The sequence below is a fragment of the Rhinopithecus roxellana genome, chromosome 8, assembly GCF_007565055.1.
Source record: "Rhinopithecus roxellana isolate Shanxi Qingling chromosome 8, ASM756505v1, whole genome shotgun sequence".
NCBI lineage: Eukaryota > Metazoa > Chordata > Mammalia > Primates > Cercopithecidae > Rhinopithecus > Rhinopithecus roxellana.
Window position 1 is genome coordinate 77,650,410 of NC_044556.1, and position 212,108 is coordinate 77,862,517.

Sequence of the window (212,108 nt, forward strand, 5' to 3'; positions counted from 1 at the left end):
GGCTCAAGACTCATCTTACAGGTTATCTGAGATCTGCCTTACCTGCTCCCAACCCTCACCTGACCCCCATAGCATGGCCTTGGTGCCTCTCACCTGTGTTCCTGCCTGCACCCTGCTCCCACCAGGACACATCATAGCAGTCCACACTCTGAGCTGCTTTCAAATCCCCTTTTACCAGTCTGGACCCACCCTTACTCCCCTACAGACACACACACAGATTGTGAAGTGTTTAAGGACAAGGACAGACATTTGTTCCCACTTGTTTCCCCAGCACAGCACATAGTAGATCCAATAAACAGCTTTCTCCCATGACCCCCTCACACATGGATCAGCCATGGGACTTGGGGTTGGGGGGTAGGCATTTCCCTTCCAGGAGTCAACAGTGGGGCAGGCAGGATTGAGAGTAGCTTAGCTCAGCCCAGATATCTCAGCACATCCACACATCCGACCACATGACCCAGGAATTCCCCAAGACTGCTGGTGGCAGAGTCCCTGACCAACACGGATTCCCTGTCAGGCACTCTCGCTCTCCCACCAACCAGACCTCCTTTAAGGAATTTGAGATCTGAGTTTTAGCAGCTTAGATCATTTCCGAGTCACATGCTGTTCTGGCTGTGTCTTCCTTGCCTGCCTGCTGTGATCTTTGGTCACCCATGGTTCCTCACCTAGATGGGAATTCAGATTGTAGTCAAAGGAAGCTGGAGCAGGGGTGAGAAAGTCCAAGAAGAGGTTGCAGATGACTCCCCTCCGACCATGGCCAGATAGCTGGTAATGGAGTGGGCCCAATCACATGTAGGTGTTTTTAGTTTCATCTTTGGATTCCATCGCACATCCATTCCTTCAGTTCATAAGCATCTATGGAGCACCTTTTGGGTGACTCACAGCACACTGGGTGTTGTGTGCTGGAAAAAATTACAGGAGTATAGCTAGATTTAGCCTTAAAATAAGTATTAGGCTCATCTGTGTAATTCTTTCATCTTATGAAGAAATGTTGATTCAGCTGGCCAATTGCCCCTTGTCCTTCAGGTCTCAACTTAAAAAGCCCTGGCTTTAGGAACCTACCCCTGACCAGCCTCCTCCCACCTGGGATATATATCTTAAAGGTAATCTGAGCTGGGTGCAGTGGCTCATGCCTGTAATCCCAACACTTTGGGAGGCCAAGGCGGGCAGATCACTTGAGGTCAGGAGTTTGAGACCAGCCTGACCAACGTGGAGAAACTCCGTCTCTACTAAAATTACAAAATTAGCCAGGCATGGTGGCACATGCCTGTAATCCCAGCTACTCAGGAGGCTGAGGCAGAAGAATCACTTTAACCCAGGAGGCGGAGGTTGCGGCAAACTGAGATCATATCATAGCACTCCAGCCTGGGCAACAAAAGCAAAACTCCATCTCAAAAAAAAAAAAAAAAAAAAAAGGCAATCTGTTCTTCATCCATCATAGACCCTTCTCCCTCTGTACAGGATTTACTTGTTTATTTCTCACTAGAGTCAGAACACTCCAAAGCCAGGGATCTTGTCACCACTGTATCCTCAGGCTCAGCACCTAGTGGGCACCAGTATTTGTAGAATGAAGTAATCAGTAGAAGGCCACAGAACTGGTTAGTGTCAGAGTCAGGACTCAAACTCAGGTCCCCCAACCCTAGGCCCTGTGCTTGCTCTTATGTTACCCATGCTTCCTTTACAGAATCGTAATCGTCTGGATGAGCCCCCAGGAATAGAAGCAGATTTCAGAGGGGAAAGGAAATAGCAAATCAGGGCAACTATCTCTGGGCCTCATCCTATTTGCACAGATAACCCACAGCAAAAGGGGAGGCTGGTGGAGGGAGGAATGCCAAACCGGCCACCATCTCCTGTGGCCCTCCAAATTTGGGACAGATACATTGGTTTCCTGTGTAAGATGGATCCTCTCCAGTCACAAAGGAGATAAAGAGCTCCATGGAGGGATGGAGACATCCGTAACTCACACTAGAAAAAAAATCAAAGGATCAGTGGAAGTAGAAAAGTGGGCAGCCACTGGGGGTAAGTCCTTCTCCATCCTCAGCATGCCCTGGATACACAGGGGAGGCACTATCCTCCTGAAGGCCTGAGGGGAAGGCTGGCTCCCCAGCATAGCTGGAATCCATCCAGGGCCCTAAACTGGCTGGCAGAAGGGGTTTCCCTCAGGGAAGGGGATCCAGGTCTATTGTCCTTCATTCTCTTCCTTGAGGACCAGGGTCTAAATCCTGCCACGTTTGTTACCAGTTGTGTGGCCTTGGGCAGAATAATACTCATTTCACGGGATTAGGTTATCAAGATGGCCAAAGGGGAAATGTTCCCTCTCCCCCATTTAAAGCAAGAAGGAAAACCTATGGCCATTCTCATTTCACTCTAAATGAGCACTCAGAGCGGAGATTCTGGACCTAGCAACTCCAGGCCTCAAAAACCAAGTCAAACCTCATAACCTACCACCAATGCTCCTGGCACCAAAATCACAAGAAAACCTTGGGTGGAGCAACTATTTTCAGATTTAGGGACGCAGGTTAGATAGCTGGCATATAAAAATTTTAAATAAATACATGTCCCTTTGGGTTCTCTCCACCTCCGGCCAACACATCACAAATAAATTCCACCAGGTGGTTGAGGGAATCTACTCAACCTTAGAAGCCCTCCTTTTTTTTTTTTTTTTTTTTGAGACAGAGCCTCACTTTGTTGCCCAGGCTGGAGTGCAGTGGCACCATCTCAGCTCACTGCAACCTCTGCCTCCTGGGTTCAAGCGATTCTTCTGCCTCAGCCTCCCGAGTAGCTGGGATTACAGGCGCTCACCACCATGCCCGGCTTTTTGTATCTTTAGTGGAGATGGAATTTTGTCATGTTAGCCAGGCTGGTCTTGAACTCCTGGACCTCAGGTGATTTGCCTAAGAAGCCCTCTTTGAGGAAGAAGAAAGAAGTTTCCAGGCCATTGGATTCCAATATCCAAGTAAGGTTAATCTAACTGAAGACAAGTGAACTCGAACCATAGAACACCTTCGCACTAACCCTCCCACTAGGCTGGATTCTGCCTTCGTCCTATCCCAGCTCCCTTTCTCCTTTATGGACTTAATGAAGTGGTCAAGCAATTATAGATTTTTGGCTTGGGACAAGCAAATTACTCAGGATGAAGAAATACTTTGGTGACCTCTGAGCCAACTGAGAACACAGTACAATAAAACAACAGGGCATTAACCAGGACCAAGCGCCACTCAGAGGCAAGTGCAGCTCCAAGGGCCCTCAGAGTAAGGTTCTGGGCCTCAGGCAGCCTCTGCTAGAATCCCCTAGTCCCCATTCCTGGTGGGCGGGGCTCCATTGACACCTTTCCCGGCCACGCCTAGGGGAGGAGGCGGGGCCTGGGACTCCGGAGAGCCAATGTGGACGGCCGTGGTCACGCGCTGCCGTCGAGCAGGCCAATGGGCGCCGGGGGGCGTGTCCAGGGCCTCGGACTCAGGGCGTTTATAACTACTTGGAATGCTGCGCTTTACTACGCGCTCTGGTACTGCTGTGGCTCCCCGTCCGGCTGCGGGACCTGTGCCCCGCGCTTCAGCCCTCCCCGCACAGCCTATTGATTCCCCTACCGCCCTCGCTCACCTCCTGCTCGCCATGGAGTCGCTGGTTTTCGCGCGGCGCTCCGGCCCCACTCCCTCGGCCGCAGAGCTCACCCGGCCGCTGGCGGAAGGGCTGATCAAGTCGCCCAAGCCCCTGATGAAGAAGCAGGCGGTGAAGCGGCACCACCACAAGCACAACCTGCGGCACCGCTACGAGTTCCTGGAGACCCTGGGCAAAGGCACCTACGGGAAGGTGAAGAAGGCGCGGGAGAGCTCGGGGCGCCTGGTGAGTGCGGCTCCCTCTCGCGGCGCGGGGCGGGCTCGGGCTTGGCCGCCGGCGGGGAGCGGAGGAGGGCGGGCGGGGGCTCGCTCGTTGCTCGGCGGAGAGGCCAACGTGATCTTTACCGCGCTGAGCTTGCGTGGCTACCGCGTGGTGTCCCTGGCAAATGTGTCGGTCCGTGATTGCAGGGACAGTGGTCGCAAACTTGCGAACCCCAGCCAGCAACACCACACTGCTGTGATGATTGTCAAATAAAAGGGAGGCTATGGATAGTTGGCGTGGAAAGACGAATCGTGTCGTGTCCTGGGATAAGATTAGTTGAATTTTGCTGGGAACAGACTGTTCAATAGAGTACAATGGGAAGAGGAAGTAGAAGGCACCCCATCTTAATAGGTATTTGGTAAATATGTATGTGGTTGAATGAATGGATGAGGTGTGGAGTTCCCCAACTCCAAGAATCTGGCAGCCCAGCGCACTGGAGCTCTGGCACAGCGGGTAGGTTTTGACATTTAGGTCCTTTCCAGCTCTAAAATTTAGTTGAAGTTTCATTATGATGAGTTTTTGATTTTGGAAAATGTGAAACCACGTCCACTGTACCAGAGACACCTTTCGGTTTGGGGGCCTTTTCAAGAACATGCCCTGTTACTTTGGTGGGAGTGTAGTAGTTTAGCAATCTGTGTGACCCTGGGCAATTTCCTTCATCTCTGTACTTTGTTTCCCCTTTTGCAGAACTGTAGAAAACACAGCCTGTCTCACAAGCTGCTGTGAGGATTGAATAAGATCGAAATGTGAATTTATATTGCTCCTGACACATAGAACTTGCAGTGAGAACTTCTGGAAGGCCAGCCCAGAAAGGATGGCAAATTTGTCAAAAGTTAGTTAGCAGTGGTTAACTGGTTCTCAAACTTGAGTTTAAAGTACATAAGAATCACCTGGGATGTTTGTTTAAAATACTTACATTCTCTGGTTCCACACCCGGAGTAGTTTATTCTGAAGGGCTAGGATAGGGCCATATAATGTATATTTTAACCAGCCTTTTAGAGCAGGTGGTTTAGGCATTATTATGTTTTGCCAAATCCAGTTGGGTGCTGGTTGTGAGGGTGTGTGTGTGTGTGTGTGTGTGTGTGTGTATGGTTTGCCCTGTTGGCTACATCAGCAGTTACTTCCCCAGATTGTGTTTGCTTTTGCAGCCAGTAGCTGGTTTGAAATTCAAGAAGTCATTTCATTGGTGAAGGAGAGTGGATGTTGGAGAAAGGGATAGATTATGGCCCCATCAATAGCACCGAGTATGTTTTTCCTGCTATCGCCTGGCACAGTCCCCAGTTGCCTGCTGCCAGGTTACAGCTATTGGGCAATCATGTACTTCCTGGCTTGCCTTTTCTTTCTCTTTCTACAAAGTTTGAAGGCCTGGTGAAGCTCCAGGCTTGAAGCCGTTGGACCCAGGCTTTGTCAGGGGCTTAGCTGGAAAATAACTGCTGGTGGCTTGTGCTTCATGCCTCTTGTGGGTGGGGAGACTGGGTCGTGGGGACTGGAGTGGCTCAGAAACTGAGAAACTGAGATTGAAGTTCAGAGATCCCATCAGGCTCTTGACCCAGGTCACTGTGGGGTGTGTGTGTGGGTGTGTGTGGACATGCGTGAGAGCGAGTAAGAGAGAGATCTCATTTGATTCCAGAATGAGATAAACTAGCTTTCAGTTTTCAAACCTCAGTGGATTTAGACAGGGATTCCAGCTCTTATTACATCAGGAGATACTCCCTGGCCTCATGCCTCTTGCTCTATGTAGGAAGCCAAGATCAGTAGGCATGGGACCTGCTGTGAACCTCCCTGATCCATAGACCACCCAGTTCTGCAGCTGGGAGCTTGCTCAGGGTCTCCTTCCTTCTTGGAGAGCGGCTGCCTGCTGTGCTAATGGTTTCTCAGTTCTGGAGCATTGCCTCTTCCCCACCCCACCCCACCCCTGCCTCTTGACTGTCCTCTGTGAATCGAGAGAGCCCTAGTACCTCAGGATACCTCAGTGGGGGAGAGGGGTGTGGGAGCTTGCCCAAGACCTCCCCCAGAATGAATTGAGATTGTTGGTGGGAGCTAGATTCAGAGGAAAGCCTGCTGGGTGACTTCCATCCCAATTTTCTCTCCACCTTTCTAGCATGCTTCCCGCTCCCAACCTGCCTAGATGGGATTTTCGGGGCCAGATGGGATTGGCAGAGGGGAAGGGCAGGTGGGCGGAACTAATGGAACTAACTAGGAGGGCATCAAAGGAAAAACAAATATTTGCTCTGGCTCTTCAGTACATTCCTGGTATCCAAATGACATTTCCTCCTGGGACTCTCCCAGCTCCCCCAGCCACCCCTCCCCCTAAAGAGAAAAACACGTGCTGGGGTCTCTGAAATGGAGTCCACCAAAGCCTTTGGATGATCTGCATGGAAGTCTTACCTTCAGGGGGCACCATGAGGGGCATGAGTCCAAGTGGATGGTGCTCTGGAGCGAGAGTGCTTCTGTCTTTTTCATGTACTGGAGTGCAGTGCAGGATTTCAAGATGCTTGAAAATGACTGAGTTGGTCTGATTCCTTCACTGACAGATGGAGTAGCTGAGGCCCGCAGAGGGGAAGTGACTTATCCTATAGCTGGTGAGTGGCATGCCTACAACATGGTCTCCTGGATGACCAAGTACTGAGTCCTAGACTGGGAGTTGGCCTTGAGATGAGCCTGGGCTTGCCTCAGTGTGCTTTGTTATTCCAAAAGTTAGCTCCCGCTGCCTTTCCCAGCGCTCCAGGCTGTGCTTCAGGTGGGAAGAGTCACTGGGAACCAACCCCCACCCTCACATATAATGACTGTGTTGAAGGATTGGGGTGGGTGAACTACACTGTATTCCTGGGTTTCAGCTGAGAGTCAAGGCTATGACCATCCAAATCATGGCTCCATTGCTTACCAGCTGTGCAACCTCTCTGTACCTCAGTTTCCTTATCTGTAAAGTGGGGGTGATAATCATTCCTACCTAGTAGGATTCTCTTAGGATTAAGTAAGACAGCATATGTAAAGTGCATAGCACAGTATCTGACACACACAGTGTTGTTATCCCAGCAAAGCTGGCTTTGATGAAGTCCTGCCCTTCCCTTTCCTGGGAAATCCCTGTGTCCTGGAGGTCTGTCCTACCCTAAGAAAGAGTAAGGATTGTGCTGGGCTTCCCTAGGCCAAACCACTTTGCTGCTTTGTTCAAAGTCCTCGTTTCTCTTTCGGCCCCAGCTCCAGAGAAGGACTCCTGCCTGGCTGGCTGCCAAGGGCTTGCTTGGCGGGACACTGCCCTCCCTGCTCCCTCTGCACCTGCCCACTCAGTGGCAGGGAGGGAGGCTGCAGGCCACTCTTGTCCTTGAGCCCCAGCCAAACCACACAAGAAGACTGGGCAGGGAAGCTCTTTGCCCAGCAACCCGGTAGAGGGGGCTGGAGGATGGCAAGGAGGGGGCAGCACAGTATGGGGAGGTGGCTCAGGCTCCCTTTGGAGCCTATTCCTGATCCCTGCCTAGCTCTCTGGCTGGTGTGGTGGGATGGTGAGCCACCCCTTGGCCCATCCCCACTCTGCCCAGTCTGGGCCAGCCCAGCCCAACCTCTCCTCCGTTATCTAAATGGGTCATCCTCCAGCTCCTTGCCCTGCCACCCAGACAGCAGCTGCTCCACTAAAGACCAGAGAGGAATCAGGGATCTTGGCTCCGGCTCCAGGTGATAACTATGACCAGAGATGCCCAGCTTGCACCTTCTCTCCCTCCACCTGGAACCAGCATCTCTGGACCTTCTTTTTCTAAGACCTTTCTACCATCCTCTCCTGAATCCAGATCATTCCTGATCTGAGGAAGGCAGTGTTTACCAATTGAGCCACAGCACCTACCTCACCAGGGTGTTGGTAAAGGAGTGGGCATATTTGTATGTCTGTAAGTGGGATGGGGTGGCTGGGTGATACTGCACAGCCTGGCCTAGGGCAAGATATGGGGCATTCCCTTCTCCAGGGATGGGAGGCAGGCAGGTAATCTCCATGGCTGAGATGGAAGCTTCTTCAGGCACCATCCTTCCATCTTCAATCCTGATTGTGTCTTGATGGGTTGTGGAACCTTGAAAAATTCAGTGCGCCTTTCTGGACTTCAGTGTGTGCTGTTTGCAAACTAGGATGAGGAATTAACCCTGCTGCCTTTTCCAATGTTCAGGACCGCAGGGCAAGAAAACCACTGGGGCAGAATCAATTACGCTCAAGCAGGCTACTGTGGCCATAGTATGGGGCTCCTTACAATAATCCTTGGCTAGCACCTTCCTGGCGTAGTAGCAGGTGGCCCATTTCTGAAGAAGTTCAGCAGAGAATTCTAGAGTTTGGAAGGGTGCGTAGAGATCCTGATGTGCAAATTCGTGAATGTCTCTTTCTGGCCTTTGCTCAAACCTTTCTTTCTGCCTGGAATGCCCTTGTTGCCCCTCCGTAGCCCGCCTCCCTTGGCTTGGCAAACCTCACTCATCCTTCAAAATCTAAAGCAGTTTTCTCCCAGAGGTGGTTTTCCCTGCTCCTCCTATAGGCAAAGGAAGTTCTTTCCAGTGCTCTTGGAGCCTCTCTGCGGGCAGGGACATCAACTGCCACATTCATCACAATAGAATGGAGTTTATTTAATTGTTAGTCCTCCCACTGGACTGTGGGGCTGTCCAATTTTTATCTGAATCCCTAACACCTATCACAGTGCCAGCCAGGCACATAGTAGGCACTCAGCAAATGATTGAAGAATAAATATCCTTTCATTTTTCAGATGAAGACATGTAAACCAGCCAGATAAGTTATTGTCTGGTCAGACTTATTGTCTGGTCAATTGACTTATCTTGAGTTGCATAGCTCGATAGGGACAAATAAGGATTAGATACCTGGGCTCTTGATGCCCTCTCCACTAACCAGATATTCAAGTTTACGTTATTATCATTGAATCTGGTTTTCCTTCCCCTTCTGAGTAGGGTGGCCATATAATGTACTGTCTAAACTTGGATACTTTGGAGAGTAAAAGGGGCAGTATTAGTAATTAGACCAGGACTATCTCAGGCATGTGGCCTTCCTGCCTCTGGGTGATTGGTTCAGCAATTGTTACCCTCTTCCTTGGTTTTAGTCATCTTATTTTTATTTTTATTTTAAGACAGAGTCTCACTCTGTCACCCAGGCTGGAGTGCAGTGGTGCAATCTCAGCTCACTGCAACTTCCGCCCCCCGGGTTCAAGCAATTCTCGTGCCTCAGCCACCGAGTAGTTGAGATTACAGCAATGCATCACCAGGCCCAGCTAATTTTTGTATTTTTAGTAGAGATGGGATTTCACCATATTGGCTAGGCTGGTCTCGAACTTCTGGCCTCAAGTGATTTGCCCGCCTCAGTCTCCCAAAGTGCTGAGATTATAGGCATGAGCCACTGCGCCCAGCCTAATCAACGTATTTTTATTCTAGAGAATATTGCCTGGCTATCTTGCAGATGAGAACAAAGGTCCCAAAAAATTAGTCCTTATAACCAAGTGAACTCTACCCGTGACTAGGAAGAAGGGGAGAAAATCTTATCTGAGCACTGCTCCCATCAGTCAAAGATCATCAGCCCAGTGACTTAACTAGTAAATATTTGTGATTTATGTTCACCAGTAACAACTGTTGGACGCTTTCTGTATGCTGAGCTCTGTCCAGGCCTGAGCGGTTGCTCTACTTTACTTTGACAGGCCAGCCAACAGATAGCTAGAGCCCTCTCCTGTGGGGCCAGGATAGGCTGGAGAGTAGTGGCCCAACCACACCAGGGCAGTGATGCATGGCTCTTCTTGTCTGCCACCTGCTTGGGGACTGATGGAGGCCTGATGACATAACTTGTTTGCTTCCTGAAAAGTGCCAGCCATACTGTGATCTGCTGGGACCTAATATGGATACGTGGTGGGTCCCTAAGCTACCCCCTGATACCAGAGCACAAACTTGCAGGAGGCTGGAACTGTTCAATGAGGATTAACAATTCTGATGTAGAATCATGGGCTTCTGGAGTTGAAAGAGATGGATCTTGGGGTTCAACTTGTGCACCCTCCCCCATGCAGAGACTCCTCTCAGCCCCTCTAAGATGCCTTTCTCCCTTTTTTGGAACCTCATTTATTTTAGGCCTTGTCATCTTTAGAGTTCTGCCCCCAAGCCTGTGATGATTTAGTTCACTATTGTATCTGCGAGTACACAACTGAACATCCAAGATGTGCTTATGTGTACATCTTAAGTTCTGAAATAGTTTTGATTATCTAGATATGGGATTTGTGTTTATATATGATTGATCGTTTTCTCTTTATGGACCTTTATCTCTGAAGAGCTCAAAGAACTTTATCCATTGTTTTATTTTAAACAAAGAATTTTAGTGAGAAAATAACTTGTCCATAAAATCTCCCCTTCAGGGAGAGGAATAAGGGTATGAGGCGAGAGGTGTGTGGGAATTATCCAAGTTGAATCCAGGAAAGAGAGGTGCCTCCTAGTTGAAGGAGGATTCAAGCCCTCTCTACGCCTGCCCCTGGCCCCCTGCCCAATTCCAAGCCCAGGTTTTTGTTTTTGTTTTTGTTTTTTGCTTAGCTCACTAGGGAGAGATGTATGGTTTGGAGCAGAAGGGGGATAGCCCCATCGCATCCCCTGCAGCTGCAGCATGGGCCTCTCCAGCATCTTGGGGAGGAGGCTCCATGGTGACCATCCCTCCCACCTGCCATTGTCCTCCCTGCCTTGCTCAGGGAGGGCCTGAGAGCAGGGCCTCCTCTCTTTCAAAGATGAAGCTAGGGGGGAGGAGCAGGGCGGAGGGCACGCCATCCCTGGCCCGTTGCCGGGGTGACCGAGCCAGGGCATTGTGAGCAGCTTCTCTTACGGGATTAGGGCTGTTCCGCATTCTTGTCCGATGGAGAACACAGGCCGGCAGGGCCTGCTGCCCCTGCAAGCCAGAAGCCATTGTCTGCCTCCAGAGCCCTGTGAAAGGGTGGATTAGAGGCTCCTCCCATCGAGCAGGGGTTTTCTTTTTTCTGTCTCCCTTTGAATCTTGAGGGGAGGCAAACCCTCCTGGGAAATTGAACGAGGAGCTGTTTACCACAGTCTAGGTCTTCAGATTTCTCACAACTTGGCTATCTCCCATAAGAGGAAGACTCGTATTTACCATTTGCGTCGTTGGGCAGCACTTGCCAGGAACTGGCCGGCCCTATGACACCCCACCCCCACCCTGCTCCCGGCCAGCCCCGCAGCCTCTGAGGGCCCCGTGGCATCTCTACAGCTCATTTCATAGACTCAGAGCAGGAAAGCCCCTCAGATCTCTTAGTTCAACCTGTTAGTTTCACAGAAAAAAAAAAAAAAAAACCGAGGCTCTTGAGAAGGGGTGGGACTCGCGCAGGGGGACAGTGACAGACTCCCCAGGCAGCATCTCTCCCCAACTCTGCACCTCAGGCCCTGCTCCCTGGTGTTTTCTGGGGTTTTGTCCAGGAGCTGCTGCTGAGGAGGGTGGGAGCAGAGAGGGACGTAGACCCTGTAGACCCTCGTTGGCTCAGAGCTTTGCTAGCTGCACCTCAGTAGCCCTCTTTCCATTTCCTCCTGCCTCACTCCACCCTTCCGGAGCCCACCACACATACTGCCCAGAAGGCTTAGTCCTCCTGTGGTGTTTTTCTCTTGCTGGACTAGGGTAGCAAGCCCTGAGATAACAAGCAACTGTTGTTTGTTTGTTGTCAGGGGAGGAACATGTCTTGTCTGAACTGAATAGACTGGTGTTTGGGGGCTTTTTTTTTTCTCATAATTTTGGGATCAATTTTTAAAAACGTGGTAAAACATACATAATATAAAAGTTACCATTTTAAGTGTACTGGTAGTGTTAAATTTAACGTTGTTGTAAACCAATCTCCAGAATTCTTTTCATCTTACAAAACCGAACCTATACACATTAAACAACACCTCCCCATTTCCCCTCCCCCAGTTCCTGGTAACCACCGTTCTATTAATACTTTCTATCCCTATGAATTTGCCTATTCCCGGGACCTCATTTAAGTGGGATCATACAATATTGATCCTTTGGTGACTGGCTTATTTCACTTAGCATAATATTTTCAAGGATCATCCATGTTATAGCATGTGTCAGAATTTCATTCCTTTTTGTGGTTGAATAATATTCTATTCCATCCTATGGACATACCACATGTAGTTTATGCCTACATTTCTTTTTTTATTTTTATTTTTTTTTGAGACAGGGTCTCACTCTGTTGCCCAGGCTGGAGTCCAGTGGTGCATTCATGGCTCACTGCAACCTCTGCCTCCTGGGCTCAAGCAATTCTTCTACCTCAGCACGTGCCTATAGCTGGGACTACAGGCGTGTGCCACCATACCTGGCTAGATTTTGTATTTTTTGTACAGACAGGGTTTCACCATGTCGCCCAGGCTGGTTGTGAACTCCTGGCCTTGGCTTCCTAAAGTGCTTGGATTACAGGCTTGAGCTACTGCACCCAGACCTAGCCCTACTTTTCTTGATGGACATTTGGGTTGTTTCCACTTTGTGGCTAGGGACTGATTGCTTATAGCAAGTTACAGTACTGGGGCAGAAAAAGCACCAAACTGAGAATCAGATGGCCAGTAGTGTAATCCAGTTGCGCCAGTTAGTGACCGTATGACTGAGCACATCATCTAGCCTCTCTGGGTCCCAGTTTCTTCGCCTGTAGAGGGTATTGATGATGCTTTTTGTGCCCACCTCCCAAGGTTGTCGTGAGGGCCAATTCATTTACTAATGCACCAAGGAGTTGTTCTGTGCCTACTGTGCATCAGGCAGTGTGCTCAGTGTCAATAATTCAGTGGTGAGCAAAACTGGCTGGTCCTTGCGCATGGTGCAGATTGGCACATTTGCTTTATAATTCATAAAGCATCAGCCTTGCAAATGCAGGTTTTTACCTTCCTTGTCTATCTGTAGACTATGAATAAGGAGGTGACTGGTCCATATTCCTTCCTGCTGCATGGACCATGTACACTCAGCTCAGGTGAGATCTTTTTCTAGAGAAAGTGCTCTCCAGCCTCTCTGCCACCTACCCTGGTGAAGGATGGAGTGGCTTCTCTGGGTGTACTCTGTGGCCTTTATGGCAGCTACAGGCAAACCACCAGGACCAGGGCCCCCAGAGTGTCCTCTGCCAAACCTTTTCCTGCCAAACCTTTCTCCTCATTCTCCTGCCTTCTATTCCCAGGTGGCCATCAAGTCAATCCGGAAGGATAAAATCAAAGATGAGCAAGATCTGATGCACATACGTAGGGAGATTGAGATCATGTCATCACTCAACCACCCTCACATCATTGCCATCCATGAAGGTACAGTAGGCACTTAAAGCTGGAAGTTGGGGGTCTTTGTGTGTGCATGTGTGTGTTCACCTGCGTGTGTACATGTGTCAGAAAAAACAACATAAAGAAGTAAAAAAGATACAGACTCTAGAGGTGGGCAGCAGCTGGATTTGAAACACAGCTGTATGACTTTGCACAGCTCATTGAATTTAGTCTCTGGGCCTCAGTTCCTCATTTATAAAATGGGGTAATCCCATCTACATCACAGTGTGGTTGCAAAGATCAAATTGTTTATGTCATTGAATGCTCCACTCATGGGAAGTACTCAAGGAATTGCAGGGTTTTTTGTTGTTATTATTCGGTTTTCCCTACTTGAACACTACCTTCCCAACCCAATGAGCTCCTTAGCAATCTGGGGGAGGCTGAAAGATACCTAGACCTACACCTGTCCCAGATGTGTGGGTGCTATTCTTCATGCGTCCCAAGAGCCAGACCTCCTAGAGTCTGACCTGGGCTCTGAATCATTCCTGCCACAGGGCTGGCTCCTACCGCTACTTGTCTTTCTTGGCCTCCTCTTCTCTGACATCAGTGCTGATTTCACCTCTCCAGCTGCCCTCCTCCCCGTGACCCAGACAACAAAGTGAGCAAGAGAGGGTGACGAAGGAAAGATGGGGAGCCCTCTCCTACACATACCTGTCTGCGTTGAGCCTTTACATAATATCAGTTAGATGGGAAGCGAGGGATAGCAACAGGAGGGAAGAAAGGGAGCCTGTAGCTCTGCCCTTTGTCTGTCTATTCCTGGTGGGGGAAAAATAGAGCAGTGTCTGCTCTTGGGTCATGGTCATAGAAAGATTAAGGGTAGAGCCACTAACATGGCCCTGTGGCTTGAGCCTGTTCCATGTAGAGCCAGGCAAGTGGCTGAGAAGGTTAATTGTATCTCTGTGTGCTTCCCTCAGGGAAGAGTGGGGAGATGACAAAGTATTGGTTAAGCCAGGCTGAGTGTGGTGATTGGGGTGTGTGTGTGTGTGTGTGTGTGTGTGTGTGTGTGTGTGTAATCTGCCTTACACCCATATCTCCAGGTAGGCTGAGTGTGGTGATTGGTGTGTATGCATGTGCGTGTGTGTGCGTGTGTGTGTGAATTCTGCCTTATATCTCCAGCTGGATCTGGGAACTGAGCGCTGCAGCTCAGGATATGACTTCTCTGGCACCTTCAGATTCAACAGACATAAGAACATCATAGTTACTGTGTGACTGGAGGGGGTCCCCCAAATTCATCCCCTTCCTGCTATAGGCTTCAAGGGATGTGAGGTAGTGGGTGTGCCTCAGTCCTGGGAACTGACCTCTAACCTAGCTGTTCTCCAAAATGTGCCCTGGCTGGCTTTTGACTCCCAATTTTATGGCACAAAGGTTGCATGCATCCTTGCAGAGATGATGAGAGCCTTAGGGGTAGAGTCTCAGCCAGGCATCCCCAGGAGGCTGGGCCTCCACAGATAAGGGCCATTTACTCCTGTCCCCCTGGAAAAAAGGACAGTCCTCCTGGCCATGTATCCAATTCCCTGGAAGCTGGGACTCCTCTAGGGAGACGCCTCTTCACTTCACTCCTTCTCAGAGCCTAGACAACATTAGCTCTGGCACAGACCAAGCAAGCCAAACTCATAGGACCCGTTTGACACAAAGATGCAGTGTCATGGACATACATGTTCTAACACACACCAGGCAGAAGGGCCAGTTTGGTGAACCAGCCACTCCCTACCTAGTCTTCAAGTGGCAAGAGGGCCACTCCTACCCAGAGAGATGAGCCAGCTGGGTTGGGGTGGCTGCCAGGAACCCAGCCAGTCAATTAATTACCAAATATGTATTGATTGCTTCTGTGTAGAAGGCCTTATGCATGAGGCCCTGCCCTGGATCCTCTGGATGGAAGTCAGAGATGGTGATGAATATCTCAGCTCTCCGTGGTGCTTTATAGTTCATGATCCACTTTAATATACTTGTATTCCCTCTTCTGATCCTCAAGACAGACATTATTATTGGCCTTATTTTTCGAATGTATGCATGAGGACATTGATTATAAATATAACTGTGGCCGGGTGCGGTGGCTCACGCCTGTAATCCCAGCACTTTGGGAGGCCAAGGTGAGCAGATCATGCAGTCTGGGGTTCAAGACCAGCCTGGCCAACATGGAAAAACCCTGTCTCTACTAAAAGTACAAAAATTAGCCGGGCATGGTGGCAGACACCTTTAATCCCCACTACTCGAGAGGCTGAGGCAGGAGAATCGCTTGAACCTGGGAGGTGGAGGTTGCAGTGAGCTGAGACCACGCCACTGCACTCCAGCCTAGATGACAGAGCGAGACTCCGTCTCAATAAATAAATAAATAAATAAATAACCAACCGTAGGTACCATTTATTGAGTGCTTGTTTATGTGTCAGACCTATACCAGCTTGCTCAGCCAGCCCTGGAACTGCTGCTGACTTTTTGTGTTTCTCACCCCAGCCCTGTGAGGTTGCCTTATTATCCTGCTTTTCAAATGAGGAAACTGAGGCACAGTGGTTTAATGACTTGTCCAAGATCACCCAGCAGACCTGCATTCTTACTCATGTATCTAGAAGAGATTTGCCCAAGGCCACAAGGTGAAAAAGTACCAGGTTCTTGAACCAAGGAGCCCGGCTTTTCATTCCCATCTAGTGACGTCTCTGCCTTCCTGAAAGGGCCGGGTAATTTTTCAGAATTCCCAAAAGCCTGAACTTCCAAGGAGGCAGAGGGTGAGCCAGTGTCTTTGGCCTTAACTCATGGCTCCTGGAAGATGCTGAGAACTTCCAAGGCCCTTCTTCTGCCCTTATTTGCCACCGTATAGCCCCAATAGCAGATATCCCTGGAGTGGGTCCTGTCTGGTTTGGGGCCCGGGGTGGGGGAGGAGTGAGTCACCCCCAGTGGAGAGCAGTGCACTCTGGGAGGGCCTGACTTTCCTTTCTTTACTCTGCCCAGTGTTTGAGAACAGCAGCAAGATTGTGATCGTCATGGAGTATGCCAGCCGGGGCGACCTTTATGACTACATCAGTGAGCGGCAGCAGCTCAGTGAGCGCGAGGCTAGGCATTTCTTCAGGCAGATCGTCTCTGCCGTGCACTATTGCCATCAGGTGAGCACCTACCTGCTCCAGCCGTGTTCTCAGGGGCTGGTCGCTGGGGCTCTGGGGCTGTTTTGGACCAGAGAGGTTCCATGACTTATCCAGGATCACACAGGGAGACAGAAACAGAGGCAAAACTAGATTCTGGACTCTCAGAGAAATGTTGGTGTCTCTAACTTTGAGTCCCTTACCCGGGGATAAAAGGGCCTGTGATTTCTTGCGGCCCACACCAATAAAGATGGGCATTCCCAGCCTACCTGTGCTCAAACCCACTTGGCTCCCTTTGTGTTTACCTCAGTCTCCAGACTAGGCCCCTCATCACCTTCCCTTCCCTGGTGACCTTCCCCTGACTGCCCCCTGCTTCTTTCAGAACAGAGTTGTCCACCGAGATCTCAAGCTGGAGAATATCCTCTTGGATGCCAATGGGAATATCAAGGTGAGTCCCACTTCTTATTTCTGGAAGCCTCCCTGCCCACCCCAGCTTTTCTGCACTGTCCCTAGCCAAGTAGCTCTAAGCTCTTGGTGGATTCCTGAAGGAGCTGAGCAAGGCTGACCTTCATTGGTACTGGTAGGGACCTCAGCCGTCATCCATTCCAACACCTCATTGTGTGGATGGAGAGCTGGGGCCTCAGCTGAGAGGTGCTTTGCACAAGATCACACAACTAGTGTGTGGCTGAACCTGGACTAGAACCAAGATCTTCTGACTCCCAGATCAGTGCTCCTTTGATGTCATAAGGGTGACAGGAGTCTAGATCTAAGGTCAGGTTTTTTTTTTTTTTTTTTTTTTGAGACGGAGTCTCACTCTGTCGCCCGGGCTGGAGTATAGTGGCCGGATCTCAGCTTACTGCAAGCTCCGCCTCCTGGGTTTACGCCAGTTCTCCTGCCTCAGCCTCCCGAGTAGCTGGGACTACAGGCGCCCACCACTTCGCCCGGCTAGTTTTTTGTATTTTTTAGTAGAGACGGGGTTTCACCGTGTTAGCCAGGATGGTCTCGATCTCCTGACCTCGTGATCCGCCCGTCTCGGCCTCCCAAAGTGCTGGGATTACAGGCTTGAGCCACTGCGCCCGGCCTCCTTAAGGTCAGGTTTAATACAACCTTGGGATGGGCCCGGCCTGAGTTCTTCTCCCTGCCCATGTGTGTACACACTTGCATACACACACACATGCACGCTTTCATCTGCTACAATTAGCCAGGTGCAGTGGCTCACGCCTGTAATCCCAGCACTTTGGGAGGCCGAGGTGGGTGGATCACGAGGTCAGGAGATCGAGACCATCCTGGCTAACACGATGAAACTCCGTCTCTAGTAAAAATACAAAAAATTAGCCAGGTGTGGTGTCGGGCACCTGTAGTCCCAGCTACTCGGGAGGCTGAGAGGCAGCAGAATGGCGTGAACCTGGGAAGTGGAGCTTGCAATGAGCCGAGATCGCGCCACTGCACTCCAGCCTGGACGACAAAGCGAGACTCCATCTCAAAAAAAAAAAAAAAAAAAAATGCTACAATTAGGTAGCCCTTTGGAAACTTCCCACAGATGAAGGACTCCAGCTCCAGCTTCCTGCTTTCTGCAGCTGCTGGATTTCCATGCTTAAGTAGTTAAATTCAGGCATGGAAAAGTTCATGTTGATGGGATAAACTGAGATCTCAGGGCTGGAGGAAGGACATGGCACTGGGGAGGTTGGCCCCTGCAGGCACCTGGGAAGGTGACGCTGCACTCTGACCCTCTTCAGAATCTTCCTGAACCCAGGCCATAGTCTCTTCCAGTGGCTCCTGACCTGTACCATAAGGTGCCCTGGTACTGAGTTCATTCCCTCTTACCAGTCAATTCCCGGAGCAGGTGGGGCAGTCTTTGATGCTGATCAGAAGGGAGGGAAGCCACAGCCAGTAAACCCACATAATCAGTCACAAACATGGACAGGCATGAACTTTTCTATCTCTACCAATCATGTGCTTCATTATGGGCTTCAACTGGCAACTGCTTGATAAGAGGCCAATAAAACCATAAACAAAGGAGCCAGGGTTTCATAAACAGCCCCTCCCCACCCTGAACACACATAACCCTCTGATGGGGTGAAGAGGTGGGGAGCACGAGGGCATGGCCTCAGCCTCTTACTGAGGATAGGTGAGAAAAGGTGTCTCTGGGGAACGAGACGATGGGGTCGGGTTCTCAAGCCCTCAATATCAGATGGTTCAGGGAATCCTGGGCTGTAACCACAGCCCTGACGTTTGTTCTGCCCTCATTATTGCTTCTGAGCTATATTGGGCTGACCCCAGGTTTCTGCCACCAAGTTCTTGCCCAGGTGTGCACACAAGAATAAGCCCTTTGCTAGGAAGGGCAGCTCAAGTCTTATGTGGTTCACTGGTTATAGGACTTGCTTGTTCCTGAGGGCCATGACATTATCACAAGATGCTGGCTTTCCCCTTCCATCTGGCTGACCCTCCTTTCCATCACTAAACATCCTTAGAACCTCATGCAGGCTCTCAGCTGGGCTAGCAGCTGCAGGAGAGGTGGGGGCAGGGAGGTCAGCATGGGAGTATACAGTCTGTCTGGAAGGCAGATCTAATGAGCAGGGCTGCTCCAGGGAGGCACTGGAAACTCTAGGCTTCTAGAAGAAGGAAATGGAAGACTTTCCAAGGGATATGGGCATGAGAGAGCATCTCTGTAGTGGAATGCCACGTGAGCAAAGCGGTCTGGGGAGCAGTGAGGATCCTGAAGCCCCCACATACCTCTGCCTAGATGCTCCTTATTGACATAGCTCCTCAGGGTTCGTTTTTCCAGGGCCTGAGCTATGCTGACAGTGCTCAGTGTGGGGTAGGGATCATGGGGACCCTTTCCTTCTGCTGGAGCCTGGGTTTCCCCAGGGTCTGAAGAGGGATAGGCCAAGAGCTACAGAAAAACCCAGGCCTTGACATGACCTGTGCCTGTGTTTGATTCAATCCTGCAGATTGCTGACTTCGGCCTCTCCAACCTCTACCATCAAGGCAAGTTCCTGCAGACATTCTGTGGGAGCCCCCTCTATGCCTCGCCGGAGATTGTCAATGGGAAGCCCTACACAGGCCCAGAGGTAAGTGACCACCCTCCCCTGCCAGCCTGCCTCGGGTGTTTACTATGACTTTAGATCCTGGGAGATTGATGGGCTAGTTTTCTCGTTATTCACCTTTTCAGAGCACAAAACTCAAGCCTCCCAAAAAGTAGTAACTTGCCAGGTGTCTAGCCACGAGTGGCAAAACTAGAACTAGGCCGGGCGCAGTGGCTCACACCTGTAATCCCAGCACTTTGGGAGGTCCACAAGTGGACCATTTGAGGTTGGGAGTTCAAGACTAGCCTGGCCAATGTGGTGAAACCCCGTCTTTACTAAAAAAAATACAAAAGTAATGGGGCTTTATGGCATACACCTGTAATCCCAGTTACTTGGGAGGCTGAGGCAGGAGAATCACTTGAACCTGGGAGGCAGAGTTTGCAGTGAGCCGAGATCATGCCACTGCACTCCAATCTGGGCAACAGAGCAAGACTCCATCTCAAAAAAAATGAAAAAGAAAACAAAACAAAAAAACCCTAGAACTAGAACTTAGGTCTCCTGACTCCTAGGTTAGTTCTTTGCCTCGCTCATCTTCCTCGTTCCTGTTACCTTTCCCGGCACCCGGTCCAGCCTCCCAAGAGTGACGTAGAGATGATATCTGTCACAACCACCCCTTCCCCAGCCCAGAAGAGATGACCTGGCTATAGCTCTTGTGCTTGTGGCTGTCCCTCCCAGGGAAAGCGATTGACAACATCTCAGCCCCCTTCTGCAGCATCCCCCTCTTGGCCCCTACGTAGGAGAGGTGGGTCGTCCTCAGGTGTGCTGGCCTCTGAGTTCTCCAGCATGTACCATTTTCTCATCTGGTATGGACATCCCTGCTGACCTCCCCTGTCTCTCTCAGGTGGACAGCTGGTCCCTGGGTGTTCTCCTCTACATCCTGGTGCATGGCACCATGCCCTTTGACGGGCATGACCATAAGATGCTGGTGAAACAGATCAGCAACGGGGCCTACCGGGAGCCACCTAAACCCTCTGGTGAGTGAGAGGGGTGGGTGTTCTTATCCAGGCCTGGGGTGTCCTTCACTCATTCCTAAGGCAAGAACTACACAGTGGCACTAAAGTCAAAAGGGCAACAGTCCATCATGGCCCATGGTAGGTTAGGGGACCGTCCACCATATGTCCAATGTCGAGACCTCTGGGGAAGGAGGGGATCGCTCTTTCTTCTCATAGGGGCATGCTTGATTATATTTGGGAAGTGGTTCCTAAGCTCTCACTTAGATCTCCTTTGCTACAGTTGTCTCATTTCCTATTGCTTTTGTTCTCGTCCTCAGAAACCTTTTTGTCCTTGACTATGACTTAGAAGGCAGGAAGAAGGGTTTGAGAGCCCCAGTTTACCCTGAACACAGTCTCTACCCTCAGAGGGTTGAATTTCAATGGAGAGAGAGGGGATAGACACCAACATACACACAAGGGCTCATGAAGGGGTCACAGTCCTGAGGGGTCAGAGGACAGAGAAGCAGCTGGAAGAGTCAGTCCAGGAACTGTGGACTGGGGAGCTGTCCTGGGCCAAGGCATGTACAAAGCCATAGGCTGGAAGGGACGCATCCAACCCAGGAGTAAGCAGTGTCTTAGCTCAAAAGGGGATGAGCTGGGGACAGGAAGTGCCTATTCTGGGAGCTGCCAAACTGAAGCACCTGCCTTTTGTCTTCCAGATGCCTGTGGCCTGATCCGGTGGCTGTTGATGGTGAACCCCACCCGCCGGGCCACCCTGGAGGATGTGGCCAGTCACTGGTGGGTCAACTGGGGCTACGCCTCCCGTGTGGGAGAGCAGGAGGCTCTGCACGAGGGTGGGCACCCTGGCAGTGACTGTGCCCGGGCCTCCATGGCTGACTGGCTCCGGCGTTCCTCCCGCCCCCTCCTGGAGAATGGGGCCAAGGTGTGCAGCTTCTTCAAGCAGCATGCGCCTGGTGGGGGAAGCACCACCTCTGGCCTGGAGCGCCAGCATTCACTCAAGAAGTCCCGCAAGGAGAATGACATGGCCCAGTCTCTCCACGGTGACCCGGCTGATGACACTGCCCCTCGCCCTGGCAAGAGCAACCTCAAGCTGCCAAAGGGCATTCTCAAGAAGAAGGTGTCAGCCTCTGCAGAGGGGGCACAGGGGGACCTTCAGGAGCTCAGCCCAATCCCTGCGAGCCCAGGGCAGGCTGCCCCCCTGCTCCCCAAGAAGGGCATCCTCAAGAAGCCCCGACAGCGCGAGTCTGGCTACTACTCCTCTCCCGAGCCCAGTGAATCTGGGGAGCTCTTGGACGCAGGCGACGTGTTTGTGAGTGGGGATGCCAAGGAGCAGAAGCCCCCGCAAGCCTCAGGGCTGCTCCTCCATCGCAAAGGTATCCTCAAACTCAACGGCAAGTTCTCCCGGGCAGCCTTGGAGCTCGCAACCCCCACCACCTTCGGCTCCTTGGATGAACTCGCCCCACCTCACCCCCTGGCCCGGGCCAGCCGACCCTCAGGGGCTGTGAGCGAGGACAGCATCCTGTCCTCTGAGTCCTTTGAACAGCTGGACTTGCCTGAACGGCTCCCAGAGCCCCCACTGCGGGGCTGTGTGTCTGTGGACAACCTCATGGGGCTTGAGGAGCCCCCCTCTGAGGGCCCTGGAAGCTGCCTGAGGCGCTGGCGGCAGGATCCTTTGGGGGACAGCTGCTTTTCCCTGACGGACTGCCAGGAGGTGACAGCGACCTACCGACAGGCACTGAGGGTCTGCTCAAAACTCACCTGAGTGGGGTAGGCATTGCCCCAGCCTGGGCAGGCTGTCAGATGCAGCTGGCTGCACCCCAAGGGGAGATGCCTTCTACCCCACCTCCCAGGACCTGCATCCCCACTCAGAAGGCTGAGACAGTTTGCAGTGGAGCCCTGGGCAGGGCTGGATGTGAGAAGCAGGCAAATGAAGTGCGTCAAGGGTTCAGTGTCTGTCTTCAGCCCTGCTGAACCAAGAGGATAATAGAGAAAGAGAGGGGAACGGGAAGGCCCGCAACAGAGTCCACATTGCCCGTTTCTTGTGCATGACAGAGTCCAGGTTGCCTGTTTCTTGTGCACGTGGTGGGGCTGCAGAGACCTGGAAAGTGAACTCTCCCAGGGCCCATCTCCTGCATCCCATGAATACTCTGTACACATGGTGCCTTCTAAGGACAGCTCCTTCCCTACTCATTCCCTGCCAAGTGGGGTCAGACCTCTTTACACACACTTTCCTGTTCCTACCAACCACCAGAACTGGATGGTGGCATCCCTAATGTGCCTGAGGCATCCTGGGAATGGTCTGAAGTAACCTTCCTTATTTTTATATTTATTTATTTATTTTTTTTTTTGAGACAGAGTTTCACTCTTGTTGCCCAGGTTGGAGTGCGATGGCGTGATCTTAGCTCACCTCAACCTCCGCCTCCCGGGTTCAAGCGATTCTCCTGCCTCAGCCTCCCTAGTAGCTGGGATTACAGGCACCCGCCACCACGCCTGGCTAATTTTCTATTTTTAGTAGAGATGGGGTTTCTCCATGTTGGTCAGGCTGGTCTCAAACTCCCGACCTCAGGTGATTCACCCGCCTCGGCCTCCCAAAGTGCTGGGATTACAGGTGTGATCCACCATGCCCGACCTAACCCTTCTTATTTAGCCTAGGAGTAAGAGAACACAATCTCTGTTTCTTCAGTGGTTCTCTTCCCTTTTTCATCCTCCAAACCTGGCCTGAGCCTCCTGTAGTTGCTGCTGTGAATCTGAAAGACTTGAAAAGCCTCCGCCTGCTGTGTGAACTTCATCTCAAGGGGTCCAGGCTCCTCTGGACTCCACCTTGGACCTCAGAGACTCAGAACTTCTGCCTCTAAGCTGCTCTAAAGTCCAGACTATGGATGTGTTCTCTGGGCCTTCAGGACTCTAGAATGTCCGTATTTATTTTTTATGTTCTCAGCTTTGTGTTTTAGGAAAAGTGAATCTTGCTGTTTTCAATAATGTGAATTCTATGTTCTGGGAAAATCCACTATGACATCTAAGTTTTGTGTACAGAGAGATATTTTTGCAATGATTTCCACCTCCTCCCATGCCCCCTCCACACCCCACTCCACACTCTTGAGTCTCTCTACCTAATGGTCTCTACCTAATGGACCTTGTGGCCAAAAAGTACCATTAAAACCAGAAAGGTGATTGGAAGCAGGCCCTGCTGTTCTCTTTGGTGATTGAGGTGGGGAGGGATGGTGCTGAGCAGGTTTTTAAGCCTTCTCCTAATACTTGTTCCCCTAGGCTGCCAGGGATGGGAAATAGAAAAACTGCCGAATCAAAACAAACGTGAGCTCAGTAGCTCTACCCTGACCCTAAGCACACAGGTGGGAAGGCCCTGGGCCCAGGGTCCCAGTTGTTCTTCCTGGCCTTTGGCACTAAAGTAGAAGTGGATTTGGCAGATTATCCCACCCTGCCCTCACCACCTGCCTCCTCCCACCCCCGCTCCTGTCTGCTAGAGCTCTGCTCCTGCTGGGTAAAGACACCCCCACTGCCTTTATTCTCTCCCTCCTAAGAAATCCCCTTTACTCTGGTGCTGGGCAGCTTCTCCCCGCTCCGTCCTCACTGCCTGACTCCTAGAGAAAGCAAAGAATGCCTGGAATGTCCACCCCCACCATATGCCAACTCCCTCAGCCCCCTGCAGAGCATTCCCCACACGCCTGCTCCATTGAGAAACTCCCAGGCTCCGAGGGCTGGGGATGAAAGGGAGGATGAGGAAAAAGTGCCGGCCAGCAGCCGGCTGGCTCTGGCTTCAGGCAGCCTCCCTCCCCTACCCGCGACCCACTCTGGTAGTCACAGGAGGCCTCCAAACATCCCCAGCTCTGGCTCCGGCCCCACAACACACCTGTCCTGCCAGCTGTCGGTGCCTGCCCAGTGGAGCGTTGGACCTCCCCTCCCACACCTGGAGAGCTGAGCTGGCAAAGTCACGAGTCTGAAAAGGAGATGGGGAGGGCAAGGCAACTATGGGGTCAAGGTGGGAGAGCAAACAAGACATTGCTTAGGCGACACTGGAGTACTTAAGTCTTAAGTCTCTGAGGTCCTACTCAGTGCTGAAACTCTGGGCTAGACTCTGGGTAAACATGGAAAAAATCCAGGGGGCGGGTTTATCTCCAGAAGCTTAGAGTTCAGCTATGGGGTTAGCAGTGCTCCTTTATTCATTCCTCTCATGAATCAAGCCTTTTTGTGTGCTAAGCTTAGTAGAAGACAGAAGTAATTGCTGTATCCCTGGTGCAAAAAACAAAAAAACAAAAACAAAAAGAGATCTTAGCCTCAAGGAGGTTACAGACTAGGGGTAAGGTAGCATGCAATAAATTCAATGAGAAATTGTTACTGGTTCAGATCCTGTTGAAAGGAGTTTGGATGATGGAAAGAATTGCATCTTGGGAGATAATAATAGGGGCTACCATTCACGAAGTGCTATGGGTCAAGCCCCTTAGGTGTCTTACCTCACGTAATGCTCACGGTAGCCTTGTTAGGTCAGTACTATTTTTATCATTCTCATTTTATAAAAGAAATGAAGACTCAAAATCACCAAGTAAGCCAGGCGCAGTGGCTCACATCTGTAATCCCAGCACTTTGGGAGGCCGAGACAGAAGCATCGCTTGTCAGGAGCTCGAGACCAGCCTGGCCAACACAGTGAAATCCTGACTTTACTAAAAATATAAAAAATTAGCCACACATGGTGGCTCACACCTCTAGGCCCAGCTACTTGGGAGGCTGTGGCAGGAAAAAACCTTGAACCTGGGAGGCGGAAGTTGCAGTGAGCCAAGATTGTGCCACTGCACTCCAGCCTGGGCGACAGAACAAGATTCTGTCTCAAAAAAAAGAACTTGATAGCAAATGGGGAAATCAGACCTCAGACCCAGGTTTGACATCCCACAGACTCACGTGAACTGCATGGGGTTTAGAGAATTGAATAAAAGAATGTAAGTGTAGGAACTATAAATTTATATGCCAGGTTTATTTATAAATATTTATTCTCTGCCATATTTATTATATGAGCATCCATTATATGCCAGGTTCTTTTGCAGGCACAAGGAATATGCCAATTTCTGAAGTGCCCTTTCCTAGTCTCCACAAGCCCTGAGAGAAAGCTAAGAAAGAAGAGAGTGAGGCCGGGCATGGTGGCTCATGCCTGTAATCCCAGCACTTTGGGAGACAGAAGCAGGCAGGATCACCTGAGGTCAGGAGTTCGAGATCAGCCTGGCCAACATGGTGAAACCCCCGTCTCTACTAAAAATACAAAAAAAAAAAAAAAAATTAATGCCCAGCTAATTTTTGTATTTTTAGCAGAGACAGGGTTTCACCATGTTGGCCAGGCTGGTCTCGAACTCCTGACCTCAGGTGATCCTGCCTGCTTCTGTCTCCCAAAGTGCTGGGATTACAGGCATGAGCCACCATGCCAGGTCTATTTATTTATTTGCTTATGAGAGAGCATCTCACTCTGTTGCCCAGACTGGAATACAGTGGTGCAATCTCTGCTCACTGCAACCTCTGCCTCCCAGGCCCAAGCAATCCTCCCACCTCAGCCTCCCAAGTAGCTGGTACTACAGGTGTGTGCTACCATTCCTGACTAATTTTTATTCTTTCTTTTTTGAGACAGGTTCTCACTCTGTTGCCCAGGCTAGAGTACAATGGTATAATCTTGGTTTATTGCAGCCTTGACCTCCCAGGCTCAAGCAATCCTCCCACCTCAGCCTCCCGAGTAGCTGAGACTACAGATGTGAACCACCACACCAGTCTAACTTTTGCATTTTTTTGTAGATACAGGGTTTCGACATGTTGCCCAGGCTGGTCTGGAACCCCTGGACTCGAGTGACCTGCCCGCCTTGACCTCCCAGAGTGCTGAGACTACAGGCTTGAGCCACTGTGCCTGGCCATGGCCTTTTAATATACTATATCATTTACTTATTTACTATACTTGTCTGTCTTTCTCCACTAGAATGGATGCCCCATAAGACAAAAATCTCAGTTTTGTTCACAGATGTATCTCCAGAGCCTGGAGCAATATACATTGTTGGCTCTCAGTCAATACTGAATGAATGACTGAATGACTGAATGAACATCATACTTTTTTTTCTTTTGAAACAGAGTCTTGCTCTGTCCCCCAGGCTGGAGTGCAGTGGCTTGATCTCGGCTCACTGCAATCTCCACATCTCTCTTGCCTCAGCCTCCTGCATGGCTGGGATTACAGGCACACACCACCACACCCGGCCAATTTTTGTAATTTTAGTAGAGACTGGGTTTCATCATGTTGGCCAGGCTGGTCTCGAACTCCTGACCTCAAGTGACCCGCCGGCCTCAGCCTCCCAAAGTGCTGGGATTACAGGCGTGAGCCACCACGCCCGGCCTGAATGAACGTCCTATGTAGGTGGTTGCCTCATCAAGCTGAATCTAGTGTCTCAGTAGCCCCCACTCAATGGTCCTGGTCCTGCTCTCTGAGCCATGTCCTGTACATCTATTCGCTTTTCCAAAAAATCAACCCTGTTGTCTATTATGTGATTCCCACCCACTCCCCTTCCCCTACTTTAGAAGTGCCCAGGCTCTTCAGCTGAGACTCAGGACTCTTCCTTTGTCCTAGGTCCATCCTTGTCCTCAAGACATGTGTGGGCTATCAGTCAGCAGGCTTCAGATTCTGACTCGAAGAGCTGAAGTCCGCCTCTAGAAGCTCTACTGGAGTGTGGGCATTGTGCTTTGCAGGGGACTGTTGCTTCCCGACAGTGCTCTGGGTCACTGTCTCCCCTCTCACTTTATCTGCCCAAGGAGGGTCCAAGGCAGCTGATGGGATGGGGCAGGGGGAGAGGTGAAGGGGTCATCTTGATGGTGGGAACTAACATGCCGCTGCAGTTTCCCTCCCTCCACACAGAGGACTGCCTGGACTTGCCCCGGGAAAGGGCTGAGGACAGGGAAAGGATTCCTACCAGGATTTCATGGTCCTGGTTGCAGAAGGCCCTTTCCTGTGTCTTAAAACTGCTTCCCCACCTCCCCCACCCCTCGCCATCGTCTGGGTTCTTCACATTCCCGAAGCACTGATGTGGCACTAAATATTCCTGCAGGTCCAGCCTTCTCCCTTGGGGGCCCACATCATCGCTGTGAGCCTGGTTTCTGGAATGTTTTTGGTATGAAGCGTCCAGGCAGGTGAGGGGAAGGGCTGTGCAGGGTGGGATCCACAGCCCCTCACCTAGGTCTCTTTGGAACCAATAAAATGGATACTCTCTTGCAGCTCAGATTTTCTTTCCCCAGAAGGCTTCCCCCACATCCACCCCCTCACCTTGCCCACCCTTTCCTCCACCTGGCTTAGAAGAGGTTACATAAGCAGATGCAGGCGGACACAGATGTCAGGACTCTCCTTTCCTGAAAGTCCACATCCCCCAGTCTCTGCTGAGACAGCACTGGCGGAAAGGGCTGTGTCCTCTCCCTCCCTCCCCATTCCACACCCTGTGCTTCCCTTAGGTACAGGCTGTCCCTCCACTGTGTCCTCCTCTCCTCCATCCCCTCCCATTCGAGTCCTGTCCCTCACCCTTCGGCTTCTCCCACTCACGCTCTCTCTCTTTTTTTTTTTGAGATTGAGTCTCGCTCTGTCACCCAGGCTGGAGTGCAGTGGCGCAATCTAGGCTCACTGCAACCTCCACCTCCTGGGTTCAAGTGATTCTCCTGCCTCAGGCTCCCAAGTAGCTGGGACTACAAACATGCTCCACCATGCCTGGCATGGTGGCAGATGCCCATAATCCCAGCTACTCAGGAGGCCAAGGCAGGAGAATAGCTTGAACCCAGGAGGCGGAGGTTGCAGTGAGCCAAGATAGTGCCACTGCACTCCAGCCTGGGTGATAGAGCAAGACTCCATCTCAAAAAATAAATAAACAAATACATAGTCATGATGAGAATTTGGAAAATACTAATAATTAGGATGGGGTACGGGGATGGAGAGGAGACAGAAATGAAATTTTAAATAAGGGTGATCAGAGAAGGCCTTCCTGAGAAGGTGGCATTTGAACAAAGACCTGGTGGCAGGGGATGCAGGTGGAACTAGCTATGTGGCTATCTGGGTGAACAGTGTTCAGAGTGTAAGGAACAACCAATGCAAAGACCTTAAAGCAATAGCAGGTTACAAGTTCTAGAATAGCCAGTGAGGCTGGAGCAGAGTGAATGAGACAGCAGCAGAAGACGTGTCAGGAGAGGTAAGAAGGGTGGGGAAGGTAGATTACACAGGGCCTTGTGAACCATTATATGGGCTGTGGCTTTTATTCAGAATGAAATTGCAAACCACCAAGAAATTCTGAGCAAAGGAATGACATTTTTTTTTAGATAGAATTAAAAAAAAATTCTTCTGCTTGTTGAGAGTAGCCATGGGAGGGTCAATGTCGTCCAATTCTGGAAAGAGGTTGTCCAATTCTGGAGAGGGGCTTGGACTGGAGTCTGTAGCAAAGAAATGACAAGCTGTCAGATTTCTGACATATTCTGTAGCTAGAGCCAACAGGCTTTCCTGATAGATTAGATGTAGGGTATAAAAGAAAGAGGGAAACCAAAAATCACTCCACGGCCTTTGGCGTGAGAAACTTGGAGGGTGGAGTGTCCATTAGCTGGGTTGGGGAAGGCCTGCAGATGGAGGAGGTGTGAGGTGAAGTCAGAGGCTCTTAGGCCTCCAGGTAAAGATAAGTGGTATGAGGAGCCTGGAGTTTGAGAGATTTGGGTTGGAGATAGAGATGTGGGGGCTGTTGCTAGAAGGAATTTCTGCTTCAGGTGGAAAATCCAGCCAGATGACACCTGAAGAAGTCCCTTCCATCTGTAAAGATTCTAGGATTGTATTGACTGGGAAAGCAGAGAGCAGTTCTTTCCAAAGCTTGTCTGATATGATTATGTGAGGAGGTGGGCAGTGCGGCCATGAGGACGCATGTTTTGCCTGGTGGGGACTGGCTTTCTCCACCCAATAAAGTCTTTTTTTTTTTTTTTTTTTTTTTTTTTTTTTGACACAGGGTCTCACTCTGTGGCCCAGGCTGGAGTGCAGTGGTGCAATCTCAGCTCACGGCAGCCTCCACCTCCTGAGGGCAAGCGATCCTCCCACCTCAGCACACCCTGCTCCTCCAGTAGCTGGGACTACAGGTGCACACCACCATGCCCAGCTAATTTTTTTGTATTTTTAGTAGAGAGAGGGTTTTGCCATGTTGGCCAGGTTGGTCTCGAACTCCTCACCTCAAGGATCCACCTGCCTCGGCCTCCCAAAGTGCTGGGATCACAGGCTTGAGCCACTGGGCCTGGCCAAAGCCTTTCACAGATTTTTATAAGAAGGTTAGAGAAGTCGCCCTTAGACCAGGGCTCTGCCTCTGACATTGGCCCCTACAGAGGGGTTGTGAGTCGCTTTATACAGCAGAGGCCCCAGGCTGGGAGAAGGATTCCCACTCAATATTCTTTCTGTGTTTCAGAACTTTCTACTTCAGATCCCTGAAGGAGCCTGGAATCGGAGCGCAGCCCAGTGAGGGCACAGCAATCTCTGCATTTTCACAAGCACGGCAAGTGACTCTGATCACACTAAAGTTCCAGAATTTACTCAAGGTGAGGGCCTGAACCTACCTTAACCTGGAATAGTTTTACTCTGCCAGGCATGCAGCTTCCCTCTGGGATGAAATCTTTGTCACTTTCTCATTCTGCCTCTTTTTGGCTCTGAAATCCTCTCCTCACCATCTCTTTGCAAAGGAATTCCCCATCCTTTTCAGTTGTCTTTTCCTTTCTCTCTCCAGCCTCCAACCCCCTCCCTGAGCTAATCCCACCGTCTCAGTTTCACCCTTTCCCCTCTCTAGGGGCCGTTGGGTCAAGCTGGGGGATGAGTCATCCTAGGTGGGGGAGGGGATTTCAGGTCCATAAATGGGCAAAAACTCAGAGTTCAGGTTTCTGTGTCTAGGAAAAGGCCAGTCTGTCCCCTCTATCTCTCCACCCCCAAAGGAATTCCCCAGGGAAGAGGAAAGAGTCTGGGGCTGGCTTTGACCGGATGGAATCCTAGAAATAGCAGAGCTTTTTAAGAGATAGGTTTCAGTGTGACTCAGCTTCCCTGATAAACAGACACTGCCGGCCAGGATTTTCCCAGCCCAAGAGGCCAAAACCCCCACTTCCCAGTGGAAGTGTTCAGCTCTGCCTTTGGAGTTCTGGGCCCAGCCAGCACCACTGCCTCCATCCTCCTCACCATTCTCTTTCTGTGATCAGAATTCGAGCTCCGAGCTGCATTAACCTGAGCTCTGGCCTGTGAGGGCACCCAGCTCTTGCAGCAGAACTCACCACATGTCCCTCCTGGAAGTTAGGGTCAAGGTGCAATGACCCTTCAAAGTTCTTCCAGCTAGATTCCGAATCACCTCTTTATGACCCCTGGCAGCAATCACCCATCACCTTTGTTGTGTCTATCCGGAGGGTCCTTGGTAAGTGACAACTTCATACTCACAGCAGGCTAGCTACTGGCAGGGATGCCTCCTCTGGTAAGGGACCCCTGGCTTGCCCTGTCTCCCAGTCCAATGTGCAGTCCTCTGTGAATCCAAGAGCCATTGGTGAGGCTGAGTGGGGCCTGGGGAGAGCCTGGCCTGCCAACAGGGCCTCACATGGTGGCCAGGCTCACCTGAAGACCTGTTTGCCATTCAGAGTCTCACTTTGCTGCTCAGAAACCTTGCTTATCAACAGGCTAGGAGGCTCAGGAGCAGACTCACTGAGCTCTAGGAGAGGAATGGATTCAGCCAACATGCCAATTCATTCATTTCTAATGAATAACAAAACCCCTGTCAAACCAACCAGATACTTGGGTTTGCTGATGAGCACATTCACTGCCTGTGGCAATTTCACCCAAGGGTATTCTGAAGTTCAGTGGGAGGTTTCCTTGAAGAGCATGGAAGCTGGGCTAGGAGAGCTGGCTGAATTGGTCTTCATGGTGGTGCCAACCTCTTTGTCAAGATACATCTGGTAACCCCGTTCAGGACACCCCGCCCCAGCGCAGCTCTGGGGAGTGCCTCCCCACACACGCACACATTGGACATCCCAAAGACAGCCTTGCTGGGCTAGCACATTCTTCCCACAGAGTGCGTTGCAATGACTTAGAGAGTCACTTTCACAGTCAGCTCACACCCATCACATTACTGCAAGGATTGAATGAGACAACACATGAACATGCTTTGTAAGCAATACATCACCGGAGAAAACCTAAGGAGTGAGAACAGGTACTCAATAAATGTTTAATAAAGGGCCTCCACCCGCTTTCCTGGCCCCAGCCCCTTATGAAGGGGAATCTGATAGTTAAATCAAGTGAAAACCCATTCCCTAATAAACACACCAACATTTATTAAGACCTTACTATTGTTCTAGGTGCCATGTAAAATACAGAACAGAAGCAATTGAGGCACGTCCCCTCCTTCAAGGAATTTACATATAATAAACTTGGGGCCATAAACTAACAGCTACAGGATGGTCATTAACAGCACAGAGGTGGCAGGCTGGTGGCTCAGGCCTGTAATCCTAGCACTTTGGGAGGCTGAGGTGGGTGGATCACCTGAGGTCGAGAGTTCAAGACCAGCCTGACCAACATGGAGAAACCCCATCTCTACTAAAAATACAAAATTAGCCGGGCGCATGCCTGTAATCCCAGCTACTCGGGAGGCTGAGGCAGGAGAATCACTTGAACCCGGGAGGCGGAGGTTGTGGTGAGCAGAGATTGTGCCATTGCACACACCAGCCTGGCCAACAAGAGCAAAAACTCCGTCTCAAAAAAAAAAAAAAAAAACCAAAACAGCACAGAGGTGAGTGTGCTAAGGGTGTGTGTAGTAAGACGCCCCAGTTCCATTGGAGCTGGTTGTCATGGGACTGCTTGTGTTGACGTGGCTAGACTGAAAACGGCCAGTTTTCAGTCCCCACTCTTGCGTCACTGGATTGGTCAGTCAAGGAATAAGCCCTCCAGCTGTGGGGCTCTGCATGCCTGGGCCCAGGGGCAGAGTTACTGGAGCGGAGATTTGAGAGCCCAAGTCGTTCCTCATAAGCAATGTTAGCCTTGCTGTCCCAGCCCTTGCTGCAGATGCCCACCAGGGTCAGAATGGGCAGACAGGCTGGGCGTAGTGGTTCACATCTGTAATCCCAGCACTTAGGGAGCCGGAGGCGGAAGGATAGTTTGAGCCCAGGAATTCAAAACCTGCCTGGTCAATATCGCAAGACCCCATTCTCCACAAAAAGGGGGAAAAAAAAAAAGAACAGGCAGACAGATGCCAGGTAGGGGTGAGGGGTGGAGTTGGTCAACTCCCTCCCTCACCAGTCATGGTTGGGGGTGGGGTGAGCAGCACACAGCTGGCTCCTTGACCCTGGCCTCCCACCAGGCTCACCCATTCTGTCTCCCTGCCTAGCAGGGTTGACTTTCTTTAGATGCCTCTTAAAGGCTCCGGGAACACAGAACTGCAGTTCTCTCTTTCACAGCTAAGTGAGCTTGGTCCACCTCACAACTGAGTCCCATACCCAGGCCTTTTGGGACAGTCTATCTGGATCCACGTTTCCCCACATCTGCACCACTCATCTCAGAAAAAAGAACCAGCCTGGAATTGCATTAAATTATGTGCATGGTGTCACACCATCCCCATCCCAAATTAACTTGCAGGGCAAAGGAGTAGATACCAATCACCACTGAAGTCTCTAGCATTGTGCTAGAGCACTGGTTCTCCAAGTGTGGTCCAGGAACCCCTGGGGGCTCCCCAAATCTTTTCAGAAGGTACACACAGTCAGAAGTGGGGTCTGTTGTTGTTGTTGGTAGTGGTGGTGTTTTGAGGCAGGGTCTCCCTCTGTCACCCAGGCTGGAGAGCCGCAGTGTGATCGTGGCTCACTGCAGCCATGATCAAGCAATTCTCTTGCCTCAGCCTCCCAAGAAGCTGGGATTAGAGGCATCTGCCACCACACCCAGCTAATTTTTGTATGTTTAGTAGAGAAGGGGGTTTCTCCATGTTGGTCATGCTGGTCTTGAACTCCCGACCTCAGGTGATCCCCTGTCTCGGCCTCCCAAAGTGCTAAGATTACATGTGTGAGCCACCGTGCCTGGCCTTAATTTACTACTTTTAAAATGTCTGTTTTCATTTCTAATATAGTACATATCAGTAGCTATCATTCATCCACATTAACAAAAGTTCTTTGGGTGTCCTCAATAATTTCTAAGAGTGTAAAGAGATCCTGAGATCAAAATGGTTGAGAACCGCTGCTTTCGTGCGAAGGAATACAAGGTTGGGCGGGGCGACTCACGCCTGTAATCCCAGGACTTTGGGAGGCTGAGGTGAGTGGATCACTTGAGGCCAGGGGTTCAAGACCACCCTGGGCTACATGGCAAAACCCCATCTCTACTAAAAATGCAAAAATTAGCTGGGCACGGTGGTATGTGCCTATAATTCCAGCTATCTGGGAGGCTGAGGTGGAAGGATCCCTTGAACCTAGGAGATTGAGGCTGTAGTGAGTTGAGATCGCACCACTGCGCTCTAGCCTGGGTGACAGAGTAAGACTGTCTCCAAACAAAAAGAGAAGGAATACAGCAGGTAGGGAGTTGCCAGATAAAATAAAGGATGTCCAGTTACATTTGAATTTCTGATAAACAATGAGTAATTTTTTTAGTATAATATTACATAGGACATGCTTAAGTAAAAAGTTATTCATTGTATGTCTGAAATTCAAATTTAAATGGGTTTTCTGTGTTCTGTATTTTTACTTGCAAAATATGGCAACCCTAACAGCAGGAGAGATTTGGGTTAGACAACAGGATGAACTTGAATCAGATATTGGGATTCTGACCCAGGGAAGGATGGAGAATCCCCTATTCTGGACAGCTTTAAGAAAGGAGAATGTGGGTCAGGTATGGTGGCTCACGCCTGTAATCCCAGCACTTTGGGAGGCCAAAGCAGGAGGATCACCTGAGGTCAGCAGTTCAAGACCAGCCTGACCAACATGGAGAAACCCCATCTCTACTAAAAATACAAAATTAGGCAGGCGTGGTGGCGCATGCCTGTAATCCCAGTTACTTGGGAGGCTGAGGCAGGAGAATCGCTTGAACCCAGGGGGTAGAGGTTGCGGTGAGCCGAGATCGCACCATTATACTCCAGCCTGGGCAACAAGAGCAAAACTCCATCAAAAAAAAAAAAAAAAGAGGAGAATGTGGTCAGGTGTGGTGGCTCATGCCTGTAATCCCAGCACTTTGGGAGGCCGAGGCAGGCAGGTCATCTGAGGTCAGGAGTTCAAGACCAGCCTGGCCAACGTGAAGAAACCCCGCCTCTATTAAAAATACAAAAATTAGCCAGGTATGGTGGCACACACCTGTAATCCCAGCTACTCAGGAGGCTGAGACAGGAGAATCGCTTGAACCTGGGAGGTGGAGGTTGCAGTGAGCCGAGATTGTGCCACTGCACTCCAGCCTGGGTGACAGAGTGAGACTCCATCTCAAAAACAAACAAACAAACAAACAAACAAAAAAGAAAGGTGAGTGTGTCCGAGGACCTGAAGGGCAAGCCTCTAAATGCTTAGGGGTAGAGTTTATAGTCAGAGGGACCTTCCCGCAGCTGCGCCAGAGACTCCCCCACCCTCAAGAAACCTCAGCCGCTGAGGATGAACAAAACCCACAGGAAGTGGTGGAAGTGAAACTTGGTGTCAGTGTTGTTGTTATTAAAAGGGGGAAGTGCCGCCGGGTGAGTGAAGGGTGGGTGGAGGCAGGAGATCGAATTTTCTAGAGGTAATGAGGTCATTCAGCAGCCCCTCCCTCCTGCTCTGCTAAAAATAGTTATGGTTGTGATGGGGTGCGGGTTGTCTGAGGCTGGGGGAATGACTCTTGCTTGAGGTCTAGATGGAGCAGAGCAGAGGTAGTGCTGGGGTGGTCGGAGCTTCAAACCAGGTAGCAGGAAAACCTAAGAAGCTTTTTTGGGTTTGGAAATAAACAAATAAGTAGCTTCAGAAGCAGCTCAGAGGAGAAGGGCCCTGCCCTCCAGCTAAGAGAACTAACTGTAAGAGGGAAGAGGGACCCGTGACCATGGCAGTCCCTCCTTTGGTCAGCATGGGAAGCTCTAAGAAGCTCTTTCCATTAAGAGAGACAGGGGTGCTCCAGAAATCAGGATGGCAGGGAGGTTGCAGTGTGTTTTTGTCTTTAGCATTTATTGAGCACTTACTGTGTGCTTGGCATTGTGCCAGGCCCTGAGGCTCCTGAATTAAATACAATGTGGTTCCTGTGCTCCAGAGCTTAGAAGTCCAGTGGAAGAGATACGCATAAAACTAATATAAATTCATGAACTCATTGTGATCAGAGGTAATAGTTGAAAGCCCAAGCAGCAGCCGACCTACTGTGAGCCTGAGCCCGCCCCTCAGCAACTCTCCCCAGCCCTGGCCCAGGCTACAGACCAACAGAGGCCGGAGTCACCCAGCTGCCTGCAGAGCAGTGCATCAAGTCAGGACCCTTTCTCTGCCCAGACGTCTTTGCCAACTGTTTGGAGCAAAGGGAAATAATCTGGTTTGGGGAAAGACATAAGAATGACAGTTTTCTTTCCTAAACCTTCACCCTCTCCCATGTCAGCCTGAGAAAAGCTGTTAGATGCTTCTTCAGAGGGTTTCTAAGGGCCACAATTGCCTTCCACCTAAGAGGGAACAGGGTGGGGAGGGGTGGCAATGGCCTTCTTTGACCACAGAGGTTTTGGATTTAGCCTGAAGACACAGAACAAGTGAAGCTGAAAGACAGTTCACCCTTTCTGGTATCTAGAGCTTATTGAACAAATGTCCATTGACCCCCTATTGCCAGGGGCAGGGGTGAAATATTGAGTTGAGTCCAGGGCTCCAGCCTACTAAAGGCACAGTCTTTAGAGGAGTCAGATAATGACCAGGCAGTGCCTAAGCAGGATCTGAATCCAGGGCCGTGAGGAGGGAGCAGGCCCCTTAGTCATCAGATGCTTCATGGAGGGAGCTGGGTCTTGCAGGCTGAATAATTTTCTGGGTCAAGTATGTGTTTAGGGAGCAAGAATTCCTTGGAAACTTAAAAACTGGTCTCCCATGGACAAGTCTGGTGCCTGTATGTGAACATTATACACATGGAACATGGCTCTGTGTCCTGACTCCTATGCCCCGCTGCCACTTGTTATGCTCCTGGGTGTGTGCTCCTGGCCAGTGAGGTGTCTGCACTCTTGGGACAAGTAGTGGTCAGGGAGTCTTTGTCCCCCGGGTTCCTGGAGTTCAGGCTACAGGTCTGGTTTCTGCCGTTGCCCCTCCTCTGGTTCCCTCCTTCTCACAAGCCACAGCCTGGCAACCTGGCCCTCTCTCTGCCTTTCTGCTCAAACCACAGCTCACCATAGAGGCCAAGCTGGGTGTGCCTCTGTGGAGCAGCGGCAGGAGCCGGCTGAACACAGCCAGGACCAGTTTCCCCAGGGGCCAAATGCAACCTGTTCTCCACTGCATCTTCCCCACTGGTAGGCAAACTGGGTTGGGCTTCTGTGAGGCCCCATAAAGGTAAGAGAGTCTCGAGTGACTTTGCCCAGATTGACTGTGTGACCTTGAGCAAGTCACTGGACCTCTCTGGGCCTTGACCTCCTTTATTCAATTATAATCCAGACCCTAGGGTCTATCCCAGCAATGTATATGAATTGTGACACAACGTGCATTGTGAGTTGTCGAGCACAGCACTCATGTGAGAGGTTATTACTTTATTACTTTGAATTTGCCCTGAGCCCCACAGTTTGGGTAGGGAGGTTGCCTCAGAATTTATTTTTGGGTATCAGCTTCCAGATGGAGATTCCTAACCTGGGGTCTGAGGATGGTCTGCAGGGAGTCCTGGTGTCATATACAGAATTTTTGAGTAGATGCATTTTTCTTGGAAGAGGATGCAGAGTTTTCATCAGATTCTACCCTCAAGAGTCTGATGAAAACCTGGTAAGAGCCACCATCTGAGCCCTGGGGCTCCCTCCATGGGGGGCAGGCAGAGGGGCCTCAAATCCTTGGTGGCAGTATTCATGAACCAATGTGACCCGCTCAACAAAGACATGCCTATGTGGGTCTGAAAATACCAAGTGCAGGCCAGCAAGCTAACAGAGCTCATGAGAACCACAGTGCCAGAGCCTGCGAGGTGAATTTCATTACCACCCTCTGTGCTGGCCTGACCTTAGCTGGAGCATTGTGCTCTGTTCAAAACAACATGCTTTTTGCGGGTTTTTTTTTTTTTTTTGGTTGGTTTCTTTTTTTTTTTTTTTTTTTTTTGAGACGGAGTCTCGCTCTGTCGCCCAGGCTGGAGTGCAGTGGCCAGATCTCAGCTCACTGCAAGCTCCGTCTCCTGGGTTTACGCCATTCTCCTGCCTCAGTCTCCCGAGTAGCTGGGACTACAGGCGCCCGCCACCTCACCCGGCTAGTTTTTTGTATTTTTTAATAGAGACGGGGTTTCACTATGTTAGCCAGGATGGTCTCAATCTCCTGACCTCGTGATCCACCCGTCTCGGCCTCCCAAAGTGCTGGGATTACAGGCTTGAGCCACGGCGCCCGGCCTGGTTGGTTAGTTTCGGTTTTTTTTGAGATGGGGTCTCACTCTGTCGCGTAGGCTAGAGTACGGTGGCGTGATCATAGCTCACTGCAGCCTTGATCTCCCAGGTTCAAGTGATCTTCCTACCTCAGCCTCCCAAGTAGGTGGCCCATGTCTTCATGCCTGGCTAATTTTTTTTTCTTTTTTCTTTTTCTTTTCTTTTTTTTTTTTTTTTTTGAGGCAGAGTCTCACTCTGTCGCCGGGGCTGGAGTGCAGTGGCCGGATCTCAGCTCACTGCAAGCTCCGCCTCCCGGGTTTACGCCATTCTCCTGCTTCAGCCTCCTGAGTAGCTGGGACTACAGGCGCCCGCCACTTCGCCCGGCTAGTTTTTGTATTTTTAGTAGAGACGGGGTTTCACCGTGTTAGCCAGGATGGTCTCGATCTCCTGACCTCGTGATCCGCCCGTCTCGGCCTCCCAAAGTGCTGGGATTACAGGCTTGAGCCACCGCGCTCGGCCTCTTTTTTTTTTTTTTAAGTAGAGATGAGGTCTTGTCTTCTTGCCCAGGCTGTTCTCAAACTCCTGGACCCAAGTGTTGCTCCTCCTTCAGCCTCCACTTTGAGATGACAGGCGTGAGCCACTGCACCTGGACAAAGATATCATGTTTTAAGAAGAACTTGGGTAAATGGAAATGTTTCCAGAGGAAAAAGGGCAAGCTGTCAAAAGGTCTTAAGCCCATGTCTTAGGAGAAATGACTGAAAGAACTAAGGGTATTTGGCTTGCAGCAAAGAATATAGGTTAGATGGGGATTGCAAGTGGACAGTAACTTCTTGAAATGCTGCCTAGTGAATTCTACCGGGAGGCAGACAGAAACTTAGCAAAAGGAAATACTTTCCAGCCCGGAGCCCTGTCCCTCCTGGAGTGGAATAGGACTTCCCTCTGCCTCACATACTTGGTTTTGCAGGATGGAATACATTGCAGACAGGGTCCAAGCTCTATCTAAGAAGGTAACAAATAGATGACAATGATCACTTCCCTAGGGTTTGGGAGACTGAGTGATGCCTTGTGGGTCAGGCAGGGGAGTACAGGCTGGACTTGGGCCCTTGCAGCCTCTGTCTCCGTCACAAAGGAGTCTGCTCTGTCTGCTTGGGTCTGCGGTGGTCAAACTCTTCCCTCTCCGCTTCACAACCCTCTGACGTGGTGTTGCACAAGCAGCGGGGGGAGCCAGGTTGGGTGAAGAGAGAGGAAGCTGGCGGCCCTGGGAGGCTGGCTGCAGCTCCCTTGGAGGACAAGCTAGGCTGTCATGGGCCAGGCTGGAGGGGTGGGGAGGGGAAGATGGCTCACTGGTGAGTCATGGTGGCCATTGTCTGCTCCTGCTCCCTCTGGGGGAGGGTGACTGAAAGAGACAAGCCCTCTGGCCAGCTGGGCCTGTGAGGGCAGGCTTTCCACCCTTGTCCTCACAGCTCTGAAAGCAACTGGGGTTTGGCTCCCTTACCCTGATTGCCCATCATGCAACAAGGCAGGGCTGGTGGCTGGCCTTGGATGGATGCTGAGGGGAGGGTGTCCAACCCCGCTCACACCTTGCTAAGAGGCTCAGGATGGTCAGTGGATCCTAAAAGCCCAGGCTTGGGGAGAAGCTGTCCTGCCCTGTCTGGCATGGCAGAGGAAGCAGGCAGGCGTGCCCCTCTCTAGTGATCACACTGAACCTGAGCGGCACACCCTCCCCACCGCACCCTTCCTAAGCCTCCTTCCAAACCTGCTCCCATCTAGCAGGCCTGTCCAGCACCCCACCCTCCCTCAGGGCCCCAGGGGGAGCCTGCAGAGAGCGAGGTCACTCTGGGTCGGTGCCTGGAGGCACCACCCTTGCCCCTCACCACAACCTGGTCTGGTCCGAGTGTCAGGGCCCCCATCCTGCCCCCTGTCAAGCCCAAGTTTGGGTCCCTGATAACTCCTAAGGCTGACGTCACAGAAGCACAGAATGACAGACTGTCAGGGTTAATGTATGTTTGGGGAAACTGAGGTTCACAGAGGTCAGACACATGCAGCAGGGGTGCCCAGTCTGCAGTGGGCAGGTGGGGGAGGGAAGACTCCCTAGTGGGGGACAGCTGTGCTTCCAGGCCCTGGCAGGCCTCCGAGTTGGGGGCAGTCTGAGGTTTAGGGCCACCTTACAGTTCCCCTGCCGCTGCCTCCTTTGCTGCTTCATTCGCATTTGGGTGGAACAAAGGTGTTTCAGAGCTCAGGGGGTGAGGTGAAGTAAGGAGCTGCCTTGTGGGGGCGGCCATGTGGCTTTGGAGTCGACAGACGTAGGTTAGAGCCCGCATTCCTCAACCTTATGCCGGCGGGACCCTGAGAGGTGCCTAGATCTCATTTCCCATCTGTGAAATGACAGTAATAAGCATCTCACAATGCAAAATGCTTTGCATATATTGTCTCTTGTATCTTTGAAGAGGAACAGAATATGCCACACCAAAATATGCCACTTCCGCATAAGGGTTACTCTCATTTGAAAAATGGCTGATGCAAAAGGCACACTCTGACCTCTTCCCTTTTCTCCTTGTCCCCAGGGGAAAGAAACGTTTTTGTCACCAGAGATGAGGAGTTGAGGCTGAGGCAAATGTGCACAAAAGGATAAAATACCTCTTACCTTCCTTAGCTTCCCTAATCATCCTTTTCCACAGTCGCCACTCTTTCTTTTTTTTTTTTTTTTTTGAGACAGAGTCCCGCTTTGTCGCCCAAGTTGGAGTGCAATGGCGTGATCTCAGCTCACTGCAACTTCCACCTCCCAGGTTCAAGCGATTCTCCTGCCTCAGCCTCTTGAGTTGCTGGGATTACAGGTGCCCGCCACCACGCCTGGCTAATTTTTGTGTTTTTAGTAGAGACGGGGTTTCACTATGTTGGCCAGGATGGTGTAGATCTCCTGACCTCATGATCCACCCACCTTGGCCTCCCGAAGTGCTGGGATTACAGGCATGAGCCACTGCGCCAGGCCCACAGTTGCCACTCTTTCTGTGATCATCTTGATTTTGCAACTTCTTTAGATCCCCTTCATGTTTGGGGGAACCTCTGTGTACAGGTGAAATAAAATCTGAATGTGTTTCTCCTGAAAATCTGTCTTATGTCAACTTAATTCTGAGGCCCCGCTGAAGACCCTTAGAGGATGGAGGTGAAGTTTTGCCTCCCCTGGAACTCTCACAACAACACTGAGGTCAATATTATCCCCGTTCTTCAGAAGAGAAAACTGAAACTTGGAGAGGTTAAACACGTGTGCTGGATCCCATGAGGAGAAAGCTGTGGAGCTGGGTTGTGACTGGGACTGTGATTTGAGGGCCTTCTCTTTTTTTTTTTTTTTTTTTTTTTTTTTTGAGACAGGGTTTTTCTCTGTTGCCCGGGCTGGAGTGCAGTAGCATGATCATGGCTCACTATAGCCTTGACCTCCTGGGGCTCAAGTGATTCTCCCACCTCAGCCTCCTGAATAACTGGAACTACAGGTATGCACCATCATACCTGGCTAATTTTTATATGTTTTGTAGAGGTGAGATTTCACCATGTTGCCCAGGCTGATCTCAAACTCCTGGGCTTGAGCAATCTTCTGGCCTTGGCCTCCCAAAGTGCTGGAATTACAGGTGTGAGCCACTGCGCTCAGCCGAAGACCTACTGTTTTTTTGAAACTCAGTCTCACTCTGTCGCTCAGGCTGGAGTGCAGTGGCATGGCAACCTCTGCTTCCCAGGTTCAAGTGATTCTTTTGCCTCAGCCTCCCAAGTAGGTGGGATTACAGGTGCATGCCACCGTACCTGGCTAATTTTGTATTTTTAGTAGAGACGGGGTTGCCCAGGCTGGTCTCAAACTCCTGACCTCAGGTGATCCACCCGCCTTGGCCTCCCAAACTGCTGGGATTACAGGCATGAGCCTGGCCTCTCGAGGCCCTACTCTTGACTGCTGCTGGCTCAGGATGGATCTGAGACATGGAAGAGGTGAGTGAGATAAAAGGTCACAGTGCTCTTCCCAGAGCAGGGCAGTGGAGAGAGGGGCTTCTCAGGCAGAGGATGCTACTGATGTCCAAAGGAGAGGAGGCCAAGAGGGTTGCCCTGAGTCCAGGGACACAGTCCAGGGCTTTCAACTGTGCCTGGGGGAGCTTTGGGCTAGCGGTAGAGGAGGGACTGGAAGTCTTGAACAGCAGGTGGCCAAGAGTTCATATCATGGAGGTTCTGTGGTTAAAGGGGCTCCTCAGTGCCCATGGGATGAGGGCTGAGGGCTCGGACTCAGGATGAGTACGTGCCAAGCTGCTGACCGTGCTTTCCTCTGGGGAGAGGGGCTGAGGGACATTGTTACTCTCTATGCCTTCACAGTGTTTGCTTTTTTTTTTTTTGAGACCAGGCCTTGCTCTGTCACCCAGGCTGGAGAGCAGTGGCACGATCACGGCTCACTGCACCCTCAACCTTCTGGGAGCAAGTAATCCTCTGCCTCAGTCTCCCAAGTAGCTGGGACTGCAGCCAAGAGTCACCACCCTTGGCTAATTTTTTTTTTAACTTTTCTTTTGTAGAGACAAGGACTTGCTATGTTAGCCAGGCTGGTTTCGAACTCCTGGCCTCAAACAATCCTGCTGCTTCTGCTTCCCAAAGTGCTGAAATTATAGGCATGAGCCATGTTTGCATTTTTTTGTTTGTTTCTTTTTTGTTTTTTGCCTGTTTGTTTTTACAATGATTGTGCCATATTTGAATTTTCTTTCTTTTCTTTTCTTTTTTTTTTTTTTGAGACGGAGTCTCCCTCTGTCACCTGAACTGGAGTGCAATGGCGTGATCTTGGCTCACTGCAACCTCTACCTCCTGGGTTCAAGCAATTCTCCTGCCTCAGCCTCCTGAGTAGCTGGGATTACAGGCATGCGCCACCACGCCTGGCTAATTTTTGTATTTTTAGGAGAGACAGGGTTTCACCATGTTGGTCAGGCTGGTCTCAAACTCCTGACCTTGTAATCTGCCCACCTCGGCCTCCCAAAGTGCTGGGATTACAGGCATGAGCCACCGCGCCCAGCCTTTTTTTTTTTTTTTTTTTTGTTTTGTTTTGTTTTGAGACAGAGTTTTGCTTTTCTTGCCCAGGTTGGAGTATAATGGCACGATCTTGGCTCGCTGCAACCTCTGCCTCCCGGATTCAAGCGATTCTCCTGTCTCATCCTCCCAAGGGACTGAGATTACAGGCATGCGCCACCATGCCTGGCTAATTATGTATTTTTAGTAGAGATGGGGTTTCTCTGTGTTGGTCAGGCTGGTCTTGAACTCCTGACCTCAGGTGATCTGCCCTCCTCGGTCTCCGAATTTCTTGTAAAGGAAGAATAAAGACCAGAAGGGCCTATGTCATGCTAATAGTGGGTGAGGGGGAACAACTTGGGGTTTGAGTTTCCCAGTTGAATTTTCTTTTTTTTTTTTTTTTTTTTTGAGACGGAGTCTCGCTCTGTCGCCCAGGCTGGAGTGCAGTGGCCGGATCTCAGGTCACTGCAAGCCCCACCTCCCGGGTTTACGCCATTCTCCTGCCTCAGCCTCCGGAGTAGCTGGGACTACAGGTGCCCGCCACCTCGCCTGGCTCGTTTTTTTGTATTTTTTAGTAGAGACGGGGTTTCACTGTGTTAGCCAGGATGGTCTCGATCTCCTGACCTCGTGATCGCCCGTCTCAGCCTCCCAAAGTGCTGGGATTACAGGCTTGAGCCACCGCGCCCAGCCTCCCAGTTGAATTTTCTGCAACAAATATGTATCAGTGAAACTAGAAAAGTATTTTAAAATGAGACTACATATGTAAATTGTTCAGAGTAGCAGTGCTGTTGGAACAGAACACCTGCCATACTGGGAAGTTTTCTATCTGCACTGTCCGAGACTGGAGTCACTGAAGCCACTATGGCTGTGGGCTCTTGACATATGGCTAGTGCAGCTCAGGAACTGGATTTTTAATTTATTTAATTTTGACGGTGTTAAATTTAGGCCAGGTGCAGTGGCTCACGCATATAATCCTAGTGCTTTGGGTGGCTGAGGCAGGAGGATCACCTGAGTTCAGGAGTTCAAGACCAGCCTAGCCAACATGGTGAAACCCTGTTTCTACCAAAAAAAACAAAAACAAAAATTAGCCGGGCATGGTGATGGGCACCTGTAGTCCCAGCTATTCAGGAGGGTGAGGCACAAGAACTGCTTGAACCTGGGAGGTGGAGACTGCAGTGAGCCGAGATTGTACCACTGCACTGTAGCCTGGGTGACAGAGTGAGATCCTGTCTCAAAAAAACAAAACAAAACAAAAAAATTAAATAACTCTGTCTTGAGAGCATCGAATAGGACAGACTGTGAGGGTGACAGGGTGATGCTGGGTCTTAGGAGTGAGTTTCCTGCCTTATCACCATCTGAGCCCCTCCTGATGGGTGCTTTCTCCCTTATCCTTTCTCTCCTCCCAGGCTTCAGAGCATCCTCTGTTCAGGGTCCCTCCTGCCTCAGGTTCCTTCTCCAACATGCACAGAGGACAGGGGTTCCTCGGTCAAACCCCTGCAGGTGTGTGTGTGTCATGGTGGGGGTATCTCCTGCAGGTGAGAGCCCAGGCCCAGCACCACCTTGCTGTGGGGATCTTGGGCAAGTCACCTCCCCTTTCTGGGCCTCAGTTTCTTCATCTGTATAATGAGGGTATTGGCCAGAGATTCCATAAAGGCCCATGGCCCTTTGTCTTCTTCTTCTTTTTTTTTGAGACGGAGTCTCTCTCTGTCGTCCAGGCTGGAGTGCAGTGGCACAATCTCAGCTCACTGCAAGCTCTGCCTCCCGGGTTCACACCATTCTCTTGCCTCAGCCTCCCAAGTAGCTGGGACTACAGGCACCCCCCACCATGCCTAGTGAATTTTTTGTATTTTTAGTAGAGATGGGGTTTCACCGTGTTAGCCAGGATGGTCTTGATCTCCTGACCTCGTGATCCGCCCACCTAGGCCTCCCACAGTGCTGGGATTCCAGGCTGAGCCACCGTGCCCGGCCTCATGGCCCTTTGTCTTCTAATTGCTGAGATCACCGGTTGAGGTCCTTGGCCATGGTCAGGTGTGCTGGGCACTGCTGGGCAAGGGACACTTAAATGAGGTAACAGAAAGGACTTTCTGCTTTGGGAGGCCGAGGTGGGAAGATTGCTTGAGCCCAGGAGTTCAAGACCAGCCTGGGCAATATAGTGAGACTTCATCTGTACAACATAGTGAGACTTCATCTCTGCAATAAAAAAAACAATTAGCGGGATGCAGTGGTGGGTGTGGTCCCACCAGCTACTCAGGAGGCTGAGGTGGGAGGATCGCTGGAGCCCAGGAGCTCAAGCTCGCAGTTAGCTGGGATCTTTCCATTGCACTGCAGTGAGACCTTATCTCAAAAAAAGAACCCAAAAAACAAAAAAGGCCGGGGGCGGTGGCTCACGCCTGTAATCCCAGCACTTTGGGAGGCCGAGGCGGGCGGATCACAAGGTCAGGAGATCGAGACCATCCTGGCTAACACGGTGAAACCCCGTCTCTACTGAAAACACAAAAAATTAGCCGGGTGTTGTGGCGGGCGCCTGTAGTCCCCGCTACTCTGGAGGCTGAGCCAGGAGAATGGCGTGAATCCGGGAGGCGGAGCTTGCAGTGAGCCGAGATCGTGCCACTGCACTTTAGCCTGGGCGACAAAGTGAGACTCTGCCTCCAAAAAAAAAGAAAAAAAGGACTTTCTGGCTGGAAGACTAACAAGGCGCTGGGATGGGTGAAGTGCGTGATGATGGGTGTGTCACGGGGCCCAGAGAGCTCTCTGCCTGTTGATCCAGCTTGCTTCTGGCAGTTCGTTGCTCTGTACTCTTCCTCAGATCCTGACTTTATTTTGGCACTTAACAATCTCTGTTGTCACTGATCTATTTTTATCTCTGTCTTTCCCGATAGATTTCAAGATGTTCACAGAGAAAGAGTCTGCCGAGCTCACCTCTGGATACCCCAGCTCCTACATGAAGCAAATGTTTCTTTTTTCATTTTTTGAGACAGTCTCGCTGTGTCGCCCAGGCTAGAGTGCAGTGTCCCATTCTTGGCTCACTGCAGCCTCCGCCTCCCAGGTTCAAGTGATTCTCCTATCTCAGCCTTCTGAGTAGCTGAGACTTCAGGTGTGTGCCACCGCACCCAGTTCAATTTTGGTTTCACCATGTTGGCCAGGCTGGTCTGGAACTCCTGACCTCAGGTGACCCACCCGCCTTGGCCTCCCAACACGCTGGGATTACAGGTGTGAGCCATTACGCCTGGCCCAGATGTTTCTTTTTCTTTCTTTTTTTTGAGATGGAGTCTCACTCTGTCGCCCAGGCTGGAGTGCAGTGGTACGACCTCGGCTCACTGTAACCTCAGCCTCCGGATTCAAGTGATTCTCCTGCCTCAGTCCCCCATGTAACTGGGATTACAGGCCAGCGCTGCCACGCCTGGCTAATTTTTGTATTTTTAGTAGAGATGGGGTTTCACCAGTTGGCCAGGCAGGTCTTGAACTCCTGACCTAGAGTGATCCAGCCACCTCAGCCTCTTAAAGTGCTGGGATTACAGGTGTGAGCCACCATGCCCGGCCCCAGACAATGTTTCCACAGGTTTGAAGAACAGAAGCATGAACAGTTCCTTTGCAACCTCTCCCTGGCTTTTCCTCTTTGGGGTTAGAGTTAAGCTCCATGGCTAAAGGACCCAGACTTGAGAAAAAATACAAAGTCAACAGAATTTGGAGACATTTTGTCTTGCTTTCTGCCTCTTTGAAAGTGACTTTTTCCCTCAACTTCTCAAACTCCAACCTTCCCTTTCTCCTGAAAAGCAGGAGAGTGTTCAGTGGGTTGTCCCCCACACCGGGGGCACTTACCTTTTTGTTGTTGTTTGTTTGTTTGTTTTGAGACAGAACCTCCCCTGTTGCCCAGGCTGGAGTGCAGTGGCACGATCTCGGCTCACTGCAACCTCTGCCTCCCGCGCTCTAGTGATCCACCACCTCTGCCTCCCAAGTACCTGGGACTACAATCACGCACCACCCTGCTCTGCTAATCTTTTGTATTTTTTGTAGAGACAGGGTTTCACCATGTTGCCCAGGCTGGTCTCAAACTCCTGGGCTGAAGCAATCCACTCACCTTGGCCTCCCAAGGTGCTGGGATTACAGGCGTGAGCCACCGCGCCCAGCCCATTTCTTTGGTTTTCTTTTCTTTTCTTTTCTTTTCTTTTCTTTTTTTTTTTGAGACATGGTCTTGCTCTGTCACCCAGGTTGGAGTGTGGTGTGGTGGCGCACAATCACAGCTCACTGCAGCCTCAACTTCCACCTCCCACCTCAAGCAAGCCTCCCACCTCAGACTCCTGAGTAGCTGGGACTACAGGTGTGAGCCACCATGCTCAGCTAACTTTTTCATTTTTTTGTAGAAACAGGTTCTCACTATGTAGCCCAGGCTGGTCTCAAACTCCTGACCTCAAGTGATCTTCTTGCCTCGGCCTCCTGTGGTGGAACTACAGGCATGAGCCACTGCACCCAGCCACACCTGCATGTTACATGAAGAAGTAATGCCTAACCTGAATGTGGCTTGTCACACTTCAGTTACAGGCAGGAGCATTGTCGTCCGACCTGGGTTCATCCTGGGTCTGCTGTTCACTAGCTGTGTGTCCATGAGTGAGTTCCCTTTATCCTTCTGAGCCTCAGCTTGCTCATCTGTAAAATGGAGTCCAGTGACACCTCCCTGGCCATTCTCCAGGTTGCTGTGAGGATACAATGATTCAGTCCAGCACACAAGAAGCATCTGTGAGCTGTAAGGGCCTGAACAGAAAAAGGGTTCATATTGCCATGACTTTGGGCTAGGGTGGGGCCTTCCCACACCCTCGAATCATACCAGAGCCGATGACAGTGGCTGTGCGTGGAAGCCACCTCCTTTTTAATCTTACAGCTGACAAGTAGAGAGGGTAGCCCTGGTATTGCTTTCATCTTTAGCCTCGCCCCTGGGGGAGGGTGACAGAGAGGCCAGGGAAGCCCAGTGGAGCCCAAATCTTGCTCCTCTCCTAACCTGGAGCTTCTCACTGGCCTGACCATCCAGTACTGAGGACCCCTCCGGTGGTCAGAACACAGGTCCCAGATCTGTCTTTCCTTTCTTTCCTTCTTTTTTTTTTTTTTTTGAGACAGTCTTGCTCTGTCGCCAGGCTGGAGTGCAGTGGTGCAATCTCAACTCACTGCAACCTGCACCTCCCAGGTTCAAGTGATTCTCCTGCCTCAGTCTCCACAGTAGCTGAGACTAAAAGCACGCACCACCACGCCTAGCTAATTTTTGTATTTTTAGTAGAGACGGAGTTTCACCATGTTGGCCAGGCTGGTCTTGAACTCCTGACCTCAGGTGATCCGCCCTCCTCAGTCTTCCAACGTGCTGGGATTACAGGCGTGAGCCACTGCGCCCAGCCCCAGACCTGTCTTTACTCCCCACCACCCTGACTCCATAAGCCTCCCCTCTACCAAGCTGGGAGCCTGCCCTTGAGTTGGCTTTGCACACAGACACCATCTTAGGTATTCCCACAGCCCCAGGGCCTGGTCACTCATTAGCCATGTCAGTCTCTCCATCCTAAGTTCTTTATTTGTGTAGATATGGGGACACCAGGACCAGAGAGCTGATGTTACCAGCTCAGTGTCACACAGCACATCTGAGCATCAGTCCCCAAATCCCCAGAATGCTAGATGGCTCCAGCTCTTCCTCACGGGAATGCTTTTTCTTTCCCTTCTTTCTCAAAGCTTCCCTCTGGCTTCCCTTTTGATTTCAGTGGGTTGTTCCCACCCCAGGGGCACCTGCATTTTATTGTTTTGTTGTTGTTGTGTGTTTCTCTTCCCTTTGGCTTCCCCTGCCTGCTTTTTTTCTTTTTTAAGACAAAGTATTACTCTGTCGCCCAGGCTGGAGTACAGTGGTGCAATCTTGGCTCACTGCAACCTCTGCCTCCCGGGTTCAAGCAATTCTCCTGCCACAGCGTCCCGAGTAGCTGGGACTACAGGCATGCGCCACCATGCCCCACTAATTTTTGTATTTTTAGTAGAGACAGGGTTTCACTGTATTGGCCAGGCTGGTCTTGAACTCCTGACGTCGTGATCCACCTGCCTCGACCTTCCAAAGTGCTGGGATTACAGGCACGAGCCACTGCACCCAGCCGCCTTTGGCTTTCAAGCATGGACAACCCCTTTGAAGCCCCCAAGCCCCAGAGTGCTGGGCTGGAGTCTCCTTCCCGCTCTGAAAGCCATCCTCATTCTTCTCACTGCCACAGACTGAGAAGCCCCTTCCTCAGGTATCTTGCCCTCTGGGTTGTGGGCCAGGCAGTGCTGATGCCTGAAATAACTGCATAGCTACTCACACCATGGATACCCTCTCTCCCACTGCAACCCCAGGACATGACCAAAGCCATCCTGCTATAGAACACGGTCCCTTTTTGCCTCTTATGCTTCCTCCAATGCTTGGAGAAACCTCCCCTAACCCCCATCAGAAGGAAGCTCTACATCTTGAAACCTCCCCGCCCCCCGCAGGCCCTATGGCAGCATTGATCTCTGCCTGCCTCTGTACTAACGGGGTGTGTGTGCGTGTGTGTGTGTCTGTCTGTCTGTCTGTCCCCACTAGCTTGTGAGCTCCATGACAGCAGAAACCACGTCTTGCTCCTCTGTGTCTCCACTGCCTGTCACAGAGCCCGAGCTCAAAACCAAGTTTCTTGAATTTAATTGAACCTAAAGCTGGGTGGTTTGGGGGTCACAAACCTGGACTCCATGGCTACCAAACCATGATAAGAGCTTCAAGACCAACAGAGGAGAAAATGAAGAAGGAAGGGAACCCCTCCTTGGCCCCTTCTTCCTCAGCAGCTGGATTCCCATCTCTCAGGTCTTCCCACCCTTGGCCTGGCTGGGCCACACTTGGCTGAGAAGCTAAAGTGGAGGAGGCCGGTCAGAGAGACATCAGGTCTGTGTTGGTGACTTGTCTCTTGCATGAGTTCACTTAATGACCAATTTCATGGGAAATCCTCTCTTCTCCATCTCCACCCTCAGTATGGGTGACTGGGGCTGACCCAAACTAGAAAAAGGACAGAGGGACCCCAATTAAGTAATGGCTGGAAACAGCGCCAGGTAGGAGTGGATGGTCTCTTACCTAGGGTGGTATGGAGAGGACTCAGTCTTCCTACAGGAGAGCAAGGAACAGAACTCCAGAACAGCCAGAGAGACACTCAGATCTTTCTAAAGTGTTTACTTGAGACTTATCTTCAGGGAGGCTCATGCCTGTAATCCCAGCACTTTGGGAGGCTGAGGCAGGTGGATCACCTGAGGTCAGGAGTTCGAGACCAGCCTGGACAACATGGTAAAATCCAGTCTCTACTAAAAATACAAAAATTAGGCTGGGCACAGTGGCTCAAGCCTGTAATCCCAGCACTTTGGGAGGCTGAGGCAGTCAGATCACCTGAGGTTGGGAGTTCGAGACCAACCTAACCAACATGGAGAAACCTCATGGAGAAACTCTACTAAAAATACCAAATTAGCCGGGTGTGGTGGCTCATGCCTGTAATCCCAGCTACTTGGGAGGCTGAGGCAGGAGAATCACTTGAACCTGGGAGGTGGAGGTTGCGGTGAGCCGAGATTATGCCATCTCACTCCAGCCTGGGCAACAAGAGCAGAACTCTGTCTCAAAAAACAAAACAAACAAACAAAAACCAAATTAGCTGGGTATGGTGGCATACACTTGTAGTCCCAGCTGCCCAGGAGGCTGAGGTAGAAGAGTCGCTTGAACCCCGGAGGTGGAGGTTGCAGTGAGACGAGATCGCGCCATTGCCCTCCAGCCTGGGTGACAGAGCAAGACTTTGTCTCAAAAAAAAAAAAAAAAAAAAAAAAAAAAAAAAAAAAAAAAGAATAATCAAAGTAAGGCAACAAGAGAGGGATAAAAGACTACAAATAGCTCAAGCCTGTAATCCCAGCACTTTGGGAGGCCGAGACGGGCGGATCATGAGGTCAGGAGATCGAGACCATCCTGGCTAATACGGTGAAACCCCGTCTCTACTAAAAAATACAAAAAAACTAGCCGGGCGACGAGGCGGGCGCCTGTAGTCCCAGCTACTCGGGAGGCTGAGACAGGAGAATGGCGTGAACCCGGGAGGCGGAGCTTGCAGTGAGCTGAGAGCCGGCCACTGCACTCCAGCCTGGGCGGCAGAGCAAGACTCCGTCTCAAAAAAAAAAAAAAAAAAAAAAAAAAAAAAAGACTACAAATAGTGTACACTGCTTGGGTGATGGGTGCACCAAAATCTCACAAATCACCGCTAGAGAACTTACTCATGTAACCAAACACCACCTGTTCCCCAATAACCTATGGGAATAAAAATTATAAAAACTACTTAATGCCAGATACATGCTGAGAAATTAAACTGAAATAATTTGTTTCACTTAAAAATAAAACAAAACAAAAAAACAAAGTAACCTCAGGCTGAGGCTGGCAGGGCGCAGAGACTGGGAACCCAGACCTCTCAGAATCACCTCTGGTGCTTTTGTAATCAGAGCCAGCTTTGTGGATGGTTGCCTGGAGGCAGGCGCATGGCTGAGGTGACACCACTGGGCCTGGGATATCATCTGGACAGTCGGCCTTGGGGTATGGGGGGACCAAGGCGGGAGTACTCTCCTGGGAGGCCCTGAGTCTGGGAGGCAGCACTGCTGTCACCACCCCGACTGCTCTTCTGGCTGCCTGGGTGACTCAGGACCTGCCAGCAGGCCCGAATGTGCTGGGACAAGTCTCAGCCTCCCCTCCTTCCCCACACGCCTCCTCGCAGCCTAGCGGGGACCAGGCTTCCCCCTTCCATCCGCATCTGGAGGTTGGCTGCAAGCTGTCAGGCCCGTGGGCCACTGCTGGCTGCTTCCCCAAGCCCTGCCCAGCCCTGTTCCTGGGCAGATCAGAGCCCTCCCTGGGGCCCCAGATGGCTGGCAGCATTCTAACAGGTCATTCCCCTAGGGTGAGATCCTGGGGTGCCGTGGGGCAGGCACTCATACCTGACACCCACGAGCCTCACTGGTGTCCTAACAGTTGGGCAGCACGGATACGATTATCCCCATGTTTCAGTTGGAGAAACTGAGACCCACAACCTCCACAGTCTCGACTCAAAAGCAGGCCTCTTGATTCCTGCTCTCCTTCCTAGACCCCACACCCAGGACCACGGGCTGGAGGCGGGAGGGAACCACAGACTAATACACTTGTGGAGTTGGGGTGGAGGCAGCCATCTTGGGTCAAATAGGCCGAATCCAGTCCTCTCTCAAGCTGGGGCTTGGCCTCTTGGGACTGGACCAGCTTTGTCTACCAGACCGAGGGAGGGGAGAGGCTGCTGGGAATAAGCAGGTTCTGGGTTCCCAGGGAAGAGGAACCCTGAGGACCTCTATTAGGCCTTTCAGTGTCAGAGGCTGAGGCTCACTTAGCCACCCTTGGTCTTGTATGTTCCTGTGGGGTCGGCTTTAGACTTCTCTGAACAGTTCTTCTGCACCTTAACATCTCACAGGGTCAGGAATGAGGAGCAGTAATAAATCTCGGGTTAATCCATTATGTTCTAGGCCTTGTGCTTAAGTCTTGATCTGCAGAATGTCAAGTCTCCTGCACTCAAGCCTGTGAGCCAGTTTCATGTCACCTCCTTTCCTCCTGGAAGATGAGGATATTGGGCTGAGAGCAGCTAGAACCCCGTCCAAGGTGAGTAGCAGCACTAGGGTTTGAGCCTAGGTCTGCTGGCTCCTTAATATTGGGATCCAGACTTGACTTAAGGGCCCTGGCTTTGAAGGGGAAATTGAGCCTGCCACGAAGATCCCTCCAGGTGCCCTGGCTACAGCTCCCCTGCTCTCCCACCCTGTGGCCCCAAGTCTTTCTTCCTCCCTTCCCTCCCTCCATAGCTCAGAACCACTCCAGAGTAACCTGGGCTGGCAAGGGTTAAGTCACCTCCTGCTGGCCTGTGTTGTCTGCCTGCTTTGCTGTTTGCCAGGGCTGCACCTGTTGTAGCCCTATAGTTTTGATGAGGTTGGCAGGGAGTGCCAGCTCGTACGGGCATGGTAAACATGCCACCTGCCTGCTCAGTGCTGCCAGAGCAGTAATGTGCCAATTCCAGCACGAATTCTTAGCTACTCCCTCCCTAGTGGACCCAGGCTGAGGGGGGCATACCAGCCTGGCTGAGACCTCCAGAACCTCAGGTAAGGGACTGGGACCTGCATGACAGATGCTCTGGAAAGGACCTGCCTTTGGCCCTGCATTCTGAAGGAGAATGGTCCCCAGCAGAGGAGGCAACCCCAGTGAAGGAGGCCAGGTTGAAGTGGGGACAATGCACTCCCTTTTTCTTTCTTTTTTTTTTTTAAATTTGAGACGGAGTTTCACTCTTGTTGCCCAGGCTGGAGTGCAATGGCACAATCTTGGCTCACTGCAACCTCTGCCTCCCAGGTTCAAATGATTCTCCTGCCTCAGCCTCCCCAAGTAGCTGGGATTATAGGCATGTGCCACCACGCCCGGCTAATTTTGTATTTTTAGTAGAGATGGGGTTTCACCATGTTGGTCAGGCTAAGCTCAAATTCCTGACCTCAGGTGATCCACCCACCTCGGCCTCCCAAAGTGCTGGGATGACAGGGGTAACCCACCATGCCGGGCTGCACTCCCTTTTTTCCAAAGGGCGAGAAGGCCCAAACACAAACAAGGAAGCATCAGTGAGCATCAGCGTTCCGGATGGGCAGGGCTTTATTAGACACGTTGTCATGACAAGGCAAACACAGGCTGGTGTTCTGTCCTTTTTGCAGATGACCCTGCGTAGCTGGGGCTGGTCTTCCCCCACCTCCTCTGTTCGCTGTCAGTCTCAGGATCAGCTGAGCATGCCCGCCACCCTCCCTCCCTTTTTCCTCCTCCCTTTCAGTGTGGGCTGTGGTTGGCAGTGACATTTAATTCAGGGAAGGCACCTGACCTTGGGGAGGAATGTGGGAAATGTCTGCAGACTGGGGCAGTCACCCCCCACCTGGAGCCCAGGAATGTGGGCTCTAGGCCACCTGCGGCCCCCAAGGGAGGTGAGTGCAGGGTCCAGGAATGACACTGTTGGAAGACCCTGGCAAGGTCACCTAGTGAAACTCCTACATTGTACAGAGGGTGAGGATGAGCCACCAATGCCCAGCCACGTGGCACCAGCACAGCCTTCTCTCCAATCTGGTGATGGCATTGTCCCTGACTCTTGGTGTCTCCTCAAGCCTGAGGCCACAAGTACAGCGGCAACTTTTGATTTGTCAGACCCACAGAACTGAAGAAAGTCCAAGCCCTTCGGAGTGAGCTGCTGCACATCCTCTATCACTGATGTGGCGACTGAGGTGCAGACAGATGTGAGTTGGCTGCCATCTACTCACTGTGGGCCAGGACCCAGGTCTCTGGGGTGGGTGCATTTCCCACCATCCCTCCTGTTCCCGATGCTGGAAGTCAGCATCTCCTCTTCATCCCAGCAGGGAGATTCAGGTGGCCTCTCCGAAACTCCCACAGGATTACTGCTGGGAGTGCAGTGCCTTCTGGGGTGCCCATCTGTGTGAACTGCTGGGAGTGGGCTCTGCAGCCACAGAGGGCCTGGTCACTACACTGAAGCCCACGCTCCAGCACCTGGAGAGCAGGTGCTCTGTGCTCTGGCTGACCGCTGAGAAAACCAAGCTAACTCCAGCAGCTGCCTTCTTTGGGGCTGCAATGGGAGAAAAGGTTAGAGTAAGGACTCTGCTGCCCTCTTGTGGCCCCACTTGGGCATTGCTGCTGTCATTCAGGCTGCTGGCAGCTCAACTGCTCTGAGCTATGGAAATCTCTCTCCTAATTGCCCTCCCATGGACTCCAAGAGTCCTGGATGGGGTATATATCATTCCTCCTATCACACCACTTAGGCCATGCCTTGTTCCTTGTCAGATCCTGGAGGAAGAGGGCCTCAGGTCAACAGATGACGCCCGGCCTATGTTACCCAGAATGCTTGGGTGTGGGGAGACACCTGGTGGTTCCCACAGACACAACCTAATCAACCAACACCAGACAGGATGGTTTGAAAATTTAGAGGATATTTATTTCTCAGGAAGGTGCACAACAGCTGGCAGGCACTGCTTTCCCTGCTCTAGGGGATTCCTCTCTCCTTTTCCAAGAAATCCCCTCTCTTCTTGGAAGTGCCCATGGGAGGCTGGGATGTGAAAAACCATACACAACACTCCAGAGCCTTAAAAAAATAAAACAACCTCCTCCACATGAATACACACTTACAAAATAAATAGACAGATAAAAGAGGCCACACGCCTCCCATCCCGGCTGTAGGGCTGCTTGGGGAGAGAAGGGCTGGGTGGCTTGGTCCCACTTCTCCCAGCCAGGATGATCCAGAGGCTAAATGGAATGGAACGGCCCTGGCTTCAGAGAGGACAGGGCAGGACCTCTCCCGGTGCTCAGCAGGGAAGACGCTAGGAGCATGGGTAGGGAACAAAAGAACAAATAAATAAATAAATAGAACCCAACAGCACTCTCAGAGGCCTAAGGGCTTAGGGTGAGGCTCAGGGGGGCCCTGGGGCCTATTTCCCTGAAAATAGCAGATCCAGTACAGGCAGAAAGAACAACAGGGAAAACACAAGCCACACCCACCTGGCCTGCAGAGCCCAGCCCCAGAAGGAGGCCACAAGTCAGCTCTACAGGGAGGAGGGGTGGGGTTGGGGGTGCTGAGCTCCACACTAGCTGCTCTGAGCCTGCTTTCTGGCTCTAGAGGTGCCTGAAGGCTAGGGACCCTCCCATCCCTGTGTTCTCTGAGGCCAGCAGATCCTCCTCCCTCACTCTCCAGCCTTCATCCTCACCATCTCCACCAGAGGAAACCGTAGCTATCTCTGAGGTGGGCTCTTTCCTAGGAAAGTTGAGGCAGAGCCCTCTCCTCTTATTCTTAATGGCCTTCCTGACCCGGGGCATCCTGAGGGTCAGCTGGGAGAAGTCCTTGTGTAACTATAAATAATCAAAACAATCCAATCCCGTGTCCACCTCTGCTCCACTTGGCCACAGGTGCCCCCACTATATCCAGCCAGGGCTGCATTCTAAGCTCCTTTCAGGCCAACAGGGAGAAGGTGTCAGACAGAAGCAAGTACAGAGAAGGGGGCAGGAGCTGCTGGAATGGACAGTTTGGGCAGGAGGCCAAACTGGACACACGAAGAAGTCCAAGGGTCCCTCCTGGAGCAGTGTGGCCAGCTGGGGGCCGGAGAGCACAGGGTCGGCATGGCTGGCCACTCAGCTGGGCAGCAACACGTGCTCCAGGAGGTAGGTGAGGGAGTCCCAGTGCTTCCAGAGGAGGAACAGGACGAGGACCAGGAGGGCGGTGCTGGTGATGCGCAGGCGTGTCTTCATGAGGGGTGTGATGAAGTTGGCGACGGTGGACACGAACACCAGCAGCACGGCCATGAGCGCCAGGATCACGTTGATGAACTTGCCCAGCAGCGCCCGCGCGTTGGCGTTCTCCACGCCCTCCAGCTGCACCACCTGCTGCTGTTGCTGCTGCAGCTCCAGCTTGGTGACCCGGGTCAGGCAGGACTCCACGGCCTCCTGCGGGGGCAGAGGGGCTGGCATGTGGGTGCTCAGGATGGGCAGGACCCCTAGCCTGAAAATCTACCTACCCCACTGGGAAGGTGCCTGTAACGAAGCCTCCTCTCCAAAGGCCAGGAGGAGTGGAGGTTGACTAGCTGTAACTTGGGTCAGAGCCCTTTAAGGATGACTCTCTGGGGAGGATGCTAGGAAATGAGAGTCTTGATTACTAGGGATGGAGAGGAGCTGGCCCGATCCCAGCTAGCTCCCTCTTGAGGCAGGCTGGAGCCTGGGAACTCCAATTACTCATTTGCAAGGCTGCCATCAAAGAGGTAGGGGGCATGGTGGCCCTTGCCCTGTGGACTTGCCTCTGCACAGTGCATGCTCTCAGCTTCAGGCCTGTCTTGCTCATCTACACTCGGCCCCGCTATGGTGCCCTCTTCGTCCACGTGCCTATCTGCCCAGGCCAACAGGCCAGCCTGTGTCTATTGTGCCCCACCAGACAAGAATCCTAACCCTCTGGCTGCTGCCAGCTCTACCAGCACATCTGGGGGCCTCCCACGGTTGCCCTGGCCATACCTGGATGTCCCGCGCCCTCTCATAGGACTGGTAGGCCACCTTCTCCTCCATGCTGGCCAGCTCCTGCTTCAGGTTCGTCATCTCGTTCTGGTGAAGCTCAGTCAGGTCGTTGAGCTGCTCCTCCAGCCGCTCATACCTGGCGGAGGGAGAGACTGACACCAGTCCTGGCTCCCAGAGCCTCCCTTCTCTCCCATGGTTGATTCATTCATTCTCTCAATAAACAATGACTCAGCCCACCCCACGTGTCCAGCTCTGCTCTGTTCTAATTTTAACAGCAACAACAATGAAGCTACTCTTTACACAGCACTTAGGTGCAGGCATTGTGCTAAGCGTCTTGCCTACATGACCTCATAGGATCCTCCCTGCAATCCCGTGAGATAGGTGCCAGTGTCATCTCCATTTTACAGCGGAGAAGACTGAGGCGTGGAGTCTGAGGAGCTGCCTAGGATCACACAGCTCAAGAAGGGAGGAGTTAAGGATTGGCCGACTTCAACCTGGGCTCTTAAGCCTTGGGCTCAGATGCTTTCTGGGTACCAGGGATACATGGGTGTGGAGGACACAATCCCCGCTCTGAAGGCACAAAATAGTGTAAGATGACTATTATGTGAGGAGTGGATAATTTTTAGGTGGGGCTCCCCTTCAATCTTCCAAACCTTCTTCGTATATATGGAGAAGAAAAAGAGAAAGTGCTAGCTAAGGAGAAGATCCCCCCGCGAGCCCAGGGAGCAAGCGGCAAGTACTGCAGAGGCACACAGCAAAGGGCAGCACAGGGCCGAAGGGAGACACAGAAGGAGAGGCCGAGAGACGCCAGCTCCGTTGCAGGCTGGCCCCAGGAGCTCCGACTAGAGGTTCAAGTTTCCCAAGTTACACAGTCACATGCTTCAGCTTTACAGGTCTGGACTCATTATATCTTTACGACCCTATGAAGAAGGGATTAATGTCGTCCCTGACTTGAGGTCAGGAGATCGAGACCAGCCTGACCAACATGGGGAAACCCTGTTTCTACTAAAAATACAAAAAAATTAGCTGCGTGTGGTGGTGCAGGCCTATAATCCCAGCTACTCAGGAGGCTGAGGCAGGAGAATCGCTTCAACCCAGGAGGCGGAGGTTACAGTGAGCTGAGATCGTGCCACTGCACTCCAGCTTGGGCAACAGAAAGACTCTGTCTCCAAAAAAAAAAAAGAAGAAAAAAAAGGCTCCTTAGGGCCTCATGCTGGCCCCTTCCAGCCGCCAGGATGCTGCAGATGCTCCTCTGACTGCCTCCACACCCTGGGTCTGAAACCCAGTGCTCCTTGCCTCATCCCAGGTCCGGCTGGACTGCAGGAGGGGCTGGCTGGGCAGGCACCTACCTGTAGCGCTCCTCCTGCAGGCACTGGGTCATGTAGGTGTAGTCCCTCTGCAGCTGAGTCTTCAGGTCTTCCATGGAGTCCTCCAGGTGAGACTGTCCCTCCTTGATCTCCCGTAGCTCTTCCAGCAGAGCATCCAGGTTTCCAGGAGCACCATACAGTGCACTGGACTTAGGGCTCCCCAGTGCTCCGCTGGGCCCAGCCCCCGAGTTGCTGCCGGCCCCGGCTGAGCTGGCGCTGGCACTGGAGCACTCGTCATCGCTGCCATATTTGGGGCTGGAGACGAGTGTGGCACTGCCGCTCAGTGCCCGGGCTGCCTCCTCGGAAGGCCCATCTTCCAGGGGGTCCTTCAGGTGAGCGATGTTGTCAGCACTGCCAAACTTGTTGCGGATGAGGCTGGCAAACTCCCGGGGCTTGGACACCACGGCGGTGTGGGTAGCCTGCGAGAGACCGGAGAGGCTGCCCTTGACGCCCTCCACCACGCCGCCCCCAAAGCCACTGATGCCTGCGCGCACGTTGGCGCCTACGTCCTTCAGCCCCTGCTGCATGTCCCGCAGCACGTCCTTGGGCTGCCGCGAGGGCCCGTTCTGCTCAATCTCCTTCAGGCGCCGGCGGTAGTGCTCCAGCTTCTTGTGCAGCTGGGCGATGGTCTGGGCTGACTTCTGGTTCTTCTTCTCGAACACCTGCTTGATGCGCGACACCTGCTGCTTGTCTGCGTTGTTGGCCAGTTTCAGGTACTCTGCCACGTTGTCATCGCGAGCCTCCTGCTCGATCTTGATCTGCTCGGTGATCTTCAGGATCTTCTGGTGCAGGTGGTCAATGGCGGCCTTGGTCCGCTGGGGGTCCGGTGCCCCGTCGGGCACATCCAGGCTGATGGGGCCGTCAGTGTCACCATGGCCGGCGGGGAGGCTCAGGGCCACCAGGTCTCCCTTGTCGACCTGCGGAAAGAGGCAGGCAGAGGAAGCATGGGTAAACCCTGAGACCACAGGAGTGCCCCTGGATGCCTCTGGACTTGGTTTTTCTACCTGGAAAATGGATGCAGGAGTCCAAAAGAAGACAACCACCACAAGAACTGTATTCCCTGACAGCCACTTACACAGGGCTCTCACATCTGTGCTCTACCAGTCCCCACAGCATCCCTAAAATGCAGTCTAGGCAGAGCTGCTCCTCTTTTGGTCCAGAAAGGTCAAGCAAGTTGTTCAGGGACACACGGCCAGGAAAGGACAGAACTTCCAGCCCAGAACTCTTTTATTTATTTGTTTGTTCATCTATTTATTTGAGACAGAGTCTCGCTCTGTTGCCCCAGCTGGATTGCAATAGCGTGATCTCAGCTCACTGCACCCTCCACCTCCCTGGTTCAAGGGATTCTCCTGCCTCAGCCTCCTGAGAAGCTGGTATTACAGGCGCCCACCACCATGCCTGGCTAATTTTTGTATTTTTAGTAGAGATGGGGTTTCACCGTGTTGGCTAGGCTGGTCTCGAACTCCTGACCTCAAGTGATCTGCCTGCCTTGGCCTCCCAAAGTGCTGGGATTATAGGTGTGAACTACTGCGCCTGGCCCCAGCCCAGAACTCTTAAAGCTCCAGCGCATGGACCGGGCAGGTCTGAGGCCTCATTGGAGTCATGGGGTTGGATTTCTGAGGAATGAGACAAATTTTCTCTCTGGACTCAACCGCCTCATAAGGCCTCTCCCAGACCTCTCCCTCAGGGCTGACCAAAGCCTACACTTGGTGTCCTGCCTGCCTGCCCTCACCACCCCATCTTCACTAACGCAGCTCGGTGGGCCACCCTGCCTCTGCTGACACCTCTCCCGGGCCCTCCATTACCTTACAGCTCTCCAGAGTCATTGGTAACCTTTTCCGCTTCATAATGGTAGGAGCCCCCAGTCCTTCCTAGTCTCCCAGAATTGGGAGAGGAGCATGCCCCACCCCCACCCTGCTGGCCGGGTCCCCGAGGACTAAAGCCCCAGAAGGAACTCACAGGCCAAGGGAAGCGGGGACCAGTTTGGGGGCCTGAGGCTACCAGCCGCCCAGCTTTGCAGAGGGTGAATGCGTAGGAAGGAAATGACAGCCCCCTTTACTCCCCACCAGGCGGGCAGGCTTCCTGAGTGCATCAGGGTGGCACCAAAGTTGGAGAGACAAGGAAAGGAGAAGAGAGACTAAGAAAGGATGAGGGGGAGGGAGAAAAAGGAAGGAAAAGGTCGCAGGAGATAGGAAAGATGAGAAATGTAAGGTGGGCTGAAAGCAGGGAGGCCTGAGCCCCGCTCCCCTGGCGCCTGGTTCCCCTCAGCCTGTTGGAGGATCTTTCTGTCCACAGCTGAGTCCCCAGTGTCTTATCGCCATGCAACAACGGAAGCAGCAGGAAATGGCTCAACCCCATGTATTTTTACACACAGCACACCCCAAGCAAGGCTGGGTCAGATCATTCGCCCTTAGTATGTACGGGAGGGGGCAGGGGTGTGGGCAGATATATGTGAGGGAAGGGGTTAAACACAAAGAAAGTGGCCCAGTCTAACATGCACCGGAAATGGAAACAGTCCCCGCCAACAACAGGCATAAGTCACTTGGCTTGATTCTGCCAAGGTGCAAAGTTATTGGGAAACATGATTGAAAACAATAGCCCTGCCAAACTCAGGAGCCGGGGGAGGGCAGCTCCTCTGTGGGCTTCCCCTGGGGATGCTGGGGACAACCACAACCCCGTCCCTAATCTCTCCTGAAGTCAGGACTTCCCTCTTATGTTTGCTTTGGGTCTCCCCTCATCCCCTTCTTGCCCTCCCAGCAGGTGCTCATACCTTCAGGACTCTACTTCTCAGAATTTCTCACCTTTCATACCCACAGTCTCCCTTAAGTGATCTGCTCCAAGGTCAAACTGTCACCGTAGCCTGACTTAAAACCCTACCCTGCAATTAGGCTGCTTCCTCCTGCCTTGTTCCCTGTAGTGACAGCAAAAAGCCCATCTCTCCATTTTCCTGACCTTCAGTGTCCGTGCTGACAAAATGGGGGTAATCGTAGCTACTCTCAGGCCTGTTGTGAGGGCTATACAAGATGATGTCTGGCAAGCACTTGGCATAATGTGAGCATACAGAAGGTGCTCATTAAATGCTGAGTCTGATTCTGGGCAGCGTAATCCCTTTTTTCCCCTGGGAGGAAAAATGCCTGCAATCAAGTTGGCCTAAATTTATTTCAGAGATTATGCCAACAAATTTACTCCGTATTGCTAGAACTACATAAAATTAAGGGTTTTTTTTTGTTTTTTGTCTTTTTTTTTGGAGACAGGGTCTCACTCTGTTGCCCAGGCTAGAATGCAGTGGCACCATCTCAGCTCACTGCAACCTCGGCCTCCTGGGTTCAAGTGATTCTCCTGCCTCAGCCTCCCGAATAGCTGGGATTACAAGCATGAACCACCACGCCCAGCTATTTTTTGTGTATTTTTAATAGAAATGGGGTTTCGCCATGTTGGCCAGGCTGCTCTTGAACTCCTTATCTCAGGGGATCCGCCCACCTCAGCCTCCCAAAGTGCTGGGATCACAGGCCTGAGTCACCGCGCCCGGCCCCAAATTAAGTTTTATAGGCAACACACGGCCTTTGATGTTACAGAATCTGGCTCTCTTATAAAGCTGCTGCCCTTTCCACAGATGCCCAGCTCTCTATCACTCTCCTCCTGGGAGAAAGAATATCTAGAAAACGGGTTCTGAGTCTGGCTGCATCACTGCCATTTGCTCATCTTTGTAACAGGGAGAGAGTCTGTCCCACCTACTTAGGGGGAGAGTGGGAGGAGCTAATAAGCAACGGATGTGAAATGCTGTGAAAAGCAAAAGTGCTTTAGGACTATATGGGAGTGTAAAATAGCAAAGTCTCCACCTGCCGTGGCTCCTTCCTGGCAGCTTGGCCCTCTCGTCCCTTGAACTGGCATCTTTCTGGCTGGCATCTTTCTGGCTTACAAATGGAAAAGCAGAGTTCAAGCTGGCTGTGAAATCCCCATTAATGAGAGGAGAAGAGACACTCCTGGGAAAAACAGCTGGGGCCTGATGGTGGGTGCAGAGGCCTGGGCTGAAGCCCTGGCTCCCTCCCCCACCCCTCTTCTCTACCCTAGGACCCAGACTTGAGTCTAACAGTCCTGCAGCAGGACACCAGCTCCTTCCGTCCCTCCATGGAGGCCTGGACACCTCCTTGGTGACATGAAGGTCTGCAATGCCTGGATTGAGCGCGTCAGTCTCCAGTCACAGAACATATCCCCATTTTATTCTCTTCCCTGTGGAGGACTCAGCTCCACTGGCTTCCAGAAAGGTGGCATATTTTCCCTATGGCCTCTGGGCTCTTCTCTTTTTCTCAAATTCTAAATGTTTTGGAAAAGGATAAGGATAACAATTATAGTTGGCCTTCTGTATCTGAGAATTTCACATCCATGGATTCAACCAACCATGGATTAAAATAATAACAATAATACAAATTTTAAAATACAGGGGCCAGGTGCAGTGGCTCACACCTGCCAGCACTTTGGAAGGCCAAGGCGGGCAGATCACCTGAGGTTAGGAGTTTGAGACCAGCCTGGCCAACATGATAAAACCCTGTCTCTACTAACAATACAAAAATTAGCTGGGTGTGGGATGTGGTGGCGGGCGCCTGTAGTCCCAGCTACTCGGGAGGCTGAGGCGGGAGAATGGCGTGAACCCAGGAGGCGCAGCTTGCAGTGAACCAAGATTGTGCCACTGCACTCCATCCTGGGCGACAGAGTAAGACTCCATCTCAAAGAAAAAACAAAATTAGCTGGGTGTGGTGTGTGTTCTGGTTGTTCCAGCTACTCGGGAGGCTGAGGCAGAAGAATCACTTGAACCTGGGAGGCGGAAGTTGCAGTGAGCCAAGACTGCACCACTGCACTCCAGCCTGGGTGACAGAGACTCTGTCTCAAAAACGAAAAAACAAAAAACAAAAAAACAGTGTAACAACTATTTTCTATTTTCCTAGTATTTACATTGTACTAGGTATTGTAAGTAATCTAGAGATGACTTAAAGGAAGGATGAGTGTAGGTTCTATGCAAATACTACACCATTTACTGTATGAGACTTAAGCAATCTGGAGTTTCGGTATCTGCAGGGGGTCTTGGAACCAATCTCCTTCAGACACTAACATTTCTTGACATACGTCAGACTTGTCTCTAAGTGTTTACACCTATTAATTCATTTAATCCCAGTATTAACCTCACAAGATGGGTAGCACTATTATTTCCATTTTACAGGAGAGAAAACCAAGGCCTACAGATATAACTTGCCCAGGACTACACAACTAGTAAGTAAAGAACCTACAATATAAATCCTGTCTGGCTCCAAAACTCAGGGCCTAACCTCACCTTGGAGGGCTGGGTAGCTCTGACAGATCCACAGCTTAAGATACCTTTGGCTAGGAGAGCTGGCCCTCTGCCACCTTTTCAGGAAGCAAGAGAGTCTAATCAGTGGTTGTCAACCACAGCCCAGCCTCACTCCACAACAATGAAATTGGAATTTCATACAGCTAAGACTGCAGGCTTTTTGTTTTTTGTTGAGACAGAATCACTCTGTTGTCCAGGCTGGAGTGCAGTAAGGCAATCACAGTTCGCTGCAGCCTTGACCTCCCCAGGCTCAAGTGCTCCTCCCACCTCAGCCTCCCCAGCAGCAAGGACTACAGGTACATGCCACCACACCTGGCTAATTTGTGTTATTTTTTTGTAGAGACAGGGTTTTGCCATGTTGTCCAGGCTGGTCTCAAACTTCTGCGCTTAAGCGATCCTCTTGCCTTGGCCTCCTAAATTGCTGGGATTACAGGCCTGAGCCATGCTGCACTTGGCCAGACTGTAGGCTTTTACACCCCGAGAGAGCAACGAAAAAGAAAGGAGTTCTCCCCAGCCCCATCCTGCCTTCTCCACATCTGAGGGCGTGCAAATCCTTAGAAATGTCCACATATTGGCCACAGCATTTAAAATCACCTCTGAAGACTTATCACGGTGACATCTCCAGCCTTCCTCACTGGAGGTAACCCTTAATCTTACTGGTCTCCATGCAGACTTCCCTTGCCCACCCAGCCCCTTCTCGTACTTAGGGGTGTGTGCGTGTATCTGCATGCGTGTGTGCAAACCTGAGAACAAGAGAGAGAAGAGGTTTGTGTGTGTTGTGGGAGGTGGTGGGAGGTGCTTGAGGGAACACTCTGTGGGAGATACCAAGATCCTGTTTGTGGTTTTGGCTTTTAAGGCTGGAACACCTCGGCAACCACTTCCATCTGAATTAACTCCCTTCTATAACTCCCCCTGCCAACTGGAGACTTTTACTATGGACTCACCACGAGATCCTAATTGAGACTCAGCTTATCCCTGCTTGTAGCCTGGAGCCCAACCTCAGGAAAGCATCTAAGAGCTTCTCCCCAACACCAGCCTCCTCCTTAGATCCCGCAGTCCCCACCCCAGCCATCAGGGATGCAAAGAAGGACACAGGGATGTAGGCAGTTTGCCTGGAGCCCCAGACTGCACTGAGACACTCCTCAAATCAAGGATGGGGTAGCCTCCCTCTGGGGCAAACCTCACATTTATCTCACTCGGATCTGCCCTCTTCACACACAGGCTGACCAAACCCAGGAAAGGTTATTTCAGTTTGGAGAACAAGGGAAACATCCTGCATGCTAACAGGAAATAGCAGACATCCCCCCATCCTTCCCCTCCAGGATCTTTAGTCCCTACCCCTACCCCTGGAGGGAACCCAAGACCTCCAGATCCCTGAGAGGCTGTGCTGTCTAGTTACAACTCTGAGAAGGAGAGTTGGAGCTGGCTGGGAAATCCCCACGAATGAGAGAAGAGACATTCCTGGGCCTGGTGTGTGGAGTGGCCTTGAACTGGGATCCTGGTCCTCTTGCCAGCCCCTCTTCTCTACCCCTGGCTCAAGATTCCAGCCTGGGAGCCCTGCAGCAGGACACCAGCTTTTTCCTACCCTTCACAGAGGTTTACAATGCGTGGGATCTGCTGTTCAGTCTCCAATCACAAAACATCACTTTGCTCTCCTTCCCCGTGGAGGGAGCTGGCGTGTCTGAGGAAGGTGGGGAGCTCTCCATGCCCTGCCTTCCGCGGCACACGTACCCAGGGTGACAGCTCCCTTTCAGGACTTGATGGAGAGAGGGCAACCAAGGTAAACAGAGCCAAGAAACTGGCAGACAGGGAGAGGTACAAAGAGGGATTATGCTTTAACAAAGGAAAGAAAATTAGTGAACAAGAAAAAGATGAGAAAGCTGTTCAGAGTGCTAGAACAGGTCAGAGGGTGAGAAAAGGAAAAAGATTTGCCAAAAAGACCAGCGATGAGACAGGATACAGGGCCTGCAGAATGTAAAGGAAAGGGCTTTAAAGTTGGAGTTGGGCACTGATTTAGATCCTGGCTCTGTCACTTACCAGCTGAGAGCTATCACGATGAGGCGATGAAACACTGAGTAAAGGGCATAAAGCAGGTGCTTAGCAACAAATACGAACAAATTAAGAGACACTTCACACCCTTAGAATGACTATAATTTTTTTTTTTTTTTTTTTTTTTTTTTTGAGACAGGTTCTCACTGTGGCCTGGGCTGGAGTGCAATGGCATGATCATGGCTCATTGTAGCCTGGACGTCTCAGGCTTAAGCAATCCTCCCACCTCAGCCTCCTAAGTACCTGGGACCACAGGCATGAGTCACCGAGCCCAGACCCTAGTAATTTTTTATTTTTTTTTTTGAGACGGAGTCTGGCTCTGTCGCCCAGGCTGGAGTGCGGTGGCCGGATCTCAGCTCACTGCAAGCTCCGCCTCCCAGGTTTACTCCATTCTCCTGCCTCCGCCTCCCAAGTAGCTGGGACTACAGGCGCCCGCCTCGTCGCCCGGCTAGTTTTTTGTATTCTTTAGTAGAGACGGGGTTTCACCGTATTAGCCAGGGTGGTCTCGATCTCCTGACCTTGTGATCCGCCCGTCTCGGCCTCCCAAAGTGCTGGGATTACAGGCTTGAGCCACCGCGCCCGGCCGACCCTAGTAATTTTTAAAAAGGAAGTAAGTGGGCTGCACACAGCTGCTCACACCTGTGGTCCCAGCACTTTTGGAGGCCAAAATGGGAAAATTGCTTGAGCCCAGGAGTTTAAGACTAGCCTGGGCAACACAGCCAGACCTGTCTACAAAAAATAAAAAGACAGCCAGGTGTGGTGCTGTGTGCCTATAGTCCCAGCTACTCAGGAAGCTGAGGCAGGAGGATGGCTTGAGTCCAGGAGTTCGAGGCTGCAGTGGGTTATGAACATACACACCAACGCACTCCAGCCTGGGCAACAGAGTGAGACCCTGCTTCAAAAAAAAAAAAAAAAAAAAAGGAATAAGTGTTGGTGAACATGTGCAGAAATTGGAAGCTTTGTGCAATGTACCTAAAATGGCACAGCTGATGTGGAAAATAGTTTGGGAGTTCCTCAAAAAAATTAACATAGAATTACTTTATGACCCAGCAATTCCACTCCTAGATATTTTCAATTCCCGAAAGAATTGAAAATGAGTATTCAACACTGATTTGTACACAAATGCTCACAGCAGCAATATTCACAATAGCCAAAAGGAGGACATAACTCAGATGTCCATTAACTGATGAATGGGTCAACAAAATGTGGTATGTTTTGTAACGAAATACTATTCGGCCATAAAAGAAACAAAGTGCTGGGGCTGGGCGTAGTGGTTCACTCCTGTAATCCCAGCACTTTGGGAGGCTGAGGCGGGCAGATCACCTGAGGTCGGGAGTTCAAGACCAGCCTGACCAACATGGAGAAACCCCATCTCCACTAAAAACACACAAAAAATTAGCCAGGCATGGTGGTGCATGCCTGTAATCTCAGCTACTCAGGAGGCTGAGGCAGGAGAATTGCTTGAACCTGGGAGGCGGAGGTTGTGGTGAGCCGAGATCGTGCCATTGTACTCCAGCCTGGGCAAGAAGAGCAAAACTCAATCTCAAAAAAAAAAAAAAAAGAAACAAAGTGCTGATAATGCTCCAACATGGGTGAACCTCAAAAACATTAGGCTAAGTGAAAGAAACCAGACAAGAAAGGCCATATAATGAATGATTCCATTATATGAAATATCCGGAATAGTTAAATCCACAGAGACAGAAAGCTGATTAGTGTTGCCAGGGGGCTCGGGTGAGCGTGGGGGAAGGAATGGGGAGTGACAGCTTCATGGGTACAGGGTTTCCTTGGGTTTGCTGAAAATGTTTAGGAACTAGATGGAAGTGATGTTTCAACAACTGGGTGTAGATGGCCAGGGTCTTCCACTGGCCTGGGCCGCAGCTGCCACCGTTGTCCCATTACAGAGTGGGTCTGCAGGAGGATCTCTGGGTCCTTCAGCTCACCATGTCAGGTTTAGTAGAGCAGCAGCTCTTCCTGACACATTCCTAATCCCCCTGTCGTGCAGCTGGTTGACTAAAAAGAAGACCAGGACAGATTACTCAACCCCCAGTCACCAGCAGGCAGAAATGCCCAAGGTTCCCCAGCCCAAAGCAGGGCACAGGTGGGCTACACAGGCACCACTGCGCCTCTCTCCAAGCCATCAGAGTCCTGTTTGGTCCATGCCACCCAGCTCTCTATCCATGCCCAGCCACCAGCACCACACCTGGAGTTGTGGCCCCCACGCCATGACCTCCTCACCCGACCCCCTCCTGCCTGAGACAGGCTGGCCACTCCACAGGCACCTGACTCCAGATTAATCCCTGTGAATGGGCTGGGCAAGCTCTAAGAGGAGAACTGTGGAGGGAGAGTCATGCTTCTTCCATGATCCAACCACACCAGAATGCCCTGTGCTCAGGGACCCTACCAGTCAGGGCCATATATCTTGCTCTACACAAAGGCTGGGGGCTAAGAAGTGCTGATGAATGTCTGGATGAGCCACAGCTGGGATGTTCTCTCAAGTGTCCAAGACCCAACTTTCCCTATTCCTCTTCCTGCTCCAGTGAGACCTACCCTCAGCCCATGCACACCTGGGGGCTCCCCTCCACATGGCGTTGGTGGCACTCTGGACTCACCTCCCTGGCCCCTTTCACAACACTAAATTAAGCTGGATTAGGCTCTCTGCCAGATTATAAGGAGCTGCCGGATCACGGCTTCCCAGCCCTGGCTCCCATGGCCTTCCTGGGGCTCCCACCTCCTCCCAGGGCCTGAACTCAGTGTCCTCGTGTCAACCCAGCCCTGGACACGGGACACCGGTGCTTCCTCTCACACACTAGCCCAGCAGCCTGGATCCCTGAGATCCGGGAGGCACACAGTAGACACTGTTGGGACAGAAAGTATCCAGGCTTAAGTGAAACTCTGTGGAGGGAGGGGAAGGGCACTAGCTATGTAAATTGGGAAATGTGAATCATGGTTCTCTTTCTTCATAATGTAAATGCATTAAGCAGTTTTCAAGATGGACCACAGAAACAGCTGCCACTTGCAAGGAACATGTGCTCCATACCTGTGCTCCCAGTTGCACAAGAGATCTGTACCTCTGACCCTCCTCCTTCTGAGGCAGGCAGCCCCTTCCCAGACTCACAAAGAACCCCTATTAGGGTCCCCACAGCAGGCTGACAGGGAGGAAGGAGCCTTCTCGTGTTACCATCTGCTCAGGAGTTGGAAAGACAATATAAGGTCACTCTTAGACGGAAAAAAAAAAACACAAAGAAAAAGCTTTGAGGGTTCCTATGCTTCCCTTTAGGAAAGCAGGACAGCCCAGTCATCCTGACAACGGAATCAGGTGTCAACCTTGGCTGGTCTATGCGTCTAGACAAGCAGGCCGAGGCCCATGCAGAACACCGTTCCTGGGAGCAAGGCCTGGGCTTCCAGTGGGTCAGAGCCCAGCAGGCGAGTGTGGCCCCAGGGCTGGCAGGCCTGGGTGACTCAGCAGAGATGCTTCAATCTGCTGACTGCTGCCCCGTGACTCTGATTTCAGTGGCCCTCTCAGGATAAAGAACGCTCAGATTCCCTTTTTCTCCTCATTCCCAGATGGAAGGGGAGGTCAACCGGACTAGGATGGAGAGGAAAGCCTATGGCCAGCTAAAATCCTTCAACCCGAAGAGGTCATGTGACCTTATAGTAAAGCTGGGAGAGAAGGAACCTGTCATTTCCTGTACCAACCCAACATTCCAGCAAGAGCAGGCTGGAAAAATTATTCCAACCCTTGGTCCTGAAGTCGGAGGCTTCCCCCATTCCATTTTCTCAACTCAGCAGGAATAGCCCCGTGGGGCTGGTGGCTCTCTGCCTTCCTGGTGAGGATATGTGGGCACAGGAAGCTGCTCACTCCAGCTCTGATGTGTCCTCACAGCTGACCCGGGTGCTCCCAGGTGGGCGAAGGGGTGGGGGTGGAGAAAGAGCCTACCTATCGGTTTAATTGGTGCCTGGAAGCCTAAGTGGCTTTTCTCAAGCGGGCAGGCACCACGTGCTTAGATACTGAATGGGGCACATGTAGGGCAGTATGGACCTGAGTCACTTTGCCAGGGGCACAGCGGGGTGACAAAACCCCCGTAGCAAGGCCCCAGCTGCCACATGGGGGATTCGAGGGGCAGAGCATGCCCTCAGTAGCTTTAAAAGGCATCTCACTCTACTACAAGGGGATTTCAGGTGCAAACTACCGAGAGACAGGAAAGTCACTCACTCATCCTTTCAGGCAGCACCTGCTCATCTCCAGGCCACGCAGAGCCAGCTGCCTATTACCAGCTGGCACCAGGCAGAGGCTTCCACCTGCCACCTCCTGTAGCCAGCCAGTTCTTCCTTCTGCCCTGACCCTAAGGGCTACTCTCTTGTCCTGGTGGAGACACCCCTTCTCTTCTAACCCTTGGCTTCTAGCCCCTTCCATTAGGGTCACCCCTCAGTTCTGATGAAAACTACATCCTCCACTCAGCGTCTGCCCTGTGGAGAACAAAGCACTTTTGTCCAGTAAATGTCCTGCACCCTCCTCGTCTCCTCACACCCACAGATCCCAGTTGGGGCCCTGAGCTGCCCTCTCATATTCAAGTCTTCTCCATTCTCCATCCTTTGAATTCCCTAAAAACTCTCAGTCCCCAAACATTTTACTCCTTATGGCCTCCCCCACTGTCTCCCTGGGGTCAGCATTCACTGGACCTTCACAATCCCCATCCCTGTCACTGTTTCTCGATAGACAGAAGTGACCACAACCAGGAACACCCTTCCACTTAATAAGGTGCCTGGGCCCCAGAAGTGCCACATAGCCACAGCTTCTAGAGGCATCTCTGCCAGAGTTCACCTGCCCTCCTGCACAGGGCACCCACACCCAGCCCCAGGGGCTCTCCCAGCATTTGGCAGCCTAAGGCTCTTCCCTTCTCCTACCCACAAACAGTTCTCTATACCTGGAGAGCTCCCTGAGAGACTGGAGTATAAGCAGAGCCCACCTGACTAACTGCAGAACAGGCCTTTCTCCATCCCCCAATTCCACCCCACCCAGTGAAATTCTCTCCTTCCACCCACCAGGGGCCTCACCTGTGTGGGCACTGTTTCCCGAAGCCGTGCTGGCGACGAGGTGCCCGGAGCTCTGAGGCCCCAGCTGTCTGTGGAGTGCGTCAGGCCCCCCGGGTCACAGACCCTGGGCAGCACTGGGCTTGCTCCAGGAAGCCGGGGCCTGCGAGCAGGTGTGCCTGAGCTCCCAGGCTCTGCAGCCGCCATCTCCAGACTGAGGCACAGCCTGGGGATTAGGGGCGGATTGCTCTGGGAGATTTCCCCCTCCCCTGGGGCTCACGGGCTGCTCCTTCCCATCTGGCAGGATCAATGAGCACGGGAGGACCAAGCTCTGATGAGATGCCCCTCCCCAAGTCCAGCTGTTCCACTGTGAGTTATGTGCATAAGGATGCCCAGGTATGACAGACACCAATGCGGAGGGGTGGCGGGGGGGCAAGGGAAGTTGAAAGGGATGTGCACAAGGACACATGACAGGATGCACTTGCATCCTTCAACCACCCAGAAGACAAGCACTCCACCTTGCCCCTCCCATCTCACAGAAATGCCTCCCATGATCAGAAGCTCCTCTCACAAACAGAGCAGTCTCATGGATTTGGAATGGAAGTGAGCCTCCCAGCCAGCCTTCCAGGACAGGGAAGAGCTCTCCAAAGCCAAAAAGACTGGAGCCTGGAGGGGGGCTCCCCAGCAGATCCGAACACAGCCAGCCCCAGCCAGAGTCCTCTCCTCCTCTTCCTGCTGCCCTGGCCGTTGGCTTAATGCACCATCACTTCCAAGGCAGTTTCTCTACTCCAATAACCACCTGGAGGAAGCTGACAGCAGCCAGCCTCACCAGGGAAATTCTTCTGCCCTGAGATCCTGTCCCAGAAATCCAGTCTCTGCCCTGGACACCAATGGCCACTTCTGCACTAGCTTCTGCTTCCCAGTCTCCACCAGCATTGCCCTGGCAAAAACACCCAAGATAAAACACAGATGGCAAACTCACAGCAGTTTCTTCCTCCTTGGACTTCATCTCGACAGTCCCAGCAGGAAATTCTGTGAGTGGCCAGCAGAGGGGGACAGAGGTCCACAGTTGAGGACAATGAGCAGTGAGCTGGGTAAGTGACTGGCCCGCTGAGTCCTGGGGCCTTCTGGATCTCTCTAATGGCAGCTTCCCACAGCAGAACTTTTCAGAAAGACGTGGATTCTGCACCCACTTGAGCCTGGTGAGGGACTCTGGGCTTAAATAATGATGGTCAACACGCGTCACGTTGATTGGGTAGTCCCAAATTCAAGAAGGTGTAAAGAGATAAGGGCCCAGTGCTATCTCTGGGAGCCAGTGCCAGGGCTTGCAGCCAAAATCACCAAGATCAGGAGTCCTCATACCCTGGGCGCATGGAAACTATACAAATATTTGTGGTTGGCTGATGACTTGGGGTTTGTGAGCACAGAAGCCTGGCAAAGCATATTACATAGGTCCCAATTTCTGGGGCCAGCTCTGACCTGTAGGGCCAGGGAACACTTCTGGCAGTTCCCCTACTTCTGTAAACGATCCCCTTCCTATGGTACTGGATCTTGACTTTATAAGTTGGCACCAAGCACTGTTCTTGCATAAGGGTTATTTGTAAATAGGTCTTATGCCCCTATTAAATGATAAGGCAGGGATCAGATCTTATGTTCATCTGGACCCTTCGCTGTGCCTAGCATAAGACTGATCCTCCCTCAACACTGACATGGTAGAATGATGAAATGATCTATCTCATTTAGCTGCAATGAAAGGCAGTCTGGCCACTGCAGTTCTGTCTCAGGTAGCAACAAAGACAGCTTGGTCTTCTCATACTCAAGATACCCCTTCTTTTTTTTTTTTTTTTTTTTTTTTTTTACTTTTTGAGACGGAGTTTTGCTCTGTCACCAGGCTGCAGTGCATTGATGCAATCATGGCTCACTGCAACCTCCACCTCCTGGGTTCAACCGATTCTCCTGCCTCAGTCTCCCAAGTAGCTGGGACCACAGGCGCGCGCCACCACGCCCAGCTAATCTTTGTATTTTTAGTAGAGAGACGGCGTTTCACCATGTTGGCCAGGATGGTATCGATCTCTTGACCCCGTGATCCGCCTGCCTTGGCCTCCCAAAGTGCTGGGATTACAGGTGTGAGCCCTGTAAGCCCATGCCCAGCCCAAGCTAAGATTTTTAACTTCTTCTTATTAAGCAGAGGAAAAGGAAGAGAAGGCAGTGGCAGCAGGAGACAGGTGGGGAGGGGCCGAGTGAGCTGAGAGCCCTGGGGTTCACTCTGCATGGTAGGTCTCTCTGTGCTTCCTGGGATCAGGAGGGCTCAGAAGCAACAGAAAGAGTTTCCTGCAAGGCCACGTTGCACCACCAAAATAAACTGGGGATAGCTGCCCCCAACACAGGCACCTCGTAGTTCCCTAATGGGAGGTTTTAGCTCCAATCCAAGAGCGGCTTACCCATCAGCACAATAACTGAACAGCAGGAAAACAGGGGGTCAGGAGGGAACCAATAGTCTGCTAGGAGAAAAGTAGCAAACAGGAACCAGGGGGATGCCTGCCAGGCAATTTAGCAGGAGAGCAATGCTTTTCTGAGCCTGCTCTTGTCTTTATACATGAGATGTGTTCCCAAATCTGCCAAGGACGCAGAGCTTCCTGTGGTGGGGGTGGGGAAAGCCCAAAGCATGGTGGCATGGTGGGAAATGCCCTGTAGAGCCCTGGGTGCGAGACTCACTTCCATGCTTTCTGAGTGACCTTGGTTAAGTCACTATAGGCGCTGAGACTGTTTCCACAAATGTGATGGCAGGATGGTGTAAAGAGAGGGGATTAAGGTGAATGTGTCTGGCAGGAAGATGTGCTGGGCTCGCTGGGCACTGGATGAGCCTTTCAGTGGCCCACAGAGTGCTTGGGAGTCAGAAGACCTGGTCTAAATCCTCACCTGCCACTTGCTAGCTATGCAGCGTCCACGTTCTGTCCATGCCACTTCACAACTGCAAGGAGGCAGGAGCAACTACAAAGCAGCAGCCTGGGTGAGGCGGCCTTACGGAGTGAGACCAGTGGCATCAGGAGATGGAGGAGAGGGTGAATAAGCCAAGCCTTGGAGACTCTGTGCAACTGAGTCTCACTTCTCCTAGCTGCAAATGGTACACAGACCATTATCTCCCAGGACCCTCGTGCAAACGCATGACACTTTCTAAGTTCTATTGAAATCGGTGACTGGTCCTGAAGCTCCCTCACCATGGGTATATGTGCACATGCATACACAAACCACAGTATTCCAGATAGTACCTGGAAGACTTGGTCTGAAACAGAAAAAGTCAAAGAAGCAGCTGCCATCGGGAGCAAAGTTAAGAGAGTGGCAGGCACACCTGGGAACAGCTGCCAAGGGCACTAAAGCAGCGGGCTCTGAAAGGACACCAGTCGCAAAGCAGCTCTTCTTTCGCAAAGAAAAGGAGCTGTGGAGTAAGCCGCATCCCCTGCACTTCCTGATCAGTCTTGGACACCCCTGGGCTGCCTCCTCTCTGGCCTGGCAGAGGTGGAGGCCACATCTCAGTGACAGAGAGTGGTCACTATCAATTCACAGGATGGGCAGCTGAGCTGTGGTAGGGGGTCTCTGGCTTCAGTTTTTCCACCCATCCAAGTTAAGCCTGAGGCGGGGGTGACAGATGGGCTCTTGACATCTTAGAAGGGTGGACTGGAAGGAAGCCCAGGTCCTGGGCACAGGCTCTTCTCTCTGCACGTCTGGAAGGTCTCAGCCCTTTTACTGGGTTCCCCTTAGTTTAGTTTTTTCTTCTATATCCTTCCTCCTCTTCCCTTAATTTTTTTTTTTTTTTTTTTTTTTTGAGGCAGAGTCTCACTCTGTCGCCGGGGCTGGAGTGCAGTGGCCGGATCTCAGCTCACTGCAAGCTCCGCCTCCCGGGTTTACGCCATTCTCCTGCCTCAGCCTCCCGAGTAGCTGGGACTACAGGCGCCCGCCACTTCGCCCGGCTAGTTTTTTTGTATTTTTAGTAGAGACGGGGTTTCACCGTGTTAGCCAGGATGGTCTCGATCTCCTGACCTCGTGATCCGCCCGTCTCGGCCTCCCAAAGTGCTGGGATTACAGGCTTGAGCCACCGCGCCCGGCCCTCTTCCCTTAATTTTTACGCCATGCCTCTTCTTTCTTTAGTACTCTTTAAATCTTTAAATCTTAGATTTTTTATTTTCTCTTCCTTTGCCTTGTTGTTATTCTCTCCCTGCTGCCCTTTTAAAATCATCTTATTTTTCTTGCTTTTTCTTTTAGAGACAGGGTCTCATTCTTTCCCCTAAGCTGGAGTGTAGTGGTGTGATCACGGTTCACTGCAGCCTCAAACTCTGGGGGCTCAAGCGATCCTCTGCCTCAGCTTCCCAAGTAGCTGGGACTACATGTGCATGTCACCACACTCAGCTAGTTATTTTTTTTTTATTATTATTTTTTAAGAGAGACAAAGTCTCACTATGTTGCCCAGGCTGGCCTTGAACTTCTGTCCTCAAGTGATCCTCCTGCCTCGGCCTCCCAAATCACTGGGATTACAGGCATGAGCCACTGCACCTAGCCTACTTTTCTTTCTCTTAAAAAAAAAACACAGGCCGGGCGTGGTGGCTCAAGCCTGTAATCCCAGCACTTTGGGAGGCCGAGACGGGCGGATCACAAGGTCAGGAGATCGAGACCATCCTGGCGAACACAGTGAAACCCCGTCTCTACTAAAAATACAAAAAACTAGCCGGGCGAGTGGCGGGCGCCTGTAGTCCCAGTTACTTGGGAGGCTGAGGCAGGAGAATGGCGGGAACCCGGGAGGCGGAGCTTGCAGTGAGCTGAGATCCGGCCACTGCACTCCAGCCTGGGCGACAGAGCAAGACAGACTCCGCCTCAAAAAAAAAAAAAAAAAAAAAAAAAACACAAACCACACATTTTGAAGGGTGGGAAACTGGAGAAGTCATAGGCTTTAGGAGCAAAGAACCACGCTGAAAAGCAGCTACATTTAGTAGCTTAGAATACAAGGTGAGGCCTTAAAAAAATCCCAGGCCCTAAATGTGCGGTGAAAATCTCCCAGTGAGGATTCTTCTTTGAAAGGCTGGCAGCTTCTTTTATGCTCACCAAGACTGCTTGGAAATGGAGGTTTGCAAAGTGGTCATTATTCAGAGGTTCTCTCCCCAAGTATTCACTTTCAGCCCAGCCAGAAGGTGCATCTTCTTAGAAACACACATGACCAAAGAGCTCTGCTAACCCCCAGGGAAATGCGAGAGGAAGGATAATATTCTTCAGCATGAACGGCAGCAACCAAGGTGGGCAGGCTTCCTAGGAGTACATGGATAGGCACAGCTGTGTGAGCTGGGAAAGCAGACAGATTAGGTCAGAGTGGAGGAAGATGCAGGGCAGCACCCACATGCACACACCAGGGCACCTTTCAGCTGCTTCCAGGGAGGGAGCATGCCATCTCTCCCGATGGTCCTCTGCCCGTCTAATGCCACACACACTCCTGTTTAGGTAGTCCTTCTTGGGCACAGACATGAGCCCAGATGTTGGGCAGTGAACAGAACCACTTACCTAAGTCACTTTTAGGCAAATCAAAATCCGTACCAGGCAGGCAGGAAAGATGGATGATTTCATGCTTTTACAGTCACTTGCCCTGGAGGAGGCTTTACTGGGAACAGGCCTGAGAGAAAGTGACCCGGAGAAGAAGCCACATTTCCTTTTTGAGCAACTTTTAGGGAGTAGAGCACCCTCTACCCCATCCTGCTTGCCAGGAATAATTTGGAATCATTCCTTTCTAAAAGCAGAGGATTGAAACATTGAATTCTAGTGTGCTCCTGCTGACTCAAGGGCTCAGAGCATACCATGAGCTGATGTGACTAAACGAGAAATGTGTGTGAATGCATTCTCCAAACTGTAGCTTGCTGTTCAGCTGACTGTTGATGCCAGGAAGGCTTTCAAAAGGACAGGAGTGGCACCTCTTGGGGGGCATGCCCATAAGCCATTGAGCCCCTGAGGAGTCAGTAGACAGGCATGGGGCCCAGATTATATTTGGATCTGAAGCTACCTTCTCAGGCAATGAAGAAACCTTATATAATGAAGTTAATGTTACAGAGCACTTGTCTTTCCAGGGCAGGATTCGCCTTTCCAGCTGCCCAGAGGAGGCCTCCTGGTCACAGTATCACCTTGGGTCTGATTCAGCTCCTGCTGAGCCTGCTAAATTATTCACTAGCTATGGACACTAGCCCAGTTCTAGGGTCCCAGTGGTGGGGTATCTGGAGAACTGTAAGGAAGAGGAAAGGAAAAGGAAAAATGAGAACTCCCAGAATCTGATCTGGAGGGGGATCAAAAAGGACAAGAGCAGCAGGAGGCAGGAGGCCTCTAGGTTGGCCTCTGAAAGATTTGGGAAATGGGCTAGGGGTCCAAGAGCCTGTCCCCGGACAGAGAAGAGAGGTAGGAAAAGGCTACTGTCCCCAGAAACGACACTCACTTCCCCCAACTCCCTACTGTAGCTCAGGGGAGCTTCTGATTCCCTAGGAGCCTAGAAGGAATGCAATGGGGTGTGTACATTCATTTTTGCTTCTATTTCAGAGCCCTCTGCTCTGTGGGGTATAAAGAGAAAGCCCAAAATGTGCCTATGAAAAGGACAGGCAGAAGCAGGGATCAGGTTAATGATACTGTATTTCCATTGCCTCATCTGGCACCAGAGGGGACTGGGGTCACGTTTCTCATCTCAGGGATGTGGCAGATCCAGGGAAGAATGTGCTGGGTAGCCGGGGAGACCTGAGCCAACTCCCATGACCCAGCCCACATCATAAGCGCCAGCTCCTCACCGTCTGGAACTCGATGACAGCTACTCTTGCTGACTGCTACCAGCTCTGGCATCGGGGTCTGACACCTGAACCGTGAGCACACCTTCCCCTTGGGCAGCCTTGGAGAGCCCAGGCAGATATCTGGCTGGCCTCTCCCACCTGTGTCTGCAGACAGACAGCTTATTTCTCACCAAGTTTTCACCTGAGCTTGGGGACAAAGGCATCAACAAGGCATGACCTCACATCTTGGCTAGGTAACTTGGAAGTTATCTAATTTTGCCCCCTGTATCCTGGTAATTTCTGTACTTCCAGATGCCAGAGCTAATCTGGAGAATACTGGATATTTTCTTTTTTTTCTTTTCTTTTTCTGAGACTGAGTTTTGCTCTTGTTGCCCAATCTGGAGTGTAATGGTGCGATCTGGGCTCACTGCAATCTCTACCTTCCGGGTTCAAGCAATCCTCCTGCCTCAGCCTCCTGAGTAGCTTGGATTACAGATGCCCACCACCATACCCGGCTAATTTTTGTATTTTTAGTAGAGACAGGGTTTCCACATGTTGGCCAGGGTGGTCTCGAATGCCTGACCTCAGGTGATATGCCCGCCTTGGCCTCCCAAAGTACTGGGATTATAGGCATGAGCCACTGCGCCCGGCCGATACTTTCAATCTAGAAAGAAAGTCAGTGGGTGTTAGTGGGGAAAAGATGCATAAAGGCTAATTCTGGAGGCCAGTTACTTGCTGTCTGATTCTGTCTGAAAAGTCAAGAGAATGCTGCAGCTTATGATGTCTGGTGTCAGAGCTTTAGGTCAGACACAGAGTCCTCACTTTGGGCCCCTCTCCTAATTGGACAGGACCCCTACAAGGCAAGGGGCTTCAACTGAACATGAGGAATTCAAATCAGACTAAAGGAAGAAACTTCTCAGATCTCCAGGCACAAGAGGATATACAGCTGTGCTGGGACCCCAAAGCCTCTGGGGAATAGGGGCTTTGAGTCACTGAGACAGGGAGCAGCAATTCATGGCAAATCACACAGCTGCCCTGCCTTGGCCTGGCAAGCCACTGGCAGCACAGGCACGGCCTTGAAAGGCTCCTCTGAGACTGCTGGCCTGGCTGCCTCTGGCTCTCCCTCTGCCCAAAGGACCTTTCCATGCAGAGAGGAAGAAAGAAGGGCAGAAGAGATGAGATGGGATGGGCGAGGGGAACAGAGGAGGCAGTTGCCCTCCACCACTCCTGGGTGTGAGGGAGGGCAGGCCAGCAGAGGCTGGCGCATGTACCTGCATGGTGGTGTGACTCAGAAGGTGGATGCATTCGTGTGAACATGCAGAGTGTGGCCCGTCTGGGCCCCTTCAGCCTCCCATGCAACCTGGCCTACAAGTTCAGATACATCGGGCGCCCGCATGGCCAGCTGGCTGAGTGGTCATGTTTGGAAACCTCTCTCAGCAGAGCCCGCCCCACCCACCTCTGAACCAGCAGACTCCCAGACATAAACAAACCAGGGCCCCTGGACAGCTGCCAAGATCTGTCTTCTTGGCAAGAGCCAGGGGTTGGGGGGGCCCCTCACTCACCATCCTTCAGAGTAAACAGGGGTGCTTATTTATGCTGGGGCAGAGAAGAAATCTTGTTGGATAAATCCGGTGTGGGAGTGGACGGAGAGCACAGGGCATTCAGAGTCTGCTCTGGCTTAGGTGATGTGCTGAACTCCACTGGTTTCCCTGTCTGGAGCCTGGAGATAACACCTCCATGAGGCCACAGGGAAGCATCCAGTCAGGACATTGTCATCTCTCCACCCTCCTCACTTTACCTGCAGCATGAGTGGGGAGATCTTGGCCCTCTCTTCCTTCCTGCCTGCTCTCAAAGCAGGGCCTGTCATAAAGTCCTGTCCCCAGCACCTCCACAGTCTCCCGAAGCTGTCCAGAAGCCCTCCCAGCTCTGCCCCATGCTGCTTCTCAGCCACACTGCAGGAGGGGAAGGGGTGAGCAGGACACAGTCAGGAGCTGGCTGGCTGTAAACCCAGCACTCCTGCGCTGCATCCCCTTCCTGACACTCCATGCACAAGCCCAGGGGTCAGCTGGGGAGAGGTTCTGAACAAGGCGAGAGGGGACTGATGCCTAACCAGGCCTGGGAGAGATGACAGAAGGGGAATACAACCCTCTGACACTACATTTTCCAGGAACTGCTGTTAAAGAAAAAAAGAAAAAAAAAAAAAGAAGAGGGAGAAGAGGGTGGGGACCTCATCTGTTTTCTGAGGAGCCAGATGGCTCAACTCCATCTCCACTGGATGTATAACCAGTGGTTCCCTCTCTAGTCTCCAGGGCATGTGCCTCCCAGAGGTTAAGGCAACACACAGATGGAAAACCTGCACTCTCTAATCACCTGCCAATGCCCAAGTGCACCCACAATTGATGACAATTTTTTCCCCACTTTACAAATCTAAGACAGAGACAGCAGTTACTTTTCTGTGTCACATACATACTAGAAAGCAGAATGGCGAGGCTGAGATGATGATTTTTTAAAATGGAGATAGGGTCTCAATCTGTCACCCAGGCTGGAGTGCAGTGGTACAGTCGTGCCTGACTGCAGCTTCAACCTCGCGGGCTCAAGTGATCCTTCCACCTCAGCCTCCCAAGCAGCTGGGACTACAGGTGCATGCTACCACACCCGGCTCATTTTTTAATTCTTTTTGTAGAGATGGGGTCTGACTATGTTGCCCAGGCTGGTCTCAAATTCCTGGGCTCAAGTGATCCACCCATCTCGGCCTCCCAAAGTGCTAGGATTACAGGCAGGAGCCACGCACCCAGCCAACAATGTTTTGTTTTTGTTTTTAAAACAGGAAAGTAATTGAAGGCACAACCTCAAAGACAATTAAGTGGATCTAGCAGGAACAACCAACAGCCAAATTACCATCACCAAGGCTGAGCTGCTTCCCTGGACCGTGAGCCCCTATCTGTCCCCCATCACACCCTGCTCCCCTTGGGGCTTGAGGTCCCCTACTTTCTTGGGATGGGGCTAGGGTGAGCCTCTCCAGGACAGCTGAGGAACTTTAGCTGCCTCTAGGGTGTTGTGGTAACTCAACCCCAACAGGGCTGCCCTGGTCCGAAAGCCAGCTGGTGAGTTCTAAACAATGGCAGGGGGTGTGTGGAGTGGGGGAGGCTTATGAATTAAAAATAGACGCTAGTAACCCCCAGGGATCTTGCAGTGAGCATGTGGGGCTGTGTTTACTAGGGAGAGAAGAATACCTCCTATTCATGCCCAGAGATCAGGGCAAAACCACTACTGCTTCTCACACCAGCCCAGGGCCTCTGGGTGTGGGGGAGTCAGCTGACAGAGCAGGGTTTACTGATGGCTGGAAGACCCTTTTCCTCTGTGACAGGGAAGCACCTTTCTCTCCTCACGATCCCCAGGGCCACGCCCATTCCTGGAAGGATAGCTCCAGGTCAGGAAATCTAGGTTCCTCAAGGGGAAACAGCAACTAAGAGATAAAATCATCCCCCTCGGGCTGAGGCAAACCTGCTCTCCATAGACTTTGCATAAAATGGTCCCCAGCTGGGTTCAGTGATGTCACCTCTCAGATGAGTCTTGGGTACAGACTAGGATCCCTTGTCTCCCTGCCAAGACCTAGCTGGGTGCCATAGACAAGCAGTCTCTTGATTCTCCTAGGCCTTAGTCTATTCATCTGTAAAATGGAGATAACACCTGCTCTGCCAACTTCACAGGTATGTTATAAAGATCAACCAGGTCATACACCTAACAAAGCTGAGGGTTCTAAAGAAGGATATGAAATAGTCACAAGAACAACCATTTCCCCCATTATCACCCTGAACCCAGAGAACTGTCCCCTCATCAGGTCACCCAAAGTCTCTGGGTCTCGTCTTCCATAAGCAGCAAAAAAAGAGTTCCCCCCTCCCATCTGGATATCTCAGGCATGGTGAGCCACATGGCAGAGCCCCACAGAGAAGCTTCCCAGCTAATGCTTCCCCCAGGTCCCGCTTCCCCCAGGCCCCTGCAAACATCCAGTCTTTCACCAGCTTCTGTCAGTGCCCACTGCCCACCCCAACATCTTCCCCCTGCTCAGGAGGTCTTCATGGGAGCCCTAGAGAACCAAAGACAGCAAGGTGCACGGTTTCCCTCCTCATAAAATAGCTGCATACCGGAGACTCCTGCTTGACAGGATTTTTCTAATTTGATTTTTAAAATGTATTCATTGACTCACCCATGAGAGGTGGGCCTGGCTGCCTCTACACGCAGAGTGTCTGCTCATTAAGGGCTGAACAACCTGGTTCATTCTGCTGGGCTCCTCCAGCTCTCAATTTCACAAAGCCACGCCACCCTTTTAGCCAACGCGTGCAGAGCTCCTCACTCTGAGAACAGACTTCTCCCCACTGGAGGCTAGGCTTGCAAATGGTTCAGTCCCATCATTTTAAATACTATCTATATGCTGACAACTCCCAAATTTATGCCTCTAGCTTGGATCTCTCCCCAGAACTCCAGACTCGTACAGCTGACTGCTTATTTGGCATTTCCACGTGGACGTTTAATAGCCACTTCAAACTGAAGGTACCCCAAACGTAGCTCTGATTTCTGCCTCCCCACCTCACACCCCTTGCCAGGTACTCATTCCATTTGCCATCTTCCTTGACTCAGTTATTGGCCATTTCTTCTTTCTGGCTGCCAGGCCGCAAATCTGTGAACCACATTTGACTTCTCTCTTTCTGTCACACCACACAGAATCATCAGAAACCTTTGTGGCTTGATCTTTGAAACCAATCCAGAATCCAGCTACTCTGCCCCAACCCCAGAGTAGTTGGACAGCTTCTGAACCAGATGCCCTGCTCACACCCAGTTTACAGCACTTTGGGAGGCTGAGGAAAGCCAGATCACCTGAGGTCAGGAGTTTGAGACCAGCCTGGCCAACATAGTGAAACCCCATCTCTACTAAAAATACAAAAATTAGGCAGGCGAGGTGGTGGGCATCTATAATCCCAGCTATTCAGGAGGCTGAGGCAGGAGAATCACTTGAACCCAGGAGGTGGAGGTTGCAGTGAGCAGAGATGGGTGACAAAGCAAGACTCTGTCTCAAAAAAAAAAAAAAAAAAAAATTGGGATATCTTCACCTGGCTTAGCTGTCTCACAGGATTGCTTTAAGGAATTCATAAAACAATGTCTACAAAAGCACTTTCTACGTCGGAAAAGTACAAAACCAAACCCGAGCTGCTATACAGTGCCAGGCACACGGCATATACACAAATGCTTGTTGAATGAATGAACATCCAAACATTTTCAAATGTCAGCATGCACAAGAACTTGAGAAACAGTCTGTGTTGATGAGAGGACAATTTAAAACTATATGTGGAGATGGATCAGCTCTGGTGATCATCTAAGGTAAAAACAACTTTATATCAGAGTTTCCCTTGGGACTTTGATGCTGGAAAACCCACGGGGCCTCACACGCCCCAAATGTAGAATTGTTTGGTCTTCCATCATGTCTCCTTCTCCCACTTCCACTTGAGCTGTCTTCTCTTTCATCTGCCCTCCCACTGGACCTTCCAGACTCCTCCTTCCACAACAAACAAGCTGCCTCCTGCCCATAGTCAGGCACTTGGGCCCCTGCAGGCTCTTACTGCAGCTCCACTTGCCCTGGAGCCTGCATTAATCGCAGTGATTTTTTTCTTCCTCTTCCTCCCTCATTTTGTGTCCTCTGGAGATGGGACCAGCATTCTGCTGTACTCAGTGTTGCTTCAGCACGGCCTCCTTTGAGGTCCCTGCCATTGCACTCTTCTCCCCCACCCTCCAGTCATCAAAGCTACCTGCTGCCCTCCTGTCGGACCACTGTCCTAGGGGGCATCTCCATGTCATGTGGACAGCCCATCCCACAATCTAGCCTCTCAGCTCTTGCCACTGCAAATTATCTTTCCATTCATTCCTTGTTTGTCATGCTCTATGAGTATACTCGGACCTTTGTCTTCCCTACCATCCCCCAAATCGTAAACTCCAATGCCCTCTCCTATCTCTCACTCCTCTTTATTCTTAACATACCTGCTCCCTCACTCCCTCAGTACCCCCATCTCCTTTTCTCCACATTCATCAGCCTTCTCCTATCCCCACCTCCTTCTCTGCTAGCCAAGGTTTCAAGGTCCAACCCTTTGAGCATTCTCTGACCCAAACCCCCAACTCCTTTGTCACCCTTACATGCCATTCCAGCAACCCCCAACCCTGGATTAGCCAGATAATCGTTCAGCTCTGTTCCTACCCTCTGGCTAGGACCACTACAGAGGAAACAATTTGCAACCACTAGGGTGCTGCCAGCACAAATTAGGAGCCTCTACAACACCAGACAGGTCACCCGTGAGTTCCTGCTCAGAGCCTTGCTCTGCCCCAAGCCAAAACTTTACTGCCCTTCTCAAGCCAGCCCTTCCCACCACCCCTACTATTCGCAATAAACAGTTGCACCTTTGGTTTCTTCCCCCATAGAAAATAAAAACAAAGTAAGAATTCATTTCTGCCTCCCAGAAGTGACTCTTTGTGACCAAGGACCATGCTGACATCTGGATCTCACACCCTTTCACCTACTCACTGACCTCACCCCAGTGAGAATTCCCCTTCCTCACTGCTATCTTCAGTCTCTCCCTAATAGGTCCCTCTCCAGTCAACATAGAGGTGGGCTCAGGTGCTTCCCGATTCAAAAAAACCAACAAAACCAGACTGCCTCCACCTGATGCCCTCCTTCTTCCCAGCCAAGCTACACACCTGCCTCCACTTCCACCCTCTCCTTAATCCACAGAAGCTGGCTTTAGGTCATGGTTCCCAATGACAGCCACTGCTGGCTACTGCCTGTGCACATTTCCAAACCCAGATGTGACCTGCCCCTTCTATGCATTTCACTCTGATTACTTCCTCCTCCTTCAAGCTCATTTTTCTTTTGTTTTGCTGCAAGTTTACTTCTATCCATCTGACTGCTCTCTCACAGGCTCCTGGTGCTTGGCCTGCCACTTATATGTCAGTTGGATCTGTCCACGGCCTCCTTCTCATTCGACACATCCTCCTTTGAAGACCTCACCCATACCCATGATTTCAACCTCAGTGCCAGCTCCCAGAGCACTGGCCCCGGCCCAGGACCCTACCCCACAGACCCAATTACTAGCTGGTCCTCCCTAGCTAGACAGCTCCCAAAGGCACTTGCAACTCAGCAGGTCCAAAACTGAACTCATCACCTTCCCCTCAAAACACGCTCCTTCTCCTGTGATTCCTCAACTACAGAATTCCCTCATTTCTTTTATTTCTCTTTATTTGTTTATTTTTTTGAGACTGAGTCTTGCTCTGTCGCCCAGGCTGGAGTGCAGTGGCTTGATCTTGGCTCACTGCAACCTCCGCCTCCCAGGTCCAAGCAATTCTCCTGCCTCAGCCTCCCGAGTAGCTGGGATTACAGTCGCCCACCACCATGCCTGGTTAATTTTTGTAGTTTTAGTAGAGACGGGGTTTCACCATGTTGGCCATAGTGATCTTGAACTCCTGACCTCAAGTGATCCGCCCACCTCGGCCTCCCAAAGTTCTGGGATTACAGGTGTGAGTCACGTACCTGCCCGAATCTACTCTTTATATTGAGACCTAGAGGGACCTTGTCCTGCCAGTTTCCTGCCTAGCACCCCTTGATAGCTTCACACTATTCCCAGACTCAACATGGCAAGGCCTTTTGTGATGTGGCCTCTGCCTACCTGTCAATCCCCAAAAGTGTTAGATGCTCTGGCCATAATGAACCCCCAGTAGCCCCAAGCACCAGCTTGTGTGCTTTTGTACATCCTACGCCCTTCCTTCCCCCTTCCCCTCTCCCAGTTCTTGCCTGGCTAAATTATTTAAGATTCAGCTCAATGGTTTCCTCAAACAGGTCTTTGCCAGCTCCTCGCTCTCCCCTCAAGTCCCCTCTCCCTTGAAGCTCCCACAGCAGCTCCCATCTCTCTGTTCATTCACCCACTCATGCCCCCTCTAGAGTGAGCTCCACAAGGACAGCAACACTGGCTTGTTCATTCTTGTAGCACAAAATAATAATTCAATAGATACTTGTTACATGAATAAAAGAACGAATATATAAATTCATGAAGTGCCAAACTAGCTTTTCTCCTTCCCAAATCACCCTTCATGGATTCCCTATCTTCTTTGGTTGGTGCCAAAAGTAAAGATGATACTACTCCAGGCTCTATTCCAAGTATGTTATATATATTAACTCATTTAGTCCTACAACTGTACTATTATTATCCTCATTTTCAACTGGTGACACAAGCATAAAGAGGTTAACTGAGTAAGTGGCAGAACCAGGGTTGCTTCCAGTCTATGCTTTAAACTACTATACATATTGCTTCTTGATAGCCCATTTAAGGAAAACAAGTCAACATTAATACCAGTATGAACAAAACACAATTTTGAAAAACAAAACCCTGAGGAAACAAAAATTAGCCATCCTGGGAATCATCTCTTGTTTTTGGCCTAGTCATATCTGACTCCTTTAACCAAGGCAGATAACTCTGCAGGCGGCAGGGTGTCAGGATCTGCCAGGCAGGGCCCCCGGTTCAGCTCCCCAGATCTCAAGGCCCCTCAGCAGATGGCCCTTGCCTTTGAGTCTCCCCCTGCCCCAGAAGGCCCACCTCACCTTGTCCCCGATGCCTTCGGCCTCCTCAGCCAGGAGGTACACATTGCTGCCATCGGCCAGCAGCAGAGCAGTGTCAGTGGTGGAGGAAGAGCGGGGACGGCACTGGTGCTGGTGCAGGATGGCGGCCAGGCTGCTGTCCTGGGGGGCCTTCCGCAGCAGGTGAGGGCTGCCACGCTGGGGCTCCAGGGAGCTACTCTTGGTGCGCCGGCTGCTGCTCCCGCTGCTGCCACCCCCACTGCTGCTGTGCAGGCTGGCGCCCCGCTTGATGGAGGGCCGGGACCGGATCTGCTGCAGCACACGGTTGAAGGCAGTGGGCCGGGCAGGCAGATCGTGCAGGGACATAGCGTAGGAGACGCGGTGCATCTCCGGAGAGCGCTCCTTCTCATCTGGGGAGTCATGGTCGGACATACCCTGCTGCTGCTGCTGCTGCTGCTGCTGGGAATCCTGAGACGTCTGGTGCTCCCTTTCCCGAGACCGACGGCGGCTGTGGAACAGGTGCTTCAGACCGTGGCCAAACATGGAGCCCTCTGACAGCTGCTGGATTTTCTGAAGGGGGAGAGATGAAGAACCCTGGTGAGTGGAAAGCTCTTGATTGCCTAGTCAGTGTGGGGGTGAAGGTGAAGGGTCTGTCCTTGGTGGACTGGCATAGCTAATGCAGCCATCTGAACCTGGAAGATCTCTATAGATGGCATGTCATGCATCAAAGGTCACTTTGCGAAAAGGTGGCAACCCAGACCCATCCTTTCATTCCCAAAGAGATGTGCCCCCACGGTTTTCCACAGGACATTCCCAATCAAAATGTAGATTCAGAGTTTCTAGGAATAATGCTCTCAGGGCTTCAGTCTGAGGCTTAATGGCATACATAGGTAGCACTTGGCTCATGGGGTTGTATCCCTCTAGATTGATACCCCCACCCCCAGTCCTTCCCTCCTTCCAAGTTAGACATCCCTTCAAGCTGTACCAGCTCTTTCAGGCCACCAAGCATTGATTTCCAAAGATGCCCAATTCCAACATTCCCCCAGGAAAATCAGGGTCATACAATCAGGTTATACTGTTGTAGCAGACACTGCTAACTGCCTACCCAATATCTATTTCTCTTTCTTTCTTACCAACCAAACTGCAAGGACTTAACTCACCTTGCTAAAAATTCCTGCCTCATCAGACTCCCTTGCAGCTAGGAGTAGCCACATGACAGTTTGGGCCAACAAAAAGCAAGGTGAGTTTCTGGGAACACTTTTGCTTTCCTGATAAAGGCACTGGTCCTTTCCACATCTTCCCATCTGGAATGGGAATGTAGTGCCTGGAGATGCAGTGGCCATTCTGCAACCACAAGGTGACATGGTTGATGATGAGGGCCTGCACACAGACGGGGGAGCCCAAGGGACAGTCCTGGGAACTTGAAAGTCTATGGAGCCACCAAACCAGCTGTGAACATCTATCCTGGGATTCTTGTGGCATGAAATAAACCCATCTTTGTCTACACAACTCTAGTATGATTTTCTGTTATTTGCAGCCAATCTCATTCCTGATATGGTTGGCAATGAAATAAACTTTACTTCTATGAGCAAACCTCGTGACATAGTCAGTAACGTGACCAATTCCTTTTTTTTTTTTTTTTTTTTTTTTTTTTTTTTTTTTTTTGAGAAGGAGTCTCACTCTGTCACCCAGGCTGGAGTGCAGTGGCCAGATCTCAGCTCACTGCAAACTCCGCCTCCCGGGTTTACGCCATTCTCCTGCCTCAGCCTCCCGAGTAGCTGGGACTACAGGCGCCCGCCACCTCGCCCGGCTAGTTTTTTGTATTTTTTTAGTAGAGACGGGGTTTCACCGTGTTAGCCAGGATAGTCTCGATCTCCTGACCTCGTGATCCGCCCGCCTCGGCCTCCCAAAGTGCTGGGATTACAGGCTTGAGCCACCGCGCCCGGCCGTGACCAATTCTTTAGCATACACATCGGAACAAGCTATCCAAGTGAGTGTCTTTCCCCTTAGACCCACAGAGGCCCTGCAACCCGGTGCTGCCCTGGCCACAGCCTTTCCTCTCAGCCCTGTCGCTGAGATTCTCCAGCTGCTCCTCCGGCAAGACTGCTCCCAGAGGGGCAGCTGGATGGCCTGCCAGGGCGAGCAACTGTGGGATAATTCCAGACAGCTGCTTCTGTCAGGGGACGGCTTATCTGGCCAGGCTGAGCCCTCTATGAGAGCTTTGGAGCCGTTGGGAGGAGGGGTGAGACTTGGAGGACCAGGAGACACCTCACATTCTGCAGCTCCTTAGAGGAAAACTCAGGACCCAGCCATGTGGGACTCAATGAGCCATAGCAGGATTTCCTGTGATGAACAACCTACAATCTTACCAGGCAGCCTCAATCTTTTAAAAAATGTTCCAAAAAATGACACAGACTGGATTTTCTTTTTTTTTTTTCCCTAGAAACAACCTTACAGAGCAGAAAATCTAGACCATATAGAAACCAAGAAAAAGCAACCTGAATCCTCTGAATGAGCTGACCCCACTCTTAGGTTACTTTACAACTCAGCCTTGAGTTTGTGCAGATGGCTGCACTTACAGCTGGATACAAACAACTACACTATTACGTATTTGTGTAAAATTTTAGGATTTTCATTTTTCACCTCATTTGAGCACCCCCAGAATCTTCAAAGTAGGTGAGGCCCTTACATCACCCATTTTACAGACCAGATAAATTACATCATCACAACTCATCACGAACTAACGGTTTTTCATTTTAAAGAAGCTTTGTATCCTGCATTATCCCATCTGGTTTTCCTAAATAGTAACAAAACCAACAACTGGAACATCTCCTTTTAGAGATGAGGAAATTAAGGCTACCACGATTCCCTCTCAAGAACTGAGTTCTGGGGCGGCCCTCGAGATGCTAAGTTACACAATGCCAGGTTTTCCCACAGGAGTTACCATCCCCTGGGGGCCAGCTTGAGGCAGGATCACAAGGCTCACCTGAGTCTGTGCTGGGAAGAACCAAGATGTCAACTCTGCCATGGACTTGGAACGGACCAGATCCTGCAGTCTCCAGAACAGGGACACGCCAGGACACCTCCCTCTTCCCCAGGCCCAAGCTGATGTGAGACCTCCCTCCAGGTACTGTGATGGGGCCAGCTGCCTCTGCCAAATCGTCACATTCCATAATACAGATTGTCTTTCTAGCATTCTATTCCAGGTCCCTTCCTCTTCTCCCCCCATTCCGAAACTGGCTTCTCCAACACTGAGGATCCACTCAGGCAGAAAGAGTTTCCCTTCTAAAGACTTCAGCAGAGGTCCTAGAGTTCTGAGGCATTTCCTTTCCCCTATCCCTGGGAGGCCGGTGGAGGTGCCAGGGAGAGCTATGGCAGCCACCAATGTCTGCTATATTGCCTTGGAGCCTAAAATCTTTGGTCAATTTGCTTTTAAAATTTATACAACAGCATTTTGCAAAGTGCATTCCGATTTATACTGTCATTATAATCTGACACTAGCCTAATCTCAGGAGCTAGAAATGTGAGACATCACAGCATCAGTCTATTTTGCAGATGAAGAAGCGGAAGCACAGCATAGCTAAGTGGCTCATCCAAGCCACACAGAGAAACCAACTTCTAATTGAATTTACCTTCATGGGCCCATACACCGATTTCTTTTTTTTTTTTTTTGAGACAGAATCTCGCTCTGTTGCCCAGGCTGGAGTGCAATGGTGTGAGCTTGGCTCACTGCAACCTCCACCTCCCAGGTTCAAGCACTTCTCCTGCCTCAGCCTCCCGAGGAGCTGGGACTACAGGCGTGTACCACCACACCTGGCTAATTTTTGTGTTTTTAGTAGAGATGCGGTTTCACCATGTTAGCCAGGCTGGTCTTGAACTCCTGACCTCAGGTGATCCGCCCACCTCGGCCTCCCAAAGTGCTGAGATAACAGGCATGAGCCACCACGCCCGGCCCCATACACTGATTTCAAGACTAAAGTAGATAGGGTATTTGCATGCGTCCCAGAACAGTATCAAAGGCAGGAGCAAAACAAAAATGCCTGGGTCAAGGGTTGTTAGGTCCCCTGAACTGCAGTTGTGATCTGCCCATCCCATGTTATAGGACAAGACCCTCAACTATAAAGTCTTTACTTTCCACCTCCCTGAGCTGTCCTGTAGGTGAAGGAAACCTAAGGAAAGTGACCAGGAGACCCCAGGACCTTTGCCCCAGCAGACCAAGGAATCTATCAAAGTCTGTGGCAGGCAGGAGGGAAAGAACAAAAAAGAAGTCAAAGAACAATGTGCGGAGAGAGGAGATTGCTCCAAATGAAGGGGTTTTTCCTTACTGATAAGGTGCGAGGCGGGAACAGCAAAGTGACGCATGGGCTGGGCTGCTTCTGTATGTGGGTGTCAGGGAGGAGATGGTTAAGGAGTTTTGACATAACACAGTAAGTGTTAAAAAAAAAAAAAAAAAAAAAAAAAAAAAAAAAAAACTCAGCACATACACATAACCAGCTACAAGTTTCAGAAGTGAGGAAAACCATGGTGACTAGCTTAAGGGAACTTAGCCGCCAACGCAACAGAAAGCACCACCTGCTCTGACTAACAGGTTCCAGCTCCTAAAATGTCACTTGCTTTTCCACATTGACTTTTGCTTTTCCCTGGCTGCCAGAAACCATTCTGGTGGCCAAATGAAGCCATGTAGTAGAGAGCCGAGAGGTGGGACACAAACAGGGCTTTCATGATCCATAAGACCAAAGCAAGAAGTGCCGTCCCCAGAATTGGCCAGAAGGTAGTCAGAAAGGAGAGCCTCCCAGGGTGAGTTGCCCTGGGGAAGGAAGTGAGGGGAGTTGGCTGTCCCTCTCCTGGAACTATCTGAAAGGGCAGGAAGGACCCCATCTCCTTGGGTGACATTGTCCTTTCAGGAAGAAAGGGAGGACTAGATGGCTTCTGAAAGATCCTTCCTGAGAAGGCTGTGGTTTCTGAACAGTTGGGCTTCATCCGTCTTTCTCCCTGGGTGTGGGTCTCCCAAAGGGGAAGTTTGCTCCAAAATCTGCAAACACAGCTGCATAAATCCAAAACTAAAATGCCTCGGGGTACAGTGTCACTGGCACCATCTGGCTAAAAATGACCAAAAGTGGTTTCTAATTTTTACAGGTCCCTGTGTTCTCCACAAATCCCAGGAAAGCTTAAAGTCACACTAATCTATAGCTAATTATCCCACCTGGCAGCTGACTGCATAGCCCTTCCTCCTACCTGGGTTTGAAACTCCTTCTGCCCTACCAACAGTTTGGCTGTGAGGGTTCAGTGGGGTGACTGGGTCACCCTGAGCCTTTGCCAGCCTAGGTCGCCAACGTTCCTCTATTTATAGGGTCTCTATGGAAACAGGGCCAGCATTAGAGAACTAATCACTGTAAAAACCCACAGAGTTCTACTCTCAGGATCCGAAGTGGATTGAAGAAGTCTCCAATTGCCCTTAAGAAGTTCTGGGTGGGGAGCCTGGGTGGGAGCAGGAGAGGAACGATTACCCCAGGTTTGGCGCTGATGACCACAGTGGTGTACAGTAGGCAGCTGCAACTGCTCAGGCCCACTTGGAGTTTCTATTGGAAACCCAGTGATGAAAGCTTTTTGGAATCATTTATTTCTTTCTCAGCCTCACAGCTGACATTAAAAAAAAAAAAAAAAAAAAAAAAAAAAAAAAAAACTCAACTCATGGGCACACAGGCAAATAATTCCCCCATTCTCAATTTTATTTTGATTCCTTTCTCCTTCATTGCTTAGAGAATTCTGCCTGGAGCCAAAGCAAGTGGGAAAAGGTCACCTCATCCACCATGTCTTTAGGCAGAACTGATTCAGCACACACCAACATAGAAGACTTTTATTAAAGTTCCCAGCATAGTGTGCCCTCTCTGCCTCTTTGCATCCTACCCATCCTTCACCACCTCGCCACTCCATAAAGCCCTCTCTGATCACACCAGTCTGCAGCGATTTCACCCTGCTCTGAACACATAAGCGCTCATTATCTGCACCACTCATTTTGCAATTAATCGTGTACTGCCTTGTGACATCGCTTCCAGTGCTCTCTCCAACTGTTATCCAACTTCTCACCTGCTGATGGACGGAACCTTTGAGGGCAATGAGTGACTGGACAGCAGGAGCTACAGCACCTACATCTGTGTCCCTAACATTACCTGGCAGAGGCCTCAACACAAACATGGAAGACTGCTATGTAAATTATTTGTTCATTTATTTTCTGAGCAGCCACTATCCAAGTCTATACAAATCCATCTTACAAAGGTGATTTTAATCCTTAGATGGCTATCTTTTCCAAAGACATAACCTTTCACAAATATTTCAAATGCTCCAACAGCCTTTTCTTGTGTCTAACTCAGATTTCTCCTGCTGCAGTTTAACCCTCTTCTCACTCTATTATCTTAGTAACCGCCAAGACTGAGTTGGCTTGGGAGGAGATGAACACAGGCCAAGGAGCCAGAATGTGTGTGATGTCTTCAAGAATGGCTTAGGGAGGGCTCGGGTGGGGGGGCTCATGTCCTTATAGCCAGCTTTGTTTTCCCTGGTGGACATCACTCAGTTAACCTGGCTGGAATAAGGAAGCCTTTAGTCATTTGGTTTGAAAATAATTGTTCTTTTTTTTTTTTTTTTTTTTTTTTTTGAGACAGAGTCTTGCTTTGTCACCTAGGCTGGAGTGCAATGGCGTGATCTCGATTCACTGCAACCTCTGCCTGCTGGGTTCAAGCAAATCTCCTGCCTTAGCCTCCCAAGCAGCTGGGACTATAGGGACACACCATCATGCCTGGCTAATTTTTTGTATTTTTAGTAGAGACGGGTTTTCACCATGCTGGCCAGGCTGGTCTCGAACTGCTGACCTTGTGATCTCCCTGCCTCAGCCTCCCAAAGTGCTGGGATTACAGGTGTGAGCCATTGCACCCAGCCAAATAACTGTTTTTCTAGCATAGTCACAAAACATACCTGTTATCCCCAACAGCTTTGTTCTAACTTCTTACATGAAGACAGACTTAAGTGTTTGGCTGACAAAGGTGGACCCTGTCCAGTTATGGCCTCATTCCAAAAATGTACCATGCTAGTAGTCTACGGGGATTTCAGAGGCAGATGCCATTTCTTAAGGGAGAGATGGAAACAGAAATGAGTTTTGAGTTGGCCTTTAAGACCACCACTGAGAAGCTGCCTGAGCCCTTTTCCCCAGCTCCTGATAACCCCATACTCTTTTAAAACTTCAACCCAAAATTTAGGTCCTATCAGACGTTTCAACTCCTTGTTGAAGGAAATTCTTTTTTTTTTTTTTTTTGAGACAGAGTCTTGCTCTGTCACCCAGGCTGGAGTGCAGTGGCCGGATCTCAGCTCACTGCAGGCTCTGTCTTCCGGGTTTATGCCATTCTCCTGCCTCAGCCTCCCGAGTAGCTGGGACTACAGGCGCCCGCCACCTTGCCCAGCTAGTTTTTTGTATTTTTTAGTAGAGATGGGGTTTCACCGGGTTAGCCAGGATGGTCTCAATCTCCTGACCTCGTGATCCACCCGTCTCGGCCTCCCAAAGTGCTGGGATTACAGGCTTGAGCCACCGCGCCCGGCCTGAAGGAAATTCTTAATGGGATTGGCAGTGAAGACACAATTAGATACACAAAAAGAAGCACATTCTGTAAATACTGAGCCTGCCAGACAGTTCCCACTAGAACAACTAGGGCAGCTGGGAATTAATCTAGAACTCAATATGTGGCAGGAGAACAGGGAGCTTCGTTTGCCACATGCTTTCCCATCGGTCACCAGTTCCCCCAGAGCCCACATACAGGGCTGCTCTGAATATTACTGAAGGTTGGAGGGGGTGGGGATGGGGCAATCCTGGGCCTTCCAACCCTCTGCCTGCCTCATATAAGGTGCAAGCGGGACAAAACAGATAACTTCAGCATTTGCACTACCCTCCATTGTTCCTGACCATTCTAGTCAAACAGGGCAAAGACTCTACAAAAGCACTTGCTACCTCACTCCCCCCATTTGGAAAGCCCCTCTTCTCTTGTTTGGTAATAAACGTTCCACCCCTTCTTTAAAATCCTGCTCTAGGCTGTGCGCAGTGGCTCACGCTTATAATCCCAGCACTTTGGGAGGCCAAAGAGAGTGGATCACCTGAGGTCAGGAGTTTCAGACCAGCCTGGCAAACATGATGAAACCCCATCTCTACTCAAAATACAAATTAGCTGGGTATGGTGGTGCATGCCTGTAGTCCCAGCTACTCGGGAGGCTGAGACAGGAGAATCGCTTGAACCTGGGAGGCAGAGGCTGCAGTGAGCTGAGATTGTGCCACTGCACTCCAGCCTGAGCGAGACAGAATGAGACTCCATCTCAAACAAACAAAAAAAAAATCTTGCTCTAAACCCACCTCTTGCAGTACAACTTTCCTGATAAATCCCCATAAGTTTCTGATTGCACTGCATGATGCATTAAGCACCCTTAAACTTATGTGTATTTCCACTATGGTTTTCTTGCAAGTATTTCATCCTATTTGACCTAGAAGCTCACCTGGAGGTGAGGCCAAATAACCAATTTCCCAATTCTTTGTTTTTAGGCATACCTCAATTCTACCTCCTCTGATGAAACTTACCCCAGGCGTCTGGCTCCCACCTGAGATTGCAGGAATCTTCAAGCCTTAACATATCTACTGGGGCCTCAAGATGCAGCAGGCCCTCAGAGAGCCATCCCAACCATAAGCTCCTGGAGAGCCCCAGGAAATGCACACATCTTCATCCCACCCACGTTCTTATGAAGTAGTTTGTCTTCTCCTTCATTTAAAAAATGAAGAAACTCTCCACTCCCACTGCTTCGCTTGACTAACCTTTAAAAAAAAAAAAAAAGGAGGCCGGGCGCGGTGGCTCAAGCCTGTAATCCCAGCACTTTGGGAGGCCGAGACGGGCGGATCACGAGGTCAGGAGATCAAGACCATCCTGGCTAACATGGTGAAACCCCGTCTCTACTAAAAATACAAAAAGCTAGCCGGGCGACCTGGCGGGCGCCTGTAGTCCCAGCTACTCGGGAGGCTGAGGCAGGAGAATGGCGTGAACCCAGGAGGCGGAGCTTGCAGTGAGCTGAGATCCGGCCACTGCACTGCAGCCTGGGCGACAGAGCGAGACTCCGTCTCAAAAAAAAAAAAAAAAAAAAAAAAAAAAAAAAAAAAAAAAAAAAGGAGAAACTGAGACCTATAAATTTTATCAAAACCCTGAGCCTTGAAAAAATATATATGTAAGAAATAAACAAATAGAAAACAAGCACGGGCTTCTCGGGAATGTCAATTTTTTTTTTTTTCTTGACTTAGGTAGACGAGGTGTCTGTTTTGCTTCTGTTATTTAAATTGCACACGTTTTCAGGCACTTTTATAAGCATATTTCATAATTTAATTCAGCAGCACCTTTCCTGCTGAAGGTGGTCAGTATCTGCTGACTGCATGAACCCTTCTCTAGTGGGCTCTCCGCAGGAGCGCTGAAGGAACACAGGCCACTCACAGTGGGAGGAAGCTGCCTGGGACCACCAGGAAAGGCGGAGAGCCAGCAGGGAGAACCACACAGGACTCAGCTGTGACTTTCTCTCAGATATCTGGCTTCAAATTATTTTTCCTGCTCTTCACTAAGTAGGCAGGAAGACCAGTGCATGGTGTGACTAAAACATGAGCTGAAACCCAAATGAGTCTTGAGTCAAAAGTGCTTCAAACCAGGAGGGGAATGATGGAATTTGGAGCTCCCCCTTTTTCTTCAGGGAAAGATATTAATACTGCTCAGAAATCTCCGGGGAAATTACTTAAAGGGGCTTTTGTGAGAGGAAAGAGAACCTTAGGGGAAATCCAGGGGGAAAGCCCGGGTCAGCATCCCCAGACACCTCCTTTCAGGAAAGGGTCAATTCTTCCCACTGCACAAGGGGTGAGAGAGGTAGGGAGGTCGGTAATTTCCTCCCATGCCTTCAGGCTTCCATCACGTATCAGGATAGAACCAGCACACCCTTAAGCTTGGCCACTCATCCTGGGCCTCAGAAGTATCTACCACACATTCACACTTTTTTTGTTTTTGTTTTTGTTTTGAGATAGGGTCTTGCTCTGTAGCCTAGGCTGGAGCACAGTGGCATGATCATGGCTCACTGCAGCCTCAGCCTCAACCTCCTGGGCTTAGGCGATCCTCCCACCTCAGCCTCCCAAGAAGCTGGGACTACAGGTGTGTGCCACTGCACTTGGCTAATTTTTGTATTTTTAGTAGAGACAGGATTTTACCATGTTGGCCAGGATGGTCTCAAACTCCTGGCCTCAAGTGATCCACCAACCTTGGCCTACCCAAGTGCTGGGATTACTGGCATGAGCCACCCACCGCTCCTGGCCCGTATGCTGTATTTTTAACAGGAATGTGTGTTCCCTGTCTGCAGTATTTCCCTAAGCTTCCCATCTCCTCCCATATGCAATGGAACTGGGTTTTCTTGCTGTAGAATTCTGGTGTACTTTTGGTCAGCCAGCACTCTCTGTGGCTTAGCAACCCCAGTATCTCCTCCCAACAAGCAGGGAATCTGTTAGCGGCAAAAGACTGGACGATAAGGACAAATGAATCGAAACAGGAACTCGAGTGGTTCAACAGGAATTCAAGCTCCAAGTGGCTGAAGAATGGGACTGAACTGTTGTGTTCCTGTTGTGGGAGTGTCTACTGAGATTTTCCCCGAAGGTCCCAAAGGTGTGTAGAACAGTTGAGAAGGCCCTCAATGTATCTGCATGAGCCTCCTGTGAGGCAATGTCCATTTTTAGGTTATTTTTCAATTACAGTTTTAAAATTGCTGCTTAACTACTACTTTTCACTGGCCCTTCCCACCCTATAATCACAGATCCCAGGGCACTGTAGCAGAAATTCACAGTGCACAGTAAGATGGTCCACAGTGCTAAAGGACCAGAGGGAGACCACAGGAGCCCCTGAAACCACGGACTGTCACTAAACACCATTCAGATCTCTTTGGCAAAGATAAAAATTCTCTCCTCTTCCCCTACCTCCCCAACCTCTATGGAGGTGCTTTATACAGAGTCTCTTATTTTTTTGTTTGCCCCTTTCCCAAGATGATTTCTTCCAATGCACTTAATTCATCACAGTGCCTGGAGCTGTCATGACAAAATAGAAGTGGGACTAAGGTACCAAAAGTTATCATCTCCAAAGTTTAAAATGAAAACAAAAGGAAACCAGACTGCTTATCTGCCTCGACCGAACACAGGTATGAGGTAGGGAGCATTAAAAATTAAACACCCTTCTGTGGTACCACCAACAAATCTAAAACCAGTCAACTTCTACCCAGTTCCAGAGCCAATAATGGAATTTTTCTATCATTGGAAAACTGTAACAGTATTGGAAAACAACTTTTCCAGAAAGTTTGGAGGGGCTGGGCAGGGTGGGCTCACACCTGTAATCCCAGCTTTTTGGGAGGCTGAGGCGGGAGGATTGCTTGAGCCCAGGAGTTCGAGACCAGCCTAGGCAATATAGCAAGACCATGTCTCTATAAAAAATTTAAAATTAACCAGGCATGGTGGCATGCGCCTGTAGTCTCAGCTACTTGGGAGGCTGAGGTTGGGGAATCACTTGAGCCCGGGAGTTTGAGACTGCAGTGAGTCGTGGTCATGCCACTGCACTCTAGCCTGAGTGACAGAGCAAGATCCTGTCTCTAAATAAATAAATAAATAAGTTTGGACACACTCCGATATTCTTAGTCCCTTTCCCCAGAAAAAGGCTTAGAAAAGGGTGATTTGCCTGAGACCACACAGCAAATCAAACTGTGAAAGTCCCCAAGTCACATCTGGTTGGAAGTCCCTTGCACACGGTAGTAAACATGTTGTGATGAAGCAGACAGAGATAAACAGGAAAAGCCCTGCTGTTTCCCTGAGCTCCCACAAGCAGGCTGCCGCTGGATTTTCTGCTCCTTACTGGGTCCACATTGCTGGGTTCAGTGGTATGTTTTATCGTGGGCGGGGGCGGGGGGAGGGGGAACCTCCTTTTCTTGCACCTGATTCCAATTCTGGTTGAGGGCAGTTCGGCAGTTAATACCAAATGTAAAGTTGTTACTACATCTGCCCCTGACCAGAATGAAGGCATTGCCAAAAAAAAAAAAAAAAAAGAAAGAAAGATGATATAGGAGAGTGGAAATGAACAAGCTTAAGGCATCCCTTAAGGCGTCCCTCTACAGAGACACTGCAGCCCCCATGCCATGACCAACCCATCTTCCTCACGAAGGCAAGTGGGGGAATAAATGGCGAAAGCAGTTTCCACTGCTGTCCTGAGTTGGAGAGTGGGGAATTTCCAAGGCTGCCTCTCACAGACTCAGCTGAGGGTCTCATCTGGTCAAAGAATCAGGGTTTGCTGGATCGGTTCAGAATGAGGCTGAAGTCAGCAGCAGAAGGCTAGCCTCCTCCCCATAACAGCGTTCAAGGGACCCCTTACCCCTCACCATCTCACTTAAAACAGGAACTACACCTCCTGACCACATGGGATGGACTCGGGGGTGACAGCAGAGATAAACACCAAGGACTCCCTGGGTCTGGCAAAAGCTCAAGCTTCCTGTGCAGAGAGAGCCTATCCCACAGAGATCCTCTAGACATAAGGCTAGCCACGAAGCTCTGAAAAGGACAGCGGCAGAACCAGAGGTCAGATTTGAATAATTACTGCAAAATTTAAAAAATACACATAACAATAATCTAGTCGTCCCCCTTTTCACTCCTCCCCAAGGCACACAGACAGGTAACATACACAGGTAAGAGCACACACACTCACCTGCGCTCTGACTTCCTGACTCTGAGCCGCTCAGGCCAAATGAGGAATGTCATTGGCTTATTCTGGTGAGCTCCTTAGTGGCTGCTGCCATAGGATACAGGCTTTATTAAATGCAACGGAGTCCTTTCCGTTCCCCTAGCCCAGACACCGCACCTTCTCTGGAGAAAATAACTGAGGCATCAATCTCCAAGGCATCTAAGTTCCTTCCTTGGGCTGACATCTCGCTCAGCCGGGCGGTGAGCTGGCTTGAGAAGCCTGAGCCTGCAGTCCCTGTGGCAGTTCCGGCAAAGGTGCATTATTTATCTCAGCTGCTGTTTTAATTGATAGAGATATATTCAAGACAGCTCGCCAATTGTCTCGGCAACCTCAGGCCAGAAAATAAACAGCTCCACGTGAACAGTGCTTTCGGCTTCTGGTTCTAGCTGCCGTCTCAGCATGTAAGCAACTTGAACTGAGGCCCCAAACCAGCCCAAGCTCTGCTCCACCACCTGTCAGTTCTCCACCCTGGGGGTTGGTTCAGCAGCAGGCAGAGATCTCCAAGCACTATCTTAACCTCTGGCTCCACCTAACGGCAGGAAATCCACACCCCCTGTTCACAGACCGGCAAACTGAGCTTCATCCTGGAAGGCGCTCAAAGATCCCGACGGGGCGGGCTCACGCCTGTAATCCCAGCACTTTGGGAGACCAAGGCGGGTGGATCACCCGAGGTCAGTTCAAGACCAGCCTGGCCAACATGGTGAAACCCCGTCTCTACTAAAAATACAAAAATTGGCCGGGCGTGGTGGCGCGTGCCTGTAATCCCAGCTACTCGGGAGGCTGAGACAGGAGAATCCTTGAACTCAGGTGGCAGAGGTTGCAGTAAGCCGAGATCGCGCCACTGTACTCCAGCCTGGGCGACAGAACAAGACTCCGTCTCACGAGAAACAAACAAACAAAAAAGATCCCAATGGGTAGAGACTTACTCAGCAACGAAAACTAATGGTCAGCTGCTGTCCACTTTTTGGTTAGCATCTTGGATTTCTCCAGCCCTTTGTCTGCGAATAGCACTTCACACATTATTCAAACAATCTCGGATGGGTGAGTCACTAAAACGTTTGCTGAATAATGGGGAACAAACACAGAGGCCTGAAATGGAGCTGAAAGACAGAGGCACAAACGGTACCTGACGTCCCCCCTGGGGTGCCAGTCAAGCATCCGCTCATCCTCTCTGACCTTTGCCTGACTTCCCCCCTCACTTGTATCCTGTTAAAGCACTTCTGCGTGGAGTGGCGAGAGCTAAGTCGCGGGTTGGGCTTGCCGGGGGATGGTCTGCTCACCTTTAAATCAGGAGGCTTGCTTCGGGGACCTGGGTTGGGCGCCGCGGCAGCGCCAGCGTCTGAAGTTGGCCCGCCAGCAGAGTTAGCACCCGTGGTCTCCCCAGGCCGGGGGTCCGCGCCCGGCAGGTGGGAAGCGGCATCTTCCAGCCCAGCTCCATCCTCCTCGCCCTGTTGTTGCTGCAGCTCGTCCGATCTGCACCTCTTCATGTTGTATGTGGGTCGGCAAGGGGAATCTGTCCTTCCAGCGCGCCGTCTTGGGGAAGACCGCACCTGCTCTTATACTCAGAAATGAGGCCTGGGGTCTAAATTATTAACAAGGAGGGGAGATGGCAGACCACAATTTCTCGAATTAAAAAAAAAAAAATTATTAAAGGCGGGTGAGGGAGGGGCGAGAAGGGGGAGCCTTGGTTATAGCTTGGAATAGTTCATTTCGACCTGGGGAGCGAAGACAGGTCACAGTCGAGGCTGGGCAGCAAGAGTCCTCGGGCAGTCATTGCAGGAGGGAGAAGAGAGACAACCCCCGGCCCCCAAACTTTCTGCTTCAGGGCACTGGGAGGACGGAGAGGAGCTGGGCGGCACAGCTCATCCCTCTCGGCCGGCCGGGCTGCGGGGCAAGGCGGGGCGCGGGGCAGCCGGCCGGGCAGGTCCTAGTCGGCCGCCCTCGGCGCCGGCTGCTGCTCCCGGCCCTGCAACCGGCCCCTGCCCCGCATGGGCCGGCCGCGGAGGCCGCGGCGCGCCCGGCCCCCTCCCCGGCCCGGGCGCCCCACTCCCCGCCCGACGCGCTGCCTGCTGCAAAGCCGCGGCCGCGGCCCGAGCCCGCGGCGAGCGCGCAACCTACCCCGCCCGGCTGCCTCCGCCCGGGAGCGGGAAGGCGAGGCTAGGAGGGAGTGACAGCGGCAACCGGCCAATGGGAAGCCCGCGGGGCTGAGGGGGCGTCGCGCGGCCACGTTTTTAGGGTTGGTTGCACCGTGCGATCCCCCAGGAGAGGGCTGCAGGGCGATGCTGCTGCGTTTTTGCATTGCAGAGAGCGGGCTGTCGCGCAGGGGCCAGGGCAGCGAGCGTGGGAGTCGCAGTTTCGGCGCCAGCTTGAGAGACCCTGCCGAGGAGGGCTCGCCCGGGATTTCCGCTACCCATTCGCTTTACTTGGCGAGAAGGGGCACAAGAGGGATGTTTATTATCAGTGCTTTTTGGGGCTCTAACTTTGCACCTTCTATCCATAAGGGAGACAGACACCTATCCCCTCTAGGATATTTGGTCTGAGTTAAACCTATGCCTACATTCAGAGCTGCAAATGCTAAGGGGAGGGAGTGTTCTCTGCACATCGCCCCGTCCCCCGCTTTAAGTGCATATTTCTTAATGAGACGTTACTTGGCATAATATATGCTCAGAAATTGGGAAGAATTTCATATAAAAACACAATAACGTCTGTGAGAGTTCTATACAAACTGCGAAGCAGCTTTTAAATAAGAAAGGGTATTAATGGCAGGAGGTTGCTACATATAGAAGTGTAGAAAAGGAATGCTGTCTCTCTTTGCATAAATCTCAGCCAAACTGCTGAGTAATCTGGAAGCAGAAGAGAGCAAACGTTGGGGTTACCAAGATATGGAGAGTAGTAATAATAACAACCCCATCTGAGTGTCTATTGTATGCCTCCTGTGGACACAATGGATTTTACTCATCCAGCAACTAGTGGTTCTCAAATTGTGGTCCTTGGACTAGCAGCTTCAGCATCACCGGGGAACTTGATAGAAATGCAAATTCTTGGCCACCAGCCAGACCTACAGAATCAGAAGTAGTGAGCCAAGAAATCTGTGTTTTGACAAGCCCTCCAGGTAATTCTGACACACGCTACCCTTTGAGAACCACTGGCCTAGACAGTGAAGGGACCACATGGTCTCTAAAGGATTTTACAGTTGCCAATCTCTTTCACACCCATCATGACATTGTAGCCTCACTTCAGTCTCACTAGTCGGAGTTTCTTGACTCTGCTCTGTCTTCTTCCCATTCCAACCACTCATTTTAATGTGTATCCTAGAAGAGACTAATTTGTTAAGAATTTACTTCAGCCAAGCAGCTACTTTCTAAACTAGGCAGCTCCACTTATAGAAGATAGGAATTTAGGATGGGCTGGGAATGTAGAACCACCCCCCACATCTACCACCAAGAATCAAGCACAATGTGGAAACACAAAGCTATAAGCCTTTATTTAGCATTTTCAATGGTGAGGGGATGGCAGGATGCCAGTGTAGACCGTGGGCAGGACTAGACAGAACCGGAGGGGGCAGGTTCCCATGGTGCAAGGTTTCAAGCAGAGGAATATACTGCTCTCTGCCTGACTTGGCCCAGGTAAGTGCAGAGGCCCCAAAGACCCTGAGCAAGTCTTGAGGGGTACGTGGTGGCCAGCAAATGGTGAGCATGCACTGACACATGTTCATGACCTAACTTGAAGCCAAAGGAAAGTGAAGGGATTTGGTTTAAGGAAGGGATTTGGTTTCGTTTAAGGAAGCAGAGAGCATTATAATTTTGAATTATGCCTTGTTTCTATACCAAATAAAAGTTGGTCTTAAGTTTGATTTTTATATTATCATATACATACAGTATGACAGCTACATTTTCTACTTGCGGTCATATTTGCAAGGTATGATTCAGGTCAGCAAAAAAGTCTGTGGTGTGTTTCATAAAATCAGCTAATACTTTACATTCCATTTTGGAGAGGCAGCATAGCATAATGGTTAAGAGCTCAGGCTCTGTGGCCAGACTGGGGACAAATCCTAGCTCTGCTCTTCACTGACCATGTGAGTGGGAACAGGTTATCTAACCTCTTCATGTTCCAGTTTCCGGGTTCTTTGGAAGTAGGGATAATGACAGTACCTACCATACAGGATGTTGGGTAATATATGTAAAGCACTTGGACATTGCCTAGCAAAGAGTGAAGGGCCATAGTTTGACCACACATGTCATCCAGTTTCAAAAGCATTGCACATTTCACTCCAATGCTTCTATCTTCGGGAGTTCAAATGTGTCCCACTGATTTCTGAGTTTCACTGAGTGTCATATTATGGAATAAATACGCTACTGCCAAAGAAGTTTGGATGAGAAGTCTGTGTAGAGACCTGAGTGACCTATAACCACCAATTTGAAGCCAATGGCAAATTTTCATTAGCCTCCGTAAATTCTTTTTTTTTTTTTTTTTTTGAGACAGAGTCTTGCTCTGTCGCCCAGGCTGGAGTGCAGTGGCCGGATCTCAGCTCACTGCAAGCTCCGCTTCCCGGGTTTATGCCATTCTCCTGCCTCAGCCTCCCGAGTAGCTGGGACTACAGGCGCCCGCCATCTTGCCCGGCTAGTTTTTTTTGTATTTTTTAGTAGAGAGGGGGTTTCACCATGTTAGCCGGGATGGTCTCGATCTCCTGACCTCGTGATCCGCCCGTCTCGGCCTCCCAAAGTGCTGGGATTACAGGCTTGAGCCACCGCGCCCGGCCGCCTCCGTAAATTCTTGAGCACCTAAGAAAATCAGAACTTGAAAGCACTTTGGTTGGTTGAAATTTTGTTTATAGCATTGGATTATTCTATCGTTCTATGTTTCTTTGGGAAAATATAGGCACAAATTATGTTTTGATATTAAGATAAGACAAAAGTTTGCAGATACACAATGCGAGTGATTACATTTTCTATGTAGGAGTAGCGTTTCCATTCTGTTTTGGCACACTTAGTTAATTATAAGGAAATAACATGATTTAGTGGGAAGAATATTGGTCTTGGTGTCAGAAAATTCATGTAAGCATTCTAGTTCGGTTACTTCTTGTGAGCTTAACCTCTTTCACCCTTGGTTTTCTCATCTATAAACTGGGGCTAATACTATCTATCTTCACTGGTTATTGTGAGGATTAAGGTAGATAATGCATGTGAAAATGCTTGACACATGGCATATGTGCAGTAAACCTAAGTGAAACAAAAATAATTAACTTGGTCAAGCCCCCCCCCCGTATGCCATATGAGAAAGAATTATCTCACTAAGCTGAATGCTTTTTGTGAACAGAAATCCCAGTTAAACTAATGAAAGGGAGCACTCTGGTAGTATCAAATTTGCTAAACCAATAAGTATATAAACAAGAAGTATAAAGGGCAGAATTATGGAATCCTGCTCTCTTGTCAACACCCAGTTCATTTAGTTTGATAAATGGTTGAAGCTTTCATTATAGAGGATAAGGTGCCAAGATCAACAAAGTGTAGAGTAGGGTTTTGTTTTGTTTTCTTTCTTTTTGTAAAAGCAGTTAGGTCTGAAAAATAAAAGGCTTCTCTTTTTGCCAATAGTAAGAAGCTTGCAGATTATCCAAGGCAATTCTATGTCCTATTCCATAGCAATACTTAAAAAAACATTTAAACATCAAATGGATAAGTGGTTGTCAGTGTGCTATTTTAAGGTTTAACATACTGAGTAGAGTGATTCAAAGGTAAAAGTACTTTCTAGAGGGACTAGATATAACAATTTTGGTCACTGAATTTTTTTTTTTTTTTTTTTTTTTTTTTTTGAGAAGGAGTCTCGCTCTGTCACCCAGGCTGGAGTGCAGTGGCCAGATCTCAGCTCACTGCAAACTCCGCCTCCCGGGTTTACGCCATTCTCCTGCCTCAGCCTCCCGAGTAGCTGGGACTACAGGCGCCCGCCACCTCGCCCGGCTAGTTTCTGAATTTTGATACCAATATCATTGCACATACTCTTTTGTTAATGTAATTCTCTTCCCTTTTTGTTGGAGATGACCACTTCCACTCAATGCACTCCTTAAAAGAAATTGAGTTCTGTTGGGTTAGGAGTAGTAAACTATGCAAATAATCCTTAGGAAGATTGTCTGGATTGTTGATGTTGTCACAATCCCACCACCTAAGGATAGGCTTTTTATTGGCTATTGTAAAAGGAAGGGAGGACCAGGAAGGCTCTGTATCACTTCTGATTAGAGAAAGCTCTTAGCCTAAACCAAATTTTGTCCTATTTTTTTTACTTGAAATGTACTCAGCAGCATTTCCCACATTATTACCTTTTCCCATATTATTCCATATATTATTGGCTATATTCCATATGTTTAAGTAAACTTTTTTTTTGTTTCAAGTTTTAATCAAAGCTTTTACATAAGATTACTTTATTCCTGCATCTTCTCAATTGTTTCTTCCTTGTATTTGTCCTTTTCCTTTCCTACTTGGCGAGATTTGGCTTTCTGTTCAAGGATCTTTTTGCGGTCTTTGTCCAGTTTTAGCCTAGTGATAACCGCCTTGCTGGGGTGAATGCCTACGTGGACAGTTGTGCCATTAGCCTTTTCCCGCTGCACCCGTTCAATGTAGATAACATATTTCTTCCTGTAAACCTGCACTACTTTGCCAATTTGCTGACCTTTATAGTGTCCTCGTACAACCTGAACATCATCCTTTTGGATGGGCATGGATCACACATTGTACTTGTCTCAGCTGTTTGGAAAGAGGGTAAGACATAATCTTCCTGCGAATGTGGGAAGGTGCATTGAAATGCCTTTTGCGATTCTTGCTTTGGTCAGAAGTCACAAAGGGATTAAACTTCATTTTGGCCTCTGCTGCTTCGGTGATGGCCACAAAAGGCTTAAATAAACATTTTAAATGACTGCTTAATGTTCTGTCAACTGAAGATATCATGGTTTAACATAGTATCCACCTTTTTCTTTGATGTAATGTTTTGCCTTTAGAAATAAAGCTGCCGGCCGGGCGCGGTGGCTCAAGCCTGTAATCCCAGCACTTTGGGAGGCTGAGACGGGCGGATCACGAGGTCAGGAGATCGAGACCATCCTGGCTAATATGGTGAAACCCTGTCTCTACTTAAAAATACAAAAAAAAACTAGCCAGGCGACGAGGCGGGTGCCTGTAGTCCCAGCTACTCGGGAGGCTGAGGCAGGAGAATGGCGTAAAAAACCCGGGAGGCGGAGCTTGCAGTGAGCTGAGATCCGGCCACTGCACTCCAGCCTGGGTGGCAGAGCAAGACTCCGTCTCAAAAAAAAAAAAAAGAAATAAAGCTGCCATTACTATATTTATGCAGAAATTGTATACATTATTTCATTCAAAACACAGAATCTCTGATACCAAACTGGCAACTTTTTTTTTTTTTTTGAGATGGAGTCTCGCTCTGTTGCCCAGGCTGGAGAGCAGTGACGTGATCTTGACTCATTGCAACCTCTGCCTCCCAGGTTCAAGCGATTCTCCTGCTTCAGCCTCCCAAGTAGCTGGGATTACAGGCATCTGCCACCACGCCTGACTAATTTTTTGCATTGTTAGTAGAGACAGGGTTTCTCCATGTTGGCCAGGCTGGTCTTGAACACCTGACCTCAGGTGATCTGCCCGCCTCGGCCTCCCAAAGTGCTGGGATTACAGGCGTAAGCCACCATGCCTGGCCCAAACTGGCAATGTTTTAAAGGAGTACGCAAACCCAAATTACTAACCTTGTGATCATTTCTCTCACAGCATCCCTAAGACTTACACAGGAAATTCCAATGTCTGTTTCATTCCTGGGGTGGGTGAATCTCCCATCTGTAATATGAAACAGCAGGAAGTTCCTGCTTCTTATTTCAGGTAGGATGCATATTCTTTATTCTGGTTGCTTTGCTGTAATGGGAGAAAAAATGATAATCATGGCAATGAACAGAGGAGGACTGTGAAGCGTAAACTTAAACCCTGATTGTACTACTATGTGTGAAAGCCTGGGACTGGTAAAATGGCTGCTTTGTGCCCTTTCCCATCTCTATAGGGAATCCATACAAACCTCTGGACAATCTGTTACTTAAAGCTGAAAATTCTAGACCTTAAAAAGATAGAGAAAATATCAGCTTTGCTCAGAGAGAATCGATTGTTTACTATTTTACATCTGAAAATAAATATCTATGGGCAGTTCTATCTATAATCCTATGTGGTACTTTTAGATATAATAGTAAGAGCAAGTCTCCACCATTTAAAGAGAACCGCAGGTGTTTGACATTTTGCTAGGAACCTTGTGAACACTGTCCTGAAACAACCCTACAAGGTAAGTGTTATTCCTACTCTACAAATGAGAAATAGGCTTAGAGAAGTTACAGCACTTACAAATAGGTCCAAGATCTGTGCTGAGCTCCGTCTGACTCTAAAGCAAGCGTGTTCAAACCCCAGCCCACGGACTGCATGCAGCCTAGTATGGCTTTGAATGAGGCCCAACATAAATTTGTAAACTTTCTTTTTTTTTTTTTTGAGACAGAGTTTTGCTCTTGTTGCCTAGGCTGGAGTGCAGTGGCGCAATCTTGGCTCACTGCAACCTCCGCCTCCCGGGTTCAAACGATTCTCCTACCTCAGCCTCCCAGGTAGCTGGGATTACAGGACACGCCACCACGCCCGGCTAATTTCATATTTTTAGTAGAGATGGGTTTCTCCATGTTGGTCAGGCTGGTCTCGAACTCCCGACCTCAGGTGATCTGCCTGCCTTGGCCTCCCAAAGTGCTGGGATTACAGGCGTGGGCCACCGCGCCGGGCCTGTAAACTTTCTTAAAACATCATGTGGCCTGGCTTCATGTTTCTTAAAACATCATGTGGCCTGGCTCCAGCCTGGGCAACAAGAGCAAAACTCTGTCTCAAAACAAAAAACAAAACAAAAAAAACCCGTCACGTACTCAGAAGCATTTTCAACATTATTACATGTTTCTCTATTACATTTTTCCTTTTTTTTAAGCTTATCAGCTATCGTTAGTGTATTTTATGTGTGGCCCAAGATAATTCTTCTTCTTCCAGTGTAGCCTAGGGAAGCCAAAAGATTGGACACCCCAACTCTAAGCCTAAAAGCCTAATAGCTCACCTTTTCACAACTATAATTTTGAGTCACTTTATGGTAAGTAATACTCTAATTGATATTAGTCTGCAATTCAATAGCTCTACATTCATTCACATATATTTATGAAACACATATCGTGTACAAAGGATTTATAATATGCTTGTGGGGGATATAGAATAATAGACATTGGTCCTGCCTTAAAGTCCAGTTGGGGAGATGAGATACAGATGAAATGTCAATTAACAACACAAGATTGAAATGGTAATGCCTGCCAACACTCCAAGGGGAGCTAATTAAGTACCAAGGTCTGGAGGAGAGATAGATCTCTGTGAGGGATCAAGATGACTCCCCGAAAGAGGTATTTTCACACATTCATCCACATCATGAATGTTAAAAGGATAAAATATTCTTTAGGATGATTCTCATTCTTTTAAGTAAGGAAGAACTAAATATCATCTTGAAAATAGAACATTCAACATTTGGATCTCTTTAATTATATATCTGCATGCTCTAGAGTTGTACGGCATATTAAAATGGAATTATTTTTCTTCTCTTTATTCTCTGAGACTGTAGGGTAGTCTTTCTAAAAGTATGGTTCATGGACTACCAGCAACATAATCACCTTGAAATTTAGTTATATATGCAGCTTCCCAGGCCCCATTCCAACCTGATAGAAACCGAATTTCTGGGGGTGGAGCCTGAAACTCTGCTTTTTAGACATGTTTCCTAAGTGATATATATACATTGAAGTTTGAGAACCACTGATGTAGGGGAAGACTTGGTTGATTACATTTGTTGATTTATTAATTAGTTGAGCACTTACTATATGCATAACACACCTTCCCATTTAGTCCATAAAACAAACTTTGTGGCCAGGCGCAGTGGCTCACACCTGTAATCCCAGCACTTTGGGAGGCCGAGGCAGGTGGATCACGAGGTCAGGATATCGAGACCATCCTGGCCAACATGGTGAAACCCCATCTCTACTAAAAATACAAAATTAGTCAGGCATGATGGTATGTACCTGTAATCCCAGCTACTCAGGAGGCTGAGGCAAGAGAATCACTTGAGCCCGGGAGGCAGAGGTTGCAGTGAGCCAAGATCGTGCCACTGCACTCCAGCCTGGCGACAGAGCGAGACTCCGTCTCAAAAACAAAACAAAACAAAAAACTTTGTAGGTTAAGTATCATTTTACAGTAACGAAACTGAGGCTCAAAGAAGATATAAAACTTGCCTTAGGTAACCTGGCTAAAAAGAGATGGCCAGACCACTTCTGCTTCCTTTCAATGTCCATACTTTTTCTGTAATACCTACTGTACTGTTAGCCTAGACTATGTATAGTCTAATTATAGACTAATAATAACAACTATCATTTGAGTTCCTAATAATATGCCATCTAATTTAGATCTAAACCTTTCAATAGCCTCAAATGGTATTCTTGCCATGTAAGATAACTAAGATAGAGACATATTAATATATAATCTCAATATCACCTTCCACCAGTTGGAATAGAGCTTTCTTATTTTAGTGTGACTTTTCCTTACTTTCACTTCTTCCTGACAGTCCCTGAAACCTTTTCAGCTCTTTCAGGACTTCCTTTTGTTGGTGTCCTGGAAGGACCCACTGAGGCGGGAGAATTACCTGAACCCAGGAGGTGGAGGTTGCAGTGAGCCGAGATCATGCTATTTGTACTCCAGCCTGGGCAACAGAGTGAAACTCCATCTCAGTAATAATAATAATAATAATAATTAATAAACCTGAAACTACCTAAATGTCCCAACCCTTTCGCACTGAGATTGGAATGGTAAACCATGAGCCATTCTAACTGAAGTCTAGGCTTCAGTTCTAACAGGCACCACACTTTTTTCCAACATGGGAATGGTGAGTTGCTCTGAATTAAGAGGAAAATGTCAGTTGTTTGGAAAGCCTTCTGCTGATCTTGTGACTTCAATAAGAAAAAGACAACTTAATCAGTGAAGTCTCTCGTGAGAAGGGGAATCACACCATCCATGTGAGATATTATTCTGGACTATGCATCCTTATGTCATTTTCAGGCAGCCTCATATTGCTCTGGGGGCATACCCAAGCAGACATAGGGACAAAGGGCTGTTTTCATTAATGAGACCACCAGGCTTGTCTTATATCTGTCACAGGGTGCTGGCGAAAGAAGACAGTACTCTCACGCCAGGCTAGAGTGCGGTGGCGTGATCTCGGCTCACTGCAACCTCCAACTCCCTGGTTCAAAGGATTCTCCTGCTTCCGCCTCCTGAGGAGCTGGGATTATAGGCATGCACCACCAAGCCCGGCTAATTTTTGTATTTTTAGTAGAGATGGGGTTTCACTATGTTGTCCAGGATAGTCTTGATCTCCTGACCTCGTGATCTGCCCACCTCGGCCTCCCAAAGTGTTGGGATTACAGGCGTGAGCCACCGCACCCAGCCGATAGTACACTTTTTCAACAGGCAATGACACAGTGCAGTTCTATCAGAGGGCAGTTTAGTATCATAGAGCTACAACCATGTAGATGTTTATACTCTTTCACTCAGTGATACCCTCCTGGGAATTTATCTCCAGGAAATAATTCAAAAGAAGAAAACAAGCTACATGAACAACAACAAAAATGTTTATTGCAGCATTGTTTATAATAATGAAAAACCTGGCCGAGTGCGGTGGCTCACACCTGTAATCCTAACACTTTGGAAGGCCGGGGCAGGCAGATCACCTGAGGTCAGGAATTCAAGACCAGCCTGGCCAACATGGTGAAACCCCGTCTCTATAAAAATACAAAAATTAGCCAGGCATGGTGGTGGGCACCTGTAGTGCCAGCTATTCAGGAGGGTGAGGCACAAGAACTGCTGGAACCCAGGAGGTGGAGGTTGCAGTGAGCTGAGACCTCACCATTTGCACTCCAGCCTGGGTGACATAGTGAGACTCCATCTTAAAAAAAATAATAATGAAAAACCTGAAACTACCTAAGTGTCCCAAGAATAGGGAATGGATGAGGAACAAGACACAACAATATAATGGAATGGAACATTGTGCTGCTATTAAAAGGGATAGAAACATTAAAAACCTTCTTTAAGTAATATAAAATGAAAGCATTAGAATGCAAAATTGTGTAGAGCTAGAAGAATTAGGGCTTTGGAGTCCAACAAATCTGTATTATTAGCTATACGGACTTAGAAAAATCACTTAGCCTTAGTCTGAGTTTCCTCATCTGTAAAATAAGGATAAAACTATGCGGGGTTGTTGTAAGAATTAAATACGATATGAACTGTATTGATAAATTTTGGGTAAGTTATGGATAAATATGGGAGGGAGTGCTCAGAAATAATCCTAAATTTTATGCTAGAATGTGAGACTGTTAAAATCTTATGTAAAATGGATTTATTTTTATGATGTTTTAAATACTATTTTTTACTCTTTATTCCTGCACATCCTTAAAATTTGTCATATTCCCTCTGCAAGAAATGTGTATATGTAAACTGGAAACTTGCCTAAATGGATCCCTAAGCCCTATTTTGAGAAAGTGCCTAGACTGGTGCTTCTGAAATCAGCTCTAGGAAAAACGGTAGGACCCTGTCAACACAGAGATATGTGATGGTGGCTCAACCAGGTGCCAGGAACTTTCTTCCAAGCACTTGGAGGCTCACATGAAGCTCGATAGGTGGAGGTCCCGCTTTCCTCTGAAATTTGGGAATAGAGAATGTTCTCTTGACCAGAATGCCTTCCACCTTTGCTTCAAATCCTAACCCTCACTTCCATCAAACCACCTCCCTGGAGAGGTGGCTGGATTTATGAGAAAGGGGGCAGGCAGGGGAATGAAAGGAAATATTTTCTTTCAGATAATATTGATTGAGGGCCGGGCGCGGTGGCTCACGCCTGTAATCCCAGCACTTTGGGAGGCTGAGGCAGGCGGATCATGAGGTCAGGAGTTCGAGACCAGTCTGGCCAACATAGTGAAACCCTGTCTCTACTAAAAATACACAAAAAATTAGCCGGGTGTGGTGGTGTGCGCCTGTAATCCTAGCTACTCAGGAGGCTGAGGCAGGAGAATTGCATGAACCTGGGAGGCGGAGGTTGCAGTGAGCCAAGATCGTGCCACTGCACTCCAGCCTGGGTGACAGAATGAGACTCCGTGTCTCTCTCTCTCTCTCTCTCTATATATATATATGTAGATATATATATAGAGAGAGTATACTCTGTTTCAGGCATTGGGCTTGGCATATGTGGATAGATACAGACTAAGCTGGATGGAATGTTTCAGAAATTGGGCTTCAGAATCTTCTAGAAAACCTCTATCAAGATAATGTTGAGAAGCCTGGGCTGCATAGTGAGACTCTACAAAAAAAAAAAAAAAAAACTAGCCGGACATGGTGGTCCCAGCTACTCAGGAGGCTTAGGTGGGAGGACCACTTGACCCCCTGTAGTTGAGGCTGCAGTGAGCTGAGATTGTGCCACTTCATCCCCAGCCTGGGCGACAGAGAGAGAGACCCCCATCTCAAAATAATAATAATAAATAAATAAATAAATAACATTGACATAGAAAAGAGTACTGGTAGCTGTTAATCTATCCATCTTTATCCACCTAGGATCAGCCCAGAGATAAGAATATAACCAATTATAAGGTGTTATTCCAGGTAGGTAGGGAAAAAAACCAAATATGGGTTCCACTGAACTGTCAGATAATAACGGAGAAAGGATCACAGCCATTTAGACTTAGAAAAGCAATAATGAGGACAGGCGCGGTGGCTCACGCCTGTAATCCCAGCACTTTGGGAGGCGGAGGCAGGTGGATCACTTGAAGTCAGGAGTTCGAGACCAGCCTGACCAACATGAAGAAACCCCGTCTCCACTAAAAATACAAAATTACCTGGGCATGGTGGCGCATGCCTGTAATCCCAGCTACTCAGGAGGCTGAGGCAGGAGAATCACTTGAACCTGGGCGGAGGTTGCAGTGAGTCGAGATTGCACCATTGCACTCCAGCCTGGGTAACAAGAGTGAAACTCCATCTCCAAATAATAATAATAGTAATAATTAGCCGGGCGTGGTGGTGGGCTCTTGTAATCCCAGCTACTTGGGAGGCTAAAGCAGGAGAATCCCTTCAACTCAGGAAGCGGAGATTGCAGTAAGCTGAGATTACGCCATTGCACTCCAACCTGGGTGACAAGAGGGAAATTCCATCTCAAAAAAGAAAAGGAAAAGAAAAGCAATGCCGATCTACTATCTTACTGATGAAAAATGAATTGTGGAAAAACTAGATTCAGGGCTTCTGGAAAACTTTGGATCGGTTACTCTAAAACATTTCTGGAAAACCTTGTTCTTCTACTTGGCAGTAAAACAAAGATGATCTCTGCTTAGAGTTCTACCAAATTCCCTTTGATTGTTTCCCTCCAATGCTCTACATCCTGACAGCCAGGCATGGCACTGATGAAATATTCAGCATTGTAATGATATTTGATGTATAATTAAATAGCATTTAGCAGTTCAATTTTATAGACTTTGAATCTTCAAGTTAATAAACCTTCATGTAGAGAATCTCATAAACAAAATATTCTTGGAAATGCTATCCTCCTTGTAAAAATACATAATCCTGAATGTGAGTAGTTACTACAGACAGAAAACATTTCCTAAGCATGTCTGTGTGCCAGGTAAGGTGCTAACGGCTTTACACATTATGTCATTTAATCTTCATAACCCTGTGAGGTGGGTATTAGTTCTTCTCTACAGATGAAGTGAATGAGGCTCTAAGTAATTTGCTTACGATCATGAAATAAGTAAGCAGCACTGCCAGGGCTGGAAACTCGGGTTAGATTCTCTCTATTCCCTTGCTTTTCCCTAAATTTTTACAGTATTTCTTTTCTTTTCTTTTTTCTTTTTCTTTTCTTTTTTTTTTTTTTTTTTTTTTTTTGAGACATGGTCTCACTCTCTTGCCCAGGTTGCAGTGCAGTGGCATGATCATGGCTCACTGCAGCCTCAACTTCCCCAGGCTCAGGTGATCCTCCCACCTCAGCCTCCCAAGTAGCTGGGACTACAGGCCTGTGCCACCACACCTGGCTAATTTTTAAATTTTTTGTAGAGATGGAGTTTCACCATGGTCTTGCCCAGGCTGGTCTCCAACTCCTAGGGTCAAGCAATCCACCTGTCTCAGGCTCCCAAAGTGCTGGGATTTACAGGCATGAGCCACCACACCTGGCTTATTTCCATTTCAAAGCACTTTCACTTACCTCCAACCTGGGAGGTGGAGGTTGCAGCCATTGCACTCCAGCCTGGGAGACAGAGGGCAAGACCCTGTCTCAAAAATAAATAGATACATAAAATTAAAAAAAAAATAAGATAGGTCAGGCGTGGTGGCTCACGCCTGTAATCTCTACACTTTGGGAGGCCAAGGCAGGTGGATCACCTGAGGTCAGGAGTTTGAGACCGGCCTGGCCAACATGATGAAACTCCGTCTCTACTAAAAATACAAAAAATGAGCTGGGCGTGGTGGTGCATGCCTGTAATCCCAGCAACTCAGGAGGTTGAGGCAGGAGAACTGCTTGAACTCAGGAGGCAGAGGTTGCAGTGAGCCGAGATCGTGCCACTGCACTCCAGCCTGGGCAACAAGAGCAAAACTCCATCTGAAATAAAATAAAATAAAATAAAATAAAATAAAATAAAATAAAATAAAATAAAATAAAACAAAACAAAACAAATGCAGAATCCCAAGCACCACCCTAGATTTACTGAATCAGAAGTGCATTTTAACAAGATCTCCACATGATTCGTGTGCACACTGAAGTTTGAGAAGCACTGTTCTGCAACACCACCAGCAATATACACTATAGGCAGAGAAGAGGGCAAGACTGTCTAGAACCAGGGATTTTCAAACATGTTCCCTTGGGAATCAGTATTGAGCTACAAGAAAGTATGTTTGGTTGTTAAATTTGATAATGGTGACTTTTCCCAATTCATAGAAAAAAAATTAGGTTAATGGGTTGTATTTTTCATCTTTTCTTCCATAATTTTTCCTCTCTTTTTTTGGAGCGAAATATTACCCACCTGCTGGTAACTTTAGAAGATGATAGTGATCGAACAAGTAGTAAAGAAATACTTATATTATATAATTTCTCAATATAATAAAACTCAATAATATATAATTCTTTATTTTTTCCTTCAATTTGTAGATCTTTTGAATTCTTGGATTTGTGATTCTGATTTTATGTTGCATAATAGAAAATAGCCACACTTTTTCTTAGTAAACTGTTCTTTTTTTTTTTTTTTTTTTTTTTTTTGAGACGGAGTCTTGCTCTGTCGCCCGGGCTGGAGTGCAGTGGCCGGATCTCAGCTCACTGCAAGCTCTGCCTCCCGGGTTTACGCCATTCTCCTGCCTCAGCCTCCGGAGTAGCTGGGACTACAGGCGCCCGCCACCTCGCCCGGCTAGTTTTTTGCATTTAGTAGAGACGGGGTTTCACCGTGTTAGCCAGGATGGTCTCGATCTCCTGACCTCGTGATCCGCCCGTCTCGGCCTCCCAAAGTGCTGGGATTACAGGCTTGAGCCACCGCGCCCGGCCAGTAAACTGTTCTTAAAGCATATGGAAGAATTAAGTGTTAATGTTTTATGGTGTTCTAAAAAAAGTTCTTGATTTCCACCTACATGAACAGGAAGATCAAGGCTTCAGAATCTCTCTAGAAATCATCAAACCAAGAGGAACTTGTAATAGAAAAGTAAAGTTAAAAAGAATATTTCTCACCTATCCCGTTTCCTCCAATGACAACATTAATGGATACCAATATAACCTACTGTTTTTTTCTGGATAGTGAAAGTTTGAGTAATTTTACTTTCTCTTTTGTGATTTCCTGAATGTTGAAAAATGTCGGCTGGGTGTGGTGGCTCACACCTGTAATCCCAGTACTTTAGGAAGCCAAGGCAGGTGTGTATCACTTGAGTCCAGGAGTTTGAGATCAGTCTGGACAATATGGCAAACCCCAAAACCCTGTCTCAACTTAATCAATCCATCAATCTACAGCGAACACTCATTCACTCGACAAATATCTAACGGGTACCTACTAAGTGACAGGCACTGTTCTAGGTCCTGGAGATACAGCAGTGAAACAAAACAGGCAGACAAAAATCTTGGTTCTGATGTCAGTATCTTTGGGTCTCTTTCCTCTTGGGCTGCTCATATTCCTTCATAAAGACACTTTTAGTTTTCTCTTTGTAGGGTAAGCAGCTGGTAACCAAAGATCCAGGAACTGAATGAAGAGGGCATCCAATATCTATACATTCACTTATGTCCCTGTTTATACAGACAGCTATTCAACCCTCTCTGGAGAATAAATACTTCAGTCTTGTTTTTCGGAGGGTAGGGTGGAAGTTGAAGATGAGGAAGTGACCTCAGAATTTACCTGCTCTTACACAACTCTACTTCCGCGGTAGGCAGTAGGGGGAACTGTTGCCACCAGTTTCTAAGACTTAGGGATCCTTCAATAGATATCAGGTGGGATCTCAACTTTACTACTTTGGGTTTAGGATTCAGGTTTCTTAGTTAAAACTTGCCCATTTGCTTTCCATCTTCCACTTTCTTTTTTGCTGCCGACTCCTCTCATTATTCTGGCTTTGTGCCTGAAAAAAATCCCATTACTGTCATTTTAATGGTGTCATAGAAGAGAACAAAAGTAGATCTGTGTGTTCATCTTCATTAATTGTTTAACTCTCAACACTTTCAGGAAATACTTTTCTTTCTGAGACAAGAGTCTGACTCTGTTGCCCAGGCTGGAGTGCAGTGTCCTGATCTCGGCTCACTGCAACCTCCGCCTCCCGGGTTCAAGCGATTGTCCTGCCTCAGCTTCCCGAGTAGCTGGGATTACAGGTGTCTGCCACCACGCCTGGCTAATTTTTGTATTTTTAGTAGAGATGGGGTTTCACCATGCTGGCCAGGCTGGTCTCGAACTCCCAATCTCAGGCAATCTGCCTGCCTCAGCCTCCCAAAGTGCTGGGATTACAGCGTGGCTAGGAAATATTTTTCTTTTGTTTGTTTTTTTGTTTTTTTTGAGACAGAGTCTCGCTCTGTCACCAGGCTGGAATACAATGGCGTGATCTCAGCTCACTGCAACCTCCACCTCCCAGGTCCAAGCAATTCTCCTGCCTCAGCCTCCCAAGTAGCTGGGACAACAGGCATGTGCCATCACATCCAGCTAATTTTTGTATTTTTAGTAGAGACAGAGTTTCACCATGTTGGCCAGGATGGTCTCAAACTCTTGATCTCATGATCCGCCTGCCTTGGCCTCCCAAAGTGCTGGGTTTACAGGTGTGAGCCACTGTGCCTGGCCAGGAAATACTTTTCTATACCAACTTAAACCCTCTCTTCTTACCATTCAAAACTTTATTTTCTCCGTTTGTCCTTTGAATTAGATATTTGAAGAAAATATGTATTTTAATTGGTAAGTTATGATTTATGAAGAGCTCACTGTCACTTGCATCCTTTAAGATTTTAAATAGCAAAAAATTATTGCTTTTCTCAACAGATCAAAAATGGGGATGAGATATACTTACACATATTCAAAATGATGTACATAGAAGATTAGTTATTGCAGTATTGTTTGTAATACCAAAAGATTGCAAAAAACCTAAAGGTCTGCCAATAGAGGACTTGTTAAATAAAACATGCCAATCCATGTGGTAGTATGTTACACAGTTAAAAAGAATGAAACAAACCTTTATGTTTTGGTGCAGAGGTCTGCAAGGCCATAATCAAGTATGTATTACATATGCTATCATTTGTATTTAAAATACATACACATACATATATATAGGATCTATCTATATATGATTTATATCTACAACAGTGGTTGCCTCCTGGTAGGGGAACTAGGTGACTGGGAAATGAACAGAAAAACTAAGGAAGATTTAGTTTTTCCTTGTATATCCTTTGCACCATTTGAAGTTTATACTACATTCTTGTATTACTTATTTTGAAAATAAATGTAAGGTACTAAGGAATAGTTTTTAAAAGGGTGGGCTTTGTGATATTTACCTGAAATAATACCCTCTCTGATTACTTCCACCTATCCAAATTTTGCTTCTTCTTCAAGACAGATTCCTTTTCTGGATAACTCCAGCTCGAGTGCTCTTATCTGACCTCCTGTGCTAGAAATTACTGTGTGTGGCAAATCATTACACATTGCTTTCTTACAGCTCTTCTATTTTAAAAAATAGTATCTATTTTGTATTAAAATTCCCATTTTAAATTTTCATTTCTATTTTACTGAACCTTTTGGAGATTGCATGAGGAATACAATCTTGCAAAAGAAGAATGGCTGATGGAGAATGTGACCAAGTAAAAGGCAGAAGGGGGAGTGGGTAAATGGGAAGGAGCATGAGGCTCCCTCCTTGCAGTCAGCCCTCACAGATATTTATCAAATACAGATTCACTGAATTAGTGATCCCTTTTTACAAAATGCTAGTGCCCCTGGAAAGGTAAGGCCTTCACATTTTACAACAATTAATCCAAATATCATGACATCATTTGGCCAAGAATACCTGTGTGTTCTGAGATGAGAGGTTAGGAGAAGTAAAATTTCTGAAGCAGGACTCACAAAATTTTAAAGCCAAAAGGGCTTAAAGATCTGCCATTCTAAACCCTTACTTTATAGAAGATGAAACAGGGTGCTGCCCGAGATCACAAGGCAAAGTATAGGGAGAGCCCAGACCCAAACTCAAATCTCCTCTTAATTTCAGTCAAGAAACTACATCATTCCAGCCTATCAGAGAAGAGGTCTGGCCTGGGTAAAAGATGGTGTCTTTCTACAGCAAGAAAGATATAGATGGGTTCTGTGCCTGGTGAAGAGGGGAGAGATAACTCAGGAAACAGAAAAGAGGTGACGTCAAGTTTTGCCCCCTTTGTAATTGTGTCCAGGAGTCCGTGACTGTGTGAGTCAATGGAAGTCCTCCATATTAGCAGAAGCCAAGTTAAGATAATCAGAAATAGTTTGGAAGGCCACAAACCTCAACTTCCCCTTACCCAGCCCAGTCTCCTTACTTGAGGAACCAACTGAAGTTCAGCTTACAGCTCTTGTTGATCCTTTCACACCCTTCCTTTCTAAGTCTGGAGAAGGAAAGTTGGAAAAGGGGAACGCAATACAAACATGAGAGATTTCCCTATTTCCAGGGTACTTTCAGCCGATTCCCCAGTATCAACTGTATTCGAAGCACGAGAGAGCCACTTAGGGTAGCCATGGAGATGTGACTGTCCTCGGTCTTGTTTCCTTCCTTTTCTCTGCTAATAACATCTTTCGCTACGATTTCGGTAAGGCACCCCACTTCTGCTGGCGCTCAGGTTCTGCAGCTCCTCTCTCCCCTCAGGGACGCTGAGTGGGGATTGGGAACACTTTTTAAAATGAGGAGAGCGCGAAAACATAAGAACGAGTGAGGATTTTCTCCAGAAGGGATCAGTACCATCCACAGCCTCCCCTTCTCCAGCCTTGAGGTTTTGGCGTTTGGTCCCAGCCCGGACTACAAGTCCCAAGAGACCTCGCGGCGAGGGTGTCCTCCAGCGATCCTTCCCTCACGCTTCTGGGTAGTGGAGAGAAAGGTTCCGACAGCGGCGCACTGCGGCTTGGTTTGTTTGCAACAGCAGCGACGGAGGTTGGGAGCCTGGCTCACTGCAAGCGGGGGTGTCAAGAGGCGGATTCCTCCTCCCTTCGGCACTTGGGGGGCGGGGAGGAGGGAGGCCGGGCCAGCGGCCGGGGACCGAGCCGCAAAGACAGAGCGGGCAGAGGCGATGGAGGGCAACGAGGTGCCATGGGGTAGCGAGCCCGTTTCGGGTCCCGGCTCCGGCCCCTGCGGCGGCGGAATGATCCGCGAGCTGTGCCGGGGCTTCGGCCGCTACCGCCGCTACCTGGGACGGCTGCGACAGAACCTGCGCGAGACCCAGAAGTTCTTCCGCGACATTAAGTGCTCCCACAACCACACTTGTCCCTCCTCCCCCACGGGCGGCGGCGGGGCCGAGCGCGGCCCTGCAGGCGATGTCGCCGAAACCGGGCTGCAGGCGGGTAAGGAGGGCAGCCCGGAGGGAGAGAGGGCAGTAGAGGCAAATCGGAGGGTGGACCGCACCCCTGCCCTGCAAAACAAGCCCGAGAAGAGGCAGGCGGAAAGGGGCAGTCGTGCAGTGTGGCCGGGTCCCCGGGCCTGAGCCGGCCGGATCCGGGATGCCTTGGGAGGGCATCCCTCTGAGGAGGGGAGGAGGGGGCCCGCTGAGGGCCCGGCTGGGGGACCGGGAGCCAGGGGCAACCGAGGGCCGGAGTTCCCGGAGCAGGACCCCGGGGACTAGGGTGTGCGCTGACGGGACTGGGCTGGGCCGGCGTTCGGAAAGGGTACCAGTTAATCCGAGGAGTGGGGAAAGTTGCTCTGAGTTGGAGGCGGGCGGGTGCGCAGTTGTGGGTCAGAGCCCCAGTTTAGGGATGGAGCAGAGGCGGCAGGGTGTCCCGGGAGTCCGAGGAGGCCATGGGACTGTAGTCGGGTGTGTGGGTTTGATGATGTATGTGAAATGTGTTCACACCAATCATGCGGCAGCTCTGTGAAGAGGGGACATTCTCTAAATAGGGTTGGGGGTGGAAATCATATCTGATGGGTGCCAGGGAATTGCCAGAGATGTTGCTCCAGCTTATGGTGAAGAAGAGAGGGGAGGGATCATTTTGGTCCTGAGCCAATGGAGAACTAGCTACTCTTGTTCTTGCATGATTCTTTCTAGGATGTGCCAAAGGCCCCCAAACACTTAAAATCGTGCATGGTCTTTAATCTTTCCTAACGTCTTGCTTCCTTTTAAACTGCTGTTGGTGGGGAACTGGAGGATTTGTTAACTACTGCGTCTAATTAGGAAATAACTTTAGATCGGAAGGGAGAAGGGACTGGCATTCCATGTAGATAGATCTCTTGGGGACAAAACAGGAAAGAAGTCTGTGGGTTTAATTTAGTGATTCTCAAACGAAAGTGTGCATTAAACTCACCCCAGGGGCGTATTAAGAATGCCATGTCTCATGCTCTAGCTCATTAATTCCGATTGAATAGGTGTGGAAAGTGGGTCCTAAAAATCTAATTTAACATGAAAAGAACCTGGAGAGGACGGGCGCGGTGGCTTACTTCTGTAATCCCAGCACTTTGGGAGGTAGAGGCGAGCGGATCACTTGATGTCAGAAATTCGAGACCAGCCTGGCCAACATGGTGAAACCCTGTCTCTACCAAAAACAAACAAACAAACAAACAAACAAACAAACAAACAAACAAACAAAAACTAGCCAGGTGTGGTGGGTGGCGCCTGTAATCTCAGCCACTGGGGAGGCTGAGGCAGGAGAATCGCTTGAAACCAGGAGACGGAGGTTGCAGTGAGCCGAGATTGTGCCACTGCACTCCACCCTGTACGACAGAGTGAGATTCCGTCTCAAAAAATAAAATAATAATAGTAATTATAAAAGACACTGGGGAATGTGAGGCAGGTGGTCTGTTAAAATACCTTCAGAACCATGAATTTAGATACAGCAGATTTGAACACGAGGCTCAGAACTGGATGAATTGTTCTGACTTTGGGTGTTAGCTCTTATATTCCCAAAGTTTTGCACTTAATGTCCTACATCGGACTGGGAATCCACAAATGGTGATAAAAATAAGATACTAAGATTATGACAGGGCCCTAAATGATACTATTCCATTTAGTTGGTTTGGATCGGAATTTAAAAAGCCTTATTTTATCTTGTAGCATAAAAGGAGGGGGATTACTAGTTTTTCTGAAGTTGTTTTGACATCTTATGTCCGGAAATACACTGTCCTAGAGAGAACTGGTATCTGTGAGGCTACCAGAAACAGCTGATAAGAAGGGCTAATGTTTTCTGAGACGATCCCCAGAATGTGTACTTTCACCCGCACCCGTAACAGTGCTTTCCAGAGGTGTCCCCTGCTGGAAAGTTTCTCTCACAGCTTATCTTAAAAAGCCCTTTATTGCTGTTTTTATTTTAAAACAACTATTTATTTTAGACTTGGCTTCTAAAACAAAGAGAATCGATTAACCTCAGAGAGATGGAGGTTTTCAAGGCACTTTGGTTGGCTCTTGTTTTTATTCTTTAAAAAACAACTTAAGACATACAAATATAACTTTGCATTTTGCCTCATTAGCTTTTCCAGTTGACTGCATCATGAACTAATCTTTGCGTATTTAACTCTTCACTGTGTGGAGTCTGTCCATCCCAAATAAAAACCTGGAAGTGTGCAGATGGCAGGACTGGGAGCAATTCGGTTTTGTTCCATAAAATGCTTCTCTTCCTTTCAGCATGGAGTGTTTGGGGGTAAAAATGCACCAAGGAAAGTTAGTGAGGGGACACTTACTGTGTATATTTTAGGGATGCATTTTCCTAGCTATTTAGGTGGTCATGTCAGAAAGTAGAAACCACTCCTAAAAAGACAACTAGTTGTTGTTCTGTCATTTACAGGCCATCTTTGTAAGGTCAAGTTCATTCAGAGACTGTCTCAACTTTCTTTTTTAAATTTTTTTGTAAAGATGGGGTCTCGCTTTGTTGCCCAGGCTGTTCTGAAACTCATGGCCTCAAACCATCCTTCCACCTCAACCTCCCAAGGTGCTGGAATTACGTAATCAGCCACCACACCCAGTCCTCAGCTTTCTTTTATGAATGTTAGTCTCTGATTAATAGGAACTTGGATGTTGAAGGAACACTCAATTCTGTTATTTATTTATTTTTTATTATACTTTAAGTTCTAGGGTACATGTGCATAACGTGCAGTTTGTTACGTATGTATACATGTGCCATGTTGGTGTGCTGCACCCATCAACTCGTCATTTACATTAGGTATATCTCCTAATGCTATCCCTCCCCGCTCCCCCCACCCCACAACAGGTCCCGTTGTGTGATGTTCCCCTTCCTGTGTGCAAGAGGAACACTCAATTCTTACCCAAACAAACCTGCAGGTGTTAAACATTATTTCAGAATGGAAGTGTGCCTCTAGGTTGATGTAGTATGGCATTTGAGCAACTGAAAGAATATCAAGGATTAACTCTCAATTTGAAATTATTGGACTAAAAGGCTGGTAACAATAGTAAAACAATTTTCATGTCTATTTATATATCATTTGTAATGCCATATGATACTAAACATTTTTATCGTCTCACTTTCACCCACAAAAGAGAGTAAAGGACCCAAAATAATATTTTCCTCTAAAATTTTATAGTTCTGAAATCACTGGGGTCAGTGTAGAGGACATGTAATGTACATGGTATTTTAGAAGTTAAAAAGTAAGGCCGGTTGTGGTGGCTCACACCTGTAATCCCAGCACTTTGGGAGGCCAAGGTGGGTAGATCACCTGAGGTCAGGAGTTCAAGACCAGCCCGGCCAACATGGCGAAACCCCATGTCTACTAAAAATACAAAAATTAGCCGGGCATGGTGGCGCACGCCTATAATCCCAGCTACTTGGGAGGCTGAAGCAGGAGAATTGCTTAAGCCCAGGAGGCGGAGGTACAGTGAGCTGAGATTGCGCCACTGCACACCAGCCTGGGCGACAGAGTGAGACTCCATCTCAGGAAGAAGAAAAAGAAAAAAAAAAAAGTAAGTAGAATGGAACTCCAAAATGGTCTTCTGTTTTTAGAGTAGCTTGACCTATACAGAGAAAACTGAATTATAAGTAAAGTTTCCTTGATTCATTTGTTCCCCTGCTGCCCAAATCACTGGCCTTTTCACTTAGCTATAGGGCGTGAGAGCCCTTTTATCTGTTGATTTTCTTATGTCAGAGGGATCAGAAGTAATGAGATAAAGGGTTTGGGCTGGGTGTGGTGGCTCACAACTGTAATCCCAGCACTTTGGGATGCTGAGGCAGGCGGATCACCTGAGGTTGGGAGTTAGAGACCAGCCTGACCAACATGGAGAAACCTGTCTCTACTAAAAATCCAAAAAAATTAGCCGGGCATGGTGACACATGCCTGTAATCCCAGCTGCTGGGGAAGGCTGAGGCAGGAGAATCACTTGAATCTGGGAGGTGGAGGTTGTGGTGAGCCGAGATCACACCATTGCACTCCAGCCTGGGCAACAAGAGTGAAACTCTTATCTCAAAATAAATAAATAAATAAATAAATAAATAAATAAATAAATAAAGGCTTTGAGCACTTCTGAGGGAAAGGCAGGGTGGAGTATTAAAAGTAGCAGAGGGAAAAGTATTTTTCTTTTTTTTTTTTTTTTTTTGAGACAGAGTCTCTCTGTTCCCCAGGCTGGAGTGCAGTGGCATGATCTTGGCTCACTGCAACCTTCGCTTCCCCTGTTCACGTGATTCTCCTGCTTCAGCCTCCTGAGTAGCTGGGACTACAGGCGCCTGCCACCAGGCCCAGCTAATTTTTTTTTCTTTCTATTTTTAGTAGAGGCAGGGTTTTACCATGTTGGCCAGGCTGGTCTCAAACTCCTGACCTTAAGTGATCTGCCTGCCTTGGCCCCCCACAGTGCTGTGATTACAGGCGTGAGCCACTGTGCCCCGCATGGAAAAGTATTTTTCTTGTTTTATGATCCAGTAAAGTTGCTAGCTGTTGCAATTTGTCATAAGCCTCTCAATTTTAAGAAATTGGAGTGGGCCAGGCGCGGTGGCTCACGCCTTTAATTCCAGCACTTTGGGAGGCCGAGGCGGGCGGATCACCCGAGGTCGGCGGATCACCCAAGGTCAGGAGTTCGAACCAGCCTGGCCAATGTGGTGAAACCCCATCTCTACTAAAAGTACAAACATTAGCCAGGCATGATGGCACGTGCCTGTAACCCCAGCTACTCGGGAGGCTGAGGCAGGAGAATTGCTTGAACCCAGGAGGCGGAGGTTGCAGTGAGTCGAGTTCGAGCCATTGCACTCCAGCCAGGGCATTGCAGTGAGACTGTGTCTCAAAAAAAAAAAAAAGATATTAGAGTGACTTAAATATGTCTTGTTGAAATTCTGTGGTCTGTGCTGCCTTCTTTGAATCCTGGTTTCACCTCTTCCTAACCAAATGATCTTGGGCAAATCACAACTGTGCTGTGCCTTCATTTCCTCATCTGGAAATAGGGATTATAACGGTACTGATCTCTCGGGTTCTTGGGAGTAAATCTATGTGCATGTTTAGAACAGGACCTGGGCTGGACGCGGTGGTGGCTCACGCCTGTAATCCCAGCACTTTGGGAGGCCAAGGAGGGTGGATCACTTGAGGTCAGGAGTTCGAGACCAGCCTGACTGACATGGTAAAACCCCATCTCTACTGAAAATACAAAAATTAGCCGGGCAGGGTGGCGGGTGCCTCTTTCCCAGCTACTCAGGAGGCTGAGGCAGGAGAATCGCTTGAACCTGGGAGGCGGAGGTTGCAGTGAGTCTAGATCACCCGCTGTGCTCCAGCCTGGGCGACAGATTGAGACTCTGTCTTAAAACAACAAAAAACAAAAAACAGGCCAGGTGTGGTGGCTCACGCCTGTAATCTCAACTCTTTGGGAGGCCAAGGCGGGTGGATCACCTGTGGTCAGGAGTTTGAGACCAGCCTGACCAACAAGGAGAAACCCCTTGTCTATTAAAAATATAAAACTAGAGGCCGGGCGCGGTGGCTCAAGCCTGTAATCCCAGCACTTTGGGAGGCCGAGACGGGCGGATCACGAGGTCAAGAGATTGAGACCATCCTGGCTAACATGGTGAAACCCCGTCTCTACTAAAAAATACAAAAATCTCGCCGGGCGAGGTGGCGGGCGCCTGTAGTCCCAGCTACTCGGGAGGCCGAGGCAGGAGAATAGTGTAAACCGGGGAGGCAGAGCTTGCAGTGAGCTGAGATCCGGCCACTGCACTCCAGCCCGGGGGACAGAGCGTGACTCCGTCTCAAAAAAAAAAAAAAAAAATATATATATATATATATATATATATATAAAACTAGCTGGGCATGGTGGCACATGCCTGTAAAATCCCAGCTACTCGGGAGGCTGAGGCAGGAGAATCGCTTGAACCCGGGAGGCAGAGGTTTCGGTGAGCCAAGGTTGTGCCACTGCACTCCAGCCTGGGAGGCACAGCGAGACTCTGTCTCAAAAAAAAAAGAGAAAAGAACAGTGCCTGGTAAGGTGCTATGTAAGTATTAGCTATTATTCAATAAATATCTGAGTACCTGGTATGTACTGGGCAATGTGCTACTTATGGGGGATAAAGAGTCAAATAAAAAGGCACCGGGCGCTGTGGCTCACGCTTGTAATCCCAGCACTTTGGGAGGCCGAGGTGGGCGGATCACACGGTCAGGAGGTCGAGACCATCCTGGCTAACACGGTGAAACCCCGTCTCTACTAAAAATACAAAAACCTAGCCGGGCTTGGTGGCGGGCGCCTGTAGTCCCAGCTACTCAGCTACTTGGGAGGCTGAGGCAGGAGAATGGCGTGAACCTGGGAGGCGGAGCTTGCAGTGAGCCGAGACCGCGCCACTGCAATCCGGCCTGGGCGGAAGAGCGAGACTCTGTCTCAAAAAAAAAAAAAAAAAAAAGAGTCAAATAAAGATACTGGTCTTGGCCTTAGGCTAGTGAAGATCAGTCTTTCCCTTCTATACTTTTAAGAAAGAAAAAATAATTATAATTATCATCAATAATCGTTTATGTTGGATGATGGATTAAAAAGGTCTAAGAAGACCTGAACTTGGTCCTCTAGAAAAGTATAATCTAAACCATATATGTGTGCAACACATAAAACACATACATAAAAAAGCAGAATGCTAAGGTAGGTTATAAGCCTTTTATATGAGTTATAATTCTCAGGTTTTTTATAGCTCCTTGCCTTTGGTGAGCTCACAGCTGTGTTTCTCCAACATTCTTCACCTTTTTGTCACACCTTTTAAATGTGCCAGCATTTAAAAGAAGGGGAAAAGCACTAGTGTACTTATTTAAAATAGGCATTTTTGGCTGGGCACGGTGGCTCACTCCTGTAATTCCAGCACTTTGGGAGGCTGAGGCGAGTGGATCACCTGAGGTCAGGAGCTCGAGACTAGCCTAGCCAGCATGGTGAAACATCGTCTCTACTAAAATACAAAAAGTTAGCTGGGCATGGTGGTGCGGGCCTGTAATCCCAGCTCCTCAGGAGGCTGAGGCAGGAGAATCGCTTGAACCCAGGAGGCGGAGGTTGCGGTGAGCTGAGATCATGCCAGTGCACTACAACTTGGGTGACAGAGTGAGACTGTGTCTCAAAATAAATAAATAAATACATAAAATAGGCATTTTCCTTGGTCGTCTTAGACCTTTGTATGATGAGAAAGTTTAAGGGGCAGAGTGACATTTGGGGAAGGGATGAAAAGTTGGGAAAGAGGAGATTCTTTAGAGCTTCATTTTATAGAGCTGTCATCTCTATGGGGCAGAGGGGTGGGGAGAAGCTGGGATTGTAGGGTGGAGCACAGTGACAGCAGTGCTGAGGCTGGGATGGGTGTGCTCTGTGGTCATTTGCCATCATCTGTTTAAAAGAGTTGCCAGTGCATTTCAACATCTTATGCTGAGCATAAGCTCAGCAAAGATAGTGCTATAGTGTTGGTTCTTACTACTTTTAATAAAAGGTTATCTAATCTAATCATTTTTAAAAAGATTAACAAAATCCCATTTTTCCAAGGATATCCAAAACTTGGTCTTTCTTTCTTAATTTTCTTCCTGCATGGAGGCAGCATACAGTGGCCAAAAGCAAGCATAGCATTTGAATGAAACCTGGGTTCCTATTCAAGTGCATTCTCTTTTTAACTGTGTGACTTGGGGCAAGTTACTTAACCTATTTGAATCTTGGGTTCTTCATATATAAAATGGGAGTAATACATAATGCCACATATTATATGATTCCATTGATATGAAATATCCAAAATAGGCAAATTTATAGAGATAGAAAATAGATTAGTGGTTGCCAGGAGATGTGGGGAGAAGAAAATGAGCAAATAAGGGGTGACTGCTAATGGGTATGGGATTTTTCTGGGGGGAGATGAGAAAGCTCTGGAATTAAATAGTGGTGATATTGTACAACTTTGTGAACATACTAAAAGCCACTGAATTGTACACTTAAAAAGGGTGAATTATATCTCAATAAATAAATAAAATGGGAGTGATAACACCTGCCTTACAAAGTTTTTGTGACATTTGAAGATAATATACCTTAAAGCACAGGCATATAATTAGTGCTAAATATATGTGGCTGGCTGTTTGAGTGGCGTGTGTGTGTGTGTGTGTGTGTGTGTGTATGGTGAGCATTGATTTAGAAAGTTAGAACATGGGGTTGGCAGAAGAGTGAGAGGAACAGAAAGATGGAATGTGGGACAGAACAATTTTGAGCTAGAGGCAGATTTAGGCCCGAGTGTCTAGGCTGCCAGTCCAATTCTGCTTCTGCGGCTCTTCCTTTGTTCTTTTCTGATCTGACTATGGGAATACAAAATGCACCCTGGCAGTAGAGAGACTCTGTTACAAATGAGTCATCACCCAGGCTCCACAGCTTGTACGGAACCGTCATTTACTTAGTGGGAGAATATCTGATTGAATAAGTATAATGTGGCACTACCTACTCAGGCTCTTATTCTAGTTTCCACTCCCTGACATTTAGGGCATCAGACCCCTTGTTGCTGATCTTGCTATCTCCTGCTCCCTGGGAGGAAATGGCCTCCCCAACCACAGTGGCTGTTTGCACCCTTTCCCTTTTTAGCCTTTCTCCTTCCGAATCTTCCTTTCCTGGGGTAATCTGTTTCCCATGGTACAGGTCTGCCTGCTGTGTTGTTGTTGTTGTTATTGTCGTTTTTGAGACAGAGTCTCGCTCTGTTGCCCAGGCTGGAATGCAGTGGCACAATCTCAACTCACTGCAACCTCTGCCTCCTGGGTTCAAGCGGTTCTCCTGTCTCAGCCTCCCAAGTAGCTGGGACTACAGGTGCACACCACCATGCCCGGATAATTTTTGTATTTTTAGTAGAGACAGGGTTTCATCATATTAGTCAGGCTGCTGGAACTCCTGACCTCAGGTGATCCGCCCACCTCAGCCTGCCAAAGCACTGGGATTACACTCGTGAGCCACCTTGCCCAGCTGGTCAGCCCGCTATTAAAAAGGGTTGGGAAATTCTGTCCCCTCCCCCTCCCCTTCCCTCCCCTTCCCTCCCCTCCCCCTCCCCTTCCCTCCCCTCCCCCTCCCCTTCCCTCCCCTCCCCTTCCCCTCCCCTTCCCCTCCCTTTCCCTCCCCTTCCCCTCCCCTCCCCTCCCCTTCCCCTCCCCTCCCCTCCCTCCCCTTCCCCTCCCCTCCCCTCCCCTCCCCTCCCCTCTCCCCTCCCCCTTCCCCTCCTGTCCCCTCCCCTCCCCTCCCCTTTTCTTATTTTATTTTTTGAGACAGTCTCACTCTTGTTGCCCAGGCTGGATCTTGGCTAACTGCAACCTCTGCCTCCTGGATAAAAGTGATTCTCCTGCCTCAGCCTCTCAAGTAGCTGGGACTGCAGGCATGCACCAACCACACCTGGCTAATTTTTTTTTTTTTTTTTTTTTGGTAGAGACAGGGTTTCACTGTTTTGACCAGGCTGATCTTGAACTTCTGGCCTCAAGTGATCTGGCCACCTTGGCCTCCCAGAGTGCTGGGATTACAGGCATGAGCTTCCATTCCCAGCCTGCCTGCTTTTAAAAGATAAAATATTGCCTTTAAGCTTATTATAATTTGCAATATGTTTAGTCTTAAAAGTCATTACTGATTTCAGTATAGTTAGTTCTTCAGCCTTGCAAGTAGTTTTTAAAGAAGGCGTGGATTTAAATAAAAATCCAATCTGGGTTTTACATTTTGTTTTGCTCTGTCTACTTTCTCCTTTTCTTTCTCCATGCTTCTGTTCTCTGTTTTACTAGGTTAAGAGAACAGGGAATCTTTCTCCAATAAATGCACTTCTCAAAAACAATCTTTCAGAATAAAACCTAAAAAAAAGTTACGGAAATAAAGGGGAATATGAATTTTACCTTATACCTGTTAGTCAGTTAATATAGGCTCTGCTCATACAGATCATGCTTTTATTTACTTTCTTTTCTTTCCTTTTTAAAAGAAAAAAAAATATTTAATTGCATTTACTTTAATGCTGAATTTACTCCTGTGTCATAAGTTTTTGTTTCTTCAGTTTCTTCTGGGATAACTTTTTCTTCTGGGCAACCTCCTTTTCTGGTTTAGGAACAACCTATTCCTTTTCTATAAGGATCATCTCAATGTGGCAGAGAGAGCACATGTATGGGTTAATCCGACCATGAGCTCTATAGGTCCAGCGGCACATCTTAGGTGCTTTGTTCACTTGGATATGCTCAATGACCAGAGAATCTACATCTAAACCCTTCAGTTCAGCGTTACTCTCTGCATTTTTAAGCATGTGCAGCAAAAATTCAGCAAGCTTTTTGGGCCACTGACCTTTTGTCCAGCCCCACCGCCTGGCCTGGGCAAACCAGCCAGCTCCACCATTGTAATGTTGGAACGGTACACGCTGTTTCTGTAAAGTGATGTCTTTCAGATACTTCGTGGCTTTTCATATACTCATACCCTTGATGGCCTAAGAAGTGTCACGAGTATTCTTCTTTTTTTTTTTTTTGAGACAGAGTCTCGCTTAGTTGCCCAGGCTGGAGTGCAGTGGCGCAATCTCGGCTCATTGCAAGTTCCGCCTTCCCGGTTCATGCCATTCTCCTGCAGCCTCCGAGTAGCTGGGACTACAGGCACCGGCCACTACGCCCGGCAAATTTTTTTGTATTTTTAGTAGAGACAGGGTTTCACCGTGTTAGCCAGGATGGTCTCGATCTCCTGACCTTGTGATCCGCCCGTCTTGTGATCCGGCCTCCCAAAGTGCTGGGATTACAGGCGTGAGTCACCGTGCCCAGCCTAAGTGTCACTAGTATTCTTGAAGTGAACACGAAGATTTGAACCTCTTGATTTGCATGATTTTGTGGGGTTCTCTGGGTCAAGTGAATAGTGAACCATTTTCACAGATTACCTCAGGCCACATAGGGGAAGAGGCCCCTTCCCTTCCCCCCTTCCCTCTCCCTTCTCCCCTTCCGTTCTCCCCTTCCCCTCTCCCTTTCCCCCCATCCCCTCTCCCCTCCCCTTCCCGAGTTTCCCAAGTTTCCTTTCCTGAGTTTCCTTCTTGTTGCCCAGGCTGGAGTGCAATGGTGCAATCTTGGCTCACTGCAACCTCTGCTTCCCGGGTTCAAGCGATTCTCCTGCTTCAGCCTCCTGAGTAGCTGGGATTGTAGGCATGCGCCTCCACGCCCAGCTAATTTTGTATTTTTAGTAAAGACAGGGTTTCACCATGTTGGTCAGGCTGGTCTCGAATTCCTGATCTTGGGTGATCCTCCCGTCTTGGCCTCCCAAAGTGCTGGCATTACAGGTGTGAGCCACCGCCCCCGGACTTTTCTTTTATATGATTAGCTGTGGATATGTTTGTATTAGTCTGCTGACAAGATTGTGTACCCCTAAGGATAAAGAGTATGTTTTACTCATTTTGTACCCCCCGTAGTGCCTACCATAGTGCTTTGTACATAATGGGCAAATAAATATCTGTTAAATTATTTCCACAGCTGGTGGATATTGGAATGATGTTTTGAAATTAAATGCAATTTAATTCCTTCTTCGGAAGGGCATTTTTTGGCCCCATAGAACATAAGAATTTTTGTAAATTCATACACATTTTACCCTCTGGGCCCCTAAAAAAGAACAATGATAGGTGACTAAGCATTTGATAGGTGACTAGTTAGGCTGCAGTTGCATTTTTTTTTTTATTAAAAAATTTTGTTTTTAATTTTGTGAGTACATAGTAGGTTTCTATATTTATGGGACACCTGAGATGTTTTGATACAAGCATGCAATGTGGAATAAACACATCATGGAGAATGGGGTACCCATCCCCTTAAGCACTTATCCTTTGAGTTACAAACAGTCTAATTACTTTCTTTAAGTTATTTAAAAATAGACAATTGGGCTGGCATGGTGGCTTATGCCTATAATCCCAGCACTTTGGGAGGCCGAGGCAGGTGAATAACATGAGGTCAGGTGTTCGAGACCAGCCTAACCAACATGGTGAAACCCCGTCTCTACTAAAAATACAAAACTAGCCGGGTGTGGTGGCACGCACCTGTAATACTAGCTACTCAGGAGGCTGAGGCTGGAAAATCACTTGAACCTGGGAGGTGGAGGTCGCAGTGAGCCGAGATCACACCATTGCACTCCAGCCTGGGCAACAAGAGTGAAACTGTCTCAAAAAAAAAAAAAACAATTGACTTATTACTTATTATTGACTATAGTCACCCTGTTGTGCTATCAAATAGTAGGTGCAGTTGCATTCTATGCCAGTATCCCAAAGAATTATTTTCATGTTCCAAAGAATGACTTGCATGCAATGCCAGTAGATCTGAGCTTCACCATGATATGGCAAGTAAATTGTTAATATTCATTCACTCAGCAAATCTTTATTTAATGCCTGACTCTGTACTAGGCACAGGTCACACATTGGTGAACCACTCTATCCGACTAACTGAGATTATTAATTCCAATTGATGTTATGAAGGAAAGAAGGATTAGTGTTTCATCATGTCCCTCCCAGAGGATTTTCTACAAATTTGTTATCTACTTAACCATTAGTTGTCTTTGAGTGGATAGAAGTGTAGAGCATATGGAAAGTTGTAAGATTAAATGGCATTGATAAGAATAGGAGTTGAGGCTGGACGCAGTGGCTTACATCTGTAATCCCAGCACTTCGGGAGGCCGAGGTAGGCGGATCACCTGAGGTCAGGAGTTCAAGACCAGTCTGGCCATGGCGAAACCCCATCTCTACTAAAAATACAAAAAAATTGGCTGGGTGCGGTAGCTCATGCCTATAATCCCAGCACTTTGGGGGGCCAAGGTGGGTGGATCACCTGAGGTCAGGAGTTCAAAACCACCCTGGCTAACATGATGAAACCCTGTCTCTACTAAAAATATAAAAAATTATCCAGGCATGGTAGCGGGTGCCTGTAATCCCAGCTACTTGGGAGGCTGAGGCAGGAGGATCTCTTGAACCCAGGAGGTGAAGGTTGCAATGAGCTGAGATCAGGCCACCGCACTCCAGCCTGGGTGACATAGTGAGACTCTTGTCTTGTTAAAAAAAAGAATAAGAGTTGAAATGTTCTGCCCACTTTCTGACAGTAGAGGAAAATCAGCCTATTTTCTCTTTGATGGAAAGATTATATCATCTTGTTTATATGGTTCAAATGCAGAATGCATTTATGAAGATTACTGTTAGAGCTTCTTTCATTTCTGTCTTTCTTAGAAGTTACAGACAAGCCAGTAGGAAAAGTACGAGGTGTGGGTGGATGTGGTTTTTTTGGTTATGATTGTAAGACCTAAGGTTACTTTGCTCCTTCTTACAGGAAGATAGCCTCTAGGGATGATGGGGTTTGCTTCCTACATGGTGCAGGGAATCTGAGTAGTGTCATTCATAACAAGACTACAGAGGGTGAGTTCATGTGGGGGTGCAACTTTTCTATTTTACCTCTCAGAGCTCTGACTGGAGTACCCTGGGAGGATGTCCAGTCTCAGTATAGGCCATTCCCAGGTTTGAAGGTTGATTCAGTTCTTTGCCAACCTATGGAACCTGGAACTTGACACTTACGTGACCAGAGGAGAACAGATGTAGAAATGCTTAAGATATGTGTCTCCTTGCTTTGAGCTATAAATGAGACTCTCTGAGAAAATTCCCTTATGCGTAATGTTCCTCCAAAGTCCAAACAAAAACTCTTGAAGGGCAAGTTGGTCAGAGCATGGAGACTCATCAGTATCCCCTGCGGATTCTGGTTGAAGCGCCTGTCATAGGCAGTGCGTTTTTCTGTTTTCTTCTCTAGGCAATGTGAACAGTTTGGATGTATTCCCCAGCTGTGTGCCACGTGGCTGTGGGAACCTTTTGACCACCACTTTCTTTTGAGTTGGGCTTTATTATAACATGCTTCCGTTCCCTGGGGTGGTGTGCTCTGGGCTCAGGATGATGGGAGTAGGACTTGAGGATTGTTTTGCTTTTCACTTGTCAATTGTCCCAAAGAATTATGTCTAGGTTATATATTTATAAAAGCCTTTGATTGTTTTTAATTCCACTTCTTTTAAAAAATTACTTTCATCCCCAAAGTGTCTAACTTTAGTTTCATCAGATTAAGAGCTTTAGTGCCCGGGAGACTGAGGCAGAAGAATCGCTTGAACCCGGGAGGCAGAGATTGCGGTGAGCCGAGATCACCCCACTGCACTCCAATCTGGCGACAGAGCAAGACTCTATCTCAAAAAAAAAAAAAAAAAGCAAAAAAAAAGCTTTAGTGCCTTATTTATGCCTGACAAATTTCAGTTTAGATCTTTTTTTTTTTTTTTTGAGATGGAGTCTTGCTGTGTCGCCCAGGCTGGAGTGCAGTGGCGCGATCTCGGCTCACTGCAACCTCTGTCTCCTGGGTTCACGCCATTCTCCTGCCTCAGCCTCCCAAGTAGCTGGGACTACAGGAACCCGCCACCACGCCCAGCTAATTTTAAAAATATTTTTAGTAGAGACGGGGTTTCATCATGTTAGCCAGGATGGTTTCGATCTCCTGACCTCTGACCTCGTGATCCGCCCCCCTCAGCCTCCCAAAGTGCTGGGATTACAGGCTTGAGCCACCGCGCCCGGCCAGTTTAGATCTTTTTTTTAAATCTTTTCTAGTCTATTTAATGGGGAGACAATTTCCCAGGCTTTTTTTTTTTTTTTTTTTTTTTTAATCAAATCAAACTTGCCAGAGCAAAGACTAAGGCCCTATCACAAATGCAGCTAGGTTATAAGACTAGTTTAAATAAAAGCTCTTTCTATTCAATTGAGAGGGACAGTAAGTGAACCAGTATGGAGTTTACGTTTTAGGAATATTCCATATGATATACTCTAGCCTCAGCGTTTAAGATTATGGCAATATCGAGGTGCAAGGAGGAATGTGGGGAAATATAGCTAGTAGAAGAAAAGTCATTCTTAAGTTTTAGTATATAAGAACCCCAATGAGGAAACCTCTTTCACTTTCTCCTGATTGAACAACTGACATGCTCTTCTGGTTCTGTCCCATGGAGATAATTGGAAAAGTTTTGCTGCTTCAACTTGGAAAAGTGGTTTGTTGGTATAGGATAAAAGTAGTTAGTGTATAATGGCGATATAGGCTCTACCACTAAGTAAACATAAGGGGTCACTACAGGCAGTGCAAAGTCAAAGTCAAGCTTCCCCTGGTGGTTTCTTTTCTTTTTTTTTGAGACGGAGTTTTGCTCTTGTTGCCCAGGCTGGAGTGCAACAGCGTGATCTTGGCTCACCGCAGCCTCCACTTCCCGGGTTCAAGCGATTCTCCTGCCTCAGCCTACCAAGTAGCTGGGATTACAGGCATGTGCCACCAAGCCCAGCTAATTTTGTATTTTTAATAGAGACGAGGTTTCTCCATGATGGTCAGGCTGGTCTCAAACTCCCAACCTCAGGTGATCCGCCCTCCTCGGCCTCCCAAAGTGCTGGGATTACAGGCATGAGCCATCACGCCTGGCCTTGGTGGTTTCTTATTTAATGAACCTGATGGTTACAGGTAACTTTTATCAGAGTGTCCTATACTGGAACATCATGTTGGTCTATACTGCTTAGACTTGTGGATTTGGATTCTAAGTCTGATCCTAAACTACTTACTTAGATCAGTGCCTTGAACTCCCCAGACTCTGAGCAAGCAATAGTAAACATCACAGGAAGATTGATGAGATGGAAGGTAATGTGCAGGGCAAAAGTGGAGACAGTGAAGAAACTGTTATTGTTCAAATCCGATTATTGCTGTATTTGATGTATTTTTTTTTTTTTTTCCTGCTGGCTTTTCTTCTCAAGTAAAATCCTATCTCTTGATCTCTTTCCTCTGAGATCAAGAGCTGGATACGCTTTACTAGATATACCTTTGGATCCTAAAAAAATTATTTTGAAATAATTGTAAACATACGTAAGTGTTGCAAGAACAATAAAAGAGTTCTAATACCTGCTTCATGCAAATTTTCTAGTTGTTAACATTTTCATGGATTTGTTCCATCACCCAGTCTCTCTCCTTCCTGATATATATTAGATGTAGTCTTTTAATGAACCTTTTGAGAGCTGAATGCAGATAGTTTTTCTCATCTCCTCTAAACACTTCAGTGTACATTCCTCCCAAACAAGGATATGCTTTTATGATCATCATACGGCTCACCAAATCAAGAAATTAACCTGGGTTCAGTACTACCATCCAGTCCACAGACCCTGTTCAGGTTTTGCCAACTGTCCCAACAATGTCTCCTTTTTTTTTTTCTTTCATCACAGGGTATATGATGTCAACCCATCCCTGGAGATGTTTTCTCCACCTTAAATTCACCATTTTTAGGGCCAGGCGTGGTGGCTCATGCCTGTAATCCCAGCACTTTGGGAGACCAAGGTGGGTGGATCACCTGAAGTCAGGAATTCAATACCAGCCTGGCCACTGTGGCAAAACCCCATCTCTACTAAAAATACAAAAAAAATTAACCAGGCATGGTGGTGCATGCTTGTAATCCCTGCTACTTGAGAGGCTGAGGCAGGAGAATTGTTTGAACCCGGGAGGTGGAGGCTGCAGTGAGCTGGGATCATGCCATTGCACTCCAGCTTGGGCAACAAGAACAAAACTCTGTCTCAAAAAAAAAAAAAATAAATAAAAATAAATAAATTCACCATTTTTTCCTTTGCAATTGATTAGTTTGTGAATTACCATTTTTTCCTTTGCAGTTGATTAGTTTGTGGAGAGGTGTTCTTATATTTCACTGATACCCTGTTTCTCAAAAAACCTCCTTCCAGTAGACCTGGCATTCACTGATAACTCCCACCTGTCTCGGTGATGGGGTTTTTTTTTTGGTTTTGTTTTGTTTTGTTTTTACAGGCAAGGTCTTGCTTGGTTACCCAGGCTGGATGGAGTGCAGTGGTATGATCATAGCTCACTGCAGCCTTAATTTCCTGGGCTCAGGCAATCCTCCTGCCTCAGCCTCCCTAGTGTCTGGGACTACAGACACATGTCACCGTGCCTAGCTAATTTTAAAATTTTTTGTAGAGATGGAGTCTTACTATGTTGCCCAGGTTGGTCTTGAACTCCTAGGCTCAAGCGATCCTCCTGCCTCAGCCTCCTGAAGTGCTGGGATTACAGGCGTGAGCGACCATGTCCAGCCCAATGGTGGTGTTTATATCCATAATTGCTTGTATATGTATTAGTTGTAGTCTACTGTAAAGAAGAGCTTTCCTTTTCTCTTGTTTATTTAATCATTGTAGACTTGTGAATTTTTTCAATGGATTGTAATATCTTCCTATCACTTTTTATTTTTATGCATAAATTGTCCCCACTTTGGTGAGTGAGTTTCCCTTCAAGCTCGTTCCTGTGTCCTTTTGACATATTCCCACCTTTGGATCATTGTTAATGCTTATAAACTGTTATACACTGCCTTCCAAATGCCAGAAACTAAGCCCTCTGTGAACCATGGGGTTGACTTCCTTCAAGGAACTACTTCCATCTCTGTGTCCCATACATTAAAGCCTCAACTGCCAGCTGCGATTCTGTTCCCTCTGTAGTGTGACCAGTCTCAGGAGCAGTTTCACCCAGAAAGGAGCTTCTTCAGCATGCTGCTGAGTATGTTCCCATTTTACATGGCTCCTAGGGAGTATCAGCCTCTAGGGAGGCGGTCTCCTCTCCCCAGGTGCCAATACTATGTGCTTCTTAAAAGCTGTGAGAGATCTTAACATGACCCTGACATAGAATAACTTTAGAGAGACTTCTGCCAACTTGACATTTCCGATTCCAGCAAGAGCTTTGGCTACTGGAGTGCATTTCAGTCTCTAATCTTCAATAACCATCCCCTTCAAATGAAATAGCGTGTACTACTTGGTCCTGAAGGTTCTGAAAGCCAGACTACCTAAGCATCTGTTTTCCTTAAATGAGAGTACCTCCTATGTCAATCTTTCAAATTTAGCTGAAGGTCAGAGAGCTTGTTTGGGAAGGATAAATAAATATTTCTGGACTAAATTTTTCTCTCTCAGCCCCTGGAATTTTGTAGTTCAGTACTTCGAAGCTTGTGGTAGAATTGACTGTAGTAGAAAGACTATATAAGATTACTTTCTCAATTTAGGATTTGTTCTTTTCTCTACTTTTGGTACAGATAGTAAAAAATAAAACATCACTACCTATTTGTGGAAATGCATATTTGTGTCACTGGTTGGCTCAGTTAACTATAAAATCCTTTGTCTTTCTTTCTTCCTTTCTTTCTTTCTTTTTTTCTTTCTTTTGGTGGAGTCTCACTCTGTCGCCCAGGCTGGAGTGCAGTGGTGCGATCTCGGCTCACTCCTTGCTCCGCCTCCTGGGTTCAGCCATTCTCCTGCCTCAGCCTCCCGAGTAGCTGGGACTACAGGCGCCCACCACAGCACCTGGCTAATTTTTTGTATTTTTAGTGGATACGGGTTTCACCGTGTTAGCCAGGATGCTCTCGATCTCCTGATCTCGTGATCCGCCCACCTGGGCCTCCCAAAGTGCAGAGATTACAGGTGTGAGCCACCGCGCTTGGGGCAATCCTTTGTTTTTCATTCACTTTCAGAGGGGACTTAAGTTGACTTCCCATAAAAGCATGGCAAGTTCAATGTTAGAAGTGATATTTTTGGCCAGGCATGGTGGCTCACACCTGTAATCTCAGCACTTTGGGAGGCTGAGGTGGGCAGATCACCTGAGGTCAGGAGTTTGAGACCAGCTTGGCCAACATGGTGAAACCCTGTCTCTACCAAAAAAAAAAAAAAATTAGTGGCACTTGCCTGTAGTCCTAGCTACTTGGGAGGCTGAGGCATGAGAATCGCTTGAACCCGAGAGGTAGAGGTTGCCCTGACCCGAGATCATGCCACTACACTCCATCATGGACGACAGAGCTGGGGTTTTGGCACACGCCTGTAGTCCCAGCTATTTGGGAGACTGAGGCACAAGAATCTCTTGAACCAGGGAGGTGGAGGTTGCTATGACCCGAGATCATGCCACTGCACTCCAGCCTGGGTGACAGAGCTGGAGTTTTCTTTTTTTGAGCTCTGTCTCTGTCTTTTTTTTAGGCCAGGCATGGTGGCTCACGCCTGTAATCCTAGCACTTTGGGAAGGTGAGGTGGGAGGGTCACTTGAACCCAGGAGTTTGAGACCAGCCTGGGCAACATACTGAGACACCGTCTCTATTAAAAAAAAAAAAAAAAAAAAAAGTGAGATTTTTAAAACTACTGAAAGAGGGAGATCCTTGGGTACCAGGAACAAGTATTGCAGTAATAACTCTGTCAAGACCTGAATTAACTCTGCAGTCCATGTTAACTTTATGAACTGCAGTAGTATAATAAAGCAAAAGTATTTTCTATTTCACCGACTCTTATAGTGCCTTCGCTACGTTGGACATGGACTGTACCTTAAGAGCCTTTAGTTACCTTTCACGAGTGTGTATTACTGATTGGTAGTGGCTGAAAGGTGTGATAGATTTCCTCACTCATCTTAAGGGTCATAGTCAACACTTCTCTAAAAAAGACAGGTTAACAAGAGAAAAGCATAACAAATTTATGTAACACAGGAGGCTTTAGAAATGAAGTCTCAAGGACCCAGGGAAAACTGTCTGTTTTTATGCTTAGGTTTGATGAAGAATTCACTGCCGTGTAGAAAGTGATTGGACAGTAAGACATGATCTAATGGTAATAGACTGAGAAACCCACCAAGACTGGTGTGCTCAGGTCATTCTTGGGCTCTCTGTGTAGCATTCCTTCCCCCAGAGTATGGGATGGGGCAGGACCTCTCTAGAATGCGAGTCTTCAGAGGACAAGAGAGTGACCTTTCTAGTTTTATGGCTTGCTTCAGAGAAGAAGGTTTCTAGTCAGTTCCTTTTTTTTTTTTGAGATGAAGTCTCATTCTGTTGTCCAGGCTGGAGTGCAGTGGCATGATCTCGGCTCACTGCAGCCTCCACCTCCCAGGTTCAAGCGATTGTCCTGCCTCAGCCTCCCAACTAGTTGGGACTATAGGCACATGCCGCCACGCCTAGCTAATTTTTGTATTTTTAGTAGAGGTGGGGTTTTACCGTGTTGACCAGACTGGTCTTGTAGTGATCCACCCACCTGGGCCTTCCAAAGTGCTGTGATTACAGGCGTGAGCCACTGTGCCTGGCCAGGGTTTCTAGTTTCTATGGTCTTGAGGAAGAGGAATTCTGGTTTCTATGAGTAGCTTAGGGGGAGAAAAAGGGGAGGCAGACAGGAGGCCCGGAGAAGGTCAGAGAGCAACCTTGCTTCTAAGGCCTTCCAATCTCCTTTAGTTCAAAGTGCTTAGCATGCCAAAGCACCATACTTTAGGGTATTGTTTTCTGAGCCTGATGGGATGGAAATAGGCAAGAAGGAGAGTGTATTGCTACAAATTGATTGCCATTACCCCAGAAACAATTTAAATAAAATATCTATCCTAAAGAGTCACTAGCAACAGAAACAGGTCATGAGTATTTCCTCCTTCCTGTCGTCTCTTTTCAGAGTAGTCACCCAAACAGTAATACACACTGACTGTTGAGTGGAGCATTAAGAATTTCTCTGAAAAGAGTGTACTGTTGCTGTTAGCAAAGAAACTTTAGAGATCTCAGGTAGAATAACGTTTTTTGAAAGTGTGAACCAGCCAGTGGTAATACTGTGGTTTTCTCCATATGCTTTATTCCTCATGGTTTGGGACAACTTTCATAGGGATTATATCAGTCTGCTTTACATTGAGGTCCTACAGTTACTAAATTGCATTTGACCCCAGATTGGAAAACAATGTGGCGTAGGGGTCATTGTCTACTGGCCCCCAGAGATCTAGGTACAGTTCCTGCTTATCTCTGCAGTTCGCTGCTCAGAGAAATGGGGAAACCTTAGCTGTTTTTTGTTTTTTGTTTTTGAGACGGGGTTTCGCTCTTGTCACTCAGACTGGAGTGCAATGGCGCTATCTCGGCTCACTACAACCTCTGCCTCCAGGGTTCAAGCAATTCTCCTGCCTCAGCCTCCTGAATAGCTGGGATTACAGGCATCAGCCACCATGCTTGGCTAGTTTTTGTATTTTTAGTAGAGATGGGGTTTCACCGTGTTGGCCAGGTTGGTCTCGAACTCCTGACCTCAGGTGATCCACCCGCCTTAGCCTCCCAAAGTCCTGGGATTACAGGCTTGAGCCACCGCGCCCAGCCTGGTTTGGTTTTTTGAGCATCCATTTCCTCATCTTTATTATTATTACTTTTTGAGGCAGGTGACTCACCCAGGAGAGTCACACAGTAGCGTGATCACGGGTCACTGCAGCCTCAGTCTCCCTTGGGTCAAGCAGTCTTCACACCTCAGCCTCCTGAGTAGCACACCATCATGCCTGGCTGATTTTTAAAAATTTTTTAGTAGAAACAAAGGCGCGGCGGGGGTTGCTCCCTTTGTTGTCCAGGCTGGTCTCTCACTTCTGAGCTCAAGCCATCCATCCATGTTGGCCTCCCGAAGTGCTGGGATTAGAGGCATGAGCCACCACTCCTGGCCCATTTCTTCATTTTTAAATAGAGTTAATAATAGTTCTTGTCTGGTAGAATTATGAGCTTTAAATGAGATGAAGCAAATAAAGTGATCAATAGATATAAAGGGCTCAATAAATGTTATCTAAAACGAAAACCAAAATGGGTTGCTGCTTTATTTGTTCTTCTCCTCCATCTAGCTTGAAACTTTTGTTTAGAAGTAAACAAAAATCAAAATCTGTGTTTAAGAACAACCACCAAGAACAACAACAACAACAAAAGCCTTGGTTTGCACTTAAGACGATTTGGTATGAATTTTCCCCCAGCCAGAGTTGGCAGGGTTAATGTGCGCCAGCTGAGAAGCCATGCTGTTACCTTCTGGCAGCCCATATGCAGATGCTGTTGTATTAATTACAAAAGAAAACTCGATTAACTTGGAAGTCCTTTAACTGTCAGTGAGGCAGCTGCTCCAGCTCTGAAACAGGTTTTCTTCTTCCCTTCTACTGTCAGTCTACAGCTTTTAATCTCTTCTTTAGAGAACTAAGACTGCACTGTAGGTCCTCAGAGCCCCTGGCTAGTTCAGTCTACTTTTTGATCTGCAGTTATAGTGGTCCAAGGGGCGCCTGCATAGATTCACATATAATTTAAAATAAAATAAAAACAACCAGACCAACCACCCATCCCCCTCACATCCTTGTTCTTTCAGCAGTTAAAACCTGGCATTTTAGAACTGGAAAGCATGTTAAAGATGACCTAATCCAACTCCACCCGCCTCCATTTACCGATGAGCATTTCAAGGCTCAGAAAGATCGAGTGGATTGCCAAGGTCACAGAGCTAGTCAGAGTGGCAAAGCATGCCTTCATTCTCGTGCTGTTCCCGCTTCCATATTGCACTCCACATCACTGAGCAGTGTGCTCAGAATCCAGGAGTAAAACCATCTGCTTGCAACTTCATTTCTCTCCAAGCCCTTGTTCAAATCTGGTGGAGATGTCAGATAGATGAAAAAGCTAAATATTTAGTGGGAGAAGCAGAGGGCTTGGATAGTGACGTGTTGGAAAACAGAGAGAGTGATGTTTGCCATAGACTTCTAACAGTGTACTGGGCTCAACTTCAGCACCCTTTCCTATTGCACTGGTCTTTGGTTGGTTTGACAGTAGCAAGTTTATTTGTGGTGACTTTTTGTAGGAAAGATGGAGGTGGGGAGTGTTCATTGGGGTCAGATGAATAATGGGGTGTGTCTGCTGTGGTTTTGGCTGATGCAGCCTGTTTCATTGGCTGTCCGGTAGTTGACACTTTGTCTCAGAGGTGCAGAGGCTTTCTCCCTCTGGTCCTGAAAAGTGATTTAGTTGGTTTTCTTCTCTATTATCCACTCTCCTGGTAGTAGCAGTAACAAAGGTTAGTTAGGTTTGTTGGTCTTTTTGTGATGAAACCATTTTTATTGTAAGAATTTAAAGGTTGTCAGTATGCATTCACATGTAGACACTTAAGTGAAAATCTGGGGAGGACTGGCAACAGAAGAAAACTAGGAAATGTAGATGAGGGTAAAGACACTCTAGCTCGACTTCTCACTGCTCGAGCTAAGACTATGGTAGTTAAATTCCACAAGATGAATGGAAGGGTCCTGTTCTTGTTTTTTTTTTTTTTTTTTTTTTTGAGATGGAATCTTGCTCTGTTGCCCAGGCTGGAGTGCAATGGCACGATCTTGGCTCACTGCAACCTCCGCTTCCTGACTTCAAGCGATTCTCCTGCCTCAGCCTCCCGAGTACCTGGGATTACCACCATGCCCAGCTAATTTTTTGTATTTTTAGTAGAGACAGAGTTTCGCCATGTTGGCCAGGCTGGTTTCGAACTCCTGACCTCAGGTGATCCGCCCGCCTCCGCCTCTCAAACTGCTGGGATTACAGGCATGAGCCACTGCACCTGGCCGAAGGGTCCTATTCTTTATCCGCATGAAGAAGGTTTTTAGGAGTGATGGTTGCTCTTAAACTATTCATCATGATACTGGACTTTTCAAAGTACTCAGTGGGTTTGCTTACAGCTTTCTATAGGTAGCTCTCCCCGCTAAATGGATTCTCAGACAAAACAAACAGATCTGTAACATTAAGCCCTTGGTATGTGTCAGGCATTGTGTTGGGTGTTGAGGATGAAATAGGATGGTTCTTCCTGCTTTTGATGATTATAAACAGATCATTATAATAAAGCATGGTAAGTGTTCTGCAGTTGTGAATAAAGTATGAAGGGACTCAGGACTGACCTGCTGCTACTTGTTAAGTGACCACACAAGCAATTGGCTGTGTCCTCTTGCTTTTAGGTTGTAGATCAAAAGAGTAGACTAGTTGTCTGCTGTTACACTCTTGTATTTAGTAAATACCCTTGCACAGAATTATATACTTAGTTAACTCTGGTTTTTGAAAGGAACTCCTCTCTTTCCCAGGAGAGTAGATTGGCTTGTTTCAGTGTCTGGTGTTGCTGATGTATATATGCAGGCCAGGGTGATATCCTTATAGACAGAGAGATATGAAAAGAAGGGCCCTAATGAAATGCATAGAGGGATTTGCGTGAACACAGACCTCTTTAACCCTTTTGGTGTTACTGTTTGTGGAAGAGAAGGATGCTTAGGGATTTGAAATTGTAGCTGGGTAGGTTCACTCTGAAGTAGAACCACCTCTTAATTGACTCAGGCCTCTCTTGCTTCAGTTCCAGCAACAAACAAAATAAATGGCCTACAAATAATTTAATGCAGCTTATGGTTAAGTGACTAAAACAAATACTGTTTCAGTTAGTGCCACCCAAAATTTCAATTATGATGGATGTCTTTGGCTCAAGGATTGGCCTTTTTGTAGCCTAAGAACTGTGTGTCTGTGCTTTTCTGAACAAATGCGGGAATTGCCTGAATCTTAGAGGTAGGCAGACACTGATACTGAGGGAATAAGGAAGTGATATAGTTCAGACTGAGAATTTCAGTGAACTAATTTCGGGTTATTTTTCCCGGACAGAGATTCTCATTCTTTAGGAAGCTTGTTCTGTCTTGAACCTTATTTGAATGTGTTTGGGGAAGTTATCCATTTAGATTAGTAGTAGTTGCCTTGAAAGGAGTTTTTTTGTTTTTGCTTTTGTTTTAGATTTTTATTTTTTATTATTTTTTGTACAAAACATCAGGTTGGTGAAAAACAGATTTTTTAATTGACACATAGTAATTGTACATATTTATAGGATACATGTGGTATTTATAGGATACATGTGGTATTTCGATATGTGGATAACAATATGGTAATGGTCAAATCAGGGTAATTGGGATGTCCATCAAGGAGAATGTTTTTGAGATAAATCACATCTCTTTCTAGATTTGCCTGGATTTTATCCTAATAGGCAATTATTTCCCTTTGTCCTATTTAGGGTCTTGTCTCCCATAAACAGAAGGAATGTGATTTGATTAGGAGGTATTGATGTTAATTGAGCACCCCAGTGTTTTAAGGAAACAGATGACTTGGCAGCTGGGATGTTGTCACCAGCTATCAGAGCGATGAACTGGAAAAGATTCTAGAGCTTATGCAAACCTGAATAGCATTTCATTTTATACATTTATACATTTTATATATTTATAGCTCATACATTTAGTAGTAAAATATGTCACAGTGAAGAACATAAGCTAAAACCACATATGGTAGATAATTTAAAAGGACCCTATAGTGCTGTATTATGTGCTACATGATGGCATCTTGGTCAACAAAGGTACAGTATTTTTAGCACACCTTTTCTATGTTTAGATATGTTTAGATACACAAATACTTAAGATTGTGTTACAGCTATCTATAGTATTCAGTACAGTAACATGCTGTACATGTTTGTAGCCTAAGAGCAATAGGCTACACCCTCTAGCTTAGGTGTGTAGTAGGCTGTACCCATACCACCTAGGTTTGTGTAAGTATGCTCTGATGTTCACACAGTGACAGAATCGCCTGATGATGCATTTCTCAGAATGTATGCCTGTTGTTAAGCAACACATGACTGTAATCTGTGTTCAAGTATTACGTCTTCTGTCAGAAGGAAGGGTTTAATTTTGACACATTCAGGTATGTTTCTCCTTGGGCTCGCATCCCAACCAGTATGGTTTTTCTGGCTTTGTTATTTTAATAATCTTGGTGTTTGTGATGGAGTCTTGTAAACTCCTTAGGCTGTCCCTCTACTGAATGAAAAAGGAGGGGGGCGGGAAGATCAGGTCACTCCCACGTTTCTGAGTAGAAATAACAACTTGTTCCTAGGGGATGAGCTAGGGAAGGGAATTCTGTTTGGTATGTGGAGACTTTTCTCACTGGGGTTTTTCCCCTGATATGTCCTTCAACCAAGGTTCCTAGCTAGAAATTTCTCCTCAAGGACCCTGTCATCCTCGTGGGATTTCTGTGTGAGTCTCTCTCTCTCCCCTTCCTCACTCCTCTCTCTCTACTTCTTTCTCTTCCTCCACTCTCCCCTTCCCCAACCAGGCCAACTGAGCTGCATTTCCTTCCCGCCTAAGGAAGAGAAGTACCTCCAGCAGATTGTGGACTGCCTCCCTTGCATACTGATCCTCGGCCAGGATTGTAATGTCAAGTGCCAGCTGTTGAACCTGCTGTTGGGGGTGCAGGTGCTTCCCACCACCAAGGCTGGGCAGTGAGGAGAGCTGTAAGCTTCGGCGCCTCCGCTTCACCTATGGAACTCAGACTCGGGTGAGCCTGGCGCTCCCTGGACAGTATGAACTCGTGCACACGCTGGTTGCTCACCAGGGCAACTGGGAGACCATCCCTGAGGAGGATCTGGAGGTCCAAGAGAACAATGAGGATGCTGCTCATGTTTTAGCGGAACTGGAGGTAACGATGCACCATGCTCTCTTACAGGTACCAATCTCATACTTCTCTACCAATTGTATACATATATACCAGCTTTCCTTTTATTTTGACTTTCTAGAAAAGTAATTCGATGATACATAGTCTGAACTCTGAGCAGCAGTGGCTAGTGGAGTCAGAGGAACATAATCTGGGAAGTTGAAAAACAAACAAGACTGTAGCAATACCCATTCCTGCCTCTTCTTACCATGCTGCAAGGCCCTGAGTAGTTTGCTTGTCACCTCACTTTCTTATCTCCGTTTCTAAAATGAAAGGAATATGTGATTCTTGTATCTCAGCATGCTTTTACAGAATAATTGTAATCAAAGTTAGAAATCCTTTCTCATTTCTTAACCAGAAGATATGGCTGGAATTGTCTCTAGTTACCTCTTTCTAAAAGGAATGATAAGATGATGGATGAGTATTGTTCTTATTAGAATTGAGACCAAGTGAAGAATTTTGTGGGTTCTTCCTTAGACCTAACCGTTAATTTACTAAGTAGTACAGAGGACAGATCATTTCTCCTACTTTATAAGGAACATGGGAATGTGAGGACAGGTCTGGCTCAATGTAAGGAGACATGGAGATCTTGTTATTTGAAGAGTATCTTAGTTTCTCTCATAAACTCCCAAAGAGAGCACAGATCCTGTGCCATCTCGTAAGATATCATATTGTCTAAGAGTTTATATATTATCACTTAGGAAATACTTCTCTCTTGGTCTGTGTTTCCTTTCCTATTGGATAGTTAGGACTGGGCTATTTAATTAGACCAAATGGGCATGTGACTATGGCAGGGTCAGGAGTGGATAGGGATAAAATAATTCAGCCATACTCAGAGTTTGACCCTTGGTTAACTGTGCCAGGAAAGATGGGCTAGTTTGGCAGGACCTGAAAGAGTGGTTTTTTCTTTCCTTATTTCTTATAACCACTTCAACTACCCCACTTCTAAGAAGCTTAGTTTCTCAGTCAATGAATGAGTCCTTTGGTTGTGGCCGTGGCCTGTGACACTGTAGAAGTAAAAACTGTCGTCTCATTTCCTTCCACAGTCCATATATCTTTCATCTTGATAAATGCCACAGGGGGCTATGTAACAAGCCCCCATTCTCTCTCAGCTCAGTTTCAGTGGTGGTTTCCTGTGTTTTCAAACTGAGAGTTCACATTTCCTAGCTCCAGGATAATGTGAGGGTTTTTGAATAGCTCTGATAGTAACTCTGGCAGTAATCTTTGTATATTAACTGTGGCATGTTCAGTTGACCCATGAACTTCTTCACAATTCGTAAGTATTTGATCGATCCATACACAGTCTCTCTGCAGTATACAGTCTTGGTCTAGTTCCTTCAAGCTTCCAATAGCTCAGTGGTTTTCAAACTTGTATATATATATTTTTGTTGTTGTTGTTGTTGTTTCTTCTTCTTCTTTTTTCTTTTCTTTTTTCTTCTTTTTTATTTTTTTTGAGATGGAGTCTCTCTCTGTTGCCCAGGCAGGAGTGCAGTGGTGTGATCTCAGTTCACTGCAACCTCCGCCTCCTGGGTTCAAGTGGTTCTCCTGCCTGAGCCTATAGAGTAGCTGGGACTATAGGCGCCCGCCACCACACCTGGCTAATTTTTGTAATTTTAGTAGAGGCAGGGTTTCACCATGTTTGTCAGGGGTTTGTCAGGGTGGCCTTGAACTCCTTACCTCAGTGATCCACCCACCTCGGCCTCCCAAAGAACTGGAATTACAGGCATGAGCCACCACGCCTGGCTACTTTTTTATATTTTAATTCAGTGTAAGACAAACATTTTCTTTCAGGACCCAGTACATGTATACACTTATACATTTGAAATACAAGTTTCATGAAACATTACTTTTGCTTTCTGCAATACATACTGATAATTTCCTCTATTTTTGACTTCATTTTTTGAAAATGTGAGTAGCAACCCACTAAGTTGATGCTATGACCTGGTAGATTATAAACCTGTAGCTTAAAAAGCACTGTTGGGCTCAGTGGCACACACTTGTAGTCCCAGCTACTGGGAAGACTGAGGCATGAGGATTGCTTGAACCTCAGAAGTTGTATCCAGCCTGGGCAACATAGTGAGACCTGTCTCTAAAAAAAGATAATAATAATACTGTTAAATAGCAGAAATGACTGCTGTAAGTCAGGTGGTGATTTTCACCATTCTTGCCCTTAATAACAATCCTGGAATGCGACAAAGCCATCCGCAGGAGAGGCAAATCATTTGACTTTTTTCTCTTAGTCCCTTCATTTTTTAAAATTACTATTATTTTTTTTATTTTTTTAATTTGTGAGACAGAGTCTTGCTCTGTGGCCCAGGCTGGAGTACAGTAGCATAGTCTTGGCTCACTGCAACCTCCACCTTCCAGATTCAAGCACTTCTACTGCCTCAGCCTCCCGAGTAGCTGGAATTACAGGTGTGTGCCACCACACCCGGCTAATTTTTATATTTTTAGTAGAGATGGGGTTTCGCCATGTTAGCCAGGCTGGTCTTAAACTCCTGACCACAAGTGATCCTCCCGCCTCAACCTTGCAAAGTGCTGGGATTACAGGCATGAGCTACCATACCCATCCCCTTCATTTTATTGGTTTAAATTTCTAATGCTTGTCTGAGCACAGTGACTTATGCCTGTAATCCCAACACTTTGGGAGACTGAGGGAGGAGGATTGCTTGAGCAGGTCCAAGCGATTCTCGTTCCTTAGTCTCCCAAGTAGCTGGGATTATAGGTGCCTGCCACCACACTCAACTGATTTTTATATTTTTAGTAGAGATGGAGTTTCACCATGTTGGCCAGGCTGGTTTCGAACTCCTGACCTCAAGTTATCCGCCCCCCTCATCCTCCCAAAGTGCTGGAATTACAGTCGTGAGCCACCGTGCCTGGCCCTAATTTTTTTTTTAATTTCTAATGCTCGTTTACTTTTATTCCATAAATTGAGGTGATATAAGAAAGTCACAGAAAGGGAAGTACGAGCCATTCCCCAAGTGCGTATCTGAGCATGTATCTTTCCATTGAGAGCTCCCAGGGCCTACTCCTGATGTGTGCTAAGCAAGCAGACAGAGGCAACAATTGAGGCTACTTGGATGGGATGTTGAGATATCAAATCAGCTTTCTCTCAGCATAGTTAAAAAATATATTCTCTCTTCTCTTTTCTTGAGGAATTATTTAGCCTCTCATGTTGTTTCGTGTGGTTTGTGAGACTTCCTTGGCCAGTGTTTCTCTAGATCTGCTTTATTCTCCAGTGGTTTTGGTGTAGGCCTCGTACCAGATCCCTGTAGTTCTAAGTTTAGAATCCCTTGTTGTTGAGTCTCAGAGGGCCTTGCAACCTTTGTGGAATCCAAGCACTGCCCTCTCACTGCAGCCCGACTCCTGTCTCTGTTACATACATCAGCAATACTCAGCTTACTGCTGGGGGCATCGCACAGCAGCTACCTGGAAGATCGTTCATGCCAGCGAGAATGAGCTTTTTGTTTAGCTCCAGTTATTTTTAGGACCAGTGAGTTAGCTCTAAATAGCCCTTCCATCTGATTTGTGAAGAGGGTAGTAAAGAAAGGAAACATTTAGCTAAAGGAAATCAAGATTGAATTAGGGGAAATGCAGTGTTCATTTTGAACTGTCAAATTATCAAAGCAGAATTTCCCCTGCCCTCTTATACAATGGTCATTCTTCTAATATGTTATTTTAAAGTCCTCATAAATTAGCCATTTTCAGTTTGTTCCAGAATAGGCCGACTCACATGGACCCACACTGCTTGGTATTCCCACCTTTTTAGTTCTGGATCCCCTGAGATTCTCAGTTCAAAATTCAACAATAGAGGAACACTGTCAAGCCGTTCGTATCTGAAACCTCAGTTGGTGTTCAAACATAGTCACTTTGCAATTGGCAGCGCAGTTCACCATTCGCCATATTCACTAGTTGTGTCTTTATATACAAAAGTACTCCCCCTTCCCCACCCTCATGCCTTCCTTCAAGCATATATATCTGATACCTCCTTTTCCATTTCTTTCTTCTTACAAATCTGATGGAACAGTTGTCTACCTTAGAGTTGCTCAATCTGATATATCTGTGTGTGTGTTTATTTTTGTTTTTTTCTCCCGTGAACACCTGTAAGAAAAGGAAGAAGCAGCAGCAGAAGCAATTAAACTTGCTCAGCCTGAGATGGGATTCCTGCAGCCTGGAGGTGGCGTTTTGTTTACTGTGGCAGTTACATAGCTTCAGTTGATCTGCTCTGATCAGTAGCCCACCAGGTGCTTTTGGCCTTTTGGGCTGCCACATACTGACCTGGTTATTGGCTCATGGTGTTATCTGTTAGGGTTTACTTCAGGGAACTGAGGTAGACTAATATTTCCAGGCAAGGTCAGTGACTTGCAAATAACCTTTTTTTTTTTTTGTGACGGGGTCTTACTCTTGTCACCCAGGCTGGAGTGCAATGGCGCAGTCTTGGCTCACTGCAACCTCTGCCTCCTGAGTAGCTGGGATCACAGGTGCCTGCCACCATGCCTGGCTAATTTTTGTACTTTTAGTAGAGACGGGGTTTCACCGTGTTGACCAGGCTGGTCTCGAACTCCTAACCTCAGGTGATCTGCCCACCTCGGTCTCCCAAAGTGCTGGGATTACAGGTGTGCACCACCATGCCTGGCTAATTTTTGTACTTTTAGTAGAGACGGGGTTTCACCGTGTTGACCAGGCTGGTCTTGAACTCCTGACCTCAGGTGATCTGCCTACCTCGGTCTCCCAAAGTGCTGGGATTACAGGTGTGCACCACCATGCCTGGCTAATTTTTGTATTTTTTGTAGAGATGGGGTTTCATCACGTTGGCCAGGCTGGTCCCAAACACTTGAACTCAAGCAATCTGCCTGCCTTGGCCTCCCAAAGTGCTGGGATTACAGGGATGAGCCACCATGCCTGGCCAGTAATTGTTTTTGTTTGTCTGTTTTGCTATCCTGTTTTTAACGAACAGATATCGGTATTTTAAAATTTTCAGTAATTAATGCTTTTACAACTCATAAGCATTATAAAAGATCTTAAAATGACAAGTTTACATAAAATTTTAACCCCCAAATTTACTAAACACTATTTGTTGCTAGAAAACTAGCTTCTCTCATTTTTTGTCTAGTTATTGGCATTTCAAGACCAGACTGGGCTACAAAGTGAGACCTCATCTCTACGAAAAATTAGCCAGGTGTGGTGGCGTACACCTGTGGTCCCAGGAGGATCAGTTGAGCCCAGGAGGTCGAGGCTGCGTTGCATCTTGGGTTATGGAGTGAGACCCTATCTCAAAAAAAAAAAAAAAAAAAAAAACCACACACACACACAAACCCCAACATTGGTGGCTCACACCTGTGGTTCCAGCACTTTGGGAGGCTGAGGTGGGCGGATCGCCTGAGGTCAGAAGTTTGAGACCAGCCTGGCCAACATGGTAAAACCCTGTTACTATTAAAAATACAAAACTTAGCTGGACATGGTGGCAGGTGCCTGTAATCCCAGCTACTCGGGAGGGTGAGGCAGGAGAATCACTTGACCCAGGGAGGTGGAGGTTGTAGTGAGCCGAGATCACGCCACTGCACTCCAGCCTGGGCGACAAGAGTGAAACTCTGTCTCAAAAAAAACCCCAACATTTGTTATACATTACTTACCTTTAGTTAGATACCATATTGTCTCTTGAGTATATCTAGGTTAAAAGATAAAAATTGATAGGTAAAAGGTAAGAAAGAATGCTGAGTGAGGCCCTCAGGGCAAGAAGATACTGTTGGTGGAGGGAGTCTATGGAATTGGGCCAAAAAATGGTCAACTCCAAGGGAAAAGAAACAAGGATCATATTTATATGTACAGGACGGAGAAATAAAAAATGATATTCTAGAAGTATAATTAAAAATTTAAAAACTCTTATTTTATGTGGCAAAAAAGGGAAACTGAAGTGATATATTTAAAAAGGATGTGGAAAGTTCAGGCGAATGCTAAATTATAAATTCTTTATGGCAGTAATCCTATTTTGTTTTTAATATCTCTCTCACCTTTACCCTCGCATGCACTAACATACATAGTAAAATGTAACCATCCTGCATACATTGCTCTTTGCTAAAAAACCTGGGTATTCCTGTTATAGGCTAATATACCTATGAAGGATATGTGTGATTCAGAGGCAATTTTTTTTTTAATCCCTATGCTCACTGTAATAACCTTGATATATCTCTTAAAAGAACAGCCTGGCTGGGCGCAGTGGCTCATGCCTGTAATGCCAGCACTTTGGGAGGCCAAGGCAGGCAGATTGCTTGAGTTCAGGAGTTTGAGACCAGCCTGGGCAACAAGGCAAAACCCTTTCTCTACAAAAAATACAAAAATTAGCTGGGTGTGGTAGCACATGCCTGTAGTCCTAGCTACTCGGGAGGCTGAGGTGGGAGGACTACTTGAGCCTGGGAAGTGGAGGTTGCAGTAAGCTGAGACCACGCCATTGCACTCCAGCCTGGGTTTCTGTCTCAAAAATAAATAAATAAATAAGTAACAACATCCTGTGTAGCCATAAAAAAGAATGAGTTCGTGTCCTTTGCAGGGACATGGATGATGCTGGAAGCCATCATTCTGAGCAAACAGGAACAGAAAACCAAACACTGCATATTCTTATTCATAAGTGGGAGTTGAACAAGGAGAACACATGGACCCAAGGAGGGGAGCATCAGACACGGGGGCCTGTTGAGGGGGTTGGAGGAAGGGGAGGGAGAGTATTAGGACAAATACCTAATGCATGTGGGGCTTAAAACCTAGATGATGGGTTGATAGGTGCAACAAACCATACCTATGTAACAAACCTGCACGTTCTACACATGTATCCCAGAACTTAAAGTAAAAAAAACAAAACAAAATAACATCCTGAAGCTGAGGCTGTATTTCCTCAGTTCACTGTCAGTGATTCATCTCTGGCCTTCCAGGGTTGGCTCTTTTTTTTTTTTTTGAGACAGAGTCTTGCTCTGTCGCCCAGGCTGGAGTGCAGTGCAGTGGCCGGATCTCAGCTCACTGCAAGCTCCGCCTCCCGGGTTTACACCATTCTCCTGCCTCAGCCTCCCGAGTAGCTGGGACTACAGACGTCCGCCACCTCACCCGGCTAGTTTTTTGTATTTTTTAGTGGAGATGGGATTTCACCGTGATAGCCAGGATGGCCTCGATCTCCTGACCTCGTGATCCGCCGGTCTCAGCCTCCCAAAATGCTGGGATTACAGGCTTGAGCCACCGCGCCCGGCCCAGGGTTAGCTCTTGAGGCGAAAATCTGACAGCAGTCACAGTCTTCATCTTTTGTCTTCTTCCTTTGCTAGGATTCTGTCTACCTCTTTCCTGCACCAAATAGCTTCCTTTCTGTTTTTACTATCTCACATATTTGTTTGTTTCCTTCTGAGTAGAGGATGGATGGGGTAGGGAATCTTCCCTAATTCAGAGACTTAGAGATTGAAAAGTATTGTCAACAGGCAGAAACTGTTGTTAGGACTATTAACAATATTTTCTTTTTGACTGCTATTGTGATGTCTCAACCAATCCATAGAGGATATTATCTTGTTTGATAACGGAGCCTTTACTTTGTAACCAGCCAGCATATACTTCTTAATACAGAACCCTAGCTAGAATTGTTAGGACCCCTGAAAGCATCTAGTCTATCTTTTATTCTACTTTCGTAACTCCCCAAACACCAAATCAGATAGTGCTTGACACAGAGTGGGTCTTCCATGACTGTTTAAACATTGTCTTTGTAGCTATAGGGGACCTGGATTTATATCCTGGTTTTGTCACTTAGCTGTGTCACTTTGTTCCCTCATTTGTAAGATGGGGCTATAATTCCTATCTTTTTTTTTTTTTTTCTGAGACAGTGTCTCACTCTGTCGCCCGGGCTGAAGTGCAGTGGCAGGATCTTGGCTCACTGCAGCCTCAACCTCCTAGGCTCAAGTGATCCTCTCATCTCAGCCCCTGAGTACCTGGGACTACAGGCACATGCTACTATGCCTGGCTAATTTTTGTATTTTTTTGTAGAAATGAGGTTTTGCCATGTTGCCCAGGCTGGTCTCGAACTTCTGGGCTGAAGCATTCTGCCTGCCTAAGCCTCCCAGGGTGCTGGGATTACAAACATGAGTCACTGTGCCCGGCCTATAATTCCTATCTTTTAGAATTGGTATGAGGCTAACGTGCGAGAATGTGTTGAAAGCACCTACCACAGTGTCTGGCACATAGTAAGCCCATTTCCTCCTCCCTTTGAATAAATCAGTGTCCTTGAGAAGACTTCCTGCTCTCTCAGTCACCCATCCCTTCCCTGAATCATCCACATTGGAACTCCTCCCAAAACTTAAGACTTCTTCTTCCAACTTACTTATAGTTATTCTTCTACTCTTATTAGAGAGAACATTCTTCGTAATTCATTGTGGCTTATTTTTGTAATAAAATGAAAGCAGAAAGCTGTTATAAAAGGTTAATAATACAGAAGTATATAAAAGTTGAAAGGTAAAGTTTTTCCTCCTTTCTCTTTCCCGCTTCTCTATTCTAGACAAAATATTTTGTCTCTCCCAATCTAGTAAGTGGCAAGAGAATAAAATTCAGATTTCTACTTTTATGTGCATCAGTAGATACCTAGGTGTTTGACTATCCATTAGGTAGAATGCATAGAGACCATTCAATATATTCTTTTTTTTTTTTTTTTTTTTTTGAGACGGAGTCTCGCTCTGTCGCCCAGGCTGGAATGCAATGGCTGGATCTCAGCTCACTGCAAGCTCCGCCTCCCGGGTTTACGCCATTCTCCCGCCTCAGCCTCCCGAGTAGCTGGGACTACAGGCACCCGCCACCTCGCCCGGCTAGTTTTTTGTATTTTTTTTAGTAGAGACGGGGTTTCACTGTATTAGCCAGGATGGTCTCGATCTCCTGACCTCGTGATCCGCCCATCTCGGCCTCCCAAAGTGCTAGGATTACAGGCTTGAGCCACCACGCCCGGCCCATTCAATATATTCTTATCAACTTGTCGATTACCTAATCCGTTGTCATTTGAGATAGAGAGAAGAGAGTTCAGATCCTTAAAGTCTTCATGCTTATGAGTTGAGAATCAGAGCTAAAATCTTTGCTTTTGGGTGTTTGGGATTATAAATATTCTTCTACTTTTAACATGATGGTCTCATGCTTTCTGTGGCTTCTGAGGTCTATGATTGTGATTGTGTTTTTTCTAAGTCTTATATCTGGCCTGAGTTACACACTGATGCTTTTACTAGGTAGGGAGATGAGCTTGTATCCATTCAATGTTGACTACTGGGATAAAACTCTGGCTTGCCTTCACATTGATCCCAGTTTCTTTGAGGCATGTTGTAACCTAGAAACATGTTATAGCTGTTTGGTTGCAGCTCCCCCTTGGAAGGTATATGTACCAACAAGAGTCAAGGTATTTTAATTTCTTTTTTTTTTTGATATGGTGTCTCGCTCTGTCGCCCAGGCTGGAGTGCAGTGGCAGGATCTCGGCTCACTGCAACCTCTGCCTCCTAGGTTCAAGCGATTCGCCTGCCTCAGCCTCCTGAGTAAGTGGGATTACAGGTGCCTGCCACCATGCCTGGTTAATTTTTGTATTTTTAGTGAAGATAAGGTTTCAGTATGTTGGCCAGGCTGGTCTCAAACTCCTGACCTTAAGTGATTCACCTGCCTTAGCCTCCCAAAGTGCTGGGATTACAGGCTTAAGAGTGATGTTTCAGGGAACTATTTAGAAATGATAAAGAATCAGCCCTGTGTGAAAATAAACAGGAGAAACCTTTCAAATGCCCCGTGAGAATGTCACAAGAGGAGAACTGGAAGTAAAGATAGCTAGAATATGGGGACAAGGATAGAGGTCAAGGGTGTGCAAGGGCAGGACAGTTATTAATATATAGTTGCATACTTTTCTATGTGATGTGAACCTGAGGCTGCAGAACTCTAGAGAAAGCAAAGACACCTTTTACCTACCAACTTTAGCCTGCGTACATAACTGTTTTCTGTGTTTTTTGTTTGTATGTTTGTTTATATTTTAGAAATAGGGTCTCATTCTATTGTTCAGGCTAGAGTGCAGGAACGTGATCATGGCTCACTGTAACCTCAACTTCCTGGGCTCAGGGGATCTTCCTGCCTCAGCCTTCCGAGTAGCTGGGACTATAGGTGTTTGTCACCATACCCGGCTAATTTGTTTTATTTTTTTGTAGAGATGGAGTCTCGCCATATTGCCCAGGGTGGTCTCGAACTCCTGGGCTCAAGGGGATCCTCCAGCCTCAGCCTTACAAAGTGCTGGGGTTACAGGCGTGAGTTACTGTGCCAGGCCACTGTTTTCTGTTTGAATTAGCAGTTAGTATAATCATGCTTTGTTATAATTGAGTTTTAGTAATATACCATGAGCTACAGAGTAGGGATTCTTCACCTATAAGAGTCAGTACTCTTAGGAAGGGGTCAGCCTTCTTCAGTGATTGAGTGATTTCTTCTTGACATTTAAAATAGTGTCACTGGCTGGGCACAGTGGCACATGCCTATAATCCTAGCACTTTGGGATGCCGAGGCAGGAGGATTGCTTGAGCTCAGGAGTTTTAAGACCAGCCTGGGCAACATAGCGAGACTTTGTCTCTACAAAAAATTTAAATAAAATAAAATAGTGTCATTTTACACTTTATACCCAAAACAAAACCAAAGAAGTATATTCTGGTGTTTGTAGAATAGCAAGCTCCTTCCTATTGCATTTCCTTTTTTTTTTTTTAAGATGGAGTTTTGCTCTTGTTGCCCAGGCTGGAGGGCAATGGCATAATCTTGGCTCACCGCAACCTCTGCCTCCCGGGTTCAAGTGATTCTCCTGCCTCAGCCTCACGAGTAGCTGGAATTACAGGCATGCGCCATCACCCCAGCTAATTTTATATTTTTAGTAGAGATGGGGTTTCTCCATGTTGGTTAGGCTGGTCTTGAACTCCCGACCTCAGGTAATCCACCTGCCTCGGCCTCCCAAAGTGCTGGGATTACAGGCATGAGCCACGGCGCCCAGCCTCTATTGCATTTCTTAATCCTACCAAGAAAATGGGTGGTAACAGATCAGCTTCTGTAAATTCCATGGATTTATGCAGAATGCATTCTACAAGAGAGATCTCTTTAGGAATTCACTGTGACTCAATATGGGAATTATGGGTTACTGTCATGATTCCTTGAGATTCTTTTTACTTGATTGAGTTAGGAGCAAAATGCTTACTCATTGCTTTATTCTTGGAGTAGAGGCAAATGCGATTTCAGATAAATGTGTGGGATAAAATGTGTGGGATGGGAGTTGAAAGATAGAAGATTTTACATATTTTGAAAGTGGCTTTGAGCATCATTTCTTCATTAATTCATTCCATGTTTATTTATTGGATGCTTACTAAGTGCCAGGCACTGTTCTAGGTGTTAAGAAGGGATATAGCCATCCATGAAACAGTCTGATGTCAGACTTCCCTCTCAGGTGGCCATACTAAGACCCATAACAGCTCTGGCTCATCTTCTTTATATTAATTTTTATTTTTTCACTCCCTGTCTCCAGGAGACAGTGTTGGCTTCCTTTTTTGTTTATAACCGTCAGGCATGAGTCATCCCTTCACTGTGAGTATTGCAGAATCGCATATCACATTCCAGCCTAATTTGTACTGCTGCCAGGGTCTCTGCCAGCAGCTCTTTGCCTATCTTCTGACAGTCATGATACTCAGAGCAGTGACACCAACTGCACACGTTAGTCAACTGGGGAAGGGAGAAGAGAGAGCATAATACCTGTTTTCTATCCATTGTTGTTTAGTACAAGGTATATTTAGAAATGGGCAGCTTCTTTCTGGGTGCCAACATATCAGGCCATACTCTACCATTAGAAAGCCCGAAATCCATGGCCGGGCACAGTGGCTGATGCCTGTAATCCCAGCACTTTGGGGGCCAAGGTGAGCAGATCACCTCAGGTTGGGAGTTTGAGACCAGCTTGACCAACATGGAGAAACCCCATCTCTACTAAAACAACAAAATTAGCCCAGCGTGGTGGTGCATCCTGTAATCCCAGCTACTTGGGAGGCTGAGGCAGGAGAATCGCTTGAACCTGGGAGGCAGAGGTTGCGGTGAGCCAAGATTGTGCCATTGCACTCCAGCCTGGGCAACAAGAGTGAAACTCCGTCTCAAAAAAAAAGAAAAATAAAAAATAAAAAATAAAGCCCAAAATCTTCTATTATTATTATTATTATTATTATTATTATTATTATTTTAGACAGTGTCTCACTCTGTTGCCCAGGCTAGAGTGCAGTGGCGTGATCTCAGCTCACTGCAACCTCCGCCTCCTGGGTTCAAGTGATTCTCATTCCTCAGCCTCCCAAGTAGCTGAAATTACAGGCATGTGCCACTATGCCCAGCTAATTTTTTATTTATTTATTTATTTTGAGACAGAGTCTCACTCTGTCACCCAGGCTGGAGTGCAATGGTGTGATCTCGGCTCACTGTAACCTCCACTTCCCGGGTTCAAGTGATTCTTCTGCCTCAGCCTCCTGAGTAGCTGGGACTATAGGCTTATGCCACCACGCCCGGCTAATTTTTGTATTTTTAGTAGAGACGGGGTTTCACCGTATTGGCCAGGCTAATCTTGAACTCCTGACATTGTGATCCACCTGCCTCAGCCTCCCAAAATGCTGGGATTACAGGCGTGAGCCACCGTTCCCAGCCTAATTTTTGTATTTTTAATAGAGACTGGTTTTGGCCACGTTGGCCAAGCTGGTCTCGAACTCCTGGCCTCAAGCAATCTGCCCACCTCAGCCTCCCAAGAGTGCTGGGATTACAGGCACGAGCCACTGTGCCTGGCTTCCAAAATCCATTTCTTTAATAATGAATTTACACCTACGAGCAAATAAAGTCAACTGGTCTCTTAAAAACAGTATTGGGCCAGGTGCAGTGGCTCACGCCTATGATCCCAGCACTTTGGGAGGCTGGGGCGGGTGGATCACTTGAGGTCAGGAGTTTAAGACCAGCCTGGCTAACATGGCGAAACCCATCTCTACTAAAAAATACAAAAATTAGCTGGGTGTGGTGGCACATGCCTGTAATCCCAGCTACTCGGGAGGCTGAGGCAGGAGAATCACTTGAACCCAGGAGGCAGAGGTTGCAGTGAGCTGAGATTGCACCACTGCACTCCAGCCTGGGTGACGAGTAAAACTCCATCTCAAAAAAAAAAAAAAAAAAAAAAAAAAAACACCCAACCGTATTGGTCTTACAAATGGACGTGGTAGGTTTGGCTGATGTTTCTGTCGTGCACACAAAATGGTCCTTTGAGGAAAACCTGAAAATTTATTCTAGAATTTTAAGATAATCCATCAGAAAAAAACAAGCAAACAAAATTCTTCCTGAAATTTCTAAACAATACTTTGGTTTTGAATATTTAGGCTTGCCCTTTGTAAGTTTGATTGGTTGATTTATATCTTTTAAAAAATATGTATTTAGGGCAACTTTGTAATATAAAAAACATTTCCACCTATAATTCTTTGCTTTAATGTAACTGTTTTCTTTTCTTTTTTTCTTTTCTTTGTTTTTTTTGAGACAGAGTCTTACTCTGTTGCCTAAGCTGGAGTGCATGGTGTGATCTCAGTTCACTGCAGCCTGTCTCTTGGGTTCAAGCAATTCTCTTGCCTCAGCCTCCTGAGTAGCTGGAATTATAGGTGTGCACCACCATGTCAAGCTAATTTTTGTATTTTCAGTAGAGACGGGGGTCTCTCCATGTTGGCCAGGCTGGTCTTGAACTTCTGACCTCAAACGATCTGCCCACCCCAGCCTCCCAAAGTGCTGGAATTACAAGTGTGAGCCACCACACCCAGCCTAATGTAACTGTTTTCGTTTCTTGGGATTCTTTTTAGTCTTTATCTCATTGTTATATGTGATTATAATGTTGTCATTTATGCAGTTGTATGTTCTATTTTAAACCTTAAAATTTCTTACTTACCAACTTTTTGAATATGCTTCACTGAAATGATTCATACTGTAGCATGTGTGACTCAGGGTAGTGAAAAGGGGTTTGTTTTGAATAGCAAGATGAGTATCAGACTAGTCTTCCAGCCAGAAAACATTCCATGCAACTTGAGACACAGATGAAACAGCAAATTTCTTCTTGGCTTGGGTTGGATAAAGAGTAGATTGACTTATGTAGTGTTTGCTAAAATGACAAATGGTGAGATGCTAAAAGCACTTTGAGCTTTAGGGAGTTCAAAGTGGCCAGGCAAATTAAAGTTATATGACCTTCCTGAGAAAATAGCACAGTTCTTTGTGAGAAAAGAAGGTGAGATATTTGTGCTTTGTTGGGAATAAAGAAGATTTTAAAAACTCAAACAAGGCTGGGCACAGTGGTTCACACTTGTAATCTCAGCAGTTTGGGAGGTTGAGGAACAGATCGCTTGACCTCAGAACTTCAAGATCAACCTGGGCAACATGGCAAAACCCCATCTCTACCAAAAAAAAATAGCCAAAAAAGAATGAAAATTAGCTGGGCGTAGTGGCTCACACCTGTAGTATCAGCTACTTGGGAGGCTGAGATGAGCGGATCACTTGAGCCTGGGAGGTTGAGACTGCAGTGAACCTTAATTGCACCACTGCACTCCAGGCTGGGCAACAGCACAAGACCTTGTCTCAAACAAACAAACAAACAAACAAAAACTTATCAAAAAGACCTACTGCTCATGCTGGGTGTGGTGGCTCACACCTATAATCCCAGCACTTTGGGAGTCTGAGGCAGGTGGATCAGTTGAGGTCAACAGTTCAAGACCAGCCTGGCCAACATGGTGAAACCCCATCTCTACTAAAAATACAAAAATTAGCCCGGCGTGGTGGTGTGTGCCCGTAATCCCAGCTACTTGGGACGCTGAGGCAGGAGAATCGCTTGAACCCAGGAGGCAGAGGTTGCAGTGAGCTGAGATCGTGCCATTGCACTCTAGTATGGGCGACAGACTGAGACTCCGTCTCAATCACTCAATCAATAAACCTACTGCTCAAATAGGGTAAGATATAAAAACAGTAGATTCATCTGAAAGAAGCAAAATTGTGTATCTTTTAGAGTTCACGTAAAGTAAATATTCAACATCTGATAACTGTTAAGGGCACAAACGAGCATATTTGTGTTGAATTCTTTTATAACTCTAAAATATGCTAGAATTCTGTGGAGGATTGATTCTGAGTTTGCAGACCCTTGAAGACATCGGGAGTCTATGTACCTACAATGGTAATATATTAATATGTGTGAGTCCCTAGTTAACAGTTTACACCTGGAATGCCAGGCAAAATAGACAATGTCAGAGACACAGAGGAACAACCTATGCAATGGATTGAAATATAGTAGATAGACATACGCTCTTGTGTGTTTGGAACCTTCATGGGAAAGAAGTAGAACACAAAGTGGAAAGTGCAGACTAGGCAAAGGACCTGTGGAAGGTTTGTTTCTAAACCTCAAAGATCATTCTTTTTTTTTTTTTTTTTAATTAAGACAGAGTCTTGCTTTGTCGCCCAAGCTGGAGTGCAGTGGGGTGATCTCAGCTCACTGCAACCTCCGCCTCCCGGGTTCAAGCCGTTCTCCTGCCTCAGTCTCTGGAGTAGCTGGGACTACAGGTGCCTACCACCACACCCAGCTAATTTTTGTATTTTTAGTAGAGATGGGGTTTTATCATGTTGGCCGGGCTGATCTCAAACTCCTGACCTCAAGCGATCCCCCTGCCTTGGCCTCCCAAAGGGCTGGGATTACAAGTGTGAGCTACTGCCCCTGGCCTCAAGATCATTCTCGAAACTCACTTTAGCAACTTGGGTATTTCAGTTAGGATTAGGTTCAATTGTGTGTAACAGATCATCAAAAAAACAAACAAAAAAACCACAACTCAGGAACTTAAAGGTAGAGTTTTTGGGTGTTTGTTTTTTTGCCTTACATAAAAGAAGTCTGAAGCTAGGTAACTGAGAGCTGGTGTGGCAGTTCTGTGATCACCAGAGACCTAGGCTCCCTCTTTCTTTTGGTGTCATCATCTTTAGTGCTGGCTTCCGCCCTCAGGTTTGCATTAGGGCTGCTGAGTGATGCCTGCTGTTCTAGCTGTCACATCTGTGCTCCAAGCAGGAAAAAGGACAAGGCCAAAGGGCGTATTTCCTGGTAGAATCCACCCCCTGTACACTAAAGGGCTTTCCTGGAAACTCCACCCACTTATTGGACACCCCTATCTGTAAAGGACATCGCCTTCCCCTATAACATGGAGACTAGATATTGGATAGGCAAACCTTGGTCTCTGCCTTACCAAGTGATCATATTCCTAAAGGTATTACTTAGACTTAGGTGGCTAAGACTTTGGGATACCTACAGACTCAGAATAGGACAGTAATAGTGTTTGGTGAACCTGGCTTTTAGTTTCCTACTTAATACTGTTGATTGATTCAACAGTATTTAGGACTTACCACATGCTAGGCACTGGAGCTACAATAGTAAGCAAAATAGACCCAGTCCCTGCCCTCAAAGAGTTTACAGACCGATGGGGGAAAGAAGAGCTTTAAATAAGTGGATTATAAATATGTTGAACCTTAAGAAAAGGGAAGTAAAGTGTGCTTGGTTGGGACTGTGTGATAGGAAAGGCTCCATAAGGATATGTCATAACATATACATCGAGACTTAAAGGATGCTTAGGAGTTAGCCAGGTCAGAATGGCAGAGATGGAGGTGTCAGAGGAGAGCAAGAGGGGGAGGAGTGCGCCAGGTCGACTCACTCCCAGTCTCATAGCTTCCATTACAATTCCTTTTTCTTCCATTATTTGTCTTAATTCTTCATCAGAGGGAATCGGTGGGAATGTCTAAACAATAAAGGAAGGCAGAGACCAAAATTTTTTTTTAATCTGATGGCGAAAGGGGTTGCCATCCTTTCTACTTCTTTGTTTTTTCACTCTCTCTGGATGAGTGCCTGCCTTCATAGGCTGCACCAGGGAGTGTTGGTAACCGAGGAAGGAGGTGGATCAATGGCTGGGGTACCGAAGTATTGTTCCATTGTAGATCAGGATTTTGGTCTCAGTGTGGGACTTTGGGGAGGCAAGTATTGGTTCTGACCTAAGGCGCTGATATGACCCCCCTCCCCTTCCAGGAAGTGGACGTTGTGGTAGCACCATGCCAAGGCCTCCGGCCCGCAGTGGATGTTCTGGGTGACTTGGTGAATGATTTCTTGCCTGTGATAACCTATGCACTCCACAAAGATGAACTCTCTGAGAGGGATGAGCAAGAGCTTCAGGAAATCCGCAAGTATTTCTCCTTTCCTGTATTCTTTTTCAAAGTGCCGAAACTGGGCTCAGAGATAACAGACTCCTCAACCAGGAGAACAGAGAGTGAAAGATCACTGCTTTATCGCCAGCTAATTGACCTGGGCTTTCTGAGCAACAGTCACTGGAACTGCGGGACTCCTGGCCAGGATACTAAAGCTCAGAGCGTGTTGGTGGAACAGAGTGAAAAGCTGAGACACTTGAGCACATTTTCTCACCAGGTGTTACAGACTCGCCTGGTGGACGCCGCCAAGGCCCTGAACCTGGTGCATTGCCACTGCCTTGACATCTTTATTAACCAGGCATTTGACATGCAGCGGGACCTGCAGATTACTCCCAAACGTCTGGAATATACTCGAAAAAAGGAGAATGAGTTGTACGAATCATTGATGAATATTGCCAACCGGAAGCAGGAGGAAATGAAGGATATGATTGTTGAGACACTTAATACCATGAAGGAGGAACTTCTGGATGATGCTGCTAACATGGAGTTTAAAGGTAGGTCCCACAGAGCTTGCTGGGGTGCTGGCATGGGAGGAGTCTCTAACCATTTTCTAGCCGGAAATTAAGAACGTTAATTCTTCAGGTTGGAGGAATCTCAGGGTAACTTCATCCACCCCACTGTTACTAGCAGGAGCCCACTATTTAGCCAAGGTGGCCTCTCTTGCTCTCAAAGATCATCGTGGAAGATTCTACCCTTATTCCTTCCCAAGAATATTAGCTCAACTTTTGGTAAATTCATCCTAATAGCTTGCTCATCTCCACTTTCTGCCTGTACCCCCTCAACTCCTAATGGAGCTGGAGAAGAGCTGCTTGGAGAATGTTAGTAAATGGTGCTTTAACCTTTGTTCCTGCAGTATGGCTCATGCCTCTTTATTGGTTCTTTTTGTCTCATGGTCTCATTTCCTTTCAGGCTGCTTCTGAAGCCCAAATCAGGAGGATTTCCCAAAGTTGTGTTTTTAGCCTTTTGATAATCCTGTTCTTCACAAATGGCTACTAACAAAATTGGGTGAAAGTGATTGGTCAGGTCTTTGGGTGTCTGAGATGCTGCTGATTTTGTATACTGACTTCTGTATAAACCTCCTTGCAAGATTAAAATGATGGTTTACAGATTACCCTTTAGAGTCTCAGTTGTGGGTATCCTAATCCCTTGGGAGGCTTTCTGAAAATACAGATGCTCAAGACCACTAAAGATCACTGCAGACTTACTCAGGATTTCTGACATGGGACCCAGCATCAGTATTTTTTGTTTCTTTTTGAGACGCAGTCTTGCTCTGTCGCCCAGGCTGGAGTGCAGCGGCGCGATCTCGGTTCACTGCAACTTCCACCTCCTGGGTTCAAGCAATTCCCCTGCCTCAGCCTCCCAGGTAACTGGGATTACAGGCATGCACCACTATGCCTGGCTAAATTTTTTTTGTGTTTTAGTAGAGACAGGGTTTCATCATGTTGGCCAGGATGGTCTTGATCTCTTGACCTCGTAATCCGCCCACCTCAGCCTCCCTAAGTGTTGGGTGTCGTGAGCCACCACACCTGGCCATGATTAATCTTCTCACATATTCGATACCTACCTGTGCTTTTCTATTCTGTCTCCTTAAGTCTAACTGAACTATTGTTATCTAACTGATCTCCCTGATTTCTTTCTCCAGTTCACCTTTACTGGCTCCCTATTTCTACAGACTAAGTTTAACTCCTACACCTAGTATTAAAGACCTCCCAAAGCCTAGCCCTTACCAACTTTTCCAGTCTTATTTCCTCACTATGCACTTTCCTGTATTTTCTATGTCAATTGGTCTTAACTTCTTTCTGTCCTCCGTACGCTCCCTTTACTTTTTCTTTGATAACACCCTGCCTTAAACTTGGAATGTCTTTGATTTGTCTGTGAACTTCCAGATCCTACCTACCCATCAGGGCCTGTCTCCCAAATGCCATTTTTCATGAAGTCTTCTTTAATTTTCTCCGTCTTTTTTTTTTTTTTTTTTTTGGGACAGCTTCTTGCTCTGCCATCCAGACTGGAGTGCAGTAGTGCAGTCGTGGCTCACTGCAGCCTCAATCTCCTGGGCTCAAACAATCCTCCTGCCTCAGCCCCCTGCATACCTGGGACTACAGGCACATGCCACCACACCAGCTAATTTTTTGTATTTTTCTAGAGACAGGGGTTTCACCATGTTGGCCAAGTTGGGTCTTGAACTCCTGGGCTCAAGCAATCCTCCCACCTCAGCCTCCCAAAAGGTGCTGGGATTATAGGCATGAGCCACCACACCTAGCCCTGCTTTAATTTTCTTAGCTAATAACAATTGCAGTCATTTGAAATCCCATAGCATTCTATCTGTAACTTATTTCTGGCATATTTCACTTTCTATCTTTTATTATAGTTATTTATATACTGCTGACTACTTCCTAAAATTCTAGAGTTGAAGGAGGATAGGATCTGGGTCTTATTCATCATCATATTCCTTGCAGCAAATAACACAGACTCTTTTATACAGTACATATTTGGAGAATCAATGAGTGTGTGAATGATGGTATCTAGTTGAAGTTACACTTATAAATATAAAGGAAGTATGGTTGACTTTAGCAAGCATAGGTTGCCTGATTTCTTATAGTCATTCTAAAGATGAACAGAGATACCTCTTTGGTGAATTCCCCACTACAGAGAGGAGTTGTTGAGAAGTGTTACTTGCAGTGGAAATCTTAGGAAGTCTTCTTAATATTTGATTAAAGACACCAAAGCATCACTGCCAGCATCATGTTACACAGAATGAAGGGAGGTCAAGACAGCTAGGTTGGGCGGACAGTAAAGTATTCGATTGTTCTTACCTTGTTCTAAGTGCTTTCTGGGTATCCTTGAAACAATAAGAAGAAGATTTAGAAGCAAGCTAGCATATATCCTATGGAGCCAGATTTTTTTTTTTTTTTTTTTCTGTAGGGACGAGGTCTTGCTATATTGCCCAGGCCTGTAGCGATCCTCCCACCTCAGCCCCCACAAAGTGCTAGGATTACAGGTATGAACCATCATGCCCAGCGTGGAGCCAGATTACTATTACTGTTTGTTTTTAAATAAAAACAATGCATATGTGCTAGGTATCTTGATATTCACACTTTATAAAATTTATTTTGAAGATAACACCTATATGTATGGTACTTAATTCAGAGTTATTAAGACACCATCTCCGCCGGGCGCGGTGGCTCAAGCCTGTAATCCCAGCACTTTGGGAGGCCGAGACGGGCGGATCACGAGGTCAGGAGATCGAGACCATCCTGGCTAACACAGTGAAACCCCATCTCTACTAAAAAATACAAAAAACTAGCCGTGCGAGGTGGCGGGCGCCTGTAGTCCCAGCTACTCGGGAGGCTGAGGCAGGAGAATGGCGTGAACCCGGGAGGCGGAGTTTGCAGTGAGCCGAGAACCGGCCACTGCACTCCAGCCTGGGCGACAGAGCGAGACTCCGCCTCAAAAAAAAAAAGACACCATCCCCTAGCCACCCAGTTCTTCTCCATATGTTCTTCTGCACTTGTCTTTTTCATTTAGTATGTGTCTTAGAGGGCATTCTATAAATATTCATACAAATTTGTCTTCTTCTAATGGATATGCCTGAATTTATTGAACTATTCTCTCATTGATGGACATTTAAGCTGTTTGTTTTTGTTTTTTAATTTTTGTTTTTTTTTTTTTGATAGAGGGTCTTGTTCTGTCACCCAGGCTGGAGTGCGGAGGCCTAATCTAGTCTCACTGCAACCTCCGCCTCCTGGGTTCAAGGAATCCTCCCACCTCAGCCTCCCTAGTAGCTGGGTCTAAAGGTGTGCGCCACCACACCCGGCTAATTTTTATATTTTTAGTAGAGACAAGGTTTCACCATGTTGGCCAGGCTTGTTTGTTTATTTTTTATTTTTTATTTTCTCTTTCGCTAATACAAATTGTACTGCATTAATCATCATTGTACATTGTACATATACGTCTTGGGACTTGTAAGGGTATATTTCAAGAAAAAGAATTCCTAGAAGCAAAATAATTAGATCAAAAAGGTATGTAGATTTTTCTTGGTTGGTTGAACATTTTAATAGATATTGCCGAATTTCCTCTGAAGAAGTTGGCACCAATTTAAATTTCCACCGGTAGACATGAGAGTGCCTTCTTAGGAGCACATCTTTTTACAAGTAGTTTGACTTCTCTTAAACTCTTCTGTCTTCTGATTTACAATATTAATAGATGTTCTAATCCTAAGAGATAGTGTAGCATGATGGGGACAATTGAGTTTTACTTTTTATTTATCTAGTAATTGATTAGAATAAAATTCCTGACTGGGCACAGTGGCACACGCCTGTAATCTCAGCACTTTGGGAAGCCAAGGTGAGAGGATCACCTGAGGTCAGGAGTTCAAGACCAGCCTGGCCAACATGGTGAAACCCCATCTCTACTAAAAATACAAAACTTAGCTGGGCGTGGTGGTGGGCACCTGTAATCCCAGGTACTTGGGAGGCTAAGGCACAAGAATCACTTGAACCCAGGAGGCGGAGGTTGCAGTGAGCCGAGATCGTGCCAGTGTACTCCAGCCTGGGCGATAAAGCTAAACTGAGTCTCAAAACAACAAAACAAAACATAGAATAAAATTCCCGACTCTTGGATTTTTCTCATTAATATGCTAGGGAGTGTGAAATTTTGTAAAGATCATAGGATTTGGAATGAGCACTGGGTTCAAATGCTGACTATATTACTTCCTAACTAACTGTACTATCCCCTTCCTATGTCTACTTTGTTCTCTCTTTGAGGCTGTTTCTTGATCTATAATAACCATCTAACAAAGTTATTGTGAAGATGAAATTAGATTACATGTGTACAATCCTTATTTTAGTGCCTTTCAAATAGTTTGCACTTATAAATGTTGTTCCTCCCTTCCTATAAATGTGACATAAAAGCTAACAAAATCAACAGTCTCATTCTAGACTTAATTGCTTCTTTTTTTTTTTTTTTTTCCTGAGACAGGGTCTCACTCCCATCACCCAGGCTGGAGTGCAGTGGCACAATCACAGCTCATTGTAGCCTCTACCTCCTAGGTTCAAGCCATCCTCCCACCTGCCTCATCTTTTTACTTTTTGTAGAGATGAGGTCTCACTGTGTTACCCAAGCTCATCTCGAACTCCTGGGCTCAAGCAATCCTCCTGCCTCGGCCTCCCAAAGTGCTGGAATTATAGGCATGAGTCACTGCACCTGGCCTTAATTGCTTCTTCTCAGGATCTTAGCTGCCTTAAGTAGTTGAGGGTTATGTGACCCCTGATCATTGTGAGAGTCAGACTTCATCAACGAATCATGTCTTTTTGCAGCCATCATCATCACGGTAGTTCCATGATTCCGATTTGGGAGATGAGTTTATTTGGTGTGTCTGCCCCTTCTTCCTCACAACTCATTAGCTTATTTCTCTGCCTCCATAGACGTCATTGTCCCTGAGAATGGAGAACCAGTGGGCACCAGAGAGATCAAATGCTGCATCCGACAGATCCAGGAACTCATCATCTCCCGACTAAATCAGGCAGTGGCTAATAAGCTGATCAGCTCAGTGGATTACCTGAGGGAGAGCTTCGTCGGAACCCTGGAACGATGTCTGCAGAGCCTGGAGAAGTCTCAGGATGTCTCAGTTCACATCACCAGTAATTATCTCAAACAGGTAGAAAAAGAATGATTTTTTTAAGACACCGTGTCATAGATAACACATGAAACAATCTGCACAAACCCACGCTTCAAGTTAGGCAAGAATTTCCCCTTCAGCTTCTTGAGAATCTCGTTTGAATTTTATTTTGTTTTCCTGTCACATGACCACTGCCTGTGGGAGATGTTGGTGAGCTGTAAAATTGCAGTTAAGTTGATGAATATAGGCCAGGCACAGTGGCTCATGCCTATAATTCCAGCACTCTGGGAGGCTGAGGCGGGTGGATCACCTGAGGTTGGGAGTTCAAGACCAACCTGACCAACATGGAGAAACCCCATCTCTACTAAAAAAACAAAAATAGCCCAGCATGGCGGTGCATGCCTGTAATCCCAGCTACTTGGGAGGCTGAGGCAGGAGGATTGCTTGAACCTGGGAAGCGGAGGTTTCACTGAGCAAGATCGCGCCATTGCACTCCAGCCTGGGTGACAAGAGCGAAACTCTGTCTTAAAAAAAAAAAAAGAGTCGATGAATATAAAGATGAGGTAGAAGGGGCTAGATAGTTAGTCACAAAATAAATAATCAGCTTGACTCTGCATATATATTGAGGGATAAATTTGGAAACCCTGAGTCTGGACTGTGTTCTTGAAATAAATATCATTTATTGCATTTTTGAAATAGCCACACTGCTGAGGGCATGTTTTCTTTGGCGTTGTCTCTTTCAGATCTTAAATGCTGCCTATCATGTTGAAGTCACATTTCACTCAGGGTCGTCAGTTACAAGGATGCTGTGGGAGCAAATCAAGCAGGTAGGGATTATTACTTAGAGAAAGATTTCTAAGCCCCTAGTTGGCTCAAATGAATCCTAGTGACCTCAATAGAAACAGATATCTAGGATATTCTGTTAAGGCAGGATGGCCATTTGTTCTGGTTTGTCTGCCTGGGAGAATTCTGGTTTATGCCTATTCTCAAATAATTATTCACATTGTTACCTTGAACTCTCAGAAGTTTTGGGTTTAAATGATTTTTATGTTGGGTGTTCTTTGTGGACAATGGAAAAATAGAAAAAAAAGATAAATGATATTTCATGGAGCCGCAAGACTCTACCACACTAGCTTCTTCATATTTCTTTTTCCCAGCCTAAATCTTTTCTCAGAACTAGGCTTTGTTGTTGCCGGAGGCTGTGAATGTGGTTTCTGTTCTGGAATTTGATCTGGCTCTTATGTAGAGTTATTTACTGACTTCAGAAAGATTATCAGGCAATCCCTGGCACTGAATGTAGTATATTGAGGGTTTGTGAGCATGTAAACTAGGCCTGGTGTTCTTTGATGCTTTCTTTGGGCTAGGACCTGATTTTGAGGTAGATGGAATTGGAAAGGAACTTTAGACTTCGTATGGCTCCCATCTTATGAGCCTGCTCCTATTGAATGGGTAACCCAGAAAAGGAAGGACACTGGATCTTTGTAGTGGTTCTTGTCTCTCATTCTTCGGTGATTTCGCTGTCCTCATCCTGGTAGATCATCCAGCGCATCACATGGGTGAGCCCACCTGCCATCACTCTGGAATGGAAGAGGAAGGTGGCCCAGGAAGCCATTGAGAGCCTCAGTGCCTCCAAATTGGCCAAGAGCATTTGCAGCCAATTCCGGACTCGGCTCAATAGTTCCCACGAGGCTTTTGCAGCCTCTTTGCGGCAGGTTGGTATGTAGGAAAGGAGATATAACTGGATCAAGCAGAGAAGAGCCTCATCCAGATGGGAATGTTTTGCTCTCTGTTCTTTGTGTGTGTGTGTGTGTGTGTGTGTGTGTGTGTGTGTGTGTATAAAATCATCAGTATTTTTTCTTTCTAGCCTATTACGTTATAGGAAGTTTTTTCAATAAATTTTTCACGTGGATATTTTCCTAACTCTAGGGAGAATGGAGTGAGCTCAGTTAATTTCTCCCCATTTCACTGGGTGAGGCAAGAAAATAAGAGTAGGAATTTTATATGTTTATATAGTATTTTAGCTAAGAACAAATGACAGAAGGTGATGACTTTCCAATTTCTATGTTATTTCATAATTGTTTGACACCTGATTGTCTGCTGGCGGGGGAGTGGGTGTGTCAAGGCAGAGAGTGGATAGATGTGAGTATGCATCCAGGAGGAAAAGTTATTATTTATTGAGTCCACTCTGTGCCAATCTCTGTGCTAAACATGTTACATGTATCTTGTTTAATTCTCATAATTATCTATATGAGGTAGATATTGTTATCCCTGTATAACAGGTGAGGAAGTTGAAGCTAGGGACTTAAGTCATATGTACTTTTTCTGTTTCCCTCCCAGCTAGAAGCTGGCCACTCAGGCCGGTTAGAGAAAACTGAAGATCTATGGCTGAAGGTTCGGAAAGATCATGCCCCCCGCCTGGCCCGCCTTTCTCTGGAAAGCCGTTCTCTACAGGACGTCTTGCTTCATCGTGAGTCTGGTTTTCAAATAAACTGGAGGATGGTTCAGGATACCTGACATTCTTATGTCCAACGTCAGAGAATCCCAGTGTCTAAAGCTGCTTCTTTGCAAAACTGCCTAAACCCTTACTGATGTTTTTGAATTCCTAAAGTCTCGTCCTGCTGTTTATATAGTTCAAATAACATGACCAGGCCAGGTGTGGTGGCTCACACCTGTAATCTTAGCACTTTGGGAGGCTGAGATGGGTGGATTGCCTGAGCTCAGAAGTTCAAGACCAGCCTGGGCAATATGGCAAGACCCCATGTTTACTAAAAATACAAAAATTAGCTGGGCGTGGTGGCACTTGCCTGTAATCCCAGCTACTCGGGAGGCTGAGGCAGAAGAATCACTTGAACCCAGGAGGTACAGGTTGCAGTGAGCCAAGATCATACCACTGCACTGCAGCCTGTGTGACAGAGCAAGACTCTGTCTACAAAAAAAAAAAAAAAACACCACATAATCAAAGTTTATTTGAATTGAACCAGTTAGATTACTTTCTATTGGGTTAGAATGACACCAGAATTTTATCCCTGGGCATGATTACAGCTTCCTGACCCTAAAGGCAGGTTCACAGTGAAGAATGTTACAGGGCCGGCATGGTGGCTTACGCCTGTAATCCCAGTATTTTGGGAAGCCACACTGGGTGGATCGCTTGAGCCCAGGAGTTTGGGACCACCCTGGACAACATGGCAAAACCACATCTCTACCAAAACTACAAAAATTAGCCATGCATGGTGGCGCATGCCTGTAATCCCAACTACTTGGGAGCCTGAGGCAGAATAATCGCTTGAACCCAGGAGGCAGAGGTTGCAGTGAGCAGAGATCGTGCCACTGCACTCCTGCTGGGTGACAGAACAAGACTCTGTCTCAAAAAAAAAAAGAATCTTACAGAGGTTGCCCACCAAGTTCCCATCCCTCCTGCCTTATCTCTGTCTCTGTACCTTATAGGTAAACCTAAACTAGGACAGGAACTGGGCCGGGGCCAGTATGGTGTGGTGTACCTGTGTGACAACTGGGGAGGACACTTCCCTTGTGCCCTCAAATCAGTTGTCCCTCCAGATGAGAAGCACTGGAATGATCTGGCTTTGGAATTTCACTACATGAGGTGGGTCCTGGTCTCATTCATCTCTATGAGAAAGATCCAGAGAAGAATCTAGAAGCCTGGTTTAGATTTTGTACCAAGAGCTACAGCATGGCCTCTCTATATTTAGGTTTCTGTGTCTAACAGACATGTGCTCCCTTTCAGGCCTTTACTGTCTTTGCTTGCTCTTTCCCCACCATCCTAATTTCTCAGACTCATCATTCCATGTAACTTTCTTCTTTAGTCCTTAAGCCTTATCAGTTTTTAGAATCCAGGATTCTTCATCCTTGTTGAAGAGGCCATGCTCTGTCTGCACTAAGGGCTCTGTCTACACTGAGGGCTCTATCTGCACTGAGGGCCATTACCTCCGGACCTGTCCTAAGCATGGTCTGGAAATTCTTGTCTCCTACATTCTGGCATGGCGTGCAGGATTAGAGCCCAAGTCTTGTAGCCCAGACCTCTCTTCTTCCCACCAGGTCTCTGCCGAAGCATGAGCGATTGGTGGATCTCCATGGTTCAGTCATTGACTACAACTATGGTGGTGGCTCTAGCATTGCTGTGCTCCTCATTATGGAGCGGCTTCACCGGGATCTCTACACAGGGCTGAAGGTAAGGAGAGAGCAAGATCCAGCTGGCAGCCAAATTCACAGGTTCCTTTCTGGCCTCTCATCCTCTCCTGTTTATTCAGAGCTTTTAGCTTTCATCAGAGATTGTTGGAGTAATTAGGCTTTATTTCACTTATTTCCAAAAACCCTTAAAGATTTCTCAGCTGGGCATGGTGGCTCACCCCTGTAATCCTAGCACTTGGGGAGGCAAGGTGGGAGGATCACTTGAGTCCAGGAATTTGAGACCAGTCTGGGCAATAGAGGGAGACCTCATCTCTATAAAAAATTTAAAAGTTAGCTGAGTGTGGTGGCTCATACCTGTAGTCCCAGCTACTCGAGGGGACTGAGGTAGGAGGATCGCTTGTACTTAGGAGGTCAAGACTGCAATGAGCTATGATCATGCCACTGCACCCTAGCCTGGGTGACAGAGCAAGACCCTGTCTCTAAAAATAAAAATAAAAATAAATTTAAAGATTTCTCAGAACCTATTTTCACCCCATTATATACCCAGAATATTGCCATTCACCACTCAGACCCCTGTCGTGGTAGTAAAAATCTAAACGCCTTAGAAGAGCAGTACAGCTTCCTGTAACTCTGCTCTTCTTTCTCACTTTTGCTGTAAGAGGATAAAGCTAGTTTTTGTTGTTTAGTCAATGGATATTTATTAGTGACTGCTTTATACAAGGTCCAGCATTAAGCATCATTAGAGGATATCAGAAGGTATAATTGATAGGCGCTGTTAAGAGAATTGTAGTCAGTGACCATTTCAGGAAGACGTGGAGTTTGAGTTTGACAAATACACCATGATGGGTAGAATTTGGGCAGTTGGAAGGAAGAGGCCATAGCAGGGGGAAGGAACAGCTTAATGCCTAGAGCATTCGAAGGCTGGTAAGGACACTGGGCACATTGGAGCAGCTGGTTCGTTTTGGGAATCAGGAGACATAATGTGCAAAGAGATGCTGGGAACAAATTATGTAAGACCCAAAATGTTAAGAATTTCCATAGAATTCAAATTCTGTTATAGACTATGAGAAGCTACTGAAGGATTTTATTTGAGTGAAGGTGAAACCCTCAGTTGGATGTTGAGTTGCCCTTATCTAAACCACCAAGAGGGAATTAGAGAGGTTTCTTTTGTCTGTTCCCTACATAGGAGCTGAGTAGAAGGAGAGAAAAGCTGACCTCAGAGTCTCTGAGTAGATCCCTTCTCACAGATTCCTCTTGGACCAGTTTATATGGAGGCTTCCAGAAGTAGGGCAGAGGAAACCTTAGAAATGCTTCCCGGAGTCATGAGGAATCAATATGATGAAGAAAATGACTCTCCAAGCAGCTTTTCCTCTTCATTTCAGAGGAGTTAAGCATTGTCTGATGCATCTCCACAAGTGAACTAGAGAATGTCCTTTGAACTTTTGAATGAGTGATGTGACATTTTCCAGTATTCAGGAGACCCTGAATTGAAGTAATATGAGTGACTTTGGTATTTGAATCCATAAAACCAAACCTGGGCTAACCAGGCCTGTAAAGCAATGGAAGTAAATCTTCCTAAGGGACCTAGAAATAGTCACTTTGAGCCTCAAGGGCAGTTCCAGGATTTGTTCAAATGTTAGAAATGAGCTCATGCCTTAGTTGTTTGGTTCTATCTGCTAGTCACATTTGACGTTATCCATTTGGCTTAACTGCAGCCTGCAAGGGATTTTATCTGGCTTTGTCTCCTTTACAGCTTGCTCTTCTTTGCTTTTCTTCTACCTCCCTCTCCTAACTGCTTTTTTCTCTCCCCACCTTTTTTTTTTTTTTTGAGACGGAGTCTAGCTCTGTCACCCAGGCTGGAGTGCAGTGGCACCATCTCAGCTCACTGCAACCTCTGCCTCAAGTGATTCTCCTGCCTCAGCCTCCCAAGTAGCTGGGATTACAGGCACCTGCCACCACATCCAGCTAATTCTTTTTTGTGTTTTTAGTAGAGACAGGATTTCACCATGTTTGCCAGGCTGGTCTCGAAATTCCTGACCTTGGCCTCCGTAAGTGCTGGGGTTATAGGTATGAGGCACTGTGCCCGGCTCTTCCCCCTTTTAAAAATTCACTTTTCTGTCCTCATGTGCCCAAGCATAGTCAGTTGAATCGAGGAGTTGCCTTATCATGACAAGCAAGCTCTTTTGTCTCCCCAAGGCTGGGCTGACCCTGGAGACACGTTTGCAGATAGCACTAGACGTGGTGGAAGGAATCCGCTTCCTGCACAGCCAGGGACTTGTCCATCGTGATATCAAACTGAAAAATGTGCTGGTAAGTAAGAGCTGTTTCCCCAAGATTATACTCTACCTCTGTGACTGAGTGATTTTGGAGGGTACACGTAAATGTAAGTTAGATCCTAAGAAAAGTCCTCACAGAAAGTGTATTAGTCCATTCTCACGCTGCTAGTAAAGACATACCCAAGACTGGGTAATTTATAAAGGAAAGAGGTTTAATTGACTCACAGTTCCACAGGGCTGGAGAAGCCTCAGGAAATTTACAGTTACGGCAGAAGGGGAAGTAAACACATTCTTCTTCACATGGCAGCAACACGAAGAAGTACTGAACAAAGGAGGGTAAAGCCCCTTACAAAACCATCAGATCTCGTTAGAACTCACTATCGTGAGAAAAGCATGAGGGTGACTCCCCCCGTGATTAAATTACTTCTCACTGGGTCCCTCCCACAACACATGGGGATTATGGGAACTACAATTCAGGATGAGATTTGGGTGGGGACACAGCCAAACCATATCATTCTGCCCCTGGCCCCTCCCAGATCTCATGTCCTCGCATTTCAAAACACAATCATGCCTTCTCAACAGTTGTCCAAAGTCTTAACTCATTCTAGTGTTAACCCAAAAGTCCAAGTCCAAAGTTTTATCTGAGACAAGGCAAGTCCCTTCCACCTGTGAGCCTATAAAATCAAAAGCAAGTCAGTTATTTTCTACATACTATGAGGGTACAGGCATTGGATAAATACACCCATTCCAAATGGGAGAAATTGGCCAAAACAAAGGTGCTACAGGGCCCATGCAAGTCTGAAATCCAATAGGGTAGTCATTAAATCCTGAAGTTCCAAAATGATCTTCTTTGACTCCATGTCTCACATCCAGGGCATGCTGATGGAAGAGGTGGTCTCCTATGGCATTGAGCATCTTCACACCTGTGGCTTTGCAGGGTACAGCCCACTTCCTGGCTGCTTTCATGGGCTGGCATTGAGTGTCTGTGACTTTTCTAGGCACATGGTGCAAGTTGTGTGTGGATCTACCATTCTGGGTTGTGGAAGACCGTGGCCTTCTTCTCACAGTTCCACTAGGCAGTGTCCCAATAGGGACTTTCTGTGGGGGTTCCAACCCCACATATCCCTTCTGCACGGCCCTAACAGAGGTTCTCCATGGGGGTTCCACCCCTGCAACAAACTTCTGCCTGGATATCCAGGCATTTTCATACATCCTCTGAAATCCAGGTAGAGATTCCCAAACCTCAACTCTTGATTTCTATGCACCTACAGGCCCAACACCACATGTAAGCTGACAAGATTTGGGGCTTGCACCCTCTGAAGCAATGGCCTGAGCTATGTGTTGGCCCCTTTTAGCCACAACTGGAACTGAAGCAGCGGGGATGCAGGGCACCATGTCCCAAGGCTGCACAGAGCAGGGGGGCCCTGGGTCCAGCTCACAGAACCATTTTTCCCTCCTAGACCTCCAGGGGTCACAGGAGGGCCTGCTGTGAAGGTCTCTGACATGCCCTGGAGAAATTTTCCCCATTGTCTTGCTGGTTAATATTTGGCTCCTCATTACTTATGAAAATGTCTGCAGCGGGCTTGAATTTCTCCCCAGAAAATAGGTTTTCTTTTCTTTCTTTCTTTCTTCTTTTTTTTTTTTTTTTCTGAGATGGAGTCTTGCTCTGTTACCCAGGCTAGAGTGCAATGGCGCTATCTCAACTCACTGTAACCTCCACCTCTCAGGTTCAAGCAATTCTCCTGCCTCAGCCTCCCAAGTAGCTGGAATTACAGGCACTTGCCACCACGCTGGGCTAATTTTTGTATTTTTAGTGGAGATGGGGTTTTGCCATATTGGTCAGGCTGGTCTCCAACGCCTGACCTCAAGTGATCCGCCCACCTTGGCCTCCCAAAGTACTGGGATTATAGGTGTGAGCCACTGTGCCCAGCCAGAAAATAGGTTTTCTTTTCTATGACATTGTCAGACTGCAAATTTTTCAAACTTTTATGCTCTGCCTCCTCTTCAGCACTTTGCTGCTTAGAAATTTCTTCTGGGGTGGGCATGGTGGCTCACACCTGTAATCCCAGCACTTTGGGAGACCGAGGTGGGTGGATCATCTGAGGTCAGGAGTTTGAAGCTAGCCTGGCCAACATGGTAAAACCCCATCTCTACTAAAAATAAAAAATTAGCCGGGTGTGGCACACACCTGTAGTCCCAGCTACTTGGGAGGCTGAGGCAGGAGAATTGCTTGAACCTGGGAGGTGGAGGTTGCAGTGAGCTGAGATTGCACCACTACACTCCAGCCTGGGTGACAGAGCAAGACTCTGTCTCTAAATAAATAAATAAATAAATTTCTTCCACCAGATACCCTAAGTCATCTCTCTCAAGTTCAAAGTTCCACAGATCTCTAGGGCAGGGGTAAAATGCCTCCAGTCTCCTTGCATAGCAATAGTGACCTTTATTCCAGTTCCCAACAAGTTCCTCATTTCCATCTGAGACCACCTTACCCTGGACGTCATTGTCCATATTACTATCAGCATTTTGGTCAAAGCCATTCAACAAGTCTCTAGGAAGTTCCAAACTTTCCCACATTTTCCTGTCTTCTTCTGAGCCCTCCAAACTGTTCCAGCCTCTGCCTGTTACCCAGTTCCAAAGTCGCTTCCACAATTTCATGTATCCTTACAGCAGCAGCCCACTCTTGGTACCAATTTACTGTGTTAGTCCATTCTCATGCTGCTAATAAAGGCATACCTGAGACTGGGTAACTTATAAAGGAAAGAAGGTTAATTGACTCACAGTTCTGCAGGGCTGAAGAGGCCTCAGGAAGCTTACAATCATGGTGGAAGGAGAAGCAAACATGTCCTTCTTCACATGGTGGCAGCAAGGAGAAGTGCCAATCAAAAGGGGGAAAAGCCCCTTACCTCCCATCAGGTCCCTCCCATGACACACAGGGATTATGGGAGTTAGCAATTCAAGATGAAATTTGGATGGGGACAAACCGTATCAGAAAGTAGTAGAGTTAACAGCATGGTGAAAGATGGTATGTGAGACTTAAAGCTTAGGGAGGAGTTTTATCATACACTTAGCTGATACTGTGTAAGGTTTTTTCCCCCTACACTGTTTTGAAAAATGTTAAACTTATGGAAGAGTGGTACAATGAAGACCCATATACCCTTTACCCAAATTCATATTCTCTTTTCTCCAAAATGTGCACTCTCTCTTTCTCTCTATACATGCGTGCACACACACACACACGTGTGCATACTTTTTTACTGAGCTATATGAAATTCAGTTACAAGGGCAGGCACAGTGGCTCATGCCTGTAATCTGAGCACTTTGGGAGGCCAAGGTGGGTAAATCACCTGAGGTCAGGAGTTCGAGACCAGCCTGGCCAACATGATAAAACCCTGTTTCTACCAAAAATACAAAAAAAAAAAAAAAAAAAAAAATTAGCCAGGCATGGTGGTGCACACCTGTAGTCCCAGCTACTGAGGAGGTTGAGGCAGAAGAATCACTTGAACCTGGGAGGCAGAGGTTGCAGTGAGCCGAGATTGTGTCCTGCACTCCAGCCTGGTGACAGAGTGAGACCCTGCCACACACACACACAAAAAAATTAACAGAAAACACTTTATTCCTAAGTACTTCATCATGTATCTGCTAAGAAAAAGGATATCGTTCTACATAATCAAAGTGTCATTATTATACCCAAGAAATTTAACATTGATACTATACTATTATTTAATATGTAATCTATATTAACATTTTTCAGTTGTCCCAAATATGTTTAGTTGCCCTAAATATGGTATGTTTGTTTGTTTGATACAGGATCCAATCCAGGAAATATATAGTATATTTTGTTGTCATGTTTCTTTAGTCTCCTTTAATCTAGAATAGTCTTTCTGCCTTTGAGGAGTCTGGGCCTTGTTATTGCTTAAGGTTTGATCAGAGATGTAGGATGAAGGCTGAGATGGGTAAATGTACCTTAAATGGTGAGATGGTCATAAACTCACTAGTCCTATAATTTGAATTGTAAAGAATCTTTTGATCTATTCCTCTTGAAAGTATACTAGCATGTCCTTCAGTTGTTTCTGGCAATACTTAAATGATGTATGAAGATGACAGCAATTTAGGGGAAGGGAACAGTCTCCCTAAAATTGACAGCCAAAACCTAAAGGCTGATCAATAGCCAAATTAGACAGACTTATTCTCTTCAACCTTTAGGAAAGGAAACTACAGGGACTTTAGGAAACTCTCCTCGGCTGACCAGAGGACCTCAACTTTCTGCTCTGGGGTCAGGAGGAGAGTCAGGCTCTGAAGTGTTTCCCTGGTGTCCTTCCATGGACCTGTACTTTCTATTCTTCCAGGGCTTTTTAGGACCTTCATATGTACCAGGCACTGTGCTAAGCACTGGGGATACAAAGATGAAAACGGCAATCCCTGCCCTCATGTTGCTCATAGTATGGGGAAGAAGACAGTACAGGTTGAGTATTCCTAATCCAAAAATTACAAATCCAAAATGCTCCATAATCCGAAACTTTCTGAGCACTGACATGACCCTCAAAGAGAATGCTCACTGGAGCATTTTGGATTTTTAATTAGAGGTGTTGAATCAGCAAGTATAATGGATATATTCCAAAATCTGGGGAAAAAAATGAAATTCAAAACACTTCTGGTTCTAAGCCTTTCAGATAAGGGATACTCAACCTGTAATGGAAATGAACCTGGAGACAGGAAGGTTGGCGGCAGGATTTATGAAGTACAGTCATGCACTGCATAATGACATTTTGGTCAGTGAGACCACATATACAATGTAGTCCCATAAGATTATAATGGACTGGCTAGGTGTGGTGGATCATGCCTGTAATCCCAGCACTTTGGGAGGCCGAGGCAGGCGGATCACCTGAGGTCGGGAGTTCGAGACCAACCTGACCAACATGGAGAAACCCTGTCTATACTAAAAATACAAAATTAGCTGGGTGTGGTAGTGCATGCCTGTAATCCCAGCTACCCGGGAGGCTGAGGCAGAATAGCTTGAACCCGGGAGGCAGAGGTTGCGGTGAGCCGAGATTGTGCCATTGCACTCCAGCCTGGGCATCAAGAGCGAAACTCCGTCTCAAAAAAACAAAAATAAACAAAAAAGATTATAATGGACTAAAAAATTCCTATTGCCTAGTGACATCATAGCTGTTGTAATGTTGCAGCACAGTGCAATACACATGTGGTGATGCTTGGGTAAACCTACTGATATAAAAGAATAGCACAATTATGTACGGTATATATTTGATAATAAATGGCTATGTTACTCGTTTATATATTTACTGTACTATACTTTTTATCTTTTTATACGTTGTAGATACTCTAAAAAGTGTAGTATAGTACAGTAAATATATAAACTAGTAAGGATAGCCGCGGGCAGGACCTTAGGACGAACTCCAGAAGAAGGTGTTGCTATCATAGGAAGTGACAGCTCCGTGTGTGTTATTGTCCTTGAAGACCTTCCAGTGGGACAGGATGTGGAAGTGGAAGACAGTGATATAGATGATCTTGACCCCATGCAGGCCTAGGCTAATATGTCTGTGTTTTAGTTCTTAACAAAAAAGTTTTAAAAGCTAGAAAAAAAAAAAAAAAAAGAAAGCCTATAACCAGCCTAGACAACAGAGAAAGACCCCATCTCTACTAAAAATCAAAAAATTATCCCGGCATGATGGCATACAACCATAGTGTTTGCTGGTCAGGAAGCCAAGGTAGGAAAATCCCTCGAGCCCAGAAGTTCAAGGCTCCCTTGAGCTGTGATCGTGCCACTGCACTCCAGCCTGGACGACAGAGCACAACCCTGTCTCTTAAAAAAAAATACATATATATATATTTGTACAGCTATACAATGTGTGTTGTAAGCTAAGTGTTTATTGTAAGAGTCAAACAAAAAGCTTAAAAAATTGTTTATAAAGTAAAATTACAGTAAGTAGAGGTTGATTTATTATTGAAGAAAAACTTTTAAAAATAAATATAGTGTAGCCTAAATATACAGTGTTTATAAAGCCTACAGTAGTGTACAGTAATGTCCTAGGCCTTCACATTCACTCACCACTCACTCACTGACTCACCCAGAGCAACTTCCACTTCTGCAAGCTCCATTCATTATAAATGCCCTCTGCAGGTATACCATAAAATGGTAAAATATTTTTTATACCGTATTCTTACTGTACCTTTTCTTGGTTTAAGTATGTTTAGATACACAAATACCATTGTGTTACAGTTGCCTATGGTATTCAGTACAGTAACACACTACGGGTTTGTAGCCTGGTAGCAAAAGACCATACTATTAATATGTAGCCTAGGTGTGTAGCAAGTATACCATCTAGGTTTGTGTAAGCACAGTCTGGTGTTTGTACAAGGACAAAATCACCTGACAACTCATTTTTCAGAGCATAATCCTGTCCAGTGACACTACTTTGAGGTACCTACCTTTGAGCTTGGGTATGCAGCACTGCTGTGTGCAGGATCAGAAACAAGGTGACTCTTGCCCTGCTTTGTTGGCAGCTGGATAAGCAGAACCGTGCCAAGATCACTGACTTAGGATTCTGCAAGCCAGAGGCCATGATGTCAGGCAGCATTGTGGGGACACCAATCCATATGGCCCCTGAACTTTTCACAGGTAAGGCTGGAGGGCAGGCAGTGGGTCTGGGCAGGGTGTATTACTTTAATCCTGAGTGCTACCCCTTGAGTTCGTTTCCACAATCACTACTGGCAGGTCTGGCACAGGCAAGGGAGAAACCAGATCAGGGGAGACCTACCTAAGGCAAGTAGCAGGGAAATTGAAGAGGTAGAGGAGTAAGAAAGAAAAAGTACAAATGGGAATCACCATTTGGACATCTCCCTGGGTTATTCGTGCCATAATTGCCATAATCAGCCAATTATTTAATCATAAAGTATTGATTGAGTAACTCCTGTGTGATAGGAGTTGTCCTTTATCATTAAAGAACTTACAGTTGACATAGAGCTATATTGAGAGGTAAAATAGGAAGCAGTATAACACAATGTATGATTAAGTGCTAAATTAAGGGCTATATGATGTACTGTTGGTGTTTAGAGAAGGAATAAATGAAGGTGGAAATGTTTAGTGGTTTTGTGATGAAGGTGAGATTTTGAGTAGAACTTGAGTCAGATCTGGGAAATTGGTAGGTGGGAAGGGAAATCATTTATTAAGTATACACCTTGAGATAAGCAGTATGGCTAGGTTTTTCATGTATTTTGTTTAATTCTGTGATGATGATGGATTTTTATGTCCATTCAATGGATAAAGTTGAGACCAGACTGATGAAGAAACCTACTCCCAAAAACATTGAGCTAAAAGGTAATGGACCTGTGATTTAAGTCTAGGACTTTCTGTCTCCATAGTACAACCCTGTAACATAAAGGAGAGAAAATTCTGGAGGCTAAAGAAGGGGAAATGAAGAAAATCACAGAATAGAAATAAGCGTGACAGGAAAGAAATCCATTTGGGGAACAGTAGCAAACAAGGTTGGAGATAAAATACATTGAGCTTGAAATTCCCACAGAAGAATCAAGGCTTGTTGTGCAAGACTTAAGGAGCTACTGAGCTTTTGAGTAGGAGACAAAGGAAAATGTTGATGAAGATGAGCTTTAGCAACAGTAGGTAAAGATGATTTGGGAGGAACCAAGGTAAGACCAGATAGCTGGTCTTCTATGGTTGCCTCCATGATTAAGGTGGTGTTAGTGCGGAAACAAACAAATGTGAGAAATTTAGATTAATTCAGAGGAAGAGGGAACAAGATTTTGGTGCTAACTTGATACAGTTAGTGAACAGAAAAGAATGACTAAAAGATGACTGCAAGGTTTTGGGCCCAAGTGATGGGAGTGATTGTTCCATTGCTAGCAAAGATAGAAAGGTAGTCATTAGTATTGGTAAGAGTTAAAATTAACAATATATTTAAATTTCTTTCATTTCATGTATGAGTCTTCCCCCAGCCCTTCACTGGGTGATACATGTAAGGATTAGGTGTTAGTGAGACAGCTGTAGCCGTATTCAACATCTGAACTAAGTAGACAGTTATCATTTTTCTTTCTCTAGATTTACTTAACAACAACAAAAAAAACTTTCGGCCAGGCATGGTGGTTCACACCTGTAATCCCAGCACTTTGGGAGGCCAAGGCGGGTGGATCACTGAGGTCAGGAGTTCAAGACCAGCCTGACCAACATGGAGAAACCCCGTCTCTATTAAAAATACAAAATTAGCCGGGTGTGGTGGTGCCTGCCTGTAATCCCAACTACTCGGGAGGCTGAGGCAGGAGAATCACTTGAACCCGGGAGGCAGAGGTTGTGGTGAGCTGAGATCATGCCACTGCACTCTAGCCTGGGCAGCAAGAGCAAAACTCTGTCTCAAAAAAAAAAAAAGAAGAAACTTTCTTTTTTTTTTTTTTTGAGACGGAGTCTCGCTCTGTCGCCCAGGCTGGAGTGCAGTGGCCGGATCTCAGCTCACTGCAAGCTCCGCCTCCCGGGTTTACGCCATTCTCCTGCCTCAGCCTCCCAAGTAGCTGGGACTACAGGCACCCGCCAACTCGCCCGGCTAGTTTTTTGTATTTTTTAGTAGAGACGGGGTTTCGCCGTGTTAGCCAGGATGGTCTCGATCTCCTGACCTCGCGATCCACCCATCTCGGCCTCCCAAAGTGCTGGGATTACAGGCTTGAGCCACCGCGCCCGGCCAAGAAGAAACTTTCTAATCCCACTGCTGTTACTCTATTTTGGTTACTTCATACTTAAATTTCTTTTATTGTTTCTATTGCAGTCCACCCTATTGCTGTCAGAATCATCTTTCTAAAATACTATATTCTTCATGTCACCTCCTACTCTAAAACATAAATGACTTCCTGCTGCCCACTAAATCCAGACTCTTGTACCTGACTTTAAAAATTATTATATTCTGGTTTCAACATACCTACCCACCTGTATTTCCAACTTTATTTCCTTAATTTTTTGTGATTAATCTTTTTGACTGTCCTAGCAGAATGACAGGCCTTATTTTCCTTTTCCTTTGTCAGGTTCTAGGCTTGGCTCTCTTAGTATTGAGCTGTGACCTCCCAATGTCTTACTTGATTGTATTGTAAAATGGGCATTATAAATGTGCCCTGCCCACCTGGCAGGGTTGTTATTGAGAGATAATAGATGTTAAAAGCTTTGGAAAAAGCCAACCCTCTACTGAGGCAAGATGGTGTGGATGCTGCTGCCTGACTCCCCGCGGCTCATTATGTTTCATCCTTTCTTGCCATCAGGGAAGTACGATAATTCCGTGGATGTCTACGCTTTTGGAATTCTTTTCTGGTATATCTGCTCAGGCTCTGTCAAGCTCCCTGAGGCATTTGAGAGGTGTGCTAGCAAAGACCATCTCTGGAACAATGTGCGAAGGGGTAAGAGCCACAAGTACTACCTTGTCCTAACTCCCCTGGCTAGCGCAGACTGAGCCCAGGCAATGTCACCCAGCCTCCTGTCATCCTGTCTGGCTACTCCATAGCAGGGCCATAGATACATTTAAACTGTCATGAATCCAGAAAACATATTTAAGTCAACCTTTGCTTCTAGTCAACTCTCTATTGAACTATCTCAAAAAGCCTTTTTAAAAAAATGTCCAATTCTTCAACTTCATATATGGAACACACATATGCCAGTGTGTTCCAGTTTTTCTTTTCTTTTTCTTTCTTTCTTTCTTTCTTTTTTTTAAATTATTCTTATTGTTAGGTTCTAACCTAGATGTTTGCAATTGAAGTCAAAACTCCTTGTATTCTTTAGTATTCTGAGCGCCACTGGGAATTCAGCCTTTGAGCTGGTCATGCCTCTTTGTATGTGGTGGGTTCCTCACTGTGGTCTTGTTTCCATGCTCCTTTCTCTAGGGGCTCGCCCAGAACGTCTTCCTGTGTTTGATGAGGAGTGCTGGCAGTTGATGGAAGCCTGTTGGGATGGCGACCCCTTGAAGAGGCCTCTCTTGGGCATTGTTCAGCCCATGCTCCAGGGCATCATGGATCGGCTCTGCAAGTCCAATTCTGAGCAGCCAAACAGAGGACTAGATGATTCTACTTGAAAGCAAAGACCTTTCTTTTTCACTCTCTTAATTCTTTCCTTCCCCCTCACCTTTTGGCCATGGGGAGAATTTGACATTTATTCACTATAGGACACACTCCCAAGGGAACTGGTGCTTGCTGGGAAACTTGAAACCTTCCCAGGCAGGGATGACTCCTGGACAGTGAAGAGTTGAATGACTGAGCATATTCAGCAGCTCACTGAAGCGCCAAGCTATTCCTTTAGCAAAAAAGTGTCTAAGATGTGTAAAAGCTGAGGAATGTGATGTTCGGGCCTCACAAATGAAAAGGAGGCAGATGTTACCATTGTCTATTCACTGTATATGCTTCTAAGACAACAAGCGGGACACTGCAGTGGCAATAGTGTTAAAAAGTCTCATTCTCATGATTTTTGGCTCTAGCTAGGAATAGTTTAGTCAGGACTCAGAAAATTTGAACTTAGTTCTGGGATTATGAAAACATGGGGACAAAAACAATAACTTGTGGATGTCTGGTTCCTGCTGTCTGCAGCCAGGGATCTCAGGTTGCAATGGTCAGAAGTCCCAGTGAGGTAGTTAGAAACAGAGCTATCTGTTCCTCATAGTGCCAGTGTGTTTACATTTATAGGACCACATATCCCTGGTTTCTGGGGGAGGGTTTCACTGTTACATCACCAAAAGGCCCTGAAAAGAGTAAAAAAAAAAAAAAAAAAAAAGAGGCCGGGCTTGGTGGCTCACGCCTGTAATCCCAGCACTTTGGGAGGTCCAGAGTTCAAGAGCAGCCTGGCCAACATGGTGAAACCCCGTCTCTACTAAATATACAAACAATTAGCTGGGCATAGTGGTGCATGCCTGTAATCCTAGCTACTGGGGAGTCTGAGGCAGGAGAATCGCTTGAACCTGGGAGGCGGAGGTTGCAGTGAGCTGAGATCGTGCCACTGTACTTCAGCCTGGGCGACAGGGTGAGACTCTGTCTCAAAAAAAAAAAAAAAAAGAATGTGTGTGCATATGTGTGTGTGTATATGTATGTACATGTGTGTGTGTCTATATCTCTATATATAGACATACACACAGAAGTTACTGGATTTAGAGTTACTGCTAACCCCAGAACAGAATCTGTTCTTTTACCTTTGAGTCTTTTCTTTTGTTTACCTCTTTTCATTTCAAAGTGGGAAAGCTCCAGATAACATGGTACATAGGAGTGAGTGAGCAAAACCAACCCAGTGCGAAGTATTTGGGTGAGACCTGAGAGGTGGGAGATGATTGGAGGCCATGGCCTGTGTACAAACATACTGGAAGAAAACGAGCTTGTTTTTAAAACTTAACATAATCAGAAACTTTTCTTTTTGTGTTTCAATCTAACACGTTGACGTTTTTAAAATTTGATCAGTGAGCTTTTTAACCAAGATTTCTCCTGCAATTTGTTCCTTCTTTTTACCTTATTTTAAATATAATCTGTTAGAAGAAAAAAAGAAGCAGACGAAAGAGAAAAACCCTCCTCTGGTAGTTCTGTGTGTGTGCCCCTCACCCGTGTGCTAGTGTCTGGGAAGTTTCCCTGAAAGGTGGGAGGCGGGTGGGTGGTCTTTTGGAGAGTTCCTCATGAAGTGTGCTTGAGGAAAGAAATTCTGATTCTAGGCAGAGGAAGGGGAACAATTTAAACATTGGTGCATCTCAGATGCACTTCTTCAAGCCTTCCTCAACCAAACTGATCCATTAGATTCAGAAAAACAGGTAAACAAGGAAGTAGACAGTGGAAGTGAGTAGTCTCCCTCCATCTGCCTAATCCCCAATAACTGTGGTCTGGCCCCTGTGTCCAGCCCCAGAGTTTGTAGAACAGGTCCCCAAGTTGGTGTATAAGATGAGTTGCAAATTAGCCGGGCATGGTGGTGTGGGCATGGTGGTGTGCGCCTGTAGTCCCAGCTACTCGGGAGTCTGAGGCAGGAGAACTGCTGGAACCTGGAATGCGGAGATTGTGGTGAGCCGAGATCGCGCCACTGCACTCCAGCCTGGGCAACAGAGTGAGACTCCATCTCAAAAAAGAAAAAGAAAAAGATGAGTTGCACATTTGCTGCTGGGATTTTCTAGGGTTGTTTATGACAGAATGACCATCTTTTAAATATTAATGGAATATAAATGGAGTCTATAATGGGTCTTTCATATAACTTTTAACTCTTTGGCTATCCTGGGCTCTGATCATGACACGTTTGAGCATAGTAGCTCCCTAAACTCTTGCAACCTTTCAGAAACTCCACGTAGTGCTAATAACCTTTTTACCTGCAAATGATAAAGTAACTGACTCAGTGTCTTTGGGCTCTGTAGGCTTTAGCCTTGTTTTGGTAGGATGTTCAGTACATTCGAATTTTTACCACCTATTTAGCTATACTTCAAGTACTCTATTCTCTGCACTAACTCACTTGTCCTTCTGGGAACTATGATGGGGCTTCAAGGGAGTCAGGTGTCAAGAGAGGAGGGGTAAGTACTCTCTACTTGCTGGAAAATCATTGTCTAAGTCTGTTGTGTATGAAATTTTAGGAAAAGTCTTACATAGTTCCCTTTCCAGACTGTCTTCTTTTGACTCTAGCTATAATCATAAGTCTGTGCTTCCATTATGAAGGTCACATTCCTAGCATTCTTTGGAAGTCTTAGCTCATACTCTCATTCACATATGGGAGGTTAGATTTTTTTCATCTACCCAGAGTCCCTTTTTAGTTTACCCCATGGCTTAGTCTGCGATCAGATGCCAGTTCTCTAGCAGATTCCCCAACAGTTTTATCCCCGATGGGGAGGGTGGAAGGGAGGGACTCATGTAAGTGAAGAGATGAGTAGTTGTGTTACAGTTCATTTTCTTAAAAAAAGTATTTTGAGAAAAGGTGCAAAATATTCTTGAAAGTCTCTAGGCCAGCCAAAATCCATATATGGATATTTGGGGATGTTATTTAAATACTCAGCAGGCTGAGTGCAGGTATACGTGTGTATAATGTGTGTATACTTTGCTTTTGTTTTATAACATTGTCAGCTAATTTTGGTTTCTTTGTTCCTTGGCATCCATTCTTATGATAAGTGGTGGAATGCCATGAAACGTACTGTATTGTATATTACTTGGGAGGACACTAGGTTTTCAAAGAAGTCTGGCAGCACTTGGCTTATAGAGGGCCCAGCATGACCAAAGTCCTAAAGATTTTACCTCCCAGCTTTGGTTGTACGTGTTCCCAAGTGGTGAGGTGAGATTGTGGCTGGAGGAGGAAAAAGGATGACGTGAAAGAATGACCCTTATTGTGTTCTGTCCTTCTAATCAGCATAATTAGGGCAGCTTACCCCAGCATGAAAATGATGACCTGGCCATTTTTAATGGCCAGATCTTGAAGTCTGGTCTCTCATTTTGTTTCAGAAATGAGGCCTTCCTGCAGAGCAGTCAGGAGAAATGGTGGAGCCTGGGACCCTGGAATGGCTGACCCTGGGCCTAGAGAGCTGATGGCAAGGGCTGTCTGGCCCGGCTCATTTGGGTGGGGTTTCCCCAGGAATACCTTAGTTCCCTGATCCTCTGCAAAGAGTAGCTCATTGACTGAGCAAGCGCTTCACAGGAGGACTGTGCTGGTTGTTCCCAGACCAAAGAGAGTCACTTTTGACTCCATCAACTTCAAGGGGACAGAGCCTAGGCAGCTTCTCCTAATTTTTAACACTAAAATTCAAGGAAGCAGTGGAGGAAAGAATGCATTACTACCACAGATAGAAATAGGGGACTCGTCGAACTCTCGACTAGTACCTGTCAGCTCTCAAGTGCATTTTTGTGTCTTTGCTTGAGCTGCCAAAGAAGGGTCAGTCACAAAGTGTTCTTCCTAATAGAAGAAGTGCCTCGGGGTTGCAGGGCTTCAAAGTGACAACTGCACTGAATGACACTTTATATTTTGGCTTTGGCTTATTATTTAGCACTGGGAGGCCTGGGGGGAATTGGTGATTACACTTTGGTGTAATTGGTGATTACTTTTTCCCAAAGTAGCACTTTGGGAAGTTAAAGGCCCCTTTGGGCTTGCTTTGGAGAGATGATGGCATGCTTGGTATTACATTTGGATAATCAGGAAACCTCCCTAGTCCACCCATATTGCATCAGAGTGGGATTAACAACCCTGGAAGAGTCCACTGCCAAAAGAGTAGTTGCTTTCCTTGAGTTTCCAAAGCTTTTGGATTTTCTGGATCAAGTAACCCACTTTTTAAAACCTGAGGTCAGGAGTTCAAGACCAATCTGTGATATGGTGAAACCCCGTCTCTATTAAAAATAGAAAAAATTAGCCAGGCATGGTGGCGGGCATCTATAGCCCCAGCTACTCAGGAGGCTGAGGTAGGAGAATTGCTTGAACCCAGGAGACAGAGGCTGCAATGAGCCGAGAACACACCACTGCACTCCAGCCTGGGTGGCAGAGCAAGACTCCATTTCAAAAAAAAAAGAAAAAAAGAAGGTTAATCCTTCCAAATATGGAGGTGGGATGAATAGGGCTTGTTTGATGTTGAAGTGGGTAAGGAGGGAGTGGCCTTGGGACACTTGTATTCCAAACTCCCCTGGAGGTTTCCAGTAGCACTACTGTTCTTAAAAGGGTTTTATTTTTAACTTCATCTGTTTTGTTAACATCCAGTCCAATTGAGGTGATCTCAGAGGTGCATCAGGACACCAAGCACTGGGGAGGCCACCTTGCCCAGATGGTTGAAAAGAAAATTGGTCTGGACAGCCTGTTGTCTTTTGTCTTCATGTAATGTCGTTTGTTTGTTTTAAAGGACTAATGTTTGTTACAGTGTTAAATAAAGGTGTAACATACTAAGTGTGTAGAATAAAAGTGCAATAACAAAAGAAAATGACTTTCGCACACACTTCAGTCTTTATCTTCTCTCCTTTCTTGTGCTACCTGGCTCTTTCCATAATACTGTTACAGCAGGACTGTGGTAATTGTGTGCATTTTGAAGAGATGCGACTCGGGGTTAATCTTCATTCATGTAATTTTGAAGGGTTGGGTTTGGTTTTATAGAGTATTCTATATACTTGTTGGGTTACACAAATACCAGATGTGCTGTATAATAAAGATCACATTAACGTTTTAGGTTTCTATCTGTTTGGTTTTGGTTTTCCCTTACCTCACTACCCACAGTAACAGGACATTCCCTAATCCATTCCATTTCCACTGGTGACCTGCAGTCGGATGTCTTTCAGTTTGCCTTAGGGGAGATGGATGGAACATGTTCCTCTCCCATCAGGGGCCCTCCCCAGCCACCATGGCTCTTGGCCTCTGGGTACTTTACATCACCACTACTGGAGGGTGGGGCAAGGGAATGGGAAATAGGATAGCAGAGAAAAGGGGTGAGATGATAGCGATGTATCTTCCAGAGCCTATCCTGGGTGACATGCTTTTTTCCAGCTTCTTTTAAGCACAAACCTGCAGTATTGTGAGTTCATATATGAGCCTAGCTACTCTTTATTACACTGTGAGGGAACTTGGCACATAATCTTATGCTGGCCTATCTGCATGTAGTGTATTTTGAATTTTCTATTTAGGCTCACCCCAGCGCTGAGATTTGCTTACTCAGCAGTGCCTGACAGGCACCACCATGGGCCACCGCCAAGAGACAGGCACTACCTCTAGTCACCAGGGAAGGTCAGCGTGCAACACGAGGTGCATTTGCTTTGGTTTGTTTTTTGTTATCATACCCATGTCTGGCTTGTGTGGCTGTCATTTTTTGCTGTAACTACTTTTGGTTTGACTGCAACACAAGGTTAGCCAGCAGATGGCAGCACATCTTACGTAGTTGGTGTGTTCTGCTCCTTCATCTCAGAGGTTCTCAGCCCATACCCACACAGTATTCATTTAATGCAGCTGAAGCCGGTTAGCTCAGTTGGTTAATGCTAATAATGCACATAAGCCTTTTTTATTTTTATTTTTATTTTTATTTTGGAGACAGTGTCTTGCTCTTGCTGTTGCCCAGGCTGGAGTGCGGTGGCACAAACATGGCTCACGGTAGCCTCGACCTCCTGGGCTCAAGCAATCTTCCTGCTTCAGCCTCCTGAGTACCTGGACCATAGATGCACACCATCATGCCTGGCTGTTTTTGTTTAAGGATAGGGTCTGGCTATGTTGCCCAGGCTGGTCTCAAACTCCTGGGCTCAAGCAATCCTCCTGCCTCAGCCTCCCAAAGTGCTGGTATTACAGGTGTGAGCCATGCACCCAGCCCAGATAAGCCTCTTAACACTTGTGAAACTCTGATAACTCCAGCCACCCTTCACAGTTAAATATATCCCATCTTATATGCATATGCCCTGTATTTTCCTAGGAAGTTCAGTGTGACTGAGTTATCTTAACCTCTTCCTTTGCCCTTATTACTTTGGAAAAAAATAGCTTTTGGTATACACATTTTCAGATTGGGCATGCTTTTTCAAGAACACGTCCCTCAGTAGTCATGTGCCCTGAGTAGGGCAACTTGGGTGGCCTTCCCGACCCTGTATTTGGGTGGGATTCAGGCTTCCGAACATTATTAAATTCAACCTCAAAATTTCTGCCTTTAGTAGAATCCCAAGGGTCCATGAAGTGCTAACTGAACGGCCTCCTTTGGAGTGCAGTTACTATGGGGAGACACGCACTAAGTGAGGCCTCTTGTGGCCCTTCTAGGGAGAGCCTGTACCTTGGTATATTTTATTTTTATTTTTATTTTTTTGAGATAGAGTCTCACTCTCTCTCCCAGGCTGGAGTGCAATGGTGTGATCTCAGCTCACTGCAACCTTGCCTCACGGGTTCAAGCTATTCTCCTGCCTCACCCTCCCAAGTAGCTGGGATTACAGGTGTACACCACCATGCCCGGCTAATTTTTGTATTTTTAGTGGAGACAGGGTTTTGCCATATTGGTCAGGCTGGTCTCAAACCCCTGACCTCAGGTGTTCTGGCCTCCCAAAGTGCTGGGATTACAGGCATGAGCCACCACGCCCAACCCCTTGGTATATTTTGAAGTTAGCATTTCAAATCCATGAAAAAAACAGATCAGTCAGTAAAGTTGGCTATCCCCTTGTTTTAGTCTTTTCCTGCTACTATAACAAAATACCACAGACCAGGTAATTTATAAATAACAAATTTATTTCTCATAGTTTTAGGAGCTGGGAAGTTCATGATTGAGGCGCCAGCAGGGTCAGTATCTGGTAAGGACTGCTCTGTGCGTCCAAGACGGCACCTTGTTGCTGCGTCCTTCAGGAGACTAACACTGTTCTCACATGGCAGAAGAGATGGAAGAACTAGGCAGCCCTCTGAGCCTCTTTATAGTGCCATTAATCCTATCTGTGAGGGCTAAGCCCACATGGCCTAATCACTTCCCAAAGGCCCCACCTCTTAATAGCTTGGGGTTTGAGTTCCAACATAGGAATTTTGGAGGGACACATGCATTCAAATCGTATCATCACCTGAGGAAAAAAATACTTAAATCATCGTGAAAAAAAAAGTCCAGGTATAGGAAAGATGTAAATGTAAAAACAAAAACAAAAACAAAAACTCTAGGCTAGGCACAGTGGCTTGGCCGGGCATGGTGGCTCATGCCTGTAATCCTAGTACTTTCAAAGGCCAAGGTGGGCAGATCACCTGAGGTCAGGAGTTCGAGACTAGCCTGGCCATTATGGCCTCTACTAAAAATACAAAAATTAGCTGGGTGTGGTGGTGCATACCTGTGACCCCAGCTACTTGGGAGGCTGAAGCAGGAGAATCACTTGAACCTGGGAGGCAGAGGCTGCAGTGAGCTGATCGTGCCACCACACTCCAGCCTAAGCAACAGAGCAAGACTCCATCTCAAAAAATATATATATATATAAAACTATATATAACTATATATAAATATATGTAACTATAAAACTATATATAACTATATAAAACTATATAACTATATATATATAAAAAACATAACCCATTTTTTGGTAAAAATCCCTTTGTTCCCCAGAACCCCAAATTATCTAGAGATTTAGTCCATCTGCACATATAGTGCACAGAAAAAAAAACTGTAAATGTATAAATCAAACCGATAATAGTGATTTTCCTAAAGAGGCAACTTCCAACTTTTAGGGTATGGAATTTCTGTTACTGTGTTGTTTATCTGCTATGAACATCTAGAAAATGAATCCTGGCTAATTTAGGAGGAAGGAAATACGTACTGGAAAAATACTAGTGCCTCAAAAAATCAGCAAGAACTGGAAGATCAGACTCACAGAATCTGTAGGCAGGAACCAGAGCAGCTCTGCAAGCTTTTGCTGTCTAAGGCTATGATGAACCATCTTTACTCCCTCAAGAGTTAACAGCCAGGGCGAGTTTTCTCAACTGGCCCAGCACAGGTCCCAGACCCATCTTCTAGCTTTACTGGTTCAGAACTGAAAGGATCTGTCCCCTTCAGATTCCATGATGGGAGGCAGGCACCTAAATTTGCCTGCTCACTAAAAATTATATTCCTTGGAGGAGATGTAACTCCTGAAAAGTAATCAAAGAGAAATGAGAAAAGGGACCTAAATTCAGGACAGGTGCCAGGTGACACATGGCCATTACAGTTCATCTCTTGGGCTGCTTGACCTCCACAGCCACCCTTCTGGCACTACTGGGAGGCAAGGTCATGAAAGAAGATTGACAGATTGGGGACTGATACAGAGAGGCCACAACTTGGTCTCTGGGAAGGACATTTCTAAATCTCTGGAGTATTTTTCAACCTATGAAGAATGCCTTGGCTTCTATTTCCTTTCTCTTTCCTTCCTCCCTTATTTTCTCAGCATGGCTTCCCCATGAATCAAAGACACTCAAGCATCTAGGTAAAGGCTAAATCAGAGCCTTTCTATGTGTGGAAGCAGGAGTTTAAGAGGCAAATGTCAGGCTCAATGTGAAGCCACTGGCTCTGAAAATAAGGGGAACTGCTCTAGATTCTAAGCTGGGACCACAGAGAAACATGGTGGCTAGTCTAAGACATTGTATTGAGCAGGATTTGCTTACAATTGTTAAAAATTATTAGATACTGGCAAAGGAGTATATGTAACATCCTCATATATTTTGATGCGGCCGGGTGTGGTGGCTCATGCCTGTAATCCCAGCACTTTGGGAGGCCGAGGTGGGCAGATAATCTGAGGTCAGGAGTTCGAGAGCAGCCTGGCCAACATGGCCAAACCCCATCTCTACTAAAATACAAAAATTAGCCGAGCATGGTGGCGGGTGCCTGTAATCCCAGCTACTCAGGAGGATGAGGCAGGAAGAATTAATTGAACCTAGGAGGCGGAGGTTGCAGTGAGCTGACATTGCATCGCTGTACTCCAGACTGGGCAAGACACTGTCTTTAAAAAAAAAAAAAAAAATTGATGCATAAGAACAATTTTTTTTTTTTTTTTTTTTTTTTCTGGAGACAAAGTCTCACTGTCACCCAGGCTGGAGTGCAATGGTGCCATCTCGGCTCACTGCAACCTCCATCTCCCAAGGTCAAGTGATTCTCCTGCCTCAGCCTCGTGAGTAGCTGGGATTACAGGCATGTACCACCACGCCTGGCTAACTTTTGTATTTTTAGCAGAGATGGAGTTTTGCCATGTTGGTCAGGCTAGTCTCAAACTCCTGACCTCAGGTGATCCATCTGCCTTGGCCTCCCAAAGTGCTGAGATTACAGACGTGAGCCACCAGGCCTGGCCAAGAACAATTTTTAAAATGTGAATTTATCATGCTATCTGTGGGCCAGAACACTGCCATGGTTTTTAAGCCCCCGTGTGATTCTCCCAGATACCAGTTCCTGCACCTCCCTGCCTTTCTCCCATCCCTAAGTTACTACTGTGTTGATTATTCTCTCTTTTTTCTTTTTTTCCTTTTTTTTTTCTTTTTTCTTTGAAATGGAGTCTTGCTTTGTCATCCAGGCTGGAGTGCAATGGCGTGATCTCAGTTCACTGCAACCTCTGCCTCTTGGGTTCAATCGATTCTCCTGCCTCAGCCTCCCAAGTAGCTGGGATTACAGGCACATGCCACCTCACCCAGCTAATTTTTGTATTTTTAGTAGAGATGGGGTTTCACCATGTTGGCCAGGCTGATCTTGAACTCTTGACCTCGTGATCTGCCCGCCTCAGCCTCCCAAAGTGCTGGGATTACAGGTGTGAGCCACCGTGCCCAGCCCATTCCCTCTCTTTTTTTTTTTTTTTTTTTTAAGAAAAGTATTTCCAAATATACCTGTAGCTCTAAACAATATATACTTTGTGTTGTGCCTTATAAAAATGATATTATTTAACCAGGCATGGTATGGCATGTGCCTGTAGTCCTAGCTACTTGGGAGGCTGAAGTGGGAGGACTGACTGAGTCCAGGAGGTTGAGGTGAGTTTTATAAAGGTATGTTTAAATTTGCAAGTGTGGTCAGGCATGGTGGGTCACACCTGTAATCTCAGCACTTTGGCAGGCCAAGGTGGTAGGATTGCTTGAGCTCAGAAGTACAAGACCAGCCTGGGCAAAATAGTGAGACCCTGTCTCTACAGAAAATTTTAAAAATTTGCCAGCCAGACGTGGTGGCTCACGCCTATAGTCCCAGCACTTTGGGAGGCTGAGGCAGGTGGATCACTTGAGGTCAGGAGTTTGAGACCAGCATGGCCAACATGGTGAAACCCCTTGTCTACTAAAAATACAAAAATTAGCTGGCCATCTATTCTTCATTATGAAAAACTTTATAAAAACCTGAAAGAAATGTTGCATACTTGTATTTTCTGTTCTCCATTTCCGAGCAAGATAATAAAGAGAGGCTCTAAAATATTTGTAAATCAAAACCCAATGGGATTAAAAATGAAATATAGAAAACCAAATCTACATACAGCTGTGCCAGAGAGCATTTGTGGCTTTTTGTTTGTTTGTTTTTGAGACGGAATCTCTCTCTGTCACCCAGGCTGGAGTGCAGTGGCATGATCTTGGCTCACTGCAACCTCCGCCTCCCAGGTTCAAGCAATTTTCCCACCTCAGCCTCTCTAGTAGCTGGGATTAGAGGCACCCACCATCATGCCTGGCTAAACATTTTTGTATTTTTGTAGAGATGGGGTCTCACCATCTTGGCAAGGCTGGTCTCGAACTCATGGCCTCAGGTGATCCACCTGTCTCGGCCTTTCAAAGTGCTGGGATTAGAGGCATGAGCCACCAAGCTCGGATGCATGAGTGTTTTTTGTTTTTTTTGGCAGGTGGGGGAGCTGGGGACGGAGTCTCCCTCTGTCACCCAGGCTGGAGTGCAGTGGCGCGATCTCAGCTCACTGCAACCTCGGCCTCCCAGGTTGAAGTGATTCTCCTGTCTCAGCCTCCTGAATAGCTGGGACCATAGGCGTGTGCCACCACACCCAGCTAATTTTTTGTATTCTTAGTAGAGACGGGGTTTCACCATGCTAACCAGGATGGTCTCAATCTCCTGACCTTGTTATCCGTCCGCCTCGGCCTCCCAAAGTCCTGGGATTACAGGCGTGAACCACCATGCCCAGCCTGCATGAGTGGTTTTTATCTGATGTTTTGGATCCATTTCACATGAAACAAAAACAAGTGCTATAGTAAAGCCAAACCAGGAAACCCCCAGTAGATTATTTTTAGCTTGCCTCTTAATTTTTCTATCCCCAGCTTCTTATTTTCTGTGATGAGTCTTGGACATGTAACCTCTTGAGGGGATGCCAGTGATGGATGGGCCATGGGTGAAGTGTCAACAAATGTGAAAAAGCAAATCCAGCTATAACTATATAGACAGTTCATCTGCAATGTTCAGCCACATAACCGTAGATAAATCCAACCACTGAAGAAAAAATAATTCTCTGAAACATTTGTTCAACTAGCTTTTGTCCCTTGTAATCTACTCGTACGGGCAGCAAGCTCATATGCTCCAACATGACTGGCCATGGAGGCAGGTGGTGGAGCACAGGCGGTGGGCAGCATGGTGAGGGTGGCTGCAACTCAGATCCGGGTCTGGGTCTGGGCCTTATATCACCACACTTGACTTTTTTTTTTTTTTTTTGAGTGGAGTTTTGCTCTTTTTGCCCAGGCTAGAGTGCAAGGGTGCCATCTCGGCTCAATGCAACCTCCGCCTCCTGGGTTCAAGTCATTCTCCTGCCTCAGCCTTCCGAGTAGCTGGGAGCCATGGCATGGCCACCACACCTGGCCTAATTTTTGTATTTTTAGTAGAGACAGGGTTTCACCATGTTGGCAAGGCTGGTCTTGAACTCCTGGCCTCAAGTGATCCGCCTGCATGGGCCTCCCAAAGTGCTGGGATTATAGGTGTGAGCCATTGCGCCAGGCCCTGTATTGTCTTTTAAATAACATCTCCAAAGTGGCAATAGAGAAGAAATACCAACTTGTGAGTATATGTTTAGCTGATGTATACTCCAAGAATTAGGATAAAAATTAAAACATTTTTTAAAAATCAAAAGTTGAAATAATTTACAAACTGATTTTCACTAATACTCATGTAAAAGATGTATTTTAGGAAAAAGGAAACTATGAGCCTAGAGAGGCCTGATATGCAGGAATGAATGGTAAGCAGAGAAAACAGTAAATGGATGGCTAAATCTAAACACACATTGGTTATATATATTAAAAAATACGTATAATGATATCGGGTCGGGCATGTAATGAGCCTGTAATCCCAGCACTTTGAGAGGCTGAGGCGGGAGGATCCTTTGAGGTCAGGAGTTCAAGACCAGCCTGACCAACATGGCGAAAAGCTGTCTTTACTAAAAATACAAAAAAAATTAGCCAAGTGTGGAGGCGCATGCCTGTCATCTCCGCTACTCAGGAGGCTGAGGCACAAGGATCACTTGAACTTGGGAGGCAGAGGCTGCAGTGAGCCAAGACTGTGCCACTGCACTCCAGCCTGGGCAATACAGCGAGACTCTGTCTCGAGAAAATAAACAAACAAATAAAGCAAAATATGTATAATGATATCTAACTTCTGAGGCAAAAGAATCTCAGCCAAGAGTTTTTTTTCCTTTTTTTAGAGATGGGGTTCTGCTCTGTTGACCAAACCTGAGAGCAGTGGCGTGATCACACCTCACTGCAGCCTTGAACTCTGGGGCTCAAATGAGGGGGTGAACTTTTGAAATATTGTAAGAGTCCTATATTTTCAGAGAAGGGTAAAGATACTGATTACCTTCAGATAAAACCACCTTTCCAAAATTATGACTGAAAGAAAAATCTGATATAGTTGGTTCCATCTTGCTTCTAACATCCAAGCTGTCCTTGGTCATTCCAAGCCAACTTTGGGAGAAATTTAGTTTATAGTTTAACCTTAAAGCAAGAATAATAGTAGCCCCTCCCAGAACTAAACTGCCTTTGTAAAACTAATGAAAGCCTCCAAGGTTAGAATAATGAGAGGACTCTGGATTCTGCTAAGCTATAGACATAATTAGCTGGGTGCAGTGGCTCATGCCTGTAATCCCAGCACTTTGGGAGGCCGAGGTGGGCAGATCACGAGGTCAGGAGTTCGAGACTAGCCTGGCCAACACAGTGAAACCCTGTCTCTACTAAAAATACAAAAAATTAGCCAGGCGTGGTGGTGGGCACCTGTAATCCCAGCTACTCGGGAGGCTGAGGCAGGATAATCGCTTGAACCCAGGAGGCGGAGGTTGCAGTGAGCCAAGATTGTGCTACTGCACTCCAGCCCAGGCAATAGTGCAAGATGCTGTCTCAAAAAATAAATAAATAAATAAATAAAAATAATAAACTCCTTTCTTTCCTAGTCTATCTGCATCTTGTTATTGGACTGCGAGAACAAGCAGCCGGACTGCGAGAACAAGCAGCCGGACCCCATTCTTCCTGGAACACTAGAGCACAGCAGGTCCCTCAGGCCCTTGCTTTCTGTCCTAGACCCTCAAGAAGACCTCAGGCAAGATGTAGACTGAGAAGCAGATGGATCAGGTGGATACAGCAGGGAGGAGGCCATCTGTAAACCAGGAGGTAGGCCCACACCAGACACTGAATCTATGAACACCATGATCCTGAACCTCCAGACTCCAGAACTGTGAGAGAGAATTTCTGTTGTTTAAGTCAGCCACTATATGGTATTGTGTTGTGGCAGCAGAGCTGACTTAAGACAGGGCCCCTTTCCCCACTGTCTGGATCCCCACATACCCTTCTTGGTGCAGATGACATGGCAGCACTTGGGAGGCATGCCAGCCAGAGGGTGCTGCCCTTGGGCTGTCTCCACTTCACCTAGGGGGTCAAGGATCTGAGGACCTGCCCAGGAAAGGGAGAAAGGGTAAGAATGAGAACCAGTCAGCCCGGGGTTCTAAACTGAGATATCTGAGCCACCCTCCTACACTCATCAACAGCCCTTTACTCTCATTGACCCTAAATACCAACTCCCCTTTTGCCTAAGAGACCTGAGGAAGGGGCGCTTACCCTCACAATCTGCAGTCTAAGCTCTGTGTTCCCTGGGATAGGCTCACCAGTCTGTAGGGTGGGAGAGGCCTTTTATAGGATAGAAGCTGGAATAAATGGCTGGATTGGGGTTTCAGAAGGGTCATCTCCGACCTCAGTAGGATGTAAAACTGTGGTCCACAGGACCTCATATCCCAGTCTTTGTTGTTGTTTAAAGACTCAATATGTTAATGAGTTGAATTACAAAGCTAATACACTTGTAGTAATTTAACGATAGAGAAATGTCTAAAGTTGGCCAGGTGCAGTGGCTCATGCCTGTAATCCCAGCACTTTGGGAGGCCAAGGCAACTGGATCACCTGAGGTCAGGAGTTCGAGACCAGCCAGGACAACATGGTGAAACCCCTCTCTACTAAAAATATAAAAATTAGCTGGGTGAGGTGGCTCATGCCTATAATCCCAGCTACTCAGGAGGCTGAGGCAGGAGAATTGCTTGAACCCAGGAGGAGGAGGTTGCAGTGAGCCGAGATCGTGTCATTGCACTCCAGCCTGGGCAACAGAGTGAGACTCTGTCTCAAAAATAATAATAATAATAGCAGAACTAAAAAGTTACTGTGCCTCCCATATTGCCCCTTGAGGAACAAGCTGTCAGGAATGTCTCCCAGCTAGAAGGGGTGTTGGATGCTGATAGCTCACAGCCAAGTTCCTCTCCACAAATTGCCTTCAGCAGACAAGAGTTGGCTCTCACAAGGTGTTGCCTCCTTCGCAAAACCAGTCTGCGTTCAACGGCTGGATTCACGGGTACAATGGCCTGGCCCTCTGACCTTCATTTGGTATGACTCAGAAGGACCATTCCTCCTCTGATGCTTATTGTGGGCTTGTCTGAGGCCTCTGCTGTGGGGCAAATGGGGCACTTGTTTGGTGTGCAAAATTTAAGGGGGCACTCCAAAACTCAATATTTTGAAAAGTCAGAATTCATGCCAAAAAGAGGCCATGATGAAAAAAATAAGATAAAAGTTTAAAATAAAGATAGGACCTGTCTGCATTTCATTTTCCTCTGCCTTCCCCTGATCAGCTTTTGATCCGTTTTGATTAATTGGATTGGTGAGCTGAACTCAGTGTGCAAATTTGGATTGCAATTAATATAAGCTAACATGTGGCTTTGAATATGCTAGGTATTTTGTCTTTATCACTTATAAAATGTACAGTGAGTTACTTTCAAAGTTATGTACTCTTTTTAGATAACAATAAAGTAATAAAAAAAAAGCCTAGGATGAGAATTATAGTTCATAAATTGTTCCTGTGGTTGTTTATTGATCAACAATTATTTATTGAGCATGTACAGTGTGCCAAGCACTAATCTAGACACTTGGAAACAAAACAGGGTAGGCTGCTTGCCTTCAAGAAGCTTATGTTCGAAGAATTGATTAGGCATTCCCTTAAGATATTAATGAACTGGAGAGAAGTTCACTATATTCCCATTTTCCTTTCTTTTCTAGCTAATTGTCTTTTGTTTCCTAGCTCCAGAAAGTTTAGTGTATCCTGGTGCTTAAAGATAAATTAAGGCCAGGCACAGTGGCTCATCCCTGTAATCCTAGCACTCTGGAAGGCTGAGGTGGGCAGATTGCTTGAGTCCAGGAGTTTGAGACTAGCCTAGGCAGCATGGTGAAACCCCATCTGTACAAAAGATACAAAAATTAGCCAGGCATGGTGGCACATGCCTGTAGTCTCAGCTACTTGGGAGGCTGAGGTGGGAGGATCACCAGAGCCCAGGAGGTAGAGGCTGTAGTGAGGCATGATTGCACCACTGCACTCCAGCCTAGGTGACAGAGTAAGACACTGTCTCAGAAAAAAAAAAAAAAAAAAAAAAAAAGGATAAATTAAGTGCTTAATAAAGTGCTTCTGATAATTTTCTTTCTTTTTCCCCTGACACAGGCCTTTTATCTTCTATCAAAGTGTAAGATTGTCCATGTGTAAGAATGGCTGCAAAATCCTCTACAAATAAAAGTATACCCCATGAGTACACACATGAGATCCCTTTTTCAGTTCTATTGTTCATATAGACACAAGCAAGAAAAATTTGAGAGGTAAGAGTCTCATGATAGTACAATCTCGATCCATGATCTTGAGAAAAAGCTGTCCACATGTGGGATGCCATCTGCTTCTGGAGAGAAACTTCCCTGTTTAGCTTTACCTTAAGGTTTCCAATCGGTATACAGTTCCACAAGTCTGGAGGGGGCCCTTCTGAGTTGTGAGATTATGAGACCAAGGTTCAGGATCTCAAAGTTTTGCTGCATTGTTGGTGCCAAGGGCAGTTTTTCTGTGACGTTGCCCTCAGAAGACCCAATCGATCTCCAGGTTCTAGATTGTGAAATGTTTGATTGTCCTCAGTCAGTGGACCATGAAGGTTTTTTTTTTTTTTTTTTTTTGAGACGGAGTCTCGCTCTGTCGCCCAGGCTGGAGCGCAGTGGCCGGATCTTAGCTCACTGCAAGCTCCGCCTCCCAGGTTTATGCCATTCCCCTGCTTCAGCCTCCCAAGCAGCTAGGACTACAGGCACCCGCCACCTCACCCAGCTAGGTTTTGTATTTTTTAGTAGAGACGGGGTTTCACTGTGTTAACCAGTATGGTCTCGATCTCCTGACCTCGTGATCCGCCCGTCTCGGCCTCCCAAAGTGCTGGGATTACAGACTTGAGCCACCATGCCCAGCCCATGAAAGTTTTTTTTAATCTGGTGAAAATACACTTTGACATAATGCATTAAAACTTTGTAGCATTTAATCATATTAGTATTTAGTACCAGAAGATACATGACATTCTATTATTAGGTGCATAGGCCTTTCCAGTGACTATTTATTTCATAAGGGGTCAACTTCCATCTTCTACTGGAAGTGGATCTGATTGTCATCAATCTATAATACCTTTGACCAAGGCAATCTAGTCAATTCAGTTAGCTTTGCCTAATGTTATTGTATCTGTAATCCTTTTTTAAAAACTGGCCGGCCTCCGTGGCTCATGCCTGTAATCCCAACACTTTGGGAGGCCAAGGCGGGAGGATCGCCTGAGGTCAGGAGTTTGAGACCTGCCTGGCCAATATGGTGAAACCCCATCTCTACTAAAAATACAAATATTAGCCGGGCATGGTGGCAGGTGCCTGTAATCCCAGCAACTCGGGAAGCTGAGGCAGGAGAATCACTTGAATCTGGGAGGCAGAGGTTGCAGTGAGCCGAGATCATGCCATTGCACTCCAGCCTGGGCAACAGAGGGACATTCTATCTCAAAAAAAACACAAAAAAACCAAAAAACTTTTATGGCCGGATGCCGTGGCTCATGCCTGTAATCCCAACACTTTGGGAGGCCAAAGAGGGTGGATCACCCGAGGTCTGGAGTTCAAGACCAGCCTGGCCAACATAATGAAACACTGTCTCTACTAAAAATACAAAATTAGCTGGGTATGGTGGCGCATGCCTGTAATCCCAGCCACTTGAGAGGCTGAGGCAGGAGAATCACTTGAATCTGGGAGGCAGAGGTTGCAGTGAGTCGAGACTGTACCATTGCACTCCAGCCTGGGCAACAAGAACGAAACTCTGTCTGAAAAATAAATAAGTAAATAAATAAATAAATAGGCTGGGCACGGTGGGTCATGCCTGTAATCCCAGCACTTTGGTAGGCTGAAGTGGGCGGATCACCTGAGGTCAAGAGTTCAAGACCAGCCTGGCCAACATGGTGAAACCCCGTCTCTACTAAAAATAGAAAAAATTACCTGGGTGTGGTGGCAGGCGCCTGCAATCCCAGCTACTAGGGAGGCTGAGGCAAGAGAATTGCTTGAACCCAGGAGGTGGGAGACAGAGGTTGTATGAGTCGAGACTGTGCCATTGCACTCCAGCCTGGGCAACCAGAGTGAAACTCTGTCTCAAAAAAAATAAAAAAATAAAAACAAAATAAATAAATAAAACCATTTTTACAACTTGTCCAATGAAACAAGTATTAGTACTTCTATCACTACAACCAGAAAATATATACTGAAAATGAAAATTGAATAAAATTCCTCTATAAAGGTTTAAATGATCGATCAGGTAGCAGAAATGTACTTGAAGTTGCATTCATCTTCCCAGGATTATGGGTTTAACAACCAAACATTGGTCATAAACTATTTTAGCAATTTAGAACAGTCATCACACACACCCACTCACACACACACATACACACACATTTAATTTGGAACATTTTATCTCTTCATGATGAATCATGGAAAGCTTAATAATGGAGGCTTTAAGTCCTCAGGAAGGGCCAGGCAGCCATCAGGGTTCTCCATGAGTCTGTGCCTAATATTGGACTTATATTTTAATATCAACTTTGTTTCTCTAATTTAGATGCGTAGTACGGTTTATTAGATGGGTTAGCATAGGTAATTTGAGTTGGACCATGGAATTTATTCAAATTTCATATCTTAACAATTTCCATACTGGCTGATTTAGTGTGACCATTTGGCAAAGTATTTTCTTGGTATTCAATTATTTATTTATATATTTGAGACAGGGTCTCACTCTGTTGCCTAGGCTGAAGTGCAGTGGTGCAATCTCAGCTCACTGCAATCTCCCCTTCCCAGGTTTAAGCAATCCTTCCACCTCAGCCTCCCAAGTAGCTGGGACTACAGACACACACCACTATGTCCTGCTAATTTTTGTATTTTTTGTAGAGACAGAATTTCCCCATGTTGCCTAGGCAGGCCTCAAACTCTTGGGCTCAAGGGATCTGCCTGCCTTGGCCTCCCAAAGTGCTGGGATTTACAGGCATGAGGCACTGCCACAGCCTTCAATTAATTCTTGTCCTGTTTGGGTTAGCAGTTTTATAAACCAGTCATTCCTTTTATTAGAGTTCTGAGAATTCATACCTAGTCCAAATGATATATCCTAAAGTTATGAGAAATCTGTATTTTTTTTTTTTTTTTTTTTGAGACAGAGTCTCGCTCTGTTGCCCAGGCTGGAGTGCAGTGGTATGATCTCGGCTCACTGCAACCTCCGCCTCCCAGATTCAAACGATCTTCCTGTCTCAGCCCCCCAATAGCTGGGATTACAGGCACATGCCACCATGCCCAGCTAATTTTTGTACTTTTAGTAGAGATGGGGTTTCACCAAGTGGGCTAGGTTGGTCTCGAACTCCTAACCTCAAGCGATCCACCTGCCTCAGCCTCCCAAAGTGCTGGAATTACAGACATGAGCCACTGCACCCGGCCAGAAAGCTGTATTTAAGAGTCTTTGTCGGCCGGGCGCGGTGGCTCAAGCCTGTAATCCCAGCACTTTGGGAGGCCGAGACGGGCGGATCACGAGGTCAGGAGATCGAGACCATCCTGGCTAACACTGTGAAACCCCGTCTCTACTAAAAAATACAAAAAACTAGCCGGGCGACGTGGCGGGCGCCTGTAGTCCCAGCTACTTGGGAGGCTGAGGCAGGAGAATGGCGTGAACCCGGGAGGCGGAGCTTGCAGTGAGCTGAGATCGGGCCACTGCACTCCAGCCTGGGCGACAGAGCGAGACTCCGTCTCAAAAAAAAAAAAAAAAAAAAAGAGTGCTTGTCACTGTCCTTTCCATCCTTTCATGAACCTCCCTGAAGACACAACACTCTAGGATTTTGCTTGCGGAGTTTTCAGAAACTGCATCAGAATTAAGCAATTAACCATGGAAACAACTTAAAATGGGCATAAAGGCATAATAGCTGAGCACGGTGGCTCACATCTGTAATCCTAGCACTTTGGGAGGCCGAGGCTGGTATATCCTTTGAGGTAAGGAGTTTGAGACCAGCTTGGCCAACATGGTGAAATGCTGTCTGTACTAAAAATACAAAAGTTAGCCAGGCGTGGTGGTGCATGCCTATGATCCCAGCTACTTGGGAGGCTGAGGCAGGAGAATCACTTGAACCCAGGAGGCAGAAGTTGCAGTGAGATCAGGCCACTGTACTTCAGCCTGGGCAACAGAGTGAGACTCTTCCATTTCAAAAAAAAAAAGTCATAATCGGCAAGAAAATTTGGTGATTTATGTGGCCTACAATAATTTAATAAACTAACCATAATTACAACTGACAGCATATGTAAGACATATTAGAATTTTGGGAGTCTCATACAATTGTGGAACATATATTAATAACATTTAATACAATGCAATTCAAAGAAGGTTAACATCATTTCTTTTATTTTTATTTTTGAAACAGAGTCTCGCTCTGTCACCCAGGTTGGAGTGTAGTGGTGTGATCTTGGCTCACTGCAACCTCCGCCTCCTGGGTTCAAGTGATTCTCCTGCCTCAGCCTCCCGAGTAGCTGGGACTACAGGCACCCGCCACCACGCCCAGCTAATTTTTGTATTTTTAGTAGAGATGGGTTTTCACCATGTCGGCCAGGCTGATCTCGAACTCCTGACCTCGTGATCCACCTGCCTTGGCCTCCCAAAGCGCTGGGATTACAGGTGTGAGCCACCGTGCCCAGCCATTTTTAATCTTTTTTAGAGACAAGGTCTCACTATTTTGCCCGGGCTGGTCTCGAACTCCTGGGCTCAAGTGATCCTCATGCCTCAGTCTCCCTAAGTACTGTGATTACAAGTGAGAGCCACCACACTTGGCCTCCTTTAGATTTTTAAATTACTTGTCATGAAGTGGTACAAAAAGTAGTCTTTTATAATTATTTTATTCTCATCTCTCTGCTTTATTTTTTAAGTGGCAGACTTCTCTATGTTTTTCTACACTATTATACAATGTAAAGAACAAGGGTTTCTACTGGTATATGTCTTATTACTCATCTAAAATATAAATATTTTTATTTATCAAGAATCATAAGACATGTTTTAAATAATTATGTGAAGTCATGAAGCATAACTAGGCCAGGCCTGGTGGCTCATGCCTGTAATCTCAGCACTTTGGGAGACTGAGGTGGGAGGATCACTTGAGCCCAGGAGTTTGAGACCAGCCTGGGCCACATAGGGAGACCCCCATCTCTAAAATATATATATATATTATATATTATATATAATATAGCTATATATTATAATATAGTTACACATAATATATAATATAGTTATATAACTATATTATAGTTATATAATGTTAACTATATATATATAGTTAAAAAAAGAATAACTAATGTGAGCGATAACCATGGCTCATAAATTGTATTACTGTTGATCACTTTAGATATAATCTGAAATCACAACGAACTGCTGAGGGTTTCGTACAAAAAAAGTTTAGTTTTTATTTACAAAAACTGTAAAAAGCTGGAACAGCTTTTAGGTTTTGAGACGGCCATCTCAATGTATTCGTTTATCTTCTGCAGAATGAATAAAAAGGATTATTTTTAATTTCTTTTTTTTTTTTTTTTTGAGACGGAGTCTCGCTTTGTTGCCCAGGTTGGAATGCAGTGGTCCGATCTCGGCTCACTGCAAGTTCTGCCTCCCAGGTTCACGCCATTCTCCTGTCTCAGCCCCCCCAAGTAACTGGGAACACAGGCACCCACCACCACGCCCAGCTAATTTATTTTTGGATTTTTAGTAGAGACGAGGTTTCACCATGCTAGCCGGGATGGCCTCGATCTCCCAGCCTTGTGATCCGCCCGCCTCGGCCTCCCAAAATGCTGGGATTACAGGAGTGAGCCACCATGCCCGGCTCCTATTTTTAATTTCTTAAGCCAGTCTGAAAGCCCCTGTCTCTGAAGCCAGTCTGAAAAAATCTTTGTATTAATTACACTGATTCATTTATTTTGCAAATATTTTACAAATACATATTAAAGCACCTGTATGCCCTTTCTTTTCTAGGCACAATGGTATATCTGTGAATAAAATTGACAAAGTACTTGCCTTTAAGGAGCTTACACTCTTGTAAAAGGGAGACAATCAAGAAACAAATAAATGAATCAATGTATAATGGGACAAGCGGTGATAACTACCATGAAGTAAAATGAAGTAGGGGCCGGGCACGGTGACTCACGCCTGTAATCCCAGCACTTTGGGAGGCCGAGGCGGGTGCATCACCTGAGGTCAGGAGTTTGAGACCAGCCTGACCAACATGGTGAAACCCTGTCTCTACTAAAAATACAAAAATTAGCTGGGCATGGTGGGGCATGCCTGTAATCCCAGCTACTTGGGAGGCTGAGGCAGAAGAACTGCTTGAACCTGAGAGGTGGAGGTTGCAGTGAGTGGAGATTGCACCACTGCACTCCAGCTCGGGCGACAGAGCAAGACTCCATCACACACACACACACACACACACACACACACACACACACACAAAAGAAAGAAAGAAAGAGGGATTCGGGCAGAGGGAACAAAAGCGCTACACTCCTGTAGGAATAAAGTGCTTAGCAAGCTCATATAATAGCAAGGCAGTGCCAATGTGACTGGAAAAGAATGAGTTTCAGTAGAAGAGAGGTAGGTAGCAGGGGGGCCAATTAGCTGCTTATTGCTGATTTCATTCATATTTCATTATATGAATATATCAGGATATGGCCATTCTACAGTTTTAGATATTTGGGTTATTTGTGATTTTTTTTGCTATTATGAACAATGGTACTGTGTCCATTGTACATGTTTCCTGATGCACTTGTGCAAGAGTTTTTCTACAATATATACCTAAAGGTAGAATTTCCTGGTCATAGTGTATAAAAATGTAAACAAGATCATTTTTACTACATAACAAGAAATTGTTTTCCAATGTGGTTGTACTGATTCACATTCTCTTGAGAGAATTCTCTTACAATAATTTTGGGAGATTTCTTTTTAGTTTGTCAACTTTGTGGTTGTAAATATCTAATTGTGGGTCAATTTGCATTTTACTGACTACTGATGAGATCTGGCATTGTCAAACAGATCACTTCCCTTGTTTTGAAGTGCCATGGCTTGCTCTCTAATTTTTACAGGTTATTTAAACTTTCTTTTTTTTTTTTTTTTTTTTTTTTTTTTGAGACGAGTCTCGCTCTGTCACCCAGGCTGGAGTGCAGTGGCCAGATCTCAGCTCACTGCAAGCTCCGCCTCCGGGGTTCACGCCATTCTCCTGCCTCAGCCTCCCGAGTAGCTAGGACTACAGGCGCCGCCGCCACCTCGCCCGGCTAGTTTTTTTGTATTTTTAGTAGAGACAGGGTTTCACTGTGTTAGCCAGGATGGTCTCGATCTCCTGACCTCGTGATCCACCCGTCTCGGCCTCCCAAAGTGCTGGGATTACAGGCTTGAGCCACCGCGCCCAGCCTAAACTTTCTTTCAAAAAAAAAAAAAAAAAAGGCCGGGCGCAGTGGCTCAAGCCTGTAATCCCAGCACTTTGGGAGGCCGAGACGGGTGGATCACGAGGTCAGGAGATCGAGACCATCCTGGCTAACACGGTGAAACCCCGTCTCTACTAAAAAAATACAAAAAAAAGCTAGCCGGGCGAGGTGGCGGGCGCCTGTAGTCCCAGCTACTTGGGAGGCTGAGGCAGGAGAATAGCGTAAACCTGGGAGGCGGAGCTTGCAAGTGAGCTGAGATCCGGCCACTGCACTCCAGCCTGGGCGACAGAGCGGAGACTCTGTCTCAAAAAAAAAAAAGGCCAGGCATGGTGACTCACCACCCGTAATAGCAGCACTTTGTGGGGCTGATATGGGGAGATAGCTTGAGCCCAGGGGTTCAAGTCCAGCCTGGGCAACATGGTGAATCCCCATCTTTACAAAAATTAGCTGGGCATGTTGGTACCTGCCTATAGTCCAAGCTACTTGGGGGGACTGAGGTGAGAAAATCACTTGAGCCTGGAGGTTGAGCTGCAGTGAGCTGTGATTATGCCACTGCACTCCAGCCTGGACGACAGAGTGAGAGTCTGTCTCAAAAAAAGAAAAAAAGAAAAAAAGAAAAAAAAGAAAGTCCAAATAGGATTGAGGGGTAGAAAGGGAAAAAGAGGTAAGTGTTAGGAAAAAGGTGTATTGAAAATCCCTCAGCGGGCCAGGCGCTGAGTTGAGATTGCACCATTGCACTCCAGCCTGGGTGGCAAGAGCAAGACTCCCTCTCAAAAAAAAAAAAAAAGAAAAAAGAAAATTCCTCAGGGTTTTTCTAACACTATTTTTATCTTCATTTTATTTATTTATTTATTTGTTTGTTTGTTTGTTTGTTTATTTTGAGATGAAGTCTTGCTGTCACCCAGGCTGGAGTGCAATGGCATGATCTTGGCTCACCGCAACCTCCACCTCCCAGGTTCAAGTGATTCTCCTGTCTCAGCTTCCCTAGTAGCTGGGATTACAGGCATGTGCTACCACGCCCGGCTAATTTTTGTATTTTTAGTAGAGACGGAGTTTCACCATGTTGGTCAGGCTGGTCTAGAACTCCTGACCTCGTGATACGCCTGGCCTCCACCTCCCAAAGTGCTGAGATTACAGGCATGAGCCACCGTGCCTGGCCTCACTATTTTTATTTTTAACAGCTTTAATTTTAACTTCATCAGCTATATTAGCATCCGATCTATAAAAATTATTACATTGGAATCAGGCGTGGTAGTGTAATCCCTGCATTTTGGGAGGCTGAGGCAGGAGGATCACTTGTGCCCAGGAATTTAAGGTTACAGTAGTGAGCTATGGTTTCTTCATTGCATTCCAGCCTGGGCGACGAAGTGAGACCATATCTCTAAATATATAGATATGATTACTTTGGATTTGAGAGTCAGAGAATTTAGAGGAAACTAGGCTGTTGTCTTCACATAATATTTTTCTTTGTTGCTTTTGCCTTTATGCAAAGTTTTCCTTTATCTTTGGAGAGTAGAAAAACTGTGGATTTTTTTTTTTTTTGAGACGGAGTCTCACTCTGTTACCCAGGCTGGAGTGCAATGGTGCGATCTTGGCTCACCGAAACCTCCCCCTCCCGGGTTCAAACGATTCTCCTGCCTCAGCCTCCTGAGTAGCTGAGCCACCACGCCCAACTAATTTTGTATTTTTAGTAGAGACAGGGTTTCTCCACGTTGATCAGGCTGGTCTCGAACTCCTGACCTCAGGTGATCCGCCCGCCTCGGCCTCCCAAAGTGCTGGGATTACAGGCGTGAGCCACTGCGCCCGGCTGCAAAAGGCATACTTTACAAAGGTCTAAGGATAATGGAAATAGAAGACATTAATGTAACATGTTCTTGGGAACTAATTAGATACACAAAGTATTTTATCTTTGACTTGTTTCTGGACCTCTGCTTCATTCTGCAACCTGCAGCCAACTACCATGGTGTCCATCTATTATTAGGAGCCTTAAATAGCTCCTTAATTCACACTTATTCTCTTCAATCGATGCGTCAGACTGTGGGGGCCACTTAATTCCCATTTCAAATTCTTGGGAAAGGAATTTAATTGGGTTGAGCTTAGGTCAGGAGCTTACTGAAAGAGCAATCAACTGGGGCCCGGGGACAGGGTGCACTGTGTGAATGAGGCTTCTTTTTCTGCAAATTTGTCAAGCAGAGGCGGACTGGACTAGCTATATAATTTTGCAGGGCCCTGTGCAAAAATGAAAATGCTGGGCTCCCTAATTCAAAAGTTTCATTATTGTTTCCAAAAGTTTGCAATTGCAGACAATACGGCAATTAATAACCTTGTGTATATGTACTTTTCCATTGTCGGAGACCTAGCCCGAGTACTATTTTCTGTAGCGAGCCTTTGACGTTCTTTCCTTTTTCTGATGAGCCACAGCATTTATAGTAGGAATTTATTCATATAAAATTTGCTCCTTCGCTAGATACCAGTAACTGGCCTTCTCTAATTGCTTTGGGTATCTCGTTGGAGTTCTGTATGATTGAGCTCCGGGAAACTCAGTCCACCCCTCATTCCAATTCTTTTTCACAGTGTCCCGGTTAACACTGGGTAAATGGTAAAATCTTAGATAGTAAGGTTTTTATTATCCTAACATAAACAGGCCTAACATATATTGTCGTACCTTTCTGTAGGATTAATGGCATATCTTTACAAATGAGAAATACTTTTCACGAGACTGAAACAGCCTGCAACGCCGCCTACATTCAGGGTAAGTACGCGTGTTGGTGAGGTCAGAGGCGCTACACACCTGAGCACTAGGGGACGACCTTCCCTCCTTTCCTGCATTAGTAGGACTTGCCCGGAACCTTTCCTGC

At 47.2% G+C, this 212,108-nt stretch overlaps 3 protein-coding genes and 3 pseudogenes across 8 annotated transcripts; 2 read left to right on the top strand and 4 right to left on the bottom strand.

The window, feature by feature from the left end:
• Nucleotides 1-3,449: 3,449 nt before the first annotated feature.
• NUAK2 (NUAK family kinase 2) lies at nt 3,450-23,457 on the top strand. Its single transcript, XM_010362458.2, has 7 exons — nt 3,450-3,843; nt 13,038-13,158; nt 16,114-16,265; nt 16,624-16,689; nt 19,193-19,312; nt 20,169-20,301; nt 20,979-23,457. Exons 1-7 carry the CDS (start codon nt 3,481-3,483, stop codon nt 22,040-22,042), a joined length of 2,019 nt encoding a protein of 672 aa, XP_010360760.1. The 5' UTR covers nt 3,450-3,480; the 3' UTR covers nt 22,043-23,457.
• Nucleotides 23,458-54,780: 31,323 nt separating this feature from the next.
• TMCC2 (transmembrane and coiled-coil domain family 2) lies at nt 54,781-101,011 on the bottom strand. Of its 5 annotated transcripts, XM_030936427.1 has the most exons (6): nt 100,145-100,267; nt 99,791-99,925; nt 86,071-86,616; nt 58,212-59,146; nt 56,863-56,998; nt 54,781-56,304 (listed from the first exon to the last, which is right to left on the bottom strand). In XM_030936427.1, exons 3-6 carry the CDS (start codon nt 86,587-86,589, stop codon nt 55,993-55,995), a joined length of 1,902 nt encoding a protein of 633 aa, XP_030792287.1. In that variant the 5' UTR covers nt 86,590-86,616; nt 99,791-99,925; nt 100,145-100,267; the 3' UTR covers nt 54,781-55,992. The 5 variants fall into 5 exon arrangements, with proteins under 5 accessions (XP_030792287.1, XP_010360758.1, XP_030792286.1 ...); XM_010362456.2 differs by lacking the exon at nt 99,791-99,925 and having other exon boundaries at nt 100,145-101,011; XM_030936426.1 differs by lacking the exons at nt 99,791-99,925; nt 100,145-100,267 and adding an exon at nt 98,829-99,534.
• Nucleotides 101,012-104,770: 3,759 nt separating this feature from the next.
• Nucleotides 104,771-105,794, bottom strand: LOC104661708 (annotated as a pseudogene). The gene has a single exon (XR_747882.2). The product of XR_747882.2 is annotated as a 60S ribosomal protein L26-like (transcript).
• A 13,710-nt stretch (nt 105,795-119,504) lies between these two features.
• Nucleotides 119,505-190,758, top strand: DSTYK (dual serine/threonine and tyrosine protein kinase). The gene is given in 14 exon segments (XM_030936092.1): nt 119,505-119,982; nt 145,932-146,089; nt 146,091-146,321; nt 163,405-164,074; nt 169,004-169,236; nt 169,941-170,024; nt 170,733-170,909; nt 171,535-171,664; nt 172,642-172,798; nt 173,251-173,383; nt 175,540-175,653; nt 182,142-182,256; nt 184,893-185,027; nt 185,508-190,758. Coding segments are annotated over 14 exon segments (2,796 nt in total). The 5' UTR covers nt 119,505-119,711; the 3' UTR covers nt 185,696-190,758.
• Nucleotides 130,015-130,889, bottom strand: LOC115899132 (annotated as a pseudogene).
• A 3,353-nt stretch (nt 190,759-194,111) lies between the features above and the next one.
• On the bottom strand, nt 194,112-197,534 carry LOC115898999 (annotated as a pseudogene).
• Nucleotides 197,535-212,108: the final 14,574 nt, after the last annotated feature.

Coding starts and splice junctions, on each gene's coding strand:
- NUAK2 (XM_010362458.2), top strand. CDS start 3,481: ATGCTGCGCTTTACTACGCGCTCTGGTACTGCTGTGGCTCCCCGTCCG. Junction 16,266..16,623: donor CCGTGCACTATTGCCATCAG/GTGAGCACCTAC, acceptor TGCTTCTTTCAG/AACAGAGTTGTCCACCGAGA. Junction 20,302..20,978: donor GGAGCCACCTAAACCCTCTG/GTGAGTGAGAGG, acceptor TTTGTCTTCCAG/ATGCCTGTGGCCTGATCCGG.
- TMCC2 (XM_010362456.2), bottom strand. CDS start 100,351: ATGAAGAGGTGCAGATCGGACGAGCTGCAGCAACAACAGGGCGAGGAG. Junction 86,617..100,144: donor GCAAGCCTCCTGATTTAAAG/GTGAGCAGACCA, acceptor CTCCCCCTTCAG/AAAATCCAGCAGCTGTCAGA. Junction 56,999..58,211: donor CTGCAGGAGGAGCGCTACAG/GTAGGTGCCTGC, acceptor TCCCTCCGCCAG/GTATGAGCGGCTGGAGGAGC.